Below are 230166 nucleotides of genomic sequence, written 5' to 3' on the forward strand. Positions count from 1 at the left end.
TACATGTTAACCAACATGTACTAGCTGACCTGTGAGACTTTTGTAATAATGTAAACTCAAATCCCAATCCAGACCCTTAGACTTATCACCTTCCTGAAACAAGCAGGGCACACACACTTCTCCACGTGCGCCCTGTAAAAACCAATCAGCAGACAAGTTACACAAATCCTCACACCTCAGATTTCAATCCAGTTGCCCTGCAGCATTGTTAAGACTTTAGACTTCATACATGGCAGATATACATATTCTGTATCTGGATCACTAAATATTACATAGAGTTCACCTCCCTCTTGAATTGGTTTCCTAACTGACAGATAGTAACAATATTTACCCACCATGAAACAAATCCCTTCCTCTTCTTTGTACAGGCTGTGAGTGAACATGAGTGGAATAACTTCATTTGTTCCACTCTGTCAACCTGCTGGCTGAAAGACAAACAGCCGCCTCTTTGCCAAACAATTGATCATAAAAAAGCGATGCATACATACAGCAGCACACAAAGACAGCTCATGGTTTGAGGTCAGTCAGGTGGAAGATGCCGAGTGAGACAGATGTCAGTGGCTTTCAGCTCAACAAAACCTGCTGCCCAACGACGTTTGGATTCAGTGTTATGGCAAATATTTCCCAGGTTATCAGGAGGCCAGGATGAAAGAAAACTATCACGACACTCGTCACTGAGTTTTTCAAAATGGTAATAGCAGACTGTAGCACTCTGATTATCTTTCTCTCTGTTTCCACTGAGACAAGTCTGACTCAATACCTGGCCCAAAATGTATGTCAATATGTAGAGACTATTAATATACCTTCTTTGAATAAAGACATAAAAATAAGCATAAAGAGATGTTAAGAATTCCAAATAGACCCCAATTTAAACAGCCGAATACAAAAAATTATAACAAAAAGACAAGAACATTTGCAAAATTAGACATAAATCTTACCACTAAGAGAAGGAAATAACCACAGAGACAAAAATAATTACAAGGATATGCAATCTGAACAGAAATGATCAAAAAATAAATTACCAAAAATAAATATCCACAAAGAGATGAAAAAAAGAACAAATTTATACAAAGGTAGTAGTTTTTTGTCTCTATATATAACACTCACAATCACACACACACACACACTCATACACTGATGGGGGAGCTGCTATGCAGCTGGCCAACACTCACCGGGAGCAACTAAGTTGGGGTTCATTGTCTTGCTCAAAGACACTTCGACAAGTGACCGGAGGAGACGGGGATTGAACCAACAACTGGTGGAATGGTGGAGAACCGCTCTACCTCCCTTTGCCTCAGTCGCATACACATGTACACACATCATCATTGATTTTAGCTATGCACAGAGCCACCAAGACTGGAGACTGAAGAATGCTGGAAAAACATATGGGAAAAAGGAGGCATCACTTTTCAATGCCCAGTAGCTGGTGGACTTGAGAACACACCACCGAAATCTTTCTGAACGAGATTCAGTAAATATCACAATGGCAGACATCCAAGAGAGGGTCTCAAGTATGAAGAGCTGGACTGCCAGGCCTGCCAGAACAAATGAATCAGCCACTAGTGGATGGAACCCACACTGGATGGTTAACTGAAGGCTGGACAGTCCTGATCTGGAAGGACCTCTAATAATGAACAGTAACCTAATAACCTGCCACTGCACAATATGGAAAGTCCTGTCAGGTACATGGATCAAAACATGGGCAGAGAGCAGTGAAGACATGTAGAGACACATGTCGTCATTCAACCGCTGGCTGTCTAGGTGGAGTCCAGCAAACGATGTGGGCTACATAGACAATTGGAAACGTTTTTGGGGAAAACCAAGGCTGATTAGGAGAGATGGCATCCATCCTACTTTAGATGGTGCAGCTTTCTTATCCAGAAATATGTCTGGTTTTATTAGACAACCAAAAGTATGACAATCCAGAGTTGAGCCTAGGATGCAGAGATCCAGTCCTACACGCCTCTCTGCAGTGTCCTTACAACCGTCACCCCCCCACAACTCCCACACACCTATAGAGACTGTGTCTGTTCCCCGACCTAAATTACATAAACCAAAAAAAACAACAAGAGGAGTTAATCATGATAATCTAATAAAAGTTAAGACTGATCCTCTTACATAACAAAACTATTAAATGTGGATTATTAAATATCAGAATTCTCTCTTCTAAATCTCTGTTAGTAAATGACTTAATAACTGAGCATTAATTTAATTTATTTTGTCTCACTGAAACTTGGTTGCAGCAGGAAGAATATGTCAGTTTAAATGAGTCATATTAATTATCATTATCATTATCTTGATTTATTTGATAGAAGAGGACAATTGACAATTCTGCAGCCAGTATTGCCTCTGAAAAAGAAGTCAGCAGAGGTGGTCTCCATAGTATAGTTCACAAACACGCAACTTAAAACAGGCAACACGAAAGTTAGAAAGGAGGTGGTTCCAGAAATTTAGAAGAATCTCATTTATCCTGGAAAAATACTTTTTTTGTACATAAAAATGTACAAAAAAGCTCTCTGAGATGCCAGAACAGCATATCATTCATCATTAATAGAAGAAAACAAGAACAACCCCCAGTTTCTGTTCAGCACTGTAGCCAGGCTGACTAAGAGCCATAGTTCTGTTGAGCCTAGTTTTCCCTTAACTCTGAGCAGCAATTACTTCATGACTTTTTGTTTATGAATAAAATTGTAGCTATTAGAGAAAGAATTCACCAGATCCTCCCCCCAAATATTACAGATAGATCTTCATGTACAGCAGTGCTAGAATCATCATCCAATCCCTGTTAGACTGCTTTTTACCCATAGATCTCTCTGAGCTAACTTCAATTATTACCTCATCTAAGCCAACAACCTGTTTGCTAGACCCTATTCCAACTAAGCTGCTCAAGGAAGCTTTACCCTTAATAGATACGTTCATATTAGATATCATCAATCTATCTTTAGAAACAGGCTATGTACCACAGGCCTATAAGGTAGCTGTAATTAAACCACTACTTAAAAAACCCTGTGTTGACCCAAGTGTTTTAGCCAATTACAGACCAATATCTAATCTCCCCTTTATTTCTAAAATAATTGAAAAAGTAGTCGCAAAACAATTATGTGATCACCTTGATTGGAATCATTTGTATGAAGAATTTAAGTCAGGATTTAGAGTTCATCATAGTACAGAAACAGCACTGGTAAAAGTCACCAACGATCTTCTCATGGCCTCAGATAATGGACTCATCTCTATACTTGTTCTGTTAGATCTTAGTGCTGCATTTGATACCATTGATCACAACATTTTATTACAGAGACTGGAACATGAAATTGTTAAATAATAAAATATATAATAATAATAATAATTGTTAGATAAGATTTAAACCAACCTAGTGCAGTTCCTTTAAAGGAACTGCACTAGGTTGGTTTAAATCTTATCTATCTGATAGATTTCATTTTGTTCATGTTAATGATGAATCCTCCATGCACACAAAGGTTTAGCTATGGAGTTCCACAAGGCTCTGTGTTAGGACCAATACTTTTTACTTTATATATGTCTCCTTTAGGCAACATTATTAGAAAACACAAATTTCCATTGCTATGCTGATGATACCCAGCTATATTTATCTATAGAACCAGATGGAAATAATCAGTTAATAAAGCTTCAAGTGCTGGCAGCAAGAGTGCTGACTGGAACTAGCAAGAGAGATCATATTTCACCTTCACTAGCTTCTCTCCATTGGCTTCCCATTAAATTTAGAATAGAATTTAAAACCCTGCTTCTTACATATAAAGCTCCTAATGGTCAGGCTCCATCATATATTGAAAACCTCATAGCACCATATCATCCCAGTAGACCACTTCGCTCTCAGAATGCAGGCCTACTTGTGGTTCCCAGAATTTCCAAAGGTAGAATGGGAGGTAGAGCCTTTAGTTATCAAGCTCCTCTCCTGTGGAACCAGCTCCCAGTTCAGATTCAGGAAGCAGACACCCTCTCTACTTTTAAGAGTAGGCTTAAAACCTTCCTTTTTAATAAAGCATATAGTTAGTTATAGTTATGCTGCTATATGCTTACATTGCTGGGGGACCCACCCCCGGATTCACTGAGCTTTTTTCCTTCTCTTGTCCCTCTCTCCTCTTCTCTCACCCCACGTAGTTGTCTCTCCTTCTCTGTCTTTCTCTGTCTGTCCCTTTCTGCTGGTGTCCCCAGCTTTGGAGCTGTGTGTTTTTCAATGTGCAGCTACTGGTCCTACCAACCTGCCCGATGTTTTTCTCTCCACTTTGAGAGATGCCAGATGGCCGTCCATCCTGAGCCTGGTTCGGCTGGAGGTTTCTTCCCTTAAAGGGAGTTTTACCTGTTGCCTAGGACTTGCTCAAGAGGGAATTGTTGGTTTCTCTCTATACATCTTTATAGTTCTGACTTTATTCTGTAAAGTTCCTTGAGATTACTTGGGGTGACTGCGGTGCAGGAAGGTAGAGCGCTTGTCCACCAATCTCACAGTTGTTGGTTCAATCCTTGGCTCCTCTGGTCAAATGTCAAAGTGTCCTTGAGCAAGACACTGAACCCCAACTTAGTTGCTCTTGGTGAGTGTTGGCCAGCTGCATAGCAGCTCCCCCACTGGTGTATGAGTGTGAGTGTCTGTGTGAATGGGTAAATAAAGTGCTTTGATTGCCAATAGGTAGAAAAGTGCTATATAAGTGCAGACCATTTACTTTGTTGTGAATTGGCACTATATAAATAAAATTGTATAGAAAGGGATCGGTAGTAAGAGCAGAGGAGCAAAGCACCAGCTACTGGTAGATGAACAAAACTTGGGACTAGAAGACCAGACATATCAACCTGTGCACTGTCTGAATTGACAACAAGAAAGCCTACAACTCAGTGCTTCACACATGGATCCTGCAGTGCAGCAGTGGGACTCTAAGAGCCTTCATTGAGAACTCATTGGGAAAGTGGAAAAAACCCAACTTCAAGCCAATTGCACAAGTTAACATTGAGTATGGTATTTACCAAGGAGATGCTCTGTCCCCACTGCTGTTCTGCATAGGCCCCCCCAGCCTGATCTTCACCAAGAGTGGTTATGAATATTGACTATGGAATGGAGTGGCCATTGGCCACCTCCTCTACATGGATGACATCAACCTGCATGCCAGGATCGAATGGAAATGGTGACCATATAGAGGCCTCAAGGAAAGCATTTACTACAAAGTCCCTGTCCAAGTCCTGAGAAGTCAGCTGAATGGGAAGAACAAAGTCTGGGAAATTAACACATACGCCCTCCTGGTCATCAGATACACACAGAGCTGCTGGATGGAATTGCATTAGATTGTACAGGTGTACGTAATAAAGTGACCGGTGAGTGTAAATTTATAGTATTAGAATTAGAGGATTATATTCTGTCTTTGGTGTCAGATTCAGTGCATTTACATGGATTTAAGTAATCAGGTTAATACCTAGACAGGAACAAGCAGCTGAGTGAAGGAGCAAATGACAGAAGAAATCAAAACAGGGTGATGCCGCCTCATTTTTAAACAAAGTCTTCAGACACAAAGGGCCTGATTGAAGTCCAAATAAGTCACTTTCCATAAGATGCAGACAGTTCTTCTCTCCATATGTTGACATACCTTACATACCAAGACACTGAACCTCACAAGCATGGCAGTTTGCTGCTACTGGTGTGTGTGTGTGTGTGTGTGTGTGTGTGTGTGTAAATAGTTTAAACTGTAATGTGCTTTCATAAAAAGTTGATCTTAGTGAGATGTGTAGGCCAAATATAAATGACACCTGAGTGACAGGTTGACATGTCTGTAGATTTGAGGAATTCTAATTCTCACCTGTAACACATTCGTGGTGCTCTCATGTAAATGTGGGATAAATAATGAGTGTCTGTCTCTGGTGTCCCTCGGGGCTCCTTCCTCGGCATACTACACTGACAACAAGCCTTTTCTCCGTGTCTTATATCACAGGTAATCTGACTTCACATGTTTGAGCGAGATGAGCAGTTAGTTTGGACCAGCCATCACTCATGCACAAATAGCCTTCTGCCTCAAGGACAGCTGCTGTCCTGCTATTGGTTGGTATCCACATCCACCGATCTGAGAACAGCCTAATTTTTTGCTCACCTCTGTGACCTGTTGCCCTCAGTCCTATTACCATCATTCTTTTCCTCGCCTTAAAGAGTAACAGTCTGTCCTGTGTCCATGTCCAGACTGAGTCCAAAACTGATGACCAGCTGCTAGAGGGCAGCTTGTACATTTGATGCTTTCCTTTCTTTTTTAAAACCAGGACTGACACCCAACACTTTATAGATACTCAGCACTTGTTTTTAAGTGTGTACAGAATGCTCAACTTCAAAAAGATCGATGCTGCATTCCTGTATTCCTGCATTCACCTTCACTAGCTTCTCTCCATTGGCTTCCCATTAAATTTAGAATAGAATTTAAAACCCTGCTTCTTACATATAAAGCTCTGAATGGTCAGGCTCCATCATATATAGAAGACCTCATAGCACCATATCATCCCAGTAGACCACTTCGCTCTCAGAATGCAGGCCTACTTGTGGTTCCCAGAATTTCCAAAAGTAGAATGGGAGGTAGAGCCTTTAGCTATCAAGCTCCTCTCTTGTGGAACCAGCTCCCAGTTCAGATTCGGGAAGCAGACACCCTCTCTACTTTTAAGTCTAAGCTTAAAACCTTCCTCTTTAATAAAGCATATAGTTAGTTATAGTTATGCTGCCATAGGCTTAGACTGCTGGGGGACCCACCCCCCAATGCACTGAGCTCCTTTCCTCCTCTTGACCATCTCTCCTCTCCTCTCACCCCGCAATTCTCACCACTGTATGTCATTAACTCTGTGTGTTCTCTCCCGTAGTTGTCTTTGTCCTCCTCTGTCCCCCTCTCTCTGTCCCTTTCTGCAGGTGTCCCCCGGCTTTGAAGCTGTGTGTCTTCCAGCGTGCAGCTTCTGGTCCTACCAATCTGCCCGATGTTTTGTTGTTGCTTTTTGTTGCTCTGTTCTTTTCTCTCTCCCCTTTCCACTCACCCCAACCGGTCGAGGCAGATGGCCGTCCACCCTGAGCCTGGTTCTGCTGGAGGTTTCTTCCACTAAAGGGAGTTTTTCCTCTCCACTGTTGCCTATGGCTTATTACAGGGGGAATTGTTGGGTTCTCTTTATATATCTTTATAATCTTGACTTTATTCTGTAAAGTGCCCTGAGATGACTTTGTTGTGAATTGGCGCTATATAAATAAAGTTGAATTGAATTGAATTGAACTGTAAAGAAAATGTCAAAATGTCATCTCTATACAATATAACTTACAGATTACTTTTAAACCTTAAATAAATGGGTGAGTCACTCGGGTCCTTATGTACGAGACGTCAGAGCAGTGAGCCATGGATATTACATGACAGCATTTTGGCATAACTTCCTGATGCAAACCTCGGAAGTTTTGTGGGCTTGGGACCAGTGCTTGAAGTCACTGGCTTGTGTAACCTCAGCAGATGGAGTTTATTAGTGGGGTTCACTGTCTTGTCCAGCAATGTTTTGAAATATGGCTTGGAGGAGTCAGGCCTCACACCACCAACCTTCAGTCAGTGGGCAACCACTCTATGCACTGATTCACTGCTGCCCCTAGAAGTCGAATTACAACTAAAAATACAATGTTGCTTTTTGTTGCTCTTTCTTTTCTCTCTTCACTTTCCACTCACCCCAACCGGTCGAGGCAGATGTCCGTCCACCCTGAGCCTGGTTCTGCTGGAGGTTTCTTCTGTTAAAAGGAGTTTTTTCTTCCCCACTGTTGCCTATGGCTTGCTCAAGGGGGAATTGTTGGGTTCTCTCTATACATCTTTATAATCTTGACTTCATTCTGTAAAGTGCCCTGAGATGACTTTGTTGTGAATTGGCGCTAAATAAATAAAGTTGAATTGAATTGAACATAGAAAATGTATTATGGTCTAATTAAAATCACATTGCTTGTAAATGTTTAGCATTTTCAAGGGTCTACAATTGTACAATCCATTTTTAAATTGTACGATACCTTATCAGTGCAGGTGCAGGAAGGTAGCGCAGTTGTCCACCAATCTCACAGTTGTTGGTTTAATCCCCAGCTCCTCCAGTCACATGTTGAAGTGTCCTTGAGCAAGACACTGAACCCAGCTTAGTTCCTCCCGGTGAGTGTTGGCACACTGCATAGCAGCTCCCCCATCAGTGTGTGTGTGTGTGTGATTGTGAGTGTGAATGGGTGAATGAGAGGCAGTGTAAAGTGCTTTCAGTGCCAATAGGTAGAAAAGTGCTAAATAAGTGCAGAACATTTAACATTTACTTGTTGCCTCACATTTCATGCACACTCACACATTGAGCAGAGGTCTTCCAGGCATTAACCTGATCTACCTGAGGGAAACTTGGGGTCCAGTTACTTGCACAAGGACATTTTGACACATGGCAGCAGGAGGTGGGTATCAAACCACAGATCCCAGGATCAGTGGACCATCATTTAACAACTTAGTATTTACTAAAGAAGTGGAAAGTAAAGTTACATCAAAATAAACAAATTACTCCATTAAATGGCTGTCACATTATTTGTACTCATATTCCTTCTATTTTAAAACTTTTTTTCTGCAGTTTTTCATTTCGTTTTTTTGTTTTGTTTCGTTTTTTTGCCTGTTTTTGGTAGATTTTTGTGCATTGTGCCATTTTATGTACATGTTTGGTCCTCATGTATTTCTTTTTGCTCATTGTTTTAATCATGTGAAGCTTTTGAGTCACATCAGTGTTATTATGTGCAGGGCTTGACTTTAACACCCACCATCTGCCCAGTGTGGTTGGATTTCAGCAGTAGCAGCTAACACCATCACTCCCACTACCCACTTTGGCAGGTTGAATTTTGCCATTTTTTACTTAAGAATGAAGCCAAAAAGGAAAAATCATTTTGCAGTGGATCCACATCATTTCCCTGCTTCAATAGGCTTTAAGAGAGGATGTTGCAGCCACGTGTTCCTAATAATTAGCCCTTGGTTAATTGATCATCATCAGGTCTGCAGATGTCTTTAAAAACAGATGTTTTGGCAGTTTGCTGTTCAGGTGTGTGTTAACACAATGGGGGGGACAAGATATAAGCAATGGTCTTAGGAAAGCAGTTGTAGTTGCACATCAATCTGGAAAGGGTTAGAAAACATTTCTAAACAATTTGGAGTTCAATGTTCTACAGTAAGAAAGATTATTGGAAGTGGAAAATATTCAAGACAGTTTCAACATCCCAGCACCACAAGTTCAAACTAAGCAATGCTCATAGAAATACAAAAAAAAAAAATCCTTTGAGAAAAAAACGATTTGAGAAACTGGTAAAGTAATACAACGATTACTTGAAGTTATTGCTGCTAAATGTGGATCTACAAGCTATTGAATCACAGATATCCAGATATAGGCCTGACATAATAATTATATTATTGCCTTACCATATAATATTTGGACATAAGTTTGTATGTGTTCCCGTGTGACAGATGCTATCAGCAAAACAGCTGATTAAATGTTCATCTGTACCTTAAAGTCAGGATTGCAGGTGGAGGGGACATTTCCTTGTTGTAACTGGACTGTAACTGGGTCTTGTCCCATTGTGTGTGGGGGTGTTACCTTAAAGAAACACCAATGAAGCCTCTGTTAAAGACTGCAGTCTGCTGCTGAGGATACTTGATGCCAGTCACTTCTTCAGTCTGTCATTGCACGAGGCCCCATGGCCCAGTTGTGGTCTGTAACATGAGTTTTCTCCGACTTATGACTGCATGTTTATTGTTTTATAAAGAGCTCCTTCTCTCCCTTTGCTGAGATCATTTGAAGCTATGGAATCATTTTAGGCCTGAACCTGCACTGAAACCTAAGCTCTGGCTGCCTAGACAGTATTCATTAATAACAGCAGGCTCCTGATGACATCAGCAGCACACAGGGAAAAGAGCTCTGTCATAAACATTAAAGAAGGCTGACACCTGTCTGCAGTTAACTTAGGGTTAGTGCCAAGATTGTATATAAGAACTTGTCCTTTTGTGACCTGTTGCTTCAGGTAAGTGTGCAACATGTTTGTCACCAGCTGAGACTAACACATACTGTTTTTCATTTATCCCTAAGCTACCAGTTACAAACCTAGTACGAAATAATGCTGGAACACAAGGCAAACTAACTACAAACTATGGGAATTAAAAGTAGAGTTAGATTGATTCTTTTTTTTGCCTTTCCTTCTTCCGGATTCCCTTCCCAGATTATACTTGGGACCCTCGTTGCAAGGCTGGGGATATGGATGGGGTTCAGCGTCTTGCTCAGGGACGGTTCAACGTGTGCTCGGGCCGAGCGGAGGCGCAAACATCTATCCCTATGGGAAGTAGGTGGCCACTCCACCAACTGAGCCACTGCCGTCCTGTTAGATTGATTCATTAGAGTTGAGTTAATACTCTACTCAACAACTAGATCAGGCCATTCTGTTCACCAGTTGCTCAGTTGTTACTAATTTCAAACAAGTGGGAAAAAACATGCACAATTTTAAAAATATTCAACATTAGAGTGTTATTCAGTCTTGTCTCAAAATGTTTAGGATGTATTACGGAACAGGCCTGCTAGCCACATGCCAGGGCTACCAAAGACCATTGACCTATAGAGCCTCTGCGCCTTTGAGTTCAGTGAGCTGTAGTACTCATTGGTCATACAGATCTGTTTGAAAATGCAAAGCGACCACAGAGAGATGCGAAACAAAAAAGGGGGAAAAAATACCATAGACACACAAAATGACCGCAAACACGTAACAATGACCAACACTAAACACACAATTAAATGCAAAACAACCTAGAAGAGACAAAACTGACCAAAAATAAACACAAAATGACCAACAATGTGACAAAATCTAGTGTAACTGTTTTTTTCTTTCACCCTTGTGGCCAATGCAAAAAAGTGCCATTTATGCCATTATTCTAAAGAATAAAATCACATACGTGTCTATGTCATCATTTGTTTGTGATCATACAGTGGCTTTTCAAAATATCAATGCAAAGATTTTTTTCTCTTACATTTTATATCACCAATGGATGAACTTACAGTACTTTGTGTAACAAGCCTCAAACTCTTCAAGCAGCTACAGGCAGCTTCAGTAAAAATATTGTATTTAACCCTCTGACCACTGCCATCACACACACACACACACACACACACACACACACACACACCAATGGGGGAGCTGCTATGTAGCTGTCGTACACTCACCGGGAGCAACTAAGTGGAGGTTCAGTGTCTTGCTCAAGGAAACTTGGATCGAACCAACAACTGCAGGATTGATGGACAACCGCTTTAAATTGCTGCACCACAGCACCTTCTCCCAACTGCTGTTTTGAGCAGCGCTTTGTTACCATTCTCTGGTAATCATCAGATCATCAGGTTCATCATGATACCGTACGAACAGTCAAGGCATTCAGTGCCAGAAAGAGCAAAGCAACCCCAAACATCTTTGAACCTCCACCATGTTTGACTGTAGGGACTGTAGGGATTTATTTTTTGTAAACAGTGCCATGATGTCCTTAACCAAAAAGCTCTACTTTTGTCTCATCTGTCCACAGAATGTTCTCCCAGAAGGACTGTGGTTTTGTCAAACTCCTCTCTTCCTTTTTTATGCCTTTGCATAACGTGCAGTGTTGTCCTCCTGGGTCTCCTACCATAGCGTCCCTTTTTAATCAGACAGTGCCAGCTGACACAGATCAACTTAAATTAGTTTGAAAGGTAATAAGGGTTCTGTATCCACCATTCAAGCAATCCTTTGTTGTAATTTTACATTAATTTTGTTCCTCCCCCCACATCAAAGGAGGTTAGCTACAGTGCCATTGGGTGTAAACCTGATGATATTGCACAGGAGCACACAGGAACATTAAGATCTCTGGAGATGGACTTGTGACTCCACAATGTTTTCTCACAAATCCACACACCTCTTCACACTTCTTTCTTTTCTCCATGCTCAGTGTAATGTTCTGCACTTATATAGAGCTTTTCTACCTATCGGCACTCAAAGCGCTTTACACTGCTTCTTATTCACACATTCACACTCACAATCACTCACACACCGATGGGGGAGCTGCTATGCAGCTGGCCAAGACTCACCAGGAGCAAGTAATTTGGGGTTCAGCGTCTTGCTCAAGGACACTTCGACATGTGACCAGAGGAGCCGGGGATTGAACCAACAACTGTGAGATTGGTGGACAACCGCTCTACCTTCCTACGCCACAGTCGTCCAGTGTGACACAGAATACAAAAGGTCAAGAGGACTCAACTTTTCTCCATTTTAACTTGTTGCAAGTGTGATTACTATTTTGCCCTGTTACCTGTTACTTGCCACAGCTGTGTCTAAATACAAATTACAGGAGCATCACATGCTTGAAAAGCAATTTTTTCTTACAATTTTGACAAGGTGACAATAATTTTGCTAAGTCAATTTTTTTGTTTTCTGTGTGAATTCTTTTCAAGTTGGACTTTTATTCTGTTTTTTTTGTTTTGTTCCAGTGCAAACAACCACGTGAATAGCCAAACATTTGCAATTGTAACAATTTTCTAAGAATTGCACGGGTGCCGATATGTCTCTATGCCTTAACAAAAGGCTGATTTCTGCCTTCTTATTGGCTGTTTCTGTGTGACTGCAGAGTGACAGGAAAAGAGAAGAGAGAAAACACTGCTGAGAGCACAAACTGAACTAAAAAAAACTGCAATGGAAAATGACAGGGTCTTGTTTACGCTGCCATTAGTCATCAGTCCTTAGCACTGAAGTGAGAAAACACTGTGTGGAGGTAGAGTGAGATGGTGTTTTATAGCAGTTAGCTTATTAGTTTATATGCCTTTAGCAAAGAGGAGTAAAAAACATTATTTCTATAAATATATTTTGGCTAGTAGGAATGAATGTTACCCACCACATGTTATCCACGTGCATCTGGCAATTTGGCAGGTGTTACTGTAAAGCCCTAAAAGAAATTAAAATAATTAAATTACTCCTCTCAAGTGCGTGTAATTTTGAAAAATGTCAATCCTACAGCTGTTTAAATGCTACACAAATTTGATAAAGATAATAATAAAGAGCAAACATTCTTTTTTACGAGCAGAGTGTCACAAAGTGCTTCACAAAAAATAAAAATTAAATTATGCAAAAGCTAAATAAATGCCCACCTGAACAGATACCTTTTTAGCAGGCATCCAGATCTCAGCTCCAATAGAAATTAATTCACAAGTTGAAGGGCTACAACTCCAAAAGAACACCAATGTAGGGAGTCTTGATCGAAACAACAATATAACTGGAAAGAGAAGAAATTAAGAAAGAAATGTAACCGTTCATAGTTCATACCTGTCTAGATGTTCAGCCTGATTCTACATAACATTTATATGTGGTTCAACATATTACTTTGTTGTACTCCTGCTTATTCATTCTTTAGTCTATTCATTTCGTTTTCACTGTTTTAAGATTTGTATTTCAACTTGTGACTTTTTGTTTCCAAAAACATTTTAAAACATTTAAAAAAGACTTTAAAAAGAATAAGGAAAGGCTGGGTTTGACAATATACTGTACTTCACATGGGACACAAACTACTTGGTTATTGAAAACTGAAATAGTTTCACGATTTATCATTTGGTCTTTGAAATGACCACATCATAGGTTTTATTTAAAACTACAATCAACTACATCACATCCTCATCTGAGAACTCCAGAGGCTTCATATACTTTCTCATCATGGTAAGTTTGTGTTCTCTACATCTGGGAACGTCAGTTCAGTAGACCACACTTCTGCAGAGCATCCTACGAAAGAACCAATCCTGCAGGGGTCTGAAAAAAGTTGCAGGTCCATTTTATCAGCGAAATCAGTGTTTAGCTTTACAGATGCTGAGTGTTGTAAATGGTAGAACACGCACGTTTCATTTCTTCTTCCGGATTGTCTCTTCATTTTCACCAAATTGAGGTTTGTTAAATACTTTCCCCTTGTGGACACAAACGTCTGCAGTGCAAATATAAAAGAAACTTGCAAACATATCCAAATTACATTACTCAAGATGGGATGAAATAAATGTATAAATAATCATCTCCAATTTAGTATGGAAAACACAAATGGCCTTAGCCTAACGATGTTCTTTAGTTAAAAACCAAGTTAGTTTGCACTTGAGTTAAGTGCAAACCAAGGAATTAAACAGACAGAAATGATTTGCAAATCTCATTATCCCATATTTTATATACAATAGAACATAAACATATCAGTTGTCAAAACTGAGATATTTTACCATATCATGGAAAATATTAGCTCCCTTTGAATTCGATGGCAGCAACTAATCTCAAAAAAGTGGGAACAGGGGGATGTTTTCATTATGTAAAATCCCCTCTTCTTTTAACAACTGTCTGTAAAGGTCTGGGAAGTGAGGAGACCAGTTGCTGGAGTTTTAGAGGATGAATATTGTCCCATTCTTGTCTGTTGTAGGATTGTAGCTGTTTAACAGTCCTGGACTTTTGTTGATGAGTTTTTTGTTTTATGATGTGCCAAATGTTTTCTATTGGTGAAAGGTCTTGGCTGCAGCCAGGCCAGTTCAGTACCCGGACTCTTCTTCTGAAGAAGCCAAGGCGATGTGATTCATGCAGCATGTGGTTTAGCATTGTCTTGCTAAAATATGCAAGGCCTTCCCTGAAAGAGACGATAGAAGCATATATTGCTCTAAGACCTATGTACTTTTCAGCATTGATGGTGCTTTTTCAGATGTGTAGGCTGCCAATGCCATCAGAGATCCAGACTTTTAAACTGGTTAGCTGAACAAGCTGGATGTCCACTGGACACGGCATCCATGCTTTCCAAAAAGAATTTCACATTTTGATTCATCTAAACACAGAACAGTTTTCTATTTTGCTTCAGACCATTTTAAATGAGCTTTGGCCCAGAGAACCCGATGGCCTTTCTGGCCTATGTTAACATATGGCTTCTTCTTTACATGATACAGCTTTAGCTTACATTTGTGGATTGCACAGTGAACTGTATTCACACACAGTGATTTCTGGAGTGTTCCTGCGCCCATGCAATGATGCCCAGTACAGTATCATGACCAGCAGAGGGTCATCCACATACTATAAGATGTAAGATTTCCCAGGATGCAACAAAAAAAATTATTTCATTCATTCTGTTTTTGATTTAGGGCTGTGATTAAAGTTACTATCAGTCCTGTTTTTGCAGAAGTGCTACATGATGAACCTGATGATGTGGAGCTAGTACTCAGAAACAGTGTTCTTGCTTGTTGGGGCCCAGACACCTCATCATAATTCAAATGTTGTCAATTTATCTCACTAATCAGAAGCAGCTCCCAGTAGTCATTGGCATTTCTTTTTATAAAACCCAGATATATCTAGTTAATTACATAGAAGTGATTTTCTATATGATGGTTGGTACGGAAATAAGGAGAAAAAACACAGCCTACAAAAGCAGAGAAAAAATGGCCAAAGTTGGTTTGCACTGCATCCACTCCTTATCTAAATACACATGGTTTGTATTTTCTCTTCCAAATCCTGCTTAGGTGCATCTCAGAGCATTTAAGTCTGGAAATCCTGAGTTAGATACACTAGGAGATAGATGGAAGCAATCCCCTGCTTCCTGAAGCCTTTGTCCCCCAGACAAACTCAGCTTCTTATTAAAGCATTAAAGACATATTAGTAGTGGATTCTTAGTGAGGCTGCTTTAGGCAAAACTTTTGCTTTTCAAATGGAAATCTTACAGAGCAGAGAAGGAACATGCCACCTTCATAAAAACATATATAAGCACATATATTCATTGTGAGTTTGTCTAACATTGCCCTAACTAACTAGTTAGAATGTAATGGTTGGATAATGAAGAACAGCTACAGAATATGCTATAGCCAATTAGAACTGTTTCATTTCAGGCACATTTCTTAACATGTCAGGTGAACATCTGTCCTAAGAAAATTCCACAGATTTCTATTGGGCTGAGGTCTGTGTTCTGATTTTTTTCTTTTCGAAGTTGATTTATTAGGAACCATGCACAAGGACATTAACGTTAAACAATGAGAGAAGATGCATTGAACCTGATTTAGCTCATTTTCATCTGCAGTTGCCAGGCAGGTACAAAGAATACACAAAAACATTAGGTAATCAAATAAAATTTTATAACTACATTGTAGAAAATTGGATTTTAGTACTTCAGCCTCCCTCCAACCCTACTACGCATAGGCTGTTTCCAAACTCACCCCGTGTTCACTCATTCCCTCCTCCCTATAGAATGTACAGTAAGTCGTTCACTCAGTAGTTAGCAGTCAACTGACATTTCAGACACTTAATAACCGTTATCAGGTTGCGCCATCAAAAGTCGCACAACATGTTGGTGACCCGTGCTGTAGATCCAATGTTGATGCAGATGTTGTGTTGTGTCGAGCCAGCAGCCCCTGCAATCCACCCCACGCTGAACTTTGAACTTTGGGCGGCAGCACATTTTTAATGATCCTGCAATGTTTTTGCTGATTATTTGTTAGTATGAGTAACAGATTTTCATATGGCATCAAACTACAGAGAACCCATTACTGACCATTATCATTACCTGTGTTACTGAGACACAGGAAAATATAAAGTCACAAAGACAGATAGAGTATGTTGTGTTTTATTAGTAAATAAATACACAACTTTATTAAATCAGAACATAGAAAAGGAAATTGCAAATGACTAAAATTAATCAGTTACCAGAAGATTTGCTCATTAAACACTGAGCATTATGGCCCTGAGCAGAGACCAAGGTAGCCAGGATATCTCTTGTGCCATTTTCCCGGGGTGTTCCTCATCCGCTAGGTCCTCTTGATATCAATGAATCTTGCATTTGAATCACAAACTACTTGCACTGCAAATAGAATAAAATCCTTTTAAAATCAAATACTCGATTCTGTGCTGCTCAGGCTGTTTGATTTGTTAAAGGCAGGGCTTCCTGATAACTTAACAAATTCCCAACTGCAGCAAAGTCTCTGGCCTGAGGAAAACAGATGATGTGTTTTAGGTTGATCCATATTCGTCGTGCCACTTTGTGGATGACACAGTGGACTGTGGATTTTGGAACATTACAATTAGGTTGGTCTGTGCACCAGCCAGTACACATAGTTTAGGACTAGCTTATTTCCCCAGCCATGGTCCCCTTTCCTGCCTCCCTTTTAAACCACAAATGCTGGATGGGCACGTTGTTCATCTTGCAGTATGTTGTACAACAACATGCCTGCAAATACAGTGAATTCATATAATGTGTCTTTAACCACAGCAATTATTTACAGTACTTAGATCTAGCAGTGCACAGACACACAGTACATTGGATTTAAATCCTTAATATCAAATGTTAATGTCAGTTAATGTTAAACAGAGATGGGGACTTCTGTGACGGCACAAATGGCAATTAAATCGTACACATAAAGACTTGAGACTTGACTTGAGACTCGACTTGAACTTGCCATCCGGCACTTGTGAACAATGTCTATTTTATCACACAAATAGAAACTGTCTGATGTATCAAAATGTAGCCAAACAGAGAATTTAAACTGTGTGTGCCTGTCAGGCTGTAGCTGTGTGCACACGTGAAGTTGAGGAAACGGCAGAAAAGGCTGATCTCACTAATCTCCATCCCCAAAAGGAGGAAATCAAAATCAGCAGCATAAGATTATTTTGGATATCCCCAAAACGGACCAGAGTTTGTCCCCAAGGATTGAAGGATACATAGAAAGCTCTTAATAGTCAATGTCAGTCGTATTTGAAAGACTGAATAGTAACATATCACCCTAACAGACCAATTCAATCTCAGAATGCAGGAGTACTAGTGGTTCCCCGAGTTTCCAAAAGTAGAATGGGAGTTAGAAACTTTAGCTATCAAGCCTCTCTCCTGTGGAACCAGCTCCCATTCCAGATTCGGCAGGCAGAAACCCTCTGTACTTCTAAAACCAGGCTTAAAACCGTTCTCATTGACAAAGCTTACAGTCAGAACCGGTTAGTCAGTGTGAACCAGCTCTGAGTTATGCAGCTTCAGACCTAGAAATATGAAAACATGAATCCTGTTTATAACTTTAATCCCTAAAAATGTGTGGATATTTAAACATCGATCTTTCTGAACATACATTTTCCTGACTCTGAGGCTGATTTATGGAAAGAATGCAGAACAGAGTCAGTCAAGCTGTCACACACCTACAGTACATTGGTATCAATTGTAATAATCATTTGGAGCCACCGTACTTCTCACTGTTTCAAAATCATCAATAAACCTATTAGAATGATGGAGAAAATAATCAACAGAATAATGAACAATAAAAATAATTATTAGTTACAGCTGATAAAAAATGGGGAGCTCTACCTCAGCCTACTACAACTGTAAAATCCTGTTTTTCTTTTCATTAAAGTCCAAATAATATTAATCTAATGATATAATGAGCCCTGCAGGAGATATTTTTTGCACTAAGTATTTTTTATTTTATATATTTTTAAATAACTTGTGACATATTTTTACGTAGGTTAGTAATTCAGAACTTTTGTATGTATTACAGAATTTTTTTTAAATCCACTCATTAACAGTATATGCTTTGATATTTATATGCTAAGTAGTTTGGGGCGTGTGTCGTGCATTTCCATTGTAGTGCATCATAGCTCAGTTCATGGGCTCAGTTCTCTCATTTGACAGAGATCTGATTTAGTGCTTAGTACAGATAAAGTCATTATAGTGGGTGACTTTAACATTCTTGTAGATGCTGACAGTAACTGCCTCAGTAACTGTTACCTGTTCATGAGGTAACTTCTGTCACTCTCACTTCTCACTGTCAAAGACTTTCTGGTTCCCTTCAGGTCATTCCTATAAATTTTACTATTCAGGTTGCTTACATGTCCCTGTGTTTCTCTGCAATGTATTTACTTATCTGATTTTGTTATCTGTTGAGGTAATTAACAGGTAACCTAGTTAGGTAAATTTACTCAACTGATTCTAGCTACCACCTAATATTACATGGCTGTTACCTGTTGAAGTGGCGTATCTTTTTATGTAACCTTTTGAAAATTACTTCCCTTACCTTGTTTTCTCATTTTTTGTTTTTCTATTTTTTTGCCAGCTCTTCAGCTGGTATTTTTAGCTGAACCGAGAGGTAAGATTATAAGCTAATTATAATCAAAACTACCTTGTGATCAGAGATGGTAAGGCAGTCGTCCACGGACCACAGGGTGAGTGGTTCGATCCCCGGCCCTGGCTATATGTCGAAGTGTCCCTGGGCAAGACCCTGAACCCCTAACAGCCCATTCCCTTCTCCAGCAGTGCAGTGCCGGTAGAAAGCCCGGTAGAAATTGGGGAGGGTTGCGACCCTGAACTCACGGGATAAGCCAAAAGGACAAAATAAATAAATAAAAATAATCAAAACTACCTTGTCTGGTTACTTCTTAATGTTATTGGTCACTATTGCAACTGTGGGGCAGTGGGTGGGCTTCACTTGTCGAAATGACCTTGAGCAAGACACAGAACCTCAATTTAGTTGCTCCCAGTGAGTGTTGGCCAGCTGCACAGCAGCTCCTCCATCGGTGTATGAGTGTGTGAGTGTGTGATTGTGAGTGTGAATGAGAAGCAGTGTAAAGCGTTTTCATTACCAATAGGTAAAAAAGCAATTACTTACTGACATAAATCAACCACCTTGTAGTTGAGTTGGAAACAGTATTTTTAAACCTTCCTAAGATACCAAAACAGTGCTGATCCTTAATATGTAACACCAGTGCCTGTGCAGGGACTGTCTCTCTACATGTTTCACTCATATAAAGGATTTGATGAGACAAAAATATGATGATAGTGAAAATATGTGCTCATTCAGACAGGTGGAAATGGTGTTTAAGAAATGATTCGTGTAGGCTGTGTGTTCTGTTGAACAACTTCACCATATGCTTTGGACTGTTCCACATGTAGAAAACCTAACCCCACCCTTGAATATGTACTGAAAAGTTGGTAATCTTGACTGATATAAAAAGCCACAATTGAATACTGCATTAGTGTCAAAGTGAACACACAGGAGAGTGACACTCACCTTTGCCTCAGCCAGTAAAGTAGGGACACCCTTCCTGCAGGGGCACTGTGCAGCCTGGTGACTTCATCCCCTGCCAGAAGGGCCTACAGTCACCCAGAGCTCCTAGATCAAGCAAAGCTGTCCTATAACCCAGCAGATGCTCAGACTGCCTGTGAACTCCATCCAGGTCCTCAAGCTCTCCTGCCTGATTGGAATAGTAAAGATACAAAGACAACTATGAATCTGCTGGAAAGTTGATTATAGACCTATAACAGAAATTCCAGTGCACTCAGGGGAGATTTAGATGTTCAGTTGACTCATAATCATACATCAACAAATCAGCGATGGTAAATAAAATTAAGATCTGAATGTCCTTATGAACTATAGTTTCTGCTATAAAAGTTACGCTGAAGCTAAAAACTCTTCGTAATCTGATTAATACAATATATTGATTCACCCTCTTTGTGAAAGTACAAGTTACCAAGCAGTACGTAAATATTAAAATGAACACATTAATAGATCAATTATCATCCAATAATCTCTTTCAGATGTACAATGTACAATGATGTAAATGTATAAATTAATTTTGATAGTAATACTTTAAGTAACATTTTGACTTCTACTCTTAACAGTGGCAATTATACTTTGTTCGAAGTTAATGATCTGAGTACTTCTTCCTCCACTGAGGTTATTATCCAGTCAGCTCCTCTCTAGTACAGAATGTGGGGGTCATGTAAAGACACCGCTGTTTGACTCATGTTAGTGAGGTAACTTCAGTTACTCCAACTTCTCACTTTCAAAGACTCTCTGGTTGCCTTCATGTAATTCCTATAACTTTTAATTTGAGGTTGTCCACTAAACTTGGTTAATGTTAGAGAAAGTTCACAGTTTTCTTGTGAACTTTCTCTAACATTAACCAAGTTTAGTGGACTGAGTCTAATTGCATTTTAACCAGCCCTCAGTTACACTTCCTGCCTTTGGACTTTTATTTTGTAGCTTTTCCCCACTTCCTGTTCCTAGTCTTGTATGTCTTGTATGACTAATGTTACCTTTCGTTATCTCTCTATATTGTTTGCACCTGTTCTCCTCACTATTTAGGTCCAGCCTTCCCCACAGTTCCCTACCAGATCCTCATCTCACTCCCAGCCTATGTTCTAAACTCATGGTTCATACCAATCTGGACTCCTGTATACTGGACTCTGTTTTCCAGCAGCTTTTGGTCTGAGGTTTGCTGTGCTTTTTGTTCCTTTGTCCCCTTAATTTTTAGTGTTAGTTGGGTTTCCTGGTTGGTAATTTAGGTTTAGCAGGTTGCCTTTTGTTTTCTAATGTAAAGGCAGTTGTCCACAGACCACAGGGTCAGTGGTGGTTTGATCCCCGGCCCTGGCTATATGTCGAAGTGTCCCTGGGCAAGACACCGAACCCCTAACAGCCCATTCCCATCCCCAGCTGTGCATTGGGGAGGGTTGCGTCAGGAAGGGCATCCGGCGTAAAAACTGTGCCAAATCAACGTGCGGACAATGATCTGCTGTGGCAACACTGAACTCACGGGATAAACCGAAAGGACAAAAAAATTAATAAATAAAATAAAAAAATTTGTCTAGTTTTCATTCTGGATTGTGTATTTTCCTGAAATCCTTGTTGTTCAGTTTATTTTTGTTTCCGGTCATGTTTTCCTTTGTACCATCCTGTTAAGAGTGATTTCTGTTTAATGCTAATTTTTTTACCAATAAACGTGTTTGTTAGTTCAGTCCCTCTCACATTCCTCACTTAGATCCACCTTTGCACTAATTGTGATACACAACTTGTCTCATTTAATTCTGAATGGGAACATTTGTTGCATGTCATTCCTGCTTCCTGTTTATCAACTTACACATGCTCTACTGCACTTGACTCAACATATGAAAACCTTTTCCTGTGCAACACCTCCATCTTCTGGTTATAAAAACTATATTGGATTAAAAACCTCCTTCTTGCTGTGCCATGATTACCAGCTGTTTGAGTTGTAAGATTAAAAGTAGAAATGTACGGAATCTATAATGAACACATATTTCTAATAGCACTGTGGGTAAGTTGAACTACCTGTTGGTGGTAATCCAACTGTGCATGTCCTTTCCCTGATACGATGAGTAACAACTTAACTGTAAAGGTAATATGAGCTACATTAAATGACCCATTTCTCATTAGAAGAAGCATCTTCTGTAGCGATCAATCAGACCTTCACAATCTTCACATCAAGTTTTGGAACATCACACAAACCATACGATGTATGGAATGAATGTTTTGCTTTAGCTAGTGGAACTTGTGTCACAAATTCAGCACCCCCTCGTTTCCTTTAGAGCAGCTAAATCAGTTAGCAACCTGTCACTAAGTCAAGTTTATTACCACAGAGAGAAAAGCCAAAGAGAAAGAATAGAAAAGTTGATCCTTTATAGGTCAGTGGTCAATTTGGGCTTCTATGACATGAACTTATGCTCATGTCAAATCCCTGAGAACTAGAAATTGTAAATAAAAAAGAATATAAAAGTAATGGTTATAACTGTGAAAAATAGGATTCAAGCATTTGAAAATAAATATTTAATATCCAAAATAACACTTTTTTCCAGATGACACAGATAAAGACTGTAGGTGTTACAGGGCCGTGTGGTGGTGGAGTGGTTTACACTGTCGCCTCACAGCTAGAACGTCCCCATTTCATATGTTTAAAATAATGTATTGCATTGAGAACACTAATTTAGTTTACCAGAACCAGGTAAAGACAAGAGAAATATGACAACCTCAGGCTTTTCAACACTTTTGAATGTGGATTATAAATTCTTTGCTCATGTTTTTGCTAATCATTTAAAAGAGGGATTGGGAAATGCTATAGGTAAAACTCAATAAAGGGTTTATTAAGGGAGGGTCAGTACTTTATATTCATTCTTGCTTTATTAGATTATACGGATTAATTTGTACTTTTCTGATAGGACTTCGCTTTGACGTTTTCTCCTTCACTTAGATTTTTGCTGCCTTGTACCTCACTTGTAAGTAGTTCATCACACAGCTGCCTGATGATACAGTTATCTTCCTTAGAAATTGAGAGTTCATTTTTTATGAAAGCTGCTGATTTAAATCTCAAAAATTGTGAATTAATCAAATCTATCAAACACTATCAAAAATCATTATTTCACTTATTTGCATGTCATGCCTGTAAAGATTACTAAGAAAGGTCATAATAGAGATTAAATTTGCTTCCTTGCATTAAAAGCCGAGCAATACTAAGTTCTTCGTTGCAAAAAGATTTATCAATATTTCAATGCAACTTAATTACTAAATTGTAATCCTTGTCAAAGAATAACATATCCAGCCTTTTCTTTAGCCATTCCTAATACCAGTAAATGACATGAACTACAGTTTTACCTCAAAGAGAAGACACCTTTATCTAAGGAAAAGTGAGGATTTAGGGTAATTTATTATGATGTTAAAATGGTAAGATTAAACTGAAATGGTTAGAGGAAATGCTGCAAAACAACTGTTTAATATACCTTCAAAACTATTTCACAAATGTGGGGGCATATATGTTTTGTTAATGTGTGATTTTTGTGTCAGTAAAATCCTAATTAAGCAGTTACATTTTCATCAGCAGGTCGTTAATTATGGGAGATAGTCATATAAAAATAACTTTACTCCAATTAGTCAAATTCTTACGCCAATCTGTGCTTATATTGCTATAACTGGATGGAAAAGGTGTTTGGTCTATTCTGCACTTTATGAATTTACAGAAATGGCAGATTCTCTTAATAAATGTAATGTCATTTTCGGTTAAATAATATTTTCTGTATTTGTTTATTAACTCAAATGTATTAAAGGATATATATTGTTGCATTGTTAAGTTTGTCTTGACATTATAATGCCATAAACAGTTAAACAAAGATATCTGAAAAAAAGAGTCTAGCATGTAAAAAGTTTACCGGTATTTGTCTGTCTGAAAATACATCATTAAAGAAAAAACAATGTTTAAAAAGATCCCTCGGGTGCATTCGGGTACTTACCAGCAGAACACGGTGTAACCGGCCTACATTCTGTCGCATATAGTCACCGCCCAATTATCAAGCACTTCCTCTGTCATCAAACGCTCCCAAGGAGTTTGTGTCGCCCATGTGATCGGAGCTGATTGGCTCAGCAAGCGAAGAGGCGTCGTTTGAATTTTAGTTGGATGCTGTTTTAGTGTTTATTACTCGACGCTGTTTCGAGACTTCTGTGTTCTGAAAGTTTCAAAATTTGACTTCTGGAATATTCTTCAGCCTTTACAGGTACGTTTTCAGTTGCGCTATGGGGTTATGAATGTTTTTGAAATAATGAGTTACCATAGCAAATGTGAAACTGCATAACAGTACCGTTAGCCTTTTGTCGTAACGTCAGCTTTTTATCATTGGTACATATGTGATTCGTGCATCCGCTTTGTTTTTAAAAGAACGTTAACGCCATATGGACATTTTTGTTTCACGTTAAAAAGTATTTCGTACATCAATGCACACAAGTGCCAAAGCTTGATACAAAGCGAAGTAGCGAACATTACGTTAAAAGTAGCTTTTATTGAATTACACTAAAGCTAATGTTACACAGCATTACACAGTGCTACATAGAGAGAAAGCTAGTCAAGCTACTTGACTACTACTATAGCTACTACTATGTGTTACGTGATGTATTTACATCACCAATTTTACACCAATTTAAAAAGTTGTGCAAATGTCACTCACATTAAAGGACTGTTAAACGTTTTACTTGTTCACAGTTCACATATAACAAAAAACTTAATAGAACACCCAGATATACACAGGAAAGTGCATTGATGTCTGCTTTTATTAGGTTTTGCACCATGCTTATTAGTTAACCTGGTAACTTTAAAATAACTTCTCTTAACATTTGGTAATAAGATGCAGTAATCAATGCTTATGAGTAACTGACACCTAATAGTATGTTTAGGTTCTGCTCTACAACTTTGAAACCTATTGAAAACATTAAAAACTTAAGAGAAAAAACTTTGACAAGTGATCTGAAAATCCAAGAACTTGTCAACTGTGTATAGAAACATCTGACAAATACAAAAGAAATTGAACATCTAAGCCTACAAGTTGCATCCCTTAAACACTTGTCTAAACAATGGACCTCTCTTTTTTTATAGCAGAATACCATGTTAAATCCCACAAAGAGGAGTCTCTCAAAACTTTTGTAAAACATATCTACCCATTGTTGTAGTTAACTTTCTAGTTCATACAAAATTGGCAAACTTACATACACACTATACAGTATGTAAACGCTGTTGAAAGATGGTTTAAGCACCAGCAGAAATGTGACGAGAACCATAACGTAACATTACTTGCACAAGCTTATTACAGAGGTGAAGCTGCTACACACACACTGACACTTGAATGGGAAAAATAGAAAATAGTATGTTCCAGAAAGAAAGGCTCACAATCTGGTGTGTGCACTGTAGCACACTACACTACAGTGAATTTAATTAGCTTAATTATTTTTGCCTAAATGCTGAGCACAAAATATTCTGTATTGTAGGCCTGTATATAGCAGAAGTAGATTACAATTGTATTGTATGCTATATGACTGTGTTTGCACATTGGCAGTCTTCTGACTTTGGCAGATCTTATTTTCCAATAGCTAGTTGCTTCAAATAGGCTACTGAGAGTCGTGATCCAAACAAATTGTGATTCATTGACATGACTTGAACAAATTTGGAAACCAAAACAATTACTTATTCCCATTTTTTCTTCCAGTAAACTACTTCTCTTTTCTTTTTGTTAAATAGTTGAACTACATTTTACTGTAGGCTTAATTTCATTTTCTCTAAACACAGATCATTAGGACAAGTTGCAGTTTATGAATCTGTCCACATGTAAAGATTTTTATATTAAAAGATTTAGATATTTTATTAGTAAACCACTTGGCATTATTTTTTTATTTTTTATCCCATGAGTTCAGTGTCGCCACAGCGGATCATTGTCCACATGTTGATTTGGCACAGTTTTTAGGCCGGATGCCCTTCCTGACACAACCCTCCCCAATTTCTACCGGGCTTGCACCGGCACTGCACAGCTGGGGAGGGGAATGGGCTGTTAGGGGTTCAGCGTCCTGCCCAGGGACACTTCGACATATAGCCAGGGCCGGGGATCGAACCACTCACCTTGTGGTCCGTGGACGACTGCCCTTACCAACTGAGCTTGCCATTTAATTTTATAAAATATTACTCTTGTTGTAATATTTCTAACCAATGTACAGTAATTTTCCTTTTTATGTTCTAAGTTCGAGTTGAGATACAAATTTCAAATGATCGCTAGTCAACCGTGTAGTACTCTAATCAAGGCCAAAGCTCATTGTTCTTGTTTTTATTCCATCTGCTCTTTAAGTCAGCTTTCTAAAGCGCATCTGGCCACTGGATTTTGCAAAGACTTATCAGGTAGAGCACTATTAGAAGAAACCACAATCTTCCAAAACAGTGACTTTAATCATATTTTTTTTTTTTAAATGTGTGATTTTCAGCTGATATAGCTCAAGAGACTCAACCGATGGTCACTGTACTTGCACATGTTGAGAGCTGCTTGTGAGTGATGCATGCTGCCTAGTGTGACTCTTCTTTTTGACCACTATTCCAGTGAACACATTATTTCAGGGGTTTTTGATTGATAACTAAATCTAACTTTGCAAAACAGGCTTATTAGTTTCCTTCACTATTTTTTTCACAATTGTTAGAATTTAGTTTTGTTTTTTAATCAGAATTTAATTAAATATAAATTTACTTTAATTTCTAACGAAAGAACAGTTGTACTAGCTGAATGTGCATTAATGTGATGTAATATATGTAATTTAAAAAAAATTGTCAGAAGCCTTTCACATCACCTCAGCAAGTTGTTTGAGTGGTCACTCATTTTCTATCTTGGAAGATCAACAATCCATCTTGATGGTTGTTAACACATCTATTAGTGCTGTACACTTGTGGTCCAATTGCCTGAGATGCATTTAAAAACCAAGTGTAAATGGGATCTAAGTTATCCATCGTGGTCGGGTATGACTGGAGCCTGTTTCAGACATGAACTCTAGAGACTGTCAGGAAGATCAGCTCCTGACATTGTCTGGAGTTTCCTTTTCCAGCATGTTGCTAGTATCGGGAAATAGTCTGTGCGAGATGCATTCTTAGTGAAAAAGTACTCTGTGTAATTGGGCACGACGTGGTTCTTGGGCGTGTCTGAAAGGTTCTACAATATCCTGATGAAAGCATATCTTAATATGTGTGATATTTTTTGCAGTCAGCCACTCTTTTAGTCTTGACCTGTGTGTTGGTGGCAATGCGTCATAATACATCTGCCAGCCGCCGGAAGGGAAAAACCCCTCAACGACGTCCCCCTCTGCCAGCCCCAGGGACCTCTGGTTTAACACCTCGATCACCAAGACGTAGTGGAGTTTCACGTGAGAATTGACTGATATTTGTGCTCCTTGGAGAAGTCCCCAGTCAAGGTTCTGGGTTTATTTAAAAAAGAAAAAAAAACAAGTCCTTAAGATACCTATATAAAGTTGAATTGAGTTTAAAAAAAGTTGGAAAATGTTGTTGCATTATATCAAATTAGGGACAGTGTGTAAAAATAGGAATTTATGCTTTTGGGTGGTATAGAAACACAGCTTTAGTGCATATTTTTGTACATGTGTTCATTGAAAATGTGGCAGGAAACCTTTGAGGTTGCTATTAGGTCAATTTAATTGTCAGACTGGATGAAATATATCAGCAGACATCCGATTATGATTGTTCAGATCATAGGAAGAAGCCAGTGTAATTGTACAAAAACATTCCATTCTGTGTTTTTTGTGCCTCGTCTCCTTAAATAAACACTTTTGTGAAATCACAACTATCACTTGCTGTTTTCCAGAGCAGCCTGTGTCTCCTAGAAAGAGAAGGTTTCGACCAGGGACCAAAGCCTTAATGGAGATACGCAAGTACCAGAAGAGCACCGATCTTCTGCTCAGGAAAGGTCCCTTTTCCCGCCTGGTAATATTATATTCAGTTCATTTCACAATCATGCTTATAGATACTTTGCATTTTATTAACTTTCTTGGCGTATTTCATCAAAACCGCTTCTACATTTCTGAAGTTAAAATTCTTAAAGGGCAACATTTTCAAATCTCTTTCTCTGTACTCTGCTGCTGCCAGCAAATTGCTAACTGATTTGGAACTTACACTTTATTCACTGTAAAATAAAAAAAACATTTTATTTTTAAATCCAATAGTGCATCAAGCAGCAACCCTACTCTTAACAGCTGTGACATGCTTGGCAAACATCAAGACAGCAATAAAGACCAAATGCTGCATCACCTCATGTCATCATGGCCTAGACCAAAAAGTGGCGCTTGAACACTACATTTTCTCACCATTCTCCTTCACCACAGACAAACTCCTTCTGATTGAGGATTCATCTGAGAAGAAGTTACCTGTAGTACTGGCGTTAATTCCCTGGTGTCTTCTTGTGCACTAATTTGCTAAGGTCGAACCAACGCCGAGCAAAACCTATGCAGACCCAATCTCAGTAGTAACCCCACTGCCTAGGGTGGTAACAAACAAACACCGGTGTTCATTTTGCATTTTGAACTCTCATTAGTTATGATTTAGGCAGTTAGCATTAAGGACCTTGCCTAAAGGCCTGTATCCATATCCAAACATGGTCGGCCTTGCCTAAGGACCCGGGATTCGAAATCTGGTCTTCCCTGTGAAAGGGCAGCGATCTAACCAACACATTATTCAGCTGCTAGAATTCTACTAGATCTGAATTATATGTCAATCAAAAACAGATTTTGAGAAATGTATTTAAAGATTTTGTTTTTTCATTTTGTTTCAGGTTCGTGAGGTGTGCCAGAGTTTTTCCAGAGAGGCTCTCCGGTGGCAGGTTTATGCTCTTCTGGCCTTGCAGGAGGTAATATTTGGATCAAAAGTATTACAAAGTTTGTATTTAAATCTGTTTGGTTGGATACCTGCATCAAGTTTTGTTGTTTGTTTGTTTTTTAGGGGCTTATTATCCTTCAGTCTCAGAATGGAAGACATAAAAACCCTGTTCTTACATAGCAGAACACATTCTCTGTACTCAGATCTCATATGGCCCTGCAATGATGTTACTGTACCACCAGTATACACGTTCAATTGGCTTAAGGCAGCGGTCTGCAACCCCTTTGCTCCTGAGATACATAACTTGTAAACTAAAAAAATGCCTTGTCAACTTTTAATTGACAAATGGATTAAGACACTACTAGTTCTCTGCATTGCTGTGGTGTCAACTACTTCATAAGTCTGGCAACTATCTAAAGGGGTGATCCTGCTTGTGTGGAATAAGAAAGCATATGAAAGTCCAGACCTGTTCAGAACTTATTATGAAATTACAATTATGAAAACAAAATAATCAAAAAGAAACAAATATTGTTCCCCTTTCCATTGTACGATGATGTTCTTTTTTCTTTTTTTTTAATCTTGGTTTTATAAATCCAACACGATAGGCTGTGGCATGTTTAGTTCAGCCAAAGACTCCTAACTAGTTAAATATGGTCCAGATTAAGGGTGAACGCATTTTCTCTACTTTCCCAATGTCGTAACCATAAATTCCAACACAGCAAGTAAAAATAAAAAACAGTTGCTTGTTGAGTATTGCTTGTACAAAAACATGTTGCAGTGAACACAGAAACCCACTTTTTATTTTATCCTATAACAAACACTTGTAGCTCTGCTACAGTTGTAGATGGTTATAGCAAATGATAAATCTCTTCACCTGAGTGTGTGAGGTGCATCAGTAAAAAGAATAAAAAATGAGTCCCGCACAGTATCACTTAGTATCACATGTACAGTGTTTGAACTCCTACGGAAAATGTTTGGCTCTTCATCTGCTAAATCTTCACTGGCCAGTGTCTGTTGTTTGCTTTGATGGACACTGGCTGTGATATTGAACAAGGCATCAAATTAGACAGGAACAGAATAAAGAGAGAACAATTATCTTGTCATCACAATTGTATTAAAAAAAGCACATTTTAAAATTTCACTTAAACTTTTCTTCTTCCTCCTCATCCACCCAGGCTGCAGAGGCATTTCTCGTCATGTTATTCTCTGATGCCAACCTTTGTGCCATTCATGCCAAGAGGGTTACTTTGTTCCCTCGAGACATTCAGCTTGCCAGGAGGATCCGCGGAGTGGATACCCTGTAAAACCAACACAATATACAAAGTACAACAAGAGCACCAGCAGAAGGAATAACATGACATTCTGTCGATTTCAGTCTGGTTTGATATTTTTGTACTGCATAGCTCTATAGTTTACTGATGGTGTAAACGAAGTTCCAGTTTAAGTCTGTGAACTTTGTTTTGTCATCTAACAGTTAAACAGTAAAAAAAAAATAATAATAATTTTAAATGTGGGAAAATAATTAGGGAGCTGTATTTTTTTACATTGTTGAATACTTTTACCATGTATTTGATGTATTAGTTTAATCACTGCTTTGTTAAATTGAGTTTTATATATTATTGGTGTGTAAATATTTAATTCTTAATTCAAGTAAGCTTGTTCTGTCAATAAACAGTGTTTTTATTTTATTTTAGTTACCTCATCTAATTTGAACATGAACAAGTGAATGACTTAGCAGCGAAACATAGATCGTTGTTTTGAGCTGAGATGAATCATGAGCTCTGACATAGTAAACAAGATGTAATGGAGTTTAGAGCTATAATTCATACCCTGGTATTTCCTCAATCCTTTACATTGATCAGCGATGTCGGCCTATCTCAGGCCTATCTCAGCTGTCCCTGGGTGAGAGGTGACAGGTCTCCAGTCTATCTCAGGGCCAGTACATAGAGACACAGACAGACAACCATTCACATCTACAGCCCCTTTAGAATCCACAATCAACCCAACATGACTGTCTGATGAAGCCCAAACAGGCATGAGGAGAACATGCAGACTCCACACACAAACGCCACAGCTGTCTAGTTTCTAGTTAGATTGGCTAACACTCCATTCGAATAACTATCTCTCTGAAGTTTACCTTACAGCATTTGGACCTGGCCACTGCTGAAATTGCACTCACAAAGATGGTTAGTGAACATGGCATACAAATTCACCGAACTAACAGAATGAGGGTCTTGGGAAGACTTTTGCTTGATAAAACCTTATAACCTCATAAAACACTATGTTTTTCCTAAAATATTTCACTATAGCTATTTCTTAGTTCTGATGTTTCTATTACTAGGCTTGAGATGTGTCTATTGGCACCATTGAGGCCCTGATGTCTGCACTTCATTATTTTTCCGAGGTATATAGTAGTTTAAGAAAAATACCTTGAGTTTAATACCAATGGTTTCACTTTATTTGCTTTATTGTGGGTGAGGAGAATGATTACTCAATTTTGTTAATGTCAATGAGTCAGAGCAGCACCTCAAAAAATCAGCACTGAAACATTTAAGTTACAATATTTTTTAAAAGATATATGTTTTGACACTTACAAATGCTGAGGTCATCTAAAGGCGTTTTGACCGAGGCTCCTAAATATTTTTATTTTCATTGGAATATTTTGCTAGCAGATTCCGCTAACATTATAATTATCAACTGAGCCAGTGTTTAAAGTGACTTTTTTCACTGACAGAAAAATGAAAAGACTGCATCAATCAAAACTACTTTGGGAAGGAAAAGGATATGGGTGAAGATGATGGAGACTGAACCAGTGACAGAAATAACAATGTTCTTGTGTAGTCCAACACAAAAACTGACCAACCTTATAAGTGTAGGCTTCTTTAATACAAAGATACATGTTCATTGCACTGAAAATCAAAAGCTCAATTTAACAATACAATGTATCATCCAAACCTGTTTAAAACACACTGATTTTTGTTCATAAATTTTGAGACACAGATGTAATTCAGATTCAAACGGTGATGTGAACGGGTGTCAAAGAGGAAAGTTTTCATCATTTACATTCATCTTTATAATTTTGTTATCTATCATTTTCTGCAGCCAGTATCATCACGTTCTTTTCTTCCTTCAAAGACTAAAAACACTGCGCCTCACTTTTGACAAAGCAATTGGCCTTAATTTCCTGTCAAGTCAATGCTTTATTGTATCATTTAGAGCATCATTCAATTCCATAGCAATGATGTATAAAGGTGCAAAAGACCTAAAAAGTGTAAAAGTGTCATGTTAGTTTGTGACAATAAGAATAAGGTACTAAAAAACTAAAGATAAATTTAACAACCCAAACCTATCAAAAACAGTTTTATACAAATTATTGTTTAAAACACATTGATCAAAATATCGGACAAAATTCGCCCAAATACGTTTTTTAACAGATCCTCTTCATGAGGTTGAGCAAACCTCAACTGGCAGTTGTAATAACACCTTTCGGCCACTAATGGTCACTAGCAGACTCTGCCTAGCGTGGTTCCTGCAGGAAGAAGAAGAAGAAAACGAAGCAGACGAAACAGAAACAAATGCAGCAGCACAAGCAGAAGAAGAACAAGAGCTTTGTTTGTGTGGGAGTTGGTGTAATGTTAATATAAAGCTGGAGTCAGGACCATGAGTCGACATGCGAGTGTAATTTGCTTCTCTTAGCTTAAAGCTTTTGTGTCTTAAAACCTTGAGACATACAAAAGTCGGGATGTTTTCAACCAACATGGAAACAAAAAGAGTGGAGATTCCCTCCGGTGTGCTGGACGACCTGTGCAGGTAACAGCATTAATGGGACGCTTTGCACCAATCTGTTTAATTAGTGGTGAATTAACTGGTGATAGCTGCGTGCGCGAGACTTCATTTTTAGAACAACAATGCTACATAATAATACGCCCTCATGAACTTGTGATATGTCTTTAATGTTAAAGCTTGATACATATACTCGTGCATCGAAGTTCCTGCTTGTACCTCTCAAGTTTTCCATACATTGAATTCTGTGGATACCCCAGAAACCAGCACACGACCACCCCTCTTAAATCGTTAGATGTTCGCCGGGACTCACTCAAACTCTGAAGGTATTTTAGTAAAGCGTCTAAGAGTAAAATAGCAAAATAATCTTCGAAAATAATTATTTTCGGCAGCTTCTCCGGGTTAACAGTTTCGTCTCCACAAATACAAACAGTATGTGCCGTAAAAGAGGAAAATATCATCTACATTCATCTTTATATTTGTGTTATCTATCATTTTCTGCAGCCGCTATCATCACGTTTTTTTTTTCTTTCAAAGAAAAAAACAACACTGCGCCTCAACTTTGAACTTAGCAATTGGACGTTATTTCCTGTTTATGACAATACGATGTATTGACAAATGTCAAGCTGCAACTATTGAGCTAATTCAGCAAAGTCTTGTCTTTGAATTCCATTTCATTTATATACAAAGATGATATTCTTGGAGTAGGCACTGTACTTTTTTTTTATCATATTTACCAATTCCAGAGGAAATGCTACAGTTATAACCAAATATTGTTTAAGATATTACCATCTGGATTTATTTATTTAAGTGCAAAATAAAAAGTCATAGTAGTATAAAGCCTTTTTCCCCATAGATAAAATATGTCTATTATTTCAAATGTGTAAACTGAAAAGTCAAAGTAAAACTTTCCAATAATCACCCAGTGATAAAAATTTGACAGTTTATGGGCTTAGTGACACAAAAATCACACCTCCATAAAATCTAAACCCCAAATTTCTCGAACAGTTTTGAAGGTCTGTTAAACCTGAATGCCCCATTGATTTGTAACATTTCCTGTAACCCTTTTAGTTTTGTCTTACCATTTATTATCCCATAATAAAATACATACAAGTTGGATGACATCAATGCTTCCCTGCTTGCCTGGGGCAATTCAACTTTTTGCTTGGGCAAGTGAAAAATTATTGTGACTGTCTGCAGTGTTTTAACGAACATTGGTTTATGTGTGTTGCTCCGCCACAAATTGGGTAAAATCTAATTTCATAGTAGAGCTGTGTGCAGTGTAACACTCTCTAAATTCAGATGAACTATACACCAGGCCATTTTATTTTCATTGGATACTGTCCTGACCCCTGTTTACTAACTTGCCCAACTTCATGATGCTTTCATTAATTTGGATCCACACAAAAATGAAGGGTTTGAACTGTTTGAATGTGGCAAAACACCTGGGTCCTTAACAAAGTGTAGAAAATATTCATGGAGTAGCTGCACATGTTGCTGATAGTTTAGAACGTATCAATGCTATTTCAGGTTAAAACAGAACTGAAAGGTGCACATTTCTGTATTTTTTGTTTTTGTTAAATTGTATTTTATGTGACATAAAAAAAAACATTAGCCTCCTTGCTCTATCGAGATCAGCATTGGCATTGGCCATTTATAAACTGGTTGACCACTTTACTTTAGTCCAGAGACTTTCAAATGACCTCTTCTCTCTTCAGAATCGTCTAGTTTAAATATTCATATTATGTCAAAAATCAATAAATCTAATTTGAGTTCTGAACCAGGACATTCTGTAGCCCGTCTGAAGCAAGAAGCTGTTGAACAAGTTGTGCCACAGTCAGTATGGCTGTTATTATGTATAACCCCGATTCCCAAAAGGTTGGGAAGATGTCAAAATGTAAATAATAACAGAATGCAATGATTTCCAAATCTCATCAACCCATATTTTATTCACAATAGAACATAAACAACATGTCAGATGTTGAAACAGACATTTTCATGGAAAATATTAGCTCATTTTGAGCTGTTAACTTTAGAATGTCACTTCCTTACATTGTGGTGCTAAGCAACTTCTGAGTCTCAGTCAGGATCTCGTGTGTCTCATCCCGCCTCTCTGCCTGTCTCTCCAACATCTCTGCTTGGATGAGAGAGAGACATCTTCAGCTCAACGTCTCCAAGACTGAACTTCTTGTCTTACCAGCCAGACGTCTGAAACAACACAACATCAGCATCAACGTTGGATATACAGTGATTGTCCCCACTAAGGCGGCAAGGAATCTGGGGGTTATCATCGACGGCCAACTGAGCTTTAAGGTCCACATGTCCTCAGTCTCTCGGTCATGCAGATTTGCCCTCAACAACATCAGAAAGATCAGACCCTACCTCACGGAATATACAACCCAACTCATCGTACAGGTGCTGGTCATATCTGATTACTGCAACGCTCTGTTAATGGGGTTCCCTGTCTGCACAATCAAACCGTTGGAGATGATCCAAAATGCGGCAGCACCCTTAATTTTTAATCAGCCAAAAGGACTCATGTCACACCACTCTTCAGGTCTCTACACTGGCTTCCTGTAGCTGCTCACATCAGGGTTAAAGCTCTGTCTCTTGCCTGGGTGATCAACTCAACAGCTCCTGCTTATCTCAACTCCCATCCGCTGTGGTCTGCCAATGAATGGTGTCTGGTGGTCCCAGCACCACAAAGAACACATCAAGCAAATCTCTTCAGCTCAATGATCCCACGATGGTGGAACAACCTACCAAACTCTGCACGCTCAGCCAACTCACTCCCAGTATTAAAACAACTGCTGAAAATAGAATTCTTCCACACCATCCCATGCACTTAAATCAATTTTTTTTAATAAATAAATAAATAAACTTCCTTTCTGCTCTTTCTTGCACGTGCATCTCATGAAATGTAAACACTTTTCTGAAAGCACTTTGCTTTGATGTTTTTTCCTTGACTTAGATTTTTGCTTGCCTTGCACCTCACTTGTAAGTCACTTTGCATTAAAGCATCTGCTAAAAAAAATGTAAATGTGGTTCCCATAACTGATTAAACTAATAACTTTCTCCTCGTCCTAGCATATTATTAAGACCCTATTCTGGTTTCTCCTCTATTTCTGTAGCCGGTTTATCCTGCATATTCCTAGTGAGGAGAGGGACAATGCCATCCGGGTGTGTTTCCAGATTGAGCTGGCCCACTGGTTCTACCTAGACTTCTGTATGCAGAACACTCCAGGAGCTCCTCACTGTGGGATAAGAGACTTTGCCAAAGCTGATATCTTTAAAACTGTACAACTTATTCTGTTCACGTTTTACATTCATTGATGTGCACTGTTTATGTACTGCACACATTACAAACTCACCATGTTTCTTCGTTGTATAAATAAGAGCCAACTAAAACAGTCATGATTGTGTGATTGATATATATATTCATCTGAGCATTATTATAGCCTTTTTAAAGCACTTTCTCAGGTGCAACCTGTTTTTTATATGTGTATAGATTATTTTCCTTGACAGCTGAAAACTTTTCCATCACTGTCCATTTTTGTTGCCTCATGGAGAAGATGTGCAGAAAGTCCTCGAACAGTGGAAGGAGTACAAAATGGGTGTTCCTACCTACGGAGCAATCATATTGGATGAATCACTAGAAAATGTAAGTTGACTTTGCACATTTCAGATATCTTTTGGTCAGAGTGATGGCTGTAAGGACACTTCAGACAGCCATGTAGGGCTGGATCTCTGTGTCCCAGGCTCAATTCTGGGTTGTTTATCTAATTTATTTATTCCAATATAATCTATCCATCTATCTATCTACCTAGCTATAACTATGTATGTATGTATATGTCTAGTTTATCGTGATTTGTCTAATAAACTCAGCCCTATTTTTAGGTAAGAAAGCTTCAACATCAAAAGTAGGATTGATCCTGTCCCTCCTAATCAGTCCAGGTTTTTATTGATGTTGGTGTTAACAAATATCTGTATAGCCCACATAATTTGCTTGGAGACCACCTAGATATCCAGCGGTTGAATGATAAGGTGGCCATGCATGTCACTGGTCAGATTTGCCAAGGGTCCAGAGAAACTCTGACATTGTTTTGGCAATTGCAATTTAACATTAATTGACCTCCGATTTTTGTAATTGAGAATCATTAACTTAAGTTTAAAAATATGCTTCAATGTCACATGCTCTGGAAAAGAAATGCATTTCACCGTGGCTGCTGGAGTCTTTTTAAGCTTAACATTATTGACTAGTGTCCTGCCAATTACCAGAGTTCGTTTCTCAGCGAGTATGTTGGAGTTTTGGGGAAATTGATTTGAACCATGAATTGGGTGGTGCTTAACTTTGGACGTCTGTTTAGTCTTCGGTATCATATGAACTGTCACCCGGCTGGCCTGGCTTCCCAGCTGCTTTGGAACTAATGGGGACCACTTAACAGGGTCTATGCTAGGTTGGTATGCACCAGCTTATGGGGCCTGACTACCTGGCTTGTTTCCATGCAGAGCCAAACTTTTATTTCTGTGAGCTTTCCCTCCAAAGCTGCATAAACCTTACACGTGTGATAGATACTATTATCGCAAAGGGAGGCAGTGGAAAAAACCTGAGTTGAGACACAGTGAGCAGGTGAGAGAGAGCGAGATGGCGGGACACATAGAAGTTATTGCTAAATTTGAAATTAGTTAACATTAGCTTGATGTTTTAGGAGAACATGTGCTAAACGTGTCACATCTTGATAATGAGTCCTTATGCTTATGTTTATTTAAGTAACAGCTACAATTAATCAGTGAATTAATCAGTGAACAACAACAAAACACTTTGTAGGAACAGAACCCAGAAACAACAGGAAGCAACACAATAGGCTGTACATTACAACGCTGCTGAGGAGACAGTCGCAGTATTACTGTCAGTACCTGGTCACCATATGCCTGTCAAACCTTTTGATGGTTTCTACTATCTTGGCAACCACTGGCTATTTTATAACTCTCTTCAAGATGGGACTTGAGATTCTGTATGTACTGGGATTTTGATGTATGCTGCCCACCCTTCAAAGGCAGGACAAATGCTACATCAGCCAAGGCTGGTGCTCAAATATCAGTGTTTAGGGATTTTTTTTTTTTTCTGGGATACCATTGTGCAAGATATAATTGTTCCACTCACTTTTAGAACTGTAGGCACATTGGTTGGGTACTGGGATGGCAACTGCCAAATTGTAAAAGGATCCTCAATCACCAGAAATTCTTTAGTCCCACTTTGGTCTGTTGCAGGTTGAGGATGTCCTATCAAACTGAAAGGGCCGTGTGGTGTGGTGTAATGTTGACTTAGGCTACACCTTTTTCATACAAGTCTCCCACCGGCCTTACCTTTATTCTCTATGACAGAGCTGTTTCTGGCCAGAAAACCTAGCTCTAACTAGATCTAATGTGCACTCAACTCTCAGGCTGGCTGGTTCGAACAGTTCCAGAGTTGTGCTGGCAGTACAACTTGGTGAGAATATATAGGACCCTACTCGCCACATTCTGTATACTGTTGTTGCTCGAGGTGAGTTGGCTCAAGTAGACGTTCTGAGAGCTCACTCCTTAACATGGATGGCGATCTCGCTACACTTAACACTACACGATCTCTGCTTAATCTGAGAAATTACATGCTTAATGCACTGATCTGCTCTATGATTGTTCATCAGCTCTCTCACAGTTCCATAATTAGTTGAATGTTTAAAAGAAAATACACTATTCAGTCTAAATTTCATTAGTCTGGCAGGAATTCTGCCTGGAAATCAACCACGCAGGTTTTCACCAGACCACCTCATTTTGGAAGCCATTTAGTACAGCAATGACCTTTTAAGTACAGTTTGCCCAGTTGGGATGACTTGATGGCTCTTACGCTGCATTTTAAACACATCATTCTGTCTTTCCCTACAAGCTGTCTTACCTCCAAATGTTTCATCACTAAACATAATGTGTGTTGCAGCATTGGTGCACAAAGGGGATATTTGTCCATCCTCCTTACAGTTGAAGCAGCACAGAGTCCTGAGCTTGTTGGTTTTTCTTTTTGTCTTTTGTGACAGCTCTGTTTGTGTTTTCTGACTTCACTGCTATTGCAGTAGTGTTCTTATTGTTTGACACAAAAGAGGCTAATCATGTCTTCAGACTAGCATGGGAAGCAGAATGGTGATTTAGGGAAAAATAAAACAGTCCACTTATTAAGAAACTTGATGTTGATTAGCTGCTAATCTACAGTTCAACTGTTTTCACGCACATAAATATAAATGAAAACACACTGAGGGAACTTTAATAAATCCTAGAAACCCACACCTAACTTATTAACACTTTTACTGTTGAGTTTTACATAGTCACATTGCATCACATTCTCCTATTCTTACACACATTTAGATGTTTCTCCAGCACCGGCGACACTGACATTTAGAAGCACAATGATATCTAAAGAAATGGGATGGGTCAAACATCTTGAATAATAGCTGATATTTTTATTTCAAAGCTCAGCAATTAGTTTATATTATGATAACTATTAACTGATTCCTCACAGTTTCAACCATGATCAGAAATGTTGGGAACATGGCTGACATAAAAACTGAATCATTGAAAAGCTACCATTCAGTAAATTAGTACAAAGACCCTATATCACATGTTTAAAATTCCATTTCATCTTTCAGCCTTCATGTCTTTCTCCCCATGTCATGCTCCCACACCACTTGTCACTCTTCACAATCTCTCAGTCCTAAACAGTTTTTATTTCTTGGTTTTTGAAGCCCTGCATCCATCACATGCCTTCTCCACCTTTGACACAGACAGTGCTACTGACAGCCTGTGCACCACACTCTAAGTCTGTCTGGATAGTCTCTGCCCCCTGTCTTCCAGATCTGCACATCTTTACATCCTAATCCTTGGCTCACTGATCTGATCAATGAGCAATGCACCACAATAAAAGCTGCTTTTTTAACTTTGAGAATGTTTCATCCATGAATCTACATACCACCTCTATCTCTTAGGTATGCAGATTTGCCCTCTTCATCATCAGAAATATCAGCCCATACCTTTCTGAATTGCTACACAACTCGTTGTGCAGGCACTGATCATATCTTGTGTCCATTTTTGATCAGAATCATTTGTGACACCACTGTTCAAAACCCTGGCTCTCTGACCTACAGAGTGAGAAATAGTCTGCACTAATGTAACGCTAAACATATGCAATTAGCCTGCATTCGGTTAGAGCAACTTTCAGATATTGATTTCTATGGCTAAAATGGTTTGAACGAGCCAAATCAAAATAGTTTTGCAGCACTCTTATTTGTTTTAATTTCACAAGGGCAACTATAATAGGATACACTTATAATGTCATACAGAGTTTCAAAGAAAGACGTGCATGCAACAGGCCTGAGTTGGACCCTCACAGCAAAGTGGAGCTGTTTCACAGCTCATCTGAGCAGAGTTTTGACTAACATGCATGTTGTACATTTAACCTAATCATTCCATTATCCTTTACCTGCAGAATTGCTAGTTAAATTTTTCATACAAAGCCACTGGTGCTATGTGTCAAAACATCTCAGATGCTGCTGCTTTTCTCTTCAGGCACTGCTTGTTCAGGGCTACCTTGCGAAGTCTGGCTGGGGCTTTCCGAAAGGGAAAGTTAATGAAGATGAAGCTCCTCATGACTGTGCAGTGCGTGAGGTAAGCTCCATGCCTATTGCTGCTGAAATTTCATCACTTAAATCCATTGAGGCATTTTGAATTAACATTTCAAGTTTGTTGACTGTTCTCAAATTGTGTGTCTTACAGGTTTTGGAGGAGACCGGTTTTGACATCAAGAATCGCATTTGCAAAGACATGTATATAGAACAGAAAATCACTGACCAGCTGGTGCGGCTTTACATCATAACGGGCGTGTCAAAGGATACCAAGTTCAACCCCAAAACAAGGAAAGAAATAAGGGTAAGAACTCTTTTACTATATATTTGTTTTACAACTTTTTGTACCTGACACATTTGTTTAATGATAGTGTCCTTTTCTTTTAGAACATTGAATGGTTTCCTATTGAGAAGCTGCCTTGTCACAGGAATGACATGACCCCAAAGTCTAAACTTGGACTTGCTCCCAACAGGTTTTTCATGGCAATTCCATTCATAAGGTACGTGTTTTGCAATTCATTCATTTCTATTACTGAATTATACAGGGGAAATGGGAATATAAAATATAGACATTCGCTTTCTTTTTGAGAGTGAAATGTGCAGACAGTTCTCAGTAATTTGTTTTTGTGTATTCAGTATGGAGCTGTAATTAGTTTGCTTAGAGTAAAGACTGGAAGTATGGGGAAACTATAGGGCTAAAACTCCTTAATGTTCGAAATTGAAAATAAAGTATTGGCATTGAAAACAAACTAAAAAAGGAAACTTTGTCATTTAAAGATTGGTTTTATTAAAAGCTGAATTGGCACTGAAAAAGAAGGTTGGTACTGACAAAAGCTGAATCAAAAAGGTCAAAGATTTGAATGACAACATATCTGTAATTTTTTTTGATTATGCACTTTGTCTTATCTCATTTTCCTTTCATATGTTGTTTGGTTTTTCAATGACAGTCTTTCTTTCTTCAGTGACTTTTTATAAAAGGATTTACAATCTGCGGGTTATATATAATTGCGGGTTGGCCAGCTGCATAGCAGCTCCCCCATTTGTGTGACTGTAAGTGCAAATGGGTGAATTAGAATCAGTGTAAAGCGCTTTGAGGACCAATAGAACACCAGTAGAAAAGCGCTGTGTAAGTGCAGACCATTTACCATTTACATTGCAAAATGGGTCAAGTCAGGTTCTCTGCAGATTAAAGATGTTTCCCTACTCACACAGGTAGTGGAGCAAGTAGACAGAGCTAGGGCACTATTTAGTAGAAAATGTCCAACAACAGCAAATATTTTGTAGTTTAAGGTCTTCTGTATGGGATCATGTGGTGGTGAGGGGGTGAACCCTTTGATTAGACCCTCCATTAGAGGGTAAGCTTGCATCTCTGAAGAGATGGATGGTGCTTCAATTTCATTTACAGTATTTGATTTCCATGCAAAACACACAGATAGATTTGATCTAGGTACTGAAGCAAAATATGCAGATTTTAAGACGGTGTTTGACAGGTTCAGTGTTTCTGATTTTAACCCTTACATTTACAAGATGTATTTCTGCTAATCAATGAAAGAGTCCAGTTCTAGTCTAATTCACAAACTTAAGTCACAAAGACACAAATAATCATCCTGTTCTTCAGCCATCTGAAAAATAGGAGATTTTCCAAGCACCAGGTCACACCACATGTATATCTGTGAAAATGAAATTACCATAAGCAAAACATACCACATTTCAGCAGTTTAGCTATTATGATAATGGTGCAAATGTTTAATGCATATTACATCATGGTAACATTTGCCACCAATAAGCGATTACATGTATGTAATGAATATAACTGAGTGAAATGTAGCTACATATTATTACATAGGAAAAGTTTAATGAATATTATATATAAATAATAACTCTTAACAGAAATTGTAGCCTGAAAGTCTCTGAGGCACAATGGAAAACTAACCTTTCTGATTAGGCAAGTCAAAGAATAAGTATTTCATCCTTGGTCAGTTGCATACTTAAGTTTTTTGTTTTTTCACATTATATGGCACTAACAGCTTATTGATACCAAAGGCATTAGCATGTATCTGCTAAAAAGAGTTCAAACCTGGGTTAGGTGATGAGTCTTTGGTGCTGGAGGGTGTCAAAAATGTCAAAAAGGTGTATTAACTTTGACAGGAAGAAATTAGCTTTACCCTCTAGTTTGCAGATGCTAAGGTTTATTTTAAAGAACTGAAAAATCAGACTTCAAGGGAAAAAATTCAAAAAATATAAAAGCAAAAGAATTTAAGACCGTGAACAAATATGTTTTTATTTAAAGAGTGGATATTCTTAAAAATTTATTTTTGAGTGCAGCTGTTTTCATTATCAATTTTTTTTCTTTAGTGGCAATACAGCATTTTTCAATACAGTTTGACTGGCAGTGTTTCCTTATGTAGTTAGGAATTGTTTGTAAAGCCAATATTTGATTTAAATAATGTGTACTGTACCTTTTTGAATTCATCTGTATAAACAGAACAGCGCATGGTTGACTTGGTATTTTTGACCATATGTATAGTTTGAATTACAATATGTGATTGATTTTATTATAGTAATTTACTGTTTTCTTTCCCCCTACAGACCATTGCGAGAATGGATCAGCAAGCTCAAAGGCGAGTCAGCAGACAGCGATGAAGACTTGGCAAATAACAGCAACACTTCATCAGACCTTATACGGTAAGAACACAAATCAGTAAAGGCTAAATACCATGAAGGGTGAACCCCAACTTAGTTGCTCCCTGTGAGTGTTGGCCAGCTGCATAGCAGCTCCCCCATCTGTTTTTTGAATGTGTGTGTGATTGTGTGTGTGAATGGGTGAATAAGAAGCAGTGTAAAGCGCTTTGAGTGCCAATAGGTAGAAAAGTGCTATATAAGTGCAGAACATTTACCATTTACCATTGCACACATATTCTTTGCTCTAGAGAATTATCAGCTAATTGGTTCTGTTTAAAAGCTCTTTTGAAAAAAAAAAAAAACACTGTACCCAGCAGTGCTGGACCAACAGAATCAACTTACTCAGACTGGTTGGTGAAAATTCAGGGGTTCTCGGCTTCTCCCTTCAGGGGTCGCCACAGCGGAGCATGCATTTTTATGCTGGATGCCCTTTCTGCCACAGCCCTCCCATTTTTCCAGGCTCTGCACCAGCACCAATGTGGCCCTTCACATACTGGTTTGTTTAATTCAAGCCAATGACTTTCAGAAGGACTAAGGATTTAACTTTCACCAGTTTAAATACTTCCTCAATGTGTCCTTCTAGAAGAGGGTTGTGTCCCTGAGTGTCCTGTAGCTCAGTTGGTAAGGCAGTCGTCCACGGACCACAGGGTCAGATCCGCAGTGCCGGCTACGTGTTGAAGTGTCCTTGGACAAGACACTAAACGCCAAGTATCTTCTTGCATGGCATGTGAATGAGAAGCAACATTGTAAAGTTATATAAGTGCCCATCTACCATTACATGCCCCCATTCAAGCAGTAGTTTTTAGATAAAGGAAAATTGTGTGGTCGCACCCATAGCACAATGTTGGCAGCAGAGAAAACCAATAACATCTGTAGTCTGACTTTACACCTGATATTAAATAAAGTAATATATAGTGAAGGGCCTGATTCACAAATATTATGTTTTGCATCAAAACATTGACATGACATCAGTGAGACTAAGTGGCTTTTGAATAATGCATAATGAGATACAGACACGCAGGATTGTTATTCCACTCTATTATTACATCTAAATTAAATGAAGCCCACTTTGTGACATTGTGAATTTATATAGACCATCGTAGAGGCGATTTTACTCGAATCTGATGGTCCAACAATTATCGACTCCACAGATCTTTGTATGAAGAACACTGAACATTTATTGTATTCCATGTTTTTCAACTTAGCCGATAACGGAATAACTCTACAATTACACGTTTACGAATAGTAATTTCACAAATACGTTCACAAATCAATTCTATCAAACAAGTTTCTCAAAGTGACTCAAGCCACAGTACATGGTAAGAAACTGTGTTCCTCCACTGCTACACACTGAATCTTTCCCCACTATCGTTTTGTCAGTTCCTTTGCTCCAGTTACTGTCTCATCGGCAGAGTTTGGTGTTTCAGAGGAAAGAGATTCACTCACCAGATTTCACCTGCTGTATAAGATCTAAATGAGCTAGATGTAAATTAGCATTGTATGCATTATAGGTGTAGAGATTTCATATTCTATACATTTTAACAACCATAGCAGAGCATTTTACTGTGTCTGCTGTGTTACAGGGTGAGTAAAGACATGTTTGTGTGTTATCTTTGAACAGACTCAAAGATTCTGTTGAAGTCTGTTGATGTTACTATGATATGATTACAAGCATTTCATAAATGTCAAAGGTCTTTATTGATAATTACATTAAGTTTATGCAAAGAGTCAATATTTGCAGTGTTTACCTTTTTTTTTTTTTCAAAGACCACTGCAATTCACGCTGGCATGCTGTCAATCAACTTCTGGGCCACATCCTGACTGGTGGCAGCCCATTTGGATGTTGGGAGAAGTTCCTCTCAGAGGATTCTTTTGTACCATTCTTTATTCATGGCTATTCTTAGGCAACATTATGAGTGAGCCCACTCCCTTAGCTGAGAAGCAACCCCACATGTGAATGGTCTCAGGCTGCTTTACTGTTGGCATGACACAGGACTGATGGTAGCCGTCACCTTTTCTTCTCTGCCCAATACATTAACAAAGGGGATTCGTCAGAGAAAATTATTTTACCCCGGTCCTCAGGAGTCCAGTTTCTGTACCTTATGCAGAATATCAGTCAGTCCCTGATGTTTTTCCTGGAGAGAAGTGGCTTTTTTGCTGCCCCTCTTGACACCAGAGCTATTCCTGAGCAAGCTCTGTACTGGTGGCACCCTGATTCCGCATCTTTAGGAGACGGTCCCGCCGCTTGCTGAACTTTCCTTCTTGGGTGCCCTGAAACCTTCTTCAGAACAAGTGAACCTCTCTCCTTGAAGTTCTTGATAATCTGATAAATGGTTGATTTAGGTGTAATCTTACTAGCAGCAGTATCCTTGCCTGAGAATAATCTTTCGTGCAAAGTTACGGCTGCTTGTGTTTCCTTGCAGGTAACCATGGTTAATAGAGGAATAACAATGATTTTAATCAACACTCTCCTTTTAAAGCTTCCTGTTTGTTATTCCAGCTCAATCAGAATGACAAATTGATCTGCAGTGGAAATTTGTTTTTCATGGTAAAGAGGGACTTTGCAATTAATTGCAATTCATTTGATCACGCTAACATAGTTGAGGGTATGCAAATCGGTATGATAAGTACAACAGACTTTGTGAATATGAACATCTCTTGTTATTCTTGAAAGTTTTGGCCTTTATTTACTATTTTTATGTGTTAGTACTAGTGATTCTTGGACTATGAGCACACAAGGGCTGTGGCGACCTAAACTATAACTACTACTATAACTAAACTTAAACTCTGTTTTAAAACCTGTGTAATGCAGAAAGTCTGGAACAACAAAATAATTGTACTGACCAGTGAAAACATTGTTCTTTTTTACTTGTCACTTTATTGTTAACTCTGTCCATACTGGGAACCTGCAGGAATGATGACTCAGCTTTCTCAAAGCGCCGACTGCTTAGTTCCTGAGCAATGAACAGGTTCTGATCTGATCCCTGTTTTGATTCTCTGACCTTCTGGGTATCGCACTTTACTTTGGGACCCATCATGTTCGGCCCCGATGTAATTTCAAGTTAGCTAAGAACATTAACGTGTAGAACGGCTTTCGGCTTCTCCTTTCTGGGGTGGCCACAGCGGAACCTGTTCTGCACATTGACACCTGGTCGGGTGGGATTCAATCCCGTGGCCTTTTGCGTTCAAAACCGATGCTCTACCCCCTGACCCACCAGACCCCACTATTTCAAGAGCATTAAGATCTAAACTGCTTAAAAGCTTTGCATAGTACTACATTTGGGCACAGAATAAAAAACTACTTCCTTTCTACCATCAGTTGACCATCCACAATTTTAAATATGTACTTTGTTTTCTTTTTTATCTCTTAGATCAAAATTCTGCCATCTCCCGGGTACTGATGTATTTCTTGGAGACAGCTGGACAAAACACAAGCAGCTGAAACTTATGGGCCAGCTGAATCAGTGTGACCTGAACCAGGTATGAAAAGACACATTTGCTCTGCTGTAGTTAGCCATTATAACACAGCTACAATTACAACCTACAATATGTTGGCAGTGTTTAAACAGGCTGCACTTTGCATTACACCTCAGTGAAATGAGGGTTAATATTTCTGTAATAACAAGGTTATGGTGCGCAATATTTAGTAACAGACATGCAGACTGATTAAGTATAGACTGCCAGATGCCAGCTCCCTCTCAATCCTTCTCTCAAACATGCAATCCATTTGTAATAAGATGGATGAATCTTACAACAGATGTTAAAGCAATAAAAAGAGATGTTTGCTGGTGTTTACCAAGACAGGGGTGGGAAACACTTATCATGATGATAATCTACATCTACAGTTGCAGTCAAAATTGTTAAACCCCCAAGTGCAAATTATGTGCATTGTAAGTGTACAAACTTTCAGCTGATTGAAATAAACAAAGGAAATAAGAACAATTTAAATAGCTTAACATAACGGTAAAAGTCAAGGTCAACACAAAATGCAACTTTTTATTAACTACCTAATAGATTGGAGAACTGCTCCGTTAGGGGGGAGGGTTTGAACATGATTTAGTAGACCCCTCAGCACCCCCATCACTGACTATAAGTGCTAACAGCCCTGTAAATAAAATGGGGGAGGGCTGCTGGTGGCAGGAGTGTAGGTGTTGTACTGTACATATCCTGTATATCTGTGCTATAGAAATACAGTATCTTCTTGGATACTTTATATTAAAACACAATCAAATGTAATAATAAATAAGATCTAAAAATTGCGAGAGACACTCCACCACCATTAAACAGTCCATTCTGGTGCAGACAGACAGACACTAATTTTTAGCCTCTGAAGAAACAGTAATGTCAGACTTGTTGTATTTTTTAAAAATAAAAATATCCAGGTTAAAATCAGGGTTTATGGTGGTTACATTAAACTTTCAACAACTATGAGCAGAAAATTAAATGATAACATTATGCTGCTGTATAAACTCCCTACAGACTGTGTACCTGTTGTAAAACTTGATTGAAATAGTACAGTGAGAGCTGTAGTCCTGAATATACTTTTATCTGCTGTTACTTCTTACTTATGGGGCAGCAAGTCAACAGGTAGAGCAGTCGTCCACCAAACCCAGGGTTGTTGGTTATCCACTGAACCCCAACGTAGGTGCTCCCAGTGACTGTAGGTCAGCTGCATAGCAGCTCCCTCATATGTGTGTGACTGTGTGTGTGATTGTGAGTGTGATTGGGTCAATAAGAAGCAGTATAAAGTGCTTTGGGTACCAATTAGGCAGAAAAGCACAATGTAAGTGCAGACCATTTAGCATTCTGCTAGATGCACCACTTGAAGCACTGAAAACACCTGGGTCACGACAGGGTTTTTTAAGTAATGGTTTAATTACAGCTACCTTATAGGCCTGTGGTACATAGCCTGTTTCTAAAGATAGATTGATGATATCTATTATGAACGTATCTATTAAGGGTAAAGCTTCCTTGAGCAGCTTAGTTGGAATAGGGTCTAGCAGACAGGTTGTTGGTTTAGATGAGGTAATAATTGAAGTTAGCTCAGAGAGATCTATGGGTAAAAAGCAGTCTAACAGGGAGTGGAGCCTTATGATGATTCTAGCACTGTTGTATGTGAAGCTCTATCTTTAATATTTGGGGGGAGGATCTGGTGAATTCGTTCTCTAATAGCTACAATTTTATTCATAAAGAAAGTCATGAAGTCATTGCTGCTCAGAGTTAAGGGAAAACTAGGCTCAACAGAACTATGGTTCTTAGTCAACCTGGCTACAGTGCTGAACAGAAACCGGGGGTTGTTCTTGTTTTCTTCTTCGACAATTGATCGAAGGAGCCAGGGATTGAACAAACAACTGCGAGATTGCTGGACAACCGCTCTACCTTCCTGCACCACACTCTATATAACTGGACACCCTGTTTCTTTTCATCACTGACCTGTTTGGATTAAAGTTGAAAATATGGCATCTGGGAAAGATGACAAAACAGACTATGGCTTGATTTAGTTGTTTGATATGTAATACTGATGTTTTTTTTAACTCTTTTTTTTTTTTTATGTATGTAGTAGTATGACCCATATGTCAAAATCTGTATATTAAGGAGAAAATGTCAGTTTGAGACAGAACTTTTACAAGCATAGTTAACTTCTAATTTTTGCTTTTTATGATGCAGAGCCCAAACTTAAAGAACAATGGAAAAAAATGTCAAGACTCCTCTTATGTGAAGAAAGGTGCCAGTGACAATGGAGCCAGTCTTCAGGTGAAACTCATAAGTGGAGAAGTTTTTTTCAGATTGTTGTTTTTTCTAAAGTTTAGAAATAAGTTCCAACCTAAGTACCAGTAAAATTTACAATCCTGAACATTGCTGTGAATTCTGAACAATGTTAAAATAGCAAAGAATTAACAAAGGATTTTCATGCTGATCCATAAGTATAAATTGAATATAAGCAGTACAACCTTAAATTGTTTCTACAGAGAGAAGATAAAAGACTTCAACCCAGACGACTGCAAGATAGTTTTGAGAGAGGTATGAATTTTTAAATTATGCTAAAGTAATTCAGTTGTTGATCAAAGTGCAATTTTTCAATATCCAAATTGTGATAAATAAAAATGGCAGACAGGTCTTTTTGCGGTTATTGCAAATCCAAACTTAAATTTCTATAAACTTATTTTTGTGTTTGTCTAATGTAAAATGAACATCGTGAATCAAATTCAACTGAATGAAATAATTTCTGGACTGTGTCAGTCAAATTTGAGTTGTTTTGTGTGTTAATATGTTTTTCATCCTAACCTTTGGAATAGAGAAATACCTTTTAAGGATCAAAAATTATTATGAAAATGTAGGTGCTGGTTATGTTAGTAAATATGAAACACACTGGGTTCCATAACTTTTCAGTATGAAGAAGGGTTGGGTTTCCTGTTCATTTATAAACACAATCACACAATTACTGTCAACGACTGGTTTAAACTGTACAAATCCTTTCCAAGCTTGGCACAGACAGTAGGATGGTTAGGCCAAGCACATTTTTAAGGTTGTTATAGCCATATATGAGCACATACGGAGTTTAATTGACTTTGACAATGCAATGTGAGTTTGACACGTGTGAAAAGAATTCATGTGACCTCAACATAAATATTCGTGGTAATTCAAAAGCGTAAGTGGATAAGCTAGTACTGAGTACCAGCCCACTTTAAGCACTGACAGAGCTTTAGTTTTGCTTTAGTTTTGATACTTAAATACAAACATCACCGTGTTACTTCAAGCATGAAACAAATCTAATCACTTAAAAGATAACTTGAGTCATTTTCTGAATTTATTGTATTTTTATTAGTCCTCAAACAGGCAATAATGAATTCCCTCAACTTACAGGGGGGATCAGTGACGGTCTCCATCCTGGGTTAGCTTACTGATACCAGCTTATTCGTCTGTGCTGTAGAACTCCATTGTTGTTCAGAAATGAATGGATGTATATGGCAAATAACTTCCATATAGCTCTCAAAAAATTAGATGCAGTACAATTTTCCTACACAAATTGCAATTAGATTTCTTTGAGAAAACATTGGACAAAAGTGTTGCAAATCTAAACAATAGAAACAAGTAAACATTTAGTAAAAATTAAACCAGACTATAGACACATGGATACTAGATTTATCAGTCTTTATTTTTTAAGAGGCTATGTGCCTCACACCAATATCTTGTTTTCAACATTTTTAAAAAAGCTGTAGCAAATTTCAATCTAGCTGAAAACGGTGAAGTTAATCAGATGATGTCATGCATGTCAATAGCAGCTAAGATAGTGAGGATCCGTGTTCTCAGGCTGCCCCAGGTGACTCTCAGAGAGCAGTTCTTAATATTCAATGGTCGGTTGAATTTTTCCATGAATATAATGTAAATGTGAACACTCTTTTTATTTCACAGATGTGGCTCCATATGGCTCCAATGGTCAGCAGACAATCCACAGCAGAGACAGTGAGCACTTTCTGTCCTCCAAGACTTTCCTCAATTTTAGATTTGACAAAGATGCCATCATGAAATGTTTTGACTACTGATATGGCCAATGAAGGACTGTGACTTGCCTATAACCAACATCAAACCGTGGCTTCAGAGAAATCAGCCTTGATGTTTAGGCAAGAATGTTCAGAACATGTACATTTTCCTTATTGCATTTTGTTGCAGACACACATTTACACTGGGGAAGATCCCTACTCGTCAATGAACATACTCAGTAAATGTCACTAAAGCTGTTTGCCTTTTTCAGTTGTTTGTGTTTTGTTTTTTTAAACAATTACTACAAGTGGAATCCTAACAGTCCAAAACAGAGTCATAACTCAATTTGACTGTGGCAACACACAGATCATAAGGGGAGGACTGGCCAGCTTGGACTGTTCTTTTTAAATGAAACATTTAGATGAATATAATCGTTTTTAAATGCACATGAGCTGACAGTGAATCTGCATTTGGATTTTAATACATAATACTTTAGGCATTGATCATTTTCTCCATTCTTCCCATCGAGCCTCAAATCTGTTTTGGATGGTGAAAGAAAGTTGGTGTTAACAGTGCTATTGACTTTATTAACAATACTTTTATCCAGAGTTTTATATGATCTTCAAAACTTTGGTCTTTGTAAGCTGAATGCTATAAAATTAAAACAGTTGCAAATGAAGTTGACATTCATTAATCATAGACATGGCCCTTTGTGTTTTTTTTTTATTATTAAATGATTGTTTTGCTGAGGCAGACTGATTGTACATCTTTAATAAAAGAAACCCACAAGAATTTGCTGTGCAGTGTTTGATTCTTTTGGAGTTTTCTGACATAAACACAGGGTTAAAGTACATGTAGAGGCGATCGTACTCATATCTGATGAGCCAACAAGTAGTTCATTCCCGATTGTTCTATAAACAACATTGAAGATTTGTTTCTCATCTTAGCCGATAACTGACTGATTGCACATAGACGTTTACGAACAGTAAACTCACAAACACGTTCACAGACAGTTTTATTAAACAAGTTTCTCAACGTGTGGCTAAACCAGTGGTTCTCAAACTGTTTCTGTCATTCCCCACTTTTTCTGGGGGGGGTTTCAAGCCCCACCTGTCCATCAAAATGGTAATAAAATAGGCAGAGTTTAAATTTTTCACATTTATTAAAGTATCATCAAGTTTTACATTAATGACATCAAATACGACCAAGTTCAAAATAGAGAAAATACAATTGTGTTACCATTTAGCTTTACTTATTTCACCACACTGAGCACTGTTGTTTAGGAAGTATTTTAGAAATAATCCCCTCATGGCAGAAACACTGGCTTTTACACGTTCACTCAAATTCTCAAAGAATTGATCAAATGATCAGCTCCCATCTCCACACAATGTGCGGAGAACAGTCGTGCTTTGAGGGGTCGAGTTTTGATGTAATTGACCACGCTCACAATCTCATTTAATTCAGGGCTGAGGCGCTTTGACTATAGCGCAAAAACCGGACACACTGCTCCCATTTTAGCTTGTGTTCTGTGAGCTAACTGTCAAAAATCATGAAGAGCGCATCAGTCCTGGCTCTGGTCTGGACGCACTTGCAAAGCAGCAAATCCTCGCTCAGTGACTCAGAACTTACAAAACGGACATATGAAATGAACAAACCGTCATTATTGCTGTCAGTACCTTCGTCCACTTGTAAAGGAAAAACGTGACGTTGAGTCGTTCTACAAGATCACCTGAAATATCGTCTTGCAACTGTGTCGTTTGACAGTGGGGTAGCTTTCAATTTTGCGGCAGTTGCCTCATCATCCAGCATAACTGTTACCACGTCTACAGCAGCGGGAAGAATGAGCTGCTCAGCGATTGTGTGTTTTTTGCACCGGCCAATTGTGTATGCAGCTTTGAATGAGGCTGTTTGTGCTCGCAGTTGCTGTTCACTGATGCAGATTTCACCATGCGACTTTCCTGCTGACGATATTCTGCCAGTTTTTTCTGAAAGAAGTCGAGGGGCTTATTGACATGACTTGGGGTGTGTTGTCTAAGTGTCCTTTTCATTTGTCTGCTGCCAACATTTTAAGACACAAAACACACATGGGTCTCCCCTCTGCCCCCACCATCCCTACGGTGAATCCAAGAGCAATCATCATATTTTCTTTAAAGCAGGCTTTTGGGTTGATTACCGCCTGTCTCTTGTTTGTCTGCAGGCACCGAATCGCCTGTTTTTTTTATGGTCCATGTTACAAATGTATCCAATGATCCTGTTATGCCCGCTACGTACGCTGCTGCCTCTCTGTGTGAAAATGTGTTTATTTTGTTCCGCTGCAATTAACATGCCGACGTTAAAACGTTACTTCGCCCTGGTTCCACTTTTCCCTCCCGGTCCCCAAATTGATGTTTTAATTTACAGTAATTACCGATCCCTTTGTTTGTGTGTGCTCATTTTGTTTTGAGTGTATGCGCCAAATATTTCATGTCTTTATTCTCCACACTTTGAGAACCACTGGTCTAAACCAAAAAAATCCGGTAAGAAACCGTGTGCATCCACAGCTACACACTGAACCTTCCACTTTCTACCTTGTTGCTGTCCCCACTACCTTGTAATAAATGTTCTGCACTTATATAGCACTTTTCTACCTATTGGCACTCAAACCGCTTTACTTTACGCTTCTAATTCACCCAGTCACACTCACAATCGCACACACACCGATGGGCCCGGAGCAACTAAGTTGGGGTTCAATGTCGTGCTCCCGGAAACTTCGACATGTGCTCCGAGGAGCCGGGGATGGAAACAGCAACTGCGAGATTGATGGAGAATCGCTCCATATTCCTGCGCCACAGTCGCCCCGCGTCAGTTCCTTTGCTCCAGTTACCGTGTCTCCTGTATTTAGACCTTTGCTACCTTCAGTAGCTGAGATGAAGCGAACGAAACCATTGCTATGCGTGGTTTCCTTGGCAACTGGACAACAAACTTAAAAGGTAAACTACAAAGGCAAAGTATCAAGGCAATCATCAAAGCCATATGACGTCACCAACGATTTCATCGGTATATATACGGCCTATACGTAACAGAATACAGTAACGAAATACAATACAAACAAAAACAGAGGAAACCCTAGTTGGCTCATATGCTACACATACAGCACACCTTTCCCTGGCTTTACTTCCTGCGCCTGGCTTTTATTTTGTAGTCCCTCAGCACCACTTCCTGTTCTTAGTTTCTTTAGTTTTTTTTTACCCATCTTGTTAGTCCTGATTGCTTTCACCTGTGCCTCTGCTTACTCAAACCCAGCTCTCCCCTGCTGGCACTAAATATCGGCTCAGTTGTTTTCTGTATGTGTTGTCTTCCCTTGTCAATCCTGCTCCATAGAGATGATTTTCTTTCCCTCCCTCGCTTCCAAATTTAGCTTAGTTCCCTGTGTTGCTGTTTTGTTTTTGTTCCTCTCCACCATTCGGAGTGACTTTCTGTTTCTTTGCTTTCTGCTAATAAAACCCTAATTTACCATAACCCCCACTCTCGCTGCCATCTCCTCACTTGGGTCTTAATATAAATCTAAATATACACAATAGTGTGACACACCTAACATTTGGGTGAAGTTACAGTGTGCAACATTTTTCCCATTTGCTTTTGTAGAAAAATGCTCCACTGGCAGCAGTACAGAAATTCTGTGTTAGCTTCTAAAAGTGTAAAAAAGCAAGACTCAACTGACCAGACCAGAGGAAAGCAACAATTTCTGCTTGATTAGTTTATTGTAAATTGATAACTCTGACTACCTGAAGGGCTGTGCAGAGTGTGGTGGAGCATAAAGAGCCCAGTCAGGCTGTATCAGAGCAGGGAGTGGGAGAGCTGGTCAGGACAGACAGAATTGAGTCTTATGATAGTGCTAACTTAAGTTGCACATATTTGACTTTTTTGGAAATGAAATCTAGTGGCCACCTCGGAAGATGTAACTAAGACTAGCTAAATGTTGCCCTATTGCCATGTATGTGCCCGCACGAGTGAGGTAATAGTGGGCAAAATAATCCCATTTGGGAAATATCACAACTCCTGTCTCTTTCCATCAAATATATGGAAAATGTATGGTCTTATTCTGTAATATTTTATAATGGCATTACTACATCATATCAGGTTTAGTAAATTTTAGAGGACCAAAGAAAACACTTGACACACAGCCATAGGGAGTCTATAAAAGGAGAGACACGCGTCCTGATACTTGAATGAATCCATAGTTGCTTCCCACACGTTGCTGGTTTCCAGTGCCTAACATGGAAACTCTTCAGCCTTATCTGCACTGTGCAAAGTGAAACCTCAGCTCCTGTTGCCACCAAGTCTTGCTGCAGGTCTTTTGCACTCACTCAAGTAGGTAACCGGGAAACTAAGCAGCTTTCCTAGCTTTCTTTATCTGCACATCTAGGTATTTTAGCCACTGTCCCTTTAACTTTCAATTTGTGAACTATGCTTCCAACAATGTCTCCAGCAACATTTAGTGAAAGGCAGTGATCCCTTAACCTTTTGGACAATTCATTTGACTTAGCCAGAGGTGGAAAGTAACCAAGTACAAGTACAATGTTACTGTACTTAAATACAATTTTCACGTATCTGTACTCTATTTAAATAGATTTAAATATTTTTTTTCCCACTGCATCTAACAGCAAATATATACACTTTTTATTCTACATTTCTATTTGAGGCTGAGTTACAGTGACGTCATGCCACAAAATCGAGGAGTTGGAACTTACCATCAGCAAACAGAAAAACATTGGAGACTGTTATGTTATGTTAATCCTACAATCCTGGAGGCCAATATTGAGCTGGCGAATGGCTTTAGCACACTGACCGAACGAATGACAAGAGCAGAGGAGGGGGGGCTTTGTGTTCACACGAATAACAAGTGGTGCAAAAAAGCCACAATAATGGACACATATTGCACCTAATACTGCAGTATTTAGCAGTAAAATGTCGCCCCATTCTATCTGTCTCAAGAGATAATCACTCCTGTTTACATACATCCCAATGCTAACACTGCTACGCTCTGGGCTACTTGCTAACTGCCAGTAGCAAACAACAAGTGGCTCAACCAGATGGAGTGTTTTTAATAGCAGGTGATTTTAAACAGTATGAAGACTGTCCTCCCTAAAATCTACCAACATGTCTATTGTCCCACTAGAGAAAATAAAACTCTGGACCTTGTTTATAGTAACATCAAGATGTTGCCCATCTCTGCCTCATCTGGGACGATCTGATCACATATCATTGTTCTTAACTCCAGCTTATAGACCTCTTTTCACACAGTCAAGCCAACTGCTAGTGTGCAAGTGGGGCCAGAAAGAGCATCTGAAACATCTGACCGCTTCAGGGATACTGAATGGACACTGTTTAAGGACAATGATGTTGAGACCTACACCTTGTCTGTGTAGCAAGCTTTAAATTCCTGGGTATCCACATCACGGAGGACCTCTCATGGACTGCTGGTCAAAAAGGCACAAAAGAGGTTATACTTTTTAAGAACACTCAGGAAAATAAATCTCTCACAGCATCTGCTTGGGTCATAGTAATGCGGCATCATTAAGAGGGTCCTGACACTGGCGTGATATGACTCTGCAGAAAATCTTCAGGACTGCACAGACCATCACTAATTCCCAGCTCCCAGCCCTTCCACTGTCTGCCAAAAACAAGCAGCATTCTCAGAGACTCTTTCAATCACTTTTTGGAACTGCTGGCCTCGGGTAAACGAAACAGATCCATTAAAATGCACAGTTTTTACCTTAGAGCCATAAGCACACTGAACAATGACCTTAAAAACTACTCCCAATGAAGACAGCACAGTTTACTCTGCAATATTTTATCAGGATTTTCTCTCTTTTTTAAGAGAAATATGGACATTCTCTGAACTCAGTCTACCTCACTTAATGTATACCTTGGAGTGTTTGGTTTTATATGAAACTGTATTTTTGACAAGTGTTTCCTGTATCTTAATTTTTAATGCATTTTATGTCTATTAATTTATATACTCTTTTGAGTCTGTACCCAAGGAGTGTATCTAAATTTCGTTGTACATCCTTGTACAATGACAATGTACAATAAAGTGTTTATCTACATACCTATTTATCTATCTGTCTATCTTTCCACATGTCATAATAAATTACTTCTGTCATTATTTTTGAATATTAATCACTAGAGAGACGGGGATAGTGTCAGTTTCTCCTACCATGGTCAAAAAAGATGTAGCGTACCTCTTCTTACTGGACATCAGTAGTTTAGAAATAAAACAGAAAAAAGCATCAACCCATGATTTATGTCTATTACCCTTAATTAGTTAACATCCCCCAAACATGAAGCAGCACTCTTCAACAGAAAAAGGACAGAAAAAAAATAGTCAAGTACTTTTACTTTTGTTAATTGAAGCAAATTATGAATCATGTATTTACTTTTACTTAAGTACAAATTACAGTGGATAACTACACTTTTACTAAAGTACATTATTTTTTGTTTATTTGTACTTTTACTTAAGTGTATGGATATATTGGACATATTTTTAACTTGCAATTGAACATGACACTCAACTAACTCCTGACCAGTTTAAGTATTTTATCTGATCTATCTCAAGCACTACAACCATTGAAGCCTTAGATTAGTTTCACCAGTTCTCCCTGAGACAAAACCTGATTTGCAAATCAAACACGTATTTTGCTGGATATCATGATTCCGTGTTACTCTGATTTTACTTTGAAAATCTCGAGCCTCGTTTTTCATCGTGCTTCACGGAGCCAAAAAGAAACTCAGTTGTTTCTTATTACTGTTTTGTTTATTATAGGCAGCTTACTTTGCTCCTATTCATTTTTTCTTCGCTCCTACTAGTGCTCTTTTTTTTTTTTACATCAGTGGAAAAAACGTTTATTGTGAAGAAGTCGTACCGGATGTACATTGGTCCGTTACAGCGCCAGTGTCAAAGAAGGAAGCAAAGCGAGAATTATTTTACCGGAGCACGTCTTTCATATGTTTACTGGGTGCTGTAATTTTAGAGCACTGTCGGAGCGTAAGACTCTAAGCAAAGTACAGTATCTGAGTTTATTAATTTGATGACAAGGTTGGATATGTAACTAGTTACAGTTTTATTCTTTGCAAGCGTGCAGCTAATGTTAGCTTTAACTTAGCTAGCTTTACAATAATATTCTGTGTTTCGATAGCAGTGACAACACTTGTGGATGGGCTCCTTAAAGTAAACGTAGCTAGCTTGGCGCAAACGTTTCACAACTACACGTCATTCACTGCTTATTCATTTAAGAAGGTCACTTTTACAAATTACACGGACCTACTGGTCATCACGTTTCCTCAGTCCGCAAGAACTAGTCCCAGACGAGCATCGGGCAAACAAACCAGAGGTATAAATTAATTTAGTTACGCAAAAGTACTGTTACTCAGGTGAAGTTTACTTAGTTGTGAAAGTTCTTTAGTGTAAAATTATACAATATACTCAAATAAAACAAGATGTCACTCCATTTAATTTAGGTTTGTAGCTTTGCCTTTTGCTGAACGTTTGCTGAACGATCGATGCTCCTTCTGTTTAAAAAAAGAACTGAAATGTGCAACGACAAATCCACAGACACAGTTGTTAACCCTCTCCCCTCTGAAAGACCAGACTCTGCCACAATAGGAAAGTGCCTGAACTTTTTCCTTAAGTAGGTTAAACTGCCACAGCTGTAAGCAACATTAATGAACAACGTTAGTAAGGCTGTAACCTGGGGTATCTCTGCACTTGTTGGTGTCAAGTGAGGGAACGTCTGCTATTTACTGAGGATCTTCAGATTTACATAGTCGTTTTCAATTCATTATGTCACAGTGTTGGCTCCTTTTCAATTTATAAAAGGGTGGAGTAAGCTTCCTGCCTCTTATGTTTTTTTATGTATTATTCAAAGGTGCCCTTATTAAAGCTGATGAGCCACACAATGAAGTTGTGGGAAAGAGTAGTGGAAGCTCGGCTAAGGGCAGAGGTGAACATTTGTGAGCAGCAATATGATTTCATGCCTAGAAAGAGTCCAACAGATGCAGTATTTGCTTTGAGGATGCTGATGGAGAAGTACAGAGAAGGTCAGAGGGAGTTGCATTGTGTCTTCGTAGATGTAGAGAAAGCGTATGACAGGGTGCAGAGAGAGGAGCTGTGGTATTATATGAGGACGTCTGGAGTGGCAGAGAAGTATGTTAGAGTGGTGCAGGACATGTATGAGAGCTGTAAGACTGTGGTGAGGTGCTGTAGGTGTGACAGGAGTTCAAGGTGGAGGTGGGTCTGCATCAAGGATCAGCTCTGAGCCCCTTCTTGTTTGCTCTGGTGATGAACAGGCTGACAGATGAGGTTAGACAGGAATCTCCATGAACTATGATGTTTGCAGATGACATTGTGATTTGTAGTGAGAGCAGGGAGCAGGTGGAGGAAAATCTAGAGAGGTGGAGGTCTGCTCTGGAAAACAGAGGAATGAAGCTTAGCCGCAGCAAGACAGAATACATGTGTGTGAATGAGAGGGACCCAGGTGGAACGGTGAGGTTACAGGGAGCAGAGGTGAAGAAGGTGCAGGACTTTAAGTACTTATGGTCAACGGTTCAGAGCAACGGTGAGTGTGGAAAAGAGGTGAAGAGGCGAGTGCAGGCAGGTTGGAACGGGTGGAGAAAAGTGTCAGGTGTGTTGTGTGATAAAAGAGTATCAGCAAGAATGAAAGGAAAGGTGTACAAGACGGTGGTGAGACCAGCGATGTTGTTTGGCTTAGAGACAGTGGCACTGAAGAAAAGACAGGAGGCAGAGCTTAAGATGTTGAGGTTCTCTTTGGGGGTGACGAGGATGGACAGGATCAGGAATGAGGACATCAGAGGGACAGCTCATGTTAGATGTTTTGGAGATAAAGTCAGAGAGGCCAGATTGAGCTGGTTTGGACATGTTCAGAGGAGAAACTGTGAATATATTGGTAGAAGGATGCTGAGGTTGGACCTGCCAGGCAGGAGGTCTAGAGGAAGAGCAAAGAGGAGATTTATGGATGTAGTAAGGGAGGACATGAAGTTAGTTGGTGTGAGAGAAGGGGATGCAGAGGACAGGGTTAGACGGAGGCATATGATTCACTGTTGTGACTCCTGAAAGGGAACAGCTGAAAGGAAAAGAAGAAGAAGAAGATTCTCACTGACGTCAAGTCAATGTTTTAAGCTGCAAAAAACATTATTTGTGAATCATGCCTTACAGTGAAGCCAGACTACATATGTTATATTAATGTATCAGAATTAAGTGGAATTAAATATATTATTAAATTTTTTTACACAGACATATAAATGTCTGGCCCATAATTTTATTCACAACCCTCACAGCATGTGAATCAATAAGTAATAATTTGATACTCTTGTTTTAGGCCATATTTATGCAAAAATAGAATAAGTTAGAATGTAACAAGTGTGTAATGCACATTAACAGCTTGTGCTTTGTAGTCCACTTGTTCACAGTACTGCACTTGTATTCTAGATACATTTCAGGGATGTAGAACGATATTCAGCAGTTTGATTGATGTTTTGTCTCCCATGGGAAAATCCAAAAAGAATCAATTACAACTAGGTCTTTACATACAAAGATAAGCTGTTTTCATTCTCATTGTAAATTGTTGTTGTTGTTCTGTTGCAGTGCATCATGTTGAAAACAGTTTCAGCTTCGAAACATGCTAAGAGCCAGAAAACAACACCCCGTGCTTCCAGGGGCCTAAAAGAAATTCACATTGATGAAGAAGTCAAGATAGCAGTAAACCTCTCTCTAGAGAAGTTTCGCTACAGCGACCAGAAAGGTATTAACAATATTTACTCACTGATTATGTTGGGTTGATTATTTTGTCAGATTGAGGCTATTGTTGTAATCACTCATGCTTCCATATGTATTTAGGAACAATTTCACTTTGGACAAACTTATACTGTCTTTAGTGATGCATTTTGAGGGAAAATATACACTTTAAACTGTAAACTTCCCATGCAAAGATGTGATTTTAAGTATGTTTACCTATTAATTTAACAGTGGACGTGAAGCCAAGCCCACAGCTGAAATTTCTCATGGCTCGTCATGCTAATGATTAAAATGTACCTTAAACCTGGCAAGCTTCTACATCGTACCACTTACCAAACTTATTTGCTTCTGTCAAGTCTTTACAGATTCCAGAAGTGCTCGTTTTTTAACTGTACATTCCCAATTCAGGACATATTTCTTTAATATGGTGGGAATATCAATACGCTAGTTACATGCTGTGCTACGTGAAATTCAAAACAAATGCACGGCCTGCTGTCCTAAAGGAAAGAGTTCAGAGGAAATATCTAAAGAGTGAAAAGAAGAGTGACATTTTAATTTGGAGATAACAATGTGAGTTGTTAGAAGTGCCTAATGTTGGACCTGGAAGTGAATTCTTATCAAAATTTTTACGTTTTTACGTATAGCACTGTTTTAACTGTTCAGTTTAGTTAGTTTGTCAGTGGCCACTGACCCAGTTGTTCCACCTGGCTAAATGTCGAAGTTTCCTTAGGCAAGACACTGAACTTCAAGTTGCTCCTGGTGGGTCAGACCTTGCATGGCAGCCTGTCTGTTTAAAAATCACTATAGAGTAACTTAATGACTTTTAAACATTCTTGCAATTCAAGAGATGGGTTAGTTCATTCTCATAACGTCAAGTCCTCTGAAGCCTGTTTCACATTTGAACCCTGCACAATATCAGGAGAAATCAGCCCCAGAAATGATCCAGAGTTGTGTTTCACACATGTAGCACACAGCAGAAGATCATCCCATAATACAGACTTTGTACTTGGGGGCTCACAGGATGTCTAGAGCATCGCACTTGGACATTTCGTTCACACATACTACCCCTCCGGACAAAGTCAGGAGAATTTCGAGATATCAGTGCATGTGTGAAAGTGGCTTAATACTTCTTCTTGGTCGTCTAAGGAATCCACCATTTTTTTTTGTTGTGGTCCTTGTGGACAGTGCTCAAATTATACAACTATGTAATGGCCTAAGCCAGACCTTGTTGGGCCAGGTTGTGACAAGGAAAAGAGCTACCATAGCTTAAATATGTGAAAAAGTAAATGTTGGTTGTAAAAGAGAGGTGGCAGTGCTGTGTTTTTTACATAGTGGTCCACATAGCCACAGGTCTGTTAGGCTGCCTATTCTGACCCGTATCCACTGCCAAAAGTGCCTACAGTGGGAACAGGAGCATCAGAACTGAAGCAAGAAAAAATGCATGTAGATAAATCATGTAGATGGCCCGGTGCGTGTGCACGTTGCTTATCTGGGGTAGAGATGAAACCACAATGCATTATAGGATGAAGGCAAGCAGGCAGAGTCAGTATAATAGTTAGTGCAATGTTGTTCTCAGAAATCTTGGGTCCTGCCAGTTATGTAGTTGTTACTGTCATGTACCACCTGCCTAAACATTTTTGCTGACCAAGTACACATCTTCATGATAACAGTGTTCCAAGATGGCAGAGGTCTCATTCAACAGGATAATGCACTTTACTACACTTGGGTAAAGTGGGGTCCACATTGCAACTTACAGGGATCTGCTACTGACAGCTAAGAGATTAAGTAGACGCCATGCCTCAAAGCGGTCAGAACTGTTTCTGCAGCAAAGAGGGGGCCTACTTTAAAGGTTATGGTTGGTGGGTGTAGAATGCGCATGATGAAGATGATGTACTCCACTGAATGGAGCTTGTAGCCTAAAATGTCTTGTACATAATGCCACGTTACTCTGAGCGCGATCTCACATGGCTCAGTGCAGTCATGACTCAGCTATTACTCAGAGTGTAGAGGCTTTTGCTGTGAAGTCGCCAATCACAGAAACATTGTTATTGGCCCATTGTCAAATCAAAGTCCTCTTTCAGTCAGGTTTAAACATGTTTATGAAAAGTGAGGCATCTTTTTTTTTTAAAGTTCTTATCTTGTAATATCAGAATATTTATTTCACTATCTAGGGACAATAAAACAAATGTTCTTGTGATAACGAGATGTCACAATCCAAATGACTCTCTGTGATGTACTGCAAACTTTAGTTTGAACTGACCATTTTGCTGTTGGTCTTTTTTTGCCTTTGTGTTGTGAAATAAAAGGGCGACTGTGGCGCAGGAAGGTAGAGGGGTCGTCCACCAATCTCGCAGTTGTTGGATCGATCCCCGGCTCCTCAGGTCACCCAACTTAATTGCTGCTGGTGATTGTTGGCCAGCTGATAAGCAGCTTCCCCATCGGTGTGTGATTGTGAATGTGAATGGGTGAATAAGAAGCAGTGTGAAGCGCTTTCAGAGGCAATTGGTTGAAAAGAGCTATTTAAGTGCAGACCATTTACCATTTCCTTGCTACGTGGCCTTTCTGTTATCTCTAATCGAACAATTGCAGCGAGTCAAATCCATAGCCAGCTTTTACACTATTGGGGGAGGGCTTACAGTAGCCCTCCCCCAATAGGGTTCAACTGTTTAACCAGTTTACTGAGCAATTGGTAAACATGAATTGCACATGCTCCTTGTGTCAGGATGCCAGTGAAATGGTACATGGTCACACTTACAGTGCCTTGAAAATGTATGAATACCCCTCAAACTTTTCCAAATTTTGTTATGTTACAACCACAAAAATGAATGTATTTAATGGGGATTTTATGTGATAGACCAACACAAAGTGGTACATAATTGTGATGTGAAAAGAAAATGATATGAGTTTTAGAATTGTTTTCTAAATAAATACTTGAAAAGAGTACCATGCATTTGTATTCAGCTCTGATACAGTGATATCCAGTGGAACCAACTGCTTTGAGAAGCCACCTAATTAGTAAATAGAATCCACCTGTGTGTAATTTAATGTCAGTATAAATACACCTGTTGTGTGAAGCCCTCAGAGGTTTGTTAGAGAACATTAATAAACAAAAAGCATCATCAAGTCCAAGGAACACAGCAGAGTTGGTAGAGACATAAACCAAGACTTGTAACTGTAAGTGCAGCTGAAGGTGGTTGAATACAAATGCACACCACACCTTTCAGATTTTAATTTGTAAAACAGTTTGAAAACCATTTAAACTTTTACTTTCACTTCACAATAATGTAAAACTTGGTGTTGGTCTAACATAAAATCCCAATAAAATATAATGACATTTGTGGTGATAACATGACAATGTGGAACGTGTGTATTAATACTTTTTCGATGCACTGTATGTAGCCCTCTTCTACCTTAATGGTACTCAAGCGCCTTAAACTGCTTCGAATTCACCCATTCACACTCACAAACTGATGCTATGCAGCTGGCCTACGCTCAGCTGAATTCAACATGTGATTGGAGGAGCCGGGGATTGAACCAACAACCCTTGAATTGGTGGACGACTGCTCTACCTCACCCAACAAGAGCTTGACAGCTTCACAGCACACTGGCTAAACCCCTGTGAGTCCCCAGTACAGATAGGGAGAGACTGAGGCAGTAAAGTCGGACCTCTTAGTAATTCGAGATCAACCTAAAAGGGCAGCACACTGAAATAGCCAGGATAGAGCGGGGTGTTGACACATAATCAAATGCCACCTTGCAGTTTTTTTTTTTTTTGAGTCAAATATTCATAGATTGGATGAGAGACGGGAGACTGGGTGCCAAGGATTGAGTCTGAGGATGCCACTTAGACATGTAGCTGGGCACCAGGGGCTAAATCATGAGCAGGTGAAATCGGGTTGTGTGTCTTATGATTCTCCAAGATGGGGACAGGAAGTTCAGAACATAGATGTTTACAGCAAATGATGCTGATGGACTTTTAATGGGTCTTGGTTAAGTTGAGCAGTGGTTGTTGTTGTTGTCCTTTCGGCTTATCCCATGAGTTCATGGTCGCCACAGCGGATCATTGTCTGCATGTTGATTTGGCACAGTTTTTATGCCGGATGCCCTTCCTGACGTAACCCTCCCCAAGTGCTGGTCCAAGCCCAGGGAGGGGAATGGGCTGAGATTGCGTCAGGAAGGCATAAATGAAGGTGGAGGTTAAAGAATTCTGTTGGCTGACTGTTGGTAGTGACGGGTAAAGGCAGACTTTTCATGTCTTATTTGCATAAGCTTCATGATCTTATTTCCTGATGTGCTCCAGGGTCGTCGACATTTGCTCCAGCATGTACTGACTGTCTTCTAAAGTTGGGTGTACAAGTCTGCATACCCTTATTTTGAAATGTCAGAAAAGGAGTACATTTTTTGAAGGTTACACAAATACATTAAAGATCATTTAGGTATTTTTACAGTTGGCTTCTGTTGCCATTTTGGCAGTCTGTCGAATTTTGTGGAGGTTTGTAGCCGTTTTGGATTTGGTGCTGTCAGAAAGGTGTATTCAATAACACAGGAGAACCAAACATATCTTTGTAATTCTATTTGACATAAGTTAGTAAGTAAAGTGACAGAATTTCCACAAAAGGATATCATCCATATCTACAAAGTAAAATACGTAATATTTTATTCCTTGGCTGAACAGAAATGGAATTTCCCTCCTCCTTGTCCAGTACTGAGAGGGCTTTTATTCATCGAATGGCACAGTCCCTGGGATACATTTCTAAAAGCAAAGGGTAAGTTTTATCACGTGTGTGTGTGTGTGTGTGTGTGTGTGTGTGTGTGTGTGTGTTTAAATTTAAATTACATTTTTATCTACCGTATCTATCTTACTTTGATTTTGTCTGTATTTCAGTATTTTGTATTTGTTTATTTTTCTATGTGGTTTCTCCTTGGTTTGGTTGGGGTGTTTTCCCTATGGGATAAAGTTCTTTGAATCTTGAACCTTGAAACCATGAGTAACAAAAGGGCCAGTTAATAGAATCCCCCTCTCCACACTCAATAATCAGCATTCTCACTGCCTGTGCTATTACATATTTTCTGTTTTTTATGTTTAATTACTTGATGTTTCTTTGTAGAAATTTGTATTTATTTTGACGTCACATAAATGTAATTTATATTGACTATGATTGAAAAGAAATAAAAGGGGAACACTTCCAAGGGGGTGAATACTTCTTATAAGCACTGTAAGATACGTTTTAAGTTTCTTATTTTTATTTTTTATTCTTTTGTTTCTTTATACCATTTGAATTTATGGCATGTTATTCACGCAAGGCTCACTTATATTCAACAAACATGTTAATGAAGACTTTTCTCTGTTTCAGCAAAGAACCAAATCGGTTCCTCACCATCAGGAAGAAGAATGCCTTGGAGAAACCTCGGCCTACCATGCCCCTCATACTCTCCCACAATTCTCTATATTTCATCCGCAGCCTGCTTCAAAGGTTTCCCATCAGCAATAGGGAACGCACAGAGATACAGACCAACATTAAAAGTAGCATGTCTGTGGCTGCTGAACATGGTAAGTGTCAGTGACTGCATTCGCATGCAATTTACAGCCCCAATGTGTCAGCTTTTTACATGAAGAAAGGATTTTAAATGATTACAAAGAGTTCAATCATGGCAAGCAGGCAAGTGTTAACATTGAGCCCTGGGATATGTGTCTTGATAATTTGAAATCCATAAAGCATTTCATAAATGCTTAGTTTAACTCTTTAATGCATACAGTCACACCAGTATGATGTGTCTGATAGTCCCTGCGACATATGTCTCCATTAAAACATCATTGTGTATGATGGTTTTCAACCATCTTAAATTTTACAAAACAGTATCACAGCACCCTAAATTTCTTTCCCTCTTCTGTTGTCTTCTCCTTTCATTCTCTCCAAAGTATGGGAAAAAAAAAAACTTTTCAGAAACTAGAAAGTGTATCAAGCAGTAACATTACCCAAATGTGCATTGTGCACACAGATTAGCATGCAGGGTAGGATTAGTTACTGTCTAATTTAAACCAGTGCTCTGCAAAACCACTTTAATCTTACTTAATGGCTTGTAAGTTACTACTTACATTGTGATGTTTTCATTTGACATGCTCTTCTTTTATTAATGTGTTGTCTCTTCACTGAACTCTCCTCTAAACGAGTTCAGCTGGTTAGTGTAGCATTAAGAGGGTGTTTGTTTTACGTCTCACATAATATGAGTGGGAGGCCGATGGTTTTCTGCTGATTGAAATGTGACCCCGATTTCACACTAGTCGCAGTTATATTGCTAGAAATTAACATTTTCTTTTCCATACACAAGCATTTAGAATTAAATCATTTCCAAAGTAACTAAATGACTAAATGGGCCCTGCAATAGACTGGCGATCTGTCCAGGGTGCACTTAACCTCTCGCAGGATGACAGTTAGGATAGATTCCAGCACTACCACAGCCCACACAAGATAAGCGGTGACAGTTAATGGATGAATGGATAAATGTCATTTTTTGTCTGGTTTTTTAATTGGGTTTGTTTTACTTGCCGCTTCAGAAGTCATCATTGTTAAAAGAAATTCTGTCATTTGTGGAAAGTTTTGATTAACATGACCTTAGGTGGCCGACTTTAAACTTCAACAGGGAGGTATTCCACTTTTTCTAGAACTTAGTGTTTTTAGAACATTTAAGGGAATTATGTATTTCCCTAACACAAACCACTCAACATTTTTGTCTTAATCTAGCCCTCTTTGTTTTAGGCCATGCTTCTTCAAATTAGTAATAATTAATAAAGTCTGGCTGCTATCTACTAATTCCTGCTAAGGTTGGTAGTTCCCCATCTTTGTTGGCAACCAGATAGCCCTGAAAATATTTGCATGTAAGCATGCGCACATGGGCTTATGAGCATTGTCAGTTAGAGGCAAAACAAAAATAACTTCACTTTTTCATTCTCTTCATATTGTTAAATAGTGATCAAATTTATGTACTGTATCGTATGTTTACAGTAATGTCAGGAAACCACCTAATCCTTTTGATCATATAATTTGAAATGTGAAATACAGTTGGTGGGTGTTTTATTGGGTCATGTAATTTTCTTCAGCTTTTTTCGCAGACAACAGCTGTGACAAGAATAGGGCAAGTGGGCGCTTAAACAATGGCATTCCCATGATACCCCAGAGAAGGAGTCCATCAGAACTAGACAGTTTTCGGCGCACCCTGCCTGTCCATGAACGCCAGGAAGAGATCCTCCAGCTCATCAGAGAAAACAGAGTGCTGCTAATAGTGGGGGAGACTGGCTCTGGAAAAACTACACAGGTAGGCCTGTCTGACAGATCAATAAAAATGTATTTAGCTCAACCCTTTTTTAGTTGTTGAAATTAAAATCTATCAAAGACTTTGGTGCCAAATCACATTCCCATAAGCCTGAGCTGTACTTTGTGTTGACTGCTAATTAGCTTGCTAATGCACTCTGATGACTTACTCTCACGTCCATACAGAAAGCAGTAAGGTGAACAAAGAATAAATTTTGTTTTTCTTACATTTTCGGCAGGTGTTAAAGTCCTCTATAGAAAGTGGACAATTGAAAGTGAAGATAGAGAGTTAAAAATAGTGATTCAGATGCAGGGATTGTACGGTCATGGAAAACCTGGAAAAGTCATGTAATTTGAAAATTGTGTTTTTAGGGCATGGGGTGCTGTAAAAATCAATTCATTCATTTATTGCCAATTAACAACAAAGTCATCTCAAGGCACTTTACAGAATAAATCAAAACTATAAAGATGTATAGAGAAAACCCAACAACAGAGCAGGCCCTATGCAACAGTGGAGAGGAAAAAACTCCCTTTAACAGGAGAAACCTCCAGCAGAACCAGGCTCCAAATCCAGGGACACCTGCAGAAATGGACAGAGAGAGGGAGACAGAGAAGGAGAAAGAATAGACAAAGTTGTTGTCATACAGTGGTGACAAGACACAAGACGAGGAAAGGACCTCAGTGCATCGGGGGGTGGGTCCCCCAGCAGTCTAAGCCTATAACAGCATGACTATAACTAACTATAAGCTTTATCAAAGTGGTAAACAAAATGTGAAACCCTCACAAATTTTGGAAAATCCAATGAGAAACATAATAGTTTATCTTGTTTCAAATAATATTAGTCTCAAACATGCATTGTGTTTTAAATCACTCAGGGCACATTTAATGTTAATCTCATTAAGATTGCACGTCAAACAACACTGCATGAAAAAGTGAAACACCCGAAAAGCTTATTAATGCCAGGCAGCCATTTACAGTCTAACATTCCTGTTCTGGTGGCATTAACTGTCAGAAACAAATCACAGGCATCTGGGGGGTAATGGTTGCAGTGGGAGGCCAGTGGACAGTGGTTTTAAAGTCTAACTATGATCTGAATAGCAGACTAGCAGCACTCATTCCAGCCTTTGATGAAACTGCCACTTGTGAAAAAAATTACTGGTGATTCGCTGGTAGATCTGCTGCTCTAAGTCACACTGGACCATTATACTGTAATACTGGTTTGGGTTAACCACTCCATTTGGCATTTTACTATTATTAATAATTGTTTATTTTTATTGTGTAGAATTGGCCTATATTGCAGTTGCTGACTATTGTTACATATATTCATGTTACCCTGGGTGTTTCACTACATTAAATAACTTAAATATTCATAATTGAGGAAAAGAAATTGCGAGTAACTTGATGATTGTATGTGCTTTATTAAGACATAGCAAAAATAGTACACATGCAACTGTGTGAAAACAAGCTAGTAGCTTTCAAAGTCTCCAACCATCCAGACACTGTTTGTTGCAGTGGCATATACAGACAGACATATACTTTGCATTTGAATAGCTCCCGACTCCAATCCACTTAAACAGCCCTCAGTGCCGTCCTTCTCATTTGACATCATAATAATTATGATGCCTTTCTAGAAGTCAATTTCCTCTGTAGCTCACACCACAATACTTCCTGCAGTTTTCAGGGGAAAAAAAATCATGTATCTACACATAAACATACATTTTTACCTGTACTAACACACACTCATAGAATATACATTCACTGGCCACTTTATTAGGTACACCTGAACAATTTAATGCAGTCCACTGCAGTAGCTCTGCCATGAACGGAAATATTTGAAACTGTCAGAAAGTGAATATTCTACTTTATGTTAATTATTTATGTTGAAGTGGGTAGTGGAATCGTACTGCATTGCATTTTAAGAAGAGGTGGTTCTAATATTTTGTCCACCCAATTTAAAATGAATAAGGTGGCCAAAAGATTAGAACCACCTCTTCTTATAATTATCACATTTCTGACAGTTTCAACTTAAAAACAGAAAATTCCAAAACTGTAAAGGTACGTTTTACTTTTTTTTTTTTAGCTTTTTTGCGTTTAATCATTAATTATATAAAGACTAAAATCATAGATGAAAACCATATGTTTGTGCTCATGTACAAATTGGTGTCAAGCTTTCAGAAATATATATGAACCCCAAAGGTGGGTATGACATGCTGGAATCATGCCAGGTGTATGACACCTGCTAAATTTGGGTCACTCCTACAGTCACTTTGGTGGGTTGAATATATATTTTTAATTGTACATAATCTCAAAAGCCATCAGAACTAATTGCAATGTGACACTTTGACACTACAACCCTATGACCACTACCTGCACTCAGTGTTTGCTAATTAGTCTACTGTGAAGCCACTTGCCTATCAGTTCTGTGCTAGTGACCAAATAAACATGACACAGTAAATAAGATTTTCTTGGTGGACCATGTGTGGGGTGTGAACCGGAGGAGTTAAAAGGTGGAACACAACCTTGTTTTGGTGTAACTGGTTACGTGTTTTTTTTTTTTTTTGTTGGGATTTTCTATGCTAATAATAACTAGTAACTTGTTTTACAAATATTGGTGGACAAAAGGGTATAATTTTGAAAAAATAATTTATGAAAATTACAGTGGCATGGGCACTTGGACTGCTCGTGAAATGCTAAATCAGAGTCATGTGGATTGTCCAGATTCCACAGTTCCTGCTAGATGAATGCAACAGAAATAGAGAGCCCTGCAGGATCTTCTGTACTCAGCCAAGACGCCTCGCTGCCATTGCTGTGGCTGAGAGAGTTGCAGCAGAGAGAGGAGAAAGTGTTGGCCAGACTGTTGGCTATCATATCAGACTGGAAAGCAGGTATGCTAGACCAGAGCTGAAAGCTTTTTTTGTCATGTAATTGAAAGTGGCCAGTTTCAGTGTTCTTTTCTAACTGAACCAATTGATAGTCACCAGCCAGAGCATTTTCTTGTGTGTGCTTTTATCCAGTTATATTTAAAAAAAGGAGGAAAAAATTATTTTTTCTATCCAGTGGTTGGACGTTATGTAGTAAAAATAAGGGACTTTCTCATTTTGAGCAGATTGTAATGAAACACAAGTCCCAACATCTGGTCATTCACTATTTGTGTGCTGCTCATGAACCTAAACTATTCAACTTAATTTTCCAATAAACAATGTTTGCTAAATGGGCTACATATTTCACAATCTGACAATTTAGTGTTTTGGGAAAATATCAGAATGACAGCATAATGTTTAGTTGATTGAGCTATTGATTGTAAAGTCATCAATTCAATACATGGATGAGAGGGGCAAGTGAAAAGCAGCCCTTCCTCTCCCCCATCAACATCGCTGGGGTGTCTTTGAACTGAAACTGAAATTGCCCTGAAATAAGCAAACAAACAACAACCTTGCATTTCTTACTGTGAAAGTAACTAACTAAATGGTCTGCACTTATATAGCGCTTTTCTACCTATTGGCACTCAAAGCGCTTTACACTGCTTCTTATTTACCCATCCACACTCACAATCACACACACACACACACTCATACACCGATGGGGGAGCTGCTATGCAGCTGGCCAACACTCACCGGGAGCAACTAAGTTGGGGTTCAGTGTCTTGCTCAAGGACACTTCGACATGTGACCGGAGGAGCCGGGGATTGAACCAACAACTGTGAGATTGGTAGACAACCGCTCTACCTTCCTGTGCCACAGTCGCCCTAACTGTTGACTCTAAATCCTCAGGGTCTCTCCCAAGACACTGCTAACCTTTTGCACCAGTGGAGTATTCCTCAGAACCTTGATGGCTGGAGATGCCAGCCTGACAACTGTCACACATGTCATTGTGGTAAGAAGCAAGAATAAAGGACATACTGTATGATCCTACTTTGTGAAATGCATCAAATTGAGTATAGGATTGTTATTTACTAACTTAAAAGTAGGCTGATCACAAGGGTTTTTCCTTTACTCTCTGGCTGAAAGCATTAAAGCCACTTTCACTAAACCTCTTCGCTAAACCTAGAGGTTAGCAATAACAACATTTTAAGGGGTGGGGTTGGTGGTTTTAAGTCCTCTTCAAAGCTTTTATCAGCTTGCAGTTTGGTTTCTGTTTTGAGCAAATGTGTGTGTGTGTGTTTAAGGGACTTGTTGTCTTTTAACAGGATGAGGTGCATGAGCGTGATGGTCTGACTGACTTTCTACTCACCAAGATGCGGGAGGTCCTTCAGAAGATCCCCACACTGAAACTGATCCTGTCCAGTGCAGCTCTGGATATAAACCTTTTCCTTCAGTACTTTGACTCCTGCCCTGTTATACATCGTATGTCCAAATAATTTATTAAGTTAATGAATGAATGAATGAATTTTGCATTTTTTCCACACTAAACTATCTAAAGCAATTCAATTCAATTCAACCCAATAATCTGTAGGGATGTCCTGATGCCATTACAAGTATTGGTCAAACTGAAATGTCCCTGTGTAATCCCGCCCACACCTATTTAAGTGATGGGTTGGGCCCAAAAATTAAATCACCTGATCAAGCACACATATAAATTTACTGATGCGAAAAGTAAATTTACTGCCCTGGGTATTAAACAGAAACAACCCTCATCTGATTATTTTGTTTGTTATTTAGCTTGTGTTACTTGAAGCCACAGTTCCGGTTGCCACAAACTAAAGATCAGTTCAAGCTATGTTCAAAATACAAAATAGAATTTAGTGTTCTAAAATTTTACACTCACTGGTCACTTTATTAGGTACACTTGTATCATGTAATGCAGTCCAATACAGCAACTCTTCCATGAATTCTTCTTTTACAATGTTATAATTTCTCAGTTTTTAAGTTGAAGTTGCTGTATGGTACTGCTTTATCAGCAACTTGATCCATAGTGACTGTCAAGTTTCCTGAGATTTTTATGGTTTCAAACCAGCCTAAACTTTAAAAAGTTCGGTGTTTAAAATATTCAGGTTACAGTCACCTTTCTTGGGAAATCTGATTTCTTAACTGTCATGTCAATAGAACATTTGTTTTTTTTTTTTTTAAATCAGGGTAGGCAATTTGGAAAACTTTGGCTTATTTACATAACCACAGTTCTCTGAGTAGCATGAGTGAGTGTCTCACATTGGGAACACCTTCAGTGTGACCTCATCAGAAGCTCCTTTTGCAATCTGCCAGCCAGGATTGGCTGGAACTAAGCATGTCAGTGTCAAGCAAGCCCTCCTATAAAATGGGGTGGAACTGCATAAACTGAATGACTGTTAAGCACCACCTCTTCCTCGCTACGAATGAGCAAGAAGGGTGGTCTGGTGAGACTTTCACTCATACTATTCAGAGAACTGTGGTTATGTAAATAACTCAGTTACTCTTTCATAACATTCATTTCATGTCTCACATTGGGAAGTACTGACTACCGGATTACAGGCAGATGTTTCCCGAGAGCCACTGTCATTTTAAGGAATAGTACTGAGATGCCCCCACACTAAGCATTGAATGAGCAAGTGAGGAAGCTGTAACATCGAATGTGTAAAACCTAGCAAAGGTATGTGGTGAGCCCAAACTTGCTGCAGTGCATATGTCCTGAATGGAGATCCATCTGAAAGAGCCCATGAAGTGGTGAGGCCCCTGATAGTGTGCGCCCGCAGCCCTGCTGGTGGCTGTGTACCCCTACAGCTATATGCCAAGGCAATATCCCCCACAATCCAGTGAGAGAGCCGTAGTTTAGAAACATTCTTTGGCCATGATACAAATAGCTGGTCCCTCCTCCTACAGCCTTAAGTTCTATCTATGTAGACTCGCAAGGCTCAAACTGGACAAAGCATGTGTAAACGCTGATGCTCCATTGAGGAAAATGACGTAGGATAGGAGGACACAAGGTCAATTGGAGAAAATGAGGCTCCAACCTTAGGCATAAAGGCGGTTGCGTTCCCAGAAGAGAACTTTGTGCATGGTGGACGTACTGAAAGGACATGATTCTCACGCACTTGGTTCGCTGAAGTGGTGGCCAGCAGCAAAACTGTTATTAGACAGTTGTAATGGTTCTGTCTGTTCTAATGGTTCAGAAGCTGGAACTGACAGGGTCCGCAACACAACAGGAAGATCCCATGAGGGGGCCAGCTGTCTTGTAAGAGCTTACGCCATATGCCCCTCATGAAACGTCCCACCAGGGGGTGTGCTGTCCCACATTCTTCCTCTCCAGTCCAATGTGGCTGGCAGAAATAGCTGTTAAGTACAACTTTATGATGAAAAAAGCCTTTCCTTTATCTATAATGTCCTGCAGGAAAGTCAATTTCCCTTTCAACCCCATCTCTCTGGGTGGGGTGAAAGATTCCCCCCCCCCGTGCTTAAGACAGCAGGTCTCAGGGAATTGATAGGGGCCAGGGTTCCTGGTAGAGGGGCTGAGTTATCTCTGCCAGCAAATCTTTTGACAGCCAGTAGAGAGCTATGAGAATCACAGATAGGCCCTCCTTCCGTACCATGGCCAGGGAGAGACACATGGTGTCGGCTCAGGACAGCTCAAATTAATTTATATAGAAGGAGCCAACAATTATTTAGTTGTGTTTTCTTGTGTTTTTAACTCTGTCCTCTGCACATGGCCTGGATTCCACAGTTGGGAAAATTTTATTTCTGTGCAATGATATGTGAGGAACGCTGTCTCTGCCACCCTTCTTGGGGCCTGGGGATGGGCCGAACATCCTGTCGGCAGTGGGCTGAACAGAACCTGGCCATCTGAACAAGTTCAGGAATGAAGCCTTGTAAACGGGTTGAGTCCGAGACAGGAGCTGGCATGCTCCGCTCCACCATCTGTGCGCTTATCAGACCAGCCATTTCTTTCTACTTAACACCTGAGCTGAGGTGGTAGAGAGCTGTACAGGCCACATCCCTTTTCTGCCACGAAGGCTTTCTGAAGACTTTTTCTGCCACGGTGCTTTTTGCTGCCTGCTGATTCTGAAACTACAACGTGGTCGTACTGCAGCCTATGCAAATGTGATTTAATGTGCCAGGAGACTGCAATCTCTTCCAACAGCTCTGAGAACATTGGCAGCAGTTGTTTCTCTGTCCTTTTCACTTCTGGCACTATCTTTACATCAAAGCGTGAACAGCTGCCTGGGCCATCCTCTGGGGTGCAGGTTTTGCAACATGCCAGTGACGAGTCATCATCATCCTTGTCGGACATGAGGAGCTCCGACCCACCTTAATCACTCTTAATCCACCTCCTCAAACAGAAAGCGCCCTCCTCAGGTGGGCCGGCCATGAGTCCGGGTCCATCTATGACCTGGGGGATGGGATTTGAGGTATCGAGTTGTTCTCCCCAGCTCAGGCAAAATTCAGCACCGGGGATTGAACTGGACTACATCCAATGGCTCCAGGGCTGCTTGCCTAAAAGCAATCACTGGGTTGTTGCCAGACAAATTTGTCTGATGGAGCACCTCAAGGAGGAACCAGCTACAGTGTGAGCACTCCTCTGATGACTCAAGGGCAGTTTAGGCATTTTTCGACCAAAGCACATCACGCACAACAGGTGGATGTCCCAGCTAGAAATTGTATTGCCACACAAACAGGCTTGTGTCTGTGTTTTCTCCTCTGTCCCCGTGGGAGTATTTGCCATGGTCACTATCGGGTTAATAGCTCTGAAGCTATGATGTGGTATGCTGCTAAATCTATTCTGGTGTGGCTAAAAAAATAGCTGGCCAAAGTGGAGTGTTGCGACTTCCAGAATACAATAGGTAGTTAATGTTAACCACGGGGAATAGCTAACGTTAGCTCGGGAGTATTGCTACTCAAAAGTGCACTTGGTTGGAGCAACTATAAGAAGTATTGCTACTTTTCACAGTTCGAGGCTCAATCTACTGTTTGGTGACCGCCTAATATGAGCAGAACTCTCAAGATACTGAGAACGAAGCACCTGGTGACTGAGTTTGCGCTCGTGTCTTTGGGCAGTTAAGCTAAGTCCCGGAGAGACAGTTGTCTCGAGAGGTATAATGGAACTTCTGCTCGTGGCGTGAAGATGTTTTTGAATGATGGCTTAAGCCATGTCACCCCATTTTATAGGGGAAAGGCTTGTCCCTTTTTGAGACTGATGTGCTTAGTTCCAGCCAACTCTGGCTGGCAGAGTGCAATAGGAGCCTCTGATGAGGTCACGCTGAAAGAGTTTCCAACGAATGCTATGAAAGAGAACCTGATTTCGTCAGGTAGATTTCTTCCAGAGAACACTGATTTCTCTTCAATGTATATGAGATGCTAGATATTAAGGGAATCAAATCAGGATTAGGAATTACTACCCCCAAACATTGTTTTCCCCTAGATGTGAAGGTCTATTGTGTATATACATTGGGATTTTAACCATTTTATTATTAATAAATGTGTTAATTATAAGTTTTTCTAGAGAATGTTGCTAATGTATTTTTTATTGTTGTTTTTATAGTTAAAGGAAGACCCTTTGAAGTAGAGGAATTCTTTCTAGAGGATATTCTGAGGCTGACAGGCTTTAACAAGAAAGACATTAACATATACAAGGAAGAGACACAGATAAGTATGAAGCTTTTATTCATTAGACTGCTGAGTTAACCTAAATAACAAAATGTCTAAATCTCTGTGTATGACATGCTCTCGTTGTTAGATGAGAGGAAGCAGAAACGTTTGTCTGAGTGGTGCAAGGCAGTGGAAAACACCTGTGGTGAAGAGAAACAGAGGTGCCCTGTATCTGTCCCAAGCTATCTCCATGACAGCAGCTCGGAGGACAGAGGGGACAGCACCTACAACAAGCTGGTAAACCATCACACAACCAACAGACTACTTTTTGACCAAGCCATGTGTTCCAGCATGTTGTTACGCATCATTTCTATAAGGCAAATGCACCGATTTGCTTCAACACTGTATTATGGTGATGCCCAACTGTGGTTCTGTCTGACAGTCATACCCCCTCTCCCTCCCTTAAACAGACACATGTCCTTGTTTATGATATAATGTTACTCCTTGATACTACTTATTAGATAATGTGCCCTGAAAGTAGCTGCTCAAACTAGCACTGGTAACACAACTAAAATCACCAGTGTTGGACAAACCACGTTGGAAATTCTGCGCACTGTAACACATTGTTTTGTAAATATTGTTAAATGTTACATGAATTACTTGGATTCATTTTTATTGATCATAGGCTGCTGTCATGTTTTACTATGCATAGTTTTGGTGTCAGATCAGCTGGAGCAGCTCCTCCTTTCTCATCTCAAAATCAACTGTAGTTACTTCTTCGCAATGACAAATGATTTGTAAAAAAATACATATATTTATGCAGTTTTTTTCCTTATAGTTTAAAATTAGAATTCCCTTGAAAGTGTCTCTCTCTTCTTCTGAAGTGATCTCGGTTCAGATGTTTGTCAGTTTGAGTATATCAGTTTATCCAATCTCGGTCTATAAGTTTGACCCGACATTTTCAGCCCCAGCCCTCTCTGCCAGAGAATGAATGACCAGTTTCCAGGACTGGCTCATGTTAGCGTTTTAAAGTGTTGTAATTAATTTTGAAAGATAAAAGCTGTTGTCTAAACTACAACAACAACCACCTCCCACTGCTCTCAATGAGCTCATCATTATCAGACTATTAAGATTTTAAGTTCATTCAAAGGTGAATATGCTGGCTGATTGTAGATTTGTTGGATCAGCTGTTAAAAAAAAATAACAGAGAGCAGCGAGCCAAGAAAGAGACATTTTCCACATGGAGTCATGTCTGCTTGTTTTTACATCAAAGTCCTATAACATTTGAATAAAGCTGAAACTAGCACAAAGTGGCCTGTTTTAAAAATTCACAATTGGCAAAGTTTATGAATCTGGGGCTTCTTTATTTGCTCCTTTTGTCTATGCGCTGTTTCCTATGTCAGTCTGTCAGCTGGGATTTATTTATTATAATCTTCTCATAGGCTACTGTGTGTCCCACATGTACAACAGTGTTGTTTAGAACAGTTTATTTTCAACTAATCTAATCATGAAAACTAATCTGAAGCTGTTGATGATCTCTGGTTAATAACCTACCAACGTGATCCGCTGCCTGTTGAATAGTTTTAATGATCATGTCCTAGTAACTATACATTCACCATACACAGGATTGACAGATTGACATCTGTCAATGTCCAGAGCCCTTTCCAGGTGAGATGGACGTGAACACAGATTTAATGACTTTAAAAATCTTGTCCGGTTTTAGTGTCAGACTCATTTAATAATAGTGGGATCATTAATTAAGTTCTCGCTGTTCTCTGTGGATCATGAGCTCTGCAGCAATGTGTCAGTGTTTCTGCTTTGTTTCATGGCAGATTCCCCCAAAACAAACTTCTCTACAAAGGTGCTGGGCAGGGGGAGGGTAGGTATCCATGGAGATGGTCTCACACTTGAGGTGTGAATGACGACTTAATTTAAATATAAATAAAACCCCCAAACCTCTGCAGGCACCGGGCTGGTTCTACAGTACGATTGATCGTTTTTTCCACGAAGCAGATTTACCAGAACGAGAGTTTCTGCTTGCAAGAGACGATAAGCATTGTGTTAACTGGAATCAGCTGAGAGTAGAAACCTCCCTCACATGTGTTTCTTACAGCAGCACCTGTTCGTGGCTGAGGAGATGATCAGTCTGTTCTCCTGGATGTACAGAGGAAAATCACCAGGGTTAAATTTACAGTTCCGAAATATAAATGTATCACTCAAAAGTTGTTGTAAACTGGTGGTTTTGCTGTGTACCTGTACACTTTGTTTGGTTTGATGACTCAGTTTTTCATGAAAACAAATCGCATGTAATTAGGCCGAATGTGCGCTGTTATTAACATCTAAGAGACAGTTTCCACTGGTGAAAGTGTGTCTCTCAATGCAGGGACATAAGGCAGCGGCTGTTAAACCTCCTCGGCCCTTTAAGGTGGGGAAAAAACACAAATAAGGAAACTGCTGTAACTCTGATTCCAGCCAGTCTGCTAAAATCTGTCTTCATGAACAAATAAATTTTATTCTCTCTCCTCCTGTTTCTGTAACTACACATATTATTCATCTGTTGTACCAGTAACTTATTTAAGGCCTGGTTTATCTTCTCTTTTCTTATCTTCGTATTATATTCATCCTAAACAAGAAAAATATGATAACAGTGCTAATACAATTCACATTATCAGATTTTTTCTTTGTTTTTTTTCCAAGGGAATAATATTTCCTGACTCCATTCAGTCTCATCCAACTGAATATTTTGTGCATTATGAAAATAACTTCAGCCTGATGAAGATTAAAAAACACCAACAGGCTTCAGTAATATCCAGGTGAAAATTACGCATATGATTTAAGCTGAACAGCGTTAGATTGATGTAATACAGCACTGCATATAAGACTACAGTATAAAAACTGAAAGCAGCCATCAATGTCTGAACAGTAATTATCTGTGGGATCACTTGATAAAGTCAGAATAACTACAACATATTTAGGTTCATTTGAGCTTGTTTGGGGAAAGTTTGCTGTTATCGTGGCTCTTGAATAATACTGGATATATCTTCTTCTCCGGTAAATGGTAAATGTTCTGCACTTATATAGCACTTTTCTACCTATTGGCACTCAAAGCACTTTACACTGCTTCTTATTTACCCATTCACACTCACAATCACACACACATTCATACACCGATGGGGGAGCTGCTATGCAGCTGTCCAACACTCACCGGGAGCAACTAAGTTGGGGTTCAGTGTCTTGCTCAAGGACACTTCAACATGTGACCAGAGGAGCCGGGGATTGAACCAACAACTGTGAGATTGGTGGACAACCGCTCTACCTTCCTGCGCCACAGTCGCCTTGTTGGTGTACAAATATAGTAATACTAATGCTACGTTGAAGTAGAGACTATGATTTGCGCATGCACCAGGTTGCTGTAACTCTGAATGTAGCCACCTAAAGAGCATGTACTATAATCACATGCCCTATCGTGGGGCGAGAGACGAGCAATCACGGTAAGAGTGACAAACTCATGTGGCAGAGATGGACCCTTTCAATGGCTACCTCTGTATTGAATCCACTTACCAGCCCATGAGAATGGGTTCTGGGCATAGAGGGAGGGGTTTGTTGGTTGGCAGACATTGCAATGTGTCATTCTTTGGAGTGAGTCAATTCTTCAATTCTTCTGTCATCGTTTCAAATAATATTTATATTATATGAAACCCGATATATATGTTGTTTACTATGTTCTATTGTTTTACTGCTGCTTTATTCAGTATATAGTGTATTCATTTTGTTTTTACTCTGTTTGAGATGTCTATTTAGGTTATGAACTTTTGTTTCAGAAAATAAACTTTTTCTTCTTATTGTAATTTTGTGCTCTCTACTGAAAGTCAGTTCAGTAGATCACACCTCAGCAGGGCATCCTGCTAAAGAACTAATACTGCAGGGATCTGGAAAAAGTTAATCAGGTCATATCTGTTGTTTCATTAAAATCCCTGTTTACGTCTACAGATGCGTGTTGGGAATTGTAGAACATGCACATTTAATTCCTGTTTCTGGATTGTTTCTTAATTTTCAGCAAATTAAGATTTGTTAAATGCGATACTGGGTTTGTACGTCTATCCGAGCAAAGGTCTGCGTCAGTGTGAACGTGTATCGATGGAGAAGTATAATTCGGCCTTTGTCAGTATAGATAATAAAAATAAATGTAATCTGGTCAGCAGCAAGAGACATCAACTATTGTGTAACTGTATTTACACATTTACACCTGTTCTTCTTCTTTAGTACTAAAAGATTTGCTTGATTAATTAGAATATATTAGTAAAATATCTGAAACTGGGGGCGGCTGGTTGGTTGGTTTGTTTTTTTTCCACCTTAAGCCTTGGGAGATGGTGGACCTCAGGAATTTAAAGCTTTCTAAAAGTGATGCGGGGCTGATGGAGGCTTCAGCTACAAAAGGCACAGGATGAGAAAGAAGTATGCTGCCGGAAACGAGGTTTTGTTTATAGCCAGTCATTAAAAATGAGATGATAGAAACCTTGTCAACACGTCCATTCACTCCTTTTAAATCCTCCCGACAGTTCTGAACAGAGTTTAAAGGTGTACAAAAAGAATGGTTCAGTAATAATACTACATGGACTAGATAGAATTAGGAATAGGTAGCTGGTGTAGTAGTTTTGAGCAAAACTCGGAGAGCCTAAAAAGTCTGCTACTCTCTTATGACACAGGACCCCAAGGTGTTTTGTAGCTCATGAGTGTAAAACAATCAGCTGGTGTGTGTTTAATAATCTTGACTGTTGATGGTAAGCCTTACTTTTGTCCCCTTTGGTGACAGAATGATACTGGCTCAGAACAGCTGGAACCATGGCTGCTGAAGGAGATGGACTCTTGCATTTCCAATAGTTTCCTTAATGAAGACCAGGATGCTTTTATCCAGCTCTTCAACCTCATCCTCTATGAAAATGTTAACGGTATGTCTCTCAGCTGATTTTCTACTGCAGACTCCTCAGAAGAGTAGTTACTCTACTCATGTATTTAGTCCATTAAAATCAATATACGTATCCAGAAAAAAACTGTATTGTATTGTTGTAAATTTTAGTATCTTGCAGCCTTTCATAGAATACGCCAGTTATACATTTTATAAAGTATACAGGTCACAACACTAAGGTTTGAGGCTTAGCAATCCAACACAATTATAAACAACACAACTATACACAGAGCAGTGGTCAATTTGAGAGGAAACTACGCCGGCATTGAGAAAAAAATTAAAACACCAAACAGAAAGCCATGAAGCCATGACCTTCTGTTTGAGACACAACAGTGCTAACAACTGCACCACGACACCCAAAATTAATGAGCAGAATCTATAAAATACCAAGGCTGTAATTTGTGTCTCATATCTGTATTTTTGTACCTAGTGGACTACACACATAGTGAAACAGGGGCCACACCTCTGATGGTGGCAGCAGGTCGAGGGTTCCTTACTCAGATGGAGCAGCTGCTCAACATGGGGGCCGACATCAACATGAAGGCATCCAATGGATGGTAGGACATTTGTTGGAGTAGTAAGCTGATCAGATGAAATCAAAATACATTTGTAATAATTGAAATTACTGTGATTTATTTTAGTTTTAGTTATTTTCTTTTTGTTTTGTAAAAATGGAGGAGACATATTTACCTAAAACGTAGCTTGTTGAGTTTGGATTTATCCCCTCTGGCATCTTTACAATCTGATCAATAATGTTGTATGAACTTTAGATACTACCACTTGTAACAATATACTTTTCACATTGTGATTTTATTAGTTTTTTCACTCTTCATAGCTGTATGAGATGGTAATGCATTAAAGGAATTGAGCAATAGTGTTTTTCTCATTTCAGGACAGCATTAGACTTTGCAAAACACTTCCAACAGACAGAGGCTATGGATCTCCTCAAATCTTCCATGTGAGTTTTAACATTTTTACATGAACATTGTGTGTTCTCAAGCATTTCACCCACAGTAAAGCAACAAAGGTGATAATGTAATATAATATGAGACAGTTGGTTATCCTGATGTACAATTATTATATTTATATTTTGACACCAATGGATTGACAAACACACAGTACAGTGGAATTATCCAAAGAGCTTATTGCAGAACTGAGAAAAGTTATTGTAGATTTATGCAAGTCAGTAAATGTCTCTTTGAGCCATCTCTAAACAAATGCCAATTCTGAGATGATCGGTTTAAACTGTTACCTGTAAATATGTGGTATTGGGGTGTGTAGCCAATTTCCATAGCCTGTAAGAAGACCACAATAGTCTCAGGAGAGAGGACATTGGATTTGATGGAAATTGTTTTATTGCTTTGGTTTGGAATACTTACCAAGCAAGAAGGCCGACTGCTGACCCTGCAAAATTTTAGGTTATTTCACAAGGCGTTAATAAATATGCGGCTCCTCCATTTCTACAAAACAAAAAAGAAAATCACTAATAATCACAGTAACCTATTTCAGTTGTTTAAAATTGAATGTGATTTCATTTGATAGCTTACTACTACAGCAAGTGTCCTACCATCCATTGTGGAATGAATAAAGCAAGCTGACGATTCTTAGAGAAGCTCCTATTGCACTCTGCCAGCCAGGATTGAGTGAAACTAAGCATGTCAATGTCAAAGAGGGATAAGCCCCGCCCTTATAAAAGGGGGTGATACTGCACAGACTGTCATTCAAAAACCTCTTGTTGCTATGAGCATTAGTTCCAATATACTTATCTCTCGAGCCAACTGTCTCTCCAGGACTGAGCTTAACTGTCCAAAGACATGAGCATGACCACTTTCCAGTTTCAGAATCCCTAGGCAGCCTAAGGCGACCCAGGCAGCTCCTGAAGGTCTGTGGCAGAAAAAGCCTTCATCTCAGAAGGGAACGGGCTGTACAGCCACCTCCCACCTCCACCCAGGTGGTAAGGAGAAAGAAACGTCTGGCCACTTAAATACACAATTTGCTCATTGCGGCAACCTCCAGCCAGGGGTCAGCAGACCACACAAATGTGCTAATTAAACACTTGATAAATCTGGGTTTAAAAACAAATCGAGACCATCTCCTTCATAGGTCTATTTATAGATTTAGCCCAGGCCAGTCTCTACCAAAGGTTTTTGGGGCTGATGGTCTCAGTCTTGGTAGTGGTAGCAATGGCTTGTTTGCACATAAAGTCTTTACAGCATTGGGTGGCTTCTCCCAGGTTCGACCCACGCTGTCAGGGCTCTCACCAGCTGCATGTCTTATTGACATGCACAGCAGCACTACGTCCATGAAGAGAAATTAGTTTTCCCAGTCATGGAGTGCTCATAGGAGTGGTTTTGTGCAGGTCAGTGGTTACAACACAGGCCTCCCTGTAAGATTGGGAGGGGGTTTATTTGAAGAGTGAGCAGTGAACGTCCCGTAGGACCCTCACATTTGCTCATCGCATATAAATTACTAGTATCTATTAGCAGTTTGGCTAGTACTGAAACATTTTGTGCTTTTTTAAAAAAATGTTATTTTTTTTTATTTTGAGGGGACACAGTGTGTGCAAACATACAACTCCACAGTTATATCAACAGAGAGGGGGCGAAGATCCCCTTGGTTGTACACGCTGGCACACAGAATAATTGTCTGGAGAAGCAAACATTTTCTAATGCTGAAAGCCACCCATGTGTTAGGGTTGATGAACTGTGGAGCACATCTACTGTTCAGGGGAAACCCCCTTTATGCAGAATGGAGACTCCACCTGGATGTGGTGAAGCTGGTGTGGGAGCTCCCCACTGGCCATAAAAACATTGGTCAGCAGAGATAAATCAGCTCCTCTACCAGGAACCTTGGACCGTACCAATTTGCAGATGGTAAATGGTAAATGTTCTGCACTTATATAGCACTTTTTTACCTATCGGCACTCAAAGCGCTTTACACTGCTTCTTATTCACCCATTCACACTCACAATCACACACCAATGGAGGAGCTGCTATGCAGCTGGCCAATGCTTACTGGTAGCAACTAAGTTGGGGTCAGTGTCTTGCTCAAGGACAACATGTGACAGGAGGAGCCAGGGATTGAACCAACAACTGCGAGATTGGTGGACAACCGCTCTACCTTCCTGCACCACAGTTGCCCCAAAAGACCTGTTGCTGCAGAGACCTGTTGTCTCAAGCACAGGGGAGATCTTTCACCCCCACCCAAAGAGGCTGGCTCCCTTGCTCTGGCCTGTGAGTCGTTCAACTTGAATACTGTGAGTCTCCCTCAGAATGTTATTGAGACCATCCAGAATGCTAGGACTTCCTCAACAAGGTGTCTCTATTGCTGATTTTTGAGAAATGATGTACTGATCATGGAGAGATTCCCTTCCAGTGTTCCATGGAAGTGATTTTCAAGGGGAATGGCCTTTACCACCCTAAAAGTGTATTTGGCAGCTATTTCTGCTGCCATGTTGGTCTGAAGTGGAAGAATGTGGTACAGCACCACCCTGGTGGGCCGTTTCATAAGGGGCATACAGCGTAAGCTCCCTGTTATAAGATAGCTGGCCTCCTCATGGAACCTTCCTGTTGTATTGGAGGCCCTGTCAGTTCCATCTTTTGAATCATTAGAACAGATGGATTTGAAAACGGTGCCTCTAAAGACAGTTTTGCTGCTGGCCCCCACTTCAGCCAAACGGGTGCGAGAGATTCATGTCCTTTCAGTACGTCCACCATGCACAAAGTTCTCTTCGGGGAACGCAAGATTGACCTAACCCGGCCTTTATGCCTAAGGTTGGAGGCTCATGTTCTCCAATTGACCTTGTATCCTTTTATCCTCCACCATTTTCCTCAATGGAGCAACAGCAGTTACTTAGCAGTTTGTCCAGTTCGGGCCTTTGCGAGTTTACATAGACAGAACTAAAGGCTGTAGGAGGAGGGACCAGTTATTTGTATCATGGGCAAAGAATCTTTCTAAACTACGGCTCTCTCACTGGATTGTGGGGTATATTGCCTTGGCATTTAGCTATATGGGTCTAGAGCAGTGGTCCCCAGTTTGCGGTAAACCTTTCACTGATGGAGAGTTTGTCAAGAAATGTTTGAATGCTGTCACGGAAGAAATGTGTCCCGAGAAGAAAGATGTCTTTAATGCCGTAATTGCCAGCATCACGACTGACTGGGCTCCTAGTATGTTGGGCGTGTCTCGGGGTCTAATAGGACGCATGAACCGGGAGATGGAAGAACAGGGTCTCACCACCCCGCTACAAGTCCACTGCCTAATTCACCAGCCAGCACTGTGCTGCAAAGTGTTAAAGTGGGATTCTGTCATGAAGGTTGTGGTGTCATGCATAAACTTCATCAGAGCAAAGGGACTTAAACACAGGCAGTCCTAACGGGAGTCTGCGCATGGCGATGTGCTGTACTACACAGAGGTCCGATGGTTGAGCCGGGGCATAGTTTTGAGTCGTATTTACGAGCTGCTACCCGCATGGTCATATAACAGACCATGTGCTTTTTTGCAAGGACATATTTGTGCAAAAAGTTATTCTCTACCTTGAACTTCAATAAGTCCAAGTACAGGTCCAGGCTTACTGACGACCATCTTCAAGCCATACTGAGGGTCTCAACTGCTTCCTCCCTCAAGCCAAATGTGGCTCAGCTATGTGAGAGGAAGCAATGCCAGGTCTCTGGCAGCAAGAAGTAGGCAAGAGCAGCCATTTCATGGGTTAGCTTCAGAGGGATCTCCATTCAGGACATTTGCACTACAGCAAGTTGGGCCTCACCACATATCTTTGCTAGGTTTTACAGAGTCGTTACAGCTTCCTCACTAGCATATTCAGTGCTTAGTGTGGGTGCATCTCAGTAGTGATCTTTAAAGGACAGTGGCTCTTGGGTAAAACACCTGGGTCAACAGAACTATGGCTCTTAGTCAGCCTGGCTACAGTGCTGAAAAGAAACCGGGGGTCGTTCTTGTTTTCCCCTATTCTTTTTCTTCTTTTCCTTTCGGCTGCTCCCTTTCAGGGGTCGCCACAGCGAATCATGTGCCTCCATCTTACTCTATCCTCTGCATCCTCTTCACTCACACCAACTAACTTCATGTCCTCTCTCACTTCTTCTTTTCCTTTCGGCTGCTCCCTTTCAGGAGTCGCCACAGCGAATCATGTGCCTCCATCTAACTCTGTCCTCTGCATCCTCTTCACTCACACCAACTAACTTCATGTCCTCCCTCACTACATCCATAAATCTCCTCTTTGGTCTTCCTCTAGACCTCCTGCCTGGCAGCTCCAACCTCAGCATCCTTCTACCAATATATTCACAGTTTCTCCTCTGAACATGTCCAAACCACCTCAATCTGGCCTCTCTGACTTTATCTCCAAAACATCTAACATGAGCTGTCCCTCTGATGTACTCATTCCTGATCCTGTCCATCCTCGTCACTCCCAAAGAGAACCTCAACATCTTAAGCTCTGCAACCTCCAGCTCTGCCTCCTGTCTTTTCTTCAGTGCAACAGTCTCTAAGCCGAACAACATTGCTGGTCTCACCACCGTCTTGAACACCTTTCCTTTCATTCTCGCTCTTTTATCACACAACACACCTGACACTTTTCTCCACCCGTTCCAACCTGCCTGCACTCGCCTCTTCACCTCTTTTCCACACTCACCGTTGCTCTGAACCGTTGACCCTAAATACTTAAAGTCCTGCACCTTCTTCACCTCTGCTCCCTGTAACCTCACCGTTCCACCTGGGTCCCTCTCATTCACACACATGTATTCTGTCTTGCTGCGGCTAAGCTTCATTCCTCTGTTTTCCAGAGCAGACCTCCACTTCTCTAGATTTTCCTCCACCTGCTCCCTGCTCTCACTACAAATAACAATGTCATCTGCAAACATCATAGTCCAGGGAGATTCTTGTCTAACCTCATCTGTCAGTCTGTCCATCACCAGAGCAAACAAGAAGGGGCTCAAAGCCGATCCTTGATGCAGACCCACCTCCACCTTGAACTCCTCTGTCACACCTACAGCACACCTCACCACTGTCTTACAGCTCTCATACATGTCCTGCACCACTCTAACATACTTCTCTGCCACTCCAGACGTCCTCATACAATACCACAGCTCCTCTCTCGGCACCCTGTCACACGCTTTTTCTAAATCTACGAAGACACAATGCAACTCCCTATGACCCTCTCTGTACTTCTCCATCAGCGTCCTCAAAGCAAATACTGCATCTGTTGTACTCTTTCTAGGCATGAAACCATATTGCTGCTCACAAATGTTCACCTCTGCCCTTAGCCGAGCTTCCACTACTCTTTCCCACAACTTCATTGTGTGACTCATCAGCTTTATTCCTCTGTAGTTGCCACAGCTCTGCGCATCTCCCTTGTTCTTAAAAATTGGTACCAGTACACTTTTCCTCCAGTCCTCTGGCATCCTCTCACTCTCCAAGATCTTGTTAAACAAACTAGTCAAAAACTCTACTGCCACCTCTCCTAGACACTTCCATACCTCCACAGGTATGTCATCAGGACCAACTGCCTTTCCACTCTTCATCCTCTTCAATGTCCTCCTCACTTCACTCTTACTAATCTTTGCTACTTCCTGCTTCACAACAGTCACCTCTTCTACTCTTCGTTCCCTTTCATTTTCCTCGTTCATCAACTCTTCAAAGTACTCCTTCCATCTTCCCATCACACTACTGGCACCTGTCAATACATTTCCATCCTTATCTTTAATCACCCTAACCTGCTGCACATCCTTTCCATCTCTATCTCTTTGTCTGGCCAACCTGTACAAATCCACCTCTCCCTCTTTAGTGTCCAACCTAGCATACAAGTCCTCATATGCTCTTTGTTTGGCCTTTGCCACCTCTATCTTCACCTTACGCTGTATCTCCCTGTACTCCTGTCTACTCTCTTCAGTCCTCTCAGTGTCCCACTTCTTCTTAGCTAACCTCTTTCTCTGTATACACTCCTGAACTGCCTCGTTCCACCACCAAGTCTCCTTGTCCGCTTTCCTCTTTCCAGATGACACACCGAGTACCCTCCTACCTGTCTCCCTGATCAAATTAGCTGTAGTAGTCCAGTCATCTGGAAGCACCTCCAAACCACCCAGAGTCTGTCTCAGCTCCTCCCTGAAAACTAAACGACATTCTTCCTTTTTCAACTTCCACCACTTCGTCCTCTGCTCTGCCTTAGTCCTCCTTATCTTCCTCACCACCAGCATCATTTTGTACACCACCATCCTGTGTTGTCTGGCTACACTCTCCCCTACCAATGCTTTACAGTCACTGATCTCTTTCAGATTACAACGTCTACATAAGATGTAGTCTACCTGAGTGCTTCTCCCTCCGCTCTTGTACGTCACCCTATGTTCCTGCCTCTTCTGAAAGAAAGTGTTTACTACAGCCATTTCCATCCTCTTTGCAAAGTCAACCACCATCTGACCTTCTGCGTTCCTGTCCTGAACACCAAACCTGCCCATAACAGTCTCATCACCTCTGTTCCCTTCACCTACATGCCCATTGAAATCTGCACCAATGACAACTGTCTCACCTCTGGGGATGCTCTGCATCACTTCATCTAACTCACTCCAGAATTTCTCCTTCTCTTCTAACTCACATCCTACCTGTGGGGCATAACCACTCACAACATTGAACATCACCCCTTCAACTTCCAGCTTCAGGCTCATCAACCTGTCTGATACTCTTTTCACCTCTAGAACATTCCTCACAAAATCCTCTTTCAATATAACTCCTACTCCATTTCTCTTCCTATCTGACCCATGGTAAAACAACTTGAACCCTGGTCCTAAGCTTCTAGCCTTGCTACCTTTCCACCTGGTCTCCTGGACACACAGTATGTCCACCTTCCTTCTCTGCATCATGTCGATCAACTCCCTAGCCTTCCCTGTCATAGTACCAACATTCAAAGTCCCTACTGTCAGTCCTACATTCTTAGCTTTCCTCTTCTCTCTCTGCCTACGAACACACCTTCCTCCTCTTCTTCTTCGTCTTCGACCAACAGTAGTCCAATTTCCACCGGTACCCTGTAGGTCAACAGCACCGGTGGCGGTCGTTGTTAACCCGGGCCCCGACCGATCCGGTATGGAAGTCTTTGTCACGATTCGCATGTTTGATTTGGCATGTGTTTTACATCGGATGCCCTTCCTGCCACAACCCTCTGCATTTATCCAGACTTGGGACTGGCACAAGAAGACACTGGCTTGTGCCCCCTTGCGGTTGCATTTCTTGTTTTCCTCTATTAATGATTAATAATATGATGAGATCACCTCTTCTGGTTTACTGCCTTTTTTGGAGAGGCAACACTATCGAGTATTGTACGTAGTGAGGCTGCAGAATTGTCAACAAGATAATCAACTTGTGCAGGAGTAAAGTTAAGTTGGCTAAATCCATTGTATTGACATATGGTGAAGCACATGATGAAATAATAATTTCTTTAAATTTGTTTACAGCTTTTTCACTGAAGCATCTGCTGTGGTGGATTTTTCCCTAACTGCTGTATAGTCTGTTATTGTAAATTCAAATGTTATTAGAAAATAGTCAGACAGAAGAGAGTTATAGAGTCATATATAGTATGAGTATATAGTATTATATAGTCATTTACTAATAGATTTAGGAGAGAGATCTGATATGTAAAAATCCACATTTAATAGTTTTGGGGTTTTGTTCTGTAAGAGGATCAGTCTTAACTTTTATTAGGTTATCATGATTAACTCCTCTTGTGGTCGTTTTTGGTTGACGTAATTTAGTTGGTCGGGGAACAGACGCAGTCTCTAGGTATGTGAGAGTTGTGGGGGTGTGACGGTTGTAAGGACACTGCAGAGAGGCCTGTAGGACTGGATCTCTGCATCCTAGGCTCAACTCTGGATTGTCATACTTTTGGTTGTCTAATAAAACCAGCCATATTTCTGGATAAGAAAGCTTCTTCACAACTGTAAATATAATTTATAAACTAATGAACTTGTGATAAGTTTCTCCTGTTTATGTTGCTGTATAGTCCTTTAAGAGAGATGAGCAGCATGAAGGAGTCTACGCTGGTGCAGTGTGACAATGCAAAGCTCAGCACTGACGAACAGGAGCTGCTCAAACTGTACCATCACAGCTTTGATGATGAGTCGGTGGACCTGGACCTCATCAAGGATCTGCTGTACAACATCCTATCCACCACCAATGATGGTGAGCTTTAGCACTCATGTGGATCCTGGTAACATACAGTGCAGTGAAAAAGTATTTGGCTAGTATTCTATTTGTTAAATATTTCAAACTAATCCCTTTTTTCCTGAGAAACTGCAGTCTAAACATAAGACAGGGCAAGGGCAGGGTAGTTTCTCTCATCCCCTTTAAGAACAGCAATGATGGGAAGAGACTAGGGTCTGTGAATAATGGGAAGTTCCAAAATAAGCAAAAATACACGAGTAGAATTACTAATATGAATTTCTATACAGTGCATCTAGAAACTATTCACAGCACCTAACGTTTTCCACATTTTGCTATGTTTAAGCCATATTCGAAAATGGATTAAATTCATTACTTTCCTCAAAGTTCTACATTTGTCCATTAGTGATCGCACAGAATACAAAAAGGCAAACATAATGCTTAAAGGCCTCCCTTGAGGCTTACTTATGGGCCATCAGTGCAGAATTGACTCAAATTTGGTTGAGACTGATCATTACCTTGAAAAGTGAGGGTATTTTAATTTAATTTCCCAACTTGGAAATAAAAAACACTTCCATCGTCTGGCATCTTTTGAAAGTGCCTTGCCACTCGTAGAAGACAGTTTGCTTTAGGTTGCACTATAAACACTGGAATGTCTTAGGTGTAACTTTCACTGAACTAACTGAAATCATTACAACAGCTCACAGGTAATCCAGAAAATATTTGTTACACCTGACCGAGTTTACATGTGCTCCTTTGTAAGTTCATCTGCCCTTCACTTGTGTTATTATTAAATCTCTGTGTGACATCATCAGCCTAATAGGTGTAGTAAGCCGTAAACTGGCACACTTCATTAGATATATTAGCTGTTTCCTTGTCAACTATGCCTGCACCTGATGATGGTGATGATGAAGTATAACAAGGAAAACTGCCGACATGCCTCTGTCCTTTATCTGGTGTAACGTTATTCTTATTAATCACATCTTCTAGAAATCACATGCAGATTTAAGAGTATGTGGATAATATTTATAATTTTTCAAAATTTGAGCTTTTGTCTGTTTTTCCTCAGGTGCTGTCCTGATTTTTCTTCCTGGCTACGATGAGATAGTGTCACTGAAAGATCTCATCTTGTTTGATGATAAGCGATTCTCTAGCTACTCTGAGAGGTAAAAAATACAAACTGAATATTATAAAGTGTTTTTTTTAACAGCTGTATTAGGGAAGACAAGAAAAATCTGTGGTGCATCATGGGGGCCCTGTTGTGCTGTAAAATTCCACAGTGTTTGTACGCTATTTGAAAATTTTAATGTCCCATTTTGATGGAAAGCGACACTTATATTATTATAATATAATAATAATATTATAATAATAATATTATAATATATATATTATAATATTATATATATATATATAATATATATATAATATATATTATAATATATATATTATAATTTTATAATATTTAGGCAACGGGAACCTCAGATGAACAACATGTAACTTTTTCCAAAGTTCCATTATTTTTATTAAATGAAAGTGTAGCCAAAAAGAAAATGTGGGCAATACTAATTATCCCCTGTGATTCAATAACTTTTAGATCAACCTTTAGGATCAGTTACTTGAATACGTCATTTCCTTTATGATTTTATGAGCCATTGTTGGCTCATAAAAGGAGATTCGGCCTATTCTTTTTTTAAAACATTGCCTTAGTTTACAGGTCTTTGGGGATTCATAACAACTACATGAAAACATGTCATCAAAGTGGCTCAGTTGACTGAAGTAGTGTTTGTAGGTGGCATTAGTAGGCACATTTTTCATCATTAGCGTGTGAAAGAATGCCTGTTGGGTCTTTTTTAAATGTTGGAGGACTGTTGTGGTGTTGCATTGTGCAGATGCTTCAGCACATCCCCTGCTTAAACCAAATATCCAAATAACTGATGTGACTAATATTTTGCAGATTTGTTGACACTGGTGTGGTCTCTTGATCATTGACATTGACATTTTGGAGTTCACCTACTCAAATGTGAAATTAGATAAAGCTCACTTTATCCCTACTTGGCATTAGGCTGAAGGTATATAGCACATAGCCCACCTGCAAAAACAAAGTGTGCATTTTAAAGCAGCTGTCAACCTTTTTCTTATACACACCTGAAAGAATAAAATGTTTCTGCTTAAAGTAAGCTCGCTAACTCTGGCTAAGTTTAAAACGAAATTATATTACTTTGTAAGGAAACTTTGACAAGATCCTCCCATTCTGAAACATTCAGTAGAATTAATTGCATCGTTGGGTTTTTTTCCCCTAACACTAAAGTTCAGACATAACTTTTAATTATTCAACTTCTGTCTTCCTGTGTTTATGTATTAAGCATCTGCCTATATTGATGTAAACAGCATTAGAGAATTTGTATTATTCATTTAGTTATATTCCTATTCGCGGGTGGGGAACATGGAGGCCAAACCTCTACCCAATTTGAGAAGATATACATAGATGTTTAAATTACACTCAATATTTTAAAAATGTGTATCCTAATGGGCAATAATGGCAGGTATTTAATGATATTTTAACATATAGATAAATACTCTCAGTGTTTTTGTGTATTGTGACATAATGTGTGATTTTTCAAGGGTGTGCTGTCTCTTAGATTTCAGGTATTCACTCTACATTCAGACATGCAGACCCTGGATCAGAAGAAAGTGATGAGGACCTCTCCACCTGGTGTAAGGAAGATAGTAAGTATCTGATGCCATTTACAGTATACAACATTAACACCACCTAATGGTGGTGCTTTCCTTAGCTCTACTTGTGTTTACTGAAGCAGGCGGTAACTGGATCTCACCTAGATGGGACCAATTATGTGAGGTCCAGTTACAACTTACCACCAACCTCACCTACTGTATGTGGTACCATTAAGGTGAGGATGAAAATGTAAAATGTCTTGCAGTTGAGCAGAGAGTTAGACGTGGGGGCAGCTTGCTGTAAGCCAGTAGACTTACAATTTTCAGTGTTTCCCACATAATTTGATTATCCTAGAGTTTTGATTATCAGTTTATTGAAATGATATAAACATTTTGCCTGAGTAATTTGGAAACTGGTTCAGTCCACAGAGGTGTTGCAGAGGGATAGCTTTTACCATATATGGACAATATTTGACACAGGCAGCAGTGTTGTATTGAAGCAAACAGGCAGAGAGAGCAAATACAGACACCACATTTTATTTGTCCTGTCAAAAATTAAAATAATGTAATTACAATTATCGGCAGCGGACCTGAGCCGACATTTTACATTTAGGCAGCAATTTAGTAGCCTAAATTTGTCAAAGAGCAAAAATGGTCTCTATGAATAAATGGTCCTCTAGTTAAGGTTACAGTGTGTTGCAATTTCACATATTTTCTTAATACAAATATCCTCCAACACTAATACATATTTGTGAATTGCAGTGGAAGCCGTGACACAGAATCATTGAACAGCACTGGCATGGTGCAGTAACATAGTAACATTTGCTTCTAAAACTCTTTAGAGTTAGCCTCACCCTGCTGACCAATTAGAAAAGAGCAACAGTTTCTGCTTAATTTTGTAGGGGCATTTTAGTCACTAGTATTTATTGATGACCTGACTGCATAAAAGTTTTAGGATGACTTTTTTAGATAGTACTTTAAGCATTTCTGCTGTAAGACTCGCAGGAATTAATGGAATGGTCAACATAGTAATAAACTAACCTCTGATTGGATTCCAATTGTTGTAAAGCTTTAAACTTTGAGGACCTCTCCACCTGGTGTTTAAACCCTGAGCTGAAATATAGTTGTATCCAAACAATTTACATGTACAAGCTATGAAAAAGCTGATGTGAACAAAATAGCACATCATACTCTGCTACAAACAAGATGCTTGCATGAAACTATAAGTCACAGCCTTTAACTCCCAGCTTCCCTCCAATTCAACACAATCTTTTTCTGCAGGTAAGACAGTTAGTGCAGGTATGAATTCGCTTGGTCGTCCACTGTGTCCTGTACAGCCATTAAGTTGGGTCATTAAGATAGGTCTCTGCTATGAATATAACACATAACGCAAAGTGTTCTGCTAAAATGATGTAAAATTTGAGTCCACAAGCAGTAAAGGATGATTCAGAAGAACTGAAAGTACTAAAACATCACCCTTTTAATCCTCAATACTGATCATTAACAGAGTATGATGTGCCAAGTTCTACATAAAATACTGAAATCAGAATGACTGAAAAATAGTTCTCCAAGAAAACTCTTGCGAACATCCAGAACCTAGTTTTATCCAGATTTTGTAGACATAAAATCCTTGATTTCCTTCTGTGATGTTTACATTTTTTTAGTACTGTGAGTGACAACTTTCTGTACAGCCTGGTAAACCGTATTTCTCCTCAGTCCCTTGGCTGGCAGTTTGTATTTATTTTTAAATGGGAATGAACTTTTTTTTTATACAACTTATAGCAATGAAGGAATATCAGTATCCACACTATGGAAAACAGCAAAAAATGGCATGAGGAAAAATGATAATTTGTTCACAAAACATGTACAAACAAACTGTTAAGCATTCAGTTTTCCAGAGACACATCGGCCCACGTGACCTCTCTACATAAAATGTATAAAAATGTTTTTTTTTTTATTAGTTTCATTTATAGAAGCCCTACCCTTCAAAAAAGATTAATTTGGAAAGACAAAGAAAAGTGGTGTCATCTGACTAAACCACTGTGCAGGTGTCCTTTAAAGGAAAGTTACTCATTGTCAAACTGCAATCTAACTGTTAATTTTCTACCTTACAGATTCTTTCTACTAACATTGCCGAGACAAGCATCACAATCAATGATGTGGTCTTTGTCATTGATTCAGGAAAAGTGAAAGAGGTACAGTTACTTTTAATAATTGGATTTATAATATATGTTTAAAAGAAGTTTATAAATGGATTGTGTATTTCATTCTGCAGAAGTCCTTTGATACACTCAGTCAAGCATCAATGTTAAAGACAGTTTGGATCTCAAAAGCGAGTGCCCTACAAAGGAAGGGGAGGTAACATCATCATTGTTAAAATCGCACTTGTTAAAATTTTTAACAGTTAAATCTTCCTTTTCAACTGAGTTCAATCTTGTAAGTAAATGTCAAAGCATGTTTTGCTGTATTAATTTCTTCCTCAACCATTTACATTAATTTAAGTTTAGATCAAAGTAATTTCAAACAATCTACTGAGTTTAACACATGTCCACAGAGCTGGGCGCTGCAGACCAGGGATTTGCTTCCACCTTTTTAGTCGACTCAGGTTCAAGAACATGCTGGAATTCCAGATTCCCCAGTTGCTGCGGATGCCACTGCAGGTAGACACATGCACATAATTTCTCTCCCACTTCCAACTTGCATTAAACAAAGCTTCATTTTTATTTTTAAACTGATTTTACAGCTTCATGCAGTACAATATAACATCAGTATTACCCCAAGTAATTATGTTCATGTAATACAAGAAAAATCTACTAATCTCCCTAATAATAGTATTTTGTACTTACACAAAAAGTGAAACAGTAGGTCTATATACATTTTTTGTGGAATTGTTCAACTTATTACTACCACTCAGAGTGGTCTCTCTTAATAATGCAGTCAATGATTATTCAGCACGCTAAATCCGAGTCAGCAAGCTGCCAGCGGGGGTCCAATTAATGACAGTGTTGCGAGACACAATGACCCCGACTGTCATTGTGGTGTGTCATGGCTCTTATATGAATGCATATAAAAAATATATTCATATCAGTGCATTTTAGCATGCTGTCCTGACCCAACTTGCTTCTGCCTTGTTTGAAAGTCAGCATATAAGGAAAAAGGATGCAGTGGCTTCTGATTTGATCAGATTTGTTTAGTAATGACTGTATCCGACTGCGAGCAGCTGAATGTAATAGTAACAACCTGTATTAATGATAATATGTCCTGCTGTGTGTAAGGAACTTTGTCTGCAGACCAAACTGCTGGTGCCCTCCTCCTGTTCAGTAGCTGACTTTTTGTCCAAAGCGCCACAGCCTCCTCCTTCACATGCCATCAAGAATGCTGTGCACATGCTTAAGGTAACAAGCAATAATTGTAGTATGTACCTCATTTAATTCTGTTTCTGACACAAGCCACTGCATATGCAGACATATATATACTCTCCTCCAAAAATGGTAAACAAGGCAAAATCATTGGTTTTTGCTGTACCTTTGGATTTAAGATCAAAACATGGATGTCAGATCAGAGTTCATCTTTTCCAATGTGGACATTTTAAGACTATCATACCATTGAAGTATAGTACAATAGATATCAGAGGTTTAACTAGTTATCTATCTATCAATCCCTCCATCTGTCCCTGAATTCCCTCCTAGTATAATTTCACTTTGGGTCAGTCCTTAAAAAGGTTTGTGTGATCCCCAAGCTGCTTACATTCCCTCAAGGACAAATTATTTTTATGACCGTCAAATTTACACATAATGAAAGAAGTTTTAAAATGTCTCATTTTAAACTTCCAATTAAATTCTTTCCACAATGGACTATTAGTTTTTTCATTTCTTTTCCCACATCTTCCCATGTTTTATCCTTATTAGTGATGTAAATTTCTGAACACAAGAGGAGTTAATCAACCTAATAAAAGTTAAGACGACTCCTCTTCAGAACAAAACCCAAAACCATTAAATGTGGATTTTTAAGTATCAGATCTCTCTCTTCTAAATCTGTTAGTAAATGACTTAATATACGATAAGTCTAAATGAGTCAACCCCCCCAAGTCATATTAATTATCACATATCACATTATCACATTGTATCAGATTTGACTTTTCTTCTATTTGTATTTTTGTGGTTTGTTTCAGTGCAAACAAAAACAATAAGCATGTAAGTACCAAAACATTTGCAACTGGAACAATTTTCTAAGAGAAGAGTTGCATTTTCTGACGGAAATGCAAGGGTGCCAATATTTTTGGCCATGACTGTATTTAGGAAGAGACACAAATTTTTCTACTCTTCGAATGCCAATAATTGGCTGGCTTTACAATTAGCTGTACAACTTCTGGATTGTTCAGTAATGGATTCAACTTTGTTCATGCTTGCCACGAAACATATCGGAGCATATACATAATAGCACATTAACAATATTAAACTTCCACTTATCCTTCGGTTTGTTTCTTTTAACATTCAGAACTTGAACTTCTGTACATGGAAAAAGTTAATTAATCCTCTCTTCCTCTGCCCATTGTGTAAGATTCCCTATATGCACCATAACATGTGACTTTCACATTCTCCTCTGCCCCATGAACCAAAAATATTTATTCAGTTTCTTATGCTTTCATATTGGCTTAGCTTCATTGTTCATATATTATTTGAACCTTACCCACGGAACACAATGTTAAAAGTGTATATACTTTTAACATTTTGCATGAGCTGTATTCAACAGGAGTTACTACTCTCCTGTCTTCACTTATGCTGATCTTGTCCTGCAGTGATGTTCTAATCTCTGCAGGAGCCAAAAACCTCTGACTATCCTGGTTCATGCACATGTTTTGACGTCTCGCTACTTGAGCTCTACTTTGATTTCCAGTTCTTTAAATGTTGGTTCAGTCTCCCTTTGGCAGGGGAACACCTTTACCTTCTTGTCCAAATATAACTTCAAGTGAGGTTGGATTTGGTGACTTTGATATTTCTCTGCTTCAGTTTGTTTGATTGCTTCTCACACTTATTAAGTCTCAACTTTGTACTGTCATCCTATATCTAGGTTTTGATCTTAAACCAAATTTTCTTAAATAAATTAGCTTTGCAGTTCTAATAGTTTTGGAAGGGGACTATTTACAGTGTACATGCACACCTACACATCCACGCACAATACTCCAGCACTAATTGACCTTTCCCCTCAGACAATAGATGCTATGGATCAGTATGAAGACCTGACTGATCTGGGCTACCACCTGGCGGATCTGCCAGTAGAGCCCCACCTGGGCAAGATGGTACTGTGTGCTGTTGTGCTCAAGTGCTTGGACCCCATTCTAACCATTGCCTGTACACTGGCCTATCGTGACCCCTTCGTTCTTCCTGCACTTGGCTCTCAAAAACAAGCAGCTCTACAGTGCCGCAAACGTTTTACATCCAGCACCTTCAGTGATCACATGGCTCTACTGAGAGCCTTCCAGGTAGGTGGGTTCATTACAAGACCTGCAATCTGGAGTGAATGTTTGAAGTGATTTATTTGAAAGGAGATATATACGGATGCTCTTAAAATATTCTTAAGTTCATGAAAGAATGTTAGGACAACAGGAAAGGAAATAAACCTATTTGCGTGTATTTTATCATGCTGTTTGCTAGGATAGACTGTTTCACGTGTGCTTTAGAAAGATCTTGTTGTCACCACAGCACAAGTTTAGGACAGCTACTTTAAAACCAACTTTTTTGCAGTGACCAAATTGTTGCACATAAACTGAAGAAAACTTTCCCAACTTCCCAGATTTCGATATCCAGATTTCGTTTTTGTCAATATTGGACACTCCTACTCAGCAATACTAATATGCATAGTGGACAAACTTTTAATTTTAAATTCTCTGCAGCCCTTGTTCTATTGAGAAAAATGTACTTTGCCAAATCAAATTGGAATGAATTAAACTTACAGTACTTCAAAGAAAGCTTTCATTTTTTTTCTCCCAAACTGTGATTGGAGTTAACTTGGAAGTAAATTTGCACTTTGAAGGTATTTTTGTAGTCTAATGTTTTGGTACACAAAAACATTTCTAAAACTTGCTCTTAAACTTTTGACAAAAGGTTAGATTAGAATATTTCAGAATTGTGTTCCAGTTTGCACAGACTAGAATGCCTTCTTTAAGAAATCACTATATTAAATAGGGATTTAAGACACGTTCTATCACTTTCTGTGGAATGTAAAGTAGACAGTAGACAAGCTTCCCTGTGACCCTCTACCGTCATTTTTTGTCGACCCTTGTCTTCTCTAATGAGCCAGTAGCCCATCTTGCTGCTTGAAACATGACAGCAACTACAAAAGACAACAGATCTTACATCTCCCTGTCAAATTATGATTATTTCTGTGCCCAACCAATACATTCAGTCATGTTCAAGTCTCTGTCTTAATAGCGATACCAGATCGTGCAGATGCCTTACAATAAGCAACTTCTAGATCTCCCCTCCGGGCTGCATCTGTGCCACTCTTTTGGCAAGCTGCTATCTGTTGCCATCCCAGTAGCTTCAGTAAATGTGTCTCTGCAGCACTCTTTCAGTTATCTGCATAAACCTCCTCTTTGATTCAAACATGAGTCAGTATTCCATTGAATCCCCATTCTCTGGTATGTGTTTATAAGCAAACTCCTTTCTTATAAGACTTGACTTACTTGATCCCACTCTATTCTCTGCGCTTTTTGACAATCTCTGCCATGCGGATCATGGTCAAAATAAAGTGTCCTGTTGCCCAGTTTTCCCTGCCTTCCAACCCTCTATTAAAGGAATATTCTTGGTCTTAAACAGCTGGAAATTGATAGTACAGATGGAACAGCTATGAATGGTCTTTGACCCCCTCCCTAATACCCTGCTTTGACTACTGGATCAGACTGCTGGACAGATACAGATACAGCCACCCCAGGTTGACTGGCTAACAACATTGTTCGTAGGCTGATTAGTGCCAGTTTCTGTCTAAACATTTTCCATACTCTGTATAATTTATCAAAATTTCTAACAACGCAACTTTACAACTGCTATGTAGTCAATTTTTATTTATATGCAATTATCAGTTTTCTTTCGGTTTTATGAATATTTTTATGGCTTTATGGATTTGCTTCTTTTAAATATGTAAATATAATGTGCAATGTTTTTTTAGCTGTGATATTGATTTATACCTGTATGTTTTTTTTTGTGTGTGTGTTTAACGTGTTAACTGAATGACTTAATATCCGATGCTCCATGAAACACTCAAAAAATCTTTTTAAAAAGTTTTTCTGCAGACACATGGTGATGTAATGTTTGTTTGTTTATTTATTTATTTTTTCAGATATAGAGTTTGAATTAAAAGTCATGGGGTCTCTACTAAGTTTATAAAGCAAAACGATATTGCTTCACTCTCTGGAGTGCTCAGTTTTCATTCCCTTAAGCTGAAAAAATACATTTTGTGCATTAGATTTATCATGTGCATTTTAAATAGACTATCTAGGCTTAAAATGCAGGGCAGAATTTACCTGTTCAAATAGTGCAAAGAGCAATGATCATGTTCTGTTAAAAAATATTACCAATATTATCACTGTAATGTTTGAAAGTTTAGCATGATGCAGATATACTATCATACTTCCTCAACCAAGTTAAAAGCCCGATTTTATTTGTTGGTTGTTGTTGAACCAGGCATGGCAGAGGGCCCGCAGTGATGGCTGGGAGAGATCCTTCTGTGAAAAGAACTTCCTATCTCAGGCCACTATGGACATGATACTTGGCATGAGGACACAGCTGCTGGGACAGCTCCGTGCAATTGGTCAGCTACACTTTTCCTTTTTATACCATTCTTACTCAAGTGTGTGTGACCCCACATCATTTAATTGCTTATTATGCCTGTCCTATTGTTGCATCAATAGTTATGATGTAACCAATAGAATATAATTAACCATGTAATATGTAGCACATTACATTGCGATTATGCTTTTTGCATAGATGGATTGTTAAATTACCTTAATTAATTAAATTAATCTGACAGGCTGGGAATCAAATGATGTAATGATGTGAAAAACAATTGAGAATTTTTAGAAAAGGCTCTTCTAGTATTTCTTACGAATGGCAGACAACTGGGCCAGGCATTTTTGGAGCAAATATTTACCCAGCCATCAGTGGCTCAGAACTTCACATTTCTAGTTGTAATAGGTTTTGTTAAATGTAAATCAAGACTGACATTTTTTTTTTTCCCCCAGGTTTTGTGCGGGCGCGTGGGGGGAGTGATATTCGTGATGTGAATCTGAACTCTGAAAATTGGGCCATAGTTAAAGCAGCCCTTGTGGCAGGCCTGTATCCCAAACTGGTCCATGTCGACCAGGACACCTCCCTGATTTCCAGTAACAGGGAGAAGAAGATCCACTTTCATCCCACTTCTGTCCTGAGTCAGTTCCAGTCCAGGGAGGTAGGAAAACAAAAGCATGATCATGTGATTCTGTCTTTGACTACTACATTACTTTATTGATCAATGTGGGATAATCTAGAGCCATAGACTGGAATACTGGATTACCAACCCTGATGAACTAACTCTACTCATTAATCTTCAGTTATTTTGCTTTTGGACTGAGTGCATGCACTTTAAAAGAATTTATAAGTTTTAATCCCCTGAACCTCATTAAGCTCATCTTTAACTGTTGTGGTTTACTAACTGTACCACTTTAACATCCTAGTATCACAGTAAAATCTGTGTAGTGCAATTTAATCAAAGAGAAAAATGTGAATTTCATCCCTTTTGTTCTCTTCACCTTCTTTGATTTTCTTTTATCTGTGGAGATGCAGGATTTGATCCAAACATGCTCGGTATAGGTAGACAGGTGCTGTTGAGGTTACCAAGCTGTAGGCTTTGAAAGTGCTTTAAAACTGATGGGGGCAGCTGATGGAAGCCAGTGCCGAGTAGTTGGGTTGCAAATTCTGAAAGATGGGGTTTGAATGATTCCTGCATGCCTGAGAGATAGATGTGGTACGTGAGGGTTAGTTGGTTGTCAATAATGACCCAAATTATTTCCAAACTTAGTGAGGACAATCAATAAGTTGATGCTGATGCTATGTTGTGTTGAAGGTATGGCTTTAATAAAAGGAAGACTAGAATTTCTGTCTTGGAAAGGCTGAGTTGAAGATGTCCCTCTCATTCAAGCAGAGATGTCAGATGCATGATGAAACCGTGGAGTCATCCATCTGGCCAGCTGTGGCCTTTCTCTGTAGAGTTTGCATGTGTTCTCTTCTTGCTTGCATGGGCCTCCTCCCGATACTGGAGGTAAAAACTAGATCTGCCGTGAACTGTCAGAAAGGAATCAGAGGTAGCTGTGGAGTTGTAAAAGACTAATTACTTCTGAATATCTGTTTAACCACCCAGACTAAATCCAGCCTTTCATGAACCTGCCACTTTTGAAAGACAGATCACTTGTGATTGATTTGTAGCTATTGGTCAGTGATTTGTCTTTAAGAAAAAAGTTAAACTTGTGGCTGTCTGGAAGATCTGCCACACTATTTGTCACACTGGACTATTATTATACTGGCTTAGTTGGCTTGGTTACAGCTAGTACTGTTAACAATAGTTAATATTTAATAGTGTATAATTAGGAGCCTATATAAAAATACTTGTATTTTAATATTAAATATTTAAGTATTTGGTGCTGCTGGAGTGCAGCAAAACGACCTTGGTTTTTGCACTCTATCCTAATAATTGGGATTGGTGGACAACTGCTCTACCTCCTGTGCCACAGTCGCCCGCCTGAGCCTCATGGCTCTCCTATCAGCTAGATTCGTACTTATTTTGGAACTGTGCTTCCTTTTTTTTTTCAGTTTCAAAGCAGTCCTCCTGTCCTCCGTTGACAGGATTTGTTGAGTCATGTCTGCTTAATCTGACTCGCCTTCTCTGTCTGCTTCTTATTCTTCTTTTTCTTGGTGGTTGGCAAGCAACAGAGGTCACATTATGCCTTCTAGTGTGTGGGTCAAAGCAACTTTGTTACATTAAAAAAATAGTTATTTAATCCAAAAACTAAGTTGCAAGCCTCTCTCTTCGGTCGTCAACATCAGTTTTCTTATTCTGTGTTTTTGCTGTTTAGAACCGTGCAGCTAAGGCCCAAGCTCTTCCCACAGACTGGTTGATCTACAATGAGATGAGCCGTGGCCACAGGATGGCCAATGTTCGATGCTGCTCCTTGGTGACGGCCATCACTGTCGCCATATTCGGAGCCTGTGCCAAGCAACACAGCACCGCCCTCCTAGAACCTGCTGTACAGAAAGAAACTGGTAATGAACTTAAAAATATTTACTGCATGTGATAAAAATATTACTGGAAAACCTGGGCCATTTAAAATTAGTCATTCAGTAGATCCTATATACAAATCAACTTACAAATAAGTAGCACACACCAGGGACAATTTCAACATGTAGCCAGGAGAAACTAGGAGTCGAACCACTAGCCCTGTTGTTCATGGATGGCTATAATTGCTGTGCAAGTTTAGAATTCTAGCTTTTATATTGCAGAAGTATTGAAACAGATATATTTTGCATAAAGTAAATAAAACTTTTGATCTTTTTACCAGAAGATTTGATAAAAAGAAACATCTTTCCATTTGCTTGATCTAGTACAAAATGTGTGATGGTCTTTATAATATCTAGATATAATTACCAATAATCTAAGCTTGTTATTCTGAACTTGCTTCTCAAATGTATCTCTTTAACTTACACCTAAATGTTTTGGGGTACACAATGAATCAATTGGCCTTGTCATTCCATTATCTTCAGAGGGACGTGTATATTCCAGCATTATACAGCTTTTGTAGCATTCTCCCTTAAGGTCCTCCAGCATTGCTGCCTCCCCAAACATTGTGGTTTTTCACAGTGTGACATGTTTGTTTACTCTGAACAGTCTCAAAGAAATATAGCATTTTCATTTTAAATTCTTGAATGTAAATAGTTGCTTCTATAGCGCTTTTATCCAAAGCGGTAGCTTTGTAGCTTCCCATTCACCCATTCACACACACACTCACACACCGATGGCGGTGGCTGCCATGCAAGGTCTTGCTCACCTGACCCACCGGGAGCAACTTGGTGTCTTGTCCAAGGACACTTGTAGCCAGGAGCGGGGATTGAACCACTGACCCTGTGATCCATGGTCAACTGCCTTACCAACTGAGCTACAGCCGCAATGTGGTTTTAATCATACATATTATAAACTTCTCAATGTTTTTTTCAAACTACTGTTTTTTTTTATTTCCTTCAGATAGTCCACTGGATGAAATTAGTGACAGTGAGACAGAGGACCTAGCTGAAATGATGGTAGATGACTGGCTTGTCTTCCAGCTGGACAGACAGGTGAGGAAACATTTGAAACATCGAACTTTCAACCTTTTAAATCTGTGTCTACGCACAGAAGGCATAGCAAGAGCTGAAAGTACCTGTGTGTCTACACTGGAAACCATTAAATGCAGTCCACAGTACAGTTTGCTTGCTGAGTCATTTGTATGACTCTTTTTTTACATTTTACTCTCTATAATTATGGATTTTTAAACCATGTGCACAAATTACAAAACAATGCTTTTAATTTAATAATTAGTGTTCTTTATTTTTTTGTTTGTTTTTTTTCTTCGGTTTATAATGTCAGAGTCACTTTCAAGCTCAGTGTTCCCCTCTCTTGAAGCTCAAACAAAACCAAAAAACCACTACTCTATGAAAGTATAGCTTACTCCCTTAACTGCTGCTTCAACACACAGAGCAACAGTCAGAACCCGCTTTAACACCATCAAAAAAATATGTAGTATTAAGGAATTTGTGTCAAATCATTTACCATTAACAGCCCTAATTTACGATGGCCCCTATGGACAAACCACGTACAAATATGTAAGCGCAAAAAAAGGAAACGCGCTACAAAACAAAAAACATATACAAATAAAAAGACACAACTCGCAGCCTGAGACCTGAGATGACCCTGTCAGTGTCCCATCCTCTCTCTGCGAGCTGTGTGGCTTTGCTATAGGATGCATTATGATATATTCCATAATTCATTTTGTGACATAAAATCTGGCATCATGAAAGATAGTGATGAGCTGTCCTGACATGCAAATACAACTCCGATAGAGCAGAGCTCTCCTTCATCACAGCACTAGCGCTTCAGTTTTGAATACATGAGACTTTGTCTCACACTCACCAAACAACTGAAGAAGTCATTAAGGGCCTTGAGATGACAAGGCCTCTGCCTATCAGAAAACACAAACAAATACAACAAATATACAACAAATAAAAACGCGCAAACAAAATGGAAACCCTCTGGTTTCCTTTTTGTTTGCGCGTTTGTATTTGTTGGTTTTCTGATTAGCGGCGATGTGACTAAGCATAGGCTAAAAAGGTGGTTTATAATTTTGAGTGAGATCTCTAAAAGCCTGACATTCAGATGTTGTTTTGTGTATTGAAGCAACAGATACCTTTTACCCTGTTAGCCTACAGCCAAGCTATAAACAAACCTTGAAAGCTTGAAACAGAATATTTCTGATCTGTCATATATACTTTTACTTACGGACTTATTCTGTTAATGTAAAGTGATTTTAGTACTTTAGCAGGATGCAAGGGATTCTTAAATACAGTCACATGCAAACGTTTGTAACCCCTTATGTTAAATTGGCAAAAAGAGTAATACAAAACATTTTAGTTTGTTGCTTTTGCCAGCTTCCAGCATGACTCCACTACCCACTTTGACCTCAATAACAACACATACTACTGTAGAATTTTCAGCTTTCTGACAGTTTAAATTATAACCTTGTAAAAGTAGAATTTGGAGCCACTGTATTGGATAACAGGTGTACTTAATGTTATAAGCAGATACATGGCTGATGTAAAGCTGGGTTATGCTGCTAGGTCGGTGCTTTTTGCTTGGATCAGGATAGGAGTCAAATTCTTAAGACTGAGTCTATATTTGTCTCACTTTTTTTTACTGATACCTTTTGCTTTTCTTGTTAACTCTGTTTTGCTCATGCATTTGTTTCCATCTTGCCTCCTTGATATTTTGTGTATTTCTTACAAGCAGGTTCATCTAAATATCCTATTGTTTATCTCTACTTCAGGCTGCAGGATTGGTGTTTGAACTCAGGCAAAAGTGGCAAAACTTGTTTATCAAGAGGATCCATTGTCCTTCAAAGCCCTGGACTCAACAGGATGAAATCACTCTCCAGACCCTGGTTTCTGTATGTTAAATGAATTTTGTTCCTCAACATTTTTCTTGGTTTTACAAGTAAATAAACTAAAACTTTAATATGTTCATTTCAGAGTAACGTGTGAAAATTGTGTATGTCATTTTTACCTTTTATCTGATTGAAAATGCAATGATATTTGTGTTTGACATGGGAATGTACTGTTACTTTATATTTGGACAATTTTCATTATACTGCTACGCCCATGTATTGCATTTGAAATACGATCGTAACAGGATTTGTAAAATGACAGCTGTAGTTTAAAATCTGAAAATATTGGATGATATCATGTAGAAATTACAGCCCAGAGTTATTTATAGACTCCCTATTTTTAGTGGTTCAGTGACAGCATTGAAAGTGTTTTGCCAATTTAGGGGTGTTTCGTTGTTTGTGTTTACCCTGTTCCATCCATGTGCACAACATTCTTTCAAAAAGGCATCTTTTTTCAATTCAATTCAACGTTATATAGCGCCAATTCACAACAAAGTCATCCCAAGGGACTTTAGAGAAAAAAGTCAAGACTAATAAAGATGTATAGAGAGAACCCTATGCAACAGTGGAGAGGAAAACTTCCTTTAACGGAAGAAACCTCCAGCAGAACCAGGTTCAGGGTGGACGGCCATCTGTCTTGACCGGTTGGGGTGAGTGGAAAGTGAAGAGTCAAAATCAGAAAATTCAATCCAAAACTCTGAATAAGGGACTGGAGGACGGTACACGATAACAAATAATAGTGGTTTTTGAGTTTTCCAGTTTGGGTGTTAAAAGCTAAGAGTAAGGCTCTCAAATGAGTTATAACCATGTTTAGGTCTAGGAATTATTGATAAGCTTGAGTGGAAGATTGCTGCAACTCCTCCACCTCAGCCTGTGCTTCTAGGAACACGATCATTAATATGACTCATTTAAACTGACATATTCTTCCTGCTGCAACCAAGTTTCAGTGAGACAAAATAAATTGAATTGATGATCATTTATTAAGTAATTTACTAACAGTGATTTAGAAGAGAGAGATCTGATATTTAATAATCCACATTTAATAGTTTTGGGGTTTTGTTCTGTAAGAGGAGTAGTCTTAATCTTTCGTGGGGTGTTCTCGGTCTGCAGTAGTCAGTAAACTGGCAATAGAATCATTGGCAGCCAGCTTGCTGATCTGAATAAGCTTTACTGGAAAACTATACTAACATCAGGAATTTTCTTCGATCTTTGGTAGAATGTTCATTTAAAAGCTTCAGGTAGAAGACAGACTGTATAGGTTAATGCTGGTTTCAATGGAAAGGTGTCAGAACAATCAGTGCAAAGCAGTTTGTTCTGAATGGGAATCTGCAGACTGGTCAGAGTGCCCATACTGGCCTGTGTCCACTGCCAAAAGCCTGTACACTGGACATCAGAACTAGACAACGGAACAATGAAAGAATGTGTCCTGATCTGAGAGTCACATTTTCCTTTACATCATCTGAATTGCGGGGTGTGTGTGTGCACTGGTTGGAGACAGTGTGATGCTTAGCCATTGTTCTGCTGGGTAACTTTGGGTTCTAATGACTGGGGTGCTAGATATCACAGCATACTTTCAGAGGTCTAGTGGAGTCTATGCCTCTTCAGGTCAAGACTAGAACCTACTCAATATTAGGCAGATGTTATGGCTGTTCAGTGAATTACCTTTGTCTCTTGTTCCTTCCCTGTTCTATTAGGTGCTTGCAGCGGAGGAACAGCGAGCTGGCCTGCAGCAGCCCACAGGGATTGGTCAGCGGCCTCGGCCAATGTCATCAGAGGAGGGTCATCAGGCATCTGTGAAGAACTCTAAGGGCAGCCCAAAACCAACAACCCATGACAAGTATTAAGTAATCTCTGTCTGACCTGTCGGGCAGTGCAGTTAAGATTCATATTAAAGACAAAAAGAGAAATACAAAATTATCAAAATGTACAAATGTCTATTTAATCAGAAGGTGAATGTGTAATATGCAGGACTGCTGTGCAGGAGACCCAAATTTGACTCCATCTTTAGAATCTACTTTTGCTCTCACTTAACCAAGGTTCTCAGTCATCCAGGTTTAGTTATTTGGAGGTTGAGTCATGAAAACTGGACCCAGTCATATCTTTAAAGACGGGTTTAAAGATCCCAACTCCTAACACCCTGTTGGGATTTTTTATCCCAATAATCTCGAAACAACAGTTAGCTGGTTTGGGCGTAGTAGTAAAAACGAATGGTTAGGTGTATAACCTCTCTTCCATGAAGGACAGGAACGAGGTGCAACACAAATATGGGATGTCACACCCTCATGTGGCCTTTATTGAAGCTGTAAAGGCTGAATAGCTGTGAGGATGTATGTGCCCTGCCTGCACATATAAGCCTCTGTCACCACAGTTGTCCCTGCAGTTTGAAAACCGCTCTTCAAGAGTTCCACCCCTGGAGTGAAGATCTGCCCCTATGTTTAGACAACCTGGAGTGAGTGACAGAAAATTAACACTGTACCATAGCAACAGAGAAAGAGAGACAAAACCGTCCCTGTCCTGCCTATCGGGACCCTGGGATAACAGCCTGGGTTCTCAGCGTAGCAAAATCGTTGACATGCAGGACGAGGTCACGACCAGGCACCTGTGGAGGTGGTGTAACACACACAGACAAAGGCACCACAGCAAACATAAACGCTCCCCCACCGGATAACTATAAAAATACTCGGAAAAGCAGTTTGTGTCCCAGTCAAAACTGAGCAAGGCAGCGATGAAAAGCTGTAATTCTGTGCTCCAACACATCATGCTTGGCTGGTGATGGAACAAATCTCTAGTCTAAGAAATGAAAATCGCTAGCTTTTTCTGAGCATTTACAGAAGAGGAAACAAGGTCACCTCGACATATTTTGTCAACATGCGGGGAGCTAGCGAGAGCCCAAACAGCAGTAATAGGAATTAGTAAGCTGTCCCCTGGAATGCAACCCTGAGAAACTTTCTGTGGCACGGATAAATCGCTGCGTGAAACTATGCGTTTGTTAAATTGATTGTGGTGAACTCAAAAGCATAAGGTTGTTCTTAGTGAGGTGAAGAGCATAAGAACTGAGTGGACAAGTAAATGAAGTTTTTTTTAATATAAAATTGTCCTCGAACACTGAACCCCAAGTTGCCGGGAGCAATTTGCATGAGAACTCTTTCAAGATTTTTTATTGTTTTTAATTTTATTTTTCAAATGTATTTTAATAATTGTTTGGGAAATTGTTGTTGGACAGCTACATATAGATGGCAATAATCATAGCTTTCACTGTGTTTTCCAAAAAAAAATCAGTTTCCAACTGAGCCACCAACTGGGTACAGATTAGGTAGAAAAGCGCTTTTTAATTGTAAACTATTTATGTCGAGACACTAGGTAACATGGACAGTAGGGTTTAATAGATTCAAACAGTTGCAGATCATATAGAAAATTGCATTGATTTGATATAAGCTTACGTCCATACGATATCTTGCACAGTTCCCTTAGTCACTACACACGGTACATGCACTGCAATTTGATGGAATATACTTACATATAGAATGTGAAATGAAAAATAAAAGTGTCTATTATACACGTGTGAACTACTTTCTTTTTGCAGTCGAGGAATATAAAGGCCTTTGGTGTTATATCACATTTTAATGATAGAGCACCATATTACCATTTTTTGTTCTAGGATTCCAACAGCATCACGCCTACTTCACATGAAACCCACCGGCAGAGAGGAGGCCTCGCTGCCCATAGGTCAGCTCTATGATGACCCAAGCATCTCTAGCAATTCTTCTTGCTCTGTGATATCAGAGAATCTGTCTGACAGCCTCTCTCCTTCCTCCTCAGGAAAGGTATACTGTCAACCTATTACTGTTGATATCCTAGAAAAAACGAGATGTGCTGTAAACTGTTCAAGTTTGAGAATCTGAAGTATCTGAAGTACAATTTTCTATTTTTTATTTGAAGGTAGCAAAACACACAGTCACTTATTCAGTTTTCAGTAATTAGTATCTTATTTTGGTCTTGATGTTTTTTAAGATCTATCTAAATTCAATATCCCATAATAGAAAAGTGAAAATATGTTGTAAATAATTCTGTTTTTTAATTTCTAAATAATTTGCAACATTAATTTATATAAGTTATCATAGCCTTTGCAGTACCGGTCCACACTGAGGTCAAGTACAACCTCTTTTGTTCAAGTTTCCTTCAGATGAGTCTAGAACTAGATTAGTGTCTGTTTACAATAATGTTACTTCGTGTACCAGTGACTTTTGACTTGTGACTTTTTCTTGTGAACTCGCATCTCACAAGCTGCTGATTATTGTGGGATTTGTTTTTAACTATATGCAGCTACATTGCCTGTGCAGTAGTTGCACCAAAGGAAAGAACCCTGGACTAATCATGTCTAAGGCAATGAAATGTATGCTTGTTTTGAGCTTTCAAAGAGACCTGGAGTTTGTCAAAGCGAGTGAGTAGGAATGCTGACTGATTCTCACCATTTTATTTGATGATTAGTGTTTAGTGTGTGAGTGTGCGTGCGATTGTGAGTGTGAATGGGTGAATAAGAAGCATTGTAAAGCCCTTTGAGTGCCAATAGGTAGTAAAGCTCTATATAAGTGCAGACAATTTGATGTTTATCTGTTGTCTGCTGCTCTGTCTAATGGAGTGGAGGACGGCTCTTATACACGCAGACACTCACAGCGCACAGCAGGGCAGCTGAGGTGAGACACTCAGATGGACAACGCTTGTATTTGAATCTGATGATATATTATAAGTCGGCCAATAAAAGTAGTTCATTAAAACAACCATCAAACAAGGATAAATATAAACAATAGCTGTCTGGTAGTTTTACCATTTAGGCTGATTTATCACACGACTTAATATCTGACACTAACAATTTGCCATAGTCGATCAGCAGCCTCCTCACTCAACCAGCCCCCCTCCCTCTACCAGCTGTACCAGTGAACCACATCATGTGGAGAAGAAAAAAAGGATCACTAAGTGCCAGTGACTGATGTCTTTGATTTTTTGATTTTTATAAATGCAGTGCTATAGTGCACTGTGATGCTGCTTTATCTGGCCTGTCGTCACTTGTTCATTGAACGATGTGATGTGCGATGAGCGATGTGGTTTGTTGTTTCCAAGTCTGTTCTCTTATTGAGATGTGTTTCCACTTTTACATTAACTAAATTGAGTGTGTCTTGATGAGTTGTTAGAAAAAAGTCAAAGCCCTTTTCATTTCTTTTCTGCTGTAGCCAGCAACTTCATAAACTTAGCTTGGTATTCTAGCTTTAGTTAGTTAAAAACAATTACAACTGAAGCAGTAGCTTCTACAGTGATGATTGGTTTTTGGACTGTTTCATTTGTGTTTATTTTCATTTGCTTTATTGTGCTGTTGCACAAACACACAGTCTACAGGTTTGAACAAGATTGACTGGATATGTGGCCATTTTATTTATTTAATAATTCATTTATCTTCATAATTATAGTGCATTCAGAAAGTTTTCAGACCTTCTTCCCTTTTTCCATTTTGTTATGTAGCAGCCTGATACTACAGTTGTTTAAATGCATTATTTTCTCCTTAATCCACACTCAGTATCGCATAATAACAAAGTGAAAACAAGATTTTAGAAATTTCTCTAAATTTACTAAAAAGGAAAAAATGAAACCACACATTTACAAAAGACCAGATAGTTACTCTGACTGAGCTCCAGAGATCCCGTGAGAAGATGGGACAAACTTCCAGAAGGACAAACATCCCTGCAGCCCTTTACTGATCTGGGCTTTAGGCCCAGTGCCTAGATGGAAGCCTCTCCTCACTCCCCACACATAACAAGGCAATAGAAACTAGGCAAATGAATTAGACTATAATGAGAGTAATCCACATAAAGACAAGATTAAATATAAAAATCAAGGTTCTAATTAATAATAAATTTTAAAAACAACATTATTTATATAAAAAAATGTATTTTATTGTAATTTTTCTCAGGTGAGTGTCCTGCAGTTTGGCACAACTACAATGTTCATGCCAGAGCATCTGAGTACACAGGTTTATATAAGTCAAACAAGTAGGCTGGTGCAAAACCAGGAACTGCTTTAAAAAAAAGATTTTTAAAAACAATACAGAAGATGACAAACAACCAGGATTGGTTGGATTTTAAAACTCTCTTTCTGGCCCTTGTCACCATTCAGGCAGGAGAGTTCTGAATCACCTGTAATGTATTTTAGCAAATAGAAATAAATAAATAAAACCTGTAACAAATGTACTAAACGACCCCTACTCTTTATCCCCAACGCAAGACTAATCATGAAGCGCTCTGAAAATTGCATTTGCTACTGTGCAGGCTGTTTGGGGGCAGTACTGTGGTGACTTGTTCAGTGTTTGGATAAACTATATCATACCAATAGAAGTATATTTTGTCCCTTAATTATGTTGTTATTTTTTTCTCTTGTTCCCTGGAGGTTTTAAAGCCTTTGTCACTTCACCTGGTTTCTTCTGTCCGATACTTCATCATGAAGAGCAGCAATGTCAGGAACATAGAAATTTCTCAGCAGAAAGGTATCTGGTCAACCACACCAAGTAATGAGAGCAAACTCACTAAGGCCTTCCTGGAAAATGATTTCATCATCCTCATCTTCTCTGTTCAGGGCTCCGGACACTTCCAGGTAATTCTGAAAGATGGAAAAACATTTCACACTAAAAAAATTATGTAATGGTCAATTTTTAAGCCATGTGTCCTATAATCCGAATGTAAAGGAGACCTTTTTGTAAAAGTGCAAAATAAATTAGGATTTCTTTTTTACAGGGCTATGCTCGCATGGCATCAGACATCAGTCAAGAGAGCTGCCAGGACTGGGGCTTCATGGGACTCGGAGGGATTTTCAGTCTAGAGTGGATTCATAAGGACAGTCTTCCCTTCCAGTGCACTCAACACATCCTCAACCCATGGAACGAAAACAAGAAGGTCCAGATCAGCAGGGATGGACAGGTGCAAACACAGTGTGCAGATGGTCACAGATGCTGTTTCACTTCATAATTAAAGCAGGAAGACTCTGAGACACACACAGCATTAAGGATATAGACTATTTAAGTGGTATATTTTCCCAGGACACCAGACAATAGTGTGAAAATCACTTAAACAAAAATAGCCCTGACCTTGTTGGCACCCTTGGTGAGTTTTTGTGTTCACAAGAGCACACACCCAAAGTCCCAAATATCAATAAACACAATATTTTTAGCTCACAACACATAGTCATGATCTTTCATGTGCCTAATAAATACACCCATTTACAAAGCGCTGGTAGAAAAAGTAATGGGACTACAAGGCCTCTGATTTTGCCAAACGTCAACTGGATATTTTAGCAAAGGTACAGTCCCATCATTTATGCAGGGTTTAGTAGAACTACATTGATTTATAAAAACACTCACTGTCAGTGTGCTACTCACATATAGCATCATGCCCTGCAACAAAAACATCTCACAAGACCTATGATTACGAGTTGTTGACTTGCATGTAGCTGGAAAGAGTTACAGAGGATGTTAATCATTCCACAGTTAGACATATTGTCTACAAATGGAGCTGATTTTGTACTGTGAGTGTTCTCCAAAAAAGCTGTCGTCCAGCCAACATTCCTCCAAAAGTACATTGTAGAATGTTCAATGAGTTTAAACAAAAGTAGAGTGAATGATTGAATCCTTCAGGTAACAGTTAAAGGATTCATTCAACTACTGCAGATTACCTGTTTGCTGTGCAGAAAATTATTTAGGTTAAAACAATCTTCCATGGATAAAGATAATAAAGATGTTAAAGCTTCTGTTCCAGTGTCTAACTGCACACTGCCCCTTTCTCATGGATACACACATCTCTGTCTTGCTGCTTTGTAACAGCCACAGATGTAAATTAAGGAAGAAGAGTTACAATTTTGGTCATCATACACTGCCTCAAAGACAGTCAGGACAAAAGAGTGACCACGCCAACACCGTGGTGCTGAAAAAGACAGGAGGATTTCGTGAAGAGCAACGCAATGACATTATAAATTTGTAGGTCATACTGTGGCTTTTAAAATTGCATAATATGGCGAAAATCATAGTGGAAGCAACATGTGCTGGTCACAGACCATGATATGCTTCAACGATGCTACAGCGTCTAGACAATTACCCTGAGTGATCATTCTGGTTCTTAGGTCTATGTTTAAGTAGTGAGGTAGTATTTGGGAGGAAAGGGGGAATGCTCAGAAAACAGGTCTCCCCAGATGTCTTTGTTGGAACTGCACTCACTTACCCTTCGCTGAAATTCAGTTTATCATGTTAACCTCTCTAATGACTGCACTTACAATATTTTCCTTTTTCTCTTGTTTTATGCAGGAGTTAGAACCACAGGCCGGCAGACAGCTGCTTCTACTGTGGGAAAGAATCTCTGGCAATCAGGTTCAGTAAGAAGTATGAACAGGACACCTCTCAGCATCACACTTTAAATGTTGGTTCCTAATGCACAGAACCCAGCTCCTTCTATATGCATATATTGTTCATTAAATATTTATACTTCTGTTTAGCCTTTAGCCAAAAATTAGATGTCAAGACACTGTCTGATTCATCTGAAATCAAATCATTGTTTGTATTTCTTAATTTTTCTATCACATTTGTTTAATGTGTTTAAGAAGTTTGTGTTCCTTGTAATAAAAATGGTTCTCATGTTCTTACTAAACTGCATGTTCCCTGTAAAATGTCTATGGCTCTATTGACATTAAAACATTTTTTAAAAAGTTGATTACAAGAAACACTCTTACGGTTCATAAAGATAATTGTAACTTTGTACATAATGTTGTTGTTTTGAGGTTGTTGTTTACACAATTTACAGTGCATAAACAATTTTCTGCATGTGTGGTAATAGCTCTGAGTATTGCTCTGATGATTTTAGAGTGACTCAAGCTCAATTTGCTACATCTGAGACAGTTCAAGGGACTCATTCAAACACATGATATTTTTGCAAGCTTTTCATGAAGATAGAAAATTACATATTTTGTTAGCATTTGAACCTCAACATTGAAACGTTCAGTTTGCTGCTGTATAAGTTGAGGTGAAAAGTGAGTTCTGGACTGTTGAGTTAAGGTATTGTCAGGGTATTGTAAAGGGTTGACAAAAAAAAAAAGATTTAATGCGAGACATTTTGATAGTGTGGTGTCCTCAGTAATATTGATTTTTGACTGTCAAACTGTCAATCAACATAAAAAAGACAGGAACTGACATGGTAAATCCACCTGAACTGAATTTCATCTTTTCTCACAGAGCACCTTTAAATATTTTTAGGGAAATTAATAATTCAACCTGGGTTTTTGATTGTCTGATGGATGTTCAATTAAGAGAATGATCTAAGATGTAATACTTAAGGGATATTTGTCCCTTATGGACTGGTATTACTCAAGCTGTGTGATTTGTGTGGTGGTCCAACTAGTTTATAGCCAGTTTAATGAAAAATACATTCTCCTCCATGTTGAATATTTAATGCTATATTTTATAGTTTGGTATAGGTAAAATATCAAAACTAAATGTGAATTGTCCAGTAAAAATAAATCCAGCTGCAACATGGAACTTGCACCATGTGAACATAATATGCAACTATTATTAAATGCAATATGTATATATGCTTAATGACAATAAAGATTGTTCATCATCTTCTAAATTTATATTTATACAATCATCAGCCTTTATGCAGAAAGGCCATTTGAATTGAGCAGTGGTTTCTGTACCAAGTACACCAACAATTTGACTTTGATGAGAAGTCAGTAAGATGGAATAAATCACTTTTTCTTTCAGCCAGAATAAGAATAACTGAGCATCTATTTTAAACCATTAAGTTAGAAAGAGAGGTTATCAAGGTACCAAGGTACTGCCTGCTTCCCTGTACAGAACGCCAAGGATCCAAACATTTACGGGATTTTAACTGGTATTGAAAAATATTTGGTACACATTTGGTGTATAAGTCAAAGAAGACCCAAACATGACCTCAAATTTGACACTTCCTCCATCAAATATCTTAAAGTTTGATCCCAAAAAAATACTTATAGACTATATAAAGAAAACTATGTTCCTTTTATTAATACCAAACAGTTTTGGTGGTCATTACCACCACTACAAATGTCAAATTGAATTTAGATAATAAAAATAATATAGGTATTTCATATATACCTAACCCACTCCAATCACCTTCTGTTTAATGAAGTCCTGGTTTAAGACTTAAGGTAATTGTAGTTTTACTATACGACCCCCCTTATAAAATCACTGGTGTGCTAGTGCGTCCCAAATTATTTAGCACACAGGAAAAATACGGATCTGCCACAATTTGACTCACCAGCAGAGTGAATACTCGGTAATGTCCAACAACAGCCTTACTATTTAAATGTATTAAATTAAGGAATTTTATTAAAGACCTGCAAATGATTACCTCAAAGTGAAAAACGTAAATAAGTAGGATATGAAAAAGATTTGATTTGTTTCTTAGGTACTGGACCATAAACAATAACAAATATATTTCTTTAAATACTTCCATATTAGAGAGCGATATTACAGAGATTACTTTGACAAAGATATTAAGTAAGTAGTGAATAGCGAACCTTATGCGGTCAGTGTACCTACAAGATAAAAGATAGTTATCGTGAGATATCACAAATATACAACTCAATAGAAAACACAAACAATCGCAATACAGTCCATGTTGGACAGAAATGGGAGAATGAATCCAGCCTGGAGATATCTGTGCATGAATGGAATGATACGTAGGAAAACTGGATTAAGACTAACAACTCCAGAAAAAGTTCTGTTGGAAGAACCTACAGTCCCAACATATTTCATGACTCCAAAATTGAACTTTACCCAAAGGGACAGACAAAGAGGATGATCATCATCATTTGTTGGTGGATGTTTGGCTGTTTGTTTTAGTCCCGCATCAAGTTTCTCACTTATGATTGTGAATGAAGCTCTGTCTCGTGCTCCGGTGGATCGTGGATCTTCCTTTCACTGAGGCTCCTCACTTAACTTGTGGGGGCGAGTCAAGCGAGCCGACTTCACAACTCTCGACATTACTGCGCACAAGTGGTCCTAGGATTATTCCACATGTCCTAATAACAAGCAACACGCAATTTCATCAATTAAAAAAAAAAAAACTGGAAAAGCCAAATTTCCGAGATTTCCATCTGTCGTACACGTGAATCCGAGAGCGAGGGAAAACAACAAAAAACTCAAAACCATGTTCCCAAGCACACACAACCAACAATCTGCATTTTAAAGATTCGCACACCCAAAACTATTCAAGTTTGCCAAACAGACATGTGTGACCATCACGAGGTACATCCAAATACACATTTGTAAATTACGCATTTATGACTATGAATCACGCACAAATCGCCTAAACGCAGTTATGTTAGTTGTCTACACGCTGCTTAGTAATAAAACGTACATAAAGTGAGTGGGGAGATGCGCTGACTGTCAGTATCGCATCTCATTCTGTTTGTTAAGGGTTGATTTCATAATACAGACTTTACTGAATAAAACTGCAATAGTAGCATAAATGCTACTTCTATATTTGAACAAATATTTATGATAGTTTGGGATTTGTTTTATCCGTCCAAATTCAAAACCAAAGATGTGGCCAGCGGATGACGGCAGGTTTGACTGCTTCGAAACAGTGAAGCATTTTCAGGCCAAATAAAGGCTCAGGACTTCCGAAAGCCTCCGTTTATGCACAGCTAACTACGACTACATAAAAACACTGTCACTGATTGTTTGGTTATTGCCATGTCCTGTTCCTCGCCATACACCCATGGTGCCGCGCTAGGTATTAATTTCACACTCTGATTGGGTCCTTCTCTCTCACCAGACATCGTGCATCTCACCCTATTGGACTTCTTACACTGCTCTGGCGCGTGGTTGTGATTCCTGAAATCCAATTGGTCAGAAATCTGCGAGACTTGGTAGCGTCGCATGTTGTGTGTGAGTCCTTATTGGACAAGAGGCACGGCGCTGTAGTACACGGTGTACGCTGCTCTGTCATCGTCAAATATAAATACAGTGGTGCCGGGCTGGTAGTATTAACACAGGATTAGCAACTCTCTGCATCAATTTGCTTCACACACAGGTGAGAGGCTTTTGCGTCAATGTACGCTCTGTATAAATAGTATAATAGGTGTACAGTTGTGTTTATCTCGATTTTAGCGACGTTTAACGGTAGTTCTAATAGGGCAACATTAATCATCAGATGCCATGTTATTTCGTCTTGAATTGAGTTTTTGCTAAGTTTTGCTAGTTGACTAGAACATGTCTGTTACAATATAGCTACAAATGTAAAAAACAAACAAAAAAAACCCATCACATACCGTTACCGATAAATATTATTTATAGAGGTGAACTAGCCTCATGAGTTGAATAGGAAGCAGGTCCGTCACTTATTTAGTCCGGGTACCCACCTCACTGGCTGAAATGGTTTATCTCCTTTTTGTCAGTGTATACAATTTGCTGTCCTGTATCGTGTTTTGTATCTACCGTCAACACTGGTCGTTAAAGCAAAGCTGTCTTTTCTAACATGTAAAATGTCAGCTTCAGAGACTAACATCTTTTGGATTTTGGTGCACATCGGTCATAAATGACGTAGGTTCCAGGAAATCCAGGAAATGCCCTTTCACCCAGTTTTCCAGTCGTCAGTCAGTTAGGGTTATTTGGTGTCTTTTGTTTTGTTGGAATATTTGTCTAACGTTACCTGTTTGCTCACGTGTACTTTGACAGCTAACAACATCACACTTAACCCAATATGGAAGTTAATAAGTAACTTAATCTACGTTGAGTAAGTGCTGAAAATTCTCTGCTCGAGGTCATTCAATTCGCCAACAATTTGCTGTTTTTTTTTAGATAGTACGGGTCTCGTTAGTAAATATAGTTTACGTCAGAAAATCAGACAAACACCCCTGTAAGTCATTAACAGTTACAGCGATTATAGCTAAGCTGTAGCTAACGATACAACAATAATCATAACGTTGCCTTTTTAAACTTGTTTACCGGTAACGTTAGAAAAGGACACTTGCTCTCCTTATTGGTATGATGACTTAAACTGCATCAAATCATAACGTTACTTATTACAGTTGTTTACCTTTGAGGACTCGTTGCTTGTGCATTCAGGCCTATATCCACCGCTCTTTTATTCAGTACACAATGTGAACAGACACAATGCACAAAAAATGCACAAAAAAATATATTTGTCACATTAATTTAATGCAGAACTTGAAACCAAGTCTCCACCCGTTTAGGATGCCTGGATCAGCCCCAATCAGTTGCTTGGGTCCATGGCCCAAAGATGTGGGTATCATTGCCATGGAACTGTATTTCCCAGCCCAGTATGTGGACCAGGCTGAGCTGGAACAGTTTGATGGTGTGTCAGCTGGTAAATACACAGTGGGCCTGGGGCAAGCTCGCATGGGCTTCTGTTCTGACCGTGAGGACATCAATTCTCTGTGCCTTACGGTGGTTCAGAGGCTGATGGAGAAAAATGGCCTGTCCTATGACAGTGTGGGTCGACTGGAGGTCGGGACTGAGACCATCATTGACAAGTCAAAGTCTGTCAAAACAGTCATCATGCAGCTGTTTGAGGACTCTGGAAATACAGATGTGGAAGGCATTGACACCACAAATGCCTGCTACGGAGGGACGGCTGCTCTTTTTAATGCTGTCAACTGGGTGGAGTCCAGCTCATGGGATGGTGAGTAACCAGACCTTTTTTTAATGTATGTTAATGTCTTTGCTAGGGTTGCAATCAAAATGCCTTTAATTTCGAATAGCTTGTTATTTATTTGCTTATTATATTATTGCATTAATATTTGTTTATTAGTTTTATTTAACTAGCAGTCTAATGTCGGTCGAATATGAAGATGGGGAGAGGTTCACCAATCTGCGACAAACTATCCCAAAAAATTGTGGAACAATTTCAGAAAAATGTTCCTCAATGTAAAATTGTAAAGACTTTAAAGATCAAACCATCTCCAGCATATAATATATCAAAAGATTCAGAGAATGGGGAGGTATCTTTGGACACAAGGGACAAGTCCAAAGGTCAAAACTCGATGCGAGTAATCTTTGAGCCCTCAGTTGGCACTGCATTAAAAACAGACATGATTCTCTACACTTCCAGAAATCACTGTATGTGCTGTGTATGTGCTGTAAAAACCACAAATGGAAGTTAAAGCTATATCATGCAAAGAAGAACCGATATGTGAACATGATCCAGAAACGTCGCCGTGTTCTCTGGGCCAGATATGGTCACATTAATCAAAATTTTTAATTTCTGTGGGAAACCATGGACGCCCTGTTCTGTGGACTAAAAAGGAGAGAGACCATCCAGTTTGTTATCAGTGGACAGTTCAAAAGCCTGCATCTCTGATCCATTACACATGTGGAAAGGCCCCATCAATGCTAAACCACATACTGCATTCATGACAACAGCAGGGCTTCACAGGAGAAGCGTCTAGGTCCTGAACTGGCCTCCATGCAGTCCAGACTTTTCACCAATAGAAAACATTTAGCACATCGTAAAACAAACAAAACAAACACTAGCGACTGGTCTCCTCTCTTCCCAGACGTTTAGACAAAAGAAGAGGGGATGCTACACAATGGTAAACGTCACCCTGTTCCAACTTTTTTGAGATGTGTTGCAGCCATCAAATTCAAAATTAGCTAATATTTTCCATAAAATGGTAGCATGTCAGTTTCCACATCTGATATGTTGTTTATGGTCTATTGTGAATAAAATATGGGTTGTTCATTGCATTCTGTTTTTATTTACGTTTACACATCCTTTCAACCTTTTTTGGAATTGTGGTTGTATTTGTAAAGCAAAATAAAAACAAATTTCTGTCGATTGATTATTGCACTTGCAACCAAGGTTAGTTGTAAATTATTCATATTTTTCTTTTCAAAATTTGGAAATTTTCAGTGAATGTGTCATGATTTCCCAGTTCAAACCCAAAGATATTGTAAACATTTTTCAGATATTTTTATCAGCATTTTATTAGTGTAGCAAAGGACTTTTTTTAGACTCTTACAGTATCCAGTAAAATATGATATTATGTATATTTGAATAACTTTCCCATGTTTTGATGTCTACTGTCTGCAGGGCGTTATGCTTTAGTGGTAGCAGGCGACATTGCTGTCTACGCGACAGGAAGTGCTCGGCCTACAGGAGGAGCTGGGGCAGTGGCTATGCTGATTGGTCCTAACGCTCCTCTGGCCTTTGAACGAGGTTAGTACACTGGTAGTTGTTTGTGGTGCTCTGATTGTCTTCAGTGATTAACTTATTGATCCCATATCAACCCCACTGTTCATTCCATTACCCAAATGTTAACTCATTACTTCACTTTTGAAATAGGTCATTGAAGGTTTTCTCTCAGTAAACGTCTGTTATATCTGAAAAAATGCTTCACGGATGTAGGGGTTAATAAGTGTTTCTGTTAAGCCTGCATGTTGTGCAAAATGGAATTCCAATTTTATAATCAGGTGTGTAGTAAAATATATTTTTATACTTAAGGAAACAAGTGTTGGTCATTTGTTGTATTATGGGAAAAGTAGTTGAATGAAGAAGGGGAAAAAGATCCAGAATTGTGAGATGCACTTTTTTCAACATTTCTATTCATCTCAGCAAATGACAATTATGAATCACATTTGATTGTAATTCCTTCTAGACAGTGTGAGTTGAAATGAAATGTGCCAATATCCAGCACTGTTTAAATGGTCTGCACTTGTATGGCGCTTTCCTACTCTTGGTACCCAAAATACTTTACACCGCTTCTCATTCACCCACTCACAATCACACACATTCACACACTGATGGGTGAGCTGCTACCGGGAGCAATAAAGTTGGTGTTCAGGGTCTTGCTCAAGGACACTTAGACCTGTGATCAAACCAACAACCCTGATATTGGTGGGCTGCTCTATCTCCTGTGCCCTATTTAACTAACTGAACAGAAGCCAGCTCAGTCTTTTCCGGAAGGTTTATCACAGCAGTAAGTACAAGCGAGCAGAAAATCAGCTTTCCTAAATGATTTTTCTCACGTCAGAAATATTTTGTTTATTTACCAACTAAGTTGGTGTTCAGTGTCTTGCTCAAGGACACTTCAACGTGTGACCGGGGGAGCTGGGGATCAAACAAATAACCCTGAGATTGGAGGATGATTGCTCTACCTCCTGCACCAAAGTCACCCCATTCAAATTAACATGTAAATACCAGAAGCCAGATCAGTCAGCAAGTGTATCACAGCAGTAACTACAACAGAGCAGAAAACCAACTTTTCCAAAAGATTTTTCTCACATATCAAAAGTATTTTTTTAACCTATAATTTTTCACTGAGCCATATCACATCCAAAAGTAGCATTTCAGTTGTGTCAACCAGTGGTTGTTTTCTTCTAACTTTTTGCCTTTGACCAATCACTATGCAGTTTACTGCATGCCACACTAAAACATTCATCATGGTGTAACGGTGGGGGGTCGACCAGGTTACAGGTGCAAAGTTGAAACATCCAGAAACATGTTAAAGTATCACACAGACTAATCGCTATAATCTGTTACTAAATTTGTTAATAAATTTGTTTGTAATTGCTGTTTTGCAGGTCTGCGAGGGACCCACATGCAGCATGCATATGACTTCTACAAGCCGGATCTGGAGTCAGAGTACCCTGTTGTGGATGGCAAGCTGTCGATAGAATGCTACCTCAGTGCCTTAGACCGGTGCTACGCTGTATACCGCAAAAAGATCCAAACCCAGATGCAAAGAGGTGGGTTTATTTATTATTATTTTATTATTATATTTATGTGGGTAACTTGGAGTCTACACTGACACTATCGGGTGGTATTACAGCTGTTAGAGATGTAATGTTTTAGACTGAGGACCTAGACAAGAAAGGTGTGCATGTGTTTTTTTTATTTGTTTTGTTGGTTTTTTTATCTTAATAAATTGGATATTTAGTATTATTACTTGACCACGTAGTTTAAACATTTACAGACTAATGCATATTCATTACCTACAGTTATAGTCAGACCACCACTCTGTTGGAAAGGAGGATACTCATTAGATAACAGCCTTATTAGTTAAGAAGGTTTAGGACGTTACCAAGAAGTTCACTTAAGTTCAGCGGCCATAAATGAGTTTAATGAGATAAGCCTTTGATCTGATGTCAAAGACTGATGGATTCTAAACCTCATAAGCATTACTGTGTTTCCTGAGCTGAGTATCAGGTCTTTGTCACTTTTGATATTTTTGTACCCAGGGCAGTGTTCATAGGGTAGAGCTGGGAGTTGATGAAGATGAGAGGGAGACAGACGAAGGTGAGAGTTGTATTCAGACAAAGCAGAGTAAGGCATGTGCTGGTGTTTGAGTAGGGTGGATTTTAGAAAACACTGTGGGCGAGAATTCCATAAGACCAAACAAACCAAAAACACAACAATTTAAAACAGGAAACTTTATTATATTTTTCAGTGTAATCATTCTGTTTTTTTGACAGAGGGTTTAGAGAAGCACTTCAGCCTGGAGGACTTTGGCTTTTTAGTCTTTCATTCTCCATATTGCAAGTTGGTGCAGAAGTCTTTAGCCAGACTGATGCTGAATGACTTTCTGAGCCATCCCAACCCCAACACTGAGACGGGACCCTTCGTAGGCCTTGATGCCTTCAGGTACAGTTGGAATAAATCAACTGGGCAGCACAGACTGCGTTTGGTCATTAGCTTAAATATGCCTCTTGGTTAAACTTGTGCATCAGGGAATGAAAAGAATCCAACTATCATTCAACACAGACCAGAGTTATGCTTCAGTTGGCTCCATATTATAACTGCAAATACCAGAAATAAAAACGTTTCCCACTGTATTTGAAGAAGCTAGCTGGACTGCTGGCTGTTTGCTCAGCCCGAGGTTAGCTTGTGCATGACGAGTGTTAAAAACCACCATCGATGGAGCTTCTGCAACATGAAACTACAAATTTACCTTTGCTAAATGGATTAACTTGTTTATGGCGTAGAACTCAATCTAACAAGGAAGTGGAAAAATTTTGACCCTACTGATCTGATTTACTATTTCCTAATTCCAACAAACATAATAATGTTTGTACATTTAAAGCATGTGGGGCAACTTTTTTTTCAACAATATCTTGACCACGATAATAAGACCTATGGCCTCAAATCAGTGTATATGCTCACAATAAAGTTAACTTACTTTAGCCAATAACTTACTGATGACTTCTCTGCTGATTCATCAAGTACCTGACATTCTATTAACACTTTTTTACATAAGTTTGTAGAATCTGTGAAAGCACTGCACAATTGTACAGTGCTATGTCAAAACAAAGATTCATTCTGCGGCTGTGTGTGTGTGTGTGTGTGTGTGTGTGTGTGTGTGTGTGTGTGGCAGAGATGTACAGCCGGAAGAGACCTACTTTGACCGGGATGTGGAAAAGGCCTTCATGAAGGCCAGTGCAGACCTCTTCGAAAGGAAGACAAAGCCGTCCCTGCTGATATCCAATCAGATTGGAAACATGTACACCCCATCTGTCTATGGCTGCCTGGCATCCCTCATTGTACAGTAGGTATTCAATGCTGGTTAGATAGCATAAAGCTAATAAAGGCTAATATAACTGTTGTAAGGTAGCGTTTTACCATTTCTGTTGAACAGAACCGCTCTGCATAGTGATCACAATATATACTTACAAAGCCAGCAGCACTTTGTAGTAATATCCCCGTCGTGCTTGCTGCCTGGCCCCTCACAACGCTGGTATTAAAGTGAAAACACCACTTTTAAGTCTTTTATTTGATTATTTGATGATTTTAAGCTTATTAATTAGCTGTATACTGCAGCTTAAAAATAGAAACGGAATCTTCAGGAAAGTCACTTTAAACAAAGTACTTTATGGTTCCGTAGGATTCTGCCATGGCTACTTGAAATTCCAAAGAAGTCCATGTAAGAACTAGTATGTAAGAAGAATGTTTTGTGCATTGCAGACACACCCCTTCAAAGATCGCAGGACAGAGGATTGGTGTTTTCTCCTACGGTTCAGGATTTGCTGCTACTCTTTATTCTCTCCGAGTCACACAGGACTACACACCTGGTAGGTTAGACACAGGTCACTTTAGCTGTGGGAGGTGGATGCAATAAGAATACAATGAGATTGTATAGATTCTGTGTGTTCTTCTATATGACTTGTGGATGCTTTGTGTCAGGATCTGGTCTGGACAAACTTGTGTCAAATCTGAGTGACCTGAAAGTCAGACTGGATGCGAGAAAGAAGGTTTCACCTGCTGCCTTCTCGGAGAACATGAAGTTGAGAGAGGAGACTCATCACTTAGGTATAAATATGTATAACATATACTGGTCGCATAGAAAAGTGTGTTTCCACGTAAACACTAAAGACATGATATCTTACATTTTTGCAATGCTGTGAACAGTGTGGCTAAACTACTTTCAGCCAAGTATGGATCTGGGTCACATTGTGTGAGTCAAATCCAGTCATGAACTCCCTGCATAGTCCTGACTGACTGGGGAAAAACACTGTAATGTAGCTGAACATGCATTTCTCTCTCTCTCTCTTTTAAAAATCTTTGTATACAGCCAATTACATTCCTCAAGGCTCCGTAGAGGATCTTTTTCCAGGGACATGGTACCTGACAAGAGTGGATGAAAAACATCGAAGGGAATATGCCCGCAGACCTCTGGACCATGACCTGCTGCCAGACTCAGAACATGTTCGGTCCAGCACTGCTGCTGAGGTACAGGAGAAATTGCACTTATGACTCTTTCCTACTTTAAACATTGTATCTATAGTTTGAATTAATCCTTGGAATTCACACTCAAGCTGTCAATCTGTAAATGCAGTGGATGACCAGCAGGGAAATATCTTTTTGACTAATCGGATTTTTGGTCTTCGAAAAGCCTAAATAAAAAAATCTAGAATGATGCTAAGTTAAGCCCAAACCATAGTAGCAGCAGTTCTCTGTAATCACAAGTATCATCATCTGTGAGTATTTTCCTGGAGACCTCTGCACATTTGTGAGGGTTGCCAATAAATGAGCTGGAGTAATGGCAGCTGCTGCAGCTGAATGCAACAAAATAATAGCAAAGAAACGAGTCATCTCACCTCAGTGACATGGAAATGACAAACATCTCATCTCATCTCCCACTTGTTACATGGGGGTCACATTAAGAAAGTAGCACTGTGTCTACATAGAAGATGTAGCACCTCAAGATGATGGACTGAGTGTAGGTCACATTCACAGCCCAGATTGCAATAATAATAGGAAGGTATTACTTTATGTTATTCTTGTATTTAAAAAGAGAACAGCCTGGTATCGGCTCTGCCATGGGGCAGCAGTGGGGCAGTTAGTAGAGTGGCCGCCTACTGACCAGGATCGAAGGTTCAAAGTGTCCCTGGGCAAGACACTGAACCCCCAACAGCCCATTCCTCTCCCCAGCTGTGCAGTGCCGGTACCAATTCTGGCAGAAATTGGGGAGGGTTGCGTCAGGAAGGACATCCGGCATAAAAACTGCTAAATCAACATGCAGACTAATGATCAGGACTCTGTGCAGGCCAGTCAACTTCTTCCACACCAAACTCACTCACCTTGCTTTGTGCACCTGAATTCATTTATTTGCATGGGTGAGCGAATACTTTTGGCAATATAGTGTATGTGTAGCACAGAAACTGATTGTTGTGTCTCCATATTTAGTTTCTGTTTGGTACAGTCAGCAGATTCAGTTTTTCTGCAGAAGATAAAAAATGAACCATCTAGTTCTTTATAATCCAGGCGTTACCTCATAATGTGTACATTGTTTTTATGTTCTGTTCTCCTTCAGCATATCCCCAGTCCGGCCAAGAAGATGCCTCGCATCCCTGCAGCTAATGCTGGGCCTGAGGCTCCCGTCAGCAATTGAGAGCAGTCAGCTTTACCTCTGAGAGGTATAATGCTCCAGGAATTAGACAAAGCCTCCCTCATAAGTAGGTTTTAGTAGTGTGTCACTAAAGTGTTGAGCAAAGACCTGTGGACAGCTGAGACACTTACTTCTGTGTCCAATTTCAACCCTTCCCGTCATCCCTCTGGTCCACATGTGATACGTTTGGACAGTAAAGTCCATATTTGATTATATTTCATCAAAATCATTTTTTTCTGTTTTATCGAAAAGTTTACATTTTACATGTACATATTTCCTTTTGCATTTGTGCACCATGGACAACATTTGACTTTAACAAGCAAACTTCCTGCTGGCAGCTGGCAGCCAATAACAGGAAGAGGAAATTAATGGAGTTAATATGAATTCTGGCCTGCTGCTGAACAACGGGAAGTTGGCCTCAGCCGTGTTCGTGTATTAAAACAGTGCTGCTTTTGCTGCCACAGTGATTCAGCATGAGACAGTTTGTATCCTCAGTCTGCTGTTTGTGTTCAATACCTCAGTTTTCTATGAAGAGATGCGGTCAGTTTTCTACGGGATGCAGAAAATGAATCTCGTAAGCTTGTGACCTGACATCAGGTCATGCTCCACATAGGAGGCTTTTGCACGAGTCTTGTTTTAAACTTCTGTTGACTGCTGTAACTGATCTGATGTAGGATAACATTATCCACACAAATGATCGGTTTGCCTCCTATTGGCATGAAATGTCTAAATCAGCTGAGTGAGTAGGTCCTGCTATTTGTCAAGTTCATTTTCCAAATTCATCTCTATTTTCATAGTCTGTAATTTAAAAATAAAAACTTGAGATGTACTGAAACACAGAGGATACTTTGTGACACACTGGTAGTTGGTTATACAAAGCCAAACATGATCTGGTTTTAGCTTCTCAGTACTAGAGAGTGTTTTAACAATAAACTGAATCTCTGAGATTTGGACTGTTTGAAGCAATATATTCGATATGGTTTTGGACATGTTTGTTATTGGAGACTAGATGACTCATTTATTTGTCCTTTTAACTGATAAATATTAGTCCTGATTGTTTTTGATTTTTTTTTTTTTTTTTTCACTTTGCAAATCCAAATTATCATGTCTTTGCCTTTTCACTGTCACCATGTAGTAACCTGTATATCATCATGGACAAAGAACATGTTAATTGAAAAACAATGGCGCAAGCATGTCGTAGCTCCACCTATTGTCATGTTTATAAGCATTGAACACCAGAGTGTAGCAGCATAGACTTAGCCACTTCTTAACCTGTGCTTAGGAAAAACTTTGCACCACACACTGTTTTTTTGTTTTTTTTAAATAAACAATTACAGTTGGATATGGAAACACACAGTTGAGTGAGGAAATTATAGCATGTTATGTTAAAATGGCAAAAAGTAAAACATTTTTTAAAATCAACATATCTGTATTAATATATCAAATGCACACTCAGTACAAATGGTCAAGATAACAAACAAGAATAGTCGAGGAGTGATACAAAAAGAAAGTTGTAGTAAAATAATGAAAATGATGAGTGCAAAAGTTTTAATTCCCTTGATAAACTTTACTTTGTCAAATCAGGTAAAAAAAGAATGTCAACGCTTAGTTGTTGATGAGCAAGTATTACCATACCATGATACAGAAATGGAAGAAATGTAGAGAGACTTTCAAGTGTAGTCTGCACAAGTCTGGATTGTTTGAGAAAAAAGCACACAGGAAGTCATTGGTAATTTTTAGATATAAGGCAACATCCTTGAAAGTTTCTAAGAAGCATGTAATCAAATGAGTTTTAGAACAAAATTACCTACTCTGATGAGAACAAAGTTAAATTGTTTGCTCAAAATTCAGATAGGTATTTGTTCATATCCTATGAGGAGAGGAATACTAATTTCAACTAGTAGATAGGCCCATGTAGGTTTGGGGTGGATTTGTGTAAAGTCAAAGGAAGAATGAATGCAGCCCACTATCAGAGGATTTTTATGCGCTGCTTCCGACCATCGGTCAAAAAATTAAAAATTATTATTTTACACTATATGTTTCATTATTTTACTATAACGTTCTTTTATACACTGCATGTCTGTGGCATTTGCAAAAATGTAAAACAGAGTAAGAGGATATCAGGAAGTTTTGCACTCAACTGTACAGTTTAAACTCTTCTAACATTGAGCTGTAAACAAAGTGTAATTTGATCTTTGTCATATTTAAAAGTTAAAACTGGTTAATGCTGAGCAAGCTTCCTAATCTGTCCTAAAAAGTACTGCAATGCTGCCTCAGGTTTTACTTTTTTTTTCTTCAGACAATAAATCCAAATTCACAGTAGATTGATAAGTTAAAGTGCATCTGTAACATTCCCAGCAAATCTACTGAGCAGCACTGCCTCTTTGAAAACGTCAGCAGCTGCTGAAGCAGAAACAAATGAACTGCACTGTTCCACTGGTTTGTTCCATGTTGGCTTAGTTTTAGTTTCATTGAAATACCTGAAGTTTACCAAATTAATTCACATAATAAAACCTTAACGCCATGGAGCTTTGTTATCAAGGAGACTGAAGTGCAACATACATAACTGAACAGTAAGCGTGGTTGTTTTGCCTTTTTAACATTGGCAGTGTAATCTGACCACAAAGCCAGACAGCGAAGTTTGTTTGAGGGGGATGTTTTCTGCCAGAGCTGTGATACTGTTGATGGCTGAATCCTGCTTATACACGTGAACACAGCGATCAGAGTAGTCAGGGCAGTTCATTTCAAGGTGACTACATTCTACAAAAGCCTTACAATACACATGTAGGATTTGTAAACTGGTAGAAAAATGTGTAATATTGTACAAATGTTGTTAATTATACATATAAATGTTCTTGGTATTACTGTAACATACATGTTTGTAGGTTTCAGGATCTCTACCTAGAAATATAATGTACAGTACAAAGTACAATTATTTATGGGGTTTTTTTCAGATCTACATGTGTGAACATGTGGATTCAAAATAAATCGACACTCAACATGAGTCCTGTGTGTATCATTATTTTATCACTTGTGAAAAAAGAAGTGACTTAAATTCTTTTCATTAATGTAGAAATGTGACATATATTTGTCAGTTAGATAGGAATCACTCCTAACTGGCCTGAGATTCTTGGATTGTTCCTGCTTTTAGAGCTGGAATTGAGCAGATTTTCAACATCCCTAAAAGAAATGACCATCCCCAACAAACTTAACAGAGCTTAAGAGGTAGGCCATGTACAAACCTTATTCCAAAAAAGTTGGCACACTGTACAATGTGTGAATAAAAAAGGAATGCAATAACTTACAAATCTCATAAACTTATATTTTATTTGCAATACTATATAGATAACATATCAAATGTTGAAAGTGAGAAATTTTGAAATGCCTTGGCAAATATTGGCTCATTCTGGATTTCATGAGAGCTACACATTCCAAAAAAGTTGGGACAGGCAGCAATAAGAGGCCGGAAAAGTTAAATGTGCATATAAGGAACAGCTGGAGGAGCAATTTGCACCTTATTAGGTCAATTGGCAACATGACTGGGTATAAAAAGAGTGGCAGCGTCGCTCAGAAGTCACCAATTCCCCCAATGCTGCGGTGACAAAAAGTGGCGTAATATCAGAAAGGAGTTTCTCAGAGCAAATTTGCAAAGAGTTTGAAGTTATCAACATCTACAGTGCGTAATATCATCCAAAGATTCCGAGAATCTGGAACAATCTCTGTGCGTAAGGGTCAAGGCCAGAAAACCATACATTACAGGATTACTTCCAGAAAACATTGTCGGTGAACACAATCTACCGTGACATTTGTCGTTGCCGGCTAAAACTCTATAAGTCAAAAAAGAAGCTACATGTAAACATGATCCAGAAGCGCAGGGTTTTTTTCTGGGCCAAGGCTCATTTAAAATGGACTGTGGCAAAGTGGAAAACTGTTTTGTGGTCAGACGAATCCAAATTTGAAGTTCTTTTTGGAAAACTGGGACGCCATGTCATCTGGACTAAAGAGGACAACGACAACCCAAGTTGTTATCAGCGCTCAGTTCAGAATCCTGCATCTCTGATGGTATGGGGTTGCATGAGTGCGTGTGGCATTGGCAGCTTCCACATCTGGAAAGGAACCATCAGTGCTGAAAGGTACATCCAAGTTCTATAACAACACATGCCACCATCCAGACGTTGTCTCTTTCAGGGAAGACCTTGCATTTTCCAACATGATGTGTCAGACCACATACTGCATCCATTACAGCATCATGGCTGCGTAGAAGAATGATCCGGGTACTGACATGGCCAGTCTGCAGTCCACATCTTTCACCCATAGAAAACATTTGCCGTTTTGTAACATTTTCTCAGTTTAAACATTTGATATGTCATCTAAGTTGTATTCTGAATAAAATATAAGTTTATGAGATTTCTAAATTATTGCATTCTTTTTTTTTTTTTTATTCGCAATTTCTACAGTGTGCCAAATGTTTTAGTAACATTGATAATATACTGTAATTATTCAGGATACACAGAACTTTTCTACAGAACAGACTCAGAACAGAACTAGTTAATCAGTATTTAGTGTGTGTTTAGTATTTATTGTGTGTAAAATGATCATGTTGTCATCACTACATGATTTTCATGTTCTAACTCTTCAATCTGTAGCAACACACCAGGTTGTTCTTCAAAGACACCTCGTTAGTGCTGCCCTGATGCAGGAGGACACATTTGATGAGAACAAGACCTGCTGAAGATCCTCATCACCTCAAAGGTATCACAGCTGAAGCTGTATTTGGAGACAGTCAGTGGAACAAAGACTGGTGACTAAGACTTGACTTCAACCAGAAGGTCACTGAGACAAAATGTATGTAGTTACTGTGTTCAGCAACATCAAACTCAGTTGACTTGATTTTTGATTTGGTTGAATTTATTATGAATTTATGCTTTAAATGTCTGCTAGCCCTTTTTATTCCATTTATTCAGTTCTGAAATATATGTACTTGAAACTGTGGCTGAGGTGGCAGCGTTTATTTAACAGTTACAGTTGGAATTGGAACTGACAGAGAAACTGCTTGAAGGATGGTGAAGGTACTGATTGGAGATCCGGAAACAGATTGCAAAAGCGTGTTTATCACAGCTGTGGTCAGAACTATATTTGGCATAGTGAGGGTTACAACGAGCTTGAGCCATTTGAAATTGTAATAAATAAATGCATTGATGGATTTTGAAGAAAGATGATATGAAGCTTACAGCTTACAAACGACCCAAAGATCATTGCTGGCTACTTGGGAGATGCAGTGATCAGCACTGCTGGATGTAGGAACAGAAAATGCACGAGAAGCTGAAACTGACAATGAAACCTTTGGTTCAAGTAGCAGATACAACAATGGTGGTTGATCTTGCAAAGACAATGTGTCCAGTTTTTGGACTGACCTCTTTGACAGAGTACTTCTCAGATAGCTTCTTAATTCAATTCAATTGAACTTTATTTATAAAGCACCAGTTCACAACAAAGTAATCTCAATGCACTTAACTACATAATAAAGTAAAGATTATAAAGATGTATAGAGAAAATCCAACAAGTCCCCCTTAAGCAAGCCATAGGGAACAGTAGAGAGGAAAATCTCCCATTAAGGTAAGAAACCTCCAGCAGAACCAGGCTCAGGGTGGGTGGCCATCAGTCTTGACCGGTTGGGTTGACTGGAAAGTGAAGGGGGAAAAGAAAAGAACAACAAAAAGCAACAACAAAAGATTCAGCAGGTTGGTAGGACCAGTAGCTGTGCACTGGAAAACACACAGCTTCAAAGCCCGGGGACACCTGCAAGAAAGGGACAGAAAGAGGGAGACAGAGAAGGAGAAAGACAACTACGGGTGAAAGAGACACAAAGTTGATGTCATACAGTGATGACAAATAAATGTGGGTTGAGAAGAGATGAAAGAGGGTCAAGAGGAGGAAAGGAGCTCAGTGCATTGGGGGGTGGGTCCCCCAGCAGTCTAAGCCTATGGCAGCATAACTATAACTAACTATATGCTTTATTAAAAAGGAAGGTTTTAAGCCTAGACTTAAAAGTAGAGAGGGTGTCTGCTTCCCGAATCTGAACTGGGAGCTGGTTCCACAGGAGAGGAGCTTGATAGTTAAAGGCACTGCCTCCCATTCTACCTTTGGAAATTCTGGGAACCACAAGTAGACCTCGAAGTGGTCTACTGGGATAATATGGTGCTATGAGGTCTTCTATATATGATGGAGCCTGACCGTTCAGAGCTTTATATGTAAGAAGCAGGGTTTTAAATTCTAGTCTACATTTAATGGGAAGCCAATGGAGAGAAGCTAGTGAAGGTGAAATCTGATCTCTCTTGCTAGTTCCAGTCAGCACTCTTGCTGCAGCATTTTGGATTAATTGCAGGCTCTTTAGGGAGTTACTGGGGCATCCTGAAAGTAGGGAATTACAGTAGTCCAACCTAGAGAAGATGTATTAAAATGTGTCCTGTGTAATGATCAGAACATGAATAAGTAAAAACCTAATCACTTTTTTAAATATTGGGTTCTGATATAAATTAATTTTAGCTGTTAAGAGGTCATTATAGCAAAAGTTGTGATGTTGCATTGTGCTGTTGTCATGTTACAAACCATCACGTCAGAATTATTTGAGTGAGGCCCTAGTTGCCAGTATTTTTGCAAATTGCATTAAATATGATCTAGAGCTTAAGTATTGACTTGAACACAGTCATGTCCACAGCTTCCAATAACCTTGTGGACATACATCCATCTTGCATGCTGTCCCTTAAATGTATGTAGGCAGAGATTGTCTGCATTATGTGGCATGAGTGGGCATTTAAAGACTTCCATGTGATGAGTGTGTTCCATATCTGTGTGGAACTAATGTCAGAGCATAATATGAAAATATTATTTTTTTAAAACTGTGGACCTGTAATATCAAACTAAGACAGTTGATAAACACTGACATAGATCTTGGCTATTGAATGTCTGTGACTTTCTTACATATATTAAAAAACAAAACAAAGCACTGTAATAATTGTTAAAACAGTGTTGTAATCCATCATGAATACAAATGTCACAACCAATTACACTGGTCTTTGTATATACAATTGAATATGCTCTATTATTTTGTGATGGCTGATTATTAAAATTTGTTAAATAATCAGTATTATACCTGTTGTTAGGCAAAATAAATTTAATAGTATTTAAAGATAGGAGCTATTAAAACTACACTTGCTAGGTGTATTAAGAAAATACACACACTTCTTAACAAATGGAAAAAGGAATAAACTATTTTGTGACGTGATTTGTTTGAGACAAAAATAAACTGCACAACACAATAGCTGCATTGTTGGGCTGAACAACTGAAACATTCACTAAAATATTGAAAGTATTTGAGAAAAACATAATATAATACAAATTACTTTATGTGTGTCCTATTACACCATGTGAAGATTCTAAGAACAGATTGGAAACACAGTACAATCTTTGTTTATGTGCAAAAGCTTCTCCAGTGTTGCTTTTTAGCCCCTTTCATTATGTGCAGACCTGCCCCCAGATTTTACAGGGTCGACATGTAAAGTGGTGCGTCTGTAGAGAAATAGCCATGAGGGGAAAAACTCTGATCTGTAAATGTACCAACTTAACGAGTACCGGGCTTGGACCCACTGCACAGCTGGGGAGGGGAATGGGCTGTTAGGGGTTCAGTGTCTTGCCCAGAGACACTTAGTTCATTTCTTCTATTTCTTTTTATGCAACCAGTTAACCTACATGTTATTATTTGAAATTTATGTAATAACTGTAAAAAAAACGTTAAAACGCTGCTGTAGTGTTTCCTCCATTAGACAAACCTCGGCTGGCAGTGCAGTGTATGAGAAACGAGTCCCCTAAACCCTAAACGCGGAAATGTTCAGCTCCAAAAAACAAAACTGAATAACTCCCTGCCTTTATTTTGAAACTTGTGATCGTAATGTGTAGTGGACTTCCTGTCTACAGTCAAGGGCGTGTCGCAGTTTGAGTCGGAACAATTTCATCAGCATCGTTTAAGACGGAAGTGCAGCAATGGCGCAGGCCCTCAAAGAAAAATTCGAAAAGTTTCTCCACGAGAAAAATGCCGTGACAGATGTTCTGGCGAAGATCGAGAAGAAAACTGGAGTGAGCAGGACGTACTTAGCTCTCGGTGAGTGTTGACAGGAGCGATAATACAAGATGATAAGAGAGAAAACAGGAAGAGATCGACTGCATCACACAGAGAGAGAGAGAGAGAGAGAGAGAGGGAAGGAGCCAGCTTGTGTAACGTTAGGAGAAGCTGCATTTAGCGTTAGTCATAACCTAACAAAAGAAACGAAACCTTGCTGTTTATAGTCAGTAGCTGAGAGAATTTAGTTTAATTTTACATAATGTGTTCAGCATAGGCCTAGTGAAGTGTTTTGGGAGTAAAAAAGCGTGAAAATATGTGCTGTAATTTGTTGCAGCTGTCATCCTTGTCATCGGTGTTTACTTGGTGTTTGGTTATGGAGCCTCCCTACTGTGCAACCTCATCGGCTTTCTTTACCCAGCCTATATATCGTAAGTATATTATTCTTAGAACAGTTCTACAGAGGCGGGGCCCGTCTGTTCTCTGTCTCTCTCACTCTCTCTCTCACTCACTCTGTCTCTGTCTCTCACTGTCACTCACTCTCTCTCTGTCTCTCTCTCTCACTGTCACTCACTCTCTCTCTGTCTCTCTCTCTCACTGTCACTCACTCTCTCTCTGTCTCTCTCTCTCTCACTCACTCTCTCTCTGTCTCTCTCTCTCACTCTGTCACTCACTCACTCTCTCTCTCTCTCACTCACTCTCTCTCTCTCTCACTGTCACTCACTCTCTCTGTCTCTCTCTCTCACTCACTCACTCTGTCTCTCTCTCTCACTCACTCACTCACTCTCTCTCTCTCTCTCTCACTGTCACTCACTCTCTCTCTGTCTCTCTCTCTCTCACTCACTCTCTCTCTGTCTCTCTCTCTCTCACTCACTCTCTCTCTGTCTCTCTCTCTCTCACTGTCACTCACTCTCTCTCTGTCTCTCTCTCTCTCACTCACTCTCTCTCTGTCTCTCTCTTTCACTCTCTCTGTCTCTCTCTCTCACTCTGTCACTCACTCACTCTCTCTCTCTCTCACTCACTCTCTCTCTGTCTCTCTCTCTCACTGTCACTCACTCTCTCTCTGTCTCTCTCACTCACTCTCTCTGTCTCTCTCTCTCTCACTCACTCTCTCTCTGTCTCTCTCTCTCTCACTCACTCACTCTCACTCTGTCTCTCTCACTCACTCACTCACTCTCTCTCTGTCTCTCTCTCACTCACTCACTCACTCTCTCCTGTCTCTCTCACTCTGTCACTCACTCACTCACTCTCACTCTGTCTCTCTCTCTCACTCACTCACTCTGTCTCTCTCTCTCACTCACTCACTCTCTCTCTGTCTCTCTCTCTCACTCTGTCACTCACTCACTCTCTCTCTCTCTCACTCACTCTCTCTCTGTCTCTCTCTCACTCACTCACTCACTCACTCACTCTCACTCTGTCACTCACTCACTCACTCTCTCACTCACACTCACTCTCTCACACACACACACACACACACTCACATACAGAAATGGCATCGATCGAGTGCAACCAACCTAAGTTAAAATGTTTAAATGAAAAATGAAACACGCCAACCCTAAAATCCATATTTGGGCTCTAAATCCTCTGGTCAAAAGCTCATAATATGGAATAATACAGAACTCCTTTATGACACTTTACATTATTTAATGTTTCGATTGATAGCCCATCGTCAATGTGCCTAAACACAATTATTGATATAATCATACAGAGGTAATACAGGAGACATATCACAAGCTCTTGTGTATCCTATTAAATATCACACAGTGTATGCCTGTTCCTTACTCTTATTTCTCTCAAAGTTATACTCAGAAAACTATGCAGTCAAACTAACTACACGAATAGCTTATTTACAAAGGCATTAAAATGTTAAAAGCAATGATCCACCAACCCTGTCGTTCAGAGATGAAATAGGATAAACATTGTGTATCGTGATTATAGAAATAAAGGGGAGATTAGATATTGGTCTGTAATTGGCTAAAACACCTGGGTCAAGACAGGGTTTTTAACTAGTGGTTTAATTACAGCTACCTTATAGGCCTGTGGTACATAGCCTGTTTCTAAAGATAGATTGATGATATTTAATATGAACGTATCTATTAAGGGTAAAGCTTCCTTGAGCAGCTCAGTTGGAATAGGGTCTAGCAGACAGATTGTTGGTTTAGATGAGGTAATAATTGAAGTTAGCTCAGATAGATCTATGGGTAAAAAGCAGTCTAACAGGGAGTGGAGCCTTATGATGATTCCAGCACTGTTGTACATGAAGATCTATCTATAATATTTGGGGGGAGGATCTGGTGAATTCGTTCTCTAATAGCTACAATTTTATTCATAAAGAAAGTCATGAAGTCCTTGCTGCTCAGAGTTAAGGGAAAACTAGGCTCAACAGAACTATGGCTCTTAGTCAGCCTGGCTACAGTGCTGAACAGAAACCGGGGGTTGTTCTTGTTTTCTTCTATTAATGATGAATAATATGCTGTTCTGGCATCACAGAGCTTTTTTGTACATTTTTAAACTATTTTTCCAGGCTAAGTGAGATTCTTCTAAATTTCTGGAACAACACTTCCTTTCTAACTTTCATGTTGCCTGTTTTAAGTTGCGTGTTTGTGAACTATAGTATGGAGACCACCTCTTCTGGTTTACTGCCTTCTTTTTCAGAGGGGCAACACTATCGAGTATTGGACGTAGTGAGGCTGCAGAATTGTCAACAAGATAATCAACTTGTGCAGGAGTAACATTAAAGTGGCTACTTTTTATTGTATTGGCAAATGATGAAAGAAAAATTTCTTTAAATTTGTTGACAGCTTTTCCACTGCTATAGTGGAATTTTTCCCTAACTGCTATATAGTCCGTTATTGTAAACTCAAATTTTATTAGAAAATGGTCAGACAGAAGAGAGTTGTGCGGAAATATTGTTCAATTATCCGCTTCAATTCCATACGTAAGAACAAGGTCTAACGTGTGACTAAAACAGTGAGTGGGTTTATTTACATTTTGGGAAAAACCAATGGAATCTAATAATGAATTAAAGGCAGTGCTCAGACAGTTACTGTCAGCATCTACATGAATGTTAAAGTCACAAACTATAATGACTTTACCTGTACTAAGCACTAAATCAGATAGAAAATCAGAAAATTCAATCAAAAACTCTGAATAAGGGACTGGAGGACGGTACACAATAACAAATAATAGTGGTTTTTGAGTTTTCCAGTTTGGGTGTGAAAGGCTAAGAGTAAGGCTCTAAAATGAGTTATAACTATGTTTAGGTCTAGGAATTATTGATAAGCTACAATGGAAGATGCTGCTGCTCCTCCACCTCAGCCTGTGCTTCTAGGAACATGATAATTAATATGACTCATTTAAACAGACATATTCTTCCTGCTGCAACCAAGTTTCAGTGAGACAAAATAAATCGAATTAATGATCAGTTATATTTAATAATCCACATTTAATAGTTTTGTTATGTAAGAGGATCAGTCTTAACTTTTATTAGTTTATCATGATTAGCTCCTCTTATGGTCGTTTTTGGTTTATGTAATTTAGTTGGTCGGGGAACAGACACAGTCTCTATGGGTATGTGAGAGTTGTGGGGGGGTGACGGTTGTAAGGACACTGCAGAGAGACGTGTAGGACTGGATCTCTGCATCCTAGGCTCAACTCTGGATTGTCATACTTTTGGTTGTCTAATAAAACCAGCCATATTTCTGGATAAGAAAGCTGCACCATCTAAAGTAGGATGGATGCCATCTCTCCTAATCAGCCTAGGTTTTCCCCAAAAACGTTTCCAATTGTCTAAGTAGCCCACATCGTTTGCTGGACACCACCTAGACAGCCAGCAGATGAATGACGACATGCGGCTGTACATAATATTACTGTATTTACGTTCATCTTTAGCCAGGAGTTTCAAACATGATTCAGTGTCACCGCTATGGCCCCAGGAAGACATTTGACTACGGCCGCTGGAGTCTCTAACTTCACGTTTCTGACTCTAGAGCTGCCAATTACCAATTACCAGAGTTGGTTTCTCAGCGGGTGTGTCGCTGAGTGGGGAAAATGGATTTGAAACGTGAACCGACTGGTGGTGAACCTCGGGCGTCTGTTTAGCATTAGATCTCTTACGAACCGTTACCCAGCCGGACTGGCTTCCCGGCTGCTCGGGAACTGCTGGGGGACACCAGCTACCGGGGCCTGACTAGCTGAGTTGTTTTCCATTGTGCAGAGCCACGCTTCCAGTTCCGTGAGCGTCGCCTCCAAAGCTGCAAAAACCTTACACTTATTACATAAACCATTATCACTAAAGGAGGCAGAGGAAAAACTGAACATGAGACACACGGAGCAAGTGAGAGAAGGAGAAACAGAGGGAGACAGAGAAGCCATTGCTAACGGATAACTGCTAAGCTAGCGAAGCTAATATAGGTGAAATGTGGAATTTGTAAACTTTAGCTGGTTATGTTTTACAAGAGCAGGTGCTTGTGTAATACAAGCGTATGTTACGACTCACGTATTAATTCTTGTGTGAAGATCACTTAGATCACAAGAATCAGTTATTTAATTAAAAATAAGAGCTGCAATTAATCAGTAAACAGTCCTTCGGTAGAAACCCAAGAGTGTGCAGAAACAGGAATTGACGCAATATCCTACCGAACGAGTCCGTCAGGTCAGTATAGTATATAGTCTTCCGGCATCACTTTGAGACAGGGTGCTTCTACTTTTGGCAGTGTTCCGTAGTGGAATAAGGCTGTTCTAGTAGCACTGAAGGTCAAAGCTATGTCTCTTAATGTAAATGTTGATTACTTTTAAATTATTACTCGCATTTTAGGTCCAAATACTATAACTTCAGCTTTTTTAGAAATGTATAAGTACTTTGTTGCTTTCCCCCTCTAACCCCTTCTTTCACATTATTCTACGTTCTATTCCTCTTCCTTTTCAGAATTAAGGCCATTGAGGCCACCTAGAGTTACATGGTTTCTGAGATTCTGGTTGCAAATGCTATGACTTCAGTTTTGTCTGAGTTTAGAAGTAAAACATTGTGGGACATCCAGGCCTTTATGTCTTGTAGGCTTGAAGCTTGATTAACTGATTCTTTTCATCTGGTTCCATATATACATATAGCTGGGTATCATCAGCAGTGTGTTTTCTAATAATGTTGTCTAAAGGAGACATATTTAAAGTAAAATGTAGCCTAACCTTTGTGTGCATGGAGGATTCATCATTAACATGAACAAATTGAAATCTATCAGACAGATAAGATTTAAACCAATGTAGTGCAGTTCTTTTAATCCCAATTTCATCTTCCAGTCTCTGTAATAAAATGTTGTGATCAATGGTATCAAATGCAGCACTAAGATCTAACAGAAAAGGTACTGAGACGAGTCCCTTTACATTATTCTCTTACATTCTATTCCTCTTCCTTTTCAGAATTAAGGCCATTGAAAGTGCCACCAAAGAGGACGACACTAAGTGGCTGACCTACTGGGTGGTATATGGAGTGTTCAGTGTGGCAGAGTTTTTTGCCGACATCTTCCTCTCTTGGTTCCCATTGTACTACATTGGAAAGGTAATTAGATTTGGTCAGATGGTTATCTTCAGGTAGTGTAACGGATTCTGGTTGTTAGAATTTACAGTTTGGGTTAAGTGCTATTTATATATTTACACTGAACTGAATCATCAACTTTCATCTCTCTCTGGAAAACTGCCAAGGAATTACACTTTAGTAGCCGGAGGAGAAAAAGCTTGAATATTATTCCTGCCCAAAAACAAAAAGTGACATGGCCTCAAAGTTCTGCATTTTTTAGTATTGGGGTCCATAAATGGAAAAAAATGATTTAATCTAATTTGTGTCGATTTTCATTGTTTGCTGTTGAATTTATGAACATTAGTGAAATTATAACACAAAAATCTGTAGAAGGAAGTTCGGAGTAGGAGCCTAATTAATTTCCACATACTGCAGCAGCCTAACTGGCATTGTTTGTGTCTTTGTTCTAGTGTTTTGTTTATGTGAAACCCTTTCAGCACGTGGCTTCACCATGTTCTCTTTTCTAGTTCTTTTCCCTCAGTCACACCAAAGTCACCTACTCCAAAGTGAATTTGTGCTGGATTTTCTGCGTCATATCCGTTGATATGCACAGATTGACTTTGACATACTTGATAGAGACACATCTATCTCTGTGCTCATTCTTTGCAGTCACATTGTTTCTTCAGTTGTCTGCATACTGCCTAATAAATGATGGTGGAAATGTCTCATAAGATCAGACCAAATTCATTCTCAAAATTAATATACGAAATAAGCTCAGTATACACAGTAAAAATAAAAACAAGTCCTGTGTATGTTTTCACAGAAGAACACAGAATCTGAAACTGATGGTAGATCATCCATTAATTTAACCACTTATCTCTGTGAGACACGGAGAGAGTGCGGCCTTTCAGAAAGTCAGAGAAGTTCTGATGATATGGACATTAAATTTGTTCTAAGTTTAAACAATGGGGTCTATTCATAGTGGAGCCACAGCAGGAAAATTAAAGTATTTTCCCCCTACTCCTTTTTCCATCCTTGATTTTAACCCAAACGTTGTTGTTTGTGTGTGATGTGACAGCCGTAAAATTTGACTTTGGGAACAGTTTCAGTACAGCCTGTAATGTATGTGTGGTTATAGATTAATCAGAGAGTTCTTGTCTTCTTTCCCAGTGTGTCTTTTTGCTGTGGTGCATGGCTCCAACTCACTCCAATGGATCCATCCATATTTATAACCGCATCATTCGACCATTTTTCCTCAAGAATGAAGCCAAGATTGATGATGTGGTGAAGAACCTCAAGGACAAGGCGTCGGAAGCTACTGATAAGATAAGAGATGAGGGTGAGCAATTCAGTGTGTTTGTGTTAACTTCATTGTCCACAGATCCTGACCCAGACTCCATTTTGAAGTAAAGGGAAAAAACTATCTGGTAACAATCTAGAAAATATGGCCCCTGAAATCAGCAAATTCATCAGATTTATTCACAGAAGAGATTAAGAACCAAATAAATCTTATGTGAAAGACAACATTAGGAGTAAAAAAACATAATAGTTGTTCAACAGTAAACTTCGAACTAAGTGGTGATAAATATCTATTTGCATGTAATGTACATTTCAACCGTCCAAATTTGTCACAGTAACTTAATACTAAGGTAAAAATTCCCACAACTACAGCACGACATGGAAACCCAGAGAATTTCACACCAAAAGCCCTGATTTAAAAAACTAACACTGCTTAAGCCCCATTTTAGCTTTAGATACACATTTGCATAAGTTTATGCAGAGAACAAGGATTGTGAATTTGACCCCCATCACTTCCTTTAAAAGAACTTTGAGAAATGATTTCTCGATGGCCACTTTTAACAGAAGGAAGCATCTGGAACCCTTGAAAATGTGAACCTGTTCTTTGAATAGAGCTTTCAGAAACATTACTAATATTCCCACTAGATGGAGCCAAAAGGTTTTCATTTTACACAATGTTTATTAAATGACAAAAAAGACATGAGGTACTCTTCTGTCAGAAAAAAGAATCATGGAGAGCTACATTGTTGAGGTCAATAACTCAAGCAAAGGAAGCTGTGATGGGGTGTTCACACACATATCAAACCATGGTCAGCATCACCTTTTCTGCCATGCTGGTCACTGTCCACCACAGCGTTAAAACCGCTCTGTGTTCCCTAAAGGTAGACTTTATGTTTAAAATAGGTTTTGTTAGTAACCATGCTGTGTTCAGATGTGCGCCCATAGTCATTTGCTTATTATATTTACCTGTTTTCTGCAAAAGGATGCAATCACCTTGTCACAGAAGATTCAACATTAAGCAAGTTTTTTATTTTTCCAATACAGGAAAAATACTACAATACTGCTACAATACTTTTCACTTTTTTTTTGTTTGTTTTTTGTTTTTTTGACGTGTTACGTGGCTTAAATGCCTTTCTACATCAGAAACCACCCAAATAAATTCTACAAAAAAGCAAAATCTTTAGAGGTGATCTAAACGCAGCACAAATTTATACATCGCAAATATGCAAGTAGGCTCTAAAAAGTCATGCTCTAAAAATTGATTTCACAGCAGGTATTGATGACCTGGTGCTCATTCTGCTTAAAAGGGAAGGTCGGAGATTTTTAGTGCAGGAGATGAAGCTGAATGACACAGGGTGAAATGCAGCTTTTTCGCACTATGAAATGTATTGCCGATGCCATATGCTTCACTAACATGTAATTGATTTGAAAAATATTTTTGACATACAAGGACATCACTGGGGAAATTCAACTTTAGTTTGGGAAGACCTTTAAGGACATTGTCCTTATTTTTCTGTGCCAAAGTTCTGGGTGTTTGTAACTAAAAGACTCAATAAATATGACATTTGTGTGTAATTTTTTCACAGCCAAGAAAGCCACAGCAAATCTCATATTTGAGGAGAAGAAGAGCTCCTAAGGAGGTTTCCAGTCCATTCTGGAGCTGTTACAGAAGAAACATTGCCTTAATTCTGTTTATATTTAAGAGCTACAGTGCTTAACCTTCATCCCAACTGTATTAGATGTTACATTACGTGTATTAAGTAAAGCCACTCCCTTAAATTAGGATGACTGTATGTGCTGGCCTGAAAGTGTAAACCAAATAAAATAAAATGATGACAAACTTCCTGTGGTGGTTTTCTGATTGCTGTTTTTTTCTTTCTTCTCTGTTCTAAAGTTTAGCTGAGAAATGAAATGGCAATAAAGGGTGAATGGCTATAGGGTTAATTCTTACATCAGGTAAAATGAATAGTTTTACGTGATGTAAAGGGTTCAGTGTCCGGGAGCAACTAAGTTGGGGTTCAGTGTCTTGCTCAAGGAATATTTGACATGTGACCGGAGGAACCGAAGATTGAACCAACAACTGCAAGATTTGTGGACAACATGCACAGTGGAGACACATGTCGAATTGTCTTTGAGCAAGATGCTGAACCCCATCTTAGTTAGTGCTGGTGAGCGTTGGCCACGTGTGAGTACGAATGGTGCAGTGTAAAGTGTTTTGAGTGCCAATAGGTAGAATAGGTACACACACACACGACCCCTCACAGACAGGAAACACACTTTCAAAATAAAAGCCTTTCAGAAACTTTCCACATTTTACCATTTAAATGCTAAAACGTGGAAAAAGTTTGTGTGTGTAGACTTCACATACACATACAGTGGAGTCCCTTCCACTGGACGACTCCACTGTCTCATCACGCATCTCAGCCTGGATGAGAGAGAGAGACATCTTCAACTCAACCTCTCCAAGACTGAAGTCCTTGACTTTACAGCCAGAGCTTCGACACAGCACGACATCAGCATCAACATTGGATCTACAGTGATTGTCCCCATTAACTGGCTACACACTGGCTTCCTGTAGCTAAATGGTAAAATGACTTTATGGTGAAGTCTACATACAGTGGACAAACACGCAACCACATACACACAAACAGGAAACACACTTTCAAAATACAAGCCTTTCATCATACGTTTTCATTTGTTTATGGTGAAGTCTACAGTGGAGACACTAAACAATGTACATACAGACAGGAAACACACTTTCAAATTAAAAACCCTTTTCAATTTTTTACAGTTTTTCAGTAATAAAATGGTCACTTCATTTATAATTATTTACTTTTTCTTTACACCTTTAATATCAACTTTTTACTCAGCTTATTGTTTCTTTCACCTTTGAATATCAACTTTTTACTTATTCACATTTTCATTTGTTTCTTTTTACTTCTAACTTTTATGATTTCAACTTGTTAGTTATTTACTTCTTCCTTCTTTCTTTACACTTTTAATAACAACATTTTACTTAGCTTCTTCCTTTGTTTCTTTTCACTTTGAATATCTAATTTTTACTTCTTCCATTGTTACTTTCTTCTCTCTTCAGCATCTTTTCAAAGCTTTTGCGTTTGGCTCCGCGTTTGCGGCTTTGAACGTGCAAATGTCTCCGTTCTTCCGAGCGGTCAACGTCTACCGGGCAACTTAACAGCTCTCCCACGTAATTTCCTCGGAAATTGCCTTTTCTAGTTCTATTTTCACATCATTACTGAACCTTCTGTTGTTTCAAGATTTAAGAATAATTTATTGATATCATACCACTTTTTTACTCTTTATATTGTAATTGTATACACCTAAACACCGAGATCATTCATTTACAAATGAAATATATTGTGGCCCTCTTCATTTCCCTTTTTCCAGTTGTGAATTTGTTTTATTTAGCTGGACATGATGGTACCTATTACCATCTTCCTGTTTGCCATATCCAAGTTTCTGTAACAGTAATTTTTGATCTCTGGTATCAAATGCATTCATTGTTTTGCTGGTTTCTTTTAGCCATTTCTGAAGTTTAACGTACCATGAAACACACACACACACACACACACACTCTCTCTCTTTTATATAGCTGATTAAGTAGTAGTTTGCTTTTGTATCAACAGGTAACTGAAGTATAGTTAAACATTCCAAAAACGGTTCTTTGTGGTTTCACCAATGCAGCAGATGGGGTGGTAACCTGGGTTAGAGGGGCAAGAGGAAAAGTTGGTGGTGCACTGTCAATCTCAGCACCACTGTAGATGTGGACCCCATCAGACATCAAACTGGACTTCTTTTGAAAATCCATGGAACGAGAAAGACTGCAGTCCTACAGGGGTCATCACCCAATTTGACTGAGCTTGAACAGTTCTGTAGAAAATATTTCTCAACCTGTGTGTGCAAAGTTTACCCAAAAAGACTTGTAATTGAAGTAAATGGTGTTTTCAGTATTAACACAGGGAACTGATCCTTTATCAAACCAAGTTATTTCTGTTTGTGGTTAATTTTTAGAGACATTGGCACTTTTTTCTTTTACTTGTATGTTGTAACCTGCATTTAGTAAATCAAGCTGGAATAATTTTGTTCTTTTTGTTTGAGAGCTTGGTTGTTAAAATGGTCATGAAACAATAAGTCTGCTCCCTACTGAACTCCAAGCTTTAGCGTAGTTTTAGGAAGTTCATATGTATTGCAACACTTCAATTAATGCAATTTTGGCATTGAGTTCAGTATGTTACTTTTCAATGTAAATGAATATCACTCACCTCTATGCAGCATGGTTTCAGAGATGTTGATAGTGGTGTGTCTGAGCTGGATAAAGATTCTGGGTCAAGTCTTTTGGGATTTAGGGTCGAATTGAATTTTCCCTAATGTTATCAGCAGTTTGTCTGTGGTCAAGATGCATTTCTGACAATGAAAAACTTGTCAGTAACTCGTAACTACGAGTGAATATGGCGATTGATTTTTAATGGCTTCATAAACAACTATATAAAACAGTTCATAAAAAGTCATGCACTTTCAGTGTAAATTCATTTTGAAATTTAGAGGAAACTTATGTACAACAGTGTGAACCGTAACAGTGACTTCATTCAGGTGGGTGTTCACCACAAATATACTTGGCTGCATAGAAACATTATTGCCTACATAGAAAATAAATGAAAGGTAAAGAAAACCAAGTAAAAATATTCAAGATCTAAGTGTCCTATTTGGAATTGATTACAAATCAGCTCCTTCCAATTTACTAATGATGACACACTGAAACAAATGAACTAAGCACTAGTAAATAAATCTGAGAATTGTTAAAGAACTTTCCCTTTACCAAAGTTACATTCTGAAAAGATTATCATGAAAAAACAAACAAACTATTGTACATAAAGTAAATCACAGAATGACAAAAAAGCCTGAGTTGATGGGGGAAAGTGATAATAAACCCAAAAAGCCTGAGGAAAAAGACCACTGATTGACTATTTTACAAAAATGTACAACAGTATTACTGTAGAGAAAAAAGCATAATACAAGTTGCTCTCAAAATTGTTTTTTTTTTTTACAGCTAAGATATGTTATTAAATAATTCACACCTGGTGGAAGAAAGAAAACCTGTTGAGGAAAGAAGAAATTCTGTAAAATGAGGTACTTCAGGTGGTGAGCCTGAGCCCAGACTGGATTCAACCTTTACATCAATTTATAATGTGATTCATGTGACAACTAACATCTCATTGAGCTCACATTTAAATTAGGCAAGATAATAATCACATTAAACATGATGGACAGAGACAGACAAACATAGAGAACAGTCAAATACAAGATCCAGTGTCATGGGTTTGTAGGAATATGAGGCAGCACTCAGGGTCAAGTGTGTCCATTTCCAAAGTGAACAAAAAAGTTTATAAAAATAAAAAAGTGTGCTGCATGCTGTTGAGCATACACAACAATACAGCTTTAAACTCTTAAATACAAAAATATGCTTTGATTTTTTTTTCTTTTTAAATCTGCTACCTGGTTTGAGCTGCACCCTGGTTCTTATGACCCAGGGTCCCGAGATGAGCTGCAGCTGAAGCAAGGAGATGACAGCCATGCTGAACTGACTGATACACAGTGCTTCAAACAGTTTCAGGTTGGAGTCAACAGTCCCTGTAAGGCATCTGCAGTGTTGCTGAGTCTATGGCTGCTACTAGCAGACCAGGCAGCTCCTGTTATGTCTTGCGGCTGCTCCAGATCTGCTCTGGTGTGCTCTTGTGGTCTGATGAATAGTCAAATGGTGAACGGTGTCCCATGGGGGAACGGGAGTCATAGGGTGAGCGCTGGTCTCGAGGAGAGCGAGGTCCACTTGCTGATGGTCTCTGCTCTGTCTGCCAGTCTGGGTGGTAGCGATAGGAAGAGCGGTGGTCTGAATGGGAATATTCTTTCAGGTCCAGTCGATGGTCTCTACTAGCGCGGAATTCCTCTAGTTTTCTGTGCTTACTTTCACTGTAGTACCTGCACATAAGCATGAGCAACAAGGAAAATATTACATTTAAATAAATTTCACAAAGCTAGCACACAAATTCTGTAACAGCTTCAAATTAGGGTTGAAGTGGTTTTATTTTTTTGTGGGTGTGTGTGTGTTTTTCATTATGGTATTACTAAATTCTTAAACTAATTACTATTGTATTGATAAGACGTTAACCTGAGAAATTTAACTCAAAGTTTGATGGTGAATAAAGCATGAAAAGCAGAAATTCCTGAGACTGATAGATAATGAAAAACTAAGTAGTCCACATTTTCCATAGACAGCGATGTGGACTCACTGCTGTCGGTAAACGGTATAGCAAAGCAAACTGTTCCAGTTTTTGGTAGAAAGTAATTAAAGTAATTATCCTGCTTCAATTCGGAACTGTTGGAGCAAGTCTAAGCATTTTGATTAACCGTTCAACATCCTGTGATAGGATTACAAATCATTTATAAAATTAGCTATGAAAGTAAAAACAGGAAAACTCTGAAAACTCTTGCAGCCCAAGTGCTTTTGTTGTATGTGCTTATTTTACTAATATTATAGGTTAGCAGCTATTTTATTAGCAGACCATTTTACCATACTTGGTGACATGGTAAATGACCTGCACTTATAAAGCGCTTTTCTACTATTTATACTCAAAGCACTTTACACTGCTTCTCATTCACCCATTCACACTCACAATCACACACACAAAACACACTGCTGCTATGTAGCTGACCTTCACGGACCAGGAACAACTAAGTTGGGGTTCAGGTCCTTGCTCGAGGACACTTCAACATGTGACACGAGGAGACAGGGATCAAACCTACAAGACTGGGAGCATTTCCCCTTCTGAAACTAATGTTGGCTACAGGGATACTCTCCTCAAGCAAGTCAGTTATTTTCTTACAGGTATACGTCATAAAGGTTAGGGTGCCCGGTGGATTAGTGGTAGAGCATTGGGTTGTGATGCAGAAGGCTGTTGGTTTGAATCCTGCTCCACCCAGCCACCAAGGGATACCTTAATCATCATAAATCATTATAAATCATCATAAATCATTATAAGTCATCAATCTCATCGAATCTCCTAACCTTGTTTTAGAGGTTATGGTCTGAGTGCAGGACCTAGTAAAGAGCAAGAAATACCCAAAGATGATGATGATGTTTTTGTTATCTAAAAATGTTGAAATTGTAATGGGGAATCAATGAGCACAACTGCAATCTGAATTGATTCAAATTCCAACAATTCCCAACCCAAGTCACTTACTGTCAGAAGGAGAGCTGCAGACTGCCAAGATCACCTTGGTCTTATGGTGCTGAGGTCTACACCATGAGATCACAATGAACTTTAGAAACTGAACGCATCTTCTAAATCTAAATGGGGACTTTGAAGACCACTTATTTTTCATTCAACACTTATATAGCACTTTTCTACTTATGGCACTCAAAGCGCTTTATGCTGCTTCTTATTCACCCATTCACACACACTGATACACTGATGGGGGAGCTAATGCTCACCGGGAGCAACTAAGTTGGGGGTTCAGTGTCTTGCTCAAGGACACTTTGACATGTGACCGAAGGAGCCGGTGATTGAACCAACAACTGCGAGATTGCTGGACAACTGTTCTACCTTCCTGCACCACAGGCAGCAGTCCAAAGACACAGGTTTGAGCCTTGACCCAAGATCATGGTTGTATGCCTGTTCTCCAAGGAGACACAGGCACATAACTGGTGGCACTGGCTGTGGACAGAGCTAAAATGATGAATATTGTATCACTTTTTAAAATATATTGTATCTGGAAAAACTTCAACAAAATGAAATCCATTAAAATTAATGAAGTAAGGATTTATTATGTTCCAAGTATTTATTATACTTGATTATATTTCACAACTGTGAAATATGAAAACATCATTTAACAAGGTCTTCTCTTCCATGCTGTTTTTCATCTTTTTTGCCTACAGTTTTGTCTTTACCAAGCAAACCACAGCTCATGTGGATTGAAGACAGTTGATAAACATGGCCATTGCAGAATATTAACCTGCTTCGGCTTAATAAAAGTTAGCTGGTTAAGAACAGATAATTAAAAAAAGAAAGAGCACCAAACTAAGGTTCAATAATGAAACATCTTTTTATTTGTAAGGCAAATTGTACCTTAAAATGGAACAATAATTGAATTAATTGAACAGTCTACACTTTCAGCATATAATCTCAAATCATCTCAAATTTACTGTAGTGCACACAGCCCAAATGCCTCTTAATGTCCAAATATATACGGATCGGATGTGACCTCATTATGGAGGTATTATTCTTTGATCCTGTTAAATTATGTTGCATTATACTGACAAGTTTCTACAGCTGGTTTATTTCAGATTGCAGGAACTAGAAAGTTTTTTAGACATTATCCAGAGGAGCTATGTGTCGGTGGTGCAGTCAGAAAAGACTATGGGTGTGTTTGAAAAACCCTGGGTGTGCCACAGTTAGTAGTAGACAAATAGAACCATCAGGTCAGGTGGTTTATCAGTGTGTACTCTGATAAAGCAGGGCAATACACCTTGGTGGTGTTGCTGTGCTGATTATAAATGTCTTGAATTTACATCTGTATCTCAAGCAGCATAAAGTAGCTTTGCTGTCACTTTGGTCATTCTATCAAAAAAAGGAAACAATTTATGCAGCAAATGCCCCGAAAACAATAGAACCATGCAGGACAGTTGTTCATAAGCATAATAATCCAGAATGTTTAGATGAGAATAAATATAAGCAAAAACAGCAAAAGAGGTTTATTCAGGAAACCTACACTGGTCTACACTCCTGTCAAGTTTCCTGTCAATTTTAGCAGCCGCATCAACTTTAAAAAGGCCCAACCCAACAGGGAAAGCAATGATCAAGTTGCTCATAAAGCAGGAGACTATGAAATGGTGGGTTAAAAACCTTAGGACAAAACTTATTGTAGCCTAATATTCAATAATGTGACTGTAAAACTCTTCCTTTCCTTAGTTAAAGGAAAACTTCTATTTCAACATATAGGCTACTTGACTGTAGGCTACCTTTCTCAAACCAGATGCACATAGCTAATTACCATAAAACTACATAAACACGTGGCTAATTTGCATATGATTACCATAAAACTACATAAACACGTGGCTAATTTGCATATGAATCACAACTCCCAATATTATTCTTTTACAATTGACTGTACATACTGATTAAACAATTTTAGTGCACAGTCATTAAAATACTTAATGATTGTGTAATTTCAACAAAGGTTATGCTACATGAACTTCACCTCCCAGTTCACTAGTACAAAGACTAATATGTGACTAGAACAGGTCTATGTCTTAGGAGTAATGAGATGGACGTGTTCATAGCATTTCTTTCATGCTACTGCTGCTGCCCCTATGTGCTGTAAACAAAGTTACACTGTAAAAATAAGTGAATATATTAACATTTAAATTTGTTTTAATATTAAAACATTTGAGTTTTTTGTAAGTGGACCCCATTATCTTTAACTTATTTAACTTATCTGTAGGGGAACCGTAGCTGAGGCATTAATACATCACATTACTTCAAATCACAAGAGGGACAGCACACTTTTACATACAGCTACAGATTTGATTTTATTTTTGTCCTTTCGTCTTAACCTGTGAGTTCAGGGTCCCCAGAGCGGATCATTGTCCGCATGTTGATTTGGCACAGTTTTTTTTTTCCACCGGATGCCCTTCCTGACGCAACCCTCCCCAATTTCTACTGGGCTTGGGCCGCAACAGTAATTTAACTATTTTAATTCCTTATTTCTAGCGTTATTATCTAAACGCTTCTCTGCACAGCACAGGTCAGAATTTCCTCTCAAACTCAGATTTTAATGTGAAACAAAGTTATTGTGTTCCACTTTTCCAAGCCAAAAGCAAACTTTGATTTCATAGATCACATAAAAGCCATCAAAAACAAAAATGCAAGTAATGGCACTATTGTTTTTCCCCCAAAACAGATATAGTAAAATTATATTCATGTACAGGTACTATATCCACATAACCAATGAAAAACGTTTTTATTCACAGTGACAACTATACAACTGAAGTATTAGTATTCAGTGTCTTGCCCAATGACTATTTGATGTGTGGACTAGTAGAGCAAGGGATCAAACTGCTAACCATTTGGTTTGCAGACAACACACTCTGAAATCACATTTATTCTGCCTTAGAATCCCAGGCCAGAGTTTCTTATCAACATCCCATATGATAATAGCCGTAGTCAGGTAGTGGAGCAAAAATCACTTGCACAACTTATCCACCTCCTTTGCTGTGTTCTCTTGCTCTACCTTCAAGTCTCTGCAGATTCACAGTTTCAAAACAAATGAACTGACAGACAGTTGTGTAAATCCTAAGTTACTGAATGATGTGTGATATAATGAAGAACAAAGACGACTTCATTCATAAAATCAAATGCTTGATTCTGTAGGCTAAAAAAAGACCTTGGAGAACATGATATCAACAATATTTATGTGGTCCTGAAGAAACACGTGTCCCTCACCTGTCCTGTCTGTCTCTGTCCTTGCTGTCTGGTCTGTAGTGGTCTCTGTGGTCTTTGCCATTGCTGAAGGAGGAATATGGTCTTTTCTTTGACTCTCCTCCTGCAGTCTTTTTGTGCGATTCTGAGCTGATTCTGTCCTTACTGCTTGTGTCATGGAAACGACTTGAAAGCTGATGTCTTTCTGAGGTGTAGCTGTCTCTGCTGCTGTCGTCCTGGTGACAGTTTTCCTTTAGTCTTTCAATATCTGACAAGGAAGGCCACAAATAAATCAGTTCACCATAAAACATCTTATTCTCTAGGTATGGAATAAGGAACTGGACTGTACCTGCATGCCTAAAGCCATGGGCGTTGACACTTCTGATGTTCTGTTCTATTGCCTGAAAAGACAATAAAATGTAAAACTTCTTTAACTGGTACAAACAGCCCACTGTAATCACAACCAATCTAAAGTTTTCTCATACCTGAGCGTTCTCTAGCCTTTTCTTGATCGCATGCTTGTACAGTTTATGTAGTTTCCTGGCATCAAACTCAGTAAATTTGGAAACAAATATCCACAGATTTCTGTTAGGAAAAAAAAAAAAAAAAAAACACCTCCAGCTTAATATGTATAAATAGGATATTTGATAGGTCCAAACTGTTTGTCTAGTGTTTGTTTTAATGCTTGACTTATGGAAACTAATGAAAGCATTAGTTAAATGAGAGAGAATTACTTGACAGTGTATACTAACTTTCTCCACTGTTTTATCTGGTCAGGATTTGAAAACTCCTTCAAACAATCAGTAATGTGGTCTCCAATCTTTATTAGGCACTGTCTTGTATGTTCAAGCTGTTCACGCTCCGAAAGCCCTTTCTCTGGTCTGTCCAGCTGCTTCAGGGCTGCTTTCACTGGTCGCATCTTTTCTTTACACTGCAAAATTCCAACAAAAGTAAAATACAACATACAACATGTTAGCTGGATCTGAGGTTTCCAATGGACATCTGTTTTAATGTAGACACCTTTAGTGACGAAGCATTATATAAAACTATAAAAGCTAACAAATACTTTTATAAAAATTAGTGCTGTGGCTATGTGATATCATCACAGTACAAAAAAAACCTAATGCCATACGGTAAAATTACAACAGGCCTTCAAGAACCACATAACTTGGTGTAGCTGATTTTATTTTATGTAATTTTGCTTGTGTTTACACAATCTCTAGGTTTTATGCTGATAGAAATCCTGAATAACAACATCCTATTCTCTACTTAAATGTTACTGATTATGAGATGGGTCAAGCAGTGCAAGCTTTTGACAGTTAAGCAGGCTTGAAATGTTTGAACAAATAACAGGTGATGTAAGAGTGAAAACTGTGGGTATTTTTCTATACTGGAAGACTGATCACTTCTTTTCCTTTCGGCTGTTCGGCTTTTATGTGCCTCCATCTAACTCTGTCCTCTGCATCCTTTTCTCTCACTCCAACTAACTTCATGTCTTCTCTCACTACATCCATAAATCTAACCCTAACCCTTTTCCTCTAGACCTCCTGCCTGGCAGCTCCAACCTCAGCATCCTTCTACTGATATATTCACAGTTTCTCCTCTGAACATGTCCAAACCACCTCAATCTGGCCTCTGACTTTATCTCCAACACATCTAACATGAGCTGTCCCTCTGATGTCCTCATTCCTGATCCTGTCCATCCTCGTCACTTCCAAAGAGAACCTCAACATCTTAAGCTCTGCTACCTCCAGCTCTGCCTCCTGTCTTTTCTTCAGTGCCACTGTCTCTAAGCCGTACAACATCTCTGGTCTCACCACCGTCTTGAACACCTTTCCTTTCATTCTCGCTGATACTCTTTTATCACACAACACACCTGACACTTTTCTCCACCTGTTCCCACCTGCTTGCACTCGCCTCTTCACCTCTTTTCCACATTCTCCGTTGCTCTGAACCGTTGACCCTAAGTACTTAAAGTCCTGCACCTTCTTCACCTCTGCTCCCTGTAACCTCACCGTTCCACCCGGGTCTCTCTCAAGACTGATGTAGTGAAGGCTTGGCAAAGTATCTTGAGGGATGAAACTTAGCATTTGGTAATTATGTTTATAATTATTTTAGTTTGTTCGACTACCTTCGAGCCACCAAAAATTGGGGTGAGTGTTTTAAAATGGCTAAGTTTCCTGAATGATTAATGCAACACCAACTCCTTGAATTAGAGTTGAAAGTGTTGAATTTGCTTAATGTGTAGTGTTTTATTTTATAATTAAAGTGGTGTATAAGGCCTAATGCCCAAAAAATGGTTCCAATATTATAAAAACTAACTATATATTGTTTTTGTGTGTTGCATTGATCACGATGCAACGGCGATTATGTGCTGTGTCGCTATGACGATCAAGTACATCAAGAGGATACTAATACATCTGCAATAAAAAACAAAGTACCTGGTAGCAAATGCAGCTGTATGGAGTTAAGTGGATGAAAAAGTGCCCACACTTCTCATACTACAACCATCTTAAAATTAAGTTGAACATACCACGCTGAAGGTCCGCTGGTCAAGTTCCTCCGATTCCTCAGATACTGGCACATTCTCTCCACTTGCTGTTATATGGACCGGCACATCAGAGGCTTTCTTTGTTCGCTCCCATACCTCAGCCTTTACTTCATTCTGATAAAAGAATTAAAAATTAAGACCTAAATTAATTTATAGTATCATTATAATCACAGTGTCTTTATCAACCACTCAATTCAGATGTCATATGTCAAGAGAAGTAAAAGATTAAATTAGACTTCTTTCATCACCTTTTCCATGCTTTCCTCTTGTTTATTAACCACCTCTAGTGGTTTTGTTTCTTTTTTCTCTTTTGACTCCTTGGTGTCTTTCATGTCCCAAATGTCTTCTCTCTTTTCTTTATTGCCTTCTTTTTCTTTGACCTCTGTCTCGCCTGATGAAGAACCCTCCTCCTGCTCTGGCTCATCATCGTCCTCGTCGTCATCATCGTCATCATCCTCCTCCTCCACTACCCTCTCCACTCTGCCTCGTCTGTTTGGTGGCTTCACTGGCACCTTCTCCTGTCAGAGTTAAACCATGTCTCACATCAACAATCAAAAAACAAACAAAAAACCAAAAAACGCACTCATATCATGCTAAAGCAAAGAAAATCTATCACTTGTAAAAGTACCTTTTCCTCTTCAATTTCATCCTCATCATCTGACCTCTTGTCTGAAAGGGGCTCTGAGGATGGGCTCTTTATCACTTCGTCCATCTTTGTTTGCTTCACAGTTTTGCCCTTTTTACTTCTAGGTTTCCTCTTGCGTGAAATGGTCTGGATACAAAAAGAGCCATGGTAGAGATTCTTTTTAATCTGTCCTTGACAATTAGGAAATAAAATGTAAAGTAACTTTAAGACTTACTGTCCCTGCTTGTTTCTGTGCTTCTTTTTTGGCCAGATCCTTGCTCAGTAACTTGATGAGGTAGTCTGCTCTGGTCTGTAGCTGTTTGGCTTGTGGCTTCTTGTCAGGGTCATCTGGTAGAAGCTGATCAAAAGTGAACACAATAAAAATGATGATCCTAGGAATGACTATTGTGTTTTTCCATCAACATTTGATTTTATGCTTATTCACAGCTGTTATTTAATATTTTTTTCAGCTAAAAAACGAGAAATATTTTAATATAGTAAAGTCAGAGGGTTTAAAATAATTATTGTACATTTATACCCTAAAGCCATAGAAAGCAAGTTGAAAATTGGTGAAGTTGCCTTTAATCTGCTATAAGCTTAGACTGCTGACCCCCCAATGCACTGAGCTCCTTTCATCCTCTTGTCCCTCTCCTCTCTTTTAGCCCACATGTATATGTCACCACTGTATAACATTAACTTTGTGTCTTCTTTCTCCCGTAGTTGTCTTTCTCCTTCTCCGTCCTTTTCTGCAGGTGTCCCCGGCTTTGTAGCTGTGTCTTTTCCAGTGTGAAGCTAGTAGTCGTACAAACCTGCCCAATGTTTTGTTGTTGCTCATGTAAATGGTAAAATGGTCTGTACTTCTATAGCGCTTTTCTACCTGTTGGTACTCGAAGCGCTTTACACTGCTTCTTAGTCACCCATTCACACACTTTGCTGTGAATACACCAATGGGGGAGCTGCTATACAGCTGGCCAACTCTCACTAGGAGCAAATAATTTCGGGTTCAATCTTGCTCAAGGACACTGGTGGACAACCGCTCTACCCTCCTGCACCACAGTCACCCACAACCGTTGCTCTTTTCTTTTCTCTCTACTTTCCACTCACCCAACTGGTCAAGGCAGATGGCCGCCCACCCTGAGCCTGGTTCTGTTGGAGGTCAACAGGGATTTGTTGGGTTTTCTCTATGAATTTGTATAGTCTTGACTTTATTATATAAAGTGCCTTGAGATGACTTTGTTTTGAACTGGTGAAAGTGTATTTGCGGTGGCCAATGTTCTGGCCAGTAACCAGTAACCTTTTCTAAATGACTACACATGGAATACGAAAAATATACAGTATATACCTGTATGTATAATCCAATAAATAAATAAAAAATACACTTGTGTTTTAATCTTTGAAGATCATCTAAAAGAGACTAAAAACGGCCTGCGTGAGAACTCACCTTGTGTGTGAGATTGAGGTCTGGGTCCATTTTGATCATCTCCCAGCTGCCATAACCATACTCATAAATTCCTATCAGAAGGCTGGAATCATCCTCCTTCCCCCACTCAATGTCAAAGTGTGCTGCCTTTGAGTGGCATGGAATGATGTACCTGTTCAAAATTTGGTTAACATTTATTAAAAGAGATGCTTCTTATAGAAATGAGTATGTGCAAATACCTAACTGGATATCAAATAGACAACTAACAATTAGCAAATTGCCATTCTTGTAAAAAACAATTCGGAACCTTACTTCTTTCTCTCCTCGGGGTCAGCAGGAATAGCCTTGTGGAGTGGAGCCAGCTCTTCCTCGTGGGAGATAACAAGCTTGGCATTCACTTGGACTCCAGAGATTCTAAACGTAGGACCTTTCACCTTTCCTCTTCTGCCCCCTATTTTAAAAAAATAATAATAAAATTTAAAAAGTAGCTTAAAGTTTTATTTTTTAACAGCCATTTGTAACATTAGGAACCAAACGCAATGCACAACCTTGGCTACACAGTTGTATCCTTGGTGTATAGCTCTCCCTGCTACCAATATGTGTTCAATTATAAATACGAGGTGTACAATGATGCATCAGATAATCAGAAGGAGTTAGTCCTGAGCCACTTGCGACTGAGCGCCACCACTATGGGCCAATCTGAACTGGTCTGTAACACATGATTTTAGTGGTAGGGGAAACCAGAGCAACCAGAGGAAACCATACATGGCTAATAACCGTCCAAAACACAGGCGTTACCTGCAGGTATCTCTGCACCAGTTGGTGCATCAAGCTAGGGACTGACAACAAAATCAAAAACCGCAAATGGTTTAATTGTTTAGGAAAAACTTTTCCTTTCCAGTGGATTTTAATCCACCCTATAAATTCACAGTGTAGGCTCCATTTATTTTGGATGTAATAACACGCCTGCCTTATGCATCTTATTATGCATTATTCAAAGGCTCCTTACCTCTTACTGATGGTATGTCAGTGAGAACATGAAATAATCTTTGTGAATCAGGTCCTTTAATTTTTTAACCTTTAGCTTGTAGAGTCATTTAATGGTAAATGCAGACCATTTATCATTTAAGCGCTGGGGCTACTTTCTAGAGACACTGTATGTTAACAAACTACAATGGATATGGAGAATTATAAATAAATAATAATTAATCTAATTGATTTATTTGAATGACATAATACATTGCGGAACTTATGAGATCAACTTATGGTTTTCTTAGAGAAGATGTCTCTAGTAATTCTCTAGTAACTACAGACAGGTCATGTTGCCTCTGACACTTTTCTTCTCACCTCCCAACCCCAACATTTTTACCAAAAGGCAGTCAGTCTGTGGAGACTGAAGAGTTTTCTAAAAAACACAACACCTGTTTACCTGAGGTTTTCTCTGGTCCACAGGGGTTTTCTCGTAGTGTTCTAACACAACCATTGTGAACAGTTTCTGCCAAGCGCTTCAGGTCATGTTCAGACTTGTCCACAAGTTCGGCATCCCGAGCAATAGCATCCAACCTGGGTGAAGAAGAACTACGTTTAGCACATTTTGTTATTAATAAAAAACTGTAAGAAGAGAATAAAAATTTGCTTACCTTTCCAGTGGTCCTCCAAATTTTTTGTAACTCTTGACAAACCTGTAAAATATTAACAGGACTGTGAGAGGAGAAGTAAATTAATAAACATGCAAAGTAATAAGATAATCACCTTCGAATTTCAGCATCACTGAAACCCTTGATATTTTCTCGTGGAATGGTCCGAGGCCGTCCTCGTTTCTTTGGCCTCTTTCTGTCTGAGGGGGAGTCACTGTCAGACCCAGAGTATCTCCTGTTCCTCCTCTGCCGGCCCTCACCAGCGCTAAAGCTTATCTGTTAATATAAACCAAGGATAATTACCTGTAGGTTCATTAAGAACTAGTAGTATCCAAAACAAGCAATAGCAATTCAAAACAAGGGAATGGAAACTTTGCACCAAACTGAAGAACATAAATTTTTTATAATAGATCGAGATAAGCAACTTTTTTCTGAAGACTAAAAGCCTAATTGTATTTGGCATTGTGGCTTGTGTACCTGTTTGGCACAATTCCTCATGCGTGGCAGCATGTAGATTTCTTCCAGCTCCCTCTGTCTCTCCTCCTCTTCCATCCTCCTCCTGTGCTCCTCTGGAATAATGTCATCCCAACTCCGCTGACTACGCTCTGAGTCTATGTCAATTTCCTCCTCCTCCATCATGGAAAAGTTTGCTACCTGCAAAGGTCAGGTGAATGAGCAACTGTAAATGTTAATGTACCGATAATATTCTGTATTTTAGCAAGCTGTAAACTTCTATCAGAATACCTTATTCAGGATTTAGTACTTATTCTGTTGGATTGATTACATGTTTGAATGTGACCACTACCACCAATTCAAACCTCTTACTACAAAGTAAAACCTAAAAATTAAATAACTAAAAAAGTTTTAAATTGTGTAGTATATTGGTTCATCTGGAATACTGAATGTAATTTACCTTACAATATCTCAAACTACAATTACTGGATGTATCTTAGATGTATGCCTCCACAAACAAATCTAATTGCAGTTCACATGCAATCTACTAAAGACATAGCAGTTCATTCTCGATTCCAAGTGGATTCCTATATTTTGTCTAGTTTGTACAATCGTATGTGTGTGTGTACAGGCTGTTGTGGGTGCAGAGGCACCAACACCTGTAGAACTTCAGCAACAAACTGTTCAATAGTGTTTAGTGTTACAGAACACTGTTCAGTATGTGTGGAAAGGAGAATCCTATAGACTGCACCTGCCCTTCGTACTCCTTTTTTACCACAATTACGTACAGCTTGTTCTTTTTAACAGGGCTCATTGCCATAGCAGACAACATTTGTAACACAAACAAGTTTTTAGTAATCCACAAACCTCTATAAAGGGACAAAAGACAAAAGCAAATACTGTGATGTATGTTAAAACTGTCAGAGAATAAAAAACAACAGCTTTTTAAACCTTAAACTGAGATAGTAGTTCTTCTCCCACTGTGGAGGGTCCGGGGTCATTTTCCCTGGTCTCAGCTCTTTTGAGGATCTCATCAATGTCCATTTCCTAAAGCGCAGAACAGGCTGAGACATGCAACTTAAACACATTTCAGAAAAAACAATTGTGAAGTTGTACATACACTCATAACTCTGATATGCAAGTATGACTAAATACCTGAGGCTCCAGCTCCTCACCCTCTGGCTCTTTAAAAAGTTCCTCTGCACCAAACTTAAGGATAGCTGAAAGCTCCTCCTTATTGAATGGTGCTGAACTGTAAGCAATAAAAACACACGCAAATGAGGTAACAATGCGTAGCAGCAACCTTTGAAATATATTCAACATTACTAATTTCATTTCTTGAGGGAATGTGAAAAGCTGGCATCCAGGCATCTGTTAATCTAACAGCAAAATGGGGCATGCGTTACTTGCCTGGAGGGGGCAGCACCAGTATGAAGGACAGTTTTCCCTGTGGTGTCCATTCTCTGAATGACAAGGTGGTCCAGCACCATCTTCTTCTTTGCCTTCTCAATTATGTCCTCCTCCACTGAGCCCTTTGTCACAAGACGATAGATATTCACCTGCAAATCAAAAATCACACAATCAGATGCAAAGAATACTGAATATTAAAAACTGAACAACACTTTAGCTTGTTCTGGTTATGCATTTAGATAAAAGGTGTATATTTTTATCCAGAAAGAATGAACAATCTGAGCAGGATAATGAAGTTGTACTTCAGAATTCAAATTTGATTTAAAAGGCAGAAAGGTAAACTGCAGCAGTGGAATGTTATTATGTACATTTACTTAGGTACTGTTCTTAGGATTACTGTTAGCTGTCTGTAGTTGAGTTCTTTTATTTTTTACAGTACTTCACACATGTATTCCTTTATATTTCATTAAGGAATACAGCAATTTTATATTCCTTATACTCTTATTTTAAAACTATAGGTTATTTCAGAAATTGAAATGTTCATTTTACTAAAATCTTACTTAATCAAATAAAAACAATCCGTGCCCATTTATACTGAACTACATGATATCCAAAGGTTGAGTCATGTCAACTGGATTTCTTCTTGGTTGGAAAGGTTTCGCTAGTCGTCCAAGCAGCTTCTTTAGACCGACACCAAACATACCAAACATACCAACCAGGAAGAAAAAAGTCTAGTGTACCTGTCTCAACCTTCGGATAACCAAACCTGGATGACTGAGAACCTACACAGAATGATTTACAGGATGTAAACGGTCTGCATTTACATAGTGCTTTTCTACCTATTGGCACTATAAGCGCTTTACACTGCTTCGTATTCACCCATGCAGCTGGCCAAATCGACCAGGGAGCAACTAAGTTGGGGTTTGGTGTCTTGCTCAAGGACACTTCTACATGTGACTGGAGGAGCTGGGGTTTGAACCAACAACTGCGAGATTGGTGGACAACCGTTCTACCTTCCTGCGCCAGAGTTGCCCAGATGTATATGCTCCCTCACACTTTTATCATGTCATTATCCTTAGAGCCAACCCTCCCACTACACAGAATGCAAACAATCCATTACTCACTGCTTACTATGTAATTCTTTTATGTTTTTACTGTTACTGTATATTAATAATTTACACTGTGCTTTTTGAAAGTGCTATTGAGACTGTACCACACTGAATCAGAATTATACACAAAGTACCGAATACAGGGAACTCTTTGCTCCAGAGTCTAGAGTTCTTCCTAGGTTTTTAGAGGGCTTAGGTGCTGTCTGGGTGTTATGTCAGAGTAGACTAATGTGTTGCTAATGCTTGGCATTTCTGAAAAATACACAATGTAATTTCCCCCAGTTTATATGCAGGGCACAACAGTGCTGACCTAAGCATACACTACGCAGTCATACTTGTAACAATAAAGCCTGCACACAGGCAAATGATAGGTACACTATCACAACAAAAGAACTATCCGTCACTACTACTATACCACGTTCTTGGTACAGACATATCCAACCAACTGTTTATGTCCCTCACAAATCACAGAAGCATTGTGATCGGCAAGCAAAGGATTTCTGTTGCCACCTCGCCTGTTTGAGCACAAGATGTCTGTTATTTATTAACAGACATCTTATTATTTATGCATCTACTGATTTAAAATGTATTCTGATTTGCCCTTTAAATGCATTTCCCTGTTATTACAGCTCAATGCATTCTACCAAGGTGTCAATGGTAGGAACACTCTTAAGTTCCAGTTTTAAATGCAGACATTTTACCTAGGTGTACAGCACATGTGGCACATAACTGAATTGGAGGTTACATGGCAAATGCAGGGGCTTAAATCTAGCAGGAGACCTTTGCTGTATGTCATAGCATATGTCTTCTATGCTTTCGTTCAGCTCTTCTAGTTCTACCAAATAAAGGCAAAAATGCTCCAAAATGTTTTCAAATTGTAATATTTTTCTTTTAAGTAGCCTATGGAAGATAAATACTTAATTCAGAATTTATAGCTGGGTCTAATTGATAGTACCACAACCTTTTATAGGCAATTTTAATTTAAAAAAATGTTTATCAACATTGGCAAAGAGACAATTCTGCCAATAAGGATTTTCAGGTTTAATGTACCACTACTTAGCAGTCAGCTGTTTCTTACAGGGCAAATTCTCCAATTTTCAACCTGCTTTCAAAAGCATTAGTTTAGTGGGGAAATGTACATTAATGCTTTTAAACTTCCCTGATTCCCAACATTAAACTCCAGATAAAATAACCCAGGAGTTTTTCATCATTAGTTCAGATAATATCTTCTGGGGGAGCTCTGGAAAAGCAGGTTGACCATGATTACAAACTCCATAGTGTGAGCAACAAGACAACATAAACTGAAGGTTTTTTTCATCTAGACATAGAGAGATATTTTAATGTAGGAAAGATAATTGCATTCATTCACATGTACAACTTAAACTAGACCCAAAAGAAGCAAATTCAATTATCAGTGAAGGTGTTCTTTAAGTACCAACATTACACTTCCTGATGCACATCACAATAGCCTGATTCAGACATATACTCTGGACATTGTTAAGAGAATTCAGCCTTGAACATTGTCTGGAGTAGCCTTTCAGACATGTAACTCACAGTGGTAGATTGCCCGAGTGAGAAGTGTCCTCAGGTCTGAAAACCTGCTCAATTTCCATAAACATAAATTATTTTGCATTTACATTTAGTCATTCAGCAGACACTTATCTAAAGCGACTTACAAGTGAGGCACAAGGCAGCAAAAATCTAAGTCAAGGAGAAACCATTGAAGCGAAGTTCTATCAGAATAGTGTTCACAATTCATGAGATGCAAGTACAAGAAGTAAGTTTTTTTCTTTTTAGATAGAATAGATTTAAGTGCATAGGAAGGTGCGGATAAGTTCTTGGGAACTCATATCGGGAGTGAGTTTGCTGAGCGTGCAGAGTTTGCAAGTTTGTTCCACCATCGTGGTATCAAAGCCCTGAAGAGTTTTGCTTGGTGTCTTCTGTGCGGTGCTGTGACCACCAGACGTCATTCCTTGGCAGACCGCAGCAGACGGGAGGATTGTAAACCTGAATAAGGGAGTTAAGGTAAGCAGGAGCTGTTGAGGTGATCACCCTGTGGGTGAGAGAAAGAGCTTTGACCTGATGCAAGCAGCTACAGGAAGCCAGAGTAGAGATCTGAAGAGTGGTGTGACGAGTCCTTTTTGGCTCATTAAAAATGAGCCATACTGCCAAATTTTGGATCATCTGCAAGGGTTTGATTGTGGATTAAGGTAACCTCATTAACACGAGCTAACTCCACGGCAGCGCTCAGCAAACTCCATGACGTCATCAGCGTGTTAGAAACGGCTCATCCTGATGCCGTTTTCAGTGTTGCGGGCGACTTCAACCAGTGTAGTTCACGGACTGTATTCCCCAAATACCACCAGCATGGGGACATTCCCACCCGTGATAAGAACACACTCGATCATGTTTACAGTAACATACGTAGTGAATACAGGGCTGCACCCCACCCCCACTTCGGACACTCAGACCACATCTCTTTGTTCCTATACCCTGTTTACAGACAAAGACTGAAACAAGCACACCCTGTCACCAAACAGGTTAAACTCTGGACACCAGAGAATGAGAGGACTGCAGGACCGAGAGGACTGCAGGACCGAGAGGACTGCAGGACTGTTTTGCTCTGACAGTCTGGGATGTGTTTAAAGCTGCAGCCCTCTGGAGGACTCTTCCGTCAGCGTACAGGATTATGCCGAGTACATGATTGGGTACATCAGCACTTGCGTCGATAACATCGTGCTACCGGCCCAACAGGTCCACCTCGGATGCCATCACTGCCGCCATCCACTATTCCCTCTCTCATCTGGAAAGTAAGGACTCATACCTAAGGATACTCTTCATCGACTACAGCTCCCCCTTCAACACGGTCCCAAAAACAGAGTTCCCCACAAACTGTCAACACTTGGTCTGCACCCCACACTATGACTGGCTCCTAGACTTCCTGACTGGCAGGCCTCAGTCTGTCAGGATTGGTAATAGGACTTCAGCCAGAATCATCAGACATTGGCACTCCACAGGGTTGTGTACTCAGCCCCATCCTCTACACCCTGTCCACCTACGACGTGTCGCCTCCCACAAAGACATCATCGTCCTGAAGTTCGCGGACGACACCACAGTGATAGGACGCATCGCTGGCGGTGACGAGGCAGCCTACAGGAGGGAGGTGGCCAGTCTGGTGTCATGGTGTGGAGACAACAACGTCACCCTCAACACGGACAAGATGAAGGAGATGATAGTGGACATGAGAAAGGAGAGGAGAACACATCAGCCACTGTTCATCCGGGAGCTTGAATTGGAGAGGGTGAGCAACTTTAAATACCTGGGTGTCCACATCAGTGAGGACCTCACTTGGACACCTCACATCACACAGCTGGCCCGATAGAGTACGTGAAGTTAGTTGATGTGAGAGAAAAGGATGCTTAGGATAGTTAGATGGAGGCAGATAAACTAGGCGGTGGATAAGAGTGAAGTTTTTTTTTCTCTGACAGTTTTAATGTACATCACAGTATTTTCTTTTGTCTTTCCCTTTATACAGGTTTTTGGATTACTGAAAGGCCCAACAGCAGCTGTATTTTCTGAGGAGGCTGAGGAAGTTTGGCATGTCGCCTAAGACCCTCAGCAACTTCTACAGGTGTGTCATCGAGAGTGTCCTGACCAACTGCATCACTGTGTGGTACGACAGCACTACTGCTAAGATCACCAGGACTCCACTGCCCTCTCTGCAGAGCATCTACCACCGCGGAGTCCACAGGAGAGCTGCTTCCATCCTCAAAGACCACTCCCACCCCCAGCACAGCCTGTTCACACTTCTTTACCTCTGTCCCGAGGGTAGAAGTGTGACATGCAGGACTTCAAGACTGAAGAACTCTTTCTTCCCCTCTGCCATCAGACTCCTAAATAGCTGATAGGAGTTTGCAATCATTGACATAAATTACCATGATTTACATTTTGGCACATTCATTATTTCAGAACTGCACTAACTCACTTTTATTGCCTTATTCAGAACTGCACTACCTCACCTTTATTGCTCTTATTTTCTTTTCTATTTTTATTTTACTTTACTGTATGACATTTATTGTGGACAGCAAAACAAGAATTTCATTGTGCAGGGAAACATGCCTTCTGTCTGTGCATATGACAAACACTTTGTTAAGATTCAAAGCATTAAAGCGCAGTAATCAAGAGGAGATACGACCAGCACCTTTAAATCTGCAAATCTGCATGTCCTAAAAACTGAGGAGATGTGGTCCTTAAAGCTCAGTTGAACGTCGATGATGACCTCCACATTTCTGTCAGACTTAGTAGGGAAAATCTCTGTAGATCAAATGTTGATGTTGTGTTGTGTCAAAGGTCTGGACAAGGACTTCGGTCTTGGAGAGGATGAGATGAAGATGTCTCTCATCCAGGCAGAGATGTCTGACAGACAGGCAGAGATGTGTGATGAGACAGTGGAGTTGTCCGTTGGAAAGGACAGAAAGTGTGTCATCAGCATAGCAGTAATAGGAAAGGCCATGTGAGTGGATGATAGAACCCAGGGATTTAGTATAGACAGAAAAAACAAGAGGACCAAGAACCGAACCAGTTGAGAGGCTATGAGAGTGAGAAACATGTCCCCGCCAGGATACCTTGAAGATTCATCCCGATAGGTAAGACCAAAGCCAGGCTAGAGCTTATCCAAAGTTGCCCAAGTCAGAGAGTGCAGACAAGAGGATCTGACGGTTCACAGTGTCAAAGGCTGCAAAAAAAATCAAGTAGGATTAAAACAGAAGACTGACCTTCGGCTTTTGCAGCTCGAAGAGATTTCACGACAGTCATGAGTGCTGTTTCTCTGGAGTGACCCGTCTTGAAGCCAGACATGTTCACGTCAAGGAAGTTGTTCTTGGAAAGAAAGTCTGAGAGTTGACTGAAGACTGCTCGTTCCATTGTCTTTGCCAGAAATGGAAGAAGAGAGACAGGTCGGTAATTTTCCACAAGGGAGGGATCAAGAGAAGGCTTCTTGAGCAGTGGGGTAATCTGGGCCTAAAAGTGCCTGCTGTAAGAGATGAGTTGATGATTTTTGTGACAGCTGGCATTAGTGCGGGTGCAACTGCTTGAAGGACAGTGGAAAGGATGGGATCCTGAGAGCAGGTGGTCAGATGGTTAGAGAGGAGGAGGATGAATACATTGTCCTCAGTCAGAGATGAAAATGAAGAGAGCAAGGCCGTGTTGGAAGAAGTTAGCAGGATGTCATCATCTGGAGGAGAGAACTATGAACTGATGACTGTCACCTTGTTAGTAAAGAAGCCGCCAATGTCGTCAGCAGTGAGAGAGGTAGATGGCAAAGGTGGAGGGGGGGGTAGATGAGTGATTTAAAGTGGAGAACAGCTTTCCGGTGTCCATGGTGTTGCTGAGGTTCTCCTGGTAGTATTCAGTCTTTGCCCTAGTGACACTGTGAGAAATGATCCAAGCAGATCCTGATACTCAGCAATGGCGGATGAAGTCTTGTATTTGCGCCACTTCCTTTCAGCCCTCCTGAGCGTGGTGCGTTGCTCATGGATCCTGTAAGTGAGCCACGGATTAGAAGCTGAGGGACGAGCAGGTCTAGAAGACATGGGGCAGAGACTATCCAGACATGAGGAAAGTGTATTGCAGAGGCTGTCTGTGGCTGCATCTGCATCTAGGATGGAGAGGTCCTGTGTTGGTGGCAGAGTTGCAGAGACCAGCAAAGAGAATTGGTTCGGGGTGAGAGACCTGAGTTTACGCCATAATGTTACAAGTGTGGCGGGAGAATGCGAAGGTCTAGGGATGTAGACAGGGTTGAATGAAGAAGTGATCCGATAAATGCAGAGGAGTGACCAAGATGTGGTCTGTGGTGCAGTGCAGAATGATGATGAGATCGAGGTTGTTGCCAGCGTTGTGGGTCAGAGGAGTGGAGACCAGACTCAGGTCAAATATGTTTAGAAGAGCAAACATGTCAGCCGCCTGCTGTTTGTCCAGGTGGATCTTCAGGTCTCCAATAATGCTGAGAGGAATGGCATCTTCAGGGATGTGGGACAGCAACATGTCAAGCTCATCGCCCGGTGATCCATATGTTACAATCACAGACTGTAATCGGTGCTGTGATCTAACGGCATGGTATTTAAGAGATGACAGATTGCTGACGGGGAAAACTTCCAGGTGTCATTGATGAGAAGTCCAGTCCACCCTTCAACCTGATGAGCGAGGAGTGTGACAGAGGGAAAAATTGGTGGAGAGTACAGCTGGGGTGGCCGTGTTCTGTGGTGTGATCAAGGTTTCTGTAAGTGCAAGCAGGTGTAGAGCTGACTGTGAAGCAAAATCTGGAATTAAGTTGGCCTTGTTCCCTTCAGACTGGCAGTTCCACAGGGCAACAGAAAAAGAAGCTGGTGACAAAGTGGTCCGGGTGAGAGCGCGCAGGTGAGAAACATGTCGTCTACTAGTAGGACGCCATGTCCTGCGTCTGCGGAGGACAACAAGGATTTGCTGCAAACAAATGGTAAAACAAAGAAAACGGCTTTCTGGAGTAGAAGGGCTTAATGAAGCAAAGTATAGACACAGAAGATGTAAAGGAAGTTAGAAATAAAGTGGGTTTTGATTTCCTCGCTCAGTGGACTCGTGCAAGCAGACTTACCGGTCTTTACACAGGAGGCCTGAACACAAGTGCTGACGCTCCAGCCCAACACGAGCCTTAGATATGGTCTTAATTGGCTACAACTGAAACCGCCCCTCTTTGAAACTAAACTAATTTGTGTGTCTTTGTTAGGTCAAAGGTGTGAACACTCGCTGATTAGTAAACTGAAACTACCACCAACAACAGACCAATTATCCATTTCACAAAACTTTTTACCTACAGTTCTTGACACTTTTAAAAGAGACTAAATCAGCAGACTCAAGAGAAATGACAGAAACTCATCTACCTCTGAAACCAAAAAACAAATTTCAAACATTACTTACTTGTTGGGTATATCTCCTGTCCCAGTTTGGTGCTTAGCACAACGTGTTATAAAATTTTAAATTTGGGAAACTGTTTTGTTTACAGCCCAATAGGGCCATGCAACTAATAAAAAAAAAGGTTCAATTACTCAATTACAGCAGCTAGAGTTGAGTGATACAAACACGCCCACTCAATCGCTTTTAATCCTCCAAATGATTCGGGAAAGAGCAGTGTGTTACAGGTACCAGCTCAAGTGCATAATATGGACATTGCACTAGGCTGCTCGTAGGATATATTCCGAATAATGTTAGCAGCATTTTATGTTGACATTTTAGATCACAGCTACATACATACATACATACGACAAAAGTCAGGATAATGTCAGAATGCCCTTTAAATACTTTATAGTTGTTAAAAGAAGGTGTACAATAAACCAACTGTCACTGATGTTACTGCTAACTCTACATAGTGCAGTTTGCTGCCAGAAAGTAAGAGAGAAGGGTTCAGATGCTGCATTGCATGTATATATCTTGAATGGAAGAAAATAATTTAACCAAACCTCATTGTACCTTGAAAGTTAATATTGACGCACATTGAAATTTTGAAAATTATATCTATCTCAGTTGGTAATGCAGTTGTTCACGGACCATAGGGTCAGTGGTTCGATCCCCAGTCTCGGCTATATGTTGAAGTGTCTCCAGGCAAGACAACGAACCCCTAACAGCTCATTCCCATCCCCAGCTGTGCAGTGCCGGTTGAAGTGCCCGGTAATAATTGAGGAGGGTTGCGTCAGGAAGGGCTTCCGGCATTTAAAAAAAATAAAATAACTGTGCCAAATCTACATGTGGACAATGGTCCGCATGTTGATTAACTAAAATTACAAAATAAAATCTTTTAAGATCAAGACAATTATAGCTGATTAACAGCCAGTTTAAAGGCCAACATCACCAAAATTTAACTTGCTTTCTATGGCTTTAGTTTAGGGTGTAATGCACATTAATACTTTTAAACTTCACCCTGACGTCCCTATATTAAAATATATCTTTGCTTTTAGCTGAAAAACTCCACCAGATGACATCACCCAGAGGAAGAGTTTTTCATCATTAGGCGTTTAGATGATGTCATGAGGGGTAGCTCTCAAATAGATCTATCACGATTACAAACGCCATATATTGTGAGCAACAAGATGACATAGTTTAAACTAAAAGTTCTTCAAGGCATTTATCAACTAGACGTAGATAGATATTTTGATATAGGGGAGTCATTGAGAAGTTCATTGCCATTTATGTATATGTACTACCCAAACTAAAACCAAAAGAAGCAAGTTCCAAATCATTCAAGGTCAGGTCTGTCTGACAGATCACATATCCACAGCTAATTACATCATGAAAGTTGTTGCTTACCTGTCTTTTTTGCCCAATCCTGTGGGCTCTAGCCTGGGCTTGCAAGTCATTCTGGGGATTCCAATCTGAGTCAAAAATGACTACTGTGTCTGCTGATGCCAGATTGATACCCAAACCACCAGCACGTGTTGATAACAAGAAGCAGAAATCCTAGGCACACAAGGGAAGTTTTACTAATAGTCGCCGTGAATTCAAAGCAAATTGCTTTTTTTCCTGAATCCTGACTATAAAAACATACCTCTGAGCCCTCTGCATTAAAATGATCCAATGCCTGCTTCCTCATCTCCCCTTTGATGGAGCCATCTAATCTCTACGCAAATGTAAAACATGTCTAATTATTTTATACACACACACACACACACACATATATATAAAACACACACAGTCATGGCATCCAGTGACAGAATAAACAAAGCAAGCACACAGCACACAAGTCATCATATGGTCTTGTGATTAACCACAAAGAAATCACAACTAGTGTCTGATCCATGAATCAGTGAGTGTATATGGCCACGAGAGAACAATGTGTAAAATACCTGAAAAAGGAACTGTCTGCTTCTCAGGTACTCAGCCAGGATATCCAGCATCCGTACCATCTGGGAGAAAATGAGAACTCTGTGGCCTCGCTCCTTCAAACGGACCAGCAGTTTGTCCAACAGAACTAGCTTCCCGCTGCTGCGGATCAGTTGCTGTAAGTGGAAAAAGGACGACTTAGGCGCTGTGTTGTGTTAGGGCTGATGTGTGTGATGTGTTAGAGCATTTCAGCATCACCACTACAATGTGCAATACCGTTGCTGATTACAATATTTCTTTTTGTTTTAGTTAACATTGTACGAGTTCAACAACGACTCTAAAGAGAAGTCTGCCAGGGCTCTTAGCTCGTCCTCCTTTACAAATTACAGGAGTGCTCAGATTTTAAACTCTACATCCCCATTTTGGGACTGTATGACATATCTTAGATACTGTTCTGCTTAATATACAGTAGACTAAATTTCCTCAACTTATAAAATGAGCTAATTAGATAATTTGTATTCTGTTATTTTAAGGGCTGATCTAAAAGTTTCTGAAACAAAGAATACTACCAGAGAGGCAGAGGAGAATCTAGCTCAAATGACAAGTACACAGCCTACCCTACAAGCTGTTAAAGAAAGTATGATTCAAATTCAAATTAAGCGAAGAAAGAGAACAGAGTTGTAGAAAAGCGTGTAAGTATCAGTTCCATATATATCTATGTTGAATTAATCTTGTAAAAAGTTGTGCTGAGTGGTATAAAATATTGATATTTTTAGTAACGCTTTTGGTTACAGCCAGCAACTAATAGGGTAAGTACAGGAAACTTACTTTGTACTTATTAGTACAGACTGTGTACGTCCACAGTACCCATGGATTTGTAGTTGATTAATAACAATAAGCTAATTTGGGGGAATAACAGGGTAACAAGATGAGATTAAGGTTTACTTATTAAATAATTACATGATAAGTGTTAATACTTACAGTGTAACTATGAACTACAGATAAGAAGATAAGAGGTTCCACTTTAAATTACAGCTTTTTTCAAAAAAGGGGTTTAGATAATTTAGTTAATTTAAAAAAAAAAAAAAAAAGAGGCAGCAGGAATAACCTGCATATGTGATATTTATTTATCAATAAGTTGTTTAGAATACCAAAGCTAAACTAATTTAAATTGGTCTTCCATGCAAAAAAAGTAAAGGCAATAAAATATAAAAACATGATTGCTATTTATTTTCTCAAAAATGTATATATCTAAACCCCTTTGTTAGCTATTGTTATACAGAAGGTACAACAAATGAGGGCTGTAATTTATAGTGGAGCCTCTTACCCTCTTATCTATAGTTACACAGTAGTTATACCCTAAGTATCGTAAGTGTTGTATCCTTTGACAACAAAATACTTTTTCTTATTCTCATGTTGTTAACCCATTATTCCCTTAAGTTTGCCTATTGTTTTTAAGTCAGTGACTATATATATGTATCCATAGGTACTGTGGAGGTACACATAACTACTGTGGAGGTACACAATAGTCACTAATAAGTAAAGTGTTACCATATCTTTCAAGGTACTCAATCAAGGTTAGAAAGTACAGTACAGCCACATCCCTTGACTATATAACTAAATGCAGAAAGTTAACAGACCTGTAAGGCTTCAGCTTTGTTGAGGAACTCATTGTCATCTGGGGGCTTGATAAGGTAGCAGTGGTTACAACATTTCTTAAGCTCCATCATGATGTTTAGGAAACCTGATGTGCTGCCCTTGGTACCTTTACTCAGAGCCTTGTAGTTCCTAGTCAGGATCCATCTTTTCACAAACAGAAGAAACATACAGACACTTCCATGACTATACTGTCCCAGTGTGATAGAGATTATGCATACAAGCAATAAAATATTTTTTTATTTATTTCTTGTTTAACATAAAATCTTTGGTTTGTAATGTCCATGTAAAGGTCAAGTAAAACCAATTACTTTACATTAGAAAAATTTATAACAAACAAGAAAAAATAAATACATCCTTAAAGAAGTGAGGCATGGATAGAAATATCTGTAGGACAAATCCAGAGCAAGATGTAATTTTAAGATCAAGGCATGGAATTTTTCACATCGCCTTCACTTTTTGAAATTTTGTTATGTTGCAGTCTGATACTATAAGTGTTAAAATTCACATATTTCTCATTAATCTACACTCAGTACCCCATAATGTGAAAACAGAAGTTTAGAAATGTCTTTTTTGTTTTTTGTTTTTTTACATACAACTAAAATATCACATGTACGTAAATATTCTGATCATTGACTCCCTCCTTTGATGAACCACTTTTGGCAGCAATTACAGCCTCATGCCTTTTAAGGTAGGAGACAACAAGTTTTGCACACCTGAATTTGGGGAATTTCTGTCATTCTTCTTTGCAAATCCTCTCAAGCTCAGTCAGGGAGTGTGTTTACACGGACTTAAGTAACCAGCTGGTTTAAGTAGGGGATTAGAGAACCTGGTTTCCCCCAGGTAGATGTCTGTTGGAGAACACCGATTACTCTGCCGTGTATACCTAAATCAGGTTTCTCCAGCTGTACAAGTGTGTAACGAAAGGCTGCATGCAGTAACACGAGTCAAAGTATGAATGAAGTAGAGATCATTAATGGGTTACAGGGCGATGCCGCATCATTTTTCAAAAACAAAGTTCGCTTAAGGGATGACAGATATTTTAATTAACACAAAGTGCCTCATCCAAATAAGTCACTTTCCCTCATGGATGTTTAAAATTTAGACTGCTGTAGATCAGCTGCATGTTTCTTTCCTTTCCTTTCCTTTCCACACACACTATACATTTAACATCTGAAAGCTTTCTCTGAGTACCCCAATTACTTAAGTACATGTAAATGCAGTCATTCACAGAGTTGTCCCAAAGCGACTCCTATGCTCTCTGATGTGCTTGTTGTCATGTTGGAAGATGAACCTTCAGCACAGTATGAGCTCCTGAGCACTGTGGAACAGGTTTTCATTGACAATGTCTCTATATTTACTCCATTCAGCTTTCCTTCTACCCTGACCAGTCTCCCAGTCCCTGCTTCTGTAGATAACGCCCACAGCGTGATCCTCCCACCACAATGAGTTACTGTAGGGATGGTATTCAGCAGGTGATGAGCGTTAAAAATTTTGTTGCAAGTCCAGATTGACTGTGTTTCCATTAATGTAAGTACTGGAGATACTTGCAACCATTGTTACATTGCTTCTTGTTCATCTTGCTTGTTTTCTCTGTTGATGTGTTATGAAACTGAACTACCCAGGTTATCCATGTCTTCTTGGACAAAATGTATTCACACCTGCAGAAGTCTAAAATTAAATTATTTGATCCTGGCACAATCTTTTGCCCGTAGCAGTTTTATACTGTATTTTTTTTTTCCTTTTTAGTTTTTTATTTTAAATGTTTCACAACGCAAATTGCTTTAGTGGTACATAGACATCAGAACATTAGAAAGGAGAATTAAGACTTAAACCCACTGGATTAATGTGATCACTTTAGAATTTTACAAAACAATTTTTAGGATGATGTGTAAATATCCAGGTTGTGGCAGCACTAGTAAAATTACAAGTATGTTTACTGACTGTGGCACTGCAACAGGACACAGCAGATATAGAAAATGGTAACTTTACAGAACAGCAAGGTCTCTGTCATTGCCGCAAATTATGCTTAAGATAATCTTTCTTGTTTACCACACTACCAGTCCTTTATAATGCATATTAATAGGAAATCAAACACAAACACACTCTTCTTTCTCCAGTTAAAAAGCAAAATCCAACTCTTACTTGTAATACTGTTTCTGGATAGCACTCATCTCCACTCGGAGGATCTGCTCCACTTTGGCAGGAAGAGATTTTTCCACATCCTTCTTGACTCTACGCAGTAGAAAAGGTTCCAACTCTTTGTGCAAACTGGTGTAGCCTGAATCTCTACCTTTGCCATGTTCCTCTTCAAACAGTTCCCAAGAGTGAAACCTTAAACAAGACATACATAATGTGTATGTATCAATAGTTTTTCCCCTGTTGTTTTATAGATTTGTGTTTATCTTCTGTATCTACTGTTTTATGTAAAAACAAAACAAGTGCTGTAGTATAAGTTAAGTAACCTATGGCCACATTTTGGTAACTTGGTCTTTTTGAAAAAACTTAACACTTTGGTCAAAAAATTTAAAGCAGTGTTCAAATAAGACTAAGAAACTACTTTAAATCACTCAGCTACCATTTCAGTGTAACAAATGATGGCTTACTTCTCAGGCATAATGAAGTGCAGCAGTGACCAGAGCTCTTTCAGAGAGTTCTGCAATGGTGTTCCTGTGATCAGAAGCCTGTGATTGGACTTGAAGTCAATCATGGTTTTGTAGAGAAGGGAGTCATCGTTCTTCAATCGGTGTGCCTCATCCACACCAATTATGGCCCAGTTAACACTGCCCAAAAACGACTGCAGACACACAATTATTACAGACTATATTTGCCAAGTTAATATTAGAAGTAAAATTTCATAGGGTCACAATTAAGATACAAACTACATCAAGACCATGACCCATCATATGGTAGCTGCCAACCTTGTCTTTCAGAAGAATCTCATATGTTGTAAGAAGGATGTTAAATTTCAGTCTCTTGCTATGAACATGCATCCATTCATGTGTTCTGATCTATTAAAAACACAAAAGAAAAAACATATGTTACAATCATTTCAAATATACATCCTTAGCCTCTTAATTACACCTTAAACTAAGTAATGGGGGAAAAATGAATTTATAAAAAGTGTTTCTTGCTTAGTATGCAAGAGCACCATACCATGTTCCTGCTGCTGATGTCTCCCAGATAGACCACAACATTCATCTGAGGCGCCCAGAGCTGAATTTCTCTTTGCCAAGAGGTTAGTGTAGAGAGAGGCACAACCAACAAAAAGGGTCCATACAGTTGATGCTCATTGAACAGATAGTTGAGGAAGCCGATTGTCTGGATAGTCTTCCCTAGACCCATTTCATCTGCAAGGATACAACTATTACCTCTGTGAATGAAGGGAGCAGAAGACAGTAGCATTAAAAAAGGAGAAATTGCAACACACTGCTACATGACGCAACCACCTAAATTGCATTTAGCCTCTGTAACACAAATTACATATTTTGTTGATTTTTTGTTATAAAAACCAACAACAAAACTAAATGGTTGAAGACAAGTTCATGAAAGAAATGTAGCAAATGAAATATGTCTGACGAATGATTTTTGAATTCTCAATTTTACATCAAAAAATAATGTTTATAATTGGCATATAACTACTTTTGCAGGGTTCAGACAAAACCCTGATATAGTAGTTTCTGTGCCTACTTAAAGCATAGATTTTGGATTATGCAAGTTGAAAATACATGGACTGCTCAAGACATACTTGCACCAGGAGTGGGCCATCCAGTTCAAACTGTCCAACTGGTAGTCTCGGAGCTCAAGTCCATCACCTCCTATGTAAGTTGGCTGCTTCTTCATGGGCACAAACCTGGGTCTCTGTTTCAGAACCTACAGGAAAGAACAGCAAGTGTTTAGCTAATTGTTTAATGTTAGAACTTTCAGTTTATTTAAGGCAGTAAAATAACACAGAACTAAAGCTAAAAGCAAGCTTGCAAAGATTGTGTTATGTATTACCAAAATATGCCACTAGAGACTTGGCAGATAGTTACCTTGCAGTCTCTGGATGGAATAGTCTTAGACTGGTTTCTGCACATGTAGTCACTGATACATTTCTGGAACTTTTTGGCAATCAGAGCACCATCTTCCCAGCTACACTCCGAGTATGGTAAACCCTGCCACTTGCATAGGTAGTCAGGATAACCAGCCGCAGACTTCTGGTTTGAATGTCCTGCTCAAAAGAATTCATACACCTACTTGGTTACACAATTCCTGTGGCATCAAAAAGCATGTTTCCATCACATGTTACTGGCTAAATGTAATTTAATTGACTGCCTGATACTTTTTTAGTCATCACCTCTACAAATTTTACTAAACTTGCTGAGACGTTACCAAAAGGTGATGCAAATAGCCTGCAGACTGATTTGTCAACTGCATTTTTAGCAGTCTTTTAACATACCTTCAGCTTTAGGCAAATAATTAAAAAAATAATAATTATAATTATATATATATATATATATATATATATATATATATATATATATATATATATATATATAAAGAAATTAAGAACAGCATTCTTTCAATATCCTTCACTGCTCCAGGGGGTTGCGTTAAAAATAACCTAACAGCATTTTTATCTGATGTTCTTACAGTGATCAAGTATATTAAGATAATACTTAACCTGCAGTGACAGACAAATTATCTGGTACCATAAGCAAGTACAGCATAGTCAAGTTGAGCCAGTGCAATGTGGAAACAAAATACTAATGTACAATGCTTTAGAAAGAATTCAGGAACTTTTTGCACACTTTTTGTTGTATGTTTACATACAACAAAAAAAAAGGGGGGGTTGAGTAGAAAGGCAGACGTGATGTCCCAATTCAGATACCAGTATTGGGCATTGGGTTCAACACTGCTCGTGTACTTGTAAAACTTCGATGCCCTACCAGATACGTTAACCAGGTAGGCAGAGGAAATCTGTGCTTAGAGCTGTTTAAAGATAACTTTAGACTTCAAGCTCTGCTCATTTAGATATAGTTACAAGTTATATTTGAAAATGACATTGGAGACAACCAATGGAGATCTACAGGAACTACGGCTTCATCTAAAGTTATTTTACCTCTATACTCATCTGTAGAGATCCATAGTGCGTCTCCATCCAGGATCTGTGCTTTGTTACCATTTGTTTTTCTTTTGTTCTTGGTGCTCTATTTAAAACTGTGGCTGTCACCATACTTGTTTTTGGGAGGAGAACACACAAACATTTCCATTCTTGTGGGTTTTGCTTAACTGTGCAGTGGATTAATGAGGATTTTAATGTTCAGCAATTCATACTAGAAGCAAAACAGTTTAGCGCTTGTATTAGCAGTTGGTATCAGCAAGTACTCAAAAGTAAGTACTTGTACTCAGTCTGGAAAAATTTGGTAATGAGACAACACTACTTTTTATTGTCCTTTTATTTTAATAATGTACTTTACAATTAAAATATTTGCACTGGTGCACTATTAGTATTGAATAGTTTATTTACGGTGACTTGGTGACTCAATGGGTCATCACAATCAGGCTGGAATGCTGACTTGACAACGATTTCAATTGTAACAGCATTTATCTACCCTCCTAAATTTCTACTGAGCTTGGGACCGGCACAGGCTGTGGAACAGGGGGTTCAGTGTCTTGCCCAGAGACAACATGTGGTCGGGAAGAGCAGGGCGCAAACCTCTGACCTTATGATTGGTAGGCAGCCAATCTACCAACTGAACACTGAACCTTTAGCGTTGTAACTGCAAATGTGTTGAACATTATACCAGAATCAAAGTCAGTTTTGTGCAAAAAGGTCTGAAAACATCCTGAAGCCACTGCATATTCAGAGTAAACTGCTTCATTCAACCCACAAATGAAAGCACTATAGAAACTTACCTATGATTCGCTCAACTAGCTGGTACTGTGAATGTAGGTCATTCATCATTTCTTCCTGGCAATTGAAATATTCAATATCCTCTGGTGAAGCTGCCTTTAACCTGGTGAAAGGGGAAAAAGAAGAAAAAAAAAACTATGAATTTATTAAGCACAAGTTTGTATTCTATTCATAATATGGGCCAAACAGAGACTTAGTATGCACACTCAGAGCATAATAAACTAAACTTTGGATTTCAGAAATTAAAGATTTCAATAAAAAAACAAAAAACAAAAAAAACAATTGAATATCTTTAAACAAGTAAATTGCTGCAGGAAAAGAGATACAGACATTTAAGATCAAGACTGGGTTTTATCAGCTCAGCAGTATTGTGTTTCTGAACATTTGTGAATTTGGTGATGCAGAAAAAACGTTTTTTGTGAATGTATCACCAAGCAGCACAAAAGTCACATAAACAAGTTAGGAGAATTGACAACATCTTACATACTGGTGCTGTTCATTAGAAACAGCCAAAATAATTCAGTGTCAAAATTTGTTTCCCCATCATTCATACTGGTCTTAATAGTTTGCCTTCTGCAAAAGTAGATTAAACGATTCAATATCAACCAATAATGCTTAGTGTAGTGTGTTGCTACAGTGTGCACAGATCAGGTTGTCACCCAGAACAAATTAATGGTATCGACTAGGTGTAACTGGGCTCTCCTCCATGCACAGTGCTGTCTCTGAAAGCAAACTCTTAGAGATGCCCAATGGTCTCTAGAGCGTATTTAGGGATACTCACAAACCCCCAGCTTTTCCACAGGGAATGAGAGTTCTGATACCCTGCAACTATAGGTCGCTGGAAGAAAGGCCTTTTCTGTGCAAATAGCATTTCAGAGTATCCAATCTTCTTGAAGGCTCTGGGTTAGACTCTTGAAAGGGGCCTGGGTGTTGGAGTTTTGGGAAGCTGTAGAGAAGAACTTTCAGTTTGTTCAAGAAGGTCCGGACAAATTATTTGACAACTCATTGCTTTGACAACTCAGGCCATGTTTGGCAGGACAGGAGAAGTGCTGGCCTGAACTGGGGATACTGGAACCGAGAGTGGAAGAAGCACTTTGATAAACTCCGATTATACGTCTGATCAGACATTATTCAGGCCAATCACTGACAGCGCACATGCTGAACAAGTAAAAATATAAGAATATCGGTATTATCAGCTTTACTCACAATCTCCCAACCACCATCAAGTTATTCACAGTGAGCTTGTTGGCAAATCACTGATTAATATGAACAAGCTAAAGCGAAAGCAATTTACTACAAATCTTAAAAGATGAGAAAGTTCTGGTGGTCTGCCAAATAAATATAAATTAATAGTAATCTGGTTTAAATTCATTTAGTTTTCCTTAATGCAATTTGTTTTTTTAATTATTTGTATTTTTTGTTATGCAAACAGAGGAAAAAGGGGAAAACAAATCTGGGCAAAGTTTAAAAACTGTCAGCCGTAGGCAATGAACAAATCAAACAAGAACTAATGTTAAAAAATGAATCCAATAAATAAATATATACATTTTGACAGGCAAAAAACAAAAAATAATTTTTAAGTCAAGTGATGTTGTTTACGACTGATCTGCTTCCTTTTAATGTCTCACAGGTAGGTTTTAAGGGATCCAAGAGCCGTTTTGTTGAGGTTGTGCCCAAATTTCCCTGCTCGTCCTATATCCACTTCACCCCCCCCTTTCTTTTTTTTTTAAAGTTGACTTATTATAAGCCGTCTAATTTGTTTGGTCCTATCCTTAAATGCACTATTAATTGCCCCTCCTCTCCAGCTCTGTTAGAGCGAGAGCAGAGGCAGAGTGATATAGTGAGTGAATGAAAAGAGGGATTGGTGTTTGGAAGAACAAATCCATAAATCAGAGAACTCAAACCTTCTTTTCTTACTCATCGCTTACTTTCTAAAACATAAACAAACATGATCACACCTCCACATAACCCTAGAGGAAGAATTTTGCACGAACACAACTGAAGTGCACATTTCTCTTGTCTGCTCCTCAGGGATGTGTGTCTGCACACATCTGCGTGTGTAGCCCATGGTCAAAAATATGCACAGGCCAAACTGGATGCATGTAATGTTTACAATGAAGAGCAGTTAAATTAGCTCTGACAATATGGTTTTGTGCTGTGAAACCATGTACATACATACCTCAAAGTAAATTATATTAATGGGATGTTTAATTTTGCATCTGATATATCAGACTACCCACAGTAATTTCCAATTTGTTGACCTCAGATTTAAACTCGTTTTAAAAGGAAATGTATTAAACTTGTTTTTATTATAATTTTGTTTTTAATAAGCAATATTTATGAAAATAGTACAGTTGTACATTGTCCTTCTTAACTGATAATTTTGATTAGTAGGAGTATTCAGTCGTATCTAAAATGGTAACGGTAAATGTTCTGCACTTCTATAGCACTTTTCTACCTATTGGCACTCAAAGCACTTTACACTGCTAGTTATTCACCCATTCACACACACACAATAACACACACACACTCATACACCAGTGGGGGAGTTGCTATGCAGCTGGCCAACGCTCACCAGGAGCAACTAAGTTGGGGTTGCGGTTCATTGTCTTGCTCAAAGACACTTCAACATGGGGATTGAACCGACAACTGTGAGATTGGTGGACATCCGCTCTACCTTCCTGCGCCACAGTCGCCCAAAATTACGCATAAGCAGCCACGTATAGCAGGAACATTGCAGAGGGCATCACAGTGAAATATACAGGAGAAATTATTTGCATGCAATAATTACATCTTATTAATACTCTTTTACTTGACTCTGACATCCTCTTGCCACCATGCATGAGACATTTTCTAGGTGAAACACCAATTCAAACCCTTCAGGACAGGTGTCTTAAGTACTTAGAAAAGCACCCATTGCCAGTTATGATCAGCCAATTCTGAGTTACAAAGAGGTCTCAAGTATTACAGCGATGTCAGTGGTATACACTGCCAGCCCTACTGAATAAATAAAGTGGCTCTTACCATTTCTTTTTTTCCTGTTCCTTCTTCTTGAAATTGTCCAGTTTCTTCATACCCTTAACATTCTGTAACTTCAGTGTGTCCTCCGTCTCCCAGGTGTTGTGGATATGGGCCCAGTTTTTCCACTTTATCAAATACTGGATATCTCCAGTGTCTTTGCTGGGATTAAAGTTGGCATTAGGGTCCCCGTCTGCTTCTACAGCATATACAGTAGTTGCACTTCCTGTTGCTATTATGAAAAACAAACAAACAAAAAATACACACTGTAACATAATTTTTTATCTTTAGAACTAGCACTAGGATACATGAGGATCGTAGATTGTTATCAATTTTAGTGTCCACAATCTCATTGCAGGTAAATCATAGCAATTAGGTCATGTTACATCATTCTACATCTGCTTGCAAACTTTAACTGCACAAAGTTCTCTGCAGGTTGGTGGTGAAACAGAGTTCAAAACAATACTGCTGTTTGTAGCATAACACTGTGAGCTAGTGAGGAATTATTCAGTAGCACCACTGGACCATCATGTTGGACAAAACAGAGTGAAAAATCTATTCCTGTAAAACCAGCAGCTGATATAAATGGTCTGCACTTATATACAGCTTTTCTACCTATCGGCACTCAAAGCGCTTTACACTGCTTCTTATTCACCCATTCACACACAAACACATTCATACACCGATGGGGGAGCTGCTATGCAGCTGGCCAACACTCACCGGGAGCAACTAAGTTGGAGTTCAGTGTCTTGCTCAAGGACACTTCAACAATTGACCGGAGGAGCCGGGGACTGAACCAACAAGTGTGAGATTGGTGGACAACCGCTCTACCTTCCTGCACCACAGTCACAGTATAAATGCAATCAAATACATGATCCAGAGTTTCTGCTGCTATTTTTTCAGGATAATAGATAGCTACAAAGCATTCGACAATGTACATATAGTAAGGAAATAAGGGTCAAAGGTCAATTTTGGAGCTGATTTTAACCACCTAGTGTGCTGACAGCTGGTAAACCTATAAAGGTACATCATCACTCATTGGTTCAAACACCATTTCCATTGGGAACTAGGGGCAGAGCTGCAATCATCGCTCTTTTTCACATTACTGAGTACAAAGTTAATGTTTTGATAATTTCTTATTTTTGTCCTTTAACTGTTTTTCTTGCATGCACCTTAATGAGCCCCGTTCTCATCCACTGGAGGGGAAGAGTAAGTTTGACATTCCCTTTACTGCCTCCTTCTTTTCTGCTGCTGCCAGGGACACTTGGCTAAGCTCCACCCTCGCTTATAGAGAGACAAGAGGCTGCTCCACAAACTTTATTTTTTATTTATAATTTTTCATAAATAATAATAATTTTTAATTTAATAATTTTTTAAATATATTTATTTTTTGGCATCTTTTTTTGGAACTCAGAACACAAATTATATTTATAAACTCTATTTAAGTTTTTAGTGCAAATTTCATGCACTTTAAGATAACTGTCTTTATTGTCAAAGGTGCCTTGTTTATTTATTTATTTTTTATTTATTTTACACTTGACAGGACGGCATTAATGTCAAGTCCTGAAATGTAATCAACAGTTTAACTGCTTCTGATGAGGCTCAGGAAAAAAGGTCTTTTTGGTTACTCCAAATACATTTAACCATATTATGTGAATGTCTGTAAGCCAATAATGAAATGATAAGTGCAGTATGCAGCAGCCATGGAAGCCAGCAAACAAACTGTATCACTAGAGACAGATTCAACCCAACCTAAAACTCCTTGGCATCCTTCTGAAAAGCTTCATGACCAGAGAAGTAATATGATGTGGGTGAATGCCAGAGATGTCATTAAAAGATACAAACAACTAAGGGCCCAAAATGAGCTTAAGACATAAAGCAGAATAGGCTTTTTCTCCTGAATAGGTAAGAAACTACTAGTAAAAATGGGCATTTTAATGGAACTTATTCCAACACCTCTCAAAATTTGGTGATACACTTGAAATTCCACACTAGGCTAAATTCCTATCCACAGCCTTTGCTAGAACAGAATGACAAAATTAATCTTGTCACTGTGGTTCTTACCCATTTTCCTTCCTATTCTGCTGTCCATCACTCTCTCCAGTGTTTCAAATTCATCTTCCTCAGGCTGTGGGACATCTTCACCCAGAATTTCCACAAGGTCATCTGAATCTGTCTTTAGCTCCTCATCCTCCTTGTAGCTGATGTTTACTGTGGCCTGGCGCCGTGGCCCTGAAGATTCTATCTTCTTGCAGTTATCATCCTCATCATCAGAGGATGAACACTTCTGGGCTTTCTTCCTCTGGTTGCTACTTTTCTTTCCATTTCGAAAATTCATCCTGATAAGAGAAAAATTAATAATGCAGGTACCAAGATAAATCACACTACATCCTTATAGATTGTAAATCTAAAGGTATGACGTGATTGACTAGCATATAGTAGGTAATTTAAGAAAATAATCTAACCCCAAAAATAAATAAATAAATTGCAGCTGGCAAGAGGCGACTCTTCACTTACTTGGTTGGGGGTTTTTTGCTTTTGATTTTGTGACTGGGTTCATAGTCCGATGCAGTTTCGTCACTGTTGTCCTCTACCGATGAATCAGATCCAGACCCACTTCCCGATGCAGACCCTGATTCAGAGCCAGAGGAGCCTGAATTTTTCCTCCTTTTGGATCCACTTGATGTGTCAGACTCATCGCTACTGGATGAGTCCTAGAACAGAGTATCAGCAAAGACAGAAGCTTTATGAACATCACTAAATGATAACTAAATAATAGCTCTCTATTGTTATTTGGATAAAACAAACCTCATCAGATCCACTATTTGAGGAGCTTTGTCTTTGCTGCTGTTGCTGCTGCTGTTTCCTGAGCATAGCAGATCGTTGCACTGCAAGAATACTTGGGTTGGACTTCCAGAACTGCAATCAATAAATGAAGAGTAAGCTTTGCAAAAATATGTTAACAGGTTGAGATGCTTTCCTAACAGTGGCTGCCAACTACATTAAACACAGAAAAATATGTGCTACTAATGGTGTTCTAAAAATATATTTAATCAGGTCATCGGTCAATTTCAAATTTCTACATACTGTTCCCTGCATTAGACAGTGTTGCAAAGAATCAAAGAAATGCAGAGTTTACACGATATGTGCACTTTTTAAAATCACGTTTAATTTAATTTTTTAAAAAGGTATACACAAAAACAATGTAATGCATTCTCCACAGCAAAAAAAATGAAATGCAAGGCTAAGTGAGATATTTATATTATTTTCCCAATACTTAAATCCTACTCTTTGTGTCTTTGTAACAAATACTACAAAAATACTCTTTGATCCTGTCATTGAATTAAATATGATACAGGCTAAATGGTTCAACTCCTGAATGCTGTTACCTTGAGATAAAAATCGGTAAAGAAGATGGTAATCTGTGCAAAAAATAAAATAAAATTTTGTAGCCTTAAATTTAAATAAATAAATTTTAAGGCATTTAAGACTAAGGATCCAAAGACACCGTGGTACAGTTTGACAAACAAAGATGTTATGCACTGTCAAGGTGACCACACAAAATAATCTTTGTAGTTAACATAATGCTTAATGCCCACATGTACAGATGAAGTTTGTTAGAAATCACATTTCTTTACCTCAGCTCCATCAATGTTTGACTTATGTGGCGGTTCCATCTTCTCCTTAGATTTTTCTGTGTCAGAATCTGACTGGCTGCCAGAGTCTGAGCCACTTCCTGAGTCACTGCTTCCTGACTGGCTGCTGCTGCTAGAGGAGCTAGAACTGGATCCTGAGCCAGATCCTGATGCTGAGCCTGATCCAGAACCCGATTCATCATCAGAGTTACTATCACACATTAGGAGAAACATCAAAGAAACATATGGAATAATTATTCACAAATCAAATGATTGATCGAATAAAACTCAAAAATCTCTAGGTTGAAAAGAGCTTTGATTGAAAGTTTTACTAGTGTTCAAAACCTATGGTTACTACCAAACAATTAGATAAGTTTGAACTGAATCCATCTTCAAAAGAAATGTGTGTCAGTAAAAAATGTATGAATAAATAGACCGTATTTAAAGCTGCAGAAAAAATCTTATTAAAAACTGTATTATCACATAAACACATTGACAACCTAATGTCTTGTTACACACCATTTTCCTAATTCTGAATTAAAAGTTGATCTGTTTGATTTATTTAAAATCATATGAATCATTTCTTTTACCTGGGAGATTCTAATTGCTGATGTGAGATCAGATGATGGTTTTGCAAAAGAAAACATCGTATTCATAGAACGCTGGGGCCACAAAACTGCTTAATTCAATCTAGTTTTTCCCCAGAGGTGTTACAGAGTGATAAATCTACCTCTAATAAACCATGTTCGATTTGTACAGTTTGGAAGTTGTTTTTTCCACTTGATTGTAAAGAGCACAGACACCCACCGTGAACAAGTTGCATTTTGGCATTACATTAGTCTTAACCATAGGATTATCATTAGCTAGTGACAGCTAATCTGACCTGATAGTTTTTCTTAGAAACAGCAACAAGACAATTGGAAAATACTAGCGGATCGTTACACCGACCTCTTCAACAACACTGTCAATGACTTGCACTTATGGTCCCAGGTTTCACCTATATGTGTGCTTATGCATTAATATAACTTGTAACAGGATATGTTGCAATTGTAAGTGACAGCCAAAGAGCCTCTTTTAAGTAAGCTCTCAGAACAATTAGAGTAAACTAAGTAGCCCTCTAGTCCCAGAAAATCTTAAAGCAAAGTGAGACTTCTTCTCTAGTAACCAGGCATCAGTTTCAGAATCTCACAGGATGTGTTAGAAATGGAGAGTTGGTAGGAAAAATATAAAGTGATGTTTGTTTAGGTGATATTTTCTATTGCATGTTTGTGTCCACATGCTTGTGTATGTGTGCAGCCAACATTAAACAGTACTTTATATGATGAAAGGATTCTGTGCTACAATAGGATCTTTTCAATTATAGCTTATATGCATTGAATAATGCATAATACACAATAACAAAGGAACAATTTAGGGGGAAAAAAATAAATCGCATATTGAATGGCAATTGCAATATTGCTTTTGTAAAAAAACTAAACAAATATTTGCCCATATCTTTCAGCCCTAGTAAACACAAACAATATGAACAACATATGAATAATATTCAGTCCACTTCTGCTAAAACACTGAAAGCAAATTCATTGCAAAGACGGAGGCCACCACAAGATTAATCATGTTCTGCAGAAAACACTGTAGACACTGAAACAGTGTTGTATGTATTTTAGACACCACTGTTTAAAAACACAACCATAGCCTTTTTCTTTGCTAAAACAAGGGTGCTAATGCCATGCAAGTGCCACCAAAGCTGAGAGTACAGGAAAAGTTCGTGTTTTATCCCACAACACAATGTCATCTCACAGTTCAATTTAGCCAAGTAAATTTCTGTGTGTAGAAACTGTGTTTAGAGTCGAATTACCTGGCACTGAGCTAAATCCACATCTTAACTTGTTAAGATTAGCAGATACTGCTGCCACTTTAGCAAAACAGTATCATAACAATAGACATCACCCTGCAATTTTAGAAATGACACATTTCAATGTAAACACACACAAAGGCAGGATGCCAATACAGAAAAGGGAGAGAAGTAAAATAAAGGTATATGGATACTAATACCAATTTACTCAACGCCATTGTGATGTCCTTATATGAAAAACAAGGCGATTTACCTGGATTCTCCACTGCTGTTGCTTACACTTTCATCCTCACTGCGTCCAGCCATATTTAAGTCCAAAATATGGGCTCTGCCTTGCAGCCTGTAGTATTGTGTTCCACGTGGTTAATCTGCAAGAAAACTTGTATATTAACAACAAGGGAAATACTCTAGGAAATGCCAGTACAACCTTGTCAAAACTGCAAATTTTTCAATTATAGTATATTTTCAAAGCAGTAAGGATGTGGCACAACAAAATCAAGTATGTCCGTTTGCAAGATGTTATTATTACACTGCCACCAAGCACTAATATTTACTTTGTTTAAATGTACAACAGATCTAAAGTGAAAGTAGGCCCGTTTAACACTTTAGCTTACTAAAGCCATTCTAACTCAGAGTCCTTGTCGCTTCTCAAAAAAATAAAGGATCTATAAATTAAAAAAAGCATGATGTTCTTATGAAGCAAACTTCTTTTCAGCCCTTCAAATTTGAATGCACTTTATATTTTATACTGATGACATTAAGAATAAAACAAAAATACTCCAACTGAAAAAAAACATAATGGCAATTGGAACAATAATAATATGCATAAAGATCTTGCTGGCCATCATGCATAATTATGAAAGCAAATTTGCAAATGTGTACATCATGTACATATATTAAATTGTGATATTTAAAAAAAAAAGTCTTTGATCATTTTTGTAGATATTGTGATTTATTATTGTCTTGATTGTGTTGTGTCGCTGATTCTCTAGTGTTGCACGTATGAGCAAAATATTGTGACAGTATCATATTGTAATTTCATCTCAGTTACACCCTTTTCATCAGTAATATGCTCTGAGGATCTACAAAATTGTGTTGAAATGTTATTCTAGATTGCAAACAACACAATGCTGGTTATATTACTTAGGCCAATAAAATCAACTAGAAATATACTGTCCCATAGTATAAACCTTACAAAGGCTTCAACTGTCATAAATTCATAAGTCAATTTTTGTATCTTACATTTTCTCGGAACGGTGACTGCCAAACACCCAACGTGTTTTACTGAACATGTAGAGAAAAGCTCCAAGTTAAGAAACAAGTTCAACCTGGAACAGCCGGAGTTGAGCGGATGGTTGCTGTTAACGTAGCATATTACTTGGATGCATTTCTTTCTTCACCACTGAGGCCTCTCGGCCCTGTGGAGCAACTGCGTGTTTTCATGTTTTCGTTTAACACGTTGGGCATTCTAAACGCTAAAAAAACACTGACCTCAGTCAGGGTTACACATCTCGATACCAACTTTCATGTCATTTATTCGGGGTATCTGTTGGTCTCCCTGTGGCTACAGTTTAGCTAGTAGCCCAATAGCTAATAGGAGCTAATGACGCCAGCTTTAGCTATTGGCGGGGTACGTTAGCAATAACGTTAATTAATGCAGGACACCCAACGCGTCAGTCAGTATTTCATTTTGATATTAAACGTAGAACTGAAGTCCACAGCAATCGGCATTAACACAACCATCAACTTGATTAATGTTTACCACGTTATTGCTACAGTATACCGAGTATAACGCTACCCTGCTGTTTGCTAACTTTTATGCTAGCCTTCTGATTCTCCTGGAAAATAACGTCATTACTAACAATAAAAGATAGTCATAATCCCAGAACAGGAACCGCAACCACGTAAGTCAGACTTATTAACGCTAAATTCTTTCAACGTGAGTTCAATAAACATTCATTTATGATGAAAGACAGACCAGCGTTTACTGGGGTTGTCAAGGAAAGCAACGTTAGCCAGCTAACGTTATGAAACACGAGGCTAGCACGGAAGCTAACTAAATAAAAACTTTGTGCTAACTACTTAAGCTTAGCCTGGAACCAGTGGAAGGTTCACTTTATTATAATACTCAATGTTTGGCATTAACCATTCATGTTTTATCATCTGTGATAAAAGACGATTCATGAACCACACCAGTGTGTCACACATATATAGTATTCAATATTAAACCTACAAAACCAAATTTGCTAACCTAACTTCACCCTCTTCCATCTTGTTTTCATTCACTGTTCACTTCTCGCGGCTTTTTGCCCATCAACATTAGCTTACTTTCTCTCTGTACTATAGGATAAGTAAAACCCCACTGTACAATTTCCTTTTAAGTTACAATACCTGTGAAACTCCAATGCAATGGGTGTCTAAATCCGTCCTTCCACTCCAGAGGTCCTTTCTTCTTTTATTTAAGTAATGAGCTAGCGTTCGTAGCCGCTGATAGCTAACGTTACCATAAGCCAACTAACTAGCTAACTGTAGCTAGCTCCCAGTTAGGGAGAGCAGCCCCGAACGACTCAGTTCGGTACGAGTGGTACAATGTTGTTCCCTCTCTGTCTAAAAATGGAATAAGTCCCCTTTCTTATTTTAATATTAAACAAAGTCAAATACTCATTGGTTAGAAGCGATTATAGAGAACTGGCGTTTCAATCCAGGGTCTTCCAACAACCGGCCTCCGCCATGATGCCATAAGCTTCACTTCACTAGGAAACCCCGGGCAGTGACGTAACGACTCAGTTAGTCACAACATACAGCAGCAAACATCTGACAGCGGATAATGTTTTGTACAAAAATGGATGGCGTGTTAAAACAAAAACGTTATACATCAATAATGTGCGGGGATTAACGTGATTACCTGGTTTACACGAAAAGGCTAATTTTAATTAATGTCATTTCAAGTTAAATCCGAGTGAAAAGTTACACTCCCCAGTGGTTATTCATTAATTTACTTTGTTCTGCCTGATATCTAATCTTCAGTATCCTAAAACTAATTTTAACAGTGGGTTTGCGGGTATTTGTGTGCTAATGAAGCCTTTTCTGAATAGCATGTTTTCATACAGAAAAGGCATTAAGAAGCAAAATTTCCAAAACTAAATTCAGAATCTAATAATTTGGTTATCCCCACCTCATTGAAAGCAATCACTTGCATAACTTTAGAAACAATAAGTGAAAGGTAATTTTATCCCATAGGAATATATAATTCCATCATGTCAGTGAGGATCATATTGGTTCCATTTGAAATTAAATGAACTGAACTAAAATTGAAGATTATGTTGATCACAGTTCTTGTTCAGCTTGTAAAAATGACCTGTATCTGGTAAAGTACTGCCATCTGCTGACTGCGACTATGGCGCAGGAAGGTAGAGCGGTTGGCCACCAATCTCGCAGTTGTTAATTTGAACCCTGGCTCCTCCGGTCACATGCTGAATTGTCATTGAGTAAGACATTAAACCACAACTTAGTTGCTCCCGGTGAGTGTTGGCCAGCTGCATAGCAGCTCCCCCATCAGTGTATGAGTGTGTGTGTGTGATTGTGAGTGTGAATGGGTGAATAAGAAGCCGTGTAAAGCGCTTTGAGTGCCAATAGGTAGAAAAGCGCTATATAAGTGCAGAACATTTACCATTTGCTGCTGATTTATTTAAAGGATGATCCATTAGGTGGTTAAAATCTCAAATGTCATGCTTTTATCTGTTTGGTGACCTTTTGGATTTGTCTGAATTTAATTGTAATATAATTATATTTTGCTTTTATCTGTATGGTGACTTTGAGTGTCATGAAAGGTGCTTATAAAAATGTATTATTATTATTATTATTATTATTGTTATTATTCAGACTTTTAATTATATGATCAGTGAAACCCATGTGAATACAGATATAGTACTTCTTTAAGAAGTTCTGAAGGTAAAAATGTTACTTAATTTTATACTATGCTTGGTACAAAAAACAAATATACAACTACTCCTATTGTTTATCAAATTAATTTGTCCAATAAATACAATATACACCCTCCATCCATCCGCCTATTATCTTAAAAGATGCCTTCACGGATACTGAACTTTAATTTTTTGGGTCTAGTTTGAGTAGTAAATGTGAATGACTTTCCTACATTAAAATATTACTCTACTTCTGGCAGAAAAACACCTCTAGATGACATCACTCGGACGAACCTTCAGTTCAGATAATGTTGTCTTGTTGCTCACACCATGGAGTTTCTAATCATGATCAACCTGCTTTTCTAGAGGTCCACAGATGACATAATCTTAAACACCTAATGATGAAAAATTCCTCCAACTGATTTCATCTGGTGGATTTTTTCAGCTAGAAGCAGAGACATATTTCAATATATAGGAGGGGGGTTTAAAACCAGTTTCTAAACTAAAGCCATAGAAAACCAGTTTGATGACTTGTAAATGATGTGCACTTACATAGCGCTTTTCTACCTATTGGCACTCAAAGCCCTTTACGCTGGTTTTCATTCAGCGATTCACCCAATCACATTCACAATCACACACCGATGGGGGAGCTGCTATGTTATATGGACGTGTGCTATATTTGCCTGTATTATACGTGCGTATATATTCTTGTGGTTATTGATATTGTTATTAATAAAACCATACCACAGCGTCTCTAGACCTAATTGAAATATGACAGCGCAGCATATTGTTTGAAGGAGCATCATTGGCTGGCTGAACGTTTCGTTTATTATTACGGACCAATAGGAAGTGATCCAGGAATCCAGCAGTCCCAGAACGGAAGCACATATTCTGCATCAATGCAATTTTAAAAGCAATGGTAAGAGGCATTTGCTGAGCTGTAGAAATACTCCCAGTCCTGTTCAAACCACAGAATCACATTCATGTCCTGTCAAAATGTTAAAGTTGTAGGCGACCTCATTGTATAACAAGAATGGGATGACGGAGCGAGTGGCCATAACTGCACTTCAGAAGGTGAGTATATGAACGCATGTACCGATTTTACCACCTCATTCTGGCAATGTAATATATAGGACATCTACACAGGGGTTGCTGCAAAAATATTTAGCCAGACAGGTGAAACAACTGAAAAATAATGTTACTATATGCTAATTAGACAAGTTAAATTGAATAGCTTATTTATTATTGGGCGACTGTGGCGCAGGAAGGTAGAGCGGTTGTCCACCAATCTCACAGTTGTTGGTTCAATCCCCGGCTCCTCCGATCACATATCGAAGTGTCCTTGAGCAAGACACTGAACCCCAACTTAGTTGCTCCCGGTGAGTGTTGGCCAGCTGCATAGCAGCTCCCCCATCGGTGTGTGAATGGGTGAATAAGAAGCAGTGTAAAGCGCTTTGAGTGCCAATAGGTAGAAAAGCGCTATATAAGTGCAGACCATTTACCATTTCCCATTAGAGAAATTTAACGACGTAAATAATGCGGAGGTGAGACACAGAGGTGCATCCCTGATGCTTATCATTCATAGACTGATGATCCTCTTATGGCTGCCATAAAGGACCTGTACATATATATCAATGCATGTGGGAATCAGTTGCCGAGATTATTCTAAATGCGCAGTTCATTTATGAGCATTTATGATTTATATAACTTAAATGCAAATATGCAGCAAAGTTAGGACTAACATGTTGGGGCCCCTGGGCTAAACATGAGTTGCACTCTCTCTCTCTCTCTCTCTCTTTCTATATATATATATATATATATGTTCTGTTTTTGTTCTTGTAGATAGGTCATTATGTACAATAAAATGCCACAAACACCTCAATGTCCTTTATTGCCAGTGTCAGTACTTTACAGAAACATACACTCACTGGCCACTTCACACTGCTTCTGACAGGAATTGTACTTTTACAATGTTTTGACTTTTACAATTGTCAATTGATAGTGACAATTCTACTGTATGTTTATTATCGAGGTCATAGTGTGTAGTGGAGTTGTCCTAGACTGCATTATACAAAGAGATGGTTCTAATGTCTTGGCCCCTTAATTAATTAAAACCACGACTGTATTGGATTGCTTTAGATTGTACATGTGGACCCAATGAAGTGGCCAGTGAATATGTATTATGATCAAAATGACCAAAGACATTTGTAATAACAACAAATTAATTGCCCCTTCACACCCCTTCAGGGTCTGGCACTCTGGAGCAGTATCTGCTTTTCTTGGTTGGGAGTCCACCTTTGGAGACCCAACATTCACTGCACTAACTAAAATAGTTTTGTTAGTGGTTATATGTTAAATTCCAAAGGACAATTTATTTTTCCCACATTTGCTAAACTGCACGGCATTTACTTAAATACATTCCATTTAGTGTGGAACAAGATGTGGTGCCCTTTATTTTCATAGTTTTTCCTGTTATTATATGTTTGCATGTGAAATTACAGTGAGTGCCTGAGCCAAACCAATAAGTACCTGCTGGTGGATTACATAAAGTTGGATTCTGTTTGCGCAAGAGATTGTATTTTATCAACATGTGTCTCAGGTTTGCATTACTAACGCAATAATTATAATACATATTGGGCTTCCTTTAGAATCCAAATACGCTCCAAGTAAAAACCAATTTGGTTTTTTACAACAGGAAACCTTGCACCATCCTCTGTATCAATCATGAGCAAATATAACTAAACTAAACAAATAGGCAATAATTATTATTAATACTGGTTCTAGTACCATGGTGTACTGCAGTTCTCTGTATGGTATGTCCAAGTGGTGTTGCTGAACTCTACCAGAAGCTGTTGCACTACCAGAGAAGACTGATGAGGATTTAGTGTTTTGTTTGATATTAGAGACAGTTTTTACCACTGCTAAACTAACAACAAATGTAGAACTAAAATATAATATGACTGTGACCATGTTTTACATTCATGTGGGAATGGTTGTCTGTCTCTGTATGTCTCTCTGTGTTGGCCCTGAGATAGACTGGAGACCTGTCCAGGGTGTTCCTCACCTCTTGCCCTATGACAGCTTGGACAGGCTCCAACCCCCTGTGACTCCTAACAGGATAAACAGTTTGGAAAATGCATGGATGGAACAGCAAATTATTTCTTTTAATGACTTCTACAGCTTTGCAAATTAATTCTATTGTAAACCAATTATTTGAAATATTTTATATACATTGTCAATATTTGTAATATCGAATTATTAACTTTTTTAAATTAAGTGAAATACACTGTTGGTTTAGCTCTATATAATATCATCAATTGGTTATAAAAAAAACTTGAAAATAAGATAAAAAGCTTATTTTGGCAAAAACATTTATTATTAAGTTCCAGTTTTCCTAATGTATATTTTAGCTATCCACTTAACTAACTTTAGCTTTTCTCTTATATTTGCTGGATGGTAGTAAAATATAGTTATTATAGCTAAATGGAATGAATAATGTCATAGTTCGAGCGGATTTTAAATTATTACCTTGGAAAATGGGATTGAGGCTGTTAGCTTCTTGTGTTTGAAACGATTTGAACTATTTGTCTCCGTGATCTGGCATTTTTAGAAAGAAAAATGTCCCTAATGAGTCATTAGAAATATTTTCACTGTCCTTCTAAATCTAAACTTGTTTGTACCTGATTGATCTGATAAAAGGTCCTCAGATTTAAAAGCCCCCATCTTCTAACTAAACACGGCTTTTATTCGATTTATATCCCAGGGCTTGTTATTTAAAAAAACTGTCCTCTCCTGGTGGCACTGATTGGTGGCACTGGTATTAATTGTTTTTTTAACTCTACCATTTGCATTTACGTACATGTACAGCTTAACATGAACCCTCTAATAAGAGCTGAGGAGATGCAGAAGATGTCTACTTAGGTCAGATAGGAACCCCAAAACCTTGTGATAAATATCATCCTTTGATTGTGAGATATGTTAAGTAGCAGAAGGATTCATATTATTCTGTCCCGCAACAGTAGATTTCCTAACTATTATCCAATGAGTATACATTATCTTGGACAGAATGAAACCGTGCTGAATAGTTTTGCCCTGTATTTGTCATGGGTAAGAGAGACATTAGGTAGGTCAATAAGTAAAGGCAGAGGATCAAAATCTGTTTTAACATTTACATTTTATTAAGGTGACAAACTATCTCCTGCCAGGAATGCTTGACTGTACACCATGAAAATAAGCAGTGGGTGACGATGCCAGTTTTTATTTTGCATTTAGTGCAATGTGAAGAAAAATCCTGATATAATCTGCTATGTTTATTTTAAGAGATAAGCCCTGTTTTAAGTTTCCACTGATACTTGTTTGCTAATTTTTTCCTCAAATCTCTTTTAAATAGTCAGTTCCTGTGTTTGCGGAACATTTGAGAATTTAGTAAAAGAAGCCGACTGTTTTGTCCTCACTAGTGAAGAACATGTATTGCTCAATCAATGATACGGTCAGTATTGATGGCTTTCTTTTAAAATAAAATCCCAAATTTGCAAATATTTCAAGTAGTTATATTTGGGATATCAGGTGTGACTACAACCCGTTTAAAAGATGCCAGAATTGACTCGCTGAGTAAGTTTTTTTTAAGCAAGAAAGTGCCCATAACTCAAATCTGGTCTCTATTCCATCTATATGAAAGTCATTGTTTTTGCATAAAGTTGGATTTGATCATCCTTGCAGATGAGACTGTTCTCCATGCTAAGTAAAATATGATGTGAAATAGAAAAAGTGAGCTGATCTGTGTCATTTGTTCATTTTTATTTGTCATACTAACTACCTCTTGGTTTTGTCATGAAATATTTTCTAGGCCCTAACCGGCTTCTGAAAATGTGTGTCATGTTTTTCCCTTTACACTTGATTCTTTGGGCTCTATGTTGTCATCCTATATGTACAAACATTGATTTGTGTTCATTGGACTAGGATAATTCAAACAGGTGCTAGTTACAGGGTTTATAACAGACTGCACAAAGTGAGACTGCATTATGGTCACCCCTACTAAAACTAAAAGAACTATGAGAAACAAAAATAAAAGTCAAATAATAATTTAGGCCTAATGTCCCCGTGCTGCATAAAAATGTCTTCCATGAGAAAATGAGGCACTGCAAAACAACATGTTGACAACAATTTCTAATAATAGAAAACACAAAATTTAAAGAGGCAAAAAGAGAATAGCATCTTGCAAACAAAGATATAATACTGGTAGTTTTTCAATACACATTATTTGAAGAACTCAGTATACATACACAGATATTGTGATTTGCCACAGCAATAAAAGAAAAGCAGGTAAAAGTGATAGCATCTTTTAATGATGGCTCTTCATCACTGGCTATGAGTAAGGATAGAATCACTAAGAACAGCAACAGGACCAGTCTAGGCATGATGGGAACATTGTTCTGAACTACAAAACTTATCAGTAAAGATAAAGACTGCCAAAGTCCTGCAGAGGACACATCTGATACTGATACATCACAGATATTAAAGATTATAAAACTGTCCATGTTAAATTAACTGGGTAAATCTGGAAAATCTCCTAAGGGTAGTTTCATTTAATTCAATGTAAGATTTTTTTTAAATTGCCGCCAGTAACACGTATCCATCCATCATCTAGTTTGACTGTAAGAAGGAAAGAAAATGTACCTGTTGAGTGTTCTTCCACAAGGTGGAGCCATAGGAACAAAAGTTATTGTAAGTTGTAATGTTTCAGCACTGGTGTATTTGTTAGTAGAATTTGGAAAACTTAAAGGGGAGAAACCCCGCAGAAAACCAATTTCTCTAATTTTGTAAAAAAAAAAAATTCACTTAATTGAGATGGATTTACTGAGAGCGCTGCACAAAAGGACACTTAAATTATATTAAAGTCGTACATTTCATGTTCAATTTCACGTACTTGTATTCGTTGTAGTTTTAAATAAATAAACGTTACATCTAAGATGATTTTCTTTGGTTAAAAATGGACATATAGACCTTGAGGGCCACACTTCAACTGCGGTAAGAACCTCTGAGGAAGTGAAGCTAGTTCACTTCCTTCAGTGGGAAGAGATGTGAGCAGTTTGACATAGTTACAGTAGGCTGACAGTACAAAGACCAGAGTGTAAAGTACACATTATGAAGGGAAATTTTCCACTACTCAGTGCATCAGCTCCAAACGAAGCTGAAGCACCTCACCTTTGAGATGAAACTAAATCTGCCTGTAGCCTATTTAAAATGTCACAGTATTGCATAATGTCTTTCCTGCTTTGTTGTTGACAAACCATTCTTTTCTCCATTTCACTTTGACCTAAGCAAGAGTGTCAACACAATGTGATGCAAATTGCTGCAGCATGAAGAAAATCAACCAGTTTTTAAATGAGCTACTTAAAATTTAGATAGATAGATTTTGAACTATTAATTTGTTTTGGTTGGTTCTGTTTATTATTTGCGTATTTAGAATTAGAGCGTAGTTAATAAAAGGCTAAAACATGGTGGTTTTTCGCATCATAATGGGTTTTGTGGTTTGCTGTCAGAAAAAAAATTCATAGAACACGTAAAAATTAAAGAAGCATTTTCTGAAGAAATAAGTTACTGGTGTGCACATGGACGCAGGTTGTTCTTGCTTTTAGGGCTTTTATAATAACAGGAAAGCTTTTGTATGTAAATGGAGCCAATGGGAACTTATGACAGTAAAGTTCTAGAGTTTTTTTGCTATGTGTCATTAAGAGCTTATTATGGAGTTTTTATTATAGACCCTGATAACAGGATCTGCTTATGTAGTAATTTTTATTATCCCTAGGGCATATGATTAATTTTAGTAATTTATTTTTATTACGTTATTTACTCTATAACAATTTTCAAAAAGAAAACTCACAAAAAAAAAAAAAAATTATGCACAGTTTGATTTATTTATTAACTGTCTTGGTTAGCATTAAACCTAATGCCTGACTTATGGTTTGGTTAATCTAAAACAAGAAAAGTATAAAAAAAACAATTATGCTAAAAAAATGTAATGACACCAGTGATTCAAATACGTATCTGAAATGGTGAAGAGTAGTACAGACAGTAAAGTAAGAACAGGATTAAATGAAAATGGTGGCTACATAAACAGTGTGAACATTTGTGAGAAATGACACTTTTGTATATTTGTGAGGATATGCTTTACTAGAATTGCTCGGCGAGAAGGTCATTTTGTGCAAGCTAATCTTAAATCTTAACAAGGTCCAACATTGCAGCTTCACTGGTAGTGTGTGTTCTACTGACAGTGTGTTGAGAGTGTGAAACACACCAAAGCCAGCTACCACTACTTCCTGAGTGATAAACATGCTCAGACACACACACAATCAACATAAACTAGACTGAGGTATCTTTAAGTGACACTGTAGATAGGACAGAACAACAAATTCCTAAAGCAGTCCCTAAATATAATATGTGAGTAGAATATGGATGCATTTTGTTCAAATACAAAACTAAGTAACAACATGTTATAATTTGATTGTATTAATTAATATATCAATCGTTTAAAGGCTTAAGTTAAGTTAAAACAAGGTTAACCATATAATTATTAGTTAGAATTAATCACATAAGAAAAAAAGGTGTAAATGCAATTTTTTAAAAATCAGCAAGCAAAACAAACAAACAAACCGACAAACCTAATTTTACCATATGAAACTCAAAATCTTACACTAATAGATTTAAAATGTCATAAATGTTTTAGTTAAAATTTGATTAAAATGCACTATTTTGTAATGACTATGCTGTTATGATAATGTCGTGATCGTATTCTGCTTTAAATAAAATTTAGAAGGTCAGCAATGGTCGCTCAGTAAAAATTCGGTGAATCGCATCTAAACGATCTCTAAATTGTTGCCATCACTCATTAGTGCTGTCATTTGTGTCACTGCAGCTGTCACATAATTTCCTGCATGCAGCAGATGTACTGGTCAGTGCTCAAATAAAAAAAGGAAGTAAAAGAATTAAATTGTCAAGGAAGTCGTTAAAATGAGGAAGCTTCTGTGCTCCACCACCTCACTGTATGTCAGTACTCAGACTTATGGTTTACCAGCTCGTCAGGATCAACTGTGAGTGTTGCCTTGTTTTATGTGGTTGTCACTGCACATTTTTATATGCCAAGACCTGGCTTGATTTAAGATGACCTCTTCACATGTTGTTCAGACTGTTGACAGCTGATATGCTGAAGGACTGAAAGAACCATAGTTGAAGAGAGACAGTCTCTGGAAGTACGTCTCTACATTGTACACAGTAAGTGCAGCATTAGTGTTTGATTTCATAGTGTTAAAGTATTATTGTTTATATCCAAGTTAAAAACTGTTCGTTTCTCTCTGAGACTCTCTGAGTTTTATGTCAGATCAAGATATTTTATCTCGCGTTTTGGTGACTAATTTTTTATCAAACAAGGAAGAATTTGCCAGAGATGATGACATAATGTCCCTGGTTCCTTGCGCCTTATTTCAGGAAATTAATTATATAATGAAGAAAATAGAAAACAGCATAGAATCATGTTAAGTTATTGAGAAATTGTCCTAATATCTTTTAACTTTTTATTAATTTAGGAAGAGAATAATTTCGTAGTTTCCTTTAAGTCTAATTTAAATGGCTGTAGTAACCACGTCTTCTACATAATACTTCTACTTTGCTTTAGGGGAAATATTGTACTTTGACACATGCTGTTATAATCCAAACAAACACTGACTTAAAGAATCTAGTTATGTTACAGTATATGAAGTATAAAGTTAGCTCCACCTCAAGTAGCTACAGTACTTTAATGTCTTATGTAACAATATATTACATCACAGTGTTTAATTCTTGTATGAAGAGATCAAACGCTGCTACTGTGTTGTATCAACAATACAAAAATACAGTTCATCTCCGGAAGAAAATCCTAATACCATTGACCTCCGTAGCAATGGTCATAGAGAGGTTGGAGAGAGTGCAGCATGCAGCTAGCAGCATTATTAAGATCAGTCGTCACTGCAATTCTTTTAATCATGCTGGTATTCAGTTTTTAAGACACATGCATGAATACTGCCCACTGTAATTATTTTAACTGCACAGTTAGAGCTGGTGGAGATATATTAAGTTTGTTAAACGATCCAAAACACCTGTGGGATGTGGCAATAGGTTTGATTTATAATCACAATTACAATATGAATGTCTAAAAATGAATTTTAGTATTAGAATGTGACCAGTAAAAATCATAAATCAAGACTTTGGTAATATGATTAATAAGAATGTAACTTTAAGGTCTTTGATTAGGTAAGGTAATATTTAATCATTTATTTATCGAGACAAATTGGTGTTGGATTGAACAATGCTCCATGTTAATAAAATATTGTTCCTGGATTAGCAATGCAATTTCAAAAACTGCGCTAATCATAAACGTTGTAGAAAAAACTAGGAGAAAGAGGCCGGTATAGTGTGGTGGTGCATTGAAAATGGATTTTTTTGTAACTACGCCTATTAGAGATATCATCAAACTACAATTCTAACTAGCTGAAAGGCATATACCCATAACTTCAATTACATTTTATTAAGTAAAAAATATCTTATTTCCTGTTGACACAAAAATGTGTCATTTCGCTAGAATAAATTTTTAGCACCGTGAGAGCTGGCAGATGTTATTGTTCTCGGTAACACCACACTTAATTGCTTAAGTTGCTTATCATGTGTACCAGGAGATTATGAACTAATATATACCATTCAAATAAGATTACTAATTATTGACAAATTCACTGAAGTAACAAACTTCTTTTTATGAGCTCTTTTAAGTTCAATTTGTCAATGACAGGAAATATTGTTGCATTCTGAACTGATATACACAAGGATTGGGTGCCAGTCCTGCATCAGATTTAGATAATCATCATGTTAGTGTTCTTATGCTAAAAGGGGTTTAGGAAATACTTTCTGACAAGGAATATTGATTAGGAATAATTGAAATTTAAGACGTCTTAAGTTTTGACTAGTCATAACTTCAGTGTATGTACAGTTTATACAACTGAATTACAACTAGTACTTATATATACATATGTTTCATGTAAGTATATGTAACTTTTCACAAGCATAGGGAGACTGTGGCGCAGGAAGGTAGAGCGGTTATCCACCAATCTCACAGTTGTTGGTTCAATTCCCAGCTCCTCCAGTCACATATTGAAGTGTCCTTGAGCAAGACACTGAACCCCAACTTAGTTGGTGAGTGTTGGCCAGCTGCATACCAGCTCCCCCACCGGTGTGTGTGTGTGATTGTGAGTGTGAATGGGTGAATAAGAAGCAGTGTAAAGCGCTTTGAGTGCCAATAGGTAGAAAAGTGCTATATAAGTGCAGAACATTTTACCATTTACCATAATAGAACATAGCAAAGCACAGCAGAGCTGAGGGGAGGGAAAGCTGGTCAGAGAAGGTGGTTTTGTTCTCGCTTAAGTTACATCTTGTTGCTTGGTTATAAAAGCCCAACTGTACAAGGACATGCGCAGTGTCATCACCTAAAAATGTAATATATCTCTTGTTCCTCATTACTCTGTTTAAACCTAATATTTTTACTTTACTTAAAATATTAATCCCTGTTAAAAATAACTTGTTGCATTACTCGTTATAATACTTTTCCAAAGGGTTAGAGACAGACGGAGAATCAATAGTGAAAATTAGCAACATATCACCATCTCTTATGCAGCCACATACTGCATTAGTTCTGTGGTGCTTGTTGTAGCAGTTGTTGAAGATTAAAACCCAATTTTTGTTGTTTAGCCATTGAAGGACTACAGCCACGCTCCCCAGCCAAACATCTTTGTTGGGATGTGGCTCCATGAGATCTACACTGTTGTGCTGTCTTAATAAGTGTTTCAAGAAGTTTTACCACTGTCTGCACTCAATTTACATGTTACAATAATGCTCTTATCACTGGGCCTACACTGGACATTGCTGTCTAGGTTCATAGGTTTGTATCAGATTTTCAAAGGAGGTCCCCTGTGTAGCCAGAATGAAAGTGTTTGCAGCATGTTTTGGGATGTCTTGTAACTTTTAAATTTAGACCTCCATTACATATCTACAAGGTTCTAAATTAAAGGTTTTGCAACGGCTTTTTAGCAAGTCTTAGGAACACTGAATTTACATATTTACATACCAGAAGTACCTTAACCGAAGATACTTTGACATGTGGACCATCTTATTTAGATAGTAAGATATTTAACTTATTTTGGACCTCTTTGGACATCTATAACATGTCATAGATAGACATATTTGATTCAAGGCTGTTTTGATTGTTTACTGACCTCAAAAAATTGTCCTTAAAAGATGTTTACATACTGAAAAATTCAACAGTTACAAGACGTATTAAAAAGATGTCACAAAGAATTAATCAAACTTTGGGTGGATATATTGTGGACATCTTATAAAACTGGTTTGAAACAGATTACTTATTTTATCTATCTTCGATATGTAATAACCTCCAAATTTGTTTGGAGGTTTGAAATTGAATTTTCAATTCAATTTAATTCAACTTTATTTATATGGCGCCAATTCACAACAAAGTCATCTGAAGGCACTTTACAGAATAAAGTCAAGACTATAAAGATGTATAGACAAAACCCAACAATTGGAGGAAAAACTCCCTTTAACAGAAGAAACCTCCAGCAGAACCAGGTTCAAGGTGGGCAGCCATCTGCCTTGACCGGTTGGGGTGAGTGGAAAGTGTAGAGAGAAAAGAAAAAGAGCAACAAAAAGCAACAACAAAACATCGGACAGGTTGTTAGGACCAGTAGCTGCACGCTGGAAAACACACAGCTCCAAAACTGGGGGCACCTGCAGAAAGGGACAGAGAGAGGGAGACAGAAAAGGAAAAAGACAACTACGGGAGAAAACACACAGAGTCATACAGTACTGACTGTGGCGTGAGAGGGGGTCAAGAGGCCGAAAGGAGCATCGGGGGTGGGTCCCCCAGCAGTCTAAGCATAACTACAACTAAGTATAAGCTTTATCAAAGACGAAGGTTTTAATTCTAGACTTAAAAGTAGAGAGGGTGTCTGCTTCCCGAATCTGAACTGGGAGATGGTTCCACAGGAGAGGAGCTTGATAGCTAAAGGCTCTGCCTCCCATTCTATTTTGGGAAATTCTGGGAACCACAAGTAAGCCCATTGTGAAAATTCAGGATGGGTCAGAGAACTTCTCTGGGAGCTATGTGTGTGAGAGAGATAGTGAGAGAGTGCTTTGGGTACCAATAAGTTTAAATGAGTTACTGTATATAAGTGCGGACCATTTACCATTTATTAGAGATGCAAGAGTCTGATGCACCAGTGAGGTATTGTGTGAGGGAAGAAGATGATAATATTTTGGGTGAGATTTAGGGCAGGAGTCTGATCCATAGTGATGCTGAGGAGAGGTTGGCAGGGTTTTGGTGAGCACAATGGAAGACCCATGGAGGAGGGTTTCACCAGCTGGCCCTGAAATGACAACTGACAGCAGAGAGCGGCAACCAATTTATAGCTTGATAGCTATACGATGATTACCTTGCTGTGGCTGTGGAGGAAACAGTCAGCTGATTGAAATAGAAGTGGACGGGGAGAAAAGAGTGAGGGAACATAAATATGTTTTTCTGATTAAACTTTTGCATTAGTTTTATTTGAATTGAATAATCTAGCAACTACAACATGATTAATTCTAAGATAAATTTCTACCACAAAGATTTAGACAGTGGTCACACAGGCTGCAGCACTTGTTATTTATTTGGATGGGCTCTGTGTGGACCATGCACTTACCAGCACAGCCCATAGCAGCAAAGCCAAATCTATTTCAGACTTTCTGTACATCCTAATGTGATGTCATTCAGCAACCTCATGTGTTGGTCAATGATGTACATGCAAACTGGATTATTTTGTAACGTAACCATGGACTTTTTGGTAGTTAACTTAGCATTGTCATGACTAAAAATGACACAGCTGCGAACAGGTTAACTTCCCTCACTTGCACAATTTTGTCTGTGCATAATATTATTCCCTGTGCTGTGTTTTGGAATCTTATTACCTTTAAACATCTAAATTATTACCTCCAAGGGGACGTTCCTGATTGTATTTGACTGTTCACTGTTTCACCAGCACTTGAAACAACACACAATCCAGCCCCCCGCTCTATGTAACATTTTACCATAAAACAAAAAGGGAGAAATATTGGACTGACTCATGAAATCATGTAACTTGTGTGTTAAAAAGGGAACATCATATATGCGGTAAACTACTAAACATGCGTACTTCAACCAGCAAACACACTTTTGCTGCTTCCCACTATGGATCCCTGAAAAGGGGGACTGGGAGTTAAAAAAAAAGCTCTGAAATAAACCTGAGAATGCTCAGTTAACCACATAACTTTTTGAATTACAAATCTCAAATTGTGGAAAACTAGGCAATGGATAAATCCCATTTCCCCACACATCATGACAGACTCTGAATTACATCTGTAAAAGGAAAATGGCAGAAATGACCATTTGGTCATATATTAACTTGTAATGTTTTAATCTAAATCTAGACAAATGATGATTCTGATTCCATCTGGTTCCACTTGTTGTTTTTAGATACATTTCCTCCAAGGTGGCTGAACCTGTGAAGGAGCCATCGTCCAGTAAGCAAAATGGCTGACACCGTGAATACACTGCCATTTTTCTATGGCAACATTACCAGGGAGGAGGCTGAGGACTACCTACGGCAGGCAGGCACGGGAACTGGCTTGTTTCTCCTAAGGCAAAGCCGAAACTATCTTGGAGGCTTTGCACTGTCTGTATCGCATTCAGGCCGCTGCTACCACTACACTATTGAAAGAGAACCCAACGAAACATATGCTATTGCTGGTGGTAAAAGCCACAGGAGCCCGGTGGATGTGATTGATTACCACTCCCAGGAGATGGATGGCCTTGTGTGTCTGCTGAAGAAACCCTGCAACAGGCCTAAGAACATGCAGCCAAAGGTGGGCCCGTTTGAGGACCTGAAGGAAAAATTGATTCGGGAGTATGTAAAGCAGACCTGGAATCTGCAGGTTAGTTACAACTCGATCCATTAAGTATTGGGCCATTTAGAATATCTCGAATGATACTTTATCTGTTCTGTCTGTCTATCTATCTATAAATAAGACAGGTGTGTTAGTTTGTATTTACAGTAAATGAATGCATCACCACGATTCATATCTCCGGAGAGAGCGCATCTCCATAGTTACCTACCCCATTCCCTGCCCTGTAAATTGGGAAGGAGCCAGAACAGAAACTAAATGCTGTAGACTGCATGATGCACACATAATAACTTCAATAATAAGCCTATTGTTATTTTATCTGGGCACCTGGACATTAATATGGGGGCAACTCCTCCACCTTCCGCCTGATTGTTTTGTTCACTAACACTTACTTACTTAGGTGTGTGATATAGTGCATATATTTGTAATTAAAATACATTTGGTTTCAATTCCTTTAAATGTATTAAGATTAAGATGCTGTAATTACAATGTCAACAACATGTCTGTTCAAGACTTATATGATAGGTTTGGAACACTCATAAATTAAGATTGTGTGTAGTGTAAAGTATTCTGAGTATGAGAAATCACATGCGTGGCAATCATTTGTTTCACTGGTTCTTACATCAAGGCCCACTATCAGCCAAATGAATTTCCAATAAGCAAGTTAAAAGCCAGTTAAAGCGAGTAATATACGGTATCTGGCTATTGGAGACATGAGCTCATAGATCATGCATGTGTGCAGGGGGCAGCTCTTGAGCAGGCCATCATCAGCCAGAGGCCTCGGCTGGAGAAGCTCATTGCCACCACTGCACATGAGAGAATGCCCTGGTTTCATGGATCAATTACACGAGAGGACTCTGAGTCCAGGCTTCAAAGTGGATCCCGTGCAAATGGGAAATTCCTGTAAGTATTTTCCTGTAAGTGTTTTCTGGGCTGTGTTTACACAAGTGATAAAATGAATGATGACATGTGTTTCCAAATATGAACCAGTTATTTCCACAATTGCAAGAGTCTTGCAAACTTCAAATATTCACATTTACATTTACATTTAGTCATTTAGCAGATGCTTTTATCCAAAGAGACTTAAAAGTGAGGTACAAGGCAGCAAAAATCTAAGTCAAGGAGAAAACATCAAAGCAAATTCCTATCAGAAAAGTGTTTATTGTTATTGTTACTTTTCCCCCCGTACATTTACGGTAGCCACAGCAGTTCAATAGTTTTGATTGGGCACATTTTTTACACAGGATGCCCTTCCTGGCGCAACCCTCCCCAATTTCTACCGGGCTTGGACCGGCACTGGGATATTAGGGGTTCTTGGAGTTCTATTAGGAGTCTTGTACTTGGACATATTCTACCACCCCTTACATTAGCCCTGTATTATGCAGGTACTACATAACTGCTTTTCAGCACTGAAGAGTACTGAACTACATATCAACATCTGTACTAATAGTTATAATAGTTATAATGGTTAAAATAGTTTGATAATCAATAAAAAATAATTTGATTTGTGTTTTGGTCACCTGTTGTATAAACTTGAAGATACTGGTCTGGCAAGAAAACATTTTTACAATCTTAAAATTTTAATGTTATAGTTTGTTTTTAGTTAAGATTTAAATTCAATTCAACTTTATTTATACAGCGCCAATTCACAACAAACTCATCTCAACGCAATTTACAAAATAAAGTCAAGACAATAAAGATGTATAGAGAGAACCCAACAATTCCCACTTAAGCAAGCCCTAGGCAACAGTGGAGAGGAAAAACTCTCTTTGACTGGTTAAGGTTAGTGAAAAGTCAAGAGAGAACAGAAAAGAGCAACAAAAGCAACAAAAAAACATTGGGCAGGTTGGTAGGATCTGTAGCTGCACACTGGAAAACACACGGCTCCCAAGCTGTGGACACCTGCAGAAAGGGACAGAGAGAGGGAGCCAGAGAAGGACAAAGACAACTACGGGAGAAAACACACAGAGTCATACAGTAGTGACAATTGTTGGGTGAGAGGAGAGGAGAGAAGAGATGGTCAAGAGGAGGAAAGGAGCTCAGTGCATCGGGGGGTGGGTCCCCCAGCAGTCTAAGGCAATAGCAGCATAACTATAAATAACTATATGCTGTATTATAGAGGAAGTTTTTAAGCCTAGACTTAAAAGTAGAGAGGGTGTCTGCTTCCCGAATCTGAACTGGGAGATGGTTCCACAGGAGAGGAGCTTGATAGCTAAAGGCTCTACCTCCCATTCTACCTTTGGAAATTCTGGGAACCACAAGTAGGCCTGCATTCTGAGAGCGAAGTGGTCTACTGGGATGATATGGTGCTATGAGGTCTTCTAAATATGATGGAGCCTGACCATTCAGAGCTTTATATGTAAGAAGCAGGGTTTTAAATTCTATTCTACATTTAATGGGAAGCCAATGGAGAGAAGCTAGTGAAGGTGAAATATGATCTCTCTTGCTAGTTCCAGTCAGCACTCTTGCTGCAGCATTTTGGATTAATTGCAGGCTCTTTAGGGAGTTACTGGGGCATCCTGAAAGTAGGGAATTACAGTAGTCCAACCTAGAGGTAACAAATGCATGGACCAGTTTTTCGGCATCACTTTGAGACAGGATGCTCCTAATTTTGGCAATGTTCCGTAGGTGGAAGTAGGCTGTTCTAGAGATTTGTTTTATATGTGAGGTAAAGAACAAATCCTGGTCAAAAATAACTCCAAGGTTCCTTGCAGTAGTACTGGAGGCCAGACTTATGCCATCTAGAGTAACAATATGGTTGAACAGCATATTTGTGAGGTTTTTGGGCCCAAATACTATGACTTCAGATCTGGACAAGGGTTGAAAACTTCTAAAGCTTGGTATTTACCCAGGAGTCATTCTATAGGAACTTCAAAAGTTGTGTGCAGAAATGGGAGAACTTTATAGAACATCTTAGGTACATTCCATTAACAAGGCCTTCATTGTTGAGTAGCTAGACAGAAGCCACAGCTGGTTTGGTCTCTTAGTCTTCTAACTCCCACAGTTGTTGGCAGATACCATTACTTAAAATGGAGCCAAAATAGCACCCACTTTAACACACATTTTAACTGTGGACACACAGTGGTGTGGTTAGAGTTAGGCACAAAAAAATCAGGGGTAGATTAGATTTACCTAAGGGACTCAATGAAGATGTTTAGTAAATAAGTTGTGGTCTGTCTTAAAAATCACTACTTCATTATTGTCATGTTTATGTGTCTTATGCTACATGACTGTTGTAACAGCAGTTGTTGTTTCACACTTGACTCGACCTCTAGTATCCTGTGTGAAAGTCCTCTGTTTAGTGTGTGATCCATCCGCGGCCCAAGCAGGCCTCTTTGTAGGGTTTAAATACTACATCATATTGATAATATTCACTTATCAGATTACAATGCGTCTTCTCACTTAAATAAAAATGAATGGGGCCAAGTAGAAATCCTCTAGAGTATTTGAGATCTGAGACTGGGACAATGGTTCATCCTGACCATGATCCAAAGCAAACAAGTCTCTTACTGTCCTTGAGTGACTTCAATCTTCCAGAGCACCTTGAGAGACCTGGAGGTGACAGTGCACCGACACTGCCTATTTATTGTGTGGCGAATGTAAAGGTCCGAGTACTTTTGTAAATAAGAGATCTCAGTTTTTTATTTAAATTAATTATGAAAGAAGAGTCGATTTTAAAATAATGGGAAAATGCAGTAAAATGTATAACAGTAAATAATTCTTTTAAAGACAACTACACATTCATTCATTTTCAGAAGCTTTTATCCAAAGTGACTTACACCTGTGGTACAAGCAAAAAAAATAAAAATGTAACTTAGAAAAATGATATTGAAACCAAAGCGCTATGAGAAGAAATGTTTCGGTTTCGTAAGATGTAGCTGCCAGTTCGGGAAGTTTTTTTTAATTGCATAGGAGTTATGTTTTCAGTAGTTTTTTCAGTTGTGTCTGCTTATGTTGGATGGAAAACGGCTATAGATCTTTTTTATAAGTACCTGACAATCTGTGGATCACTGACCACATGTGTTTGAACAGGAGTCTCAGAGTCAAGACCAATGATTGTCTTCATTGCAGTACACAACACAACATTGGCTGTTTCCTTACTTTTCTATATGCTCTATTTCTTTCTTACAGCTATATACAGTTTATCTGTCTTTGCATCTGTAGGATCAGCATCATCATTCAAATACAAATGCAATATTGTCCATGGACCACAGGGCTAGTGGTTTGATCCCCAGTCCCGGCTATATGTTAAAGTGGCTAGACTCCTAATAGAGCCTCTAATATCCCAGTGCCAGTCAAAGCCCGGAGGGTTGCGTCCGGCACTGGGAGCCACAGTCGTGTTAAATGTCATCTGTTCACAGTGAGACCTTTCCACCTTTATCACCTTTCTCTCAAACCAGCAACGAAAACAAAATAAATTCACAAAACAGGCATTGTATCAAAACCATCAGTGTAACTTTAACTTTGACAAAGCCAAAATAATTGAGACACTGACTAATCTAATCAGTATACAGAATACTGTGTGGCATCAGCTTTGATTCAAGTTTATCCTGCTCCTGCATTTCCACTGGATTTTACATGGTGGGGTGTTCAAAATCATTAAAAATGCAACAGTGAATCATCTATGCACTATTTCATTTAGTAGAAAGAACACAGCAGGAGAAATTGCTCTTGAACCTACTTAAACCTCTGTCCTTTCTGAGCGGAGCTTAAAATTAGACATTGATCACCATGTGGAGAAGAGTTGAGCAATATATACAGTGTACAATGAGACTGTTAGCCTGTCACTTTATCTGCTTGCTCAAATGTATTTTGTTTGTCTCTTTTGTGACACATTTTGCTATATTTAGACAGATGGTCCATATTACAGTCCTACTGTCTTCCTGCAGGTTTAGTGTGTTTTATAAGGTTAAGTGTTTTTTGAACTAATGCTTGTTAATTGACTAGACTTGACTAGACTCCGCATTACTTCTGCTATTCTTACCACAAAGTGATACAAAATGAAACATCTTACAGAAATGTTGTTTTCTTTTTTTAGGGCAGTGAGAGCTTCTCTAGCTTCTGACAGCAGAACAAAAGTTCTATAGTACATTATAATGTGTTTAATTCACTATCTTAAATATTTCAAACGCTTTTGTCTTCTTTTGTTACATTTGAACAAAGTAAGTGTGATGTATTTATAGCAGCTAAGCAAGACCAGCACACACATGCACTCAGTAGTTTCCGCTCTGGCAGTTTGCAAAGGACTTCCTGAAGTAGCCACACAAGAGGAAGAATGACAGCAGGGCAAGACGTGTCTATTCTGACCCTTTTCTCTTGAAGCATGTAAAAGGAACATTTTTCCACTGAAACACCCTTGATATCATTTTTAACACCTTCTTATGAAAATATTTCAGACAACATGCTCACATGGCTAAATTCTGCCTTCCAACGTTTTGGCCCTGGCTCCCTTAGAGCAACATTATTATAAATACTTCAATCATTTCAGATTTCTATAATAGTTGTTTTCTTGCTTGTTTTATAAAAATGTTTCAGACTATAGTTAGGATTAAAAAAACCTGTTCTTTTAAACCACATTAAACCCCATTTTTTATGCTTAACCTTAAATCCCCTGATGCACATTTACTGTGTTAAAAAGCTATTGCAACAGGGGTATATCCAGAACTACTGATGGTACAAGACCAAATTTCCCCAGTGAAACCTCAACCACAAAAAAAGCAAGAAGCCTGTTTTATGACTTCAGCTTATGCACAAGGGTTTAGAGGAACTAAACCATGAGAGCTGACAAAGAGCATCATAATGTAAGGTTCAGTTTTTACTCACATGGAACAGATGGACTGAGAAGGAATAAAAAAAAGAAACCAAGAGAAATTAAACATTTACTGTTGCATGTTCTTGAATCAAGCCATTTGGCAGGTTCAGCTGACTGCTTTTACAGTTTTACAGTACAGTATAAATAACTCAGCACAAATACAGACATGCTCAGTTTAGGAAGCAGGCAGTATTTCATCATTATAAACTTGTGTCCATATCACCTCCGTCTAATCGTTGTACATTTTACAAACGAATGCAAAAAGACAAGCTTGGTTAGGGGAACTTGACATGTGTGTTACTTTTTATGTCTGTGATCTTGATACTATTCAAAATGTATTTCTATATTCAAAAATTACAAAAAGCTCAACATGGTAGAAATAAATAAATAGATAAATTAATACACAAATGCTCATAAACACTGTGTGCAAAACGTAGCCCGACTTTTTCAAGTGAGAGTGATTTTATAACAACCCTAGAAAGAACTTTGTTTTAAAGCTGCCACTTAAAAGGTTGAAATGTTATAAAGGTGCATCCAACACCAAAGTATGAAGCCATAAACCATGAGCCCTGATAAGCCGTATATAGGCAGTGAAGAAGTGGTGAAGAAGCGATATAAATTATGTTCTTCAAAGACACATCATGTCTTGCATCCAGGGTCTTTAAATCAACTCTTCTTGTAACGAAAATGTATTTCCTGTATGGTTTATTTTTGATCTTTGTCAAGATAATTTCTTTTTATGAAAAGTTGCATAATTTATTTAGCATTATATTAACAGACCATATTAAAAATAATGTTATATTAGCCTTTGTTGCCATGTTCAGATTTTACATTCCCCTTAAACTGCCTGTAACTGCTCACTCTTACACAATAGATGTAGCAAACGGTGTTGAAACCAGAGACACCAACACAAAACTCAAGTACATTAAAAGTGTGAGTGTGAGCTCTTCCCAACCACATGTTGAAGTGTCCCTGGGCAAGAAACTGAGCCCCCAGCAGCCTCCATCCCCAGCCGTGCAGTGCCGGTCCCAAGCTGGGTAGAAAATTGGGGAGGACTGTGTCAGGAAGGATATCTGGCATAAAAACTCTGAAATGATCTGCTGTGGCGACCCTGAACTTATGGGATGAGCCAAAACGGCCAAAAAACAGTACTTAACATGTTCTCCACTGGTAGAACTGCTACTGCTATTTATGTCCCACATCTTTGATAACATGAATGTACAGGTCTAGTCCAGATTTGATCTAAATGTGCCTTGTATAGGTCCTGTTAAGTTTAATTGATGTACAGAGAAGCACTTCATCAAGTTTCTTCTATTTATTAATTGACTCTTTAGTTTGAAGCTATAGAACAAACCGAGTGCTCGGGGTTACACACCAGAGAAACACAACTGCAGTGGGGCCTATGGTAATGCCAATAAGGTTCGAATCCCACCCCAAGAGGTGTGGCCCCGCCCACCACCAATCCCGAGCCCGGATAAAATGGGAGGGGTTGTAGCAGGAAGGGAATTCGCCATAAAAGGCCATGCCAAATCAACATGCGGTACACGTTCCAATGCGACAATCCCTGACAAGCCGAGAGCTGTTGATTTATTGGTATTGCAGCTTGTAATTGTGGAGACATTTTTTAGTGCCAGGTAGTAATCAATCATTAATAATACATCATAATTGATGTGTTGATTATATGTTGTAATGAGAAACTGCAGCTGCAATTTAAAGAGCATTTAGTCTTACCCAGTGAAGTAAAAGGACAAAATGGAAATTTATGGAAATAAAAAAGTTTTTATTACTGACTTTATTACTTATTACTTTAAAATGAAGTACAATCCATCCATCATTTGTTTAAACATACTTTTCCTGACTGGTAGAATGCTTGAACTGAAACTGTTGTACGGGATCACTGAAATCAGTTTGCATACCTGCACGTGATTACCACCCAGAGGCTCTATGGGGAAATGCATTCGGCCTCACATAAAGTAGGTCTGTGCCTGTGTTTAAAGCACAGCAAGATGCCAATTACCTTACACCTACCTCCCAGTTAAACTAAAGCAAAGCTACTCTATGGAGAAATGCAGTTTGGTTAACTAGAGCTACTTTAAACTACTACTACTGTTAAAAAAAAAAGATCAAATTAAGAGTGTCCACTTGTCATGAACCTTTAAGAGAAGAGATTGCAAAGAGTGTCTTTTACTTGTTCCCACATCATACAGAAGACAAAAACTAAAAAAGTCCACTACCCATGGGAAGGTTTGAAGACTGTCCATCACACAGGCACCAGAAAGTAGCCCAAGGGGCTTCTGCACCACACACGATTACTCAGTTAGCCAGGTAGCTTCTAAAATAGTAGCAATAACATCTGAACATTTGTTAATAACTGCTAATAATCATCAACCCGAACTCTACATATTAACATATTAACATTTTCCAAATTAGATTCAAATCTATTTATTCAAAATTCTTCACAGGTGAGCTGAAATCCACCTGTAATGTAGTCACAGTCTCAGTTTGTCATTTACTTTTTATAGGAGGGAGTCTGTTCTCCATTATCCGATTAAAGACTCATATGAGAATTGTCCTTTTGATAACTGTTGATCTGATAATCTTAAATTGATATCCAGAAAGTAAACACTGACCCACAATGTAAAATCCTTCACTTCCATTGTATGTTTTTTTACATCCTTCTTCTTCTTGGTGACTTTGTCCTATTTCCTCCATTATTGTCTCTTCTTGTGTGCACAGGATTCGACAGAGAGATTTGAACAGTTCCTATGCTCTGTGTTTACTTCATGAAGGACAGGTCATGCATTACCGCATTGACAAGGACAGGGCCAACAAGCTCTCTATTCCAGATGGCAAGAAGTTTGACACCCTGTGGCAGGTTAACACAATCATTTTCATATGTCATGCTTGGATCACTGCTTATTCACTGACAACCATTTTGTTCTTTTAGAAATAATTCTATGATGCACTTTAGTCATTATAATTACACATGTCCATTATGGAAGCTATTTTAAAATGCACTGAGCACTTTGATGCTCTCTGGAATTCAGAAATAATCCAATAGTTGACTATTGCCACAGATGATTTTAATTTCCAGCTACAAAGTTCAGTTTTAACTCAGCTTCTTGATTTTCTGACTAAACACAAAAACAATCCACACATTATTCATGGAACTGTTCTTAAGTAATGTTTTCAGCCTATTGAATGGTCTCAATGCTGCTTTCTTCACAGTGCCAGGAATATACAGAATATACAGTAGGCAGAAAAATATCAAATGTAATGAAACTGATTACCGTTTCATTACATTTCTAATCAAATCATTAGTTACATAATTTGTCAGAAAAACATCAAGATACAAATTTCAACTTTAGAATAGTTAAAATCATAAAAACACTTAAAAAAACACCACATGTAATTACAATATTATTGTAAATGTAGGTGAACAGAGGTTTTGATGTGGATGTGCCACAGCTCAGTGAAATGACTTGAGGAAGCTGGACGCAGTCACTGCACCCAGCTGTTGTTTGCCAGGAACTAGCTGTCCCCAAAACCACAAAATGCCATTTTTACTTTTTGTTTGTGCCCAGACTAAACACAAGACCTTAGATCTTTTTTTCTACTGACTTTCATTCGTTTAATATGTAATTTTTTCTTAAAATTAATATGTTCCATGTTTGTGTGTTGTATGGTTTATTTAATTAAATGTAAGAACCAATGATGTTGTTCTTTACAACAAACCCATCATTAGCAACATGCTGAACTATTTCTGTAAAATATCCACATACCTAGAAAAAAATGTTGACAAAAATGTCATTGTAATTCCTGTGCTTCTCAGCTTCTCCCCCAGATTTGGACCGAATCTTTTATGTTTTGGTCTTGCGTATAGAAAATGTTCAAGACTCTTAATTCTTGTGTTGTCATTGGTGCATGTACTGTAATCGCTACTCTCTTCATCACAGTTGGTGGAGCACTACTCATACAAACCAGATGGCCTGCTGCGAGTATTAAGAGAGCCCTGTCCAAGACCTGATGGAGAAAGCGGTAAAAATGTTCACAACTAACTGACATGTACCTACTGTAAGCAATAGCTATACCATATGTTGAAATCGGGTTTTCCACTTTTGCCATATCATGTGTTCCTAGGACTGATAGGACGGCCGCTCCCTCCCATCGCCCAATCTGGATTAAGTTCTGCAATAGTAAGTTCTATTTTCGTTGGGCATCATTAATAAGCTTCTTTTGCACATTGTTAAGCTACAGTGCCTATGTTTTAAACAGGAAGCTAATGTGTGCACTCATTTACATGTTTTATATTTAGTGACAGAAAATATCTACCCTTTATTAATGTGTTGGTAATCACAGGTAAATGTCTAAAATGGGTTTAAATGATACATTTAGCTTTTAGGTGATAGTATAACAAATACAGAATTTCCAATATAACTGTAAAACTTTATTAAACGCAGTGTCAAGGTGAAAAATTAAATTAATGTATCAGGAAATGAATTAGACATCTCAGCAAGTTACCTATTCACACCTTATGATAACTTATGATGTTCCCACATAGTATTTGAAGATCTCTGGTGCAGTTAGAACTGAAGCAGTCTTTTAAATAAAAGGTGAAAAGTCTTCAAGAATCCCCTCCCGAGTCTCTCTTCGAGAATATTTATTTGCAATTGAATAGCATTAAGAAATTATCATTCGATACCACAGAAGAAAGGCCAGAATATATCATTTATCAGAATGTGGCTGACCCAACCTTTCTCCTGACAGGCTTGCTGTACACTGGATGTGGACATTTTATATACTGTATATTGTTATAATGTATATTGTGGGTGACTTGTGGCATTGTGGAAGGTAGCCTGGTTGTCAACCAATCTCACAGTTGTTGGTTCAATCCCCGGCTCCCCCGGTCACATGTCGAAGTGTCCTTGAGCAAGACACTGAACCCCAACTTAGTTGCTCCCGGTCTTTTCCCACACTCTCTTTCTACTGTAATAATTACATGCATGACTAGATTATTACCTAGTCAACTACTGATGATCTCTCTGACATTCTGGTTTCTAGCACAATGCAGCAGGTGGAATTATCTCCAGACTCAAAACTGTTCCCATACCTGGCCGAAAAAAGGTGCACTAACACACCTACTGTCTCGTCTTAAACCCTTTTGTCACAGCAGTCTGTAACACTCCAGTAACTATGTTTGATTTTGCTTCATTGTGGATTGTAACTTACTAACTCAACTCAGATGCTTGTGCTCTTGGCCTTTTGTTTTATCGCGTCACTTCTTCATCCCTGATCAGAGCAGATAGTTTCACAATTAGAGCTGAATACATCACAAACGTATTCAGTTTCTAGTTAACCTGCTCGTGATGACAGTCTAAAGTTTTCCAGAGGTTACTCAATGCATTTCTGATGTGAACCAAAGCCAGCGGTTTGAGGCTTTGTACATTCAGTAGCTGCTTCCTTCTGTGTGCAGAGACCACACATGCCATGTCTTTTTTCACAGACACCTCCACGTGTTCTTTTGATCAAGCTTGGAAAACTCTCACGCTTGGTGCAAACTTTCCAGAACTCTCTATCCTATTATGCACATAGTTTAGATTGAGCATCAAAATATTTGATAATTTCCGTAATTCTTCAACCATTAAGAGATTTATTGTAATTAACATCATCCTATTTGTTATTATAGGTACAATGCAGACAGTATAAATATACAGCACACATAGGTTGAAGCCATACTAGTGATGTGGACTCAAAGATGGTCCAGACTCTGATTATAATATATAAACAACATATATATGGACCACAGTGAAACTAGGTTTAGAAATAGAGAATTGAATCCTAATAACTTTGGCAAACCCCCAACTTTTCCTCTTGTGCCACCAGCACCACTAACTTTTCACAGTTTTGGACGAATGTTGAAAACTGTTGAAAAACCCTTCATACGCTGACAAGTGTGCTTGTAATTTACAAGTACACTGAAAAACAAGTTTCACATCATTTGGCGAAGATAATATTGCATATCTGCACATATTATTATATAATACTGCATTTTTTAATAGAATTTAAATATTCTAAATACCACCAAGTTCAGATCAGATTGTTGGATTCTTTTTCAGCAACATAATATTTAATGGACATTTAGCTAATTGTTCTTTTATCAGAAATGTATTAAAGTTCATGTTTATGTAATTTCTCAAGGGGATGCCAACTTGTTGATGTAACTTTAATTATTTTGCTCTCACTTGACCATTTTGTTTGGTATATATTTTTTATGTTAAGTTTAGGGTAACATAAAAAGAACCTATCGGGAATGCAAATATTCTAAACATTTGTGATGCTGCAAGAAACAATTTAGGAAATGCATGAAGTCTAGGACATTTAGAATTAAACAACACACACAAAAAAGAATTGTGTAACGCAAAGGAAGGTGATATGTATCCAAGCAGGCTGTGAATTTGAACAGCCATGTCGCCCTATTATGATGCTCAGTCAGAACTCTAGAGATGAGGGTGAATCATCTTTATATTGTTTGGGGCCTTTGAAGGAGGCAGCTCCTGAATTTTATTCTGCCTGACACTTTGGACTTTATTACTTTATCTTGTTTTTTCTGATTTCAGAGCTTTTGCATCTTCACGCCTTAGTTTTTTAGGTTCAACATGTGCAACTTTTATATATAAAGTTGTTTTTGATAAACCTTTAAGGACACTATACTAATGTACGGTTAGTTGAAAAGTATTAAGACCCTTTCATCTCTTGCAAACATTTCTGTCTTGTTAATTTATTTTAAAACTGAATAAATGTTGTTTTTGTCCATATATTTTCACACTACGTCCAATAATGACATTGTGAAAAATCAAATCTCTTTTTCAGAGATTTCTTAAAGAAGGAAGGCCAGATACTGGTGTTTTTAGACTTTTTAATTTCACAAATGTTGAGGCTACACTGCTCCTGCCATGATTCAGAGCTTTAAAAATGTTTTTTTACACTTTTAGAGGACTAGAGATAGTAGCTCATACTTGAGAACTTTAGGTTTTTTTATCAGATGTAAAGTGTAATTTATAGAACGTTGTCCAATCTATTCAGTTTGCCTCAGATGGACTTTAGTCAAGTTCTGTACTGATCCCCCCAAAAATTAAAATGGGCGGAGAGATTTCATTGTTTGATTTGTGATTAATAAGCAAAAATAAAACCAATATTCACATTTTCACCTAATGTCATTATAGGTCATTATGTGTGCGGATCAATGGGAAAAAGGCAACTTCTTTCCATTTTAAAGCAAAGTAACAACATGGTAAAACGTGCTCTTCAGCTTGACCTGCTGTACACTTTCAACAGGGCATTTTGGATTCGAACATTTTTAAAGAAGAGGTGTGGAACATAATGTATGTTTCAGATTGGGCAGCCCAGTGCCATCAGGCTGAGATTCTGGACAGTAAACCGGTTCCACACCCATTCTTTGAATGCATGGAAATGAAGATGTTCGGGACACCCTGTATCTCTTCCTATTGAGTGTATGCTTCCCTGTATTACAGTGATAGTGACTAATGAAAGTCAAACTTATTCCAAAATCCAAAATGTAGCATTTCCCCACTTGATATAGACTTTTTTCCACTTACTTTGATTCGGAAATTGCTGTCATTACAGACTATCACTGGAATACTTGTTCACCCTATTATGTAGGCAAAGCACTTGACTATTGTCTGAATATCTAATGAAGTCACTGCATTTCAGCAGTGCAGCCACTGAAAATATGTTTACTGTGTTTTCATTCAGTCAGTTCTCTCAAATGTTGTCTTCTCTGATAAACTGATAGCAGGGCCGGGAATCTATACACAACACCACCGATAATCTCAACCCTTATGAAACCAGGTTGCTCAATAATCAACCAGTGGGCAAAGGTAAGTCCTAAAATGTTAAGATGCTACTACACTGTAGTAACAAGAGGTGCAAGAGGTGCAGCTTTGTTTTCATTGATGGTTAACAACAGTTAACGATGTGACAAATCCTCAGAGCAAATTTTTGTGTAGATGTCCATCTGAAATCCCAACGTATTTTGCTGTATTAAAGCTAGCAGTTGTGAGTTCATGTACAAGACTGCAAGGTGAAGCATGAAGAGGACAAATCATCACGTTTAGCATGAAGGACACAAAGGAAAAGCTTTGTTACTCAAGCAGTCAGTTGTACAGTGCAATTATCTGAATATCAATTATTCTGCTCTAAAAGGACACATTATGTGTACATCCTTAAATACTTATCTTCATCACCTTTAATTTATCATACTATACATCCACTTTACACAAACATTTAAGCAGCAGGCCTCAGATGGCCTCTACAAAAAACAATGGAAAAAAGAATGTCCTCCCGTAAAATACAAGTCTAACAATATAACATACTATAATATATATTATTATAAGATAATATTATGTGTGTATAGAGGTGGTGTAGCTAGGTGATTACAACTATGCAGAGCAGGTGTTCAGTTAGGTCATAAAACCCTGGACTCTCCAATTGAAGGCCAGTGTTTAATTCCAGTTTGAACCATGACCATTGTAGCTTTTGTTCTGAAACTCATCCTGAAACATTGTTCATTGTTCAACCAACCCACAATTGTGATCTTAGTCATTTATGAATTCAGTTACAAATGACAAATTATCACCAGCTATTGTTTGCACTAACTATTGCAGATAGACATGTTGAGATAGATTAATGTGTTACTTGATTTTAATGCGATATGGCTATTTCTCCATCAGAGGGCATGCCAATGGACACAGAGGTATATGAGAGTCCATACGCAGATCCTGATGAACTGAGGAGTTCCACAGTGGATCGCAGTCATCTCTTCCTGGAGGATGGAGAACTGGGTTCTGGAAACTTTGGCACAGTCATGAAGGGCATCTACAAGATGAGAAAGTATGTCAAATACATCTGCCCACAAACAGCACTGCTCCTCCACTTTGATTGACCACAATATGCAGGACATGGACAGTTCTAGGGTGGAAAGTTTAGCTGGGGGTGTTATTTATGGGTGGGGCGGGTGCTATTTTTGTTATTTCATTTATTTCTTTATTTTGTGTTTAAGGTAAAGCAATTTGTAACCATGTTTTAAAAAGTACAATTGAAATATAATTATGCATGAGCCCAGCACCTCTATTGACCTGCACCTCCCTGTGTTAGGACAGAGAAGCCAGTTGCAGTCAAAATTCTGAAGAATGATGATAACAACACATCAGTACGTGACGAAATGCTGCGCGAAGCCGATGTCATGCAGCAGCTGGACAATCCTTATATTGTCCGGATGATTGGCATCTGTGAGGCAGAGAACCTTATGTTGGTCATGGAGCTGGCAGAGCTGGGTCCACTCAACAAGTTCCTGCAGAAAAACAAGTATGTAGTTCAAGTGGATTCTTCTCATTCTCGTTAATGAGGTATTACACAGAAGTTATTCATTTTACATAAATACTAGTAACACATTGATGTATATATAAATATAAATTCAGACATTACCTGGGGTAAGATGACCTACAGCTGTGTTCTGCTGTTAGTTCTCTGAGTTTATGTGTAGTAACAATTGTCCTTTGAGCTACAGTAGGTAAAATTCAGTTTTTAAAGATTCTGGCTATTGACAGTGCATTTTAATCCTGGAGATGGGCTGAACATGTAGCACCCACTTTGCATATCATCATAATTAGTTTATTGGGATTTTTGTTTGTTCTCATCGGGGTTTTTTTTGTACGCACACACACACAACAAACGATGACAGTACAGTATATTAATTGCTCACATCCTCCCCCTGTAGTTTGTTAATGCTTTGTATTCAGTATTGTCTTTCACATCTTCTCAGGTTTTCTGTGTATCATAATTTGAAAAAAAACAAAACAGTGAGGATCCGACTGCAGGTCATAAAGCGAGAGAGTAGTGACAAGACTTCAGTAAACGTTCCTGGGAAATTTGACTTTATTGATAAACCAGGCTTCTTCTATTTTGAAAGCTGATACTTGATTAATGACCTACAGGCAAACAACTTTAAAGAACATCACAGAGCTGGTCCACCAGGTGTCCATGGGGATGAAGTATCTGGAGGAACATAACTTTGTCCACAGGGACCTTGCTGCCAGGAATGTGTTGCTGGTCACACAGCACTATGCCAAAATCAGTGACTTTGGCCTCTCCAAAGCTGTCGCTGAGGAGCAAAACTACTACAAGGCAAGTGCCAATAAACGGGTGAACAAAGTTGTTGTAGCCACCCAGCCCCATGGTGCAAACTCCATGGCTTATTATTAGCCCTGGGCAATATGGCTAAAATGAAAGAAAAATTTACACAGCCAATAAAAACTCTTCAACCCGCCTTAAAGTTCACCCCTTTTATTTCCTTTCTACATTAAAAACAAATGTTGTTAAAATTAGGTTATTTGAAATCAGGCTATGTAGGGTACTGTAAGGTGGCTGTGGTAAATCCATTTAGTAAATCAGACGTCTTCTCTAAACTGGCTTTATTTTGGAAGCATGGATTATTAGTTTTAAGATAGAAGACATTGTTTTCCAAAAGAAAAAAAATCCTGAACATTAGAGGACCAGTGAATAAGAAAGACTGTAATCTGACATGCAGAAATGTTTTTGTGTCTCCTTTTAGGCAAAGGGTCATGGGAAGTGGCCGGTGAAATGGTATGCTCCTGAGTGTATTAACTACTTCAAATTCTCATCCAAAAGTGATGTGTGGAGCTTTGGAGTACTCATGTGGGAGGCCTACTCTTTTGGCCAGAAACCATACAAGGTATAAAACTTCACTAACCAATCATGACATGACTCTTATCTTACAGCTGCTCATGCATTCACTCTAGTGTCTGTAACAGCAGCAGCAATTTAGTTTTTTCAATGTTTTTACCGGTTTTCTTATTTGTTGTAGTTTTATGTGAAATAACGACTCAGATCAAATCACATCTGTACATTTTAATGTCTCTCTGACTACATTAAGGCTGCAAAAAAAAATTGTTTTAGCACCAACAATGTCATATAATATTAACATTGCGCGACGTGAGATCAAGTGTCGCAAATTAATTAACAAAAGGACAATGTCGACCAAAACTGTTACTTTAGTGGTGAGATGACTTATTACTCTGCTTAATTTCTGCTCATAAAACCTGTTTATGTGTTTGGTGCACTGAAATCAGCTGCATAATCAATGCTTTGCATTTGTGTCATGTTATTTGGGCATCATGGAAAATAATCCAGCTAGTCAGGCCCCGGTAGCTGGTGTCCCCCAGCAGTTCCCGAGCAGCCGGGAAGCCAGTCCGGCTGGCTGATGGTTCGTAAGAGATCTAATGCTAAACAGACGCCCAAGGTTCACCACCAGTCGGTTCACGTTTCTAATCAATTTTCTCCACTCAGCGACACACCCGCTGAGAAACCAACTCTGGTAATTGGTAATTGGCAGCTCCATAGTCAGAAACGTGAAGTTAGAGACTCCAGCGGCCGTAGTCAAGTGTCTTCCTGGGGCCAGAGCGATGACACTGAATTATATTTGAAACTCCTGGCTAAAGATAAACGTAAATACAGTAAGATTATTATTCACGTGGGAGTTAATGACGCCCGATTACGCAAATCGGAGGTCACTAAAATGAATGTTGAATCGGTGTGTAACTTTGCAAAATGTAATGTAGTGCAATGTTGGACTCCGTAGTTTTCTCTGGCCCCCTGCCAAATCTGACCAGTGACGACATGTACACCCGCATGTCGTCATTCAACCGCTGGCTGTTTAGGTGGTGTCCAGCAAACGATGTGGGCTACATAGACAATTGGAAACGTTTTTGGGGAAAACCTAGGCTGATTAGGAGAGATGGCATCCATCCTACTTTAGATGGTGCAGCTTTCTTATCCAGTAATATGGCTGGTTTTATTAGACAACCAAAAGAATGACAACCCAGAGTTGAGCCTAGGACGCAGAGATCCAGTCCTACACATCTCTCTGCAGTGTCCTTACAACCGTCACCCCCCCACAACTCCCACAGACCCATAGAGACTGTGTCTGTTCCCCGACCAACTAAATTACATAAACCAAAAACGACCATAAGAGGAGTTAATCATGATAAACTAATAAAAGTTAAGACTGATCCTCTTACAGAACAAAACCCCAAACTATTAAATGTGGATTATTAAATATCAGATCTTTCTCTTCCAAATCTCGTATAAGAGAAAGCGATCATTTGACTTAATAAGCGATCATCAATTTAATTTATTCTCTCTTACTGAAACTTGTCATACTGAAACCCCCCCAAGTCATATTAATGATCATGTTCCTAGAAGCACAGGCCGAGTTGAAGGAGTAGCAGAAATCTTCCACTCAAGCTTATCAATAAACCCTAGACCTAAACCTAGTTATAACTCATTTGAGAGCCTTACTCTTAGCTTTTCACACCCAAACTGGAAAACTCAAAATCCACTATTATTTGTTATCGTGTACCGTCATCCAGTCCCTTATTCAGAGTTTTTGATTGAATTTTCAGATTTTCTATCCGATTTAGTGCTTAATATAGATAAAGTCATTATAGTGGGTGACTTTAACATTCATGTAGATGATGACAGTAAACACTGCATTTAATTCATTATTAGATATAGTTGTTTTTTCCTAAAATGTAAATAAATGCGCTCACTGTTTTAGTCACACGTTAGACCTTGTCCTTATGTATGGGATTGAAACGGATAATTTAATAATTTAATTTTCTCACAACTTTCTTCTGTCTGACTATTTTCTAATATTTCTGGCATTTCAGAAATTCAGAAGAGTCTCATTTAGCCTGGAAAAGCAGTCCAAAAACAGACCAAAATGTAATCTCCCCTTTATTTCTAAAATCCTTGAAAAAGTAACAATTCAACAATTAAAACAATTCTGTGATCACCTTCATAGGAATAATTTGTATGAAGACGTTCAGTCAGGATTTAGAGTTCATCATAGTACAGAAACAGCACTGGTAAAAGTCACCAACGATCTTCTCATGGCCTCAGATACTGGACTCGTCTCTATACTTGTTCTGTTAGATCTTAGTGCTGCATTTGATACCATTGATCACAACATTTTATTACAGAGACCGGAACATGAAATTGGAATTACAGGAACTGCACTAGGTTGGTTTAAATCTTAAATCTCTCCATGCACACAAAGGTTAGCTATGGAGTTCCACAAGGCTCTGTGTTAGGACCAATACTTTTTATTTTATATATGTCTCCTTTAGGCAACATTATTAGAAAACACTAAATTTCATGAATTTCAAAACCCAACACCCCCCCCCTTGAGCAAGCCCTAGGCAACACTGGAGCATAAAAGCTCCCTTTAATGCGAGAAACCTCCAGGAGAACCAGGTTAAGGTTGGGGAGCCATCTGCTTTGACCAATTGGGGTGAGTGGAAAGTGGAGAGAGAAAAGAAGAGAACAATAAAAAGCGACAACAAAACATTGGGCAGGTTGGTTTGACCAGTAGATGCACGCTGGAAAACACACTTGACATATAACAAAACTTGATATAAACACAAAATGAGAATAAAATTGAAATAAAATATAAAGTTAAAAAATGTACAAATTTACAAAAAAGTTTTAAAGATTGATGGCCACAAAAAGAAATGATTTAATGTGGGGCTCAGTATTGCACTTTGCTAGTATGTGTCTTGTACTCAAAGTGTTCCTATGCGTCAGCAGCATGCCGTGCAGAGGAAGGGAACCATTCTCCATTATCCTTTGCAGCTTGAACAGCATCTTTCTGCTTGAGATTGCTGTTTAAGCCTCTAGCCCCATCCCCACAATGTCACTGGCCCTTCTGACCAGTTTAATGAGTCTGTTGGTGTCTGCACCTCTCAGTCCACTGCTCCAGCACAGAACAGCAAACAGAATCTCACTGCCAACCACAGACTCATAAAACATTATCAGCATGGTTCAACAGATGTTAAAGGAACTGAGCCTTCTCCAAAAATAGAAGCGGCTCTGGTCCTTCTTGTAGAGGGCTTTAGTGTTCTTACCCCAGTCAAGTATGGACAATAAACACTTCCAGGTATTTGTTCAAAAGCAACATGTTTTCTGAATTATTAAAGTTATACATTAATTAACACAAAGCAAGTGATAAGGAGGTGGATGAAGATAACGATATGCAGGACTGTCACTGTCACACCACAGACCTGAGTTTCACTCCCATATCCTGTGTGTCATTGGGTTTTTCACAACAAAGGCTCTTTGATCAGGTTACAAAAAGGTTGTGGTGTGTTGTGTTTGTAACGTGGTAAAAGTTTGAGACCACAGTATTTATCTAATAAACAAAACCTTTAGAGATCCTGAAACCTACAATGAATCATCTACTCATGTTTAGTGCCTGTCAGTCTGCAGCAGGGAGCCTTTTCCTCCTCCATTGTCCAAAACAGATTCAGAACACATCAGTCAGACAAACTGATCCACTGGGTGCCATTTTTTTTTTTTCATTTTAAAGCACTTGATCAAAGTAAAAAAATCCCCAAAAGCTCTGAGTTGTCTGTCTGAGGTAAATCAGTCGACTGTGGATTTTGGCAATTTTAGACAAAACATGTCAACCGCAAGATTTGGAATAAAAAACATGTCACAGAGTGTTATTAAAGACTGAAGTGCTTTTAATTGTTTTTGAACAACAATGGAGGTCTATGGCACACATGAACAAACTAATCAGAGATGCAGACTGAGTGAGCAGACAAGAATTATTATTTCAAAAAGTACAGTCGTGTGCAAATTATTTTGAAATGGCAAAATGATTAAAACAAAGATTTTTAGTTAGTATTTCAAAATAAGGAGGTACTAACTCTTTCACGTGTTGCTGAAAATATAATTTATAGATTTATAAAGTTATCCTTAAACTAAGTGCTGGAACACATTTATTAAAATGTTTAAAAGTAAAACTTGATGTTGAACTGTTTTAGTTTAGGATCAGATTTTGGTGAAATAGAAAACGTAATGTAGGTATAAAAAAATATATAAAACTAATATAGATTAGTGATATTTATGGTATATTTGTCATATTTGTATTTGTGAATTGAACTTTGAATGTGTCCTCATTTTGATAGAAGCCATAATCTAGTTGTCCTTACATTCCTCATATAGAGACATCATTTTACAAGACAGGGTTGAACCTATGAATGTGTGATTGTTAACAGGGAATGAAAGGGAATGATGTCATGCAAATGATTGAAGGTGGAAAGCGTATGGACGCCCCACCGAGCTGTCCACCAGAGATGTATGACCTCATGAGGACTTGCTGGACATACAAGTAAGTGTGTCTAAGTAAACCCACCCAGACTCTCACAAACCAGACGGGAATACAAAGGGCAGACTATGTGAGAAGATCTAGTTTTTGATGACTACGTGCTGTTTTCATATCTTACAGGGCAGACGAAAGGCCTGGATTTTCTGTTGTGGAGCCAAGATTACGAGAGTATTATTATGACATTGCACAGTGAGACTATGCACCTGTTGGGAATGAGACAAAACATGCATTTAATTGTGTACAAATGACTGGAGATGGTATTAATAATAAATATTAACAAATAAACAATTTGAACATTGTAATAAACACATACCAGCATATCAAGTCAGCATATTCTGTGAACAAATATCTATATCAGAGCCAACAAACTACACATCTGTTTGAATAGGGGCATAAGGAGGTCTACCTCCCATCCAAGTTTAATTGTAAAGGGGTCAAACTCACTGTGTGAATCTGATAAATGATTTCAGCAAAGCAAGGAAAATATTAGTGGAGCAGCTTCCATGAGTTCCACTGATGAAGTCGGAAATGAAACTTCTCCGGTGTGTGTTTTATTATTTATATTGAACATCTTTGGCACAAACTTTGATGCAATCAGATTAAATTAACAGTGTAGCATCTTTGAATGTTTCTAAGGAAGCTTGTGATATGCCTGGAAACTGCTTGCCTTCTTCTTTTGGTGAAAAAATGGCATATTTTTGGTACCTCATGACTTTGCACCTCTGCTATAGTTTCTCTTTAAAAAAACCAGCTGCAGCAGTAAACAGAGAAAAGAGTAAATAAATGAACTCTGTTACATTTTATCCAATATAGTCCATTCATTCATTATTATAGCAGACCTCTCTTTCCTCAATTGATGATGAAATGTTGAAATCATATTGTTTTCTTTCAATCATTTTGTTACTTTTAATTGTTGCTGTTGGAAACAGAAGATGAATCAAACATATGTCTTTATTCATAGAGCTTTGTTTGTAACCTTTAGTCTATATAATAATGATTGTTGGAAATCAAAGCTGTAAACCACTGACTATTTAAAGACCATTACATTAAAAGTGAGTAAACTTTTGGACATTTAAAAATCTTCTTTAACAGTATTTAAAGACTATTATATTTAAACAGAGCAACTAAAATTCTGGTTCATATGCAGTACAAGAACAATTTTATTAAGATAATAAACGCTGATGCCGGCAGCACAGTGGTGGAGTGATCAGAGGTGCGTATTTGCTCCCCAGCTGACCATGGACATTTTGCATGTTCTCCTTTGTTGCTGGTCACTTTGTCTTGTATTTGCCCATTTGTTGAAATTTTTCAAAATGACTTCATGACTTTCTTTATGAATAAAATTGTAGCTATTAGATAAAGAATTTATCAGATCCTTTCTGCAAATATTACAGATAGATCCTTATGTACAACAGTGCTAGAAACATTAATAAATCCCCAACCCCTCCTTACCCATAGATCTCGCTGAGCTAACTTCTGATTACTTCATCTGAACTAGACCCTATTCCAACTAGTCTGCTCAAGGCTTTAAACCTTTACCCTTAATAGATACGTTCGTATTAAATATCATCAATCTATCTTTAGAAACAGGCTATGTACCACAGGCCTTTAAGGTAGCTGTAATTAAACCACTACTTAAAAAACCCTGTCTTGACCCAGGTGTTTTAGACAATTACAGACCAATATCTAATCTCCCCTTTATTTCTAAAATCCTTGAAAAAGTAGTTGCAAAACAACTATGTGATCACCTGTACAGGAATAATTTGTTACTTCTAAACTTAGACAAACCTGAAGTCATAGTATTTTAGCGTAAAAATCTCAGAGATATGATGTCAAATCATATTGTTAGTCTAGATTACATAAATCTGGCCTCCAGTACTACTGCAAGGAACCTTGGAGTTATTTTTGACCAGGATTTGTCCTTTACCTCACATGTAAAACAAATCTCTAAAAACATTCTTCTTCCACCTCTTCTCCTCTCACCAAACAATTTTCACCACTACATGACATGAACTTTGTATGTTCTTTGTAACCTAGTTGTCTTTCTCCTTCTCTTTCTTCTTCACTTTTCTCCCCCATTTTTGCCTGTGTGTCTAGGTTCACCTACCTTCCTACGCCACAGTCACACAGAAGGAACTAAAGACTTGAGTGGCACTGAATGTATCAATGAAGGTTTGTGTTATTCCTCCCTTGACAATGTAATTTACCAAAGTAGATTGCAGTTGATGGCAGGGGAACAAGAAGATGGTGCTTTCCTGATGGAGAGTGAGTGAGAAGATGTTAACAGGTAAACACACACACTCTGAGTGTGTGATCTGGGGTAGCAGCGTGATTCTTGTCACTGCCAGCAGTGTGAAGATGTCACACTGAACCGCTATGTTTTGGGGTTTCAGTATTGGGAAACCTGGACAGATCTGCATTCTTTTGCTCTTTACCTTAACAGTGTTGGAAGATGTAGTCATATACATCAACTGCATCTCGCTTTTGATGAGAAAATTGTCTAGTTGAATGCTTCAGACTCAGTAGAGGCCTTGGATTAACCACTGTGAAGGAGCTGCCAGAGAAAGTGTTTAAAATATCTGATCAGTAAAAAGTAAAAAAGACTACTTTCTTATAGAAGAACTGAGTGTGTGGCCTCTCTAGGCTATAACATGTCCCCTATTGTCTTTGAGGCAGCACAGAGACAGTACTGTCCTCTCAAGCATCTGTTTATACAAGAGACGCTGTGTGATTGTTGGGTGTGTGTGAGAGTCTGTTTCAGTGTCTGAAAAGCTTCCTTACACTCAAGTGTCCATGTGAGTACATGTGTGCAAAGGAGCAGCAATAACTAAAGTTTCTGACACACATATGTGTAACAGTTCCGAGGATTAACTACTCTTAACTTTCACGATCCCCACCCAACTTCTGGTTACCGGTACCATCTCGATGATCACCTACTCTCTGATACTTTCCCTTCCACTTTCCTATTTGCTGGAAGATTTCTCTCACGGCTACTCACTGGTCATCAGTTTAGTCTTCACCTTCAGCTTCACATTTTCCAATGCCTTTATTTACTCTGCTTTGCCCTTCTACTTTGCCGGATTGTCCATTGTATCCTAGGCTGGTTTGACTCTTCAATCTACCTGTTTTTCCTTGGATGGATTTTCCAGTACTGACATGCCTGCCCATTCTGCTCAGCTACCACCTGCCTTATCACTTACAGTGTATCCGGAAAGTACTCAATGGCTACACAGAAACCAGTCCTCAGTAAAAGGCACATGACAGCCTGGCTAGAGGAGGTATTGACCATGAAAAAACAAAATTCTCTGATCTGATGAAACAAAGATCAAACTCTTTGGCCATCACTCATCACTGGGCCAATACCATCCCGACAGTAAAGCACGGTGGCAGGAACTGCAAGATGAGTCAGGATCGAGGGAAAGATGAAAGCAGCAACGTAGAGACATCCTTGATGAAAACCTATTCTAGAGCGCTCTGGACCTCAGACTGGGGCAATGCTTCTTTTTTCAACAGGATAATGACCCTAAGCACACAGCCAAGATAACAAAGAAGTGGCTATGGAACAACTCTGTGAATGTCCTTAAGTGGCCCAACCAGAGCTCAGACTTTAACTCGATTTGACATCTCTGGAGAGATCTAAAAATGGCTGTGCACCAATGTCCATCGTACCTGATAGAGCTTGAGAGCAGTGGAGAATGTAACTCAAGGCCAAGTACATCAGAAAAGAGTGGATCAAGACCAAGATAGCAAAGATAAATCCCAAGTGTAAGCTGTCTGTAAGTTAGGTGATGTATAGGATAACATAATTTGTGTCTTCACCAACAAGACCAACAAAACCAGATTACCTGGATGATCTTAAATGAACATTAAACAATAATATCATGAGCACTGAAGGTCTTAAAAGATCCACTCGACCACTGCTTTCTCACAAAAAAAAAGAAACTTTGACAAAAAAAATCTTGAAGTTGAACAAAAAGTTGATGACACGGTGACACAGCAGGACACTCAACAATTGAGTGTTCACTGACTAAACGTTGTCGACCAGGAATGTTGAGCTCTGATCCAAGGACATTTTGCAAGTGGTGACATTAAATGTTATTAAAGGTAAAGTTACCTCATCAATTTAAGATAGTTTTTCTGTTTACACACGACATTAAAGGATAAAAGACTCATTAAGGACGTTTTCTTTTCTGCTCAAAAGGTGGATGACGCTAATTTGCAGTTGTCATAAAAACCTCCTCTTCTGATGACAAACTTTTTAATCTCATGTTGCAACAAAGTCAGGTCATTGATGTGATGATCGTTTTAATGGTAAAAAGGAAAGAATGGATGGTCATTGGATAAAAATATAATCTTTCTATCCAGATTTGTATTTTATTACTGAAGCACATGAATATTTGAATCTTTGAAAACGTCAATGGGGCAAAAAGCTTGTTTTTATCAGTAACAATATTTGTTCAGCAGGTGTCGCTGTGCTGCAAATAATTTCTAAGGTCAAGTCCTCGACTATAGAATGTTTTTTAAATTCTTTGATCATTTTTATCACTTATAAAAGAACATCTGTACT

The 230166-nt window shown here is 38.7% G+C and overlaps 7 protein-coding genes across 15 annotated transcripts; 6 read left to right on the plus strand and 1 right to left on the minus strand.

Annotated features, from left to right (window-relative positions):
• Nucleotides 1-24149: 24149 nt before the first annotated feature.
• On the plus strand, nt 24150-30624 carry cenpa (histone H3-like centromeric protein A). The gene is made up of 5 exons (XM_067485046.1): nt 24150-24308; nt 27315-27474; nt 27930-28048; nt 28893-28967; nt 30112-30624. The coding sequence occupies exons 2-5, from the start codon at nt 27354-27356 to the stop codon at nt 30238-30240; spliced, it is 444 nt and encodes a 147-aa protein (XP_067341147.1). The 5' UTR covers nt 24150-24308; nt 27315-27353; the 3' UTR covers nt 30241-30624.
• Nucleotides 30625-32492: 1868 nt separating this feature from the next.
• dcp2 (decapping mRNA 2) lies at nt 32493-51339 on the plus strand. The gene is made up of 11 exons (XM_067484786.1): nt 32493-32746; nt 35851-36002; nt 36253-36380; nt 40313-40411; nt 40520-40672; nt 40756-40868; nt 42958-43053; nt 46422-46530; nt 48718-48804; nt 49020-49071; nt 50464-51339. Exons 1-11 carry the CDS (start codon nt 32679-32681, stop codon nt 50592-50594), a joined length of 1188 nt encoding a protein of 395 aa, XP_067340887.1. The 5' UTR covers nt 32493-32678; the 3' UTR covers nt 50595-51339.
• A 6106-nt stretch (nt 51340-57445) lies between these two features.
• Nucleotides 57446-114879, plus strand: ythdc2 (YTH domain containing 2). Of its 3 annotated transcripts, none has more exons than XM_067483275.1 (31): nt 57446-57905; nt 60176-60332; nt 65001-65091; nt 65680-65876; nt 67425-67639; nt 70354-70520; nt 71406-71508; nt 71822-71978; nt 76081-76188; nt 76276-76424; nt 80941-81076; nt 81524-81650; nt 81986-82051; nt 90089-90267; nt 91316-91412; nt 92886-92973; nt 95034-95114; nt 95195-95277; nt 95474-95579; nt 96195-96314; nt 98129-98401; nt 100602-100728; nt 101159-101364; nt 103025-103211; nt 104188-104279; nt 106022-106141; nt 107833-107975; nt 109797-109962; nt 112574-112777; nt 112918-113100; nt 114477-114879. In XM_067483275.1, exons 2-31 carry the CDS (start codon nt 60182-60184, stop codon nt 114546-114548), a joined length of 4194 nt encoding a protein of 1397 aa, XP_067339376.1. In that variant the 5' UTR covers nt 57446-57905; nt 60176-60181; the 3' UTR covers nt 114549-114879. The 3 variants fall into 3 exon arrangements, with proteins under 3 accessions (XP_067339376.1, XP_067339374.1, XP_067339375.1); XM_067483273.1 differs by having other exon boundaries at nt 57455-57576; XM_067483274.1 differs by having other exon boundaries at nt 57455-57576; nt 67437-67639.
• Nucleotides 114880-118110: 3231 nt separating this feature from the next.
• Nucleotides 118111-130058, plus strand: hmgcs1 (3-hydroxy-3-methylglutaryl-CoA synthase 1 (soluble)). Of its 3 annotated transcripts, none has more exons than XM_067483276.1 (10): nt 118111-118242; nt 119405-119853; nt 121264-121389; nt 122754-122918; nt 123645-123813; nt 124544-124714; nt 125131-125237; nt 125350-125475; nt 125738-125895; nt 126461-126973. In XM_067483276.1, exons 2-10 carry the CDS (start codon nt 119406-119408, stop codon nt 126674-126676), a joined length of 1686 nt encoding a protein of 561 aa, XP_067339377.1. In that variant the 5' UTR covers nt 118111-118242; nt 119405; the 3' UTR covers nt 126677-126973. The 3 variants fall into 3 exon arrangements, with proteins under 3 accessions (XP_067339377.1, XP_067339379.1, XP_067339378.1); XM_067483278.1 differs by lacking the exon at nt 126461-126973 and adding an exon at nt 126980-130058 and having other exon boundaries at nt 118115-118242; XM_067483277.1 differs by having other exon boundaries at nt 118127-118242; nt 119376-119853.
• Nucleotides 130059-135039: 4981 nt separating this feature from the next.
• On the plus strand, nt 135040-143822 carry reep5 (receptor accessory protein 5). Its single transcript, XM_067484753.1, has 5 exons — nt 135040-135212; nt 135508-135601; nt 140586-140724; nt 141853-142021; nt 143568-143822. Exons 1-5 carry the CDS (start codon nt 135095-135097, stop codon nt 143615-143617), a joined length of 570 nt encoding a protein of 189 aa, XP_067340854.1. The 5' UTR covers nt 135040-135094; the 3' UTR covers nt 143618-143822.
• Nucleotides 143823-146436: 2614 nt separating this feature from the next.
• chd1 (chromodomain helicase DNA binding protein 1) lies at nt 146437-189342 on the minus strand. Of its 2 annotated transcripts, none has more exons than XM_067484095.1 (36): nt 188975-189342; nt 186837-186951; nt 184735-184942; nt 183905-184015; nt 183614-183810; nt 183161-183435; nt 181103-181328; nt 178081-178181; nt 176214-176392; nt 175928-176052; nt 175336-175552; nt 175101-175190; nt 174786-174976; nt 174325-174513; nt 172164-172326; nt 170547-170699; nt 170249-170320; nt 170011-170160; nt 160568-160716; nt 160313-160409; nt 160109-160204; nt 159182-159358; nt 158820-158980; nt 158708-158749; nt 158497-158630; nt 157380-157518; nt 157089-157239; nt 155883-156005; nt 155651-155794; nt 155271-155540; nt 155005-155136; nt 153224-153402; nt 152957-153056; nt 152821-152872; nt 152496-152739; nt 146437-147972 (listed from the first exon to the last, which is right to left on the minus strand). In XM_067484095.1, the coding sequence occupies exons 2-36, from the start codon at nt 186887-186889 to the stop codon at nt 147690-147692; spliced, it is 5373 nt and encodes a 1790-aa protein (XP_067340196.1). In that variant the 5' UTR covers nt 186890-186951; nt 188975-189342; the 3' UTR covers nt 146437-147689. The 2 variants fall into 2 exon arrangements, with proteins under 2 accessions (XP_067340196.1, XP_067340197.1); XM_067484096.1 differs by lacking the exon at nt 188975-189342 and adding an exon at nt 187826-188704.
• Nucleotides 189343-191390: 2048 nt separating this feature from the next.
• syk (spleen tyrosine kinase) lies at nt 191391-226269 on the plus strand. 4 transcript variants are annotated; one of them, XM_067483249.1, is made up of 15 exons: nt 198447-198596; nt 198691-198777; nt 204092-204549; nt 205262-205422; nt 213068-213206; nt 214288-214369; nt 214472-214527; nt 215393-215455; nt 218145-218229; nt 219082-219241; nt 219506-219715; nt 220345-220534; nt 220962-221102; nt 225490-225602; nt 225720-226269. In XM_067483249.1, the coding sequence occupies exons 3-15, from the start codon at nt 204148-204150 to the stop codon at nt 225790-225792; spliced, it is 1875 nt and encodes a 624-aa protein (XP_067339350.1). In that variant the 5' UTR covers nt 198447-198596; nt 198691-198777; nt 204092-204147; the 3' UTR covers nt 225793-226269. The 4 variants fall into 4 exon arrangements, with proteins under 4 accessions (XP_067339351.1, XP_067339353.1, XP_067339350.1 ...); XM_067483251.1 differs by having other exon boundaries at nt 218148-218229; XM_067483250.1 differs by lacking the exons at nt 198447-198596; nt 198691-198777 and adding an exon at nt 191391-191580.
• Nucleotides 226270-230166: the final 3897 nt, after the last annotated feature.

Source organism: Channa argus, chromosome 18, assembly GCF_033026475.1.
Source record: "Channa argus isolate prfri chromosome 18, Channa argus male v1.0, whole genome shotgun sequence".
In the NCBI taxonomy this organism is placed as follows: Eukaryota; Metazoa; Chordata; class Actinopteri; order Anabantiformes; family Channidae; genus Channa; species Channa argus.

What these genes read in the sequence shown, in the direction of transcription:
- cenpa (XM_067485046.1), top strand. Translation starts at nt 27,354, where the DNA reads ATGCGTCATAATACATCTGCCAGCCGCCGGAAGGGAAAAACCCCTCAA. An exon ending in AAGACGTAGTGGAGTTTCAC is followed by an intron (nt 27,475 to 27,929) that starts GTGAGAATTGAC and finishes GCTGTTTTCCAG; the next exon opens with AGCAGCCTGTGTCTCCTAGA. An exon ending in CTCTTCTGGCCTTGCAGGAG is followed by an intron (nt 28,968 to 30,111) that starts GTAATATTTGGA and finishes TCATCCACCCAG; the next exon opens with GCTGCAGAGGCATTTCTCGT.
- syk (XM_067483250.1), top strand. Translation starts at nt 204,148, where the DNA reads ATGGCTGACACCGTGAATACACTGCCATTTTTCTATGGCAACATTACC. An exon ending in GGCATCTACAAGATGAGAAA is followed by an intron (nt 219,242 to 219,505) that starts GTATGTCAAATA and finishes TCCCTGTGTTAG; the next exon opens with GACAGAGAAGCCAGTTGCAG. An exon ending in AGGAGCAAAACTACTACAAG is followed by an intron (nt 220,535 to 220,961) that starts GCAAGTGCCAAT and finishes GTCTCCTTTTAG; the next exon opens with GCAAAGGGTCATGGGAAGTG.
- hmgcs1 (XM_067483276.1), top strand. Translation starts at nt 119,406, where the DNA reads ATGCCTGGATCAGCCCCAATCAGTTGCTTGGGTCCATGGCCCAAAGAT. An exon ending in CCAAACCCAGATGCAAAGAG is followed by an intron (nt 122,919 to 123,644) that starts GTGGGTTTATTT and finishes TTTTTTTGACAG; the next exon opens with AGGGTTTAGAGAAGCACTTC. An exon ending in CACACAGGACTACACACCTG is followed by an intron (nt 125,238 to 125,349) that starts GTAGGTTAGACA and finishes GCTTTGTGTCAG; the next exon opens with GATCTGGTCTGGACAAACTT.
- chd1 (XM_067484095.1), bottom strand. Translation starts at nt 186,889, where the DNA reads ATGGCTGGACGCAGTGAGGATGAAAGTGTAAGCAACAGCAGTGGAGAA. An exon ending in ACATCAGCAGCAGGAACATG is followed by an intron (nt 175,191 to 175,335) that starts GTATGGTGCTCT and finishes TGTTTTTAATAG; the next exon opens with ATCAGAACACATGAATGGAT. An exon ending in GACCCCGAGGAGAGAAAGAA is followed by an intron (nt 157,240 to 157,379) that starts GTAAGGTTCCGA and finishes AATTTTGAACAG; the next exon opens with GTACATCATTCCATGCCACT.
- dcp2 (XM_067484786.1), top strand. Translation starts at nt 32,679, where the DNA reads ATGTTTTCAACCAACATGGAAACAAAAAGAGTGGAGATTCCCTCCGGT. An exon ending in AAGAGACTTTGCCAAAGCTG is followed by an intron (nt 36,003 to 36,252) that starts ATATCTTTAAAA and finishes ACAGCTGAAAAC; the next exon opens with TTTTCCATCACTGTCCATTT. An exon ending in ATCAGTGTGACCTGAACCAG is followed by an intron (nt 46,531 to 48,717) that starts GTATGAAAAGAC and finishes TTTATGATGCAG; the next exon opens with AGCCCAAACTTAAAGAACAA.
- reep5 (XM_067484753.1), top strand. Translation starts at nt 135,095, where the DNA reads ATGGCGCAGGCCCTCAAAGAAAAATTCGAAAAGTTTCTCCACGAGAAA. An exon ending in CTTTACCCAGCCTATATATC is followed by an intron (nt 135,602 to 140,585) that starts GTAAGTATATTA and finishes CTTCCTTTTCAG; the next exon opens with AATTAAGGCCATTGAAAGTG. An exon ending in CATTGTACTACATTGGAAAG is followed by an intron (nt 140,725 to 141,852) that starts GTAATTAGATTT and finishes CTTCTTTCCCAG; the next exon opens with TGTGTCTTTTTGCTGTGGTG.
- ythdc2 (XM_067483273.1), top strand. Translation starts at nt 57,520, where the DNA reads ATGTTTACTGGGTGCTGTAATTTTAGAGCACTGTCGGAGCGTAAGACT. An exon ending in ATGAAGGCATCCAATGGATG is followed by an intron (nt 81,651 to 81,985) that starts GTAGGACATTTG and finishes TTCTCATTTCAG; the next exon opens with GACAGCATTAGACTTTGCAA. An exon ending in TCTTCCAGCTGGACAGACAG is followed by an intron (nt 104,280 to 106,021) that starts GTGAGGAAACAT and finishes TCTCTACTTCAG; the next exon opens with GCTGCAGGATTGGTGTTTGA.